The sequence below is a fragment of the Mustela nivalis genome (genome assembly GCF_964662115.1).
Source record: "Mustela nivalis genome assembly, contig: HAP1_SCAFFOLD_595, whole genome shotgun sequence".
Lineage (NCBI taxonomy): Eukaryota > Metazoa > Chordata > Mammalia > Carnivora > Mustelidae > Mustela > Mustela nivalis.
In genome coordinates this window covers 115,260-403,617 of record NW_028136067.1, presented here as the reverse complement: position 1 = coordinate 403,617, position 288,358 = coordinate 115,260, and the positions used below count along the sequence as shown (strand labels likewise).

At 44.0% G+C, this 288,358-nt stretch overlaps 5 protein-coding genes, 4 long non-coding RNA genes and 1 pseudogene across 11 annotated transcripts; 7 read left to right on the top strand and 3 right to left on the bottom strand.

Moving 5' to 3' along the window:
• The first annotated feature begins 12,247 nt into the window (after positions 1–12,247).
• LOC309857287 (spermatogenesis-associated protein 31E1-like) lies at positions 12,248–18,187 on the top strand. Its single transcript, XM_082750040.1, has 4 exons — positions 12,248–12,512; positions 13,255–13,312; positions 13,865–13,925; positions 14,179–18,187. The coding sequence occupies exons 1-4, from the start codon at positions 12,327–12,329 to the stop codon at positions 18,122–18,124; spliced, it is 4,251 nt and encodes a 1,416-aa protein (XP_082606166.1). The 5' UTR covers positions 12,248–12,326; the 3' UTR covers positions 18,125–18,187.
• Positions 18,188–28,543: 10,356 nt separating this feature from the next.
• On the top strand, positions 28,544–41,313 carry LOC309857274 (uncharacterized protein; the record flags this gene model as incomplete). The annotated part of the gene is made up of 11 exons (XM_082750035.1): positions 28,544–28,691; positions 30,615–30,749; positions 32,281–32,351; positions 32,816–32,840; positions 34,640–34,713; positions 35,415–35,628; positions 36,679–36,869; positions 37,350–37,374; positions 37,876–37,949; positions 38,322–38,346; positions 41,051–41,313. The coding sequence occupies exons 1-11, from the start codon at positions 28,664–28,666 to the stop codon at positions 41,311–41,313; spliced, it is 1,125 nt and encodes a 374-aa protein (XP_082606161.1). The 5' UTR covers positions 28,544–28,663.
• A 1,354-nt stretch (positions 41,314–42,667) lies between these two features.
• Positions 42,668–44,841, top strand: LOC309857277. Its single transcript, XR_014307600.1, has 3 exons — positions 42,668–42,936; positions 43,323–43,399; positions 44,607–44,841. It is a non-coding gene; the product is annotated as an uncharacterized lncRNA (long non-coding RNA).
• Positions 44,842–45,159: 318 nt separating this feature from the next.
• On the bottom strand, positions 45,160–63,963 carry LOC309857273 (uncharacterized protein; the record flags this gene model as incomplete). Its single annotated transcript, XM_082750034.1, has 5 exons — positions 63,917–63,963; positions 61,781–61,921; positions 49,696–49,760; positions 48,640–48,718; positions 45,160–45,283 (listed from the first exon to the last, which is right to left on the bottom strand). The coding sequence occupies exons 1-5, from the start codon at positions 63,937–63,939 to the stop codon at positions 45,160–45,162; spliced, it is 432 nt and encodes a 143-aa protein (XP_082606160.1). The 5' UTR covers positions 63,940–63,963.
• A 24,663-nt stretch (positions 63,964–88,626) lies between these two features.
• On the bottom strand, positions 88,627–155,600 carry LOC309857282 (zinc finger protein 37A-like). Of its 2 annotated transcripts, XM_082750037.1 has the most exons (13): positions 154,944–155,600; positions 151,961–152,002; positions 145,822–145,981; positions 144,863–145,003; positions 138,377–138,478; positions 138,235–138,276; positions 131,827–132,033; positions 130,851–130,991; positions 108,437–108,551; positions 108,189–108,315; positions 107,849–107,944; positions 90,106–90,151; positions 88,627–88,918 (listed from the first exon to the last, which is right to left on the bottom strand). In XM_082750037.1, exons 9-13 carry the CDS (start codon positions 108,500–108,502, stop codon positions 88,873–88,875), a joined length of 381 nt encoding a protein of 126 aa, XP_082606163.1. In that variant the 5' UTR covers positions 108,503–108,551; positions 130,851–130,991; positions 131,827–132,033; positions 138,235–138,276; positions 138,377–138,478; positions 144,863–145,003; positions 145,822–145,981; positions 151,961–152,002; positions 154,944–155,600; the 3' UTR covers positions 88,627–88,872. The 2 variants fall into 2 exon arrangements, with proteins under 2 accessions (XP_082606163.1, XP_082606164.1); XM_082750038.1 differs by lacking the exons at positions 130,851–130,991; positions 131,827–132,033; positions 138,235–138,276; ... (3 more) ...; positions 151,961–152,002; positions 154,944–155,600 and adding an exon at positions 111,930–112,143.
• On the top strand, positions 110,551–119,653 carry LOC309857281 (uncharacterized protein). The gene is made up of 6 exons (XM_082750036.1): positions 110,551–111,076; positions 112,989–113,123; positions 114,602–114,672; positions 115,137–115,161; positions 116,936–117,009; positions 117,715–119,653. Exons 1-6 carry the CDS (start codon positions 111,049–111,051, stop codon positions 118,066–118,068), a joined length of 687 nt encoding a protein of 228 aa, XP_082606162.1. The 5' UTR covers positions 110,551–111,048; the 3' UTR covers positions 118,069–119,653.
• Positions 124,961–127,174, top strand: LOC309857278. The gene is made up of 3 exons (XR_014307601.1): positions 124,961–125,229; positions 125,616–125,692; positions 126,900–127,174. It is a non-coding gene; the product is annotated as an uncharacterized lncRNA (long non-coding RNA).
• LOC309857283 lies at positions 152,109–152,877 on the top strand. The gene is made up of 2 exons (XR_014307603.1): positions 152,109–152,473; positions 152,684–152,877. It is a non-coding gene; the product is annotated as an uncharacterized lncRNA (long non-coding RNA).
• A 1,683-nt stretch (positions 155,601–157,283) lies between the features above and the next one.
• LOC309857279 (contactin-associated protein-like 3) lies at positions 157,284–203,738 on the top strand (annotated as a pseudogene). Its single transcript has 13 exons — positions 157,284–157,311; positions 158,435–158,497; positions 162,329–162,485; positions 168,738–168,865; positions 179,505–179,675; positions 180,584–180,802; positions 183,236–183,476; positions 184,021–184,251; positions 185,453–185,586; positions 186,392–186,483; positions 198,585–198,814; positions 199,041–199,106; positions 203,547–203,738. The product of its transcript is annotated as a contactin-associated protein-like 3 (transcript).
• A 41,430-nt stretch (positions 203,739–245,168) lies between these two features.
• Positions 245,169–251,660, bottom strand: LOC309857275. The gene is made up of 3 exons (XR_014307598.1): positions 251,273–251,660; positions 249,676–249,795; positions 245,169–245,541 (listed from the first exon to the last, which is right to left on the bottom strand). It is a non-coding gene; the product is annotated as an uncharacterized lncRNA (long non-coding RNA).
• Positions 251,661–288,358: the final 36,698 nt, after the last annotated feature.

The following is a 288,358-nucleotide window of genomic DNA, read 5'->3' as shown; positions in this document are numbered from 1 at the left end:
CTATTTGGGTACATTCTTCCCAAAATTACAAAGGTTTTCTGATTAAATAAACCCGCCTGTGGCTACAGCTGTTTCAGACTATCAAAAATGCAAATTTTTCCTTAACCAAATTGAACCTTCTTCTGACCAACCTTATTTCAACAGTACTTACGATTTGTAGTATAAAAATAGTTTCCAAGCTCTTTACATAACCTAAAACCTTAAAGTTATGCTAACCTGAGTTAATGGTTTTCTTTAGATACCTAGGTCACTTATAAAGAAGAGAAAATACTGAAACTTAATTACTAAACTTAATTAATTCTATATGCTTTTTGTCTCTAATTTTTACATGGTACAGACTGGGATAAGATTTCAGAATTGCATTCAGGCCAGGTTATTTCTCCTGGAGAGCACACTTCTATTCTATAGAAAGATCTGGACATATTTCTAAATAATTCCTATGCCCCAACTACCTCCTCCTCTCATCCACCCCCCTCCAAAGCCACAAAGGCACCTTTCTCCATCCTTACCATGAGAACCTACAGGGCTTCTGATGGAGAAGGCCCCAAAATGGTGGCCCCCAGGATTTTCCCAATGAGTCACAACCAGCCTCCAGCCATTTGTGAAAAGTATCATTTAAATCTCCCCACGTGTCTGTGGCTTCAATGTGCTTGCTATGGGCCTCAGGAGGCAGTCACAGGTTCAGTTCCTGTCTCTCTGGATATGCCTGCCTCTCTAAATTTCAGGGTGGCAGCTAGTCTTGAAGCCTTGGTTCTCTGAGGAGCCCAAGAAAATCTACTGATCTCCAGTTTGTCCTGATTTTTCTTCCTGTAAGGCTAAAAGTGATGACTTCTGGAAGTTGCTTCTCTTGCTGCCAACATGTTATACAACCATGTTATGTCTGTAATACTGAGCAGTGAACATCGGTACCACTGTTAACTACAGATTTTATTCTGATTTCACCAGTGTCTTCCATTAGTGTCCTTTGTCTCTCTCAAAATCCAAATAAGGATAACACATAGAATTTAGTTATGTGTCAGCTTAGTCTCCTCAATCTGTGATACTCCCATAGCCCTTTCTTTCTTTTTTTTTTTTTTCCAAGACTTTTTCACATTTGAAGTTCTCTCATTTTGGATTTTTCTGATATTTTCTATTAATTAGGCTGGAGTTATGTTTGGGGGGAAGTATAGCACAAAGGTGAGTCCCCTTTTTATGCATCATATCAGGATGTACATGACAGAAGCTTGACTAATAACTGGGGATGGAGCTTGATCACAGGGTTTAGATGGCACCTACCAGATTTCTCTGCTGAAAAGTTACACTTTTTCCCCTCAAATCTCTATCAGCTAGAAGCCAATCACTAAATTCAGTGCACACTCAAGGGGAAGGGAATTAAACTCTACCTCTTGGTAGCAGGAATATCTGTATCTATATCATGAATAATTTTTCTGTTATTTATTTTTTCATATGGACTCATGGACATTTATTTTATTCTTTGGAATTTGATCCAACATATGCTTGCTTGTGTCATTGCTCAATTTGTTAAAATTTCCTGGTTTCACCTTTGAGCTTATAACTTCTTCAGTCTGTGTCTGCCCTGAATAATGCTGTATTCTTACTTCTCCCAGTGAGTGCCTGTCACTCTCTAGTTTTCAGGTTGCTTCTTCTTCCTGTGACATCAGTTCTCTGCTGGGTTCACAAAAAGTAACTCATTTCCAACAATGCTCTTTCCAGCTCTCTATGTCTCTGAAATCATTTATTAGACTGATATCTGATAAATCATGATCCAAGAGCTCGCATGAAAATAATGGATGTATAATTACAATATGAGTTCTGAATCACTGGTTCTGTGTGCTCTGAAATTTTCTGATCCAGGCTGGTGCCATTAGAGAAGATAAAAATAGATTATTTCTTCGTGTCACTTCAGTTCCCTCCCTTCACATCACTCCCATCTGTCCCTCACCTACAGAACCCATTAGACACATAAGGCCCATGACTTGGCTTGTTCTATATCAATACTATCAATCATGCTCTTTGGCTTTACAGCAATAGACTCACTCCTGACTTTGCCCTCAGGAGAGAATACAGTAAATTATCAAAAAGAGAAGGTTTACATTACTCTCATAAAGTGTAGTTAACAAGCAGGGAGGACGTTCATACAACACCCCCATCAATCAGTACCTGTGCTGAGACATAACAGTAAATGTCAGTGGTAATAATAATAATAATAACAATTGAATAAATAAAGGCTTTTAAAATGGGTACACCTCTGAGAATTTTAGAAAAAAAATGCAACATGAATTTAGGACTCAGAGAGTTTAAAGGTCAGAACAGGTCAGGAAGAGTAAAACTAATACCATTTCATAGATTTGAGCAATTACTTTAGGAAAAATTCATTACATAATACATCTGTTAGATGCTGAGGAAGTAGTATAAAAAGGGACTATCTCATCTGATAAAACACTATCAAAATGTATTCTGGAAAGGGATTCAATATGGCAGCAAAGGAAGATCCTGAAGTGATCTCCCATAAACATAAACACATCAAATCTACAGCTACATATGGATCATTCCCCTGTGAAAAAGATCTGAAATCTGGATGACAATCAACGGATAAAAGAATGTCATTGAGACAGGTAAGAGAGGCAGAGATTTGGCCTTCACAAAAAACTCAGGCCCCAGAGCCCAGCACGAAATAGGGAGGGGTCTCACCAGTCTGGTGCTTCCTCTGGAAAAGTGAGGAGTTGGTGCCTCATATCAGGCATTCCAACCCTTGGGATCTGCACCAGAGAGATGAGTTCCCCAGAGATGCCTGGCTTAGAAAACCAAGGAAGATAAGGGATCCAAAGTACTATAGGAAACTGAGGTTCTCTTTCTAAAGAGATCATGTTTGGTCTCACTCATCCTGGGATCCTACTCAAAAGCACCACTTTTTTTTTTTTTTTCGATGTGGAAAAATTATTTTTTTATTTCTTTTCAATGTAACAGTATTCATTGTTTTTGCACCACACCCAGTGCTCCAGGCAATACGTGCCTTCCCTAATACCCATCACCTGGTTTCCCCAACCTCACACCCCCCACCCCTTCACAACCCTCAGGTAGTTTTTCAGAGTCCATAGTCTCTCATGGTTCACCTCCCCTTTTAAAGTGTCTAGACTCTATGGCAAGAAAATTCATTTGTTCATCTGAGGGTATCTGCCCGAGGGGCAGGGAAGAGTCAGGGGTCTCTCTGGAGACAAAGGCTCTGGCAGACACCATTTGTGTGTTCTCCACCTACCCTGTTAGGCAAGGTAGGCACATTGTGACACAGCACATTCCTGTTGCCTCACAAGAAGGGCTCGCAGTCCCAGCATGGTCCCACCGCCTTGCTGAGGCTAGAGAGAGTGGGTGGTAGCAGCAATTCTTCACTCCCGCAAGGGAAGACTAGTGTGAAAAATCATGGCATTTCCCTGCCCCCAATCTCGGGACTGGGATAGGGCAGCACAGCTAAAATTGATGAGTACATGCAGTCAAGGCATGTTCCTGTTCTCGTTCTGAAGCCAGAGGGCATGCCTTGTCCCCTGCACATACCAGCTTCCCTGCTAAAGCCAGTAGGCATATGAAAACCGCACAGGGGATGCCCCTTATTTGTTTGGCTCTGGTGGCCAAGGGGGCTGGCATTCCTGAGCTCCAGGGAACTATAACAAATGCAAAGACACTTCTTGGCAGACCAGTACCCCCAGGACACTGCATAGACAGCAGGCTGATACACAACCCCTGTCTTTCCGTGAATAAAGCCTTTTTACTTACCCTGGAGCTTCAACCTGAGGGACAAGCTTCATGTCTCCCAGACATCTAGAGGCTACAGAGGTGCTCCCAGGGAATGTAAGCAGAAAGAAACCATCCTTGCTCATCCCTTTTGCCTCAATACAGCTCTACCAAACATCCCAGAAAGGAGCTTATACACTTATCTAGAGCCCTGATTTTTGAAACTGTCACCAGGGACACCTCCATATCTCCCAATCTGGAGTCCAACTGGGATTGAAATTGCCACCTTACAAGACTATATATACTTGCACACTTTAAAAGCTTCTGCCTGAGTGTCTGACTTCCAATCAGCCTAAAACAAAGTGTTAGATTAGATTCCTTTCCTTGGAACACTGACAGGTCTTGGGGACAGATCAGAAATAAATCAGGCTATTCAGACAATCACAAAGGTTAGGAGACAACTAAGAACCAGGACAAGGGTAAGGGAGAAAGTTTGTCTCCCACACATGGCAACTTTTCATCACTGGAAGAAGTAGTTGTTTTGCCAAATATATAGAAACACAGGAAGTCAAGCAAAATGAGGAAATAAAAATACGTTCCAAATAAGAGAATAAGACAAAACTTCAGAAAAACGTTAATGACATTTAGATAAGTAACCTACATGTAATGAACTCAATCTGATAGTCATAAAGATGCCCGTGGAACTCGGGGGAAGAATGGAGGAGCACAGGGAGAACTTCACCAGTAACAGGAAGTGTGCGAAAGAACCAGAGGTGACAGGAATGACGAATACAATAATTAAACCGAAAACTACACTAAAGGTTTTCAGCCTGAGACTGGATGAAACAGAAGATAGAGTCTCTGAGGTGGAACACAAAGCTGCCCAAACAGAGCAACAAAAAGAAAAATGAATTCAAAACGTTAAAGATAACTTAAGAAACTTAATGTGACATCAAGCAGCATAACACTCAAAAAGGTCCTAAAGGGTGAGGAGAATCAGAAAGGTGCAGAAAACTTATTTGAAAAAATCATGGGTGAAAACTTTCCTAACCTGAGGAAGAAAACACCACACTGGGATATTCAAATCAGAAAAAGAAACAAATAAGAAACACCTCAAAGACCCCAACACCAAGCCACATTATAATTTGAATGTCAAAAATTAATGATAAAAAGCAGCAGCAGAACACCTGTTTATTATGTGCAGGGAAGTGTACCCAGTAGGCTACCAGCAGATTATTCAGCACACGTTTCACAGGCCAGAAGAGAGCAGTGTGATGTGTTCAGAGTACTGAGGGAGGCACCTCAGTGGCACAATTGTTTAAGAGTCCAACTTTTGGTTTCTGCTCAGGTCATGATCTCAGGGTTGTGGGATCGAGCCCCACCTTGGGCTCCCTGCTCGGTCTGCTTCAGTTTCTCTCTCTTTCATCCCTCTTCCAAACAAATTGTTAGTGTCCATGATCAAAGCAACGAGGCTGATGCAAAGTGAAAGTCAAGCATAGTTTTATTTCGTGCCAAGCATCGAAAACCAAACCGACTGGTAGGGGCCATGTCTTACAAAGAGGTGATGACGACGACCCTAATGAAGCCACTCCCTAGACAAGGCCATTCTCTGGACAAGGATGCTCCCCAGACAATGACCCTGATGAGGCCGATAACTACCCCAACGACTACCCCCAACGTCTACTACTACTCCCACCCGTCCAGCCTCACAAACCAACCTTTAAAGAGGCGGTTGAGCCCAGCCCACACACAGGTGGCCAATGAGATTGCAACACACAGGGAAAGCTGCACAGTCATGCTCGGTCAGCAATATGGGTGACCAGTTTAATTTCAACTGACCACAGTAAATATATGAACACCCCACTGATTGGATGTCTCCATCTGGTCTGGCCCACCCCTATATCCGGGGGTTGCAAGTAAGTTCCTCTGGCAAATGAGACCCTCAAACAGGCCCTCACATTCCCCCCCCTTTCCTTGGAAATTAGTCAAATCCTTGACTTTTTAGCCAGTTCTATGTTCTCCTGTTGTAAGGGCTTATATTGAGCTTGTAAGACTAACATTTTTTTTTAAGATTTTATTTATTTATTTGTCAGAGAGAGAGAGGAGCGAGAGTGAGCACAGGCAGACAGAGTGACAGGTAGAGGCAGAGGGAGAAGCAGGCTCCCTGCCAAGCAAGGAGCCCGATGTGGGACTCGATCCCAGGACGCTGGGATCATGACCTGGGCTGAAGGCAGCTGCTTAACCAACTGAGCCACCCAGGCGTCCTGTAAGACTAACATTTTATCGCTCTAATTTTCTTTTGTACAAATGACATTAGGGCATTTACAATGCAGGGGCCAAAAGCAACAGTAGTGCACAGTCGGCTGATGAGTTAGCCATTTACCGCTTTGTATGACCTTTTGCATTTTTCTTAATTCCATTCATCTAATTTCCTGCCTATACTTTACATAAACAGGTTACAATAGGAGCAACAATAAACTCACAAGTTTTTTAGTCTTAGCTTTAGTCCATGGTCAGCAGGGTCCGTGGGCTGCGGCTTCCATCTCTGGGGGGCGTCCTCGTCCTCATCTCATTTGACATGATCCGCGTGAATCCAGGCCCTAATGCCTTCTACTTTTACTGACATGGGGGTGGTCAGGATGACAGTAAATGGTCCCTTCCAGTGAGGCTCTAAGTTTCCCACTTGATAGCGACATATCCAAACCAAGTCCTTGGGTTGGTAAGGATGTGGTTCCACCTCTGTCTCTGACCCAGTGTGGGCAGTCCGGATCCCTGTGTGGGCTTTTTTAAAAATAGACTGTAATGCCTGCAGTGACTGGAGTACAGAATTATCAGTCATTTTTGCTAGGGCAACCTCTTGTAGCCAAGGACAGAGCGGGGGGGGGGGGGGCGGTCTCCTGAACATTGTTTCAAGTGGGGTCACCTTGTTTAAATAGGGTGTACATCTTGCCTTGAGGAGGGTGAAAGGAAGGAGATCAACCGATCCACCACCAGACTCCAGAATTAGTTTTGTCAAGGTCTCTTTAAGAGTCCGGTTCATTCTCTCTACTTGCCCGGAACTCTGGGGCCAATAGGCACAATGTAGTTTCCAATTAGTGCCAATGGCCTTGGCCGATCCCTGTGAGACTGAACTCACAAATGCAGGGCCATTGTCTGACCCGATTGCAAGAGGCAGCCCAAACCTAGGAATTATTTCTTCTAGTAGCTTTTTGGCTATCACTCTTGCCATCTCATGTTTGACAGAAAAAGCCTCTACCCAGCCTGAAAAGGTATCTACAAAAACTAACATATACTTGTGCCCATATTTTCCAGGTTTCATTTCTATAAAATCTATTTCCGGGCGCCTGGGTGGCTCAGTGGGTTAAGCCGCTGCCTTCGGCTCAGGTCATGATCTCAGGGTCCTGGGATCGAGTCCCACATCAGGCTCTCTGCTTGGCAGGGAGCCTGCTTCCTCCTCTCTCTCTCTGCCTGCCTCTCTGCCTACTTGTGATCTCTCTCTGTCAAATAAATAAATAAAATCTTAAAAAAATAATAAAATAAAATCTGTTTCCCAATAAATTCCTGGTTCCTTACCTCTTTCTCTTTTCCCTCTTCCCATTTTAGTTCTTCCCACATAAACTGTCTGGCATTGAGCACATCTATCAACTACATCCTGAACCATACACCCTAATTTAGAAACATGGAACTGCTTGTCTATAAGTTCCTTGAGTTTGCGTATCCCCAAGTGAGTACCCTGATGTATCTGGTCTACTAACTTCTTCTCTAGTCTTCGAAGAAGAATTATTTTTCCTGCTTTAGTCTTAGCCCGATTCCCTTCATAGTCCAATTAAACCCATTTTTGTAAATACTTTAAATCTTCTTCTAAATAGTTTGGTTTTTCTGGTAGGGCTGGAGCCGGGAGTGTAGCCAGTTCTTGTACTGTTCCTCAGGCTCCTTGCTTTGCAGTTTGATCTGCTAATTGGTTTCCTTTTGAAATCAGATCAGTCCCCTTTTGGTGACCTGGGTAATGCATAATGGCCACCTCTTTTGGGTCCCAAATAGCCTAGAGGAGAGCCAATACTTCTCCTCTGTTTTTAATTCCTTATCATGCTGCTGTTAATAGGCCCCTTTCTTTATAAATAGCCACATGTATATGGAGAGTAGCAAAAGCATACCTGCTGTCCATATAGATGTTGGCGGTTTTACCTTAGGCTATCTGCAGTGCTTTGGTGAATGCAATCAGCTCCACTTTTTGCACCGATGTTCCGTGTGGCAGGGCTGCTGTCCAGAGTTCCTGCTCAAAAGAAACCACCAAAGCCCCCACATACCTCTTTCTATTGACCATGTAGCTACTCCCATCTGTGAACAGAGTCATCTCGGCATCTGGGAGGGAAATGTCTCTGAGATCCGGCCTTATTCCTGTGACTTGGGTTAGGACCTCCCCACAGTCGTGTAGGTGATCAGCCAGCTCCTCTGGCAGCAGCGTGGCTGGATTTAGCACCACTGGGGACTGGAAGGTCACTCTTGGTTCATTAAGGAGGAGGGCCTGATACTCCGTCACTCAGGCGTTTCTCATCCATTGGTCTGGTGGAGCCCAGAGAAAGCCCTTGATAGCGTGTGTGGTGGTTATGATGAGATTTTGACCCAAAGTCAATTTACTTGCACCCTTGACCAAGAGGGCCGTGGCAGCAATTATGTGGAGGCAAGGGGGAACCCAGCTGCTACTGGATCTAGTTTCTTGCTAAGATAGGCTACTGGCCTTTGCCAAGGCCCCAGAGTCCGAGTCAAAACTCCTTTGGCCACCCCTGCTTTTTCATCCACATACAAGTGGAAGGGCTTGGTAACATCTGGGATGACCAATGCTGGGGCACTCAGTAAGGCTGTTTGTAATTCCTGAAATGTTCCTTCGGCCTCAGCTGTCCACTCTTATTATAGCGAGCCCCCCTTTTGCCAGTTTGTAGAGAGGTCAGGCAATCTCTGCTAACCACGGTATCCACAGCCTACAGTAACCCACCATCCCAAGAAACTCCCTCACTCTTCGGGACATGGTGTGGCAGGGGTATCGGGTGATCACCTGTTTCCTGGACTCAGACAGTGAACGCACACCCTCGTGGAGATCAAAGCCTAGATAAGTGGAATGGCTCTGACAGAGCTGTGCTTTCTTTGCTGACACCCGACATGCTTTTTCCTGGAGAGTCTGTAAGAGAGCTCTCGTCCCCCACAAACATGACTCATAGTCCTCAGCGGCTTCTAGCCAAGTTATCAACATACTGTAACCGAGTGACTCCCGGGTTGGAGGTTCTGTACTCACACAAATCCTAGTGTAGAGCCTTGGCAAAAATGGTGGGTGAATTCTTGAATCCTTGGGGAAGTCTTGTCAAGGTGAGCTGGCCTTGGAACCCTTCTTGTGGGTCGGACCACTCAAAAGCAAAAAGGGGCTGAGATTCCCTTGCTAAATATATCCAGAAAAATGGATCCTTGAGATCTAAGATGGTATACACAGTTCTTTCGGGGCCCAGGAGGGAGAGTAGGGTATAGGGGTTAGGCACCATCGGGTGGGTATCTACAACCCGTTAACTTCTCGCAAGTCCTAAACAGGTCGGTACTCCCCAGTCTCAGGCTTTTTGATGGGCAACAAAGGTGTGTTCCATAGAGATTTGCAAAAAAATAGAATCCCATCTCCTCTGATCCCTTCCTTTGCTCCCTGGGGCAGGGGGGACTGCCAAACGCGAACAGCCATAGCCATCGCCTTTAATTGCACCACCACTGGCTGTTGTCCCCTGGCCAAGCCAGGCGGGTTCCCTTCTGCCAAGACCTAGGGAAACTCGACCTGTAGGGTTTGGAGAAGGCTCCCCCCCCCCCCTTTGTCTCCTCTGGTTTTGAGACTGGCTCATAAAGGAGGTATTCATCTACTGCTGCCATAAGCACCTGTACAGTGGGTTGTCTCAAGGTTACAGTCATGTCTCCTTCCAAGAACTGAATGCCAGCTCATAACTTGTGGAGGAGATCTCTTCCCATCAAGTTATATGGGGCATTAGGAAGGGAAAAAAATCAATGTTTAACTACTCCTGAGGCCAAATTTAAAGTCCTTTCTGTTGTTCATTTATGCCTCTCTGTGCCTTTTGCTCCTTGTACCTAGACTTCCTCTCCAGATAGTTTCCCCATAGGTTTAAGTAATGATGAAAATTGGGCTCCTGTGTCCACCAAAAAATCAATTGATTTTCCCTCCACGTCAATTTTTACCTGAGGTTTGGAGAGGGGATTCGAACCATGGCCCCTTCAGTCTCTGGTGGCAAGCATTGCTGTCTTCTTTTGGGGGCACTCCTTGGCCCAATGTCCTTTTTCCTTACAGTAAGCACACTGATCTGAATCTAAGTCTTCCCGCCTGCCTTCTCTGGGCTTAGGCTTTTCCTTCCATTTACTATCCCCTACCTGTCTCCTCCCCTCCTCATGTAATGCCAAAACCTTAACCAGTTTTTTTTGTCTGCTTTTCATCCTCGTGTGCATCCCTGTTGTTAAACACCTTTTCTGCTATTCCCACTAACTCAGTCAGATTCTTCCCTTCAAATCCTTCAACTTTCTGAAGTTTCCTCCTTATATCTTGGGGCTGACTGACTGGCAAATGCAAGATTCACTGCCCTCTGATTTTCGGGTGCCCTAGGGTCAATCTGACTATACATTTTATAGGCTTCAATAAGCCTTTCTAGGAAAGCTCCTGGAGACTCATTCTTACCTTGAGCCACTGTACCAGTTTTAGATAAATTTATGGGTCTCCTTGCAGTTGCACGGAGGCCTGCCAGTAGAGCCTGGTGGTAGAAATGTAAGCTCTCCTTGCCTTCATTGGAGTTTGGATCCCAGTTGGGGGGTTCCCTCAGGCAGTAGTCCTCCATTCAGCAGGGATCGAGGTGAGGTCCCTGCCAAGTATCTCACTTTTCACCTTATGGGTTTCTCGCATGATGCGATCCCTCTCTTCTGCGTTAAAGAGAGCCATAAGGAGCTGTTGAATATCCACCCAGGTAGGTTGGTGGATAAGAAAGACAGTCTCCAAGAGACTAATTAAATCCTGAGGGAGGACATAAAAGGATTTGTGTTGGGCCTTCCAGTTATAGATGTTAGAAGAGGAGAAAGGGATATAGGTTAGGTGGGGGTGCCCTCTCCTGTATGGTAGAGCAAACTCACGGAGAGGCAGCATTGGCGCCAACAGCACTGGTGAGGTAAAGGGAGGCAGAGGGGGATAGAGGAAAGGGGAAAGATCAGGGCGGTCTCTCTGCTTGGTGGTCCCATAGGTGGACCCCAACCGCATATGAGGTGGACTGGTAAGGGCATCTCAGGACTGAGAGTCAAGTTTAGGGGACAGATGGGGACGGGGAATTCCACATCCTCCACATCCGATGGGGGTAGGACGGTCTTCTTCCCTGGTTCCCCTTTATCTGTCTGCTCTGGTTTTGGTCTTTGACCTGCCTTAGAGGGAGAGAGATGGTTTCATTAGCAGGGGAAGGTGGGACTTGAGCCATGACGGTGGCTCTTCTATCAGATATCACCAGGCCACAATGTAAGGTATTTGGTCTCGATGTAGATTGAACACCTCACTCAGGGTAGAATAGATCTGAGCCTAGGCAAACGTTCCTTCCGGCAGCCACCCTGTGGGCCACTCTAACTGGCAGAGTATTTTTAGTGTTCCGGGGAAACCTTGTCACCTGACTGGGTGGCTTTACCTTGAAAATCCTTGAAATGTTCAAGAACAAGACCTAGGGGTTTCACAGGTCCCTTACTCTCCACTTGTCCCATTTCTCCAAATACAACAAACAACACAACAGACAAGAAAAAAACAAGGCAAAGACAACCACAGGCCCAGCAATTCCCATCCAGAGCCCACTGATGGTGGGGACTTTCTTGGTCCCTGACAAACCAGACAATGGACAAAAAAAAAAAAAAAAAAAAAAAAAAAAAGCTAGAGTGAAGACAAAAATAATATGTTTAACTAAAACTACAATAATTAGTTAAAAGATTTATATTTTAAAAAGGTTGTGACATCAAAAACATTAAACATGTGGTTCCCCACAGTATAGAACTTCAACAGTTTACATCAATGGAAAAGTCATCCACACAGAAAGTCAATAAGAAAAACATCAGTCTTAAATGAACCATGTATACTGAGGTGAATGGATAAAGATATCACACAAATCAATACTATTCAGCCATAAAAAATAATGAAATGGTGATGGTTGTGGTAACATGGAGAACCTTGAGAATATTTTGTTAAATAAAATAAGAGAAAGACAAATACCATATAGTCTCACTTGTATGTAGAATTGGGAAAAAAAAAAAAAAGAAACAGATTCATAGATACGGAGAAGAGATTGGTGTCTGCTGAGGGGAGGGACTTGGAGGCCTGGGAGGGCGGAGGGATAGAGCCACAGGGTGGGGCTCCCTCCCCCTCCCTCAGGAGCCCTTTGTGACCAGACACTAGCTCTGTGATGTGGGCCTGGGCCTTGTATCTGCACCTCCACACCCAGGGCTCAGTTGTCTGAGGACAGCAGTGTGGTTGGACGCTAAGTCTCAGAGCTCAGTTGTCTGAGGGCAGCAGTGCGATCAGACATTAATGTCTGCTGAGGGAAGAGATGGAATATTATCTCTTCCCTCAGCAATTCTTTTTTAATGGTTGGCTGAGCTCCAGTCCCATTATCTGGGCAGTTAATGTCATCTTTGCCCTTGTTTGTGGGATAGGGCTCTTTGTATATTTAGTTTCTTATTTCCAGCCTGATCCATCCTCACCACCAGGGAAGAAATACAGGAAGAGCGGGAAGGTAAGGAACCCTCGGACCAGACCCAGCAGAGTATGATTCTATCTTCTTTTCTATTATTCCTTCCACTTTTCTGAGTCACTGGAGAGACTCCTGAAATGGGAAAGAATAGAATGGGTATTCTCAGGAGAGAGCAGACCACCATCCATCCAGGACAAGCCAGACTCAGCAGGGGTTAGAGGGACACGAGGATTTCTCCCTGAAGATCTCGGGCCAGAATCCAGGTGTGGTGGAGGGGTCCAGGGCAGTGTCCCAAACACAGTGACCGGTGGCCAAGGACCAGAGGCTAAAAGCTGCCTCTGTAGCGGAGGTCAGGCCCCTGAGCACTGTGTCACCAGCCACGGTCCAAGGACAGGTATTTCAGGTGAATGTTCCCCCTTCAGGGCTGATTGAGGGCAGTACTGAGCCCAGGAGGTCCCAAGCAGCAGCTAGAGTGGGGCTCTGGCCTTGGAAAGTGGGGTCCTATGTGAAAAAGTCCAGTTGCGCCACCAGGTCTGGTATTGTGTGTGTTTCTTGAGCAGAGGAACAGTGGCAAACTTCTCACATAGGATATCCTTCTGTACATTCTTCAAAGAAGGAAAACTGGAAATATTTGTATCCATTTTGAAAAGGAAATGAGTAAAACTAAAGAAAATCACAATCCGCCCACCCCCTTAGTTAAATATAGGAAGTCACACTACTCATGAGCAGTGAGCACCTGCTGCTGGGCTGGGGGTCCCAGCCTCCCAATGTTCTCTTATCTCAGTACCAAGCAGAGCCACGGAGGAGCATCAACAGAAGCCAGAGAAGCCAGACTCTGAAAGGTGAGTGTCCACCACTCACCCCTGCGTGCCCCAGTTACACTGTGCCCCCTGCTCTGAAACCCGGCCCCACCACCTCCCAAGACACCAGGGCCTGAGCCCATCCCTCAGGAAACAGAGCCCTGGGAGGCAGGTTGGGGGCTCCTGGGAGGGAGATCACAACCCACCCAGAGGCTTCCCAGATTCTGCACCAGAACAAAGCCCTGAGGGGCTGGAAACGGGTGTCGCCCAGCAGGGGCCCCAGGGCCTAGACTAGGGGCAGGACCTCCTTCTTCTACTGTTGACAAGCTGTTCAACTCAGCTCAGATTCCTCTGTAAAGCCATGCAGTCCTTCCTCCCCCAGCAAGGTCATGAGTGAGAAAACACTTTGGAAAAGACAAAGTAATCCCCAAAATGAACCCTGTAATCACCGTGTGGGCACGTGACCTTTGACAGTGCTGTTTGGGGCTTCCAAGTCCAATCCCCCAAAGGTTTCCCCTAAAGGGACATTATACCCAGTCTCCTGTAAGACACCTGGGCCCCCGCCTTCCCCTTGACCCAGTCTCCTGTTTCCAGCTTGCAGAAATTGCCTGCACGAGCTGGAAGAGTTCCGCAGTTTAGTCTCTCTTCTGCAAAGGTAATGAATCTGCCCCCCTTATCACCTGGGTAGGCCTCCCCGAGTCTGTGGTGTGACCCCCAGGGCTGCAGGGAACCGGCCTCTGGGGCTGCTTGCGGGTGCTGGGAGGAGCCATGGGACAGATTGTGACCAAAGCCCCAGGCTGAGGGACAGCAAGAGCATTGTGATGTGGGTGTGGGGCGTGGAGAGCCATGGGGTCCTCTCCCGGCCCCAGGCTGCTGCAGCGACAGCTCACACCTCTTGTCTCCCACAGCCACCTGACAAGGGTCTCTGACCAGGGGGGCTTTCACCAGTCCTTACATCAAGCAGCCCCTGGTCAGGTGTGCCAAGGGGCACCAGCTGGAGCCCATCAGCCATGCAGGGAGCCTGTGGAAGGCGCTCCTCCTGCCGTGGCCTCATCACCTGCTCGTGCTCCACTGACAGGGCCCCCTCGGCCTCTGGCCTCCACCCTGCCAGTGAGACCTCAAGAAGAGCAAACTAACTTTAAAAAAATCCTACCAGACACAGTGAGAAAGAACTTTCTTCCAAGTCATTCCAACTGGGCCTCTCTCATTCCAGCCATCTCAGGCCTTGGCCATGCCAGCTACCCCATTTTTTCCTTTTCCTGGTGGTGGGAAAGTACCAAGTCCTTGTTCTTGCCTGGCACATTACAGCACAAGTGCCAGCAAGAACACGTGTCCTGCCACCCACCAGATGCCTCGTTCTGGGCTGGCCTTGCTAACAGGCAGATAGAGATTCATAACCCTCCATTTGTCAATTCGGATGTCCAGAAGCTCCTTGAACTACTAATCAGCAAAAGGGTAGAACTGAAGAGTTGGAAGGAGAAAGAAAAGGTTGGGTCAGTTTTCAAAAAGTGGTGCCCAGATGACCACGTGAGCTTCTGGGGGACTCTGTGGAAGCTTCTGGGTACTGAGCAGACCACCACCACCCCACCATCCTTCTGGAACATGAAAAACAAAGCAGAGCCACTGGCCCAACCTCAGCCGTTCTCATCTCCCAAGGTCTTGGAAGACCACTTGCAATGGAAACGCAGCCAGCTCTTCTGGGGTCTCCCCTCTCTGCACAGTGAGTCCCTGGTGACCACTGCCTTGTTTTCTACTCACTCTTCTCCACTACAGTCTCCCTCTGTTTTATTCAATGGGACCTCTAATTGCTTGCCCGTTCTAAACCAGGATCAAGTATCTTCACAGTTTTCCCATGCCCCACCATTGTTCCACCGTGGGATCCAAACTCAACCCTCAACACTAACCTTGCCCCAGCCCCAAGTCCCCCTTGCACCCTCTGTCCCAATAAGACCACCTTCTCTCCCATCCCAGAGGAGGACCAGTAGGGTATCTTTTGCTACATCCCAGAAAAAGACACAATCCTTCACCCCAACTAAAATGCAACATCTGGAGTGGCCCTTGTTGCCAAAGCAACAAGGAAGGGGGAAGACTTTACCCACTATGGAGGAAAGATCTCCAAAATTCTTTAGCCAAGTCCCTCCCAAGCTTCTAGAGGACCACCAGGCCTCCCGGGCCCACAGATCAGGTTCTACCTATCAAGGGGACTTTGTCATCTTTAATATCCAGAAGCCACAGCTTCAGAGGAAGCTCAGCAGGGATAAACAGCAAAGCTGCTTGCCCCACAAGGTTCAGCTGTCTCTGGAACTGAGGTGGTCTCAGGATGAATCCCCGGGAATGAGTCAGGCACAGAGAGAGCAGGGGCTCTCAAGGCCCTTTGTGTTTAAAGGTAAAAGCAGCCAAGCTACATGGAGGACCAGGTCCAGATACTACAGGAAGTATAAAGCAAGATTCAAACTAGAGAAGAACTTTGGTAAGGGTCTATGGCAGTGTCTGAAGAGGACACCAACAGGTCTCTCCAGGATCTCAGCTAGATTCCCAGTGAAGGTTCTGGGAACCAACTCTGAGAAGGAGTTTGGAAGACCCTTAATAGGGGCCTTGGAGGGTGATCCAGGAAAATACTTAGCCAGGGGCCCAGACAAGAAACATATAGAAAAAACTTTAAAGGTTCATTTACACAGGAAATTAGGACAGATCAGTATAGGTCTGATCCCTGTGACTGTGCGTCGATCCTGGTTTGTGGCCAGCCATGCTTTACCCAAGTCCCAACCCCACATGGCTATCAGAAATCTAGCACCCTTAAAGGATCAGGAGCTCTGCGTAAACACCTCCCATGAGCTGTCCTTCCTTTGTCCTAACACTCAGCAGAAGCTGGAAACACACATCATAAGTTTTCGAGTGAGGCGTAAGTGGGACCTACCTCTCCAAACTGTTGAGCCCACAGATCTCAAACTACTTGAAGCTCAACATTTGCCTTTTCCCCAGTCCCCCTTTCCATGCTCAGCCACCTTTGTACCTGGGGCCCCCTCAAAAGCCAAATTTTACAAGTTCTTGGGGAAACCACCTCAGCCCCATCCAGAAGAGAAGGGTATAACTGAAAAGTCTGATCCCACTTCAGGGAGTCCCCTGCCTGTTCCCTCACCCATACGTGAGCAAATCCAGCAGGCCCTGGGAAGGACTTTACCTGGTGATGGCCATCAGTCCTCAAAGACGTCTTTATCAAGACAGGAGGGCAGTTCACCTTCTTGGGCCTCCATTCTCAGCCTCCCAAACAGAACCCTGCACAGCAAGACTGGTATGGGGGCCAAGAAAGACAACCTGGAACCAAGTCCAAGTTTAGCAATGGCCAGGGATGAGCTAAAAGAGAGTGGGGGTCAGGCCTCACCAGACATGGTAGCAACACTGAAGATGAAGCTCAGGTCCCAATCTCCAAGGTCTGAAGGGGCCACAGAGGCTATGGAGGCCAAGAAGGCTCCTGCTTGGAAAGTTGTCTTAAGACCCAGTGGGCTGGCCAACAAACCAGCCATTTATGTGGATCTGATATCAGGATATCCAGGTGCTAGGAAAAGCCCCTCACCATCTACAGTGTTGGTTGCTCAAGATCCAGAGGAGGTAAGCCTTGAAACAAAGGTTAGTAAGGTTGAGCTCCAAGAGAAGATAGAGTCGGAGAACCAGCCTAAAGGCTCTACCACTAGTGAGCTTCCTCAAGATTCTCCCAGTGACCTCCTCCTTCCAGACTTTGCCACTTGTGTGCTTGTTGAAGACAGTGGCACCAATGTGCTCCCACCAGACTCTCACACTAATGCTGTCCTTGCTGCAGACAGCTTCACCACTCAAGAGTCACCCTTCTGTTCCCAAATGGAACGTGCCAGTGGAGAGACACCATCTTCCCCGGTGTCACATAACCTTAGCTCAAGTGGATCAAGCAGTGAGGGGCAGCAAGAGCCCTGTGGACCAAAGGTTGAGGAACCAAGTGACAGCCAGAGCAACAAAGAGACCACTGATGAGGGAAAGGACGAGAAGAGACCCAAACCAGAAGAGAATGAAGACAGGTGTGCAGAACCATTGGCAATCAGGGCTTCCCAAGCTAGCAAGATAGGCCACCCTCCCCAGGTCAGAGGATCAGGAGAGAGCCTTGGGAGCAAATACCTCCGGCTCATGCCACCGGAAAAGGGACATGTTTTTCCGGAAAGCCACTTTAGACAAAGGATGAAAAACTTTATGCAGTGCCTTAATCCCAATAAAAAGAGCAAAGGACTGGAAGGCCCCCTTCAAAAAGGCAAGCCTGCATCGACTTCTGCCCCGAGCTGGGTACCAGTCAGAAGCAGATCAGTTATGGACAACAGGGCTGCCGAAACTCAGACGGTAGTGACAGCCGTGAGACAAATCCTGATGGAAAAATTGGGACTCCACCAAGGAATTCGGGCCTCAGAGATGTATCAGCACAAGGAATTGCAGGCCCCAGTACATAGGCATTCTTGCCCTCACAGGGCTTTCGCCTCTACAGACCAGAAGAGAATGATGGGAGGAATAGCCTCCAATCAGCAAGGTACCTCCAAGGGCCATAGCTGCCCTAGCAAAAGCCAGCTGACCAGAGACAGGAATGGTGAATGGAAAAGCCTCCCCAGGAACCTGGGGTCCCCAGGCAGACCCAGCCAGCACCAGCCGATGGTGGCAGGTGTCTCAGGTCGAGTTCACCATTATCCTACATGCAGTTTTCGAAAATATGCCTCAACCTATCAGGCAGAGAACGCTTCACACATCTTTTCTGGTCAGAAAGATTTCCCTCAAGAAAAAATCGAGTATATGCAAAGAAAGTCCATTTTTTCCCATATTAGCACATCCTCTGTGTGCTAATGACTTCCCCATGCCACAATTTTGTCTCCCAAAAATATATGTTTGGTGTTTTTTCTCTCAGGAGTGGTGCTGGACTTTGTGTGTGCCCTGCTTGGGTGGAGGGGATCAGAGTTTTCTCTCCCCAAAGGCCTTCTTTGGTTTCCAGAATGATGGGGCCTTGGAGGGCCAGGGACCTTGGGGTCCACCCTGTCCCCTTCCTCACACACATTCCATTTCCACGACAAGGTGAACAAGACCCAGAGTGGGACCTTGCTCTGCCCATCCTCTCCTGCTTTCCTTCCACCTGAAATTTGTGTGGTTGTAGGGAGGGTCTGCTGAGGCATAAATCCCACTCAGGCTCCAGGAAGACAGAGTCTTAGATCAGAGTGGGGCCTGCAGTTGGGAGACGCAAGGCTGGCCTTGAGGGCAGAGGTGAGAAATCATGCCCCCATCCACGTATCCTGTGGGGAGTAGAGGACGGCCATCCCAGGAGCCTTCTCACCCCCAGATAATCTCATCTTAGCTCCATGCAGCCCCTCTTACACTCGGAGCAGCAAGGGATGAGCTCTCTCCCAGCACTGAGGGTGTGTGGGATGCCACAGAGACCCCTAGGCACCAGCCTGCCCAGCCCCAGGGCACTGAAGGGGCCTTCTCACCAGCACCCCCTTCCCCTTCTGGGGGATGGGTGGGGTGTGGCTGTTGGCAGGGGGACCCTGTACTTAGGGTGGGAGGCCAGGAAGAAAGCCAAGTGTCAGGGTAAGCCCATGCCTGGTGTGACGACTTAGGACCCTTTGTGTCCCACTGCCACCTACAGGCCCAGAGGGGAGAAGTTGGAGGCCCCGGGACTGTCCCCACAGGATTTCCACCCTACTCCAGCTGCCAAGTCCAGGGGTGGGGTTGTGAAGAGGGTGGGGCGGGGGTTGTACAGAAGCCACCTGAGCTCCCACATGGAAAGCCAGGTTCCCAGAGACAGCCAGGCCTTCAGGCAGAGAATTTAAGTTCTGCACAATTTGATAAGCTTGTAGGACTGCGGGCCCCGGGAAGACTTGTGGTCTGTGACCTTTATGTACACGTGTGGCCCAAGGATGGCTCCCAGGGGACTGGTGGGGACTCGGAGGCCAAGGGACTGGCCTGGCTCCTGGTCATGGTTACCTCAGAGCCCAGAAGGGCAGGAGGACAAGATGGGGCTTGTCCCACCACCGGCTGGAAGGAGGTGTCCAGAATGAGCGTGCAGTCCAGGAGGCTCCCCCACCACCCGTGTGCCCCGGTCCCAGCCCAAAATCATCCTCTAGGGCCCCTCACACATAACTCACATGGTAGAGAGTCCCACAAGTCGGACGTGCACTCCACACTCCTGTTAGTAGAAGTGCCGTGGACAGGAGGCTGGTGGAACAGCCAGAAACAGGAAGGAGCAAATCCCCTTGCCCTTCTCCTGCCAGATGGTACAAGAAGGCCAGAAAGGGAAAGCCCCATGCCAAGAGACCTTGTGCAGAGACCTCTGACAGAGACCCACCAAGGCCTCCCACAGAGACTCATACAGAGACCCACACTGAGACCTCCCACAGAGACCCACACAAAGCCCGCATAGATCCTACACAGAGACCTCTTACAGGGGCCAACATCAAGAGCCCTCATGAACACCATGTCCAAGGATGATCTTCAAGGCCCTCCCACACAGACCTTATGCAGAAACTCTCACAGTGAACAACACCAAGAGACTTCACAGAGAACTGTGACAGAGATCCACACAGATTTCTCTCAGACACACCTCAGAAACTGATCTGAATACCCACACACAGCTCTGCAGAGCCCACACAGAGGCCTCCAAGTGCCCTGCAGACACCAAAGACATACCTTGAACAGAGGGCTCACCTCCATCCTTAGGAGCCCAAGTAGCCACCCAGTGTCAGGCCCCGCTTGGATCTGAAGCCACTTAACAAACTGGCAGTGAAGTTGTGCTGTAAAGGCATGTGTATTTTTTAATTACTTCTGAAAAAGACTTAGATTCCCCATGTAAACCTGAAAAATCCTTTCCTTCACAAATTTTCATTAGCCTGAGCTCCCATGCACAGTTTAAAGAATCAGAAACTGAAAACAAAACTTTGCCATCGTCTAATGAGGGAAGAACTCTTATTTGTCCAGTTTTAGCTATGGTTTAGTGAAATGGCCTCAGGGGTCATGTTCTTTATTTTGATAGGGACAAGTCCCTCCACCAAAAGTGACTTATTCACATTGGAAATGCTGTAGGGAGGCCTACAGCCATTGGAATGGGGGATGGAGTGAACGAGCAGAGAGGTCATCGACTCAAATGTACAGACAGCATGCTCTTTGGCCCAGAGCAGCTTGTGGTAGGTTTGGGAGGCTAGCTTTATTTTTAAATCAAAGAACTCACAGTGTCAAACACATGAAGCTGTTTTAGAAATGAAACAGTTTGGCAATATATCTTTTTAAAAATTTTTTTTTTATTTTTTAAAAACATATATTTTTATCCCCAGGGGTACGGGTCTGTGAATCACCAGGTTTAAACACTTCACAGCACTCACCAAAGCACATACCCTCCCCAATGTCCATAAACCCACACCATTTCCCAACCCCCCTCCCCCCAGCAACCCTCAGTTTGTTTTGTGAGATTAAGAGTCACTTATGGTTTGTCTCCCTCTCAATCCCATCTTGTTTCATTAATTATTCTTCTACCCACTTAAGCCCCCATGTTGCATCACCACTTCCTCATATCAGGGAGATCATATGATAGTTGTCTTTCTCTGCTTGACTTATTTCGCTAAGCATGATACGCTCTAGTTCCATCCATGTTGTTGCAAATGGAAAGATTTCATTTCTTTTGATGGCTGCATAGTATCCCATTGTGTATATAAACCACATCTTCTTGATCCATTCATCTGTTGATGGACATCTAGGTTCTTTCCATAGTTTGGCTATTGTGGACATTGCTGCTATAAACATTCGGGTGTACGTGCCCCTTTGGATCACTACGTTTGTATCTTTAGGGTACATACCCAGTAGTGCAATTGCTGGGTCATTGAGGAACCTCCATGCTGTTTTCCAGAGTGGCTGCACCAGCTTGCATTCCCACCAACAGTGTAGGAGGGTTCCCCTTACTCCGCATCCTGGCCAGCATCTGTCATTTCCTGACTTGTTGATTTTAGCCATTCTGACTGGTGTGAGGTGATATCTCATTGTGGTTTTGATTTACATTTCCCTGATGCCGAGTGATATGGAGCACTTTTTCATGGGTCTGTTGGCCATCTGGATGTCTTCTTTGCAGAAATGTCTGTTCATGTCCTCTGCCCATTTCTTGATTGGATTATTTCTTCTTTGGGTGTTGAGTTTGCTAAGTTCTTTATAGATTTTGGAAACTAGCCCTTTATCTGATATGTCGTTTGCAAATATCTTCTCCCATTCTGTCAGTTGTCTTTTGATTTTGTTAACTGTTTCCTTTGCTGTGCAAAAGCTTTTGATCTTGATGAAATCCCAATAGTTCATTTTTGCCCTTGCTTCCCTTGCCTTTGGTGATGTTCCTAGGAAGATGTTGCTGCGGCTGAGTTCGAAGAGGTTGCTGCCTGTGTTCTCCTCAAGGATTTTGATGGATTCTTTTCTCACATTGAGGTCCTTCATCCATTTTGAGTCTATTTTCGTGTGTGGTGTAAGGAAATGGTCCAATTTCATTTTTCTGCATGTGGCTGTCCAATTTTCCAAACACCATTTATTAAAGAGGCTGTCTTTTTTCCATTGGACATTCTTTCCTGCTTTGTCGAAGATTAGTTGACCATAGAGTTAAGGATCTATTTCTGGGCTCTCTAATCTGTTCCATTGATCTATGTGCCTGTTTTTGTGCCAGTACCATGCTGTCTTGATGTTGACAGCTTTGTAATAGAGCTTGAACTCCGGAATTGTGATGCCACCAACTTTGGGTTTCCTTTTCAATATCCCTTTGGCTATTTGAGGTCTTTTCTGGTTCCATATAAATTTTAGAATTATTTGTTCCATTTCTTTGAAAAAGATGGATGGTACTTTGATAGGAATTGCATTAAATGTGTAGATTGCTTTAGGTAGCATATACATTTTCACAATATTTATTCTTCCAATCCAGGAGCATGGAACATTTTTCCATTTCTTTGTGTCTTCCTCAATTTCTTTCATGAGTACTTTATAGTTTTCTGAGTATAGATTCTGTGCCTCTTTGGTTAGGTTTATTCCTAGGTATCTTATGGTTTGGGGTGCAATTGTAAATGGGATGGACTCCTTAATTTCTCTTTCTTCTGTCTTGCTGTTGGTGTAGAGAAATGCAACTGATTTCTTTGCATTGATTTTATATCCTGACACTTTACTGAATTCCTGTACAAGTTTTAGCAGTTTTGGAGTGGAGTCTTTTGGGTTTTCCACATATAGTATCATATCATCTGCGAAGAGTGATAATTTGACTTCTTCTTTGCCGATTTGGATGCCTTTAATTTCCTTTTGTTGTCTGATTGCTGAGTCTAGGACCTCTAGTACTATGTTGAATAGCAGAGGTGATAATGGACATCCCTGCCGTGTTCCTGACCTTAGCGGAAAAGCTTTCAGTTTTTCTCCATTGAGAATGATATTTGTGGTGGGTTTTTCATAAATGGCTTTGATGATATTGAGGTATGTGCCCTCTATCCCTACACTTTGAAGAGTTTTGATCAGGAAGGGATGCTGTACTTTGTCAAATGCTTTTTCAGCATCTATGGAGAGTATCATATGGTTCTTGTTCTTTCTTTTATTGATGTGTTGTATCACATTGACTGATTTGCAGATGTTGAACCAACACCGCAGCCCTGGAATAAATCCCACTTGGTCGTGGTGAATAATCCTTTTAATGTACTGTTGAATCCTATTGGCTAGTATTTTGTTGAGTATTTTCGCATCTGTGTTCATCAAGGATATTGGTCGATAGCTCTCTTTTTTGATAGGATCCTTGTCTGGTTTTGGGATCAAGGTGATGCTGGCCTCATAAAATGAGTTTGGAAGTTTTCCTTCCATTTCTATTTTTTGGAACAGTTTCAAGAGAATAGGAATTAGTTCTTCTTTAAATGTTTGGTAGAATTTCCCTGGAAGCCGTCTGGCCCTGGGCTTTTGTTTGTTTGGAGATTTTTAATGACTGTTTCAATCTCCTTACTGGTTATGGGTTTGTTCAGGCTTTCTATTTCTTCCTGGTTCAGTTGTGGTAGTTTATATGTTTCTAGGAATGCATCCATTTCTTCCAGATTGTGAAATTTGTTGGCGTAGAGTTGCTCATAGTATGTTCTTATAATAGTTTGTATTTCTTTGGTGTTAGTTGTGATCTCTCATCTTTCATTCAAGATTTTATTTATTTGGGTCCTTTCTCTTTTCTTTTTGATAAGTCTGGCCAGGGGGTTATCAATTTTATTAATTCTTTCAAAGAACCAGCTCCTAGTTTCGTTGATTTGTTCTACTGTTTTTTTCGTTTCTATTTCATTGATTTCTGCTCTGATCTTTATGATTTCTCTTCTCCTGCTGTGCTTAGGGTTTCTTTCTTGTTCTTTCTCCAGCTCTTTTAGGTATAGGATTAGGTTGTGTACCTGAGACCTTTCTTGTTTCTTGAAAAATGCTTGTACCGCTATATATTTTCATCTCAGGACTGCCTTTGTTGTGTCCCACAGATTTTGAACCGTTTTATTTTCATTATCATTTGTATCCATGATTTTTTTCAATTCTTCTTTAATTTCCCAGTTGACCCATTCATTCTTTAGAAGGATGCTGTTTCGTCTCCATGTATTTGGGTGCTTTCCAAATTTCTTTTTGTGGTTGAGTTCTAGCTTTAGAGCATTGTGGTCTGAAAATATGCAGGGAATGATCCCAATCTTTTGATACCGGTTGAGTCCTGATTTAGGACCGAGGATGTGATCTATTCTGGAGAATGTTCCGTGTGCACTAGAGAAGAATGTGTATTCTGTTGCTTTGGGATGAAATGTTCTGAATATATCTGTGATGTCCATCTGGTCCAGTGTGTCATTTAGGGCCTTTATTTCCTTGCTGATCTTTTGCTTGGATGATCTGTCCATTCCAGTGAGGGGAGTGTTAAAGTCCCCTACTTATATTGTATTGTTGTTGATGTGTTTCTTTGATTTTGTTATTAATTGGTTTGTATAGTTGGCTGCTCCCATGTTGGGGGCATAGATATTTAAAATTGTTAGATCTTCTTGTTGGACAGACCCTTTTAGTATGATATAGTGATATAGTGTCCTTCCTCATCTCTTATTATAGTCTTTGGCTTAAAATCTAATTGATATGATATAAGGATTGCCACTCCTGCTTTTTTCTGATGTCCATTAGCATGGTAAATCCTTTTCCACCCCCTCACTTTAAATCTGGAAGTGTCTTCGGGCTTAAAATGAGTTTCTTGGAGGCAACATATAGATGTTTTTTTTTTTTTTAATCCATTCTGATACCCTGTGTCTTTTGACAGGGGCATTTAGCCCATTAACATTCAGGGTAACTATTGAGAGATATGAATTTAGTGCCATTGTATTGCCTATAAGGTGACGGTTACTGTATATGGTCTCTGTTCCTTTCTGATCTACCACTTGTAGACTCTCTTTTTGCTTAGAGGACCCTTTCAATATTTCCTGTAGAGCTGGTTTGGTGTTTGCAAATTCTTTCAGTTTCTGTTTGTCATGGAAGCTTTTAATCTCTCCTTCTATTTTCAATGATAGCCTAGCTGGATATACTATTCTTGGCTGCATGTTTTTCTCGTTTAGTGCTCTGAAAATATCATGCCAGCTCTTTCTGGCCTGCCAGGTCTCTGTGGATAAGTCAGCTACTAATCTAATATTTTTACCATTGTATGTTACAGACTTCTTTTCCCGGGCTGCTTTCACGATTTTTCTTTGTCACTGAGACTTGTAAATTTTACTATTAGGTGACGGGGTGTGGGCCTATTCTTATTGATTTTGAGGGGCATTCTCTGAACCTCCTGAATTTTGATGCTCGTTCCCTTTGCCATATTGGGGAAATTCTCCCCAATAATTCTCTCCAGTATACCTTCTGCTCCCCTCTTTCTTTCTTCTTCTTCTGGAATCCCAATTATTCTAATGTTGTTTCGTCTTATGGTGTCACTTATCTCTCGAATTCTCCCCTCGTGGTCAAGTAGCTGTTTGTCCCTCTTTTGCTCAGCTTCTTTATTCTCTGTAATTTGGTCTTCTATATCACTAATTCTTTCTTCTGCTTCATTTATCCTAGCAGTGAGAGCCTCCATTTTTGATTGCACCTCATTAATAGCTTTTTTTTAAATTTCAACTTGGTTAGATTTTAGTTCTTTTATTTCTCCAGAATGGGCTTTTATATCTCCAGAGAGGGTTTCTCTAATATCTTCCATGCCTTTTTTGAGCCTGGCTAGAACCTTGAGAATTGTCATTCTGAACTCTAGATCTGACATATTACCAATGTCTGTATTGATTAGGTCCCTAGCCTTCAGTTAATGCCTCTTGTTCTTTTTTTTTGTGGTGAATTTTTCCCTCTTGTCATTTTGTCCAGATAAGAGTATATGAAGGAGCAAGTAAAATACTTAAAAGGGTGGCAACAACCCCAGGAAAATATGCTTTAACCAAATCAGAAGAGATCCTAAATGGTGAGGGGGGAGAAAGGGGATAAAAAGAGGTTCAAAAAGGAAGAAAAAAAAAGAATTAAAATAAAGAAAATGAATAAAAAAATATAAAAAAGAAAAAAATATATTAGATAAACTAGTTAAAACACGTTAAAAAAGAAAAGGGTAAAAGTTAAAAAGAAAACTTTACCAGAAGGCAAGAAAAAAAAATGAAAAAGAAAAAAATTAAATTAACTGAAAGACTAAAAAAAGTCACAGGGAGAAAGCCATGAGTTCCGTGCTTTGCTTTCTCCACCTCTGGAATTCTGCTGCTCTCCTTGGTATTGAAACCGCACTCCTTGTTAGGTGAACTTGGTCTTGGCTGGAATTCTTGTTGATCTTCTGGGGAAGGGGCCTGGTGTAGTGATTCTCAAGTGTCTTCGCCCCAGGCGGCATTGCACCACCCTTACCAGGTCCCGGGCTGAGTAATCCGCTCGGTTTTGCTTTCAGGAGCTTTTGTTCCCTGAGCGCTTTCCATAGAGTTCCAGAGGAAGGGAATACAAATGGCGCCCTCCTGGTTTCCGCCCCGGAGGAGCCGAGAGCCCGGGGCCCCTCTCCTCAGTGCGCCCTCAGAGAACAGCGCCCAATTACTCCCATCTGTCTGACCTCCGGCTTCACTCCGAGCTCACCGAGCCTGTGGCTGGTTCAAGGTAACCCTGAGCTGTGAGCTTACTGTTGGCTCTGTCTCTGTAGCCAGTTTTCCCGTTATAATACCTGCAAGCTCTGTGATACTCAGACACCCCGATCCTTTTGTGACCCTGCGGGACCTGAGGCCACGCTGACCCTGTGTGGGCTTTGGCCCGCGTTTAGCCTCTGGAGCGATGTCCCTCAGTGGAACAGACTTTTAAAAGTCTTGATTTTGTGGGCCAGTGCTCTGCCGCTTGCCGGGAGCTGGCCCCTCCCCCCAGGGTCTATCTTCCATTCGCTTTGGATTCACTTCTCCACCAGTCCTACCTTTCAAAAAGTGGTTGTTTTTCTGTTTCCAGAATTGCTGTTCTTCTTCTCTTCGATCTGCTGATGGATTTGCAGGTGTTTGCAATCTTTAGATAAGCTATCTAGCTGATCTCCTGCTAGCTGAAGTAGTCTCAGCCTGCTACTTCTCCCCTCAGTTCGGCAATATTTCTATTACCCTTGGTTTGTTTATATTTACTGTTAACAACATAAAATAATTATATCTTTTTCTTTTTGTTTCTTTTAAAATATGATAGTATCCTTAGATGATATCATGTATATGTTCAGAACATGAAAAAAATCACAAGCTAATGATCAGCTATGGTAGCTTAAACTTCTGGAGTATTCAGAAATCTAGGGAGATACCCAAGTATTTTCTTCCCATAACTGAACTGACTGTCTTATACAGTTCATAGCTTTTATACCACCCATTTATAAAATGACCACTGTGGAAAATACAGCAAGAAGAAAGAGAGACATATCATTCCCAGGTTATCAAAACAAACAGCTAATCAATGTTCATGACATACACTAAAAATTGGTTACTAGGAAAAACAAGACTATTTTCCAGAAATGTATAAGGTATTATTGAGAAAACAAAACACAAAGAATACCTAAGTAAATGAATACACTATATTCATGGCTTGGACAACTTAATATTACAAAAATATCTCATTTCTCCACAAATTGGCCTATAGATTCAAGACAATCAGAATTAAAATCTTAGCAGATATTTTTGTGGAAACTGATAACTTTACTCTCAGACTTACATAGAAACTTGAATGGCCAAGAATAACCAAAACTACCTTGGAAAACAGAATGGATAAACTCACACTAATTATATAGGCAGAATCTAAGATGACGACCTCCAATGGATCCAACAACGTGACATGAACTCCTCTTAAATGGAAGAGACTTAAGTCCCTGTGATTGTGATACATTCTACAACAAAACAGATTTTGGAAGTATAAATGAGATCCTTTAATCAGTTGACTTTGGTCTAAAAGGAAGATTTACTTGGGTGGGCCTGACCTAATCATGTGAGTCTTTTATTAATTTATCTTAAATATTTTATTTATTTATTTGAGAGAGAGAGAGAGAAAGAGAGCGCATGAGCACACGAGCAGGGTGAGGGGCAAGGAGCCCAACATGGGACTTGATCTCAGGACCCCAGGATTATGACCTGAGCCAAAGGCAGACACTTAACCAACTGAGCCACCCAGGCGTCCCACATGTGAGTCTTTTAAGGAACGTAAGATATCAGAGACCCTTCTTCTGACCTCAAAGAAGAAACAAGCTACTGTGACTCCTACGGCTGTACAGAAATAAAGTCTGCCACATATGTACAGATGGGAACCCAACCAAGCCTTAGATAAGAAGTCCCAAGCAACACCTTGATTGCAGCATTAATGCCTAAGAAACTTAGTTAACCTACTCCTAACTCATTATCGTCTATACATATGAGCCATATGAGCAGGGAGCCTGATGCTAGGATTGATCCCGGACTCCAAGAGCAGGACCTGAGCCGATGGCCAATACTTAACCCACTGAGCCACCCAAGAACTCCTGGAGAGACTTTGTGAAACAATCTCGTATAAATAGGAGTTTTCCAGAGTAGCAGATAGGATAATGAACATTTCAGTCTCCTAGGTGCCCTCAGGAGTATCCTTTTTTTAATGTCCAAAAATGCAGGTAGTTAACGTACAGCGCAGTATTGCATTCTGCAGCACAACTCAGGGACTCATCACTTCTCTCCACCACTCAGAGCTGACCATAACAAGTGCCTTAATTGCCCATCATCCATCGACCCCTCCCTGACCCCCTTCCCTCCATGACACCCTCAGAGTTCTGTCATGAGCCATCGCCACGGTGACCTGATGACACGCATCCAACGTTCCATTTCAACTGTCACTCTGTGAGCCGAGCCCCTGGCGGTTGGGTGAACAGGACTAACAGTCCCCACGATGGGGAACCTTAACTGCTGTTGTATAGGTAGGTGCCTATCGATTTTCTCAATTCTATTCTCTGGAGCTGGCTGTCTCCCTTTCACAGAGATCGGCTTCTTCTCTTTGGCTTTTCCTCTCCACCCTCTGATTCCCCCTCCCGGTTGGATGCCTGTGTTTGTTCGTTTGTCTGGGTGATTTCATTGGGATTTCGTGGGGAAGCTGCCTTCCTTAAAGCGCTTCGATGTTCAGAAAACCGTACTCTTTTTGAATGCCCATTTCGGACACAGTCCTACAGGGACAACACACAGGTCACACGCCACACTGCTGTCCCTGCATCAGGAGAATCTTGGTGCGACCCAGGCACCACATTTGAGGGGAACGAATTGCCGGTCTCCTCTTCCCGATGGACATGACAAAATCGGAGAGGAAAGGTCAGAGGTCGAAATGCAGCTGTTCTTAGAAGGAGAGACACTGGAGGATAGCGGGGTGGTCTCATGGGTTGATGTGCAGGGTTTCCCGGGCCGTCTGCTTGATGCCTGGGAGTGCACGGGAAAGGGCTGTGCCACCGGGTGGGTGAACAGAACACACGGCAGCTGCACAGTGGACTGTCTGCTGCTCTCAAAGGTACTGCTGGGCTGGGTTCTCCAGGCCCGGCCTAGGGAGGGAGACAGAAGACTGTCTGCTAAACCTACAGTCTCCAGAGGGGATCAAGAGACCTGAGAGTAGACAGGGGATGCTGGCAAAGAATGAGAGAGCAGGGAGGGACTCACGCCAGCCAGGGTAGCCTCACTTCCATCCAGCCTCCTCAGAGCAGTCCACACGGCAAGAGCGGGCCACTCAGCATCATCCGTCTCCTTCCTGAAACCAACCACTCCCAGCCCACATGGCCACCTACATGTCCGTTTGTACCCATCGACTGCTCCTCGGGACTGGCGAGCTCAAGGCAAGCGAGTTCTCAGCCAGGTCCTATGCGACTGTTGGGAGTTTGAATCAGCTTGGGAGCCAAGCAGAACCCCAGGAGCCTGGGCTTCAACTGGCCTTCAGGACGGCCTTGGGCGACTGGGCTGACCTTGCAGAGAGGTAAGGGAACGTGGCTCAAGCTACCCGTTCCTGGTCCTTCACTAGGGCCCCACTGGGCAGAAACCACCACTTAGTTGATGTCAGGGCCCCAAACACAGAGGTGAGTGAGGACTGAAGCTGGTCTCGTGGCCCTTGCTCTCCCCTACAGACACAGTGGCACAGAGGGATTTGAGACTGTGAGGGCAGCTCTTGGTTCAGGGCTTCAGAACCTTTTAGCAGGGTCCGTGGGTTGGTGACAGGGGTTCGGGGATCTCCGGCCACAGGGAAACGACGACTTTCCTGTCCCAGATCCATCCTTCATCAGGGTGGCAACTCTGGACGGACCCTTCGGCACCCTATATTTCAGGGCCCTCCACTGTCCTCCACTGTGGCTTCACCCACAGCCAGCTGTCTAGCTGAGTCCCTAGGTGGTCCCTTCCTCAACACCTGCCGAGCGGCTGGGAAGCATCCAGTCCTCCCCTAGGTCCCAGGCACTCCTTGGACTCAATCACTTGGGACACCGTGGTGGCACACTAACGTCTACGCCGGAGGGCAGGGAAACAGGGCACAGAGGGTTCTGGGGAACACTCTCGGGTAGGAGTGGCTGCTCAGTGGATGTGACCGAGGCTATCACGCGTGCTCACGGCGCTCTGTTGCGTGCTTTTCTGTCCTGTCTCTGCTCCATACAAGCCGTTGCCCACGGAACCTGTGGGTGTGGGAGGGGGCGGAATTCAGAGCACAGCACATGGTGACCCCTTCCTAAGTCCCACCTGGAGGGAGGAATGCCTGCTGGGCAGCTGGCGAGTAGGGGCAGGAGACGGATGGACTAGAAGGAAAGGACTTCCAATCCCCCTGAGGGCTCCTGACGACAAGGTGCCGACACTGTTCTCTATTTCTGTGTGTCTCCCAGAAATCTGTGGGGAGTGTCTCCTGGAGGATGTGGAGACGCCCCCACCCACGCCGCCCCCTCCACAATGCCACAGCAAGAAGAGAGTCCGGTTCTCCCTCCACAATGAGGTCTTCACCATTGAGGACCCCGAGGAAGGTACCTTGGGGATTGACTCATTACGTTGATTAGAGACGCATTCTGTCATTCAGTAGCACAGACATAACCGAAGCTTTTAAAACTGCTGAGACACATTGTCCTCTGATTTCACTTGTAGCCATTTCCCTCTATGCCGTCCGTCCATCCCCTTTTAAGTCCACAAGTCACGATGAGATCCTCATTCAAACTGGATCCAAGGGGCACAGGAAAAAAGTGTCTACTAGCTGAAGGGATGGATCTTAGGTCTTTCTGGAACACACAGGTCCCTATAGGTCTCCCCAGGAAACATGGTTCTTAGATGTGTAGGAAGGAAGAGACTATGTTTTTTGCCAGGAACGCTGAACAGAAAAATGGAACAGAATACGACAGGAGGTTTCACGATGTCCCCCCTTCACTTCTGCCCATTAGCCACATCTTACATGGGTGTGCTACGTATCTTCAAAGGAACAGAACGACCTCACCACATTTGGGGAACTCAAGTACCCAGTACATTCCACGTGGTTACCGTTCTACAAATGGGGCCAATGCATTCGGTGATGTCTTCTCATTCTGGAAACAGACAGAAATCTGTGCACTAATGTCTCACACAGTTGGGTTCCCAATAGCCCCAGAGAGGCACTGCCCCCAAATCCATCACGGGAGGAATAACACATTCAGAGGCATCCATACACATCATAGAGTGCAATTCAGGCGTAAGAAGAAACTAAGGTTTCCAATATTTTACGAAACAGATGGAACCTGGAAACTTAACACACATTTTGAAAGCAAGCACACAAGGAAAGACGTACATTACACGATCCCAGGCTTTGAGGACACTCCAGTAGGGACATTCGTAGACCCAGAAAGTGGAAGGGACAGTGGAGGGAGGAAACGGGGAGGGCCGGTCATGTCCTCACAGATACAGAGGTGCCATGAGATAGGATGGCAACGTTTTCCCTGTAGATGGCAGTGCGGTCTACAAAGCATCACGGATGTCAGCAGGGTCACTGAACGGACACGCACTAACAAATATAACCCGTCCCCAGTACTTAGATTCCATCACCGAAAAACCCACTACTCCAAGGCACGATAGAGGAGCGATAGGGTCACACAGCAGAGGTGCAGGGGAGACAGCTGAACAGGCCCCATGACCAGCTGAAGAAGTGGCAAGCTGGCTTGGCTTCACAGTGGGCAGGAGGGCTCAGGGGACTGCGCCCTGAAACCCAGGGTGCCTTGAGTGTTTCCTAGACAGACGCTGAGAGTTCCCACTGATGACATCCCCTCCGTTAGAAAGCCAAGGCCCCATTTCCCTTTTCCATCCTGCTCCCCTCCTCTGTGTTTCTGTGTACACCACTGCGTTTTGCGTACACCACTGTGTACTGCGTCCACCACTTTCTCCACCACTGTTGGCCCACTGGGAAGTCAGGCCTTGCTTGGTCACCCTTCACGTCCATTCCCTCTGGCCCCACATCCATATCCAGCAGACTTAACTCCCGAAGTCATTCCTGAGTAGCGCAACCAATGTCCTGACAGCTCCTCTCTGTTCTCCTAGACCCTGTGGAGGGCCAGTCCAAGGACCTTCCTAGGAGCTGGACAAAAGAAGGTCCCCCAACTCTCCCTGAGGTAAGCTCGCCTCTCTGATTTCTCAGAGACACAAATGGTGCTTCCTTGATTTCTTCCATCAGTGGAGTTTGATGAACATCTGGCACTTTACCTCCCAGGGGAAGGGGGCAGCAGTCTCCCCTCGTGGAGGAATGCTGGGACTGACCTCTTACACACATAGACCCAAAAAGGGTGAGGACACAGGACAGCCTCAGTTACAAACTCCATGGGATCAAACACCTTCTTCAGCAGAAAAGGTTTCTCCTTGAAAGAGAACGTTCTGTCTGTTGATCAGAATGGACTTCGGAGATTGAATGATGCTCCAGCATCATTCAAATGGTCCACTTGAACTCAGGTGGGAGGACATGGACTCAACCACCGGACCTCTTCCAATTAACTGCCTGAAGTCCTCCCCAAACCAAAGAGCTGGCCCAACAGGACAGGATGCTGGGATCCTCACTGTATTTCCTTTTCCCCAATCGCAGGTAGACGCTGGGAGCAAGGACAGCTGTACGTATTTAAGACCATCGGGCTCTGGGAGGAAATCTAGAGTACAAAGAAGCCTGCCCCCTGATTCTGGGTTCTAACAAGGAACGGGGGTTGGGGGATACTGACCGAGACTGTCCGGTGAGGCACGGTCACCACATCAAACAGGGCCTGGAAGAACTCGTACATAGGGAAGGGGTGATCTGTGTGCACGTGGGATGAAGGCCCTGTGTGCGTGGGTGTGTGCGTGGGGGTGTGGGTGTGTGTGTCCCCATGCATTATGCTTGTGAACACAATTGTGTGCCTTTACCAGGAGATCTTTCTCACACTTCCACCACAATTACAGTGTCCCTCTTCCAATACACACTCATCACCCTGGCACACTTTACATACTCCTTCCCCTACTCCCCACAGCTTTACCTGGAGGACATTTCCCTCTGATTTCCTGGGGCGGGCATCGTGCGGAGATAAAGGGTCCAAACCCTTGACCTCCTACTTGGAAAGCCATGATTGGAGCTCAGGTTCCAATCTGAAAGTTGCTCTGGCCTACCCACCTCTGTTAGTCCCTCAGCCAGGGCGTCATGATGTACCATGGGTGCTAGCTAGCAAAGGGCCATCAGCATCTGTGCACACAGCCAAATACCTAGATTCTATGATGGTCCCCGACAGGACCCAACATGACACAGTGGCTTCCATGGACACAGAAGCCAGGGCAAGCTTAGAAGCCCACCTTAAAGATTACAGGCTGGTCCCTGGAGTCAAGTGCACAGAGAAAAGCCACATCCTCATGCTCAAGCCCACATGGCTGGAAAGCGTGTGGACCCGTGGAGGACAGAACAGGGCAACATCGGTCATAGCCGGTCTCAGTGTGTACACACGACCGACCAATGGCAGAAAAGCATCACGGAGGGAACTGACTGTACTTGATAAGATTTCCCTAAGCCTCAGGAAGGTTCAAATTCTCTAAGCACACACTCAAACACCACTGGCCAATAGGAAATCAAGGTGAAGCTTGGGTGGAAGCTTTGGACCCACATCCCCGGAGCAAATCTCCTGCAAAGCAGGCCTACAGCCGATCAGCACACACTCCCAGACTCCTCTGTGTAAGCAACTTCCCACTGGTCAGAACACCTGGGAGGGTTCAGACAGCCACTGTCTTCAGGGGAAACACACACACACACACACACACACACACACACACACACACACACGGGACAGCTCAAGAACAGTGGAAGGAATCTATCACACTCATCGACGGTGCCGGCTGTTTATGGAAGCTACGATGTCCGTGCTCTCAAGTGTTGCACATGGCATTTTCTGAAGACAAAGGATGAGTGAAGCAAACTACTAGGCTCCTTTCCTGAGGGTTGAATGCAGCCTGGCAAGCAAGGCTGCTTTTTATGCTGTGCAAGATCTTACACAGACGTGATGCATATAGTCGCAGCAGGTGGGGATCTTGGGCCCAGAGCTGATGTCCAAAGCAGCAGCGTGGGACACCTTAGTGGCATGTCAGTCAGGAGAGGTTATGGGACTCGGTCTTCACACAGAAGCCAGGTTAGGCTTCCCATGTCCTGGAATGGCTATTTGGCTTTGATCGGGCTCACTTTAGCTAGAAAGACAAGAACCCTCTTCGCGTTTCCTCCCTGCTCCTCTCCCGTCCCTTCCCCTCTGCACCAAGGACAAGGCCCGGCAGCAGTGCGGCCCATACCTCCTAGGCGCCCCAGCACGTGCACACTCCCCTCCTGTCCTCATCCATCCAAACTCCCCGCCTACTTCCTGAGCAGCCTCACCAGTGTCCTCATGGTGCCTCTGTATCCTCCTAGCTCTCCACGATGACCTGATGGAAGAGCTACTACCCACTTTGAGGGCCGAGGAGGAAACTCTGACTCTCCCTCAGGTAAACTCATTGTTCCTCAAGATTTTGTTTATGTGAAAGACAGAAAGACAGAGAAGGGGAGAGAGAGACAGATAGACAGAGAGTGCACGAGAGCGCAAGCAGGGGGAGTAGCAGAGGGAGAGGAAGAAGCAGGCTCCCCTTTCGAGCAGGGTGCCCAATGTGGGCCTCCATCCCAGGACCCTAGGATCAGGTCCTGAGCTGAAGGCAGAAGCTTCAATGTCTGAGCCGCTCAGTCACCTCTCTAAAGTCATTTTGTGCTTCTGAGGGATAGCCAGTGTTTGATTTCTCTTTCCATGAAAGTGTCTCAGCATGGACATGCCAGAGGGGAGAGACCATGTCCTTGGTGCTGAGAGCCTGCCGTGAGTTTATACCATTAACGGACAGCAAATTGAGACGGGCACCACCACTGCTTAGGCAGTGGATGGTCGTGAGCATTTTCCACCAGGTCGTTCTGTCTATGGGAAATGGCTTTGGAATGAGTGGCTGACGAAAATGGATGGGGGAATTTTGACATAACATGCCGGAGCCAAGGACAAGGGGGTCATTATCGGGAGGTCATTTCCTCCTCCTCTGGAAAATAGACTCAATGACCACATCGCATATAGCTTGCTTACAACACACACCAAGGTCACAGAGATGTGTGCACACAGTGTGCACAGGGTGCGGGGATCCTCACTGGGTTTCCCTTTCTCCAACTGCAGGAGGCGGCGACTGGATACACCCCATATGCTTATACCCCCATCACTCCCCTTAGGGGGACAGATCTAACTCAACAAGGTAGGGTTTTCTCTCCTCCTTTGGTCTGGAGAGCTTCCCCCCTTCTGAGTTCCTCCCGGGAACAGAGGCTGGGGCGGACTGAACAAACGGAGTGTCCTGCAGAAACCCAGGACCCTGTGCTACAGTCCCTGCAAACTAGTAGGTCATTCGGGTGGTGTGCTTGGAACGCTGGAGGGTTGGGGCTCGCTTTCGCGTGGGTCGATGCGACGGGACTGGGCGTGTGGGTGTGTGGACTGCGTGCGTTTCACCAGAAGACATCTCCCACTGAATGGACTTGAGGGCACGGGTCAAAGTTTCAAAGCCAAACCTCCTTCATCCCCGCTGCACACACCCCGCTAGGACACCACATTCCTTGCTGACCACAGCTCCACCTGGAGGGTTGCTCAGGATTCCCTTTCCTCAGACAGGGATGGGGAGAAAAGGGGCCCACATCTGTCCTAGCTCGGGACGTTTCTCAGACAGGGTCAAAACACAAAGGAATCAGAAGCTACTTTAGTCGACCCAAACATCACCACCAGCCTTACAAAAATGCTCCCATCTTGAATGCACATAGAGGGAAGGCTCACTGGCAAATGGCAATGGCCAGGAAAGCTTCATCATTAGCTTGGGGCCCGATCCGACTTCCTGACAATCTGCTACATGGCCAGGTTAGAGAGTGCCCTTCTCTCGCCTGGCCTCCACTCTCTCGTGAACTTGCCGGATCCTGACTGGAGGAGCTGGGTCCCGGGAAACTGGGTCCCGCGGACTCCAAGGACACACCCACAGGAAAGGAAAGACTAGAAAGAATCAGCACTTTGCGGATGGGCACTCTGTTGGAATGGTCAGATGTCAGTACGTAGAAATCCTGGGTCTTTGGTTTTCCTGACCCTGCATGACTCAGGGACAAATAGAAACCTATAGGGTACTTGTGCTTGCATTGCATGCAACCCTGCCACACAGTGTTCTTCTGCAGAAATACAATCTCCTAGAAGAGGCGAGAGGTAGGTGGGAACAGCCAAGAAACGATCTTGACCATGACCATGACACAGGCGCTGGTTGGAGGAACTTGCCTGTCAGTACGAAATGTGTCTCTTAGTGTTTCCCTTTCTGCTTGAAGAGGTCACCCTGATTCCACTCCCTGTAGCTCAAGTTCAGAGTCAATATTTCTCCCTCCATTCCTGCTCCTTGCCCTGACCTCTCTCGATGCAGCAGCAGCTTGCTCAGTCCATACCAACACCATACACTCCCGGGCACGCCCACCCCAAGCGAAACTCCCTGAGCTCTTCCTGCCGAGCTGGACTGACCATTCTGTGGATCTCTCCCTAGCTTGGCTGGATGGACAGGCGGGTGAGCGTTCAACAGGAAAGAATGAGAAAGACGCCCCATTTTACACCAGAGTGGTACGTTGGCCTTTCTTTGGGGGAGACACAAAACTCTTCTGGCTTTTTAAATCAAGGTCACATAAAAAAATTCTCAGCATGCACCATTGACAGGGTAGGGAGAAGTTTGAGAGAGAATCTGTTACCAAATGCTACCTAACCCCGAAGGCATTGCAGGGGGGCTGGGACCACCACAGCAGGGGGGCTGGGACAACCACAGCAGGATCACCTACCATCTGGAGGGCAGGGAGCTTTGGTACGGGTAGCAGCTATTCCTCCTTACCACCTATTTTGTCCAGTGGGACCTGGAACGTGGGACCTCTAGGAAGACTGGGCGCATCTGCGGAGGACTCATTTTGCTCTCGTCACACTTTGGGGCTCACGGGCCTCTAGCACACTTCCGCATTGGGCTTCCTCCCATCCCCCAGGGAACAAAAGAGCCATGCAAATGGGACAAAGCCTGATTTGATGTTCATACTGTTTTCTTTTCTGAAATCACAGGTGTCCCTGCTGGAAGAGGATGGCGGTAAGTATTCTGTACTCTAGAGTCACTCACTTGTTTGCAACAACCTGGAAAAGGGCAAAGGTTGGGGCTTCCTCACAGGCTCCACCACGAGAACCACCCTGATTCCAGGTCCGGCGGGACTGAGAGGAAGGGTCGGAGTAACAGAAAGGGATTTTCTGGGGAAAGACCCGTGGCCTCATGGCCCTGTCCCCAGAAACTACTGCGCTGCTCTTAGGTGGTGCAGGTTTGGGGGCAGGCAGTAGGTGTGCCTTGGAGATGGACTATTTCACAGCCAACCTAGGCCCTGTAGCTCCAACAGGAGCCAGAGTTTCTATTCACATCCCTGCTCCTCTCCAGGACCTTTCATCCTCCATCCAGGAAGGGCCCACTGCACCTCAGTCCATACTGATGAGCTCCCCACTTCCACACACTTGTCCACACGTGCACGCCAAGCAAAGCTCCCCGAGCGATTCCCGAAGAGTCCCATCGGGGTCCCGACACTCTCTGTGTGTATCCACCTAGATCCCCTCGATAGTCTGTTCAATGACCTTGACGTGGACAGCACAGAAGGAGAGGTCCCATTTTTCACCAAGGTGGTAAGTTAGCCTTCCTTCAGGTGAGGTACAGCATCCCTTGATTCTCTGATACTCGCAATCAGATCCAAACACCTCAGCACGTACAATGTCCTTGGTGGGGAGATTATTGAGGGAGCGACTCTTAGCCAGGGACACCCCATTTCAAAGACCCTGAAGGAAACAGCAGGTTCGGTTACAGTCCACAGGGTCCTTAGCTTTTTCACGGGTGCTACTGACACCGCCATGCCACCAATGGACCCAGGGCATGCGACCTCTAGGTGGATTCCATATCACTGCCCATAACCCTGCCCATCACCAAGAGACCAAAAGAGCTGTGCACACAGGACGAGGCAGGACTTGATGTTCATCATGTTTTCTTTTCTGAAATCACAGGTGGCCCTGCTGGAAAGGGAGCATGGTAAGTATGCTGTCCTCAAGAGTCACTCATTGCTTTTGAGCAACCTGGACAATGGGCAAGGTAGGGCCTCCTTGCAGGCTCCATCTTGAGAGCGACCCAGAATCCAGATCCTGTTGCAACGAGACTAAGGGTCATGTTCCGGACCGAGACCCGAGGCCTCGTGACCCTGGCCCTGGAAGCTACCGTGCTGCTCTTAGGTGCTGTAGGATCGGGTGCTGAGCACAAGGTCTGTTTCCATGGGAATCCATGTGCTGTGATTCGCAGGGTTGGTGTGTGTGTGTGTCAGGTGGATGAATGCTGTGCTCTCGAACGTGTCTGGTCCCCTCAAAATGGCGATTAACGGTGTCCGCGTTCTCAGAGATGTTGCCCATCACTGTCACATCATGAACGTCCATTCATGGGAAAACTCTTCAACACCTACAATTGAAAGAGGTGTTCTTTCCTTGCAAATACACATCATTTCCCACAGAAAACAAATCCCGTCGCTAACTAGGAAGGGCTAGACTGTGCCCCAAAGACACAAGTGTGTCTTTTCCAATCCCTGTTACTGAGTCAGTGTCCATGGGCTCTCCTGCCAAGCTAGGTCTCGGGCAAGAATGGTCACAGCACCTCCCTCTTGACACTGCACTCACACACACATATCTCTGCATTAGAGGCCCCACGATGCGTCTTCCCAACCTCATCGGAAACACTGAGTGCGGGGACACACTTCCTCCCTTCTGCAGGTGGCTTCCGGGGCAGCCGCGTACAACAGCCCGTTCGGGGATGACCCGCACAAAGGGGTAGTGGCCAGGGAACAGATGGGGCCAATTCACTCCGTGTTTCTCCATGGAGATCTACCATTTCCCTGCAGATACTGTGTCTAAGAATGCAACTGGCCTTCTCCCAGGGAAATCCCACACCCACCACTGGTCCTTGCTGGGGATCTTGGAGGAGGGTCCAAAAGGTGTCCTATCCAAGGGGGAATGAGGTGGTCTTCAGGGACTGCGCATCACTGGGGGCACCTGGGCCCCCTCCATGCAGGAACAAAGGGTGCTCTGTGCATCGCAAGGTGGCCAAAGAGAACCTCAAACCTCAACAGGGGTGACAGGACAATCATCACCCATTTCGCTGGCCATCTGTCCATGCAAGAGGGCCTTGTTAGATTCGGAAGGTTTGGGCCAAGAGACAACTCAAGGGAGTTCAGTGCCTGGGAATGGAAACAGAGCCAAATCAGGGTTTCAGGGTTCTTTGGCAGACAACAAGACTTTCTCTCATGAGAAACATGTATTGGAACAGAATCTGATTTTCCAACATCTCTTTTTCTCACTCGCATGCGCGGAATCAACGGAAGTACCTTTCGCTGCTCTCCGAGGACACTCAACGGGCTTTTCCAGGGTAGTTGCACCAGTCTGCATTCCATGAATTGCATACAAAGTCTCTAATTTTCTGCCTCCTTCCAACATGGGTCCTGGGTTTGGATTCCTGGTTTGGGTCCTCGCCACCCTAACTGACAATGCCACAGCTCAGCATCCTTTGGATTCACATTGCCCTCACAATGCCTTACGTTGAGCATCTTTTCGTACGATGTCTGTCTGATTGGCCGAGTCATTAGTTCCCTTTGCAGCACAGACTACTCCAGTCTTTTTCTCGATTCTTTCATTTGGTGAAATCCCGGTCTTCTTTTGTTTGGTTGGTTTTCTTTGTTGTTCTTCCTTTTTGTCAGTGAACACACCTTTTCTGAAATAAGGATTGCCAAGGGTGTCTCCAATCTGTGGGCTGCCTTTTCAATCTGTTCACTGTTTCAGAAGAGGATGCTTTTCCTGGGCGGTCCTCTTGGGAAGCATCGTGATGCCAACATGAGCACATTTCCTGGGCATTTCTCTTCCGCTCCCAGGTGCCCCTGCCTATTTGTATGCCAGCACCCTCCTGTTGGCTCGGGGAAGTCATCCAAGGTATTGGAAGGTCAGCTTCTAGAGACCCACCACCGACTTCTTCATATTCAGAAACGTCGTGGTTCGCTGTGTTCCTTTATGGTTCCCTTATCTATTCTAGCAGCTCCTCTGTCCCGAGAGCATCACATTGTATGCTTTAGATCAGTGCTGCACGGAATCCGTTCCCCATTTATTCTAGGAACTGGGGCTTCACCTTAATCTCTTCGGGTCCAAAGACCTCCAGCAGCGCCTGGTGGGTGTGTGTGAGCCCGGGAACGTCTTCCCTTGATCAACGTCCCTGTCAGGCCAGCCACTGATGCCCGAGCAATACGCAGGAGAGCAGGCCTCCTCTCTCGCTCCTGGTTGGTGTCTAGTGCTGAGTGATCCAGGAGAGAGTCTGTCTACCATCCATCATACACAGTCATTTATTATCTCAGCGCAGTACACGGAAATCATCAAGGGAACGAAAATGTCCAGTTGCTCACTCCCACTAGCCACACGTCAAGAGTCCCATAACGACTGGAGTTTCTGATGGTTGCGCTGGGAGGGGACAGCGGTCATGGGCATGCAGAACTGACACTGAGGTGACTGCTGCAGCGTCCTGGTCTCATTAGAAGGCATGAAACTCCAATCCCTGTCTCCTCCAAGGGCTCCGGCTCCGCCAGCCCCGTGAACCTCTGAGAGCACTGCAGAAGGGTCAGGCAGATGCTGCACGGCCCAGAGACATCTCAACGCACCTGGGATGAAGGGGTGAGGCGGTTTCTCTCCTAACGGCATTGCTCCTCTTTCAGTTCTTGCAGATCTACTGATAGAGAGCATCGAGGACTACTCCTTCAGTGAGGACGAAGTCTCTTCAGGTAGGGAATGGCACCGAGGAGGGGAACACTGGGACAGGGCTCCCGGGAACATGGGGTTGCCCCTGCCGCTCTGGAGAAGGAAGAAGGTGGGTCAAAAACCACCAAGGAAAGCAATGCTCTGTCACAGGCATGATTTGCTCATGTCACGGTCTCAGGATGAAAAGAACAGACGAGGTGTCCACGGGCTTTTAGGGTAGGCTGGGTTTGTCATCACCACTCGACTCCTTGCGCGGCTCCTTGAAGGATCTTTCCCATCAAAGCTGCTCGTGCCTCCCTTGGCCACTGCCACACGTCAAAGCTTGGTGGAGCAAAGCTCTTTGCTCATGGCCTATCGGGAATGGTGCACAAGAGATTCTGCATCATTCTTGGCACGGGCCCAGACCTGGTCATGCTCAGGACTTGGCGGCCCGAACCGCACTCTCCTGGGCAAGAGACACTACGCGACACTCCGTTCTGGTCTGAGCCAGGAGGTGTAAGACAGGTCTAAATTCTCTCCCTCATAACCTCCACTACCAAACCATCCTGGTTCTCTCCAAGCTGCTGTACTTCAAGGGGACGCCCAGAGCTGCAGAAGGGAAAGTGTACTTCTCCTGGGTTCACTACACAGGCTCCCGTAAATCGGAGCTTCTGCCAGCCTTCACACCCCAGCAGAGTCTGACCTGGGGACGTGTTCCCAAGGGTGGGATGCCCCTATGCAGCTGCCCTGGAGAACCCCTGTCGTGGGCCACGGTCCCCTGGGCCTGTGTGATGGGGCTGATGGACCTGCTTCACACACTTGCTGCCCCGGGTCCACTCTACCTCTCACTAGCTGGCCTCGAAGCATAGCACAGAGCCTCTTGGGAGCAGGGCCAGGGAGTCATGGTTCCTCTCACAAACCCACCTCGCTGGCCCACAGCCCTGGCCATGCTCCCCACTCCCTAGGCATGCCCAAATGGCAAACATTCCTCAGGCCTGCCCAGGGCCCTACATACACCCCGACCCCGTCCATTCCTGGCAAGCCTCAGCAGGAGCACTGGCAGGAATCCTGTGTTTCAGTAACCACACCGCTGGACGTTTTCCAGCCCTGAACAGCTGAGGGTGCCTGCACAATTTCCCATGCTCCTGTCTCCTGTCTCTGTAACACTTAGGGAAACAGAGGGCGTTGCGTTCCCTGAAACACGTCCCTGGGAAGGTCATCCCAGTCCCTGGGCAGACATGGGCTGTGGGGACGTGGTGGGCCATCTCTCCCGGCACTTCCCCAGCAATCCCAGACCCATGACAGCTGCTCCCAGCACAGACGGATCGGGGGATTGATTCCAGGAAACCCAGGATATCTCCTCTCTTTCCTTGGTGGCCCCCTCCTGGACAACAATAGGACTGGTGGAGCTTGGCAGGGGGAAGGACATGGAGCATCTCTAGGGGAGGAGGTGGAGGAGGAGGAGGAGGACGAAGTAGAGCAGGGAAGGACAGGAAAAAGGACAGAGGAAAACAACGTCCCGCAGAGGCAGTCTTAGGGACAGTGACAGCATCCAGGGGGGAAAGGATCACACAGCCAGGATTCCGGGTCTTGGAGAGAATCGGAGGTGGGAAGAGCAGGTGGGCAACCAGAGACCCCCCTGTACCCTGCGGAGATCAAACGACCAAGGCCAGGGAGGACTCGGAGCTAGGGACGCACCCCACTGAGGGCAGAGCCCAGCATCCCCAGAGCAGCAGGCCGTGGGTCGTCACCTGCACTAACTCCCCTTTGTTCTCTCTCAGGGCCAACCCCAGCACCCTCGCTGCTCCCTAACCCGAAGGATTCCACAGAAGGCGATTCCGATGGAAGGAGCCACCCTGCGCCTGTAATTCACTTCCACCTCCATCTCTTGGGCTTCCTCTCTCCTCTGTCCCTAAGTGCCTCCGCCCAGCTCTTCCCCTTTCCCTGCTTTGATGACGCCAACTCCGGAGGCCCTCGTCTCTGACAGGCACTCGGGCTCTGCATGGGAACTGCTGCATGAAATCCCTGGGAAGCCCTCCTCACCCCTTTCCTACCATCACCCTGACCCCTCACCGCGGACTCTGGGAAGCAGCCCCGGACAGCAGAGCAGGGAGGAGGGCTGGGAATCGGCAGGGCACGGATCACCCGGCTGGAGAGGCCTCGGGAAGGGAGGCTGGGCCTGGGTGTCCCCACTTGGTTCTCTGATGCCGGGGAGTCTGTGCTCATGCCCACTTCTGCTCTTGCTCTTAGCTCTCAAGAAACTTTCCTTCAGTGGACTTGGCGCAAACGACAAGGGAAGCAGAAGAAGAGGAGGACTCGGGAACGGGGTGAGTCGGGCAGGAAAAGGGGCCGGTGAACATGGATACACCTTTTCTATCATTGCCCCGTCCCTGTTGTGGGTACCTCAGCAAACAGCACAAAACCCGGGGTGCTGCCCTAGCCTCTGACCACAAAGAGGAGAGGAGAGGAAGATCCCAGTCCCTGCAGGCACTAGGAAGTCCTGAGAACATCCCACGGGGAACCTCCACCTGATCCCTGCAACTCCCTGTGGTGGTTGGGCGCTGTCGTCCAGGAGCTGCTGATCTTGGAGGAAGGGCCCTCGCTGCCTGGAGGGACTGGACCCCAGGCAGCCTAGGCACAGTGACCTTCTGGCAAAGGGCTCCACACCCCCCATTGAGCCCCTCCCTCTGCATGACCCAAACCTTGTCCTCCCACCCTGCAAAAGCCAGCAGACGGCTTGCTCCCGGACGACACTAGTCGCGAAGAGACAGTGGTGAGGTGGCCTCATCTCCCACTTCAGGCACGTGAGAAATGAGCAAACAAGACAGGCCCCCGGGCTCACAGGAGCAGGACAGCTCACCCCTCCCAGCGCTGCATCCCTGTGGGCGGGGAGTCAGGCCCGGTCTCCAGCTGAGTCATGTCCGCCGGCGACTCCCATACAATCTAACCAACACCTCCAGTCCCCTGAGCCTCCAAGATGCCTCGTGGGAGGTAGTGGGTCCCCTCATGGCACACTTTGCTTTGTGAGTTTCATACTCTAGAGACTCACCTCGATCCCTCAGTCGGCAGGGGAGACCCACCAGGGAAAGGCCACCCTGCCTACTCCCACCTTGCCCAACACCTGCCCACAGCCCGTGGACTGTGTGAACTCACTTCCCATGGGGGTCGGGAGCATGTCGTCTCTGCCACGCCACCTGCAACACTCATGTGGGCAAAGGCTCCCCCCACAGAGAAGGGCACGTCCAGGGCTCTCAGAGAGGCTGGGGAAGGGACAGCCCAGCAGGAGGAGGACCCCGCCGTCATGGAGGAGGACGCTCAGGGAAGGGGCCTGAGGGACCCTGGCAGTGTAGCCTTCATTCAGCTCCAGGGGGCCCACAGGAAATTCCCCTTTCTTCAGGTCATGCATGGGTCTTGCAGGAAAACCTCTACCTCAACACCTCAGAAAACACGTCCCACAAAACCCCACAGGCCTCTGGTAAGGCCCAGGCCACACGCCACTCGCTATCTCACACCACTCTACCCTTGTCTCCACAGCTGCACCAAAGGACAGTGTGCCCACCACCCCAAGGCACCAGAGGCTCCTGGGGTGCTCCGACAAAGGAAGCGAGGCGGGCCCTGGGGCCTCACTTGCTGCTCCGATTTGGGCCCGGAGGAGGATTCGGCGTGAACGTACAGGGAAACACGCCTGCAGGAACGGCTCTCTTACGCCTGACCTCCGTAGGCCAAAGAGAAGACTTCTGGGCAGCCCACCAGAGGACGGCACTGGAGCCCCGAGGACAAGAGGAGAGGACCCTCTGAGTCGGCCGCCACACCCAGAGTTGGCTGCCCGGGCCCTGCCGATGACGGACACTTGGAACACGAGGCAACCACCTGGGCCCACAACAGTCCATTGTGTGGGGAGAGTGGGCCACCTGGGACTGGGCGGGACAGCAGCCTTCCCGTTGTCTCCCGTCTGCTGCAGGGGCTGCTCCTCCTCCCGCTGTCCCCTGCAGTCCCCGACAACCCTGCAGGGCATGACACATGCAGGACAAAGCGGCACTGCCAGGGCCCCTTGACCACCCTGGGATCGACTCGAGGGGCAGCAGCCCTACCCCTGCTGGATTCCCCGAGGGTACCGCACCCGAACCGCCCCCGTCACTTCGACGCACAGGACCGTGACCAATGCTGGGCTCAACACTGGCAGCAGCCCCACAAAACGGGCCCCGCTCAGCCTGTGTGTTTGGCAGCAGCAAGAGGTTTAGGGAGGAGAGGCTCTCCCCTGCACTCAGCGGCCTCTTCCTTTTACAACTCAGACAGCAGAGGCCTCCCCCAGCTGGGCCTCTGCCACCTGACCAGGAACGACCCACGCGGAGGGACAGCTCTACGCCCCTATTCAGCAGGAAGAAGCTACAGAAGATGAGACCGTCCTCCTTCAACAACCTTAACCACGCAAGGCTCCGCCCTGGTCAGGGGCACACGAGGAGGGAGGGGAAGGCTAGCTGAGCGCCAAGCAGGAGCTGGCACGCCACACCACCCCCCAACCTGTGATACGGGGGACATCCCTCAGGCGCTCTGACTGCCCTCAAGCTGAGGAAAGGAAAAAACAGATTCTCCACAGATGGAGATCAAAACCCGGCAAGACCGGAGTCTCCCTCGGTTTGTAAAAGTCCTCCTGATTCTGCAGGAAGAGGCCTGCTTAACGAGAGCCTAGCGACCTGCCAGAGGCCCGGATCTCCGTTTCCTGAAGCCCTGACATCTCCCTCCCCTCCACGACACTGAGGGAGGCTGAGGCCGAAGGAAATGTCCGTAGGACAGAGTTTCTTTTCAAACGTGCAGTCCCTGGGATGGACCTGTGAGAGGAGGAAGGTAACATTCCTCCCGGAAGCTCTGCACCATCTTTCAACTCATGCCTTCCTAGCAGGAAAAACCACCTTCCCTTCACAAGAGCAAAGCCAACTGTATCCTCAATGTCCTCTGCCCTCCTGCCACATTCTTGCAAAACCTCCCTTTTGCTTGACCTCCTCCAATGCCATCCCAGAAAGTCAGCCTCCTGTCACGACCCCAGCAAGCAGCCCTTTCTACCCAAGGGTCGTATCCCTGTTCTTTAATAAAAACTGCCTCCTGCCAGCAGAGCCGTCTCAAGACTTCTTTCTTGACCATCGGCCTTGAATGCTAACCTCTTTCCTACATCAGTCCTGTCTCCTGTAGGGCTCCTGTGGAAACAACCCTGCAACACGAACCCATTTCTGTCAACCCTTCCGACTCCATCCACCTCACCCACTGCACATTCTGTGTCCTCCGAGGACTGGACCCTTCTGTGATTCTTGCACTCAAACCCTCACATGGCCCCTCTTTCGGTCCTCGACGTGGTTGACGTTGCCCTTCTGAAACTCCCCAGCCTCCCATCCTCATTTTCTTTGTCTCGCAGGTTTATCTGGTCCATAGGTTCTCATCACCAACACGCTACAACCGGTTTCTGCTCCTGAGTAGAGGACTCCATTCCTTTCCTTTCTCATCAAGCTCAAATCTTAACTCTCAGATGTTTGTCTCACAACTTTCAAAATTCTTCTTTCCCCTAATGCCTCTCTACCAGTTTCTCTTCTTCCTTTTTCAAGCCGCCCTCCCTCCCTCCCTCCCTCCCTCCCTCCCTCCCTCCCTTCCTTCCCTACATGATCTTTTAATTCTTTGTATTCTTTCCTCCCTCCCCCTCTTTCATTTTCTCCTTCTGTTCTGTTAGTACCCACAAAGCACTTCAGTACTTTTTCACCAAGTGTTCCGGGACTCACTCTTTGTGTACAAGACCCAGGAGCTCATGGCAATTCGTTCCCTATTATAAAGGATGAAGGGAGACCCACACGGGGGCAGCTCAAAGGTCTGCTTCTCTGCAAGTCAACGGGAAGCTTCAGGGTCATGAACCCTGGCCTTCCACACTAGAGCTAGACACGGGCTACGCTAAGCATTCCCCACAATCCCCTGTCATCCAAGACCCTGAGCATACGGGCTGTCCCACCAGAGACCTGAAGAGTTTCATTTCTCAGCTGAAATGGGCCTCGAGCCAAGCTGCCGCCCGAGTGTCTGGAAAAGTCACTGGCTTCAGCACGACTCACGGGTATATAGTCTTTGAAACGGAAACATCAAAAATTTAATCAGCAGTTGACGTGGTATGAGGCTACCATGTAGAAAGATCTATCAATTCCGAAAAGGAACAAGGCACGCGACTACAAGTGGCTTGCAGGGGTAGACGCAGCGACCGTTCCTGAAGGGAGGGGCTAGAACGCGTTCCTTGAGTCAGGGAAAGGGAAAAACTTGAGTGAGCGATCCTGCCACAGCCCCTCGTGCTCTGGCCATTAGCACAAAGTTCACACTGCACAGGAACCCGGGCAATGCTGGAGCACAGCACGGAGAGGTCTCACGTGCCTCACCTCACTCCCGGTGTGCTGTGTCCTGGGAAGACAAGCCTTGTATTCGCTGACAATGTGGAAGAGCCTTCAGCCATGGGTCCCTGGTGCCAGGGACATCAGAGCTCGTTCACCCTCGATCGCAGCACACCCATCTCCCCAGTGTGGGAGAGCCTTTAGTCGGGGCTCTAACCTCGGGAGACACGAGAGAACTCACCCTTCCGGGGAACGGAGAAGTGATACACATGGGGGGAACAACTCCAGGGCAGTGCTCAGCTCTGTACACAGTAAGACCACTGGAGACGCACCTCAGTGATGGAAAGAAGGTGGGGGACCCTTGTTTCAGAGAGCTCTGCTCTTCTTCATGTCCAGGACCTCACACGGGGTAGAAGCCATGTGCTGGGATTGCTGCACAAGAGCTCACAGCAACATACATCTCTTTGAGGCCATGGGCACATTCCCACAGACAGAAACCAACTGAATTTCATCTTCAGGGAAAAGCATTTAGGCCAGCCACACCCTTAGCCAGTATCTGAGGATCCACATTGGCGGCAACCCCGACAAATGCGGTCAACGTGGAAGAGCCATTCAATACAGGTCTCACATTTGGAGACACCAGACAACTCAGAGCAGAGAAACCCGTGTCTGTCATCACTGGGGCCCCACCTGTACCCAGAGCGCCCACCTTGCTCACCGCCACAGAAATCACACAGTACAAACCCTTGTCTCCCGTCACTGAGGCAGAGCCTTCAGCCAGAAGTGGGCCCTTTCCCAACACCAGAGAACTCACACAGGGAGAGCCACTAGCCCGGTATCCTGGTGGGAGAAGCTTCAGGTGGGGCTCAGGCCTGAGGCGCCCGCTACCATCTCAGAGTGTGCTTCATCCCTCACATGGGAGCGAGGTGCAGGCACCCCTGGGACCCCCTGCATCATCGCTGTGGCTGAATGCGAGGACATCCCATATGGGAATCCCATTCCTCACGGAGCCAACACAGGAAGGACCTGGCAGGATTCGCACACAAGAAAATCCTCCCGGTCTGATGAGCAAAGGAATGGGCTCAGCTATCCCTTCTTCCCTAGCCAGCAATGACACCCTCACACCGAGGAATCAGAACCAAGACAACTTACCACTGCGATGCACGTGCACCAGCGAGATGACAGCGGTCACACTCCTGGACGTGCTGCACTACAATCTGCACTGAAGAGACAGAAGCCAGACGCTCTTGATGCTGCCCAGTAGGTCACGTCCCCTGAGCCTCAAAGCACCACCTGTAAAAACAAGGAGAGCATTCAGTCGAGGTCTCAAGACCCGCACGTGGGGAGAGACAGAGTCACCCATGATGGAAGCAGGCCCCTCCGTCCCAGCAGGGAGGGCAGGTTCAAGGAGGCCAAAGCCACAGGGCCCCGCCATCTGTCAAAGTCTTAGCATTGCTGCTGGAAGGCCTTCCCCTAAAGCATGCTTGGCCAATTGCCTGCCAAGAGTTCCATGAGGCTGAAAAGGATGTCTGGTCTTTCCTTGCTAAGACATGCCTCTCATGGGCCCTGGTACTCAACAAGGGAAAAAAAAAAACAAAAAACCAACAACGACTGACTACCTTCCCCTTCCACAACACCCTTCCACTTCAGGGTCGTGACTATGGCAGAGTTCACACTGTGCGCATTTTGCCCTGATAAACGCCAACCCTCCAATAAAGCACAGAGCAGAGTGTCAGGCTTGAGCACCCCAGCGACCTGGCTGGCTGCTGTGGCTCCCTGGGCCTCCCTCCCTCGCTCCCTCCCTGGCTCTAATCCTTTCCAATAAGCATCTGCCTGGGCCCTGGGACTCTGGCTGTCCCCAGGTGCCCCGGGCCCTGGGTACAGGCCATGAAAGGCAGTTGAGGGGCTACAGACTCCAGCCGGCCGGCCCTGTGCTCCCCTCAACCCAACCACCGTGGTAACCAACGTGGGCCCAGGTGCCAGATCCAACTGCAGCCCCCGCCTTCCTGCTCAAACACAAGGTCGCTTCCGAAGCAAGGCACATCGGCCCCAAATAACCTGCCCCTTTGCCCCCACCCCACCGGCCTGAATATCCCCTGGGGACAGAAACCCCAGAAGACAACACAACCTCCATTCCAGTCAGCACATTTCACTCATCCTCACGTCTTGCACAGGCTGTCTGATGGGTCCAGAAAAATCCGCCTACGGTATGGCCCACGTGCTGCTGTGATGTTAGGAACCCTTCACCTCCCCAGAGTTTGAAAGGTCACCTGACCCATTTTGGAGGGCTGTCCCAGCGACCACGCCCACTTCTCCTGCCAGCCTGGGACTCTGCCTGCAGAAAAAGAACAAGAAAGAACAAGAGTTGGTGATAATGTGAAGAAATAGGAACCTTGTGTTCTGATGGTGGGGATGAAAACTGGTGCAGCCATTATGGAAAACAATGTGGGGGTTCCTCAAAAATTTAAAAATAGAACTGTCATGGGACGCCTGGGTGGCTCAGTTGGTTAAGCAGCTGCCTTCGGCTCAGGTCATGATCCCAGCGTCCTGGGATCGAGTCCCACATTGGGCTCCTTGCCCTCCGCAGGAGCCTGCTTCTCCCTCTGACTCTGCCTTCCACTCTGTCTGCCTATGCTCGCTCTCGCTCACTCTCTCTCTGACAAATAAATAAATTAAAAAAAAAAAATAGAACTGTCATATGTTCCAGTAATTCCATTACTGGGTATTTACTCAAACAAAATGAAAACATTTGAAAAGATACGTTTATATTGCAGCACTATTTACAGTAGGCAAGATATGGAAGAGCCCGGCAATAGATGAGTGGATAAAATGACGTGGTGTATATATAGATATATATATAGAGAGAGATATAGAGATTATATAGATAGCTAATAGACTAGTACTTGGCCAGAGAAAAGAATGAAATCTTAACATTTGCAACAACACGGATAAATCTAGAGGGTATAATACTAAATGAAATAGGTCAAAGAAAGACAAATATCCTATGATTTCAACCATATGTGAAATTTAAGAAACAAAACAAAGCATAAAAGAGACCCCAAAAAAGAGACTCACAAATATAGAGAACAAACTGGTGATTACCAGAGGGAAGGTGCGTGGAAAGAGGGCATGAGACAATGAGGGTGTGTCATTTAAAAGGAAAAACAAAACTCTATCTGAAGTCAATATTATTGTCTATGTAGAAAATCTCAAGTATCTTATAAAAAAATTCTATTGGAAGTAATGAGGAAATACCAAAACATCATAGGATACAAGGTCAATGTAAAAAAGTCAACTATTTTCCTATATCTGAATAAAGAATTGAATTCCAAATTTTCAAATGAAAAAAATACTCTTTACAATACACCCCTAAAAAGGGTACTCAAGTATAAAATCTAACACAATACATATACACAGGAAGACAAAACTGATGGAAGAAATCAAAGATCTAAATAAATGGAGAGAGAGTTCGTATTCATCAGTAGCAAGACTCAATATGGCTAAGAGGTCAATTCTTTCCAACTTAATCGATAAATTCAATAAAATCCAAATAAAACCTCACAGTTATTTTGCAGATAATGACAAGAAGATTCTGAAGTTTACACAGAAAGGCAAATATCTAGAAGAGCCAACACACTGGACACCTGGGTGGCTCAGGTCATGATCCCAGAGTCCTGGGATCAAGTCCTGAGTCAAGCTCCTTGCTCAGAGGGGAGCCTGCTTCTCCCTCTGCCCTCTCTGCCTGTGACATCCCCTGTTTGTTCTCTCTCTCTGACAAATAAATAACATCTTTAAAAAAAGTTTAAAAAAAAAATTGAATAGCCAACACAATGTGGAAGAAAAATGAGAATTCACCTCACCTGGTCTTGAGACTTACTATAAAGCTACTAGCCACCAAGACAGTGTGTTAGTGCTGAGAGAGACACACAGATCAACAGAACAGATTACAAGGACCAGGAATAGATCTACCAAAATAAAGTCAAACATTTTTTGACAAAGGCACAAAAGGAATAAAAGGAGAAAAGATAGTCTTTCAACAAATGGTGCTCGAACAACCGAACACTCATGCAAAAGAAATGAAACTAGACACAGACCTTACACAAGTATTAACTAAAAATGAATCAGAGATATAAATATAAAAATACAGGAGAAAAATCTCTAGGACACTGGTTTGGGGGATGGGTTTTTAGATTCAACAGCAAAAGCATATTCCACAGGGAAAAGCATGTGTTGGATATTATTAAAAATAAAGTCTTCTGCTCTGTGAAAGACATTTTTAAGAAAATGAAGGGATAAGGCACAGACAGGGAGAAAATATTTGGAACACAGGTATCTAATAAAGGCTTTGTGTCCAACATCACAAAAGAGCTCTTAATGATTCAATAATAAGAAAAGAAATGACCAAATGACAAATATGCAAAAGATTTGAACAAACTTTTCACCAAAGATATAAGGATAGCAAATAAATACACAAACAGATAGATGCTCCACATCACCTCAGTGGGAATATGCAGACAACATGACACAGGTATTGGAATGGTTACATCAAAAATAATGACAGTGCCAATTTCAGGTCCAGAATCAGAACAACAAGATTCTCATTCATAGTTGGTAGGAACAAAAACTGATACAGCAACTTTGTAGAAATAGTTTGGCAATTTCTTGCGAAGCTAAACATACATACATACATACATACATACATACATAACAAACACAGCAATTTCACATCCTATGTTTTTGAAAACTTGTGTTTTAAAACCTACATGTGAATATTTCTAACACCTTAATCCAAATGGTCCCAAACTGGGAGAATCAAGCATCCATGGGTTAACCAATCTGAAATCATGTATGCAACTCTGAAATCATGTATGTGTATTCTGGAATTGAACTATCAAATAAATGAAATCCTGATGTTAGCTGGATTCTCACTGTTAGTGCAGGAGATTACAGACAAGCAAGGAGAGAAGGTTAGAATGTTGCATCTGGTAATGCTTACAAGAGGAGACAACAGTGTGAATACTTAGCTTACTATAGATAAAGATGGTGACATACTAAAATATTTTTAGACACGTGTATATACATGAGTGAGTATACACAAACACCCTGTTCAGTTAGCTGAGTGGGTCTTTGAACAATGACTTAACAGTCACAACAGACACATCTAGTCCCCCAATCTTGGTTTCTCATACTATGCTCCAATGAATAGAACCAGAACTACTTAGGGGGCAAAAATGGCTAATTCTAGGGCAGGAAAGACAGAAGATGCACCTGGAAAATCTACTGCCACAGAGTAAGGTAGAAATATTCAAACAATAACCGGGTATGTCAATAGACACAGGAAGCGACAGAAGGTGCTTTTTAAAAAATTAATTTACTTGTTTTTGAGAAAGTAGCAAAAGGAGAGAAAGCATAAGCAGCAGGGAGGAGCACAGGGAGAGAGAGAGAATTTCTATTTATTTATTTATTTACTTACTTACTTACTTATTTCACAGGCAGAGATCACAAGTAGGCAGAGAGGCAGGCAGAGAGAGAGGGGGAAGCAGGCTCCCTGCTGAGCTGAGAGGCCGATGTGGGGCTCGATCCCATGACCCCGGGACCACGACCTGAGCCGAAGGCAGAGGTTTTCACCCACTGAGCCACCCAGGCACCCTGAGAGAGAGAATTTCAAGCAGGCCCCACACTCAGCAAAGAGCCCAACCTGGGGATGGATCCCAGGACCCTGAGATCATGACCTGAGCTAAAATCAAGAGTCAGACACTCAACCAACTGAGCCACCCAGGTGCCACTAGAAGATGCTTTTACTAACCAACCTGGAACAACTTGAGCAACAAAAGGAACAAGGTATCATTGTACTATAACCAAAATATAAAATAACTAGCCACGAATTCGTGCTGATATAAATGGATTAGTAAATAGGAGAGAACAGAAAAATCTCCTATGCAGAATTCCTGATAATTTATGTACATAATCATGTAGCTACTCCAACAGGAAGGAGGTATAGTGTAAGTGGTATAGTGTAATTGCCCACTTCCTTCCAAGGAGTACAGTATGAGGACAGAGAAAACAAAGTAATAAGTCATGTCCAGAGCACTAACCCTTGATATGATAAGACCAAAGGACATTTTATCTCTGTGGTCTTCCTCCAAGAAACCCATAACCTCAGTCTAATCATGAAAACAACAGCAGACAATTCCCAGTTGAGGGACATTCTACAAAACACCTAACTGTACTCCTCAAAACTGCCCAGGTTATCAAAAACCAGGGAAGTCTGAGAAATTGTCACAGCCAAGGGGAGCCTAAAGAAATGACTAAGTGAAAGGTGGCATTCTGAAACAGAATACCTGCATGGGGGAGAAAACACCAGGGTCAACTATCAAAAGACAAATCACATCCTATAAAATAAGAGTTTGCAACCCATAAAATGGACAAGCACTGGTATCCCTAATCTATAAAGAGCTAGACACTGAAGAAGAAGAAAAACAAAAAAAGCCACAAACCTAAGAGCAAAATGGGCAAAAGATATGAACAGAGGGTTCACAGAAACGTAAATACACCTTTCAGATACATGAAAAAATACTTAATCTCACTCATAAATAAGAAGCTTGCAGAGATAAACTTCATAAAATACCACGTTTCTCTTTCCACTGCCAAAATTCCAGAAGTTGAAGCACATGTTCTATGGGTGAAGCTGTGGACAAACAAGCATGGATGTGGTGTTGATGGGAGTGACACAAAATGATACCAAAATCCTGAATGATCGAGTTATCAATTCTATGCACCCGTTGACCTGGCAGCACACTTCTAGGAATTTATCAGATAGAAAAAACCTATATGTACAAGGTCATTCACTAGAACATGGTTTGTAATAGCAAAAGGTTTGAAATAGTGCATAACTAATAATAAACAGTTAACTAACTATGGAACGTCCATGCTTGAATTACTGTGCAGTTATAACAAAGAAACAATCCATGTTTGTTTAGATACAGATGTCTTGGATGGGCTTTTAAGAAGTGACAAAAAATCAAAGAAAGAACAGAAAATCATGTATAGACTTGTTACTCAAAGTGTGGCTCCCTGAGCAGCAGAGTCAGCTTCACCTGGGAGCTTTTTAGAAATGCAAAACCCAGGGTCCCCACCAGATCTACTAAATCAGCATCTGCATTTTAACAGGATGCCAGTGGTATACAGCTGCATCTAAGTTCTGAAAGCCCTAAAGATGATGGATTCCCTTCTAAATAACAGTAGGGGGCATACAAGAGTATCCTTTACCTGAAAAAAGCAGCACTGCTAGGACAAACAATACAGACAGACATATCTACAGCAAGAGGACCATAACTCCAGTTTGTCTGGTACTGTCCCAATATAGACAGCTGTACCATCATAACTTTATGGAACCTCTTTCATTCTCAGTGGAAGTGTCTCAGTTGAGATGAAAAATGTCACCCTTCCTTGAGGGAACATCACTTAACCTTTAACCATGTTATTACTAATTCAGAAGTATTTCATTAAAAAGAGAGAGAGAGAAGACCAGTCAGGGAAAAACACAGACTGAAGAAAAGCAGTGAGCCAAGGATGGTTGGGCAACAAACCCAAGGAGAGGCAACGTCTGGGGCAAAAGGGAAAGACAACTTTGTGAGGAACAGTAAGGAGATGTATCAGAGTTAAGAAAGGAAAGCTAGCAGGCAAGTGTCAGAGACAACAGAGACTGAGGGTTATGCTGCAGGATGGTCAAGTAAGACTAAAGCCAGAAACTGGATTTGACTACAATTTGGTAGCCTTTTCCAGAGCTCAGGTGAATGTCAAAGAAGCAAGAATGCATTCATGAAGTTGAAATATGAATGAGAAATGCAGAAACCAAAGCCAGAACAGTCGGCTATTCAAGCTAGAGATGTGAACAAACTGACACAAACCCTTAGGGAGAGTCATCTGGAGGACATGTGGTCCCTCCATTCCACCAGATCTTCAAAGTCCTATTCATGGATCAAGCAGGACCATGAGAGGGCTGTCCACTCAGACCTCATTGTTCGGTCCCCTGAAAAGCATCCATACACTTCTAGTACAATGCTGTGTCTATCAGAAATGATTATAGGCAATTTCAGTGTTGTTATTAGAAAAATCAAAGGAAGTTTTACAACTTGCACAACTCTGTGAAATTAAGAGTCCTGCTTCTCATTCTACCAACTGTTCTTTGAATTTGCTTGATATACTTGATATACTTCCCTTCAAGTAATTCTTGCCTATTTCTATCTTTTCGGGTTTTTTTTAAGATTTTATTTATTCATTTGACAGACAGAAATCACAAGTAGGCAGAGAGGCAGGCACAGAGAGAGAGGGAAGCAGGCTCCCTTGCTGAGCAGAGAGCTCAATGTGGAGCTCGATCCCAGGACCCTGGGATCATGACCTGAGCCAAAGGCAGGGGCTTTCACCCACTGAGCCCCCCAGGAGCCCTCTATTTTTTTGTTTTAAAAATATGATTCCTTTCAAATTTTAGAATACTCATTTTGAAACAAAGTGGAAATAAACAAACAAAAAGATCACCTGAGATGTGTTCATTTTCTGCTCTTAGTGGAGGAGGGACAGCTGAGGAAGAAGGAAGGAAGAAGGAAGTTAGAAGAGACTTGGCCTGCCTTGCAGTTCCTGGATTTACCTGCCTACACAGCTCCACATACAAGATACTTACGTGTCCATGTGTGGCTCAGATAGATGTTGAGCTTAGACATGATACTTTTCACTGAGTGAATGTAAACATTTGTTTCTTATTGATTTATTACCAATTTAGGTTCTGTGACAGAGAAAAATTAAAAACATGAGAAGATGAGTTTAACATTTACCAGTAGCCTAAAGGAGGAAACACTATGGCTTTTTCAGAACTGATGTGGGAAAAATTAAAAATTAAAAATCTCAAGCCATGCTGTTCATCTGTTTTCCTGTGAACACTATTAATCCCCGGAAGTCAGAAAATCCAAGCAACCTCTGGAAAAAAGAGATGCGGTGTTTAAGGCAAGATAAAAAATAAATGTTTAATGTTTGTTTCTTACAACTTTCAAAAGGTCTTAATAAGAAACTATCTTTGCCTTTATTAACAGTTACAAAATGAGCCGTGGCCTGGGAATTCGCAGACCTGACTTAACCATGGTTCTGCCACCAACAAACTGCATGATCTTGGTCAGTCACCTTCTCAGACTCAAGTTTTTTTTTTTCATTTTTCAAATAAGGCCAAAGCAGATAACCTCGTGCCTGCACTACCATCCTGTACGTCTATAAGGCCAGGAGAGCAGGAACCTCTGCATCTTTCTAGACGCCATCAACAATGGCAAATGGGGAATGGAAAATGAGGGGAGGAGTGGGTATTCAGGGAGGGGTGATGACAGAATTTCCTTCGCTATGGCTGGTGAGCCTTTCATCCTGACCATGCCCTCACAAACTCTCCAAAGGGGTGACATTTCCTGTGTAGCCTGCATGCCCACCCTCTCAGCTCCAGCTCACCTCGCTCTTCTTAAATTTGTCCCAGACCTTCCACCATCACACAGCCTTCGATGCTTTCAGGATACTGTCATGCTTATATGTAACAAATAACAAATGAATACATAATAAATAATAACTGGGGACCTAGGCAATGTTAGAGTCAGGAAAGGGCCTTGGTGGCTAGCTAGTACAGCCTCTTCCCTCTTCCATTGCACAAATGAGTTAACTGAGCAATGAAGGCCCTAGAGAATTGTCAAAGCTCCAGCCGCACGTTATTACATACACAACAAATACAACAGCAGCTAACAAAATGTGAGTTTCAGAAAAATCTTGTCGACTATTCATTCAGGGCTCAGGAAATGCTTCTTGAGACCCTTTGACTTGGAGGGCTCAACCAGAGTCAAATGTGCCATGCTTTTAACGTGCTTCCAAAGGAATGTTAGGTCCCATTTCGGTACGTCCTAGGTGTCTAGCATTGCCATCCCTGAGGCCCAAGTTTTCCCCGAGGAAATTCTGTCATGGGGCCCCAGTTCCTCTGGCGTGGTGTCTGGGGGCTCCCGAGTCAGAGCTCAGATGAGGGACAGCCTCTCCTCGCTACACCTCTTGCTTCTGCCAAACACACAGGCTGAGCGGGGCCCATTTTGTGGGGCCGCTGCCAGTGTTGAGCCCAGCATTGGTCATGGTCCTGTGCGTGGAAGAGACAGGGGCGGTTCCGAGGCAACACCCTCGGGTAATCCAGCAGGGGTAGGGTTGCTGCCCCTCGAGTCGATCCCAGGGTGCTTTCCAAGGACATGAGCCCTGAGTTGGCTGTCTCTGGAAAGGAGTGTTCTTTTGAAGAGGAAAAGTCAGTTTCAAGAACCCACCTTTGTGCATGTTCCCGTCTAACTCTGGTGGCCTTTCCAAATATGTCACTTAACTAAGCTAGACAACTTGAGGTCACCCTCAGAAACATGGCCACATTAGCTCGTGGGTGGGCAGTCCCCTTGCTCCTTATTCTGCGGGCATAACACCGGGACCCCATGGGCTCAAGGTTCATTCAGCAACTGGACCATGCGATTGATTCCTCCACGATTGTGGAACTCAACGAGCACCTTGACCAGCTGGATGGGGCTGGGATGAGGAATTCTTTCCCTCAAAGCCAGAGAACACGCACCACTCCACAGAGTTCTCTGGGGACTTATGGGGACAATGAAGGACCTCGCTCTCCACCTGGAGTGGAGGGTGCACTTGGGGTGCCCTTATCTCCCGGACAAGTTTTCTCCCACTCACCGGCGATTCCTACTAACGAGGATCTCCCAGCGAGACCTCCAGTCAAAAGGGTTTCTTGCAATGGTTTCTTCCCTCCCAGTCCCAGTGATCCAAGAAGCCACCCCTATTCAGGTACACTGGAAAACAAAGGCTTTAGCTAAGCATCCAATTGCCCTCATGGGAAAATTCATACAGGGATAACCCCTGACTGTAAGGACCTGGCATCAGCTCCAGAGTGTCCCAGAGAACAAAGGCCACCAAACCATGACAGCAGGCCCATGATATTACCAAGTACCACCTTCCACTTCCAGATATGCCTGAACTAACACCCGAAACCAGCACAACTGGAAACCCAGTGATCCTTAGGCCTGGACCCGACTGCTCTACGCCCATGGCTCCTAACTCTGGAAAGGTTCTGAAGTCCACCACACTGCAGAGGCCCCTACGAAAACGTGGAGGACAGGTGCTTTAGCAACGGCAACAGTTTCAGGGAAAGGCGGTAAGAAGAACCAGGAGTGCTGTCATCAGTCGAACTCGGACTGCTGAGGCCAAAGCCTGTCAGCAAACATGTCTGCCCCCAAAGCAGAGATCCTAGTGCCCACCTGTTGGTTCTCATTGGCAACAAATCATACAAGAATTTATCCGGACTCTGACAGGCCTTCCTCATCCTTGTCGCCCATGAAGCAATTGACAGAAAAGGCTCTTCTTCCCAAGCCAGAACCCGCCAACCCGATATGGGCCTGAAATGCTTGCACGTTCCTCCCAACCCAAGGAGCCCTTGAAAGCCTGACTGCGGTTTAAGGAGACTGGGGATTCGATAAGGGCCCCTAGCTGGGACGCAATGGCCATGAAGCTCTAACCTGGGCCCATGGCTTCCCCAAGCTCCAGAGGCTGCCAGACATTTGGCCTGGGCCAAATGCATGGGCGCATCATGAAAACCATCACCGACCCAGCCCACCTTCCCCATTTTAAGCAATGGTGCACGGGTGCTCTGTTCCACTGACGTGGCCACCTGGCATCCATCGTTGCCCCTCTTTGGGAATGGAGGATGTCGTGGGGCATGGGGAAGTCCTTACTGAGTACACAGTCAAGGCCCACCGTGTCACCCCAAACAGGATTTCTCAGTGAAATACGGGAATGAACCCAACGCATAAAGCAGTTCTACAGAACACAAAGGCTTCAGAGGTGGTAACTGCTGCACAAGGTGGAGCCTGTGCCCATCGAAAGACACAATGCTATGCATACATTCCCCATGATCTCAAAGAGAACTCTGGGTTTCTACCAGACACCACTGCTCAAATCCCCACTTCCAAGGATTCCTCTCCTTAAGGACTGGCTCAACTCCTGGCCTGGGGAAGGGTTCTCACCCACTATCAGAGGACTCTTCATGGGGATTCTCCTTCTCTTTCTTCTTCTAACCCCGCTGTGTTGTTTCCCACCCCATGCCCGGTCTCTGCAGGTGGTGCCAGAAACCCTTCACTGCAGTAACTTCCAGATGACAAATGGTCCTTTCCGCTCAGGAAGATCCAGTCACAAGTTCTCCCCTGCACTCAGCGACCTCTTCCTTTTATGACTCTGACAGAAGAGGCCTCCCCCAGCTGGGCCTCCCCCACCTGACCAGCAATGACCCACAGGGAGGGACAGCTCTATGCCCCTATTCAGCAGGAAGAAGCTACAGAAGATGAGACTGTCTTCCTTCAACAACCTTAACCACACAAAGCTCTGCACTGGTCAGGGGCACACGAGGAGGGAGGAGAAGGCTAGCTGAGCACCAAACAGGCACTGGCACGCCACACTGCCCCCCAACCTGAGATACGGGGGACATCCCTCAGGCACTCTGACTGCTCTCAAGCTGAGGAAAGGAAAAAACAGATTCTCCACAGATGGAGATCAAAACCCGGCAAGACCGGAGTCTCCCTCGGTTTTGAAAAGTCCTCGTGATTCTGCAGGAAGAGGCCTGCTTAACGAGAGCCTAGCGACCTGCCAGAGGCCCGGATCTGCCATTTCCTGAAGCCCTGACATCTCCCTCCCCTCCATGACACTGAGGGAGCCTGAGGCCAAAGGAAATGTCCGTAGGACAGCTTCTTTTCAAACCTGCAGTCCCTTGGGAAGGACCTGTGAGAGAAGGAAAGTAACATTCCTCCAGGAAGCTCCGCGCCATCTTTCAATTCATGCCTTCCTAGTAGGAAAAACCACCTTCCCTTCACAAAAGCAAAGCCTCCCGTATCCTGGGTGTCCTCTGTCCTCCTGCCACGTTCTTGCAAAACCTCCCTTTTGCCTGACCTCCCCCAATGCTATCCCAGAGAGTCAGCCTCCCGTCACGACCCTAGCAAGCAACCCTTTCTACCCAAGGGTCATATCCCTGTGCTTTAATAAAATCACCTCCTGCCAGCAAAGCCATCTCAAGTGCACCCTCAATGTATGTTCAAGAAAACCTTAACCTATCGACGTATGTATATCGCGCAAGGATGAATGGCCACAAAATTCAACACATGGTTTGTGATCTACCTCTCATGTGTCCTTAATTCTACTAATATTGTCCTTACAAAATGCAAAGGATTTACAAATTAATTACATGGTTAGAAATATTTCTATTTACTTCACATATCGGAGAATGACAGAGCTAGAGAGAGTGCAAAACAGTCAGGGTCGCTCAGCAAGGAAGATGGAGAAGGGTGCTCAATACAGGGCTTGATATCCAGCATTCAGGTATCCTACCTCAGCCAAGGGCAGATGCTTACCCAACTGTGCCAACCGGGGGCTGGCAAATTAATTTCATCTTTTACAAAGAAGCTCTTCTGGAAGACCTGTTGGGATCAGGGCAGGAAAACCTCGACAGTTCAGCATCAGGCAGTGAGGGCTTCCTCCCTGACTATGAGAACATGGGAGCCCAGGGCTTTTCTCCACCACCAAGAACAGCTATGTATCTCTGGGCCTGAGAGGGTGTATGACCACAGCAGATGTGGAAATACTCCCCGATTCGGTAGATTTTAGAACAGAAGGGGGTTCTAACGGTCCCTTCCATAAACACAAAGACTGTCCAGGAATGCCTCCGTGGTTCTTTCAGTTAAGGGACCAACTTTTGGCTTTGGCTCCAGTAATGACGTCAGGGTTATGGGATTGAGCCCGTGTCAGGCTATGGAAGGCATGTGGAGCCTGTTGAAGTGTCTCTCTCATCCTCTGCAACTCCCACTCCGCCCACAAAAAGAAACATAGAGATAGAGAGAAAGAGAGAGAGAACACATGTGCGGAAGTCCACTCAGACATCCATTTGTAAAGAGGCCCGGGATTCTTTGCTCTAGATGTATGGCCCAATGAAGCAAGTGTGGGCAGATAGTTGATCGTCGAGAGAATGTCTATTCAAGGTCAGGTTGCAATAACTCAGGATTCTGCTACCAGAGGCAACCTGGAGCTCAGAAGTATTTTGTGGGGCAGGGACTTGCAGAACCTTCTCCACATGTGCAACTAAGTCATCTTCCACAAGCAGCCAACTCTAAACATTCTGGTTCAGGGTACCTCTCCAAGTTAATCGACAAGGGGTATTTTTCCCTCCAGAAGAAAGACAGAAGCTGGCAAAAAAGATACCCCAGTCAAGGCCTAAACCTCAACCCTGGCAGGAGGTTCAGAACCATGACAACTTACAACTGTGATATACATCCACCAGGGAGATGACAGAGGTCACATTCCTGTATATTTTGCACTTGAATCTGCACTGAAGAGACAGAGGCCAGACGTGTTGGATGCTGCCAACGAGGTCCAGTCACCTTAGTTTCGAAGCACCACCTGTAAAAACAGGGAGAGCTTTTAGTTGAGGTCTCAGAAACCGCACTTGGGAAGACACAATGTCACACAAAACTGAAAGCATGCCCCTCCCTTCCAGCAGAGAGCACAAACTCAAAGAGGCCAAAACCACAGAATCCCGAAATTTAAAGATTTAGCATTGCTGCTGGCAGACCTTCAAATGATACATGCACGGTCAGCTGGCTACTGGGAGTTCCACGATATCTTTGCCAGACCCAAGCAGGAGGATGTGGGCCAGGAAATGGCCCAGAGGTCAATCACCATGTGCAACTAGTGACAGGAGTCTAAATAAAGTTTCTGCTGCTCCCATAAACCAAACAGAAGATCTGCATAAACCCTATTTCAACTGCATTTTGCATGACCGTCCTAGGGTTGCTTACTTCTCCTTGAATCTTCATTCACCTTTGACATGCATTCTCATTCCTCTACCCTGTAACTTCAATGACACGGAACTCCCATTGGAGATATGCATATACTCTACCTCCTCAATGTCTTTTCTACTCTATGTGAGTGACTCTGTTAGTCTTGCTTTCTTTCTTTCCTCACAACTCTATTTGGCTGAAATGAGCCTCTGGTCTTCCTTTCTAAGACATGCCTCTCATGGACCCTGGAACTCAAAAAAAGAAATAAGAAACCAACAACTAATGACCACACAATATGAATGTAACCTATACCTTGGAGATCGAAGTTGCTTCACTCCTAACCAGAGACTATGCTACTGATCTTAAGGGCAAGCCCTTCAACAACCAGCTTCTAGAGGATTCTGGGATGATTTGGGGTATAGTTCTGATAGGATTTTCCCAATCTGAAAACACTGCCACCCTACAAAGAGGTCCCCAAACCTGATTATCAACTAAACAGATTCAGAGCTTCATGGGACCCATTGTGAGGCACATAAACGCCTGGCGGTGGTGGCAGCGGGTGCCAGTCCACATGGGTGATGGCTTTCAGTTTAACAGATTTGGGACGGTTTCTTAGATGCAAGGAGGCAGCCGCAAGCACACTTGGTTTCTTAACATCTATTCTAAGCCTGGCAGGCATAGTGATGGACTGTTCCATACAGATTTTGAAACCCTGCTGTGCTGGAACTTCTCATGAGGAATCTCTAGAGTGAACTTTCAGTAGTGTGTCCAGGCCAAAGCGAAGCGCAATACTCCCATCAGACTTGACTGCAATACCTGTCAACTTGGGTGGATTCCTCTTCTTGAGGTCCCCCAAATATCCTGAGGTTCCTATACCTGCCAACAGGTAACATTCCCTACTCATCTGGCAAGGCTCCTAAGCACTGTGTCATCAAGGTGTGAAGCCGCTATTGACAAGGGGCTCCACAAAGTCACCCTTAATTCCTGAAAATTGTCTGGTCATTATCTGAGTCTATACACATAACTGTCAAATTGGACATTTCACTCAATCCCTTGGTAAAATAACCAATGTTTCTAGCGGTGTCCTGTTACAGGAAAAAGGCGCTTGTGCTGAACTTGTGCTAATAATCCTAAGTACCTTGGAAGAAAGAATTCTCCCTGAGAATTTCTGAATGATGGAGGGTTCAGGAAGGGAGAGAAGTTAAATTTTCCCATTTGTTCACACAGAAATACTTCATCACATTTCTGTAGATCATGGGTATTTTCAGATAAAGTTTCTCTAAATCTGGAAGAAGAAATACTAAAGAACCAGCAACATTTCAAACAAGAGTCACAAAGGTAGGCTCATGTTCCTCAACTCACTCAGTTCCCCTTTACTAATTCTTGATTGGCTTGAATGCAGCTTTTCCATGAGTTCTGCAAACCTGTAACCAGTTGAGTTTGAGAATTTTCACGATCAGACACTAAGACCCCACAAGACACATCACCGTGTATAGTCACAGGCATTTAATGGAAAAGTAGGGATAAAAGGCCTGTGGACACACACTTAATGAGATATATTTTCACCTAACATAGAAGGCAAGACATCAAAATGGAAGCAGAGAGGCCACAAGACCTGCATCCTCGTTGCCAGGGCATGGCGTGTCCATGAGTTTCTGTATCTCCAAGACAAATACGCTCATGTCTTCTGAGCTAAGGTTTCTGCTTCTAGAATTTTCTCCCAAGGAGAAAATCAGAGAGGTTGTAAAGGATTTGCAACAGCGTTTACGGAGGTTTTCTGGATAATGGCGAAGCCCTGCAGCTCACCGCCTTGCCCAAGGCCCACAAACCTGTTCAGTGCCCCCTTTGCATCCACCATGGTCAGGCAGGTCTAGCCCCTTCTCCCCCTGTTGCACAGCACACCCTCTCCTGGTGTCCACCAGGTCGCTCAGCCTCTGTGTTCCATGTCCTCAATGGATCTCTTTGGAAGAAGGTAACCTGCATAGTGGTGGAAAGAGCAAATATACTCCTTCCCACCCTTTCTCCTTCCTTGCACCCAACCAAGGTTTCTGCAGAGACATGCAGATGGGGTTCTTCTTTTGTGGTGCCTCCAAGAATCCCCTTGCACAAAACCTGAGCCTTAGCACATAGCAGGCTATTTTGGTCTCTACCCCACCGCCCACCTCAGCCACGGGGCAGCATTCCACCTGCCAGCCACCTCAGAAAGAACTAGTTAGCTGCTCTCTGTCCAACGCCCAGGTGCTGACCTAGACATTTGAAACTCCTTTCAAATGAGGAGGAGGAGGAGGAGACACACCCATGGCACCCAGGTGCCTGAGTGCACGCCACATCACACCATCTACTTCAGGGTTGTGGTGATGGCAGACTTCCCACTGTGTGCTTTTTGCCCTGAGACATGCCAACCCTCCAATGCAACAGAGAGCACAGAGCCAGGCTTCAGCCCCCCAGTGACCTGGCTGGCTGCCGTGGCTGCATGAGCCTGCCTGCCTCCCTCCCTCCCTGGCTCCAGTCCTTTCCTATGAGCATCTTCCTGGGCCCTGGGACTCTGGCTCTGCTCCAGTGCCCCAAGCCCTGGGTGCAGGCTGTCAACAGGCAGTTGAGGAACCACAGACTCTGGCTGCAGGCCCTGTGCTCCCCTCAACCCAACCACCGTGGTAACCAACGTGGGCCCAGGTGCCAGATCAGACTGCAGCCCCCAGCCTTCCTACTCAAACACAGGGGGCTCTTCGGAAGCATGGCATGTCAGCCCCAAATACCTGCTCCCTAACCCCCTTCCCACCAGCTGAATAACCCCTAGAGACAGATGTACAGAGAAGCCAACATAATCTACACTCCAGGCACTGCATTTCACTCAGCCTCTCATGGTACGCAGGTGGGTCAGAGAAGGATTCAGCATAACAGCACAAATAACGCTTGAGTAGTGAGCAAATGTGTTTCTCCCAGGGCGGCAACATTTCCAGATAGGCCTGGTTGTCAGTCTACCTGTGATCCAGTAAGAGCCCTGCTCTGACACTGATGAGCAAGCCATAGACCAAGAGTACCTCTGCCGGTAAATGGGCCCAAATGTATCCTGGATCCTTTCATTTTGTTTTGATTTTGCTCCAAAGTCCAGGGAGATAGCTCTGGGACATGGATGGGGCTCTCCGTTCAAGAGCACAGGTGGTAAATGAGCCATATGTTCCCCTCAACACCACTCCTGGGACAGGCCAAGTCAAGCTACCACCCGTGTGCTACCTTGTGGCCTCAGCAGGGCCAAAGCACAGTCTGATCCCTGGATGTGGAGAGAACAGGGATGCAGTCTCTGAGCCACACATTCTGAAGCCAGAGCTCTAAGGGAACTATGCATGTGGGCTGGTGGTAGCACAGAAACTGGCAGGCACCACGCTGCCCTGAGAGCCACGCAGGAGCCTGGCAGCCTCAGATTGGGGGTCCAGTGCCTGCTCTGCACTCCAGATTGCCCCTGCTCTGTCCTGACTCAGACCTAAGCTGGAACCCTTGTGGTTCCTCCAAGTTCAGGTGGGATAAAAAGGGCCTATAGTAGTTGGGGTGCTCCTGGGAAGGGAACCCCGAGGCAGATCCCGGGATGAGGCTGGATGGCATATCAGGGGCTCACTGAGATGGGAACCCACAGCAGATTGCTGTGGGAACAGGGAGCCCAGTGTCTGTGGAAGGTGTCCACATCACTGCCTCAACAGCTGTGTCCCTGGCAAATGACTGAATCTGTCTGTGCCCCATGTCTTCTGTAGAACTGGACCTCACAGCACTTTGTCCCCCAGAATTTGGTTAAGGATAAACTAAGACAATGAAAAATAAGCACCTCACTAGGGCTTGGAACAGAAGCACCATCCAGGAAGACATATCTCCCTAGGATTGCTTGGTAGGAAACCTGTTTTGGAATCCCTGGCTCAGCTGTTCATGTGGTCTTGAACATCAGAGAAAAAGCACCTGGCTTCAGGGAGCCTCCCTCCAACATGGTGACTCAGAGCCACCCAGATCCAGTTACACAGCCTCATGCCTATCTGGTAAATATCGGGCTATGTAGACGCACTACCCTGCAAGCCCTGCCCCAGAAAGCCTTGGGCCCAGCTGTCTTCCTACATCACCAGGACAAAGGACCTGGGCCTCTGGCCTTACCTCGCTTCTCAGTGGTGATGATGGTGGCCTCTAGGGGCTCCCCAGCCCTGCCTCATCTTGATCATCAGCCTGAAGATGTATGCTGACTCTGGGTCCAGCTCGGTGGCCATGAATTGTCTCACCATAGCACCCATCTCCACTGTGGTGAACGTGCAGGAGTTGCTGTTGGCCAGGCAGTAGGCAATCTGATACCCTATGGGTGGGACAGGAGGGCCACGCATCAGTCTCATCACCCCGTTCGGACCCCAACTTTCTGCCACCACCACTCTGCCATGTTTCCACCAGTCCTTCATCCTCTGCCAGCATCTGAGAGGAATGACACAGCCGCAGTGGCAGATGGAGCCTCTGAGTGCTGGGCCCCCATGACTCTCCCTTCATCCATCCCACCACCAAGATATGGAAACAGTTTCATCTCTAGTGATTCAATTCTTAAATAAAACACCAGTACTCACCGTATCAGCCATTTAAAACCTCCCAAAAAACCATGTTTCAGAACCAGATGTCTTTTATGGTAAATTCTACCATTCAGGGAAGGATTCATACCAGTCCTTTGCCCGCTTTTCCAAAAAACAGAAGAGAAAGCTTCTAAAGCCACTTGCTGAGGCCAACATTACCCTGATACAAAAATAAACGAGGACACCCCAAGAAAAGAATCTTATAGTCCAATATCCCTGATAACTATAGATGTAAAAATGTCCAACAAAATACTAAAAACCCATGTTCACCAATATGCTGAGATGATCATATACTATGATCAAGTGGGATCTTGCAGGAATGCAACGATGGTTTACAGGAGCACATCGATCAAAGTGATATAGGACATTAACAAAATAAAGAATAAAAATGATGTGATCATCTTGAGAAGCAGGGAAGCATTTGACAAACTTTAATATCCATTTGCAATCAAAATTCTCAACAGAGCACGTAGACCAGGAACATACCTCAACACCAAAAAGGCCATATATGGGCCACCTGGGTGGCTCAGTGAGTTAAAGCCTCTGCCTTAAGCTCAGGTCATTATCCCAGGGTCCTGGGATCAAGCCCTGCATCGGGCTCTCTGCCCCTCTCTGCCTCTCTGCCTACTAGTGATCTCTCTCTCTCTCAAATAAATAAAATCTTTTTTTTAAAAGACCTTATGCAACAACCACACAGATTACGTCACATCCCATACTGAAAAGTTTTAGCTGTTTCTATTTCCTCTAAGATCGCCGAAGTTAGGAACACTGTCACTTTTTCCTTGCCACTTTTACTGAACACAATATTAAAAATCCAAGGCAGAACAATTATGCAAGAAGATAATCAGAAGGCATCAAAACTGGAAATAAAAAAGTAAAATGGTCACTATTTGCAGATGATACAGAATATAAGGAAAACCTCAAAGAAGCCAATGAAAGCTTGTTCAAACTATGACTAAATTCAGTAAAGGGACAGGATACAATATTACTACCCCAAAACCTACTGCATTTCTATACACTAATAATGAATCATCAGAAAATAAATTAGGAAGATCATACCACCTTAAGTTGCATCAAAAAGAATAAAATACCCAGGAATACACTTCACCAAGAGGTAAAATCTTGTATAATTGAAAACTACAAGACAGTAAGGAAAGAAACTGAAGGCAACACACATAAACCGAAAGATATCACATATTCATGGGTGAAAAGAATTAATAGTGGTAAAATGTCCATACTTCCCTAAACCATCTACTTTGTCATTACTATCAAAATTCCAAGGACATTTTTCACAGAAAGAGAACAGAAGGATCTAAAAATTTGTATGATGCCACAAAAGACTCTGAATACCAGAGCAATCTATAGAAAGAAGAACCACACTAAAGGCACTGCGCTTGCACTTTTCAGACTAATGACAAAGCTTGAGAATCAAAACAATCTAACATTGTCATAAAAACAGACACACACATCACCAGAAGACAGGAGAGAGCCCAGAAGTGAAACACACATCTATGGTCCGGGACCTTTATGACAAAGGAGCCAAGAATAAACAAGGGGGAAAAAACAGTCTCTGTCATCAATGGTGCTGGGAACACTGGAGAGCCACATGCAAAAGAACAAAACTGCACCATTTTCGTACACCAGACACAAAATTTAACTCAAAATGTGTCAAATACTTGGATATAAGTCCTGGAACTATAAAACTTGTAGCAGAAAACACAGGATTTGGAAAGGCCCTTGACACAGGTCTTGGTAGTGGTGCTTTTAAGCTGATACCAAAGTAAAAACAAACAAAGAAGCAAAGTGTGGGCCTACATCAAACTATAAAACGTCCAAACAACAAAGGAAACCATCAACAAAATAAAACGGTAACCTAAGGTAAAACATTTGTAAATTATATATCCAGTAAGGGGTTAATGTTTAAAATATAAAGAACTCATGCAACTCAACAGCAAAACAAAACAAAACACACAAAAACACCAAAAACTCCACAAGTAATCTAATGTAACAGCATCAGATCCAAATGGACATTTTCCTGAAGAAGAAATACAGATGGTCTACACGAACACGAAAAGATGCTTAATATCATTAATCATCAGGGAAATGCAAATCAAACCAGAATGAGGCACCACTTCACACCTGTCAGAAGGGCCATTACCAAAAACACAAGAAATAGCAAGTTTTGGTGAAGATGTGGAGTAGAGGAAAACTCTAGTGCACCATTACTAGGAGTATAAAAGGGTGCAGCCACTATGGAAAACAGTACAGAAGTTCCTCCAAAAAATGAGAAACAGAACAACCAAAGGAGCCAGCAATTCCATTTCTGAGTATTTATCTGAAGGAAATGAAAACACTAACTCACAAAGGTATATTCACCCCTGTGTACACTGCAGGAAAAGAACAACAGTGAAAATAAAGAAACAACCTAAATGCCATCAGTGGATGAATGAATAAGGAAACTGTGGTCCGTAAACAGTGGAATTCTACTCAGCCATAAAAAAGGATGAAATCTTTCGATTTACAACATGGTGGCCCTTGAAGGCATGATGCTAAGTAATACAGGCCAGACAGAAAGACAAATACTAGAAATCACATGTAGAACCTTAAACAAAACAAAAACAAAAATATAAGTTCACAGACAGAACAGATGGAGGGTGGCAGAAGTTTGGGGTTGGAGGTGGGAGAAATGGGTGAAGGGGTCAAAAGGAAAAAGAAAACAAGCCAAAATATAGCATCTTTTTTTTTCAGTTAAGTAATCTGTACCCCCAACATGGCTTAAACTCATAACCTGGAGATCAAGAGTCAGACACTCCACCGACCCAGGAAGCCAGGGTCCTGGAATTGTAGCATCTTCCGATACTCAATGTATGGAGAAAGGGGAAACTAATTTAATCTACGGTATTTTGAAGGCTACGTATTTTTTGGTAAATGTAAAAAGTAAAGAACACATTCTTCATGGTCACACACTCAGGACTATATCTAGTTCTAACATTTATCATGACACTGAGCAAGTAACTTACCTTTTTAATTTAATTATTTATTTGAGAGTCAGGGGGGACATAAACAGGGGGAGACATAAGCAGGGGGAGGGACAGAGGGAGAAGATGACTCCCCACTGAGCAGGGAGCCTGACCTGGGGTTCGATCCCAGGAACCTGGGATTATGTTCTGAGCCAAAGGCAGAAGCTTCAATGACTGAACCACCCCAATGCCCCTACTTAACCTCTTTTCTGCCTGTTTGCCCACCTCGGAGTATATTATGAATATTTGCTTTTAGAATCGCTTCTATTTAAATTTAAAAATAGTTTTTAGAATTGAGTGAAATGGAGATCACTTAGAATAGTACCTATGAGAGTAAGCCCTCAAAAAATGTTGTAAAAAATCTTATTCTGGGGGTACCTGGGTGGCACAGTCAGGCAGCTGACTCTTGATTTTGGCTCAAATCAAGAACCCAAGCTCCTGGGAGAGAGCCCTGCACCAGGCTCCACACTCAGCGGGGATGCTGCTGGAGGATACCCTCTCTCCCTCTGACCCTCCCTTCTCTAGCATATGCTTGTGCACTCTCTTTCTCTCTCTACAATAAATACATATGTCTTTAAAAATCTTATCCTGAACATTTGGTGGTTGCGCAATCATTTTCATAATTGGGCAGTATCTCCTAGTTTATAAAGCACTTTTATACACATTCTCGTATTGGAGTCAGGATATGGTCATTGGAGAAGAATTTATTGTGTTTATTTACAGAGGAAAAAAAAAGAAAACCAGACTTAGAGCAGGGGTGTGCTTTGTTCATGGCTGTAGAACTAACAGATGATCTTCTTATTTTCAGCCCAATGGAGTAGAACAAGAAAAAATCCAAACACTGTAACAAGAGCCAATGAAGGGCACTACAACTGATAATGGAATTAACGCAGTAAAATTATCCAACATTTATAAATATTTACCGCCCCGGCATGGAGCAACTAAATATGTAGAGCATATATGAACAAACCTAAGAGAAGCAATCAGCACCAATACCATAGGGAACTTTAATACCTCACACTTCTCTCAATGATCCCCCATCCAGATAGAAGATCACAATGGAAACATCAGCCTCAGACAACCCCTTACTTGGATGGACTTGACAGATACACACAGAACCCTCCATCCAAAAGCAGCAAAAGGAATATACTCCTCTCAAGTGCCCCTAGAACGTTCTCCACCTTAGGTCATATGTAAGGCCACAAGACAAGTCAATAAATTCCAGAAGCCTAGAATTTTCCCAAATGAGGACTGAAATCAAATCAACCATCTTTTCCAACCACAGTGGTATAGAACTAGAAATCAATTACAAGAAGAAAACTGGAAATTCATAAACACAGAGACTAAACAACATGCTACTGAACAACCAATTGGGTTCATGGACAAACCAAAATAGGAACACAGAAATACTTTGAGGTAAATGAAAAAATAATACAATGAAACAAAGTTCACAGAATGCAGTAAAACAGGTTCTAAAATGGGGCACCCGATTAGTCGATTAGTCTAGTCGATTAGTCAGTGGAGCTCTGTGACTCCTGATCTTGTGGTTTTGACTTTCAACCCCACACTGGGCATAGAGCTCACTTTATGTTTTTAAAGATGCCATTTATTTATTTGACACAGAGCTGGGGAGAGAGACAAACAGACAGACTGAGCAAAGTGGAAGGAGCAGCAGGCAGTAGAAGAGAGAGAAAGGGGCTCCCCGTGCTGACCAGGGACCTCATGCAGGGCTCAATTCCAGGACCCTAAATTCATGACTTGAGCCAAAGGCCAACACCTAACAGACCAAGCCACACAGGCAGCCCTTAGAGCCAACTTTAAAAAAAAAAAAAAGTTGTTCTAAGAAGGAAGTTTATAGTGATACAGGCCTAACTCAAGAAACAAGAAACATCTCAAATAAGCAACCTAACTTGATACCTCAAGGAAACAGAAAAGAACAAATAAAGTCCAAAGTTAGTAGAAGGAACACATCAGAACTTAAATAAATGAAATAAAAACTAAAAAAACAAAAGAAAGATATATATTAAAAAAAAAAACACCAACAAGAATAACAGATCAACAAAGAGCTGGTTCTTTGAAAAGAACAAAGCTGACAGAGTCTCAGCCAGATTCAAAGAAAAAGGACTCATCATCAGAAATGAGAGAGATGTTCCCTGAAACCATTGATATGCAAAGGCTCTTAAGAATGTACTATGAACAATTACACCCCAACAAGCTGGATAATCCAAAAGAAAAGGACACATTTCCAGAAACATACAACCTACTAAGATTGAATTCTAAAGAAACAGACATCTGACTGTTCAGCTGTCTACTAATGACCAGTAGAGAGATTAAATAAGAAATCAAAAACTTCCAACAAGCAAAAGTCCAGGACCCCATGGTTTCACCTGTGAATTCTACGAATCATCCACAGAAAAAAATGAATACCAATCCTTCTCCAACTCTGCCAGAAAAACAAGAGGAAGAAACGCTCCCCACCTCATTTTATGAGGCCAGCACGGCCCTTATCGAGACCTCCCAAGTATCTGTGATGAACATAAACATAAAAATCCTCACCCAAATATCTGCAAACCAAATTCTACAATACAGGAAGAGGTATGATCCAGTACGATGTATTTCAGGGATGCAATGGTGGTTCAACATCCACAAATCAAACTAATGTGCCGCATTCACAAAACAAAGGATCAACATCATAGGACCATGTCAACAGATGCAGAAAAAGCATTTGATAGCGCCGCTACCAAATCACTGCCACACCGACCTGTGCTTCTGCCGCCTGGCTGGTCCCCACACCCTGTACCACTGCCACCCCACTGTGCCATCCCCCACTGCCACCCTGCTGCACCCCACACACCCACCGCTGTCCCTTCCACCCCCCCCATTCCTGACATGCTACTGCCACCAGCGCTGCCACCCTCCACCCTGCTACTCCACAGCAGTGCCCTTTTTTCCACAACAGCTAACCCTCACCACAGCTGCTCTGCTGCCCTGCCGTTGCAACTGATGCCCAGCTGTGCCACCCCTAGTGCCCTTACCACTCCCTTGTGCACCCCCCAGGACTCTGCCACCCTGCTGCGCCACCCTCCAGTGCTTCTACTGCCCTGATGCCTGTGTTTCCAACAGCACCACCACTGCTACCGTGGTCACCCTGCTCCTGCCCATCTCCACTGCCCCACCCAGCCCCCAAGCCATGCTGTGCCATTGCCATGTGGCTGCTGCACCACTAGTCCCTCCCAACCACATCCAGGCCAATCCCTCCCCGCTTCGCCTCCCTGCTTTGCCTCCCCATCTGCTGCCATCTCAAGTCACTGCCTTCCTCTAATCACTGCTGCCTCACTGCCCTCCCACCGCCATTTCTTCACTGCATACTCTCCCCTTGCTGCCACTGTGCAGAGCCCCTGCCCTGCCCACACAGCTATTAACCTGATGCTCTTGCCCTGCTGGTCCCACCAAACACCCCCGAACTTCTCCCGCCTGTCGGCCCCCCACCCCTGCTCCAGTGCCTCCAGATTCCCTCCCCGTTGACCTGCTGCTGCCGCCCCACACATCCCAGCCTTCTCCCAATGCTGCTACTGCCTGGGTGCCCCTGCCTCGTGACCCTGCCCTCTGCAGCACACCCCTCATACTGTCCACCTTACCACCACTGCTGCAGCTAAGCTGCTGCCCTGTGCCCGATGCCACTGCTGACCTTCACTGTCCAGCCCCATTGACAGGCACTAAGGCCCTACCCTGCCATTCGTGCTCTACCTGTGCAGTTGCTGTGCCGCTGCCTCCCAGATGGTTCTGTCCCCCCTTCTCTGCATGCCACCACCAACCGCCTGCCACCCCACATGCACCTGTGCAGCTGTGCTGTCCCACCCCACCCACCAACATGCTCATTCCTGTCCTGATGCCCCACCACATTGCTGATACCACCTCATCTGCTCTCTCCACACCCCCACTACCAATCCCCTGCCCCTCGCCGTCACTGCCCCCTTACCACTACCCTGCTTCTGATCTGCTGCCACCCTGGGTCCCACTCTTACCCCATGTCCTGCTGCTCCCCTGTGTTCTGCAACTGCTGGTCTTCATAGCCCTGCCCTGTTGACTTGCATGACTGCCCCACCTACCACGCTGCCCCTCTGCTGTTCCTGCCCACCCCTCCCTGCAGCTACCACCTAGATGCTACCCCTGTCCCCCACTCGAGCCTTCCCAATTTCCTAGCCCTGTTGCCGCACTGCTGCCGCCCCATGAGTCCTACTCCACCTTCCCCGCACTGGTACCACCAGGCTGCCCCCACCACGCTGCACCACCGTCCACAGCGCCCCCACTTACAACCACCATTGCCTCTCCACTGCTACCCTGGGTCCACGCTGCTGCTGCTAACAGTGGTCCCGCCCTGTAGACATGCACCAAGCCCAGCAAAGCCAGGCCCTTTGCTTTGCTGCCTGACCCACCACACCATGATGTTGAGACCCCACTCATACCCGGCTAGTCCTGCCCACCCCCAAGGACACTACCGCCTAGCTACTCCCCTCCCCCCACTCTGATGCCTCCTGGCTGCCAAGCATGTGTCTGCCCAGCACATCCACCACCACCACCCCCCGTGTGGCTTACCAGCTTGCTGCCCCCAAAAATGTACCCATGCCACCCTGCGGTGCCCCCCCACAGGTCTCCTCACTGCCGGGCAGCCTCTGTCCTGTGCCCCGGCCTCTGCTGCGCTTCGCTTCCCCACCTCGTTGGCATGCACTATGAGCAGGCCCAGCAAGCCAGCCAAGCTGTCTCTGTGCTGCTGCCTCAGGGCTGGTCCCACCCTCCCTATACTGCCCTGCCACCTCTAATCTCCCCACCCCCTCCAGGTGCCACACTGCTGACCCCCTCAGATGGCACACAGCTCCCGACCCACGGGCGCTACCCCTCCCTGCCCCTCTACTGATTGGTTGCGCCCTCCCCTAACTCTGGTGACCCCAGCTCTCTCCCCCACTGATCCCGCCCCCATACGTGAGCGTTTTCACCTCTCTGACACCTCCTGGCACCCTTGCAGCCCTGTTACCCTGCTCACCACCCCAAACACTGGCCTCCCGATGATGCCAGGTTGGTCCCTCCCCTCCACCCACCACCACCGCCTAGCTGCTTCCCTCACCCCTGTCTCCGTGGTCTCCCCACTGCCAGCCACATTACTGTGTTACTAGCACCCTATCCACCACCTCCCCGTGCTTCCACCACATTGCAACCGCCCACATACACCCCTGTCCCCCTTACCTCAGAGGCTGCCGCTCCACTGCGGCCCTGTGCTCCAGACCTCTGCTGCGCTTCACCTCCCCGCCCCCTTGACACGCACGATGGGCCGACCCACCACCCCCTCTTAACTGTTGCTGCCCGGCTGCCTGGGGCTGCTCGCACCCTCACCGCCTCACCCCCTCTGCTCCCGCCTAGATGCCGACCATCCCCCACAGGTGACACGCAGCTCCCACCACTCCCTGTGCCACTACTGTATGTTCCCTTCCCCACCTCTGGTGAGCCCTGCTCCCTCCTCCGAGATCCCGGCCCCGAACCTCAGTATTGCCTCCCAGTTGCAAACCCCTCAGGCTCATGCAGCCCAGCCCACCATGCCCTGACTTTGTCCACCCGCTAACGCCCGGCTTGTCCCGCCCCCAAACCCCACTACTGCCCGACAGTTTCCCCCTCCACCCTGCTCCGTTGCCTCCCCGCTGCCAGGCATGTTACCGCTACTTCCACCCTGAATATCCACCTCCCTCCCAGCGCTTCCTCCATATTGCTACAGCCCACATGCACCCTGCCACCCTGCTGTGCGCCTCACCCTGCCCCCCTTACCTTAGCTGCCGCCGACTGGATGCGGCCCTGTGCCCCAGGCCTCTGCGGCGTTTCGTTGCCCTGCCTCCTTGGCGTGCACGATGGTCTGGCCCACCACACCCGCCCCCGCCGTTGCTGCACTGCTGCCTAGGGCTCCTCCCATCCCCTCACCCCTGTGCTGCCTAGATTCTACCCATCCCCCAGAGGTGCCACATGGCTGCCCCGCTCGGGTGCCACGCAGCTCCCACCCCTCCCTGTACGACTACTGCCTGCCCCCGTCCCCGCCTCTGGTGACCCCTGCTCCCTCCTCCGTGATCCCGTCCCCCTACCTCAGTGTTCTCTCCCGGATGCAAACCCCTCCGGCTCATGCAGCCCAGCCCACCATGCCCTGACGTTGTTGACCGCTAACGCCCGGCTTGTCCCGCCCCCAACCCCCTACTACTGCCTGACGGCTTACCCCTCCCCCCTGCTCCGTTGCCGCCCCACTGCCAGGCGTTACCGCTAGTTCCGCTCTGAATATCCGCCCCCCTCCCCGCGCCTCCTCCACATTGCTACAACAACATGCATCCTGCCACCCTGCTGTGTGCCTCATCCTGCCCTCCTTACCTCAGCTGCCGCCAATACGCTGCGGCCCTGTGCCTCAGGCCTCTGCGGCGTTTCACTGCCCTGCCCCCTTGGAACGCAGGATGGTCCCGCCCACAACGCCGCCCCCCCGTCGCCCCCCCCCCCCCCCGCGCCGTTGCTGTGCTAATGCCTGGTGCTCCTCCCATCCCCTCACCCCTCTGCTGCCTAGATTCTACCCATCCCCCAGAGGTGCCGCATGGCTTTCCCGCTCGGGTGCCACGCAGCTCCCACCCCCTCCCTGTACGACTACTGCCTGCCCCCTTCCCCGCCTCTGGTGACCCCTGCTCCCTCCTCCGTGATCCCGGCCCCCTACCTCAGTTTTCTCTCCCGGCTCCAAACCCCTCCGGCTCATGCAGCCCAGCCCACCATGCCCTGACGTTGTTGACCGCTAACGCCCGGCTTGTCCCGCCCCCAACCCCCCACTACTGCCTGACGGCTTCCCCCTCCCCGTCCTCCGTTGCCTCCCCGCTGCCAGGCATGTAACCGCTACTTCCACCCTGAATATCCACCCCCCTCCCAGCGCTTCCTCCAAATTGCTACAGCCCACATGCACCCTGCCACCCTGCTGTGCGCCTCACCCTGCCCCCCTTACCTTAGCTGCCACCGATTGGATGCGGCCCTGTGCCCCAGGCCTCTGCGGCGTTTCGTTGCCCTGCCTCCTTGGCGTGCACGATGGTCTGGCCCACCAAACCCGCCCCCGCCGTTGCTGCACTGCTGCCTAGGGCTCCCCCCATCCCCTCACCCCTGTGCTGCCTAGATTCTACCCATCCCCCAGAGGTGCCACGTGGCTGCCCCACTCGGGAGCCACGCCAGCTCCCACCCCTCCCTGTACGACTACTGCCTGCCCCCTTCCCCGCCTATGGTGACCCCTGCTCCCTCCTCCGTGATCCCGTCCCCCTACCTCAGTGTTCTCTCCCGGATGCAAACCCCTCAGGCTCATGCAGCCTAGCCCACCATGCCCTGACGTTGTTGACCGCTAACGCCCGGCTTGTCCCGCCCCCAACTCCCCACTACTGCCTGACGGCTTCCCCCTCCCCCCTGCTCCGTTGCCTCCCCGCTGCCAGGCGTTACCGCTAGTTCCGCTCTGGATATCCGCCCCCCTCCCCGCGCCTCCTCCACATTGCTACAACAACATGCATCCTGCCACCCTGCTGTGTGCCTCACCCTGCCCTCCTTACCTCAGCTGCCCCCGATATACTGTGGCCCTGTGCCTCAGGCCTCTGCGGCGTTTCGCTGCCCTGCCTCCTTGGCGCGCAGGATGGTCCCGCCCACCACGCCCGCCCCCCCACCCCCGCCGTTGCTGCGCTAATGCCTGGTGCTCCTCCCATCCCCTCACCCCTCTGCTGCCTAGATTCTACCCATCCCCCAGAGGTGCTGCATGGCTTCCCCACTCGGGTGCCACGCAGCTCCCACCCCTCCCTGTACGACTACTGCCTGCCCCCTACCATGCTTATGGTGACCCCTGCTCCCTCCTCCGTGATACCGGCCCCCTACCTCAGTTTTCTCTCCCGGCTGCAAACCCCTCCGGCTCATGCAGCCCAGACCACCACGCCCTGACGTTGAGGACCCGCTAATGCCCAGCTTGTCCCGCCCCTAACCCCCCACTACTGCCTGACGGCTTCCCCCTCCCCCTGCTCCTTTGCCTCCCCGCTGCCAGGCATGTTACCGCTAGTTCCGCTCTGGATATCCGCCCCCCTCCCCTCGCCTCCTCCACATTGCTACAACAACGTGCATCCTGACACCCTGCTGTGCGCCTCACCCTGCCCCCCTTACCTTAGCTGCCACAGATCAGGTGCGGCCCTGTGCCCCAGGCCCCTGTGCCCCAGGCTGCCCTGCCCCCTTAGCGCCCAGGATGGTCCCGCCCACCACGCCCACCCCCCACTGTTGCTACACTGCTGCCTGGGGCTCCTCCCATCCCCATGGAAGCAAACGAATGTTACAAATTAAGGCTACTTTGTATTGTTCTGAACAATCAACAGATAAACATTTTCTATCACACCCCTCTTCATAATAGTGAATTCTATAGAATTCTGTTATTAAAATGGCTAAAAGTATAAAATTATATTTTAAATGTCATGTAAGTGGACTTCAGAGTGAGATATGAAAAAGTCAAAGAAATAACAATCCTTGAAAGAAAGTGATGAAAATGGAAGAATTATTATTTTCTACCAGAGGATTTTCTCTTAAGTAGAGGAAGAATTTTGATATATAAGGCATATGGAATGATAAAGATCACAAAGTCGCTTAATCTCACAATTAAAGAAATGCAATAAAACTCAAATTACCCAACAAATTACAAAAAGTTTAAGTTTGATAATATTGTTTGCCAAGACTGAAGGGGGAAAGATGCTGTCATACATGTTGGTGAGAATAAATTCCACTGTGAAGAAGAGAAAAACTCCACTGCTCCACTGCTAAGGATCTACCTTCAGTAAATACCTGTTAAAGGACACCAAGGTATGTGTGTGAAAATGTTTATTAGAGTGCTGTTTTCAATAGTGACAAACAAGAAATAACCTAATATGGATTGGAGGGGACTGTTTATTATGGAATGATCATAAAATGGAATAAAAGCCAATAACAAAATCAGTTCCATTTCCATGTCAGTATGGAAAATTCCTAAGTATGGTAAATAGAAAAAAGAAAAAAGAAAAAAGAAAAAAAAAAAAAAAAAAAAAAGCAAGATGCAGAAGAGTAGGCACTATGTTCCCAACTATTTCTCTTAAAAAGTGGATGTAAGAAGAAAACAGTTTCTTAAAGAATACCTGAAAATTTTAATTGTAGGTATCTTTGGGAAGAGAGTCTGAGGATAGGACGTGTGAAGTAAGAGAAATTTATAGGAGGTATTAGTACTCTTTAGGCTGTTCAGCATCCACAACCATTCTAATTTGGAGAGAATTTCAAGAAGTGAGAAGCAAATATTCCCTTCCTTATCTTCCTCATCATGGGTGCATGGGTCCTCCTACTCTGGACACTGAATCCTAGGTGGTGATAGCAAGGGGCAAAGGAGTCAGATCACTGAAAGAAAGCTCCAGAAGTGCTGAAAGCTTATAGGCACAGTCACCAACATGCAGTCAAGGCAGCAGTACTGGGATAGCAAGTTTTCAAGCAGCCATGTCCTAAGCAGAGACTGCCTTATTGTAACCTCTTGACCATGCCTTGCTTCCCTCAAAGCATGGCATGGTCTTTTGCTTCTGCAAAATTTCTAAGCCTGATTCTCTACCTATGAGCTATCTAATAATTTTCAAATAATTCTTTTCTGCTTAATTAGAGCTACTTTCTGTCATGTGCAACCCAGAACTCTGACCCTGTTCTTTTATTTATTATCCTATAGCTGTTCTGTTTTTTTGGCTTTTGTTTGTTTTTTTTTTTGTTTTTTGGGTTTTTTTTTTTTTTGACTAAGGGTTGGTAAAATACTTTTTGTACTCCCTTTAATAATGTGAACTATACGATTTCTTATCTAGCACTTTGCGCAACAGTGAGACTGGCAGGAGGATAAACAATCTATTTAAGAGAAAATATCACAGCATTTTTAAAAAGGGGGGAGGGTAAGTTCTCTCAAAGAACTTGAATATTACTTAAGAAAACATTCACCATGGCTGCCCCTCCCACTTCCTCTTCTCTCCTCCCAAGGATTTCATGCCCACAATTGGCTCACTGCCTTATAAATTTGATACAATGGAAAAGTGGAAAAAAGCAAGAAAACAGCACTTTCCAAAGGGAAATGGGAAAATTTAACTACAGATAACTTGGAAAGTAGACTAAAAACTTAAGAGCAGAGAGGTAATACCCTCAAAATGTGGAATAGAGTACAATCTAAGACACACTATACCTTACTTCAAATAATTTCAATATATAATAATCTGAATTCATTAAAGACAGCTGTGAGAATACAGTCTTTAGTTTTTAGAAGTCTTTTCTTTCCTCAATTCCTATGAACTCCTATGAGCTGCCAAAGTGCATTTTAAAATTATTTTTGTCAAAGGAATACATAAACATGTATTCCAAAAGATATAAAAAAAAAAACTTGTAATAAGAAATTAGTTGAGGGAAGATGGCAAAGTAGGAGTCACCAGGAATCCATCTCCCCACCTAAACAAGAATTGTACTGGCATAATCTGACTAGTGTAACTATTTTGGAATCCTGGAGTCTATTCAAAAGCTTGCAGCTTCTAGGGAAAGGCTTAGACAGTAAATCACAGTTAATTTCAGTCAATTTCAACTCTCACTATGGTAGCAGCTACCCACCCCAGTGCCCACCCCCTCACCTCGCAACAGGAAGCCATGCACATATGCTTAGCACAGCCTACACCAGTTTATGGGCCCTTGTCCTCCAAATATCAGAGATCTGTGTTCTGATCATTGGCTGCTGCTTCTGATTACACACCTGCACACACAGAAGCAGGCCACCACTGCTGAAATCCCCACTGATGGAAAAGGCTTCCAGGGGACTTAAAGATCCAGAGCCCATTTTTTCCCTTCATTTCCCCCCTTTTCCTCATTTAGGAGCCAGGCATTAAAGACTTGACATCCATTCTTGTGTGAATATAAGTTTGCAACTCTTGTGGGTAACTACCCAAAGGGATACAATTGCTTGATTTTATGGAGTATGTTTAGTTTTTTAAGAAAGTACCAACTGTCTTCCAAGTGGCCATACCATTTTGCATGCTGTGGGTTTTTCATATATTGCCATATTGGATAGTACCAGAGTTTTTGTATGCTACATACTGGATGATTTCACCTATATGACAGTATAGAAAAGTCAGAAGTATGGAGACAGTAAAAAAAAATCAGCAGTTGCCAGCGGCTGGGCTGGGAGGAAAGGGACAAATAGGCAGACTGCAGACTACTGTTAGAGCAGTGAAACCACTAGGTATGTTACTATGATGGCGGATACATGTCATTAAAATTTTTCCAAGCTCATACAACACACAACACCAAGAGTGAAGCCTAATGGAAATTATGGATTTTGTATGATAATGATGTCAGTACAGGTTCATCAATACAACAAATAAACCACTCTGGTAGAGGGCAAGGATAATGAAGGAGACCATATATGTGTGAGGGCAGGGGGCATACAGGACAGTTCTGTACCTTCTAATTGAATGTAGCTGTGAATGTAAAATAGCTCCAAAAACTAAAGTCAATTTAAAAAGAAAAACTCCACACCCTATAGCTACCATGACATGCGATGGTAAAAGACAAAAATTGTCCTCTAAGGTCAACAACAAAACAGGAAGTCTGTTTTGCTATTTCTATCCAAAAAGGCAACCATATTAAAAAGGAAGAAATAAATTATCTGTTTGCAGATGACATGTTCTATATGTTTTTACATGTACCTTAAAGATTCCACATCAAAAAAAAAAAAAATAATCAGAATAAACAAACTAAGCAAAGCAGCAGCATAAAAATTAATGTGCAAAAATCAGCTGTACTTCTATACACTGACAATGAACAATTCAAAAAGGAAAATTCCATCCATGATAAATACCAAAAAAAGAGAATCTAGGAAAGAACTTAATTAAGGAAGTGATATACAGAGAAAACTATAAAACACTGTTGAAAAAAAAAAATTAAACACCTAAAAAAATGGAAAGACACACCAATCTGATACTGTTAATATTTCAATATCATCCAACAAAATCTACAGATTAATATCATTCAAAAATCCCCAAAACTTTTTTTTTTTTTTTACAGAACTAAAAAATTCCATTAAAATTCATATGGACTCTCAAAAACCCTCAATGGCCAAAAGACTCGAATCAGAGGAACAAAGATGTAAGACTCACAATTACTGATTTCAAAATCTACCATAAAGGTACAAAGAGTTGTACTGGCATGAAGACAGATATGTATGCCAACTGACTAGAATAGAGAACCCAGAAATAAACTCTTGTATATACGGTCAAAAATTCTGACAAGTGTGGAAAGACCATTCAATGGGGGAAAGGATGGTCTTTTCAACAAATGGTGTTGGGAAAAGTGGATATCCACATGTAAAGCATTAAGTTAGACCCTTATCTTAAAACATAGTCAAAAATTACTTAAAATGGATTAATGATCTAAGCAAAAAAGACCAAACACTATAAAACTCTTAAAAGGAAATACAGAAGAAAAGCTTCATAATACCAGTTTAGCAATGATTTCTTGGGTGCGTCACCAAAGGCAGACAACAAAAAATAGTTAAATTGTAATGTACTGCTTCAAGCTTTTAACTTTTTGTTCATCAAGAACACTATCAACAAAGCAAGAGAATGGGAGAAAATATTTGCAAATCACATATCTGATAAGGGAATATATGAAGAACTCCTAGAACTCAACAACAAAAACACAAACTGCTAAACATTTCTCCAAAAAGATAAACAAATGGGCAATAAGCCCATGAAAAGATGTTCAGCATCACTAATCATTATGTAAGTGCAAATTAAAACCACACTGAGGTTACCACCTTACCACCTTACAACTGCCAAATGTCTAGAGTCCAAAAGACAAGAAACAAGTATTGGTTAAGAATGTGGAAAAAAAGGAGCCCTTATGTACTGTTAGTGGGAATGTGAATTGGTGCAGCCACTATGGAAAACAGTACGGAGGTTCCTCAGGAAATTAAAAGTGGAACTGCCTTATGATCCAGTAATTCCACTAATAAGTATATATAACCAAAGAAAACAGAAACTTTGATTCAAAATGATACATATACCCCTATGTTTACTGCAGCATTATTTACAAGGTCCAAATTATGAAAGCAGCCCAAGTGTCCAATGACAGATGAATAAAGAGATGATTGATACACAAACAATGGACTATACCTCAGCCATTAAAAAGGAATGAAATTTTGCATTTGCAACATGGATGGATATAGAGTATTACCTTAAGCAAGGTAAGTTAGTCACAGAAAGACAAATACCATATGATTTCACTTATATATAGAATCTGAAAAAAAAAATTTAACACAAACAAAAAGCAGAAACAGACCCTTAAATACAAAAGGGAGCAGGTATGGCTATGGACAAAATGGAAAAATGGGTGACGGGGAGCAGGAGATTCAGGTTAGTTATGGAATGAATAAGTCATGGTGATGAAAGGGGATATAAGTCAGAGTATTCTATGGTGACAAATGGCAGTTATACTTGTTAGATTTTTCCAATCACTACATTAAAAACCTGAAACTAATATAACATATATGTTGACTATACTTCAATGAAAAGAAAAAAGATCATGCGGCAAAAAGATCATACACAAAATTAGAGTCCCCAAAACTGAAAATCATTGGTCATTTTTCTGGTTCCTCTGGAACTTGAGCTATATTGTCTAGACTCAAATTTAAAAGAGGAACAGAAGAGGAAAGAGATGGAAGGCCTCCTATTAGGTGATGAGAAATATAAGACTGAATCAACCAGATGCTTAAATAGGCCTTCCAAGAAGGGAGACCATAGACCTCAAATTTAGACTTTGTAAGTTGTTTCAAGATAATTACAGTCATTCTAAGTGTATACTCTAGAAGTACTGATGTGTCCAATGTGCACATTTTAAATACCTCTGTTTCTATGATCCAGAGATCATAGCATTTGTTCATTTTTTAAAACAGAGGGCCAGGGTACATGAGAATGGCCAAGTGGCTAACACGAATTTCCTAGAGCGCTGGTTCCCAGCAAACAAAGCAATCATCAGCTATCATACTCCAGAAGTAAAAAGAATGGGAAAAATCTTAGAGTCTAGCTAAAATAAGGGTGCTTTATGCCCCGTCCTTTTCCTCTTGCTTTTGGGGAAGGGGCTTTGCAGGAGAGGTCAGTACCAAGGCTCATAGAGAGAAGGAAGTTTCTCAGGTTTCTGCTTCTGTAGCTGACATGTGTGATTTCTTCAAGTTACAGATACCACTGGGGCACCTGGGTGGTTCAGTGGGTTAAAGCCTCTGCCTTCGACTCAGGTCATGATCCCAGGGTCCTGGGATCGAGCCTCATGTCAGGCTCTCTGCTCTGCAGGGGACCTGCTTCCTCCAATCTCTGCCTGCCTCTCTGCCTACTTGTGATCTCTGTCTGTCAAATAAATAAATAAAATCTTAAAAAAAAAGAATGAGGAAAAAAAAAAAAAGCTCAGAAAATACCAAGTGTTGACAAGGATGTAGTGAAACCGAACATTTATTCTTGCTGCTGAGAATGAAAAATGATGCGGCTGCTGGGAGAAACAATATGGTAGTTCCTCAAAAAATTAAACACAGAATCACTATTTGACCCAGCCACTCCATTTCTGGGTATACAACCAAACGAACTGAAAGCAGCAAGATGCAGATACTGGTACACCCATGTTCATATCAGCATTATTTACAACAGTCAAAAGGCAGAAGCAACTCAAGTGTCCATCCATGGATGAATAAACAGAATGTGCTATATACATACAAGGGAAGAAAACGTGGCCAATATAGGCCACAACATGAGTGCACCTTGAAGACATTATGCTAAACGAAGTCACATGCTATGCTAAGTCAGTCACAAAAAGGCAAAGATTGCATGACTCCACTTATATAAGGTGCCCAGAAAAGTTACATACACAGACACAGAAAGTAGAACAATGGTTGCCAAGAGCTCAGAGTAGAGAAAATGGGGGAGCTACTATTTAATGCGTACAACATATCAGTGTGGTAGGAGAAAAAAAAAGTTTTAGGCTGTACAATATGAATGTACCTAAGGCCACTAAAGTATACACTCAGAAATGGTTAAAATGGTAAAGTTTAGTGGCACCTGGGTGGCTCAGTTGGTTAAACATCTGACTCTTCAGCTCAAGTTCTGATCTCAGGGATGTTAGATGGACACTGCATTAGTCTCTGGGTTGGGCATGGAGCCTGCTTAAGACTCTTCCTCTCCCCTCTGCCCCCTCACTGACCCCTCAAAAAAAAAAAAAAAGAAAAGAAAAATAAAAATTGAAAATGAAATTTTAAAGCCCCTTTCTTTATTTTGATGGTTTATTCTCTTATTTTGTTAGGGCACATGGTCTAGGAATTTCCTAAGAAATGTTGCATGGTAGATATATTTTTTTTCTTATTCTTGAAGGCCTTTCTTTCCTCCTTTTGCACTTGACTAATTGTTTGGCTGGATACAGAACTCTAGGCTGAATGCAGAACTTGTAAAGCGCTAGTCCTCCATCTTCCATCTTTAAATTAGATTCTTAGATTATGAGAAGTTAGATGACATATATATATTCCTAATCCCTCCTAAATGATCCCAAAAGCTTTTGAGACATTCTCATTATTTCTGATATTCTTAAAGAAATTCTGTAATAACTGCCTGGTATTGGCCTGCTTTCATTCGTTGTGCTTGGCACTTTATAGCTTTTTTTCAACCTGGAAACTCAAATCCTAAATAAATTTTCTGGAATATGCCTATATAGGCATATTCTGGTGTACATATGTATGTGGTAAAACATTTCATCCTCTGATAGATATGGCTACTGAGACAATCAGCTCTGGAATCTCACAGACTAGACTCGACCCTCAGCTCACTACTTACCCACTATGGCACTTGGGGAAGTTAACTTCTTTTAAACCATATATGAAATGGGGACAGGATAATTGTAGAGATTTTTAATAAAATGACACATGTAAACAGCTTATACAACTGAAATAATAAAAAATAAGTGTTACCTATTATTAAAATCCTAAAAGCTAGATGGATGCAGATACTATAAACACTGTCAAATCTATCAAGGATCTGCTATATGTAAGGAAATAAAACTAACAAAAGAAGTGGGAGGCAGCCAATGGGTATAGGCTTTTCTTTTTTGGGGTATTAAAAACGTTTGGGGACTTGAGAAAGGTGGTGGTTACAAAATACTGGAAAGGTACTAAATGTTAGTGAATTGTTCACTTTAAAATGATTGATCTTATGTTATATAATTTTTGCCACAATAAAGAGAAAAAAGGAAGCAGGAAAAAGAAAGGCAGTGTAAAAGAGAAGTCAAAAGTTGTTGAAATGGAGAATGGAAACAATACTCTTTCCTCTAAATTAGTGTGACACTTTCCTCTATATGCTCTCTTTTTAATTCTTGGAACTGAACAGCCAATAATGATATTGTTGGGAAGACAAACAATTCCTTTTTTATCGGACATTAACACATAAATAAAAGGCTGATTGAGAGATCGACATATAATTAAGAGAAGATTATTTTAAATTTCTTTGGGAAGAATGTATAAAACAGGAAAGTTGGAGGATACACACACACACACACACACACACACACACACGAACAAAAAAGCTGATCGTATAGAAGACAATGGATAAAGTCTTTTTTTTTTTAATCACTATGTATCAGAACGCTCAGCTCTAAGCCTTCTCTTATGACAAATATGGGAATCTAACCGCATCTAAAATCTTTCCAATAAAAGGGGAAGTAAATTACTTCCTACTGATTTCAGACTAGGGGGAAATATTGTTACATGCATCTTTCTTCATTTTCAACACTTCCCAAATTGTGCTCCAAGAAACACTATTTTAGAAAGATGCTATTTTAACACAGTACAAAAGAAATGAGAGAAGGGAGAATGAGGGGAAGAAAAAGGAAAAGGAAAGCAGCATATTCGAATCTCATTCTTGGGAGATTTGCAAGGCATAGTAGTGTATTAAAGGTTCTGCAGTAAGAAAGCCAGTTCACGTCTATTAAACCTACATTTGGCTGATTTATTAAGTACAGAACAGTTCTTAAGCTATGTCGGTTAAACACATAATGCATCATTTTGTTAAAGGCTGCTTAGATTTATACCAGATAACATATAAATTAGGGTAATTTCAATATTAGCCCAGGGGGATCAGATTACCACACATATTCAAGAATAATCAATTATCTGAATAAAACATTGTTTCAAATTACCAGCTCGTCAGAGCAAGAGCTTAATGGCAATAAAGGAGGGGAAGAGAAGGTAGGAATAAGAGGAAAAGAAGAAAAAACAATCTGGGAAGAGTTAGCTCTTCATCTTCCTTTGTTGAAATGTCCTTGTCCTGACATGTCAATTCTGATTATTAAGCCTAACATTTGCAGTTAAGATAGTAAAAAATTCCAACTTGGTTCACTTCTCCCCCACTTTCTATTTTTTTACATTAATTCCTAACCCTAGGAGGTAACCTCAAAAGGAGAAGTTAAATATTTGTTACTTGAGTACCTTAAGTATAAAATTTCACATTGCCATAACAACCATATCCCAAAACAGTTTAATACTGCATAATTTAAGCATAAAGGCATTTGCAATTTCAGTTTCTTTTACTCAGAGCAAAGATGTACAACACCAACAAAACCTGAACCTGGAACAATATTTCTTGTTTGGGGGAAAATCATAGAAAAAAACATGGATTTAGAGAAGTAAAAATTCAAATAGATAGGGCAAAGGAAAATCCAAATGGAAATACATTTATGAGAAAACTTGTAAGAAGATAAAAAGACACCCTTTTCATTATCACTTTATCATCTTTGAACCAAAAAGAAATCACTACTGCTTATTACTACTATTTCCCATATTGTGGGAACCAATCAAGGAAATGAATCATTTAGGTATTAGAGACAGCCAATCCCTTAGAGAAGTTAATCCTCTTCTTGGAAATTATTTTATTCATAGGGGAAAAGCTACAGCTACCTTCCTGGTGACTGTTCCTCCTTTTTCTCATAAAAGAAGTGGAGTGGAGTGAGCAAATGAAGCCAACGAAAGCCTCAATAGTCATATATATCCCCAGTCACAAAACTGGAGGGGAGCAGAAGGGCAAGACAAGCCAGGCATGCACGCCCTAGCTATTCTACTCAGCAGATCATTCTTTGTCATTTACAGGCTACCACCCTTGCCAAAGGGTGACAAGATCATTTGGCTAAAGCAACTACTGGCTAAATAACAAACCATACACATAAATCTTTTTAAGGAATAACAGATTTGAAAAAGACAAAAGCTAGATAAAATAGATACATTAAAGTGGATAGAATAAACTTCAACTTTGGTTACTATTTCACAAATTAAATTTGTGAATCTTAATTCAGTGGCTTAAAGGCAGGGGTTGCAAAGTTGGAAGATGAAAGATCAAAGCACTGGTAGCACAGTATTTTCTTGGTGAGAGTATCAGTCTAAGGTCTGAAAATGAAATGTGCTGATCCAGAAACCGAACTTTATCAGTAACTTAAAGATGATCAATCAGCTTCAGTGACTTATTCACAGTCAGAAGAGAGCAAAGGGAGCAAGCACCCCAGGTAAACCCCACCACAAGGAGGCCCTTACAGTGACCCAAAAACCTGTCCTCTATCCATACTCTTTTTCCACATGAGTACTAATCTGATCTGGTTAAGTAGTACTTGGTTGAATACAGAATTATATAGTAGTAATATAAAACAGATCAACCTGCAAGGTATTTCATCTAGGTCCTAAGGGGGCTTAATAAACACTCCTGCACTTCAGGAGATGCACTGCTCATTTTCCAGATTCTCCATCTCTCTCGATGCAAAATTTACACCCGTCATTCTGTTTTCCATCACCCACTGTGTTTTCTGTAGATGTGTATTATCACTGACTAAGCCATATCAGGCTATTGCTCTCGTGGATCTGATATTATGCATCCTTCCAACTGTGTCCTGCCCAACCATGAGAAGACACATTTATTTCCCTATTTTCAAATTCTTAAACAGTACTTCTGACAGCCCCATGTACCTCTAACTGTAATAAAACTACAAAAAAGTAGTCTGGTTTTTCTGTACTTTTTGTAGATACTGATACTGATTTTAAAATTCTGAACAATTTAAACACAACAACAGTCCAACTGGACACAACTCAATACTGCAAAATGTAAATATATACATTGGTTCAAAGCAAATTGTTAAAAATTAACCACTTAACAAAACAACTTATGGCTAGCTCATAATAAGGGCACAGACAATTCATATACTCAATTATATAAGGATTCTACATTTGCATAATGCTTTACAAAGTGCTCTCCCATTCAAGATAACATTAATTCTAATCAAATATTTAAATTGAAAGTCTCCAAGAAAGAGATTTCTCTAAGAAGATAAACAAAATAATCCAAAATTTTAAACTTTAAAAGCCATTAAATTTTCTGATGATTACAGTTAATTTTTCATACATATATATTTTTGCTTTGAAATGAGAAAATATATTAAGACTACAACAGAAACAAATTCCTTCTCTCATAAAATAGATCACATATTCTTAGGTTATACATGTGTGAAAATTATTTAAATCAGTCTTGAGAAATACGGTTTCAAGCTGGATAATAATTACACTTAAAAAATCATGCAAGAGACAAAGTCAGGCCTTGGTTTGCCCAGCAATTCCTGTCCAGATCCTCTGTACCAAATTACTTCTTCAAATGCTTAGTATACTTATGCTCCATTATAAACTGTTCTATGTAAAAAATACATGGTATCAGTTATCTCTACCTTAGAATGAATAAATTTAAGTGACTGAATACACTCAAGGATTAAATCTAATCCCCCATTGTGAAATAAAAGACAAAAACCATAGTGTAACTGAATCCAGGACTTAAATTGGTAAGAAGCCTTAAAAGGAATCCAGGAAATCCTATTACATACACCTAACCATGTCAAAGGTTAGTTCTTATCAAATGAGCTGTATCCCATTGAGGTCCATTAAACAAACAAAAAGCAGTTATAGAGCACCAACATAATAAAAAGAGTTCACATCACAAAACACATCATTTTCGAAGACTTAGAAATCTTCTCTAAATGAAAATATAGCATGAATACATCAATATTTGCAACAGAAAATTAAAAGTTCTTACCTTACTACATCATCAATATTGTTCCTGTATACGCCTTCAAGTCTTTCTGCGGGAAACCACATAGCAATAATGTTGGGATAAATATCTGAGTACTTAAGTTAAGGAAACACCTGAAATATACAACAATGCAAACTACATGGTTAATTTTTAACAATTTGCTTTGAGCCAATGTATATATTTACATTTTGCATATAGCTGATTATAAAAATCACTATACCTATGCTAGTAAAAGGATGTCAAATGTATTTATCTATAAACCATCATGTGTAATTAAGAAACACAGGTACAGGGGCGCCTGGGTGGCTCAGTGGGTTGCTGGCTTCGGCTCGGGTCATGATCTCGGGGTCCTGGGATCGAGTCCCGCATCGGGCTCTCTGCTCAGCAGGGAGCCTGCTTCCCTCTCTCTCTCTCTCTCTCTGCCTGCCTCTCTGCCTCCTTGTGATCTCTGCCTGTCAAATAAATAAATAAAATCTTTAAAAAAAAAAAAAAAACACAGGTACATAAAATTAATTCCCAAAAAAATTCTCAAAATAATTATATGACAAAATAATTTTCAAATCTCTTTACCTAGTACATTAAAAGTAAGTACATAAAAATTAAGGAAAAAAGTAACTTCCACATTTACACTATTTAGGCCCACATACATGAAAACAAAAACCACAGACTATAAATCAGAACTGAAGTTACCTTGGGACAAAAACCAAGTATCAAAATAAAAACAAAAAAAGCTACACAACTTCTCATTTTTCATTGTTACAAAAGGAACGACAGCATAGAGAAAAGTAGATACAATTAAGAATTAGGAAGCCAGCGGCACCTGGGTGGTTCAGTGGGTTAAGCCGCTGCCTTTGGCTCAGGTCATGATCTCGGGGTCCTGGGATCCAGCAGGGAGCCTGCTTCCCTCTCTCTCTCTGCCTGCCTCTCCGACTACTTGTGATTTCTCTCTGTCAAATAAATAAATAAAATCTTAAAAAAAAAAAAAGAATTAGGAAGCCAGATTTAAGACCTGGCTAATGCCGCCATCCCGTTGTATAACCTGGACATGACTTCATCTTTCCAGGCTTCAATTTCCTACTCCACAAGATTAGGTTGAGACAACCACAATGATCTCTTCCAAGTCCTTGGTATTTGTGACTTAGTAATACTGAACTAAGGTAGAAAGTTTTCCTCATTCACCATCAAGGTAATCAACATTTAGCATGCCATTCTATTTACTTATGTTACACACTGTAGTCAGCATAAAAACAAACTTCTGTGCTCCAGAAGAATTTGCATCAAACTAAAAAAACAAAACAAAACAAAAAATACCAACCAATCTACATTTCTATCCATTTGTCAATAGTGGCAGACCTCATTTCTTCCCGAGTACCATTATTCCTCTCTCTAATCTCGTGATTTTTCTGAAATGGACCTTGCAAAACAGCCAAGCTGATCTGCCCCAAGCCTCCCTTCAACACCCTCCCTGAAGTTCTCCACCTACCTACTCCTGGACCCCATTTGATCTTCAAGTACAATCCAAAATTCACCAAATCCAGTGCCTTTTTGTAGATCTTTTTTCATCACTTTCCGCTGCTTTCACATTATTGAGTTAATTTTGGTATTATTTTCAATTGAAAATAATTATCAAGTTACTAAAAGCTTTTTAAAATTATTTTTTTTAAAGGTTTTATCCATAGTTATACCACACACTGATTGGACAGACCTAAAAATATTTTAAGGGGAAAAAAAAAAAAAACAGGGTTACCTGGGTGGCTCAGTCGGTTAAGCATCTGCCTTTGGTTCAGGTCATGATCCCAGCATCCTGGGGTAGAGCCCTACATCAGGCTCTCTGCTCAACCAGGACTCTGTCCCTCTCCCTCTGCCCTGCTCATGCTCTTTCACTATCTGTCTCCATCTCTCTCTCTCTCTCTCTCTCAAATAAATAAAATTTAAAAAATAAAATAAAAATAAAAACCTTTCATTAAAAGAAAAAAGACCACACACTAGCATATACAATATGCTACCTTTTGTACAAAAAATATTTTCTTTTTGGATAAAATGAGTAAGATTTACACACAATTTGCCTGAATCTGAACTTCTCAGCACGCATGTGCATTTGCACACACACAAATGATAACTGAGAAACCAATAAACATGTTTGCTTCATAGAGAAGGGGTGGCAAAGGGGAAAAACATACACTAAAACCAGCAACAAACAAATCGATTAAATATCAAATTGGTAACCAGGAGATAGAGTTTATTTCACAGGAGTTATTTGGCTACCTCAAGTTTACTGTACCTCTTGGTAGGAAGCACTGTAAGAACAAAAAGAACTAAAAAGAGGGGCTCCTGGGTGGCTCAGCTGGTTACACATCTATCTCAGGGTCCTGGAATCGAGCCCCACACAGGGCTCCTTGCTTAGCAGAGGAGTCTGCTTCTCTTCTCCCTGTGCTCATATTCTCTCTCATGCCCATTCTCTTTCAAATCAATAAAATCTTAAAAAAAAAAAAAAAGAACTACAAAGAAACTTTAAACTTCTTCTGCAAGTTTGTTTTTACTATTATCAGTATTGATATCCTCAAGCTTTCTTCTTTATATTGTACAAAAAAATGAAATTTTACTAATGATTTTAAGATTTATGATTATAGGTATAAAATCAAGAAATCAAGTAAAAACCTTAATTAGAAATATCAATATGGCAACAACATGGATGGAACTAGAGTGTATCATGCTTTGCGAAATAAGTAAAGCAGAGAAAGACAACTATCATATGATCTCCCTGATATGAGGAAGTGGTGATGCAACATGGAGGCTTAAGTGGTTAGAAGAAGAATAAATGAAACAAGATGGGATTGGGAGGGAGACAAACCATAAGTGACTCTTAATCTCACAAAACAAACTGAGGGTTGCTGGGGGGAGGGGGTTTGGGAGAAGGGGGTGGGATTATGGACATTGGGGAGGGTATGTGATTTGGTGAGTGCTGTGAAGTGTGTAAACCTGGTGATTCACAGACCTGTACCCCTGGGGATAAAAATATATGTTTATAAAAAATAAAAAATTTAAAAAAAAAGAAATATCAATATGAACTCATGTTTATAAAAATCTATGTTCTCTAGGTCTTTTCACTGAAATGGCCTAAAAGCATATCAATCTTAGCAGCAAACAATCCCTAGATGGACCCAGACTGCATCTCTAGTATTTAATATACTAAAAGGTACTAAACTTGGAACTACAATGGATGCCAGGTCTGTGGCAGGAAGGTACAAGATGAGTCTGGGATATTTTTCTGTGCCAGGAGACAAGGAAGGTACTCAAGAGATAATGATCTCTATCAGACAGATATAGGAGCTAAAATGAAGGACATCCCAGGACCTAAAGCTCTAACAAACTGAGTATCAAAGAAACAATTTAAATGGTAGTAAATTAAACACCCTAAATAAAATTAAAACCCTTGAGTCTATATACAGACTCTCAAAGGAAAAAAAGAACAAACTATTTTTCATTTATCACCTTTTGAAGTGGCTGTTAGAACAGTTCTTTCTCTACTCTGAAAGTAGAAAAAGGGGGAGATTAAGTATTTATGCTACTTTTCCTGTAGGTGCTGTATTTCACGACAACCAAAGAGCACCATTTCATACAGTAAAGATCTACTTTACAGAAAAACATTGTGTTAATAAACACAAAAGAATAGAACTTTCAAAGTCCTATTTTGCAAACCCTAATAAATTTATGGATTTAGGCAAGGATCAACAACTGGTTCTAAACCAACAGGTTAGTGGATGATGAAGAACTCAACTTTTTTTTCTTAAGAGAGCCAAAGCAACACCACCCAAAATACATTCTGATGTAAGGAGACCAATGTAACTGAACAGCGGGCAGAAAAGACTGCCATCACCCAATTTCAGTGGTCAATCTGGGCATCACCAAGGAAGTTAAGCAGAGATCCTGTAACTTTCTCTGTGATACAATATGAAGGACACAGCATCACCTATGATATCCAAGGTATCTTCAACCTGAGACTCAACCAAGTATTTAGATATAAATTTTAATTTACATTAAATACAAGAGATAGAAAAACAAGCTAAATGACATGAGAATAAACTGGACAAATTCAAAAGGTCTGAAACATATGGCCCAGTCTCTGCTCAAATGTCTTTTTAAAAGGCAAGGAGGGGAGGAATGGATATCCCTTATTTTTAAAAGACTTATGGGTTGGGGTGCCTGGGTGGCTCAGTCGTTAAGCCTCTGCCTTCCGCTCGGGTCATGGTCCCAGGGTCCTAGGATCGAGGCCAACATCAGGCTTCCTGCTCAGCAGGAAGCCTGCTTCTCCCTCTCCCACTCCACCTGCTGTGTTCCCTCTCTCACTGTGCCTTTCTCTGTCAAATAAATGAATAAAAATCTTCCAAAACATTTTTTTTAATAAAAAAAAAAGACTTAAGGATTCTAAGAGCCAAGTTCATAGGTACAATGCTATCTGGATATTGTTCTAGACGAACAAGCCATAAAGAACATTTTTGAGCCAACCAGAGAAATTTGAAAATGATCTGGGCATTATATGGGATAAAAAATGACTGAAATGGAAAAGCACACATTACTGACTAAAAAAAAGGTTTCAAAAGAGAATACACAGCATTATGCCATAATCGAATAAGAATGCATATATACCCAGATAGACATATGTACACAAAAAGATTATAAACTAAGGTACTAAAAGTAATCATCTCTAGGAGGTGGGAATATATATATTTTTCTCATTTTTGTTTTTTTATTTTCTGTTGTTGATACAATGCCTGCACTATTTCTGTAACAGATTTTAAAAAATTGTTTGCTTTATAATTACCTCCAGGTCTATTTACCAAGTATCATGACAAAATATTGTTTTGTCCCACGTGACTTAAATTCAGCTCTGTATTTAGTTTTTAAAAAATGATGAATTTCTATCAATATATATATGTATATACACATACATACACACAAATATGTAATGAAAAAAGATTTAAGTAGCATTTACTATGTGGCAATTTTGTCACTTTAAGAATATATAAATTCACCCCCAATCTCAAAGGGTTCTTCTACTATGGAGACTCCAAAACTACTAGGATTATCACATATTACAAATAATAGCTGTCATCTATTATTCTCACCTAAGAAAGTAGTTCCACCTAAAAACATAGCTCACTCAAAGAACTATGTTCAATTATCAAAATATTTTGGGTATTATGTCCGTTCATGAGAAAGAAAAAAAGAGAGAGAGAGACTGGAGGCTCAAATCAAGCCTACAGCAGTAGTAATTCCTGAAAGTGAATAATCTTTACTTTGTCTTGGGAGCACCAACATATAGAAAATAACACTCAGAAGACAAATGAGGCAGCAGGAGGGACCCAAAGCAGTGGCAGCTTCCACCAATCCAGAATTCCTACATAAAAAATTATAAATAGATATAAGTAAGAAATTTAAGTTGAATTTTTCTGAGCAATGCAACAGCAAAATATTTCTTATTCAAAGTAATAGTAATTACTGCTCCTAATGAACTTTCCAACTGAATGCTTAATTTCAGTAAAGACACTAGTATGATTTTCAGCCTTACAGAAAAGCACAATAATACAATGCCCCTTGAAATCCAGTCATTTTAACCAGGACTAAACTCCAATGTATCCTTCCACTATGAATACTAATAAAGGAATTAAAGTTGCAAAGGACTTGGTTACCTTATTTAAACAAAACCATTTGTTTCTATTTATACATAAATAGGAAGGTTATATACTCATTAAAGTAAACTCAGTTGGCCCCCTTTCATTCACTTAATTATTCAAACACACAGTGAACATTCCGTGCAAGGGGCAGTGAGAGCAGAGGCTAAGTAAGCAAAGACTACTGCACTGGAAAAGTCCCTACTCTGTCAGGAAAGACAGATAGACACACAGACATGCAGCGGTGCCACATGACTTACATTCTACTGAATATAAGACCGAAATATTTTAAGAGATAAAGAGAGAGGGGCTAATTCTAATTAAAGCTTCACATAATAGGTGTTATGTTAGAAAATCCTTAAGAAGTCAGTCAGACACCAGTAGACAGAAAAACAAACAAGCAATCAGAACACTTCAGGCAGGGAACAGAACAGGGATGCGGAAATACATACAACATTAGGAAGCAGCAAGCAGGCCAGTGTGGCTCACACACAGAGCTGTATGGAGAAGGCAGGACAGAAGACTGCATTTAGTTTGAAGGAAGCTGTGAGAGGGAGTTCAATTTAACCAGACATATAAGGAGTCAAAGGCCAGAATCGGCGTGGGGGTCTCTGACAGAGCAACAATCCAATGCTTCCTTTACATAGAATCTAAACATCCAGTCTTCTGAAGGTTTCATTTTTCACAGATCCTCACCTTTCTTATTCACAGTTTGAGATTTTACCCAAGACTTTAACCTCCATCATAAGTTAGAAAGATGCAGAGAACATGTGCCACACTACAGGAAATACATTCCCATTTAATCCTAGCAACCCTACAAGGTAATATTTCCATTTCATGAATGACAAAATTGAGGGTCAAAAAGACTGCATAATTTGCATTAAGTTCCACAGCCAGTAAGTACTGAGTTATGATTCAAACCAGTTAGGTACAAACCCAGCTTTTTATACCATGCTGCCTCATAAAAGATGAAAATTTCCTTATATTTCCAAATCAGTAACAAAAATGTAAAAGCTTCAAAGGAAGCAGGTTAAAATGAAAGTGAATTTACTAATCAAATGTTAAAGCTGAAAAACTTTTAAAAGACAATACAGAATCACTGGAATTTCCAAAACTGAGTAATGAATTATAAGACACATTATTTCTTATGACAAGAATTATACCAATGCATGTCCAATTTGACTTTTTTGCTTCCTAATGTTAAAATTTCTGACATACTTTTTTTTGACAGTTTACCAAATAAAAATAACTGAGAAAACTATATATATATTTCTAATACGGAATAGTGTTAACTTGCAATTACCGGATATACTTTCAAATAGCGAGAGTGTTTCATATGAAATTCTCATCTTATTACTTATAAATGCTGCGCATAAAGAATTATACTAACTAGATCACTGCAGGAAGCCAAATATTTTTGCCATCTAGTGATCTACTCGCAGGCAATGTGGCAACATGGTCAAGAACATATGCTCCGGGCACCTGGGTGGCTCAGTGGGTTAAGCCGCTGCCTTCGGCTCAGATCATGATCTCAGGATCCTGGGAAGAGTCCCGCAAGGGCACTCTGCTCTGCAGGGAGCCTGCTTCCTCCTCTCTCTCTCTCTCTCTGCCTGCCTCTATGCCTACTTGTGATCTCTGTCAAATAAATAAATAAAATCTTAAAAAAAAAAAAAAAGAACATATGCTCCAAGAGCCAAGATGCCTGGATTTGAACTCTAGCTTCACTTACTAAGTCATCTTTTGCAAGTTACCCATCTTCAGTTCCCTGTGTAAAATGGGACTGGTAGGAGGTAACATTTTCTTTTCTTCTCTGCTTAATTTTTATTAAAGCTTTTATTTAAATTCCAGTTAGTTAACATACAGTATAATATTAATTTCAGGTATAGAAATTAACCAGGTTTAGAAATTAACTGCATGTAGTTAACTCTATACTAACTAACTGGAATTTAAATAAAAGTTTGAATTAAAAATTAAACAGAAAAGAAAGTGTTACCTTCATTTAAAAAAAAGTACTTATCACATAGGGTTGTGATAAGGATTAAATGCATTAACCTATGGAAAACAACTAGAACATAGTGATAGCTGTCTATCAGTTAAACAAATGGGACAGACCTATACCATTAGGGCTTACTGTAACAATTTGGGTATTTTTTTTTTCCAATGACACTCTTTACTGAATAACCTAATCCTTCTAAAGAGCATTAAAGTCTAACAGAAACCTTAACTCTTTGAAATCTTGACTATAGCAATTTGCCTTTTAAGTATTTAACTTCAGAACAAATGTAAAATATTCCCAAATTTCCCAAAGGGAACAAAACAAAAGACTGCTTTCCCCTTGTTATCAGTGGCTACATGAAGTAAGCAGAGAGGTAGAAGGAATTTCTGTCGGCCCTCAGAGGGACAGCTACCATTGCTATGGCAGATCTGCAGACACAGACATACGACGTTCAGTACATGACCTTTCACCCCACCTCTATGCAAACATGCTCAGTTTGTTTTGTTTTAATTCAGGTATAATTTACATACAATAAAATACAAGATCTTAAGTGATTCATTGATGAGTTTTGATAATCATATATATCATGTTAGAGAGTCTTGATTCAAGTGCTGCAACAATCCCATCTCAAACATAGAATGCTGACTGCAAGAAAGAAAATAATAAATGGTAATTAAGTTCTAAAGCCTGTCCACAGAAGTCAATTTCACCAATAACAGAACTGACACACTATAAAATGATGCAGCTAGTATATGAGCTAACTCAATTTTTACTGGTTGTTCTTAACATCCAATCCTGACTTAAAACACTTAAAAGGATATTCTAAGTTACACCAAATTAACAAAATGCCTTTAGAAAAAAGCATGTGAGCTGAGATTTCATATTTACCTTATCTCAAAATTTTACTTGTACCCAAATTAATGTCATTTGCACTACAAATTTAACTAGAATTTTCAAATAGAGAATAACCAAAAATAGCTCCTTAAGCCTTATTTTATGTGTCCCTGAATATAGACAGTCTTATTTTAAGTACAATTATTAAAAATAAAGCACTTCTGAAGTTTCTTTGTAGTACTACTCAACATAATATATAGATATACTTATCCCCAAACAAGTTATAAACTAAAATACCAGTATACAGTACTAGTATTCAAACCAGTAACACCTTTTTTCTGCCACAATTATTTTAAGAAAAATTACTTCCACAGATCACATATAAGTTATTTTAAAAATTCTAGTTAACTGGAAGCAGTAACATACATGGAACGCAGATGGCAAATAGAAAGTGACATGTAGATTACAGAGGTAGTGATCAAAAAGCAGTAAGAGCAAACCTGAAGTTGCCTAGCTCACAGGAGGAACTGACGTTGAGCTGAATCGGCAGCAGGAATGAAGGAATAAAATCAGACTAACAAGAGGAGACAAGAAGAATCGAAAGCTAGTTAGTAAATACCAAGACTGCACCATTTAATTCTATTTTCCAGGAATTTCTGGAGCTTTTCCCCTGCTTTCTGTCAGGGCTATCAACCAACAGATGCTTAAGGATCAGGTGAGGGGAAAAAAAATTCAGCCACTGATTCATAAGCTACATCAGGTCTACATTTTTTTCCCAACAAATTTTAACAAGTTTAAAATTAACGAAGAGTTTCCAGGTATGTCACAGTTATATCCATATTAGCAACTTCACTAATCAAATTATGCTTTAAACAACTGCCACTCATAGACTTATATGGGAGTCTCATTTAATGCAAGATTTTTTATTTCTGACTAGGTATTCTTTTTCTCTATTAAATGTGTCAAATGTTTGTATCTGGTTTCTAAATTGAAGATTCATATTGGTAGGAAAGCAGAAAAAGGAGATGCTGATTTTTCCAGTTGATAAAGTGCTAATTGCATTATTTGAGAACAATTTGTCCTAACATATAAAGCGTATAAATATTCCTGTACAGAGCAAATTAATGCTGCCTAAAATCTGATTTTATAAAGTGAAAAGGGTGCGTAAGCACCAAAGCCTAAACTACAGAAATATTAAAAATATTTCTCAAAAAAATACAGAAAACTACAGAAATATAAAAAATATTGCTCCAAAAAAATTGGGGATTTTTAAGAATAAAGTATAGTGGTCAGAAACAGCACAGGACACAGGAACATTTGTTTAAAAATTCCCAAGGTGCCAGGCCTGCACTAAAATACTTCATGCATAATGTCGTTTGTTTGTTTATTTTTATTATGTTATGTTAGTCACCATACAGTAAACCATTCGTTTTTGATGTAGTGTTCCATGATTCATTGTGCATAGTGTCATTTACTAAATAGAAGACCAAAGTTCCATTCTCAGCTTTGCAACTTAAAAGCCTATGACTGCAGGTAAGTTACTAAGTCTCTGGGCCTCAAATATTTTTGTTTCTTTTTTCTGCAAAATGATGATCCTAACACCTGATGTAATTTCTTTATTGGTTGTTTCAAGGATCAAATGCGGTATCTGGAAATATCTTTAAAACTATAAACTGTAAAGGGCTATTAGAATTGTAATAAGAAGCTGTTATGATTTGAGGTTGCATGGACTAGAAATATCCTGTTATTTAATTTTAGTTTCAATGTCTCATTACAAGGCAACTCAATATGATGTTTTTATAAACAAATTATAAAAGAAAAGAATTCCAATATATTCACTTAAATCCACTTTAACATAAATTTTAGGTTCCTTTTAACACTTCTAAATTAGCTGCCCACAATGGCAAACCAGAAAGGAAAACTGACTGCCAAGTAATTTATGAGCTCTACTGGAGCTTTCTATTCCTCCAAACAATTAGGACCTCACAACTTCCTCTAAAATTGTTACATTATACCAACTTGCCTTGACTGAAGAGTTTATACACATTTTTGCTTTGAAAAGTTTAGATGTCACTATGTGGAGTTCTTTTTGTTGCTGTTGTAGTTTCGTTTGTTTTAAGCAGGCTCCATGCCCAGCACAGGGCTTGAACTCACAAACCGGAGTTTAAGGGTCCCATGCTCTACCAACTGAGCCAGGCTTAGATCTTACTTTCTGAAGGAAAATACCACATTCTTCAAAGGTAACATCAAGAATTGCTAGTAATTCTTCTACTTAGTAGCAATACCATAAATTGGTTCATTTGGCACAAAATCTGCAATCTGTAACAAAGAACTATGAAACTGTTTTACCTTTTATTCCAGAAACCCCACTCTAACAATGTGCACTAAGAAAACAATGTAAACTATGCAAGGATAGTCACAATATGCGGTTTTTAAAGGGAAAAAAATGGAAATAACCCTAACACAGCACAGTAAGCAATGCCTGATATTTAGCCCAATGAAATGCTACCTATATAGCTTTAAAAATGACAAATACCCACTGACAGATAAAAATTAAGCTGTGAATACCTAAGAATGTAATTATGAGCATAAACACATTAACACAGAGGGAATTATAATTTCCAGTGACAAATACCTGACACAGAATCAACTTCTTCTATTCTTTAAATTGAAGATTACAGTTTTAAACAAATACTTTTTAAAGGAACAATCAAGGCCCTCTGAACTTTATTTAAATGTAAGCAAACCAGAACCACAGAAAAATATCTAATCAAGTCACTGATAATGCTAGCAATGCTCTAAAACCCAAAGTACAATTTTTGTGTGTATTAGCTAAGGGATTATTCCTCTCAACAAATTTAATCAATTTTTCTTCAGAGCTGTTATGAAATAATGTATCTACAACTGTTCAAACCTACATCTGTGAATCTCTAAAATTTAAGTTGCCCAACTAACTGGTTTTAACGAGCGTAAGAAACAATTACCTCCTTCCTAGCTCTCTGGATGAATACGATAAGGCAGATTTCCTGTTTCAGAACTCTGCTGCTGTTAAAATACACACACGTAAACCCCGCCCCCTCCCTGCCATGGTTCTGCTCCCACTAACAAACATCCAAGATTGACTACCAATGACAAATCAAATAAAACATGGTTGTAACTTACAGAACAACTTTCAGAAAGATCATCAGTCCAATATGCATTAGATATACTTGTCAGCATTATATACCTGAACTATAAGCCAAATGCTAACCTAATTTTCTACAGCAAAATCATAATAAAGTATATGAAAAATTAAAAAACTTAAAATTATGACATCAATCCAGCATTATTGTAAAGTACATAAGAGTGTATCTTTTATGCTCTAATCTTTATATTCAGTGTTAGGTTTATGGTACTTCTGTAGTTCATTTCATTATAAAAGCCATACTTTTTATCATTTAATTTACCAGAGATAACTATCTAAAACACTAGGTTTGGGCTGCTCTTTAAGGTCACCAACTTCCACAGAAAGAAAGACATTCCAACAGGTAAGACAAAAAAGATGATAAGGGATGTATCAATAGTTTGAGAACAAAGGCCTAATAATATTTAGTGCAAATTTACTCAATACTAGTAAACTACATTAAAAAAAAACACAACAGATTCCAACTTTTCCAACTCTATTGATCTTTTAGATGCAGCCGTGCACAAATTTCCTAATGTTCGAAACTACTACACATACATAATACGAAGGAAAAAAGCTCAATACAAAACATATCGCCAGCAAGTGGGTTTTCATTTTCCTACTAATTAAGCTAAAACTGTAAAATTTCTAAATTTACTTCTATCAAATTTACCTTTCAATGAAACCACTGCTAATTTGAACCATTTTAATGGAAGAAAGCTCCAAACAAGTGTGTGCTAGGCTGCTTCATTTTATATTTGGCTTTAATATAACAGACCCAAATCTCTTTATTTTATATCTAAGCCAGGACATCATCTAGAAATGACTTGCTTTTTTTTTTTCCCCCCAAGTGGCAAAAATAGTTTTGCCTAACTGCTGTATTTTAATCCTGGAAGGGTTTATACTAATATAAACTAGAAATACAGGTCTACTTTAAAATATTAAGGCACAGATATTGGCATTTATTACTACATTAACAAGAATCATATTACTGATTTTATGAAAACTGCCTTGGTTCTAATACTGAAAAACATGATTTATATTCTCACTGAGGATATTTTTATCATTATATCAACTTTATAATCACTTGAATAAGTGGATCATCAAAAAAAACCTCTGAAATTACATATACTAAAATACTAGCCAAAATTCATATTTTCAAGTTTAGTAATATGCAGATTTAAATATACTAAAAAATATGAGAGCAAGTCTACATTGCTTGGTTTGAAAAGGCAGTACTTTTAGTTTTAGTCAGCTACCCATAAATGCTTGTTCCTAAAGCAAGTATCATTTTAGTATAAATCCAATTATCACAATTGGGGGAAGAAAAGCACAATTACTAATCAATTAGTTGTGGAACCTTCATATGCAAAGGAGAATATACAGAAATACTTCGAAAATTAGTAAGCTGAAACATGAAAGATAAAAAGGGAGATAACACTGTCAACCAAAAAACTGTTTAAAAACATAAAAAGGTCAACATACAGAAAAACAAAAATACCAACAGTTAGATGGGAGGGACAGAAATGAAAACAAGGAAAAGGAGCTCATAACAACTCACATCTTTTAAATACTATTAGGCAAACAAAACAGGTAAAGACTGAATATTTGGATAAAAATCTCACCTACATACATGCTTCCTCACTTCATATAAGAGACAGAATTTACACACATATTATCTGTTTATCCAAAAGGGCACCATTCTCTTCATGACCTACCACTCAGACCCGAACAAATTCTATAAAGTGATGCTTGTCAAACAATCTACTTTCAACAGACATGAGTTTTAAATTGGCAAGATGATTCTTACACAAAAAATAGAGGCCCTAAACACAAAGTTAGATCCTATCTACACTGAAATAGTATGCCTGATCATATTAATCATTTGGCATAACAAACTTCTCAGTAAAAATATCAATAAATAAAGTAGATTAAAACTAATCAGACCCTATTAAGCCCAATATGCAATTTTAAAGACATCTATCCAACCTGGCAACACCAGTTCTTGGGGTGGGGGAGGGAGGGTGTGAAAAGGAATTATGTTACAGAAACAACTTATATATTGTAGCTTGAAAAAGCAAAATTTTAAATGGGAAAAATCACTTCACAGCAGAAAGACAAGAACTGAGTTGTACAGGAAAGCAGAGGACCTGAAAAATATTTAAAGCAAATATTTAAGGAATACATATTAAATCAGTTCCCTGATGAAGTTCCATAATAATGAATTTCTATATATCAACTTTTAGGAAAATTACAGCTTAAAACTATCAAAATCTCATATAACTTAATATCTCAAGATAAAACATGGTGTTCCCACTTAAATATCCAAATAATCTTGTAAAACTAAAATGACTAAAAGCCAGACTTCCATTACATAAGCTTTAGTTCTCAACCAATATCTTCACATTTTATAAGAAAAATATAAACACTGCAATTTGGTATTGGTCTTTAAAGACTATAATTAATAGATGACTCCAAAAAACAGAAATGCCAAAACCACTCATATCACTAGATTATCTTAACTTTTTCCTGTATTTGAGTAACAGATGGCAAACCTTAGTTCTTGGACACTACACAGTAATCACAATCTGTGTGACCTTTTCAGTATTAAAAAGAATCCAAATAGCCTTAATAACCAGCACGTGAGTGTATTTTACAGTATTATCTATAATCCTGATCATAGTGAACAGAAACTAGATATGCAAAAATGCATCAGACATTTTGGTGTGCCGATTCTTATTTTCCATAAATTTCCTACAACTAGCCCATGAAAACTATCCAGATGTCAGACTGCTTCTTCAGTTTTCAAAAAACATAGATGCACACATTTACAAAGTATTTTTACCATTACTTCATTTCCATTAGTACCAAAAAGGTATATAGTATACCTAGATCAAAATTTCCTTATGCTTATTGAAAGAATTTTATCTCATTTAAAAAATGTTACTCTAACAAGTAATTTTGTTTAAAAAAAAGAAGAGTTTGTTTCTTCCTCAATACTTTTGTTCTAAGTGCATGAATTAATACATTTGCTCAAGACATCATTTAGCTAATAAGGTTAAAATTATCTCCCTGTTTTAATACATGACTCTTAAAAATAAACTCTGTAATAAATAAATAAATAAATAAAATGGAACACTAATGGGCAACTAAAAGGAATGAACCATTGATACAATAACTTAGATGAATATTCAAGGTGTTATGTCGAGGGAAGGAAACTAATCCCAAAGTGACATACATACAAATCTATGTAACATTTGAACTGACAGTGGCAGAGCGCACAGGAGTGAAGAGGCTGTGGTTATAAAAGGGCCAACAGTAGAGGTCCTTATGATAATGGAACTATAGATTGTTTTGACTATGGGGCAGATACGCAAAAGCTACACAAGTGACAAAGTTGTACTGTACTAAATGTATGCAAACAAATGAAGAGAAGAAAAACTGGAGAGATCTTTCTTAGGCCCCAAAACTTTATCAATGTCAATATCCTGGATATGATATATATATTTTTTCTGGATATGATATTTATACAACAGTTTTGCAAAATGTTACCATTAGTGAAAACTGGGTGAACTGTTGCCAGGACTTGCATATATCGTTTCTTAAAAGTGCACTGGAATCTGTAGTCATCTCATAAAAAGAAGTATTTCAATTTAAAAAATTAGCAAGATGGTAGTTCAACTAAGAACTTGCTCCAAATAAGAGCATTAAAATAGAAGCTAGCGATGATCATCCCAGGACCCTGGTATCATAACCTGAGCCGAAGGCAGACACTTAATGACTGAGCCACCCGGGCGGGCCCTGAACAGATTTTTGCCAGTATGTATTCATCCTTGAAGTTCTTCCAATTTGCTTTCTTTACTGTAATTATATTTTATGTTCTCCTTTCTCAGTTTGACACCTTGCCATGGGTTTGCTATTCCCTTATTAATATCCTTCTTAAATACCTGTATCACAGAGATGATTAATTCAATTAGTACACCCTTTGGAAACTCATGATTTAATATTTGGTCACATAATTTACCTACTTTATGACTACTTTGATCAGATGACAATTCTATCACCAACTAGCTTTCTTCCCAATACTTTTCACCCCTTTTTTCTCATAATCGTTTTGCATGCATTTGTGCTGGTTCCTTTTCCATTACTTGGGCTAAAAGGATGAGAGCTTTTCAAGGAAGACCACACTGCAAAAGGTTTACTTGAGAGATGGAACAGAGTCATCCCTTAGGCTAGAGGGGTAATGCATTATGAACAAGTGTTCAGCACATGTGTTGGTCTCAGTTTACAGATCAACAAGGATGTGCCTTCCTTCCTCGTTGGAACAGTCTCCACAACAGCTTACTCTCTTGGTCATCACAGAGCAAGCTCACTGGGGCTGGCATTGCTGCAGCTCCAAATTGAGGAAAACCAAGTGTTGGGCTCATTTCACAGAAACAAGCCCAGAGGCCGAACTGGGCCCATGGAGACTCCGACTTCCCCAGCATCTGCCTAGGCCAACTGTCTGATGCAATCCAGGAAAGAAAGGTAGTTAAAACTCGACAGAACAGTTTCATCTGAGAGAGAGGAACAAGACAAAAGACCACATCCTTTTCCCTTCCACCTTTCTGACCAGCTGCTCTGGCACACAGTGGTTCACACTGAGACTCGGAACATATCCTGCTAGTCTGAACAATCAGATGTGCTAATTACAAAGCTACAGTCAACGAGGTAACCACCCCCCTGAGCCTTCCCCTCCTCCTAACCAGCCTTACCGTCCCCCATGCTTCCCTCAATTTTGTAGAAGGTCTGCAAATCCCGATCAACCGTTGTCAAGTAAGTTTTTGCATCAAATTCTATGTCAGAGGAGTACCCGCTAAGATGGCATGTAAGATTATTTCTGCACATTTAGTGTCTATGAGGTGGTTTTCCCTCATGTACAGTCTCTCTTGCACCATCATGGAAACAGGGCTACTGAAAAGTGTGGTTTGTGCTTCTACACTTCAGTACGTCTCCTTTGCAGAACGAAACTGTCTCCAAGGGAGCTCAGCTATCTAGTTCATGGCACCGTTGTTCATGGAAGTTTTAGGTGTGGATGTGCTCTGTTCATGAGAAGCGCACTGCCAGACCCCGTGCGCATCAGAAATGCTTTTGTTTTCTACCCACCTGCTAACACACACACGTTCCTTGATCCATCATCAGCTCTGCTGCAGGTACACTTGCACTGATTTGGGATTTCAGATATCCACTAATGTCATAGAATGAAACTTGTCTTGCTCATTTCCCTTAGTGCTTCTGGATGATTTGCAGACAAAGGCAGAAAACGCTGACTTTATACATTTTTCTTCAAGAAGTTCATTTTGTCTATGAAAACCATCTTAACTCAGCTACAGGACACCACATTCTCTGTTTCCACCTTCTCTCCAGACTGTTCCTTCTCTTCTTCTCATTTTCATGACTTCTAAACATTAGTGTCCCAGGGGACAGCTTTCATTCAGACCTCTCAAATTTGTTCATTCTTACTTCTGAGAGGTGGTTACCTGATCCCTTAGCTTCAAATACTAATTTTATAAAAACTTTAAATACTACCATAAGTTGATAATTTCCAAGTAAGTATCTCCAACCTGGGGTCTTCCCTATATCACCTCTGCTCATACAACCAAATGCTTATTCCCATGTAAACCTGTGCATTTTATAATCATTTCATTCAAGTTGATATCATCCAAATGCCTTCCTGAATGCCTTCCTTTTCTCAAGTATTACATTTCATTATTTCAATTTATAACTTCCTTGCTATTTTGTTGACATACTATGTATATAGTATGTGTATGTGTGTACGTATTATGTAAATTATGACATATTATGTGTATAGTATGTGTATGTGTGTTTATTTCTTTTCTTTCCCTATCAAAATGTAAGCTCCATGAGGTCAGGAACAAATTCAGTTTGATCATGTGTTTCAGCACCTAAAACTTGAGTGAGGCACAGCAGGTACTCAGTATTTGTTAAATGTGAAAACGAACATATAAGCAAGTACCTGAGAATAAAAACAATTCATACCATGTCACCTAGTGTCCATCTGTTTAATACATACTAACTCACCTGGGTAGCTCTGACTTGGGGACTCTTCCTCTAGCATCCATGGCTGCTCTCCTTGCTCCAACTTCAGGATCACTTCTGGTTTAGGGATGCAACACGCTGTAATTGGGAAATGACATGGGAATTCGGCGAGGCTCATGGGCTTCAGGGCCCTTGAAGAAGACAGAAGATGAAGCTTCAGGGGCCAATTACAACACTTCATTCTTTACAGTGATTCAACAATCCTTCTGCTTAATACTTGGAATCTCAAACTTAAATATCATTAAACTCAACAAAGCTTCTACAGGTGTCAAACCAAGAATGGAAGTGCGTACTAGGAGTCTACACGAGAAACAATCCTTACCCACTGAGACAAGGTGGCTATAGTTCTCCAGCATCACCTCCCGGTACAGGGTCCTCTGAGCAGGGTCCAGATGCTGCCACTCCTCCTGGGTAAAGCCCACAGTCACATCCGCAAATGATAAGGATCCCTGAAACAGCACATTTGTGTTCAAATTTAAGTAATCACAATGGGAAGACATGGAAAAGCTGTCGAAGAACTGTTACGGAGTTCACTATTCACAATCAGAAGATGTGTTCTGGCGTGCCTACCTTTGTACTTGGTTGGAGGAGAAAGCATGGCAGACATTCCTCACCAGTGTGATAAATTACCGGCATCCCATCCCATGTGCCTACATGCCATAAAGAACTCTGCTACCTTGAGAATCTGAAAACCAATAAAACCATATCACTGTTCTCAAGGAGCATATAATCTGACAGACACAAGCATGAAGCATCCAACTACCATGTAGCATGAAATCCTACTACAGTAAAACAGGTGCAAAGTAGAGTGAGATTACAGAAGGGAGAAAAGTTCTATTCCTGCTATTAGGGCAGGTTTCACTGATAACATAGTAGCATTCATGAGCCTGGGCCAAGAGCATAACTATGCACACTTCTAAAATATGGAGTTAAGGGGCACCAGTTGGTTAAGTGTTTGCCTTTGGCTCCGGTCATGATTTCAGGGTCGTGGGATCGAGCCCCATGTCAGGCTCCCTGCTCAGTGGGGAGTCTGCTTCTTCCTCTCCCCCTGTGTGTATGTGTTCTCTCTCTCTGTCAAAGGAATAAAAATCTTTTTAAAATGTAGTTAAAGGAGTCAGTGAACACACAGGAAAGGACTGCTGGGACTATGTTCACATAAAGAGCTACAGTCGTCTTCAGGGAAAATGCTATTTAATAATTCTGAACATAACTCCTGTAGGACGGAGTGTCCAAAATGTTTGGTTACTGTTCCATGTAGAAAACCTTTTTCTTTCTTTCTTTTTTTTTTTTTTTTTTAGGAAACCCTTTTTTATAAACAGTAAACTTACAATGTCAATTTATATATTAAATTCCATTATTGTTATTTTTCCTAAGTCACTTTTATTTTTTCAGATGAATATATTTGGCATGTAACATTGTATAACTCTGATAGGCTTATATACTGTAACGATTGCCAATGTAGCTGTATTTATCGTATTACATAATTACAGCACATTAGTGTGTATATCCATTTCACTGTATACCAGATTTCTTCATTCTTCTTTTTATGGATTACAATAAATCTAGGGAGATACCCAAGTATTTTCTTGCCATAACTGAACTGACTGTCTTATAAAGTTCATAGCTTTTATACCACCCATTTATAAAATGACCACTGTGGAAAATATAGCAAGAAGAAAGAGAGACATATCATTCCCAGGTTATCAAAACAAACAGCTAATCAATGTTCATGTCATACACTAAAAATTGATTACTAGGAAAAACAAGACTATTTTCCAGAAATGTATAAGGTATTATTGAGAAAACAAAAAACAAAGAATACCTAAGTAAATGAATATACTATATTCATGGCTTGGACAACTTAATATTACAAAAATATCTCATTTCTCCACAAATTGGCCTATAGATTCAAGACAATCAGAATTAAAATCTTAGCAGATATTTTTGTGGAAACTGATAACTTTACTCTCAGACTTACATAGAAACTTGAATGGCCAAGAATAACCAAAACTACCTTGGAAAACAGAATGGATAAACTCACACTAATTATACAGGCAGAATCTAAGATGATGACCTTCAATGGATCCAACAACGTGACATAAACTCCTCTTAAATGGAAGAGACTTAAGTCCCTGTGATTGTGATACATTCTACAACAAAACAGATTTTGCAAGTATGAATGAAATCCTTTAATCAGTTGACTTTGGTCTAAAGGGAAGAGTTACTTGGGTGGGCCTGACCTAATCATGTGAGTCTTTTATTAATTTATCTTAAATATTTTATTTATTTGAGAGAGAGAGAGAGAGAGAGAGAGAGAAAAAGAGAGCGCATGAGCACACAAGCAGGGTGAGGGGCAAGGAGCCCAACATGGGACTTGATCTCAGGACCCCGGGATTCTGACCTGAGCCAAAGGCAGAAACTTAACCAACTGAGCCACCCAGGCGTCCCACATGTGAGTCTTTTAAGGAACGTAAGATATCAGAGACCCTTCTTCTGACCTCAAAGAAGAAACAAGCTACTGTGACTCCTACGGCTGTCCAGAAATAAATTCTGCCACATATGTACAAATGGGAACCCAACCAAGCCTTAGATAAGGAGTCCCAAGCAACACCTTGATTGCAGCATTAATGCCTAAGAAACTTAGTTAACCTACTCCTAACTCATTCTCATCTATACATATGAGCCATATGAGCAGGGAGCCTGATGCTAGGATTGATCCCGGACTCCAAGAGCAGGACCTGAGCCGATGGCCAATACTTAACCCACTGAGCCACCCAAGAACTCCTGGAGAGACTTTGTGAAACAATCTCGTATAAATAGGAGTTTTCCAGAGTAGCAGATAGGAAAATGAACATTTCAGTCTCCTAGGTGCCCTCAGGAGTATCCTTTTTTTAATGTCCAAAAATGCAGGTAGTTAATGTACAGCGCAGTATTGCATTCTGCAGTACAACTCAGGGACTCATCACTTCTCTCCACCACTCAGAGCTGACCACAACAAGTGCCTTAATTGCCCATCATCCATCGACCCCCCTCCCACCCCTTTCCCTCCATGACACCCTCAGAGTTCTGTCATGAGCCATCGCCACGGTGACCTGATGACACGCATCCAACGTTCCATTTCAACTGTCACTCTGTGAGCCGAGCCCCTGGCGGTTGGGTGAACAGGACTAACAGTCCCCACGATGGGGAACCTTAACTGCTGTTGTATAGGTAGGTGCCTATCGATTTTCTCAATTCTATTCTCTGGAGCTGGCTGCCTCCCTTTCACAGAGATAGGCTTCTTCTCTTTGGCTTTTCCCCTCTGATTCCCCCCCCCGGTTGGATGCCTGTGTTTGTTCGTTTGTCTGGGTGATTTCATTGGGATTTCGTGGGGAAGCTGCCTTCCTTAAAGCACTTCGATGTTCAGAAAACCGTACTCTTTTTGAATGCCCATTTCGGACACAGTCCTACAGGGACAACACACGGGTCACACGCCACACTGCTGTCCCTGCATCAGGAGAATCTTGGTGCGACCCAGGCACCACATTTGAGGGGAACGAATTGCCGGTCTCCTCTTCCCGATGGACATGACAAAATCGGAGAGGAAAGGTCAGAGGTCGAAATGCAGCTGTTCTTAGGAGAGACACTGGAGGATAGCGGGGTGGTCTCATGGGTTGATGTGCAGGGTTTCCCGGGCCGTCTGCTTGATGCCTGGGAGTGCATGAGAATGGGCTGTGCCACCGGGTGGGTGGACAGAACACACAGCAGCTGCACAGTGGACTGTCTGCTGCTCTCAAAGGTACTGCTGGGCTGGGTTCTCCAGGCCCGGCCTAGGGAGGGAGACAGGAGACTGTCTGCTAAACCTACAGTCTCCAGAGGGGATCAAGAGACCTGAGAGTAGATAGGGGATGCTGGCGAAGAATGAGAGAGTAGGGAGGGACTCACGCCAGCCAGGGTAGCCTCACTTCCATCCAGCCTCCTCAGAGCAGTCTGCACGGCAAGAGCGGGCCACTCAGCATCATCCGTCTCCTTCCTGAAACCAACCACTCCCAGCCCACATGGCCACCTACATGTCCATCTGTACCATCAACTGCTCCTCGGGACTGGCGAGCTCAAAGCAAGCAAGTTCTCGGCCAGGTCCTATGCGACTGTTGGGAGTTTGAATCAGCTTGGGAGCCAAGCAGAACCCCAGGAGCCTGGGCTTCAACTGGCCTTCAGGACGGCCTTGGGCGACTGGGCTGACCTTGCAGAGAGGTGAGGGAACGTGGCTCAAGCTACCCGTTCCTGGTCCTTCACTAGGGCCCCGCTGGGCAGAAACCACCACTTAGTTGATGTCAGGGCACCAAACACAGAAGTGAGTGAGCACTGAGGCTGGTCTCGTGGCCCTGGCTCTCCCCTACAGAAACCCTGGCACAGAGGGATTTGAGACTGTGAGGGCAGCTCTTGGTTCAGGGCTTCAGGACCTTTTAGCAGGGGCTGTGGGTTGGTATCAGGGGCTCAGGGATCTCCGGCCACAGGGAAACGATGACTTTCCTGTCCCAGATCCATCCTTCATTAGGGTGGCAACTCTGGACGGTCCCTTCGGCACCCTATATTTCAGGGCCCTCCACTATCCTCCACTGTGGCTTCACCCACAGCCAGCTGTCTAGCTGAGTCCCTAGGTGGTCCCTTCCCCAACACCTGCCGAATGGCTGGGAAGCATCCAGTCCTCCCCTAGGTCCCAGGCACTCCTTGGACTCAATCACTTGGGACACCGTGGTGGCACACTAACGTCTAGGCCCGAGGGCAGGGAAACAGGGCACAGAGGGTTCTGGGGAACACTCTCGGGTAGGTGTGGCTGCTCAGTGGATGTGACCGAGGCTATCACGCATGCTCATGGCACTCTGTAGCATGCTTTTCTGTCCTGTCTCTGCTCCATACAAGCCGTTGCCCACGGAACCTGTGGGTGTGGGAGGGGGCGGAATTCAGAGCACAGTACATGGTGACTCCTTCCTAAGTCCCACCTGGAGGGAGGAATGCCTGCTGGGCAGCTGGCGAGTAGGGGCAGGAGACGGATGAACTAGAAGGAAAGGACTTCCAATCCCCCTGTGGGCTCCTGATGACAAGGTGCCGACACTGTTCTCTATTTCTGTGTGTCTCCCAGAAATCTGTGGGGAGTGTCTCCTGGAGGATGTGGAGACGCCCCCACCCACGCCGCCCCCTCCACGACACCACCACAAGAAGAGAGTCCGGTTCTCCCTCCACAATGAGGTCTTCACCATTGAGGACCCCGAGGAAGGTACCTTGGGGATTGACTCATTACGGCGATTGGAGACGCATTCTGTCGTTCACTAGCACAGACATAACCGAAGCTTTTAAAACTGCTGAGACACATTGTCCTCTGATTTCACTGGTAGCCATTTCCCTCTATGCCGTCCATCCCTCCCCTTTTAAGTCCACAAGTCACGATGAGATCCTCATTCCAACTGGATCCAAGGGGCACAGGAAAAAAGTATCTACTAGCTGAAGGGATGGATCTTAGGTCTTTCTGGAACACACAGGTCCCTATAGGTCTCCCCAGGAAACATGGTTCTTAGATGTGTAGGAAGGAAGAGACTGTTTTTTGCCAGGAACGCAAAACAGAAAAATGGAACAGAATACGACAGGAGGTTTCACGATGTCCCCCCTTCACTTCTGCCCATTAGCCACATCTTACATGGGTGTGCTACGTATCTTCAAAGGAACAGAACAACCTCACCACATTTGGGGAACTCAAGTACCCAATACATTCCACGTGGTTACCGTTCTACAAATGGGGCCAATGCATTCGGTGACGTCTTCTCATTCTGGAAACACAGAAATCTGCGCACTAATGTCTCACACAGTTGGGTTCCCAATAGCCCCAGAGAGGCACTGCCCCCAAATCCATCACGGGAGGAAAGAACACATTCAGTGGCATCCATACACATCATAGAGTGCAATTCAGGCATAAGAAGAAACTAAGGTTTCCAATATTTTACGAAACAGATAGAACCTGGAAACTTAACACACATTTTGAAAGCAAGCACACAAGGAAAGAGGTACATTACACGATCCCAGGCTTTGAGGACACTCCAGTAGGGACATTCGTAGACCCAGAAAGTGGAAGGGATGGTGCAGGGAGGAAACGGGGTGGGACGGTCATGTCGTCACGGGTACAGAGGTGCCATGAGATAGGATGGCAACGTTTTCCCCGTAGATGGCAGTGCGGTCTACAAAGCATCACGGATGTCAGCAGTGTCACTGAACGGACACGTACGAACAAATACAACCCGTCCCCAGTACTTAGATTCCATCACCGAAAAACCCACTACTCCAAGGCACGATAGAGGAACGATAGGGTCACACAGCAGAGGTGCAGGGGAGACAGCTGAACAGGCCCCATGACCAGCTGAAGAAGTGGCAAGCTGGCTTGGCTTCACAGTGGGCAGGAGGGCTCAGGGGACTGCGCCCTGAAACCCAGGGTGCCTTGAGTGTTTCCCAGACAGACGCTGAGAGTTCCCACTGATGACATCCCCTCCATTAGAAAGCCAAGGCCCCATTTCCCTTTTCCATCCTGCTCCCCTCCTCTGTGTTTCTGTGTCCACCACTGTTGGCCCACTGGCAAGTCAGGCCTTGCTTGGTCACCCTTCACGTCCATTCCCTCTGGCCCCGCATCCACATCCAGCAGACTTAACTCCCCAATTCATTCCTGAGTAGCGCAGCCAATGTCCTGACAGCTCCTCTCTGTTCTCCTAGACCCTGTGGAGGACCAGTCCAAGGACCTTCCTAGGAGCTGGACAAAGGTAGGTCCCCCAACTCTCCCTGAGGTAAGCTCGCCTCTCTGATTTCTCAGAGACAGAAATGGTGCTTCCTTGATTTCTTCCATCAGTGGAGTTTGATGAACATCTGGCACTTTACCTCCCAGGGGAAGGGGGCAGCAGTCTCCCCTCGTGGAGGAATGCTGGGACTGACCTCTTACACACATAGACCCAAAAAGGGTGAGGACACAGGACAGCCTCAGTTACAAACTCCATGGGATCAAACACCTTCTTCAGCAGAAAAGGTTTCTCCTTGAAAGAGAACGTTCTGTCTGTTGATCAGAATGGACTTCGGAGATTGAATGATGCTCCAGCATCATTCAAATGGTCCACTTGAACTCAGGTGGGAGGACATGGACTCAACCACCGGACCTCTTCCAATTAACTGCCTGAAGTCCTCCCCAAACCAAAGAGCTGGCCCAACAGGACAGGATGCTGGGATCCTCACTGTATTTCCTTTTCCCCAATCGCAGGTAGACGCTGGGAGCAAGGACAGCTGTACGTATTTAAGACCATCGGGCTCTGGGAGGAAATCTAGAGTACAAAGAAGCCTGCCCCCTGATTCTGGGTTCCAACAAGGAACGGGGGTTGGGGGATACTGACCGAGACTGTCCGGTGAGGCAAGGTCACCACGTCAAATAGGGCCTGGAAGAACTCGTACATAGGGAAGGGGTGATCTGTGTGCACGTGGGATGAAGGCCCTGTGTGCGTGGGTGTGTGTGTGTGTGTGTCCCCATGCGTTATGCTTGTGAACATGATTGTGTGCCTTTACCAGGAGATCTTTCTCACACTTCCATCACAATCACAGAGTCCCTCTTCCAAAATACTCTCATCACCCTGGCACACTTTACATACTCCTTCCCCTACTCCCCACAGCTGTACCTGGAGGACATTTCCCTCTGATTTCCTGGGACGGGCATGGTGCGGAGATGAAGGGTCCAAACCCGTGACCTCCTACTTGGAAAGCCAAGATTGGAGCTCAGGTTCCAATCTGAAAGTTGCTCTGGCCTACCCACCTGTGTTAGTCCCTCAGCCAGGGCGTCATGATGTACCATGGGTGCTAGCTAGCAAAGGGCCATCAGCATCTGTGCACACAGCCAAATACCTAGATTCTATGATGGTCCCCGACAGGACCCAACATGACACAGTGGCTTCCATGGACACAGAAGCCAGGGCAAGCTTAGAAGCCCACCTTAAAGATTACAGGCTGGTCCCTGGAGTCAAGTGCACAGAGAAAAGCCACATCCTCATGCTCAAGCCCACATGGCTGGAAAGCGTGTGGACCCGTGGAGGACAGAACAGGGCAACATCGGTCATAGCCGGTCTCAGTGTGTACACACGACCGACCAATGGCAGAAAAGCATCACGGAGGGAACTGACTGTACTTGATAAGATTTCCCTAAGCCTCAGGAAGGTTCAAATTCTCTAAGCACACACTCAAACACCACTGGCCAATAGGAAATCAAGGTGAAGCTTGGGTGGAAGCTTTGGACCCACATCCCCGGAGCAAATCTCCTGCAAAGCAGGCCTACAGCCGATCAGCACACACTCCCAGACTCCTCTGTGTAAGCAACTTCCCACTGGTCAGAACACCTGGGAGGGTTCAGACAGCCACTGTCTTCAGGGGAAACACACACACACACACACACACACACACACACGGGACAGCTCAAGAACAGTGGAAGGAATCTATCACACTCATCGACGGTGCCGGCTGTTTATGGAAGCTACGATGTCCGTGCTCTCAAGTGTTGCACATGGCATTTTCTGAAGACAAAGGATGAGTGAAGCAAACTACTAGGCTCCTTTCCTGAGGGTTGAATGCAGCCTGGCAAGCAAGGCTGCTTTTTATGCTGTGCAAGATCTTACACAGACGTGATGCATATAGTCGCAGCAGGTGGGGATCTTGGGCCCAGAGCTGATGTCCAAAGCAGCAGCGTGGGACACCTTAGTGGCATGTCAGTCAGGAGAGGTTATGGGACTCGGTCTTCACACAGAAGCCAGGTTAGGCTTCCCATGTCCTGGACTGGCTATTTGGCTTTGATCGGGCTCACTTTAGCTAGAAAGACAAGAACCCTCTTCGCGTTTCCTCCCTGCTCCTCTCCCGTCCCTTCCCCTCTGCACCAGGACAAGGCCTGGCAGCAGTGCGGCCTGTTCCTCCTAGGAGCCCCCACACGTGCACACACCCCTCCTGTCCTCATCCATCCAAACTCCCCGCCTACTTCCTGAGCAGCCTCACCAGTGTCCTCATGGTGCCTCTGTATCCTCCTAGCTCTCCACGATGACCTGATGGAAGAGCTACTACCCACTTTGAGGGCCGAGGAGAAAACTCTGACTCTCCCTCAGGTAAACTCATTGTTCCTCAAGATTTTGTTTATGTGAAAGACAGAAAGACAGAGAAGGGGAGAGAGAGACAGATAGACAGACAGAGAGTGCACGAGAGCGCAAGCAGGGGGAGTAGCAGAGGGAGAGGAATAAGCGGGCTCCCCTTTCGAGCAGGGTGCCCAATGTGGGCCTCCATCCCAGGATCCTAGGATCAGGTCCTGAGCTGAAGGCAGAAGCTTCAATGTCTGAGCCGCTCAGTCACCTCGCTAAAGTCATTTTGTGCTTCTGAGGGACAGCCAGTGTTTGATTTCTCTTTCCATGAAAGTGTCTGAGCATGGACATGCCAGAGGGAAGAGACCATGTCCTTGGTGCTGAGAGCCTGCCGTGAGTTTATACCATTAACGGACAGCAGATTGAGACGGGCACCACCATTGCTTAGGCAATGGATGGTCGTGAGCATTTCCCACCAGGTCGTTCTGTCTATGGGAAATGGCTTTGGAATGAGTTGCTGACGAAAATGGATGGGGGAATTTTGACATAACATGCTGGAGCCAAGGACAAGGGGGTCATTTTCGGGAGGTCATTTCCTCCTCCTCTGGATCATAGACTCAATGACCGCATCCCATCTAGCTTGCTTACGACACACACCAAGGGCACAGAGATGTGTGCACACGGTGTGCACAGGGTGCGGGGATCCTCACTGGGTTTCCCTTTCTCCAACTGCAGGAGGCGGCGACTGGATACACCCCATATGCTTATACCCCCATCATTCCCCTTAGGGGGACAGATCTAACTCAACAAGGTAGGGTTTTCTCTCCTCCTTTGGTCTGGAGAGCTTCCCCCCTTCTGAGTTCCTCCCGGGAACAGAGGCTGGGGCGGACTGAACAAATGGAGTGTCCTGCAGAAACCCAGGACCCTGTGCTACAGTCCCTGCAAACCAGTAGGTCATTCGGGCGGTGTGCTTGGTGCGTCGGAGGGTTGGGGCTCGCTTTCGCGTGGGTCGATGCGACGGGACCGGGCATGTGGGTGTGTGGACTGCGTGCGTTTCACCAGAAGACATCTCCCACTGAATGGACTTGAGGGCACGGGTCAAAGTTTCAAAGCCAAACCTCCTTCATTCCTGCTGCACACACCCCGCTAGGACACCACATTCCTCGCTGACCACAGCTCCACCTGGAGGGTTGCTCAGGATTCCGTCTCCTCAGACAGGGACGGGGAGAAAGGAAGGGGCCCACATCTGTCCTAGCTCGGGACGTTTCTCAGACAGGGTCAAAACACAAAGGAATCAGAAGCTACTTTAGTCGACCCAAACATCACCACCAGCCTTACAAAAATGCTCCCATCTTGAATGCACATAGAGGGAAGGCTCACTGGGAAATGGCAATGGCCAGGAAAGCTTCATCATTAGCTCGGGGCCCGATCCGACTTCCTGACAATCTGCTACATGGCCAGGTTAGAGAGTGCCCCTCTCGCCTGGCCTCCGCTCTCTCGTGAACTTGCCGGATCCTGACTGGGGGAGCTGGGTCCTGGGAAACTGGGTCCCGCGGACTCCAAGGACACACCCACATGCCACAGGAAAGGAAAGACTGGGAAGAATCAGCACTTTGCGGATGGGGACTCTGTTGGAATGGTCAGATGTCAGTACATAGAAATCCTGGGTCTTTGGTTTTCCTGACCCTGCATGACTCAGGGACAAATAGAAAACCTCTAGGGTACTTGTGCTTGCATTGAATGCAACCCTGCCACACAGTGTTCTTCTGCAGAAATACAATCTCCTAGTAGAGGTGAGAGATAGGTGGGAGCGGCCAAGAAACGGTCTTGACCATGACCATGACACAGGCGCTGGTTGGAGGAACTTGCCTGTCAGTATGGAACATGTCTCTTAGTGTTTACCCTTTCTGCTTGAAGAGGTCACCCTGATTCCACTCCCTGTAGCTCAAGTTCAGAGTCAATATTTCTCCCTCCATTCCTGCTCCTTGCCCTGACCTCTCTCGATGCAGCAGCAGCTTGCTCAGTCCATACCCACGCCATACACTCCCGGGCACGCCCACCCAAAGCGAAACTCCCTGAGCTCTTCCTGCCAAGCCCCACCAGTGGACTGACCATTCTGTGGATCTCTCCCTAGCTTGGCTGGATGGACAGGCGGGTGAGCGTTCAACAGGAAAGAATGAGGAAGACGCCCCGTTTTACACCAGAGTGGTACGCTGGCCTTTCTTTGGGGGAGACACAAAACTCTTCTGGCTTTTTAAATCAAGGTCACATAAAAAAAATCTCAGCATGCACCATTGACAGGGTAGGGAGAAGTTTGAGAGAGAATCTGTTACCAAATGCTACCTAACCCCGAAGGCATTGCAGGGGGGCTGGGACAACCACAGCAGGATCTCCTACCATCTGGAGGGCAGGGAGCTTTGGTACGGGTAGCAGCTATTCCTCCTTACCACCTATTTTGTCCAGTGGGACCTGAAACGTGGGACCTCTAGGAAGACTGGGCGCATCTGCAGAGGACTCATTTTGCTCTTGTCACACTTTGTGGCTCACGGGCCTCTAGCACACTTCCGCATCGGGCTTCCTCCCATCCCCCAGGGAACAAAAGAGCCATGCAAACAGGACAAAGCCTGATTTGATGTTCATACTGTTTTCTTTTCTGAAATCACAGGTGTCCCTGCTGGAAGGGGATGGCGGTAAGTATTCTGTACTCTAGAGTCACTCACTTGTTTGCAACAAGCTGGAAAAGGGCAAAGGTCGGGGCTTCCTCACAGGCTCCACCACGAGAACCACCCTGATACCAGGTCCGGCGGGACTGAGAAGAAGGGTCGGAGTAACAGAAAGGGATTTTCTGGGGAAAGACCCGTGGCCTCATGGCCCTGTCCCCAGAAACTACTGCGCTGCTCTTAGGTGGTGCAGGTTTGGGGGCAGGCAGTAGGTGTGCCTTGGAGATGGACTATTTCACAGCCAACCTAGGCCCTGTAGCTCCAACAGGAGCCAGAGTTTCTATTCACATCCCTGCTCCTCTCCAGGACCTTTCATCCTCCATCCAGGAAGGGCCCACTGCACCTCAGTCCATACTGATGAGCTCCCCACTTCCACACACTTGTCCACACGTGCACGCCAAGCAAAGCTCCCCGAGCGATTCCCGAAGAGTCCCATCGGGGTCCCGACACTCTCTGTGTGTATCCGCCTAGATCCCCTCGATAGTCTGTTCGATGACCATGACGTGGACAGCACAGAAGGAGAGGTCCCATTTTTCACCAAGGTGGTAAGTTAGCCTTCCTTCAGGTGAGGTACAGCATCCCTTATGTCCCTGATACTCGCAATAAGATCCGAACACCTCAGCACGTACAATGTCCTTGGTGAGGAGATTCTTGAGGGAGCGACTCTTAGCCAGGGACACCCCATTTCAAAGACCCTGAAGGAAACAGCAGGTTCGGTTACAGTCCACAGGGTCCTTAGCTTTTTCACGGGTGCTACTGACACTGCCGTGCCACCAATGGACCGAGGGCATGCGACCTCTAGGTGGATTCCATATCACTGCCCATGACCCTGCCCATCACCAAGAGACCAAAAGAGCTGTGCACACAGGACGAGGCAGGACTTGATGTTCATCATGTTTTCTTTTCTGAAATCACAGGTGGCCCTGCTGGAAAAGGAGCATGGTAAGTATGCTGTCCTCTAGAGTCACTCATTGCTTTTGAGCAACCTGGACAATGGGCAAGGTGGGGCCTCCTTGCAGGCTCCATCTTGAGAGCTACCCAGAATCCAGATCCTGTTGCAACGAGACTAAGGGTCATGTTCCGGACCGAGACCCGAGGCCTCGTAACCCTGGCCCTGGAAGCTACCGTGCTGCTCTTAGGTGCTGTAGGATCGGGTGATGGGCACAAGGTCTGTTTCCATGGGAATCCATGTGCTGTGATTCGCAGGGTTGGTGTGTGTGTGTCAGGTGGATGAATGCTGTGCTCTCGAACGTGTCTGGTCCCCTCAAAATGGCAATTAATGGTGTCCGCGTTCTCAGGGATGTTTCCCATCACTGTCACGTCATGAACGTCCATTCATGGGAAAACTCTTCAACACCTACAATTGAAAGAGGTGTTCTTTCCTTGCAAATACACATCAATCCCCCCAGAAAACAAATCCCGTCGCTAACTAGGAAGGGCTAGACTGTGCCCCAAAGACACAAGTGTGTCTTTTCCAATCCCTGTTACTGAGTCAGTGTTCATGGGGCTCTCCCGCCAAGCTAGGTCTCGGGCAAGAATGGTCACAGCACCTCCCTCTTGACACTGCACTCACAAACACACATCTCTGCATCAGAGGCCCCACGATGCGTCTTCCCAACCTCATCGAAAACACTGAGTGCGGGGACACACTTCCTCCCTTCTGCAGGTGGCTTCCGGGGCAGCCGCGTACAATAGCCCATTCGGGGATGACCTGCACAAAGGGGTAGTGGCCAGGGAACAGATGGGGCCAATTCACTCCATGTTTCTCCATGGAGATCTACCATTTCCCTGCAGATACTATGTCTGAGAATGCAACTGGCCTTCTCCCAGGGAAATCCCACACCCACCACTGGTCCTTGCTGGGGATCTTGGAGGTGGGTCCAAAAGGTGTCCTATACAAGGGGAATGAGGTGGTCTTCAGGGACTGAGCATCACTGGGGGCACCTGGGCCCCCTCCATGCAGGAACAAAGGATGCTCTGTGCATCGCAAGGTGGCCAAAGAGAACCTCAAACCTCAACAGGGGTGACAGAACAATCATCACCCATTTCGCTGGCCATCTGTCCATGCAAGAGGGCCTTGTTAGATTCGGAAGGTTTGGGCTAAGAGACAACTCAAGGGAGTTCAGTGCCTGGGAATGGAAACAGAGCCAAATCAGGGTTTCAGGGTTCTTTGGCAGACAACAAGACTTTCTCTCATGAGAAACATGTATTGGAACAGAATCTGATTTTCCAACATCTCTTTTTCTCACTCGCATGCGCGGAATCCACGGGAGTACCTTTCGCTGCTCTCCGAGGACACTCAACGGGCTTTTCCAGGGTAGTTGCACCAGTCTGCATTCCATGAATTGCATACAAAGTCTCTAATTTTCTGCCTCCTTCCAACATGGGTCCTGGGTTTGGATTCCTGGTTTGGGTCCTCGCCACCCTAACTGACAATGCCACAGCTCAGCATCCTTTGGATTCACATTGCCCTCACAATGCCTTACGTTGAGCATCTTTTCGTACGATGTCTGTCTGATTGGCCGAGTCATTAGTTCCCTTTGCAGCACAGACTACTCCAGTCTTTTTCTCGATTCTTTCATTTGGTGAAATCCCGGTCTTCTTTTGTTTGGTTGGTTTTCTTTGTTGTTCTTCCTTTTTGTCAGTGAACACACCTTTTCTGAAATAAGGATTGCCAAGGGTGTCTCCAATCTGTGGGCTGCCTTTTCACTCTGTTCACTGTTTCAGAAGAGGATGCTTTTCCTGGGCGGTCCTCTTGGGAAGCATCGTGATGCCAACATGAGCACATTTCCTGGGCATTTCTCTTCCGCTCCCAGGTGCCCCTGCCTATTTGTATGCCAGCACCCTCCTGTTGGCTCGGGGAAGTCATCCAAGGTATTGGAAGGTCAGCTTCTAGAGACCCACCACCGACTTCTTCATATTCAGAAACGTCGTGGTTCGCTGTGTTCCTTTATGGTTCCCTTATCTATTCTAACAGCTCCTCTGTCCTGAGAGCATCACATTGTATGCTTTAGATCAGTGCTGCACGGAATCCGTTCCCCATTTATTCTAGGAACTGGGGCTTCACCTTAATCTCTTCGGGTCCAAAGACCTCCAGCAGCGCCTGGTGGGTGTGTGTGAGCCCGGGAACGTCTTCCCTTGATCAACGTCCCTGTCAGGCCAGCCACTGATGCCCGAGCAATACGCAGGAGAGCAGGCCTCCTCTCTCGCTCCTGGTTGGTGTCTAGTGCTGAGTGATCCAGGAGAGAGTCTGTCTAGTATCCATCATACACAGTCATTTATTATCTCAGCGCAGTACACGGAAATCATCAAGGGAACGAAAATGTCCAGTTGCTCACTCCCACTAGCCACACGTCAAGAGTCCCATAACGACTGGAGTTTCTGATGGTTGCGCTGGGAGGGGACAGCGGTCATGGGCATGCAGAACTGACACTGAGGTGACTGCTGCAGCGTCCTGGTCTCATTAGAAGGCATGAAACTCCAATCCCTGTCTCCTCCAAGGGCTCCGGCTCCGCCAGCCCCGTGAACCTCTGAGAGCACTGCAGAAGGGTCAGGCAGATGCTGCACGGCCCAGAGACATCTCAACGCACCTGGGATGAAGGGGTGAGGCGGTTTCTCTCCTAACGGCATTGCTCCTCTTTCAGTTCTTGCAGATCTACTGATAGAGAGCATCGAGGACTACTCCTTCAGTGAGGACGAAGTCTCTTCAGGTAGGGAATGGCACCGAGGAGGGGAACACTGGGACAGGGCTCCCGGGAACATGGGGTTGCCCCTGCCGCTCTGGAGAAGGAAGAAGGTGGGTCAAAAACCACCAAGGAAAGCAATGCTCTGTCACAGGCATGATTTGCTCATGTCACGGTCTCAGGATGAAAAGAACAGACGAGGTGTCCACGGGCTTTTAGGGTAGGCTGGGTTTGTCATCACCACTCGACTCCTTGCGCGGCTCCTTGAAGGATCTTTCCCATCAAAGCTGCTCGTGCCTCCCTTGGCCACTGCCACACGTCAAAGCTTGGTGGAGCAAAGCTCTTTGCTCATGGCCTATCGGGAATGGTGCACAAGAGATTCTGCATCATTCTTGGCACGGGCCCAGACCTGGTCATGCTCAGGACTTGGCGGCCCGAACCGCACTCTCCTGGGCAAGAGACACTACGCGACACTCCGTTCTGGTCTGAGCCAGGAGGTGTAAGACAGGTCTAAATTCTCTCCCTCATAACCTCCACTACCAAACCATCCTGGTTCTCTCCAAGCTGCTGTACTTCAAGGGGACGCCCAGAGCTGCAGAAGGGAAAGTGTACTTCTCCTGGGTTCACTACACAGGCTCCCGTAAATCGGAGCTTCTGCCAGCCTTCACACCCCAGCAGAGTCTGACCTGGGGACGTGTTCCCAAGGGTGGGATGCCCCTATGCAGCTGCCCTGGAGAACCCCTGTCGTGGGCCACGGTCCCCTGGGCCTGTGTGATGGGGCTGATGGACCTGCTTCACACACTTGCTGCCCCGGGTCCACTCTACCTCTCACTAGCTGGCCTCGAAGCATAGCACAGAGCCTCTTGGGAGCAGGGCCAGGGAGTCATGGTTCCTCTCACAAACCCACCTCGCTGGCCCACAGCCCTGGCCATGCTCCCCACTCCCTAGGCATGCCCAAATGGCAAACATTCCTCAGGCCTGCCCAGGGCCCTACATACACCCCGACCCCGTCCATTCCTGGCAAGCCTCAGCAGGAGCACTGGCAGGAATCCTGTGTTTCAGTAACCACACCGCTGGACGTTTTCCAGCCCTGAACAGCTGAGGGTGCCTGCACAATTTCCCATGCTCCTGTCTCCTGTCTCTGTAACACTTAGGGAAACAGAGGGCGTTGCGTTCCCTGAAACACGTCCCTGGGAAGGTCATCCCAGTCCCTGGGCAGACATGGGCTGTGGGGACGTGGTGGGCCATCTCTCCCGGCACTTCCCCAGCAATCCCAGACCCATGACAGCTGCTCCCAGCACAGACGGATCGGGGGATTGATTCCAGGGGACCCAGGATATCTCCTCTCTTTCCTTGGTGGCCCCCTCCTGGACAACAATAGGACTGGTGGAGCTTGGCAGGGGGAAGGACATGGAGCATCTCTAGGGGAGGAGGTGGAGGAGGAGGAGGAGGACGAAGTAGAGCAGGGAAGGACAGGAAAAAGGACAGAGGAAAACAACGTCCCGCAGAGGCAGTCTTAGGGACAGTGACAGCATCCAGGGGGGAAAGGATCACACAGCCAGGATTCCGGGTCTTGGAGAGAATCGGAGGTGGGAAGAGCAGGTGGGCAACCAGAGACCCCCCTGTACCCTGCGGAGATCAAACGACCAAGGCCAGGGAGGACTCGGAGCTAGGGACGCACCCCACTGAGGGCAGAGCCCAGCATCCCCAGAGCAGCAGGCCGTGGGTCGTCACCTGCACTAACTCCCCTTTGTTCTCTCTCAGGGCCAACCCCAGCACCCTCGCTGCTCCCTAACCCGAAGGATTCCACAGAAGGCGATTCCGATGGAAGGAGCCACCCTGCGCCTGTAATTCACTTCCACCTCCATCTCTTGGGCTTCCTCTCTCCTCTGTCCCTAAGTGCCTCCGCCCAGCTCTTCCCCTTTCCCTGCTTTGACGACGCCAACTCCGGAGGCCCTCGTCTCTGACAGGCACTCGGGCTCTGCATGGGAACTGCTGCATGAAATCCCTGGGAAGCCCTCCTCACCCCTTTCCTACCATCACCCTGACCCCTCACCGCGGACTCTGGGAAGCAGCCCCGGACAGCAGAGCAGGGAGGAGGGCTGGGAATCGGCAGGGCACGGATCACCCGGCTGGAGAGGCCTCGGGAAGGGAGGCTGGGCCTGGGTGTCCCCACTTGGTTCTCTGATGCCGGGGAGTCTGTGCTCATGCCCACTTCTGCTCTTGCTCTTAGCTCTCAAGAAACTTTCCTTCAGTGGACTTGGCGCAAACGACAAGGGAAGCAGAAGAAGAGGAGGACTCGGGAACGGGGTGAGTCGGGCAGGAAAAGGGGCCGGTGAACATGGATACACCTTTTCTATCATTGCCCCGTCCCTGTTGTGGGTACCTCAGCAAACAGCACAAAACCCGGGGTGCTGCCCTAGCCTCTGACCACAAAGAGGAGAGGAGAGGAAGATCCCAGTCCCTGCAGGCACTAGGAAGTCCTGAGAACATCCCACGGGGAACCTCCACCTGATCCCTGCAACTCCCTGTGGTGGTTGGGCGCTGTCGTCCAGGAGCTGCTGATCTTGGAGGAAGGGCCCTGGCTGCCTGGAGGGACTGGACCCCAGGCAGCCTAGGCACAGTGACCTTCTGGCAAAGGGCTCCACACCCCCCATTGAGCCCCTCCCTCTGCATGACCCAAACCTTGTCCTCCCACCCTGCAAAAGCCAGCAGACGGCTTGCTCCCGGACGACACTAGTCGCGAAGAGACAGTGGTGAGGTGGCCTCATCTCCCACTTCAGGCACGTGAGAAATGAGCAAACAAGACAGGCCCCCGGGCTCACGGGAGCAGGACAGCTCACCCCTCCCAGTGCTGCATCCCTGTGGGCGGGGAGTCAGGCCCGGTCTCCAGCTGAGTCATGTCCGCCGGCGACTCCCATACAATCTAACCAACACCTCCAGTCCCCTGAGCCTCCAAGATGCCTCGTGGGAGGTAGTGGGTCCCCTCATGGCACACTTTGCTTTGTGAGTTTCATACTCTAGAGACTCACCTCGATCCCTCAGTCGGCAGGGGAGACCCACCAGGGAAAGGCCACCCTGCCTACTCCCACCTTGCCCAACACCTGCCCACAGCCCGTGGACTGTGTGAACTCACTTCCCATGGGGGTCGGGAGCATGTCGTCTCTGCCACGCCACCTGCAACACTCATGTGGGCAAAGGCTCCCCCCACAGAGAAGGGCACGTCCAGGGCTCTCAGAGAGGCTGGGGAAGGGACAGCCCAGCAGGAGGAGGACCCCGCCGTCATGGAGGAGGACGCTCAGGGAAGGGGCCTGAGGGACCCTGGCAGTGTAGCCTTCATTCAGCTCCAGGGGGCCCACGGGAAATTCCCCTTTCTTCAGGTCATGCATGGGTCTTGCAGGAAAACCTCTACCTCAACACCTCAGAAGACACGTCCCGCAAAACCCCACAGGCCTCTGGTAAGGCCCAGGCCACACGCCACTCGCTATCTCACACCACTCTACCCTTGTCTCCACAGCTGCACCAAAGGACAGTGTGCCCACCACCCCAAGGCACCAGAGGCTCCTGGGGTGCTCCGACAAAGGAAGCGAGGCGGGCCCTGGGGCCTCACTTGCTGCTCCGATTTGGGCCCGGAGGAGGATTCGGCGTGAACGTACAGGGAAACACGCCTGCAGGAACGGCTCTCTTACGCCTGACCTCCGTAGGCCAAAGAGAAGACTTCTGGGCAGCCCACCAGAGGACGGCACTGGAGCCCCGAGGACGAGATGAGAGGACCCTCTGAGTCGGCCACCACACCCAGAGTTGGCTGCCCGGGCCCAGCCGATGACGGGACACTTGGAGCACGAGGCAACCACCTGGGCCCACAAAGGTCCGTTGTGTGGGGAGACTGGGCGGGACAGCAGCCTTCCCGTTGTCTCCCCTGTCTGCTGCAGGGGCTGCTCCTCCTCCCGCTGTCCCCTGCAGTCCCCGACAACCCTGCAGGGCATGACACATGCAGGACAAAGCGGCACTGCCAGGGCCCCTTGACCACCCTGGGATCGACTCGAGGGGCAGCAGCCCTACCCCTGCTGGATTCCCCGAGGGTGCCGCACCCGAACCGCCCCCGTCACTTCGACGCACAGGACCGTGACCAATGCTGGGCTCAACACTGGCAGCAGCCCCACAAAACGGGCCCCGCTCAGCCTGTGTGTTTGGCAGCAGCAAGAGGTTTAGGGAGGAGAGGCTCTCCCCTGCACTCAGCGGCCTCTTCCTTTTACAACTCAGACAGCAGAGGCCTCCCCCAGCTGGGCCTCTGCCACCTGACCAGGAACGACCCACGCGGAGGGACAGCTCTACGCCCCTATTCAGCAGGAAGAAGCTACAGAAGATGAGACCGTCCTCCTTCAACAACCTTAACCACGCAAGGCTCCGCCCTGGTCAGGGGCACACGAGGAGGGAGGGGAAGGCTAGCTGAGCGCCAAGCAGGAGCTGGCACGCCACACCGCCCCCCAACCTGTGATACGGGGGACATCCCTCAGGCGCTCTGACTGCCCTCAAGCTGAGGAAAGGAAAAAACAGATTCTCCACAGATGGAGATCAAAACCCGGCAAGACCGGAGTCTCCCTCGGTTTGTAAAAGTCCTCCTGATTCTGCAGGAAGAGGCCTGCTTAACGAGAGCCTAGCGACCTGCCAGAGGCCCGGATCTCCGTTTCCTGAAGCCCTGACATCTCCCTCCCCTCCACGACACTGAGGGAGGCTGAGGCCGAAGGAAATGTCCGTAGGACAGAGTTTCTTTTCAAACGTGCAGTCCCTGGGATGGACCTGTGAGAGGAGGAATGTAACATTCCTCCAGGAAGCTCTGCACCATCTTTCAACTCATGCCTTCCTAGCAGGAAAAACCACCTTCCCTTCACAAGAGCAAAGCCAACTGTATCCTCAATGTCCTCTGCCCTCCTGCCACATTCTTGCAAAACCTCCCTTTTGCTTGACCTCCTCCAATGCCATCCCAGAAAGTCAGCCTCCTGTCACGACCCCAGCAAGCAGCCCTTTCTACCCAAGGGTCGTATCCCTGTTCTTTAATAAAAACTGCCTCCTGCCAGCAGAGCCGTCTCAAGACTTCTTTCTTGACCATCGGCCTTGAATGCTAACCTCTTTCCTACATCAGTCCTGTCTCCTGTAGGGCTCCTGTGGAAACAACCCTGCAACACGAACCCATTTCTGTCAACCCTTCCGACTCCATCCACCTCACCCACTGCACATTCTGTGTCCTCCGAGGACTGGACCCTTCTGTGATTCTTGCACTCAAACCCTCACATGGCCCCTCTTTCGGTCCTCGACGTGGTTGACGTTGCCCTTCTGAAACTCCCCAGCCTCCCATCCTCATTTTCTTTGTCTCGCAGGTTTATCTGGTCCATAGGTTCTCATCACCAACACGCTACAACCGGTTTCTGCTCCTGAGTAGAGGACTCCATTCCTTTCCTTTCTCATCAAGCTCAAATCTTAACTCTCAGATGTTTGTCTCACAACTTTCAAAATTCTTCTTTCCCCTAATGCCTCTCTACCAGTTTCTCTTCTTCCTTTTTCAAGCCGCCCTCCCTCCCTCCCTCCCTCCCTCCCTCCCTTCCTTCCCTACATGATCTTTTAATTCTTTGTATTCTTTCCTCCCTCCCCCTCTTTCATTTTCTCCTTCTGTTCTGTTAGTACCCACAAAGCACTTCAGTACTTTTTCACCAAGTGTTCCGGGACTCACTCTTTGTGTACAAGACCCAGGAGCTCATGGCAATTCGTTCCCTATTATAAAGGATGAAGGGAGACCCACACGGGGGCAGCTCAAAGGTCTGCTTCTCTGCAAGTCAACGGGAAGCTTCAGGGTCATGAACCCTGGCCTTCCACACTAGAGCTAGACACGGGCTACGCTAAGCATTCTCCACAATCCCCTGTCATCCAAGACCCTGAGCATACGGGCTGTCCCACCAGAGACCTGAAGAGTTTCATTTCTCAGCTGAAATGGGCCTCGAGCCAAGCTGCCGCCCGAGTGTCTGGAAAAGTCACTGGCTTCAGCACGACTCACGGGTATATAGTCTTTGAAACGGAAACATCAAAAATTTAATCAGCAGTTGACGTGGTATGAGGCTACCATGTAGAAAGATCTATCAATTCCGAAAAGGAACAAGGCACGCGACTACAAGTGGCTTGCAGGGGTAGACGCAGCGACCGTTCCTGAAGGGAGGGGCTAGAACGCGTTCCTTGAGTCAGGGAAAGGGAAAAACTTGAGTGAGCGATCCTGCCACAGCCCCTCGTGCTCTGGCCATTAGCACAAAGTTCACACTGCACAGGAACCCGGGCAATGCTGGAGCACAGCACGGAGAGGTCTCACGTGCCTCACCTCACTCCCGGTGTGCTGTGTCCTGGGAAGACAAGCCTTGTATTCGCTAACAATGTGGAAGAGCCTTCAGCCATGGGTCCCTGGTGCCAGGGACATCAGAGCTCGTTCATCCTCGATCGCAGCACACCCATCTCCCCAGTGTGGGAGAGCCTTTAGTCGGGGCTCTAACCTCGGGAGACACGAGAGAACTCACCCTTCCGGGGAACGGAGAAGTGATACACATGGGGGGAACAACTCCAGGGCAGTGCTCAGCTCTGTACACAGTAAGACCACTGGAGACGCACCTCAGCGATGGAAAGAAGGTGGGGGACCCTTGTTTCAGAGAGCTCTGCTCTTCTTCATGTCCAGGACCTCACACGGGGTAGAAGCCATGTGCTGGGATTGCTGCACAAGAGCTCACAGCAACATACATCTCTTTGAGGCCATGGGCACATTCCCACAGACAGAAACCAACTGAATTTCATCTTCAGGGAAAAGCATTTAGGCCAGCCACACCCTTAGCCAGTATCTGAGGATCCACATTGGCGGCAACCCCGACAAATGCAGTCAACGTGGAAGAGCCATTCAATACAGGTCTCACATTTGGAGACACCAGACAACTCAGAGCAGAGAAACCCGTGTCTGTCATCACTGGGGCCCCACCTGTACCCAGAGCGCCCACCTTGCTCACCGCCACAGAAATCACACAGTACAAACCCTTGTCTCCCGTCACTGAGGCAGAGCCTTCAGCCAGAAGTGGGCCCTTTCCCAACACCAGAGAACTCACACAGGGAGAGCCACTAGCCCGGTATCCTGGTGGGAGAAGCTTCAGGTGGGGCTCAGGCCTGAGGCGCCCGCTACCATCTCAGAGTGTGCTTCATCCCTCACATGGGAGCGAGGTGCAGGCACCCCTGGGACCCCCTGCATCATCGCTGTGGCTGAATGCGAGGACATCCCATATGGGAATCCCATTCCTCACGGAGCCAACACAGGAAGGACCTGGCAGGATTCGCACACAAGAAAATCCTCCCGGTCTGATGAGCAAAGGAATGGGCTCAGCTATCCCTTCTTCCCTAGCCAGCAATGACACCCTCACACCGAGGAATCAGAACCAAGACAACTTACCACTGCGATGCACGTGCACCAGCGAGATGACAGCGGTCACACTCCTGGACGTGCTGCACTACAATCTGCACTGAAGAGACAGAAGCCAGACGCTCTTGATGCTGCCCAGTAGGTCACGTCCCCTGAGCCTCAAAGCACCACCTGTAAAAACAAGGAGAGCATTCAGTCGAGGTCTCAAGACCCGCACGTGGGGAGAGACAGAGTCACCCATGATGGAAGCAGGCCCCTCCGTCCCAGCAGGGAGGGCAGGTTCAAGGAGGCCAAAGCCACAGGGCCCCGCCATCTGTCAAAGTCTTAGCATTGCTGCTGGAAGGCCTTCCCCTAAAGCATGCTTGGCCAATTGCCTGCCAAGAGTTCCATGAGGCTGAAAAGGATGTCTGGTCTTTCCTTGCTAAGACATGCCTCTCATGGGCCCTGGTACTCAACAAGGGAAAAAAAAAAACAAAAAACCAACAACGACTGACTACCTTCCCCTTCCACAACACCCTTCCACTTCAGGGTCGTGACTATGGCAGAGTTCACACTGTGCGCATTTTGCCCTGATAAACGCCAACCCTCCAATAAAGCACAGAGCAGAGTGTCAGGCTTGAGCACCCCAGCGACCTGGCTGGCTGCTGTGGCTCCCTGGGCCTCCCTCCCTCGCTCCCTCCCTGGCTCTAATCCTTTCCAATAAGCATCTGCCTGGGCCCTGGGACTCTGGCTGTCCCCAGGTGCCCCGGGCCCTGGGTACAGGCCATGAAAGGCAGTTGAGGGGCTACAGACTCCAGCCGGCCGGCCCTGTGCTCCCCTCAACCCAACCACCGTGGTAACCAACGTGGGCCCAGGTGCCAGATCCAACTGCAGCCCCCGCCTTCCTGCTCAAACACAAGGTCGCTTCCGAAGCAAGGCACATCGGCCCCAAATAACCTGCCCCTTTGCCCCCACCCCACCGGCCTGAATATCCCCTGGGGACAGAAACCCCAGAAGACAACACAACCTCCATTCCAGTCAGCACATTTCACTCATCCTCACGTCTTGCACAGGCTGTCTGATGGGTCCAGAAAAATCCGCCTACGGTATGGCCCACGTGCTGCTGTGATGTTAGGAACCCTTCACCTCCCCAGAGTTTGAAAGGTCACCTGACCCATTTTGGAGGGCTGTCCCAGCGACCACGCCCACTTCTCCTGCCAGCCTGGGACTCTGCCTGCAGAAAAAGAACAAGAAAGAACAAGAGTTGGTGATAATGTGAAGAAATAGGAACCTTGTGTTCTGATGGTGGGGATGAAAACTGGTGCAGCCATTATGGAAAACAATGTGGGGGTTCCTCAAAAATTTAAAAATAGAACTGTCATGGGACGCCTGGGTGGCTCAGTTGGTTAAGCAGCTGCCTTCGGCTCAGGTCATGATCCCAGCGTCCTGGGATCGAGTCCCACATTGGGCTCCTTGCCCTCCGCAGGAGCCTGCTTCTCCCTCTGACTCTGCCTTCCACTCTGTCTGCCTATGCTCGCTCTCGCTCACTCTCTCTCTGACAAATAAATAAATTAAAAAAAAAAAATAGAACTGTCATATGTTCCAGTAATTCCATTACTGGGTATTTACTCAAACAAAATGAAAACATTTGAAAAGATACGTTTATATTGCAGCACTATTTACAGTAGGCAAGATATGGAAGAGCCCGGCAATAGATGAGTGGATAAAATGACGTGGTGTATATATAGATATATATATAGAGAGAGATATAGAGATTATATAGATAGCTAATAGACTAGTACTTGGCCAGAGAAAAGAATGAAATCTTAACATTTGCAACAACACGGATAAATCTAGAGGGTATAATACTAAATGAAATAGGTCAAAGAAAGACAAATATCCTATGATTTCAACCATATGTGAAATTTAAGAAACAAAACAAAGCATAAAAGAGACCCCAAAAAAGAGACTCACAAATATAGAGAACAAACTGGTGATTACCAGAGGGAAGGTGCGTGGAAAGAGGGCATGAGACAATGAGGGTGTGTCATTTAAAAGGAAAAACAAAACTCTATCTGAAGTCAATATTATTGTCTATGTAGAAAATCTCAAGTATCTTATAAAAAAATTCTATTGGAAGTAATGAGGAAATACCAAAACATCATAGGATACAAGGTCAATGTAAAAAAGTCAACTATTTTCCTATATCTGAATAAAGAATTGAATTCCAAATTTTCAAATGAAAAAAATACTCTTTACAATACACCCCTAAAAAGGGTACTCAAGTATAAAATCTAACACAATACATATACACAGGAAGACAAAACTGATGGAAGAAATCAAAGATCTAAATAAATGGAGAGAGAGTTCGTATTCATCAGTAGCAAGACTCAATATGGCTAAGAGGTCAATTCTTTCCAACTTAATCGATAAATTCAATAAAATCCAAATAAAACCTCACAGTTATTTTGCAGATAATGACAAGAAGATTCTGAAGTTTACACAGAAAGGCAAATATCTAGAAGAGCCAACACACTGGACACCTGGGTGGCTCAGGTCATGATCCCAGAGTCCTGGGATCAAGTCCTGAGTCAAGCTCCTTGCTCAGAGGGGAGCCTGCTTCTCCCTCTGCCCTCTCTGCCTGTGACATCCCCTGTTTGTTCTCTCTCTCTGACAAATAAATAACATCTTTAAAAAAAGTTTAAAAAAAAAATTGAATAGCCAACACAATGTGGAAGAAAAATGAGAATTCACCTCACCTGGTCTTGAGACTTACTATAAAGCTACTAGCCACCAAGACAGTGTGTTAGTGCTGAGAGAGACACACAGATCAACAGAACAGATTACAAGGACCAGGAATAGATCTACCAAAATAAAGTCAAACATTTTTTGACAAAGGCACAAAAGGAATAAAAGGAGAAAAGATAGTCTTTCAACAAATGGTGCTCGAACAACCGAACACTCATGCAAAAGAAATGAAACTAGACACAGACCTTACACAAGTATTAACTAAAAATGAATCAGAGATATAAATATAAAAATACAGGAGAAAAATCTCTAGGACACTGGTTTGGGGGATGGGTTTTTAGATTCAACAGCAAAAGCATATTCCACAGGGAAAAGCATGTGTTGGATATTATTAAAAATAAAGTCTTCTGCTCTGTGAAAGACATTTTTAAGAAAATGAAGGGATAAGGCACAGACAGGGAGAAAATATTTGGAACACAGGTATCTAATAAAGGCTTTGTGTCCAACATCACAAAAGAGCTCTTAATGATTCAATAATAAGAAAAGAAATGACCAAATGACAAATATGCAAAAGATTTGAACAAACTTTTCACCAAAGATATAAGGATAGCAAATAAATACACAAACAGATAGATGCTCCACATCACCTCAGTGGGAATATGCAGACAACATGACACAGGTATTGGAATGGTTACATCAAAAATAATGACAGTGCCAATTTCAGGTCCAGAATCAGAACAACAAGATTCTCATTCATAGTTGGTAGGAACAAAAACTGATACAGCAACTTTGTAGAAATAGTTTGGCAATTTCTTGCGAAGCTACATACATACATACATACATACATACATACATAACAAACACAGCAATTTCACATCCTATGTTTTTGAAAACTTGTGTTTTAAAACCTACATGTGAATATTTCTAACACCTTAATCCAAATGGTCCCAAACTGGGAGAATCAAGCATCCATGGGTTAACCAATCTGAAATCATGTATGCAACTCTGAAATCATGTATGTGTATTCTGGAATTGAACTATCAAATAAATGAAATCCTGATGTTAGCTGGATTCTCACTGTTAGTGCAGGAGATTACAGACAAGCAAGGAGAGAAGGTTAGAATGTTGCATCTGGTAATGCTTACAAGAGGAGACAACAGTGTGAATACTTAGCTTACTATAGATAAAGATGGTGACATACTAAAATATTTTTAGACACGTGTATATACATGAGTGAGTATACACAAACACCCTGTTCAGTTAGCTGAGTGGGTCTTTGAACAATGACTTAACAGTCACAACAGACACATCTAGTCCCCCAATCTTGGTTTCTCATACTATGCTCCAATGAATAGAACCAGAACTACTTAGGGGGCAAAAATGGCTAATTCTAGGGCAGGAAAGACAGAAGATGCACCTGGAAAATCTACTGCCACAGAGTAAGGTAGAAATATTCAAACAATAACCGGGTATGTCAATAGACACAGGAAGCGACAGAAGGTGCTTTTTAAAAAATTAATTTACTTGTTTTTGAGAAAGTAGCAAAAGGAGAGAAAGCATAAGCAGCAGGGAGGAGCACAGGGAGAGAGAGAGAATTTCTATTTATTTATTTATTTACTTACTTACTTACTTATTTCACAGGCAGAGATCACAAGTAGGCAGAGAGGCAGGCAGAGAGAGAGGGGGAAGCAGGCTCCCTGCTGAGCTGAGAGGCCGATGTGGGGCTCGATCCCATGACCCCGGGACCACGACCTGAGCCGAAGGCAGAGGTTTTCACCCACTGAGCCACCCAGGCACCCTGAGAGAGAGAATTTCAAGCAGGCCCCACACTCAGCAAAGAGCCCAACCTGGGGATGGATCCCAGGACCCTGAGATCATGACCTGAGCTAAAATCAAGAGTCAGACACTCAACCAACTGAGCCACCCAGGTGCCACTAGAAGATGCTTTTACTAACCAACCTGGAACAACTTGAGCAACAAAAGGAACAAGGTATCATTGTACTATAACCAAAATATAAAATAACTAGCCACGAATTCGTGCTGATATAAATGGATTAGTAAATAGGAGAGAACAGAAAAATCTCCTATGCAGAATTCCTGATAATTTATGTACATAATCATGTAGCTACTCCAACAGGAAGGAGGTATAGTGTAAGTGGTATAGTGTAATTGCCCACTTCCTTCCAAGGAGTACAGTATGAGGACAGAGAAAACAAAGTAATAAGTCATGTCCAGAGCACTAACCCTTGATATGATAAGACCAAAGGACATTTTATCTCTGTGGTCTTCCTCCAAGAAACCCATAACCTCAGTCTAATCATGAAAACAACAGCAGACAATTCCCAGTTGAGGGACATTCTACAAAACACCTAACTGTACTCCTCAAAACTGCCCAGGTTATCAAAAACCAGGGAAGTCTGAGAAATTGTCACAGCCAAGGGGAGCCTAAAGAAATGACTAAGTGAAAGGTGGCATTCTGAAACAGAATACCTGCATGGGGGAGAAAACACCAGGGTCAACTATCAAAAGACAAATCACATCCTATAAAATAAGAGTTTGCAACCCATAAAATGGACAAGCACTGGTATCCCTAATCTATAAAGAGCTAGACACTGAAGAAGAAGAAAAACAAAAAAAGCCACAAACCTAAGAGCAAAATGGGCAAAAGATATGAACAGAGGGTTCACAGAAACGTAAATACACCTTTCAGATACATGAAAAAATACTTAATCTCACTCATAAATAAGAAGCTTGCAGAGATAAACTTCATAAAATACCACGTTTCTCTTTCCACTGCCAAAATTCCAGAAGTTGAAGCACATGTTCTATGGGTGAAGCTGTGGACAAACAAGCATGGATGTGGTGTTGATGGGAGTGACACAAAATGATACCAAAATCCTGAATGATCGAGTTATCAATTCTATGCACCCGTTGACCTGGCAGCACACTTCTAGGAATTTATCAGATAGAAAAAACCTATATGTACAAGGTCATTCACTAGAACATGGTTTGTAATAGCAAAAGGTTTGAAATAGTGCATAACTAATAATAAACAGTTAACTAACTATGGAACGTCCATGCTTGAATTACTGTGCAGTTATAACAAAGAAACAATCCATGTTTGTTTAGATACAGATGTCTTGGATGGGCTTTTAAGAAGTGACAAAAAATCAAAGAAAGAACAGAAAATCATGTATAGACTTGTTACTCAAAGTGTGGCTCCCTGAGCAGCAGAGTCAGCTTCACCTGGGAGCTTTTTAGAAATGCAAAACCCAGGGTCCCCACCAGATCTACTAAATCAGCATCTGCATTTTAACAGGATGCCAGTGGTATACAGCTGCATCTAAGTTCTGAAAGCCCTAAAGATGATGGATTCCCTTCTAAATAACAGTAGGGGGCATACAAGAGTATCCTTTACCTGAAAAAAGCAGCACTGCTAGGACAAACAATACAGACAGACATATCTACAGCAAGAGGACCATAACTCCAGTTTGTCTGGTACTGTCCCAATATAGACAGCTGTACCATCATAACTTTATGGAACCTCTTTCATTCTCAGTGGAAGTGTCTCAGTTGAGATGAAAAATGTCACCCTTCCTTGAGGGAACATCACTTAACCTTTAACCATGTTATTACTAATTCAGAAGTATTTCATTAAAAAGAGAGAGAGAGAAGACCAGTCAGGGAAAAACACAGACTGAAGAAAAGCAGTGAGCCAAGGATGGTTGGGCAACAAACCCAAGGAGAGGCAACGTCTGGGGCAAAAGGGAAAGACAACTTTGTGAGGAACAGTAAGGAGATGTATCAGAGTTAAGAAAGGAAAGCTAGCAGGCAAGTGTCAGAGACAACAGAGACTGAGGGTTATGCTGCAGGATGGTCAAGTAAGACTAAAGCCAGAAACTGGATTTGACTACAATTTGGTAGCCTTTTCCAGAGCTCAGGTGAATGTCAAAGAAGCAAGAATGCATTCATGAAGTTGAAATATGAATGAGAAATGCAGAAACCAAAGCCAGAACAGTCGGCTATTCAAGCTAGAGATGTGAACAAACTGACACAAACCCTTAGGGAGAGTCATCTGGAGGACATGTGGTCCCTCCATTCCACCAGATCTTCAAAGTCCTATTCATGGATCAAGCAGGACCATGAGAGGGCTGTCCACTCAGACCTCATTGTTCGGTCCCCTGAAAAGCATCCATACACTTCTAGTACAATGCTGTGTCTATCAGAAATGATTATAGGCAATTTCAGTGTTGTTATTAGAAAAATCAAAGGAAGTTTTACAACTTGCACAACTCTGTGAAATTAAGAGTCCTGCTTCTCATTCTACCAACTGTTCTTTGAATTTGCTTGATATACTTGATATACTTCCCTTCAAGTAATTCTTGCCTATTTCTATCTTTTCGGGTTTTTTTTAAGATTTTATTTATTCATTTGACAGACAGAAATCACAAGTAGGCAGAGAGGCAGGCACAGAGAGAGAGGGAAGCAGGCTCCCTTGCTGAGCAGAGAGCTCAATGTGGAGCTCGATCCCAGGACCCTGGGATCATGACCTGAGCCAAAGGCAGGGGCTTTCACCCACTGAGCCCCCCAGGAGCCCTCTATTTTTTTGTTTTAAAAATATGATTCCTTTCAAATTTTAGAATACTCATTTTGAAACAAAGTGGAAATAAACAAACAAAAAGATCACCTGAGATGTGTTCATTTTCTGCTCTTAGTGGAGGAGGGACAGCTGAGGAAGAAGGAAGGAAGAAGGAAGTTAGAAGAGACTTGGCCTGCCTTGCAGTTCCTGGATTTACCTGCCTACACAGCTCCACATACAAGATACTTACGTGTCCATGTGTGGCTCAGATAGATGTTGAGCTTAGACATGATACTTTTCACTGAGTGAATGTAAACATTTGTTTCTTATTGATTTATTACCAATTTAGGTTCTGTGACAGAGAAAAATTAAAAACATGAGAAGATGAGTTTAACATTTACCAGTAGCCTAAAGGAGGAAACACTATGGCTTTTTCAGAACTGATGTGGGAAAAATTAAAAATTAAAAATCTCAAGCCATGCTGTTCATCTGTTTTCCTGTGAACACTATTAATCCCCGGAAGTCAGAAAATCCAAGCAACCTCTGGAAAAAAGAGATGCGGTGTTTAAGGCAAGATAAAAAATAAATGTTTAATGTTTGTTTCTTACAACTTTCAAAAGGTCTTAATAAGAAACTATCTTTGCCTTTATTAACAGTTACAAAATGAGCCGTGGCCTGGGAATTCGCAGACCTGACTTAACCATGGTTCTGCCACCAACAAACTGCATGATCTTGGTCAGTCACCTTCTCAGACTCAAGTTTTTTTTTTTCATTTTTCAAATAAGGCCAAAGCAGATAACCTCGTGCCTGCACTACCATCCTGTACGTCTATAAGGCCAGGAGAGCAGGAACCTCTGCATCTTTCTAGACGCCATCAACAATGGCAAATGGGGAATGGAAAATGAGGGGAGGAGTGGGTATTCAGGGAGGGGTGATGACAGAATTTCCTTCGCTATGGCTGGTGAGCCTTTCATCCTGACCATGCCCTCACAAACTCTCCAAAGGGGTGACATTTCCTGTGTAGCCTGCATGCCCACCCTCTCAGCTCCAGCTCACCTCGCTCTTCTTAAATTTGTCCCAGACCTTCCACCATCACACAGCCTTCGATGCTTTCAGGATACTGTCATGCTTATATGTAACAAATAACAAATGAATACATAATAAATAATAACTGGGGACCTAGGCAATGTTAGAGTCAGGAAAGGGCCTTGGTGGCTAGCTAGTACAGCCTCTTCCCTCTTCCATTGCACAAATGAGTTAACTGAGCAATGAAGGCCCTAGAGAATTGTCAAAGCTCCAGCCGCACGTTATTACATACACAACAAATACAACAGCAGCTAACAAAATGTGAGTTTCAGAAAAATCTTGTCGACTATTCATTCAGGGCTCAGGAAATGCTTCTTGAGACCCTTTGACTTGGAGGGCTCAACCAGAGTCAAATGTGCCATGCTTTTAACGTGCTTCCAAAGGAATGTTAGGTCCCATTTCGGTACGTCCTAGGTGTCTAGCATTGCCATCCCTGAGGCCCAAGTTTTCCCCGAGGAAATTCTGTCATGGGGCCCCAGTTCCTCTGGCGTGGTGTCTGGGGGCTCCCGAGTCAGAGCTCAGATGAGGGACAGCCTCTCCTCGCTACACCTCTTGCTTCTGCCAAACACACAGGCTGAGCGGGGCCCATTTTGTGGGGCCGCTGCCAGTGTTGAGCCCAGCATTGGTCATGGTCCTGTGCGTGGAAGAGACAGGGGCGGTTCCGAGGCAACACCCTCGGGTAATCCAGCAGGGGTAGGGTTGCTGCCCCTCGAGTCGATCCCAGGGTGCTTTCCAAGGACATGAGCCCTGAGTTGGCTGTCTCTGGAAAGGAGTGTTCTTTTGAAGAGGAAAAGTCAGTTTCAAGAACCCACCTTTGTGCATGTTCCCGTCTAACTCTGGTGGCCTTTCCAAATATGTCACTTAACTAAGCTAGACAACTTGAGGTCACCCTCAGAAACATGGCCACATTAGCTCGTGGGTGGGCAGTCCCCTTGCTCCTTATTCTGCGGGCATAACACCGGGACCCCATGGGCTCAAGGTGATACGGGGGACATCCCTCAGGCGCTCTGACTGCCCTCAAGCTGAGGAAAGGAAAAAACAGATTCTCCACAGATGGAGATCAAAACCCGGCAAGACCGGAGTCTCCCTCGGTTTGTAAAAGTCCTCCTGATTCTGCAGGAAGAGGCCTGCTTAACGAGAGCCTAGCGACCTGCCAGAGGCCCGGATCTCCGTTTCCTGAAGCCCTGACATCTCCCTCCCCTCCACGACACTGAGGGAGGCTGAGGCCGAAGGAAATGTCCGTAGGACAGAGTTTCTTTTCAAACGTGCAGTCCCTGGGATGGACCTGTGAGAGGAGGAAGGTAACATTCCTCCAGGAAGCTCTGCACCATCTTTCAACTCATGCCTTCCTAGCAGGAAAAACCACCTTCCCTTCACAAGAGCAAAGCCAACTGTATCCTCAATGTCCTCTGCCCTCCTGCCACATTCTTGCAAAACCTCCCTTTTGCTTGACCTCCTCCAATGCCATCCCAGAAAGTCAGCCTCCTGTCACGACCCCAGCAAGCAGCCCTTTCTACCCAAGGGTCGTATCCCTGTTCTTTAATAAAAACTGCCTCCTGCCAGCAGAGCCGTCTCAAGACTTCTTTCTTGACCATCGGCCTTGAATGCTAACCTCTTTCCTACATCAGTCCTGTCTCCTGTAGGGCTCCTGTGGAAACAACCCTGCAACACGAACCCATTTCTGTCAACCCTTCCGACTCCATCCACCTCACCCACTGCACATTCTGTGTCCTCCGAGGACTGGACCCTTCTGTGATTCTTGCACTCAAACCCTCACATGGCCCCTCTTTCGGTCCTCGACGTGGTTGACGTTGCCCTTCTGAAACTCCCCAGCCTCCCATCCTCATTTTCTTTGTCTCGCAGGTTTATCTGGTCCATAGGTTCTCATCACCAACACGCTACAACCGGTTTCTGCTCCTGAGTAGAGGACTCCATTCCTTTCCTTTCTCATCAAGCTCAAATCTTAACTCTCAGATGTTTGTCTCACAACTTTCAAAATTCTTCTTTCCCCTAATGCCTCTCTACCAGTTTCTCTTCTTCCTTTTTCAAGCCGCCCTCCCTCCCTCCCTCCCTCCCTCCCTCCCTTCCTTCCCTACATGATCTTTTAATTCTTTGTATTCTTTCCTCCCTCCCCCTCTTTCATTTTCTCCTTCTGTTCTGTTAGTACCCACAAAGCACTTCAGTACTTTTTCACCAAGTGTTCCGGGACTCACTCTTTGTGTACAAGACCCAGGAGCTCACGGCAATTCGTTCTCTATTATAAAGGATGAAGGGAGACCCACACGGGGGCATCTCAAAGGTAGGCTTCTCTGCAAGTCAATGGGAAGCTTCAGGGTCATGAACCCTGGCCTTCCACACTAGAGCTGGACACGGGCTACGCTAAGCATTCCCCACAATCCCCTGTCATCCAAGACCCTGAGCATACGGGCTGTCCCACCAGAGACCTGAAGAGTTTCATTTCTCGGCTGAAATGGGCCTCGAGTCAAGCCGCCGCCCGAGTGACTGGAAAAGTCAACTGGCTTCAGCACGACTCACGGGTATATAGTCTTTGAAACGGAAACTTCATTTAATCAGCAGTTGACGTGGGGGTGAGGCTACCATGTAGAAAGATCTATCTGAATTCCGGAAAGGAACAAGGCACCCGACTACAAGTGGCTTGCAGGGGTAGACGCAGCGACCATTCCTGAAGGGAAGGGCTGGAACGCGTTCATTGAGTCAGGAAGGGAGGAACGTGAGGGAGCGATCCTGCCACAGCCCCTCGTGCTCTGGCCATTAGCAGAGGGTTCACACTGCACAGGAACACGGGCAATGCTGGGGCACAGCACGGAGATGTCTCACGTGCCTCACCTCACTCCGGGTGTGCTGTGTCCTGGGAAGACAAGCCTTGTATTTGCTGATAATGTGGAAGAGCCTCAGCCATGTGTCCCTGGTGCCAGGGAAATCAGAGCTCGTTCATCCTGGATCGCAGCACACCCGTCTCCCCAGTGTGGGAGAGCCCTTAGTCGGGGCACTAACCTCGGGAGACACGAGAGAACTCACCCTTCTGAGGAACGGAGACATGACACACATAGGGGGAACCACCCCAGGGCAGTGCTCACCTCTGTACACAGTAAGACCACCGGAGACGCACCTCGGGGATGGAACGAAGGTGGGAGACCCTTCCTACAGAGAGCTCTGCTCTTCTTCATGTCCAGGACCTCACACGGGGTAGAAGCCATGTGCTGGGATGGCCGCACAAGAGCTCGCAGCAACAGGCATCCCTTCGAGGCCATGGGCACGTTCCCACAGACAGAAACCGGTTGAATGCCATCTTCAGGGGAAAGCATTTAGGCCAGCCACACCCTTAGCCAGTATCTGAGGATCCACACAGGCGGCAACCCCGACAAATGCAGTCAACGTGGAAGAGCCGTTCGATACAGGTCTCACATTTGGGGACACCAGACAACTCAGAGCAGCGAAATCTGTGTCTGTCATTACTGGGGCCCCACCTGTACCCAGAGCGCCCACCTTGCTCACCGCCACAGAAATCACACAGTACAAACCCCTTGTCTCCCGTCACTGAGGCAGAGCCTTCAGCCAGAAGTGGGCCCTTTCCCAACACCAGAGAACTCACACGGGGAGAGTCACTGGAGCGGTATCCTGGTGGGAGAAGCTTCAGGTGGGGCTCAGGCCTGAGGCTCCCGCCACCATCTCAGACTGTACTTCATCCCTCACACGGGAGCGAAGGTGCAGGCACCCCTGGGACCCCTGCATCATCACTGTGGCTGACTGCCGAGGACATCCAATATGGGAATCCCATTCCTCACGGAGCCAACCCAGGAAGGACCTGGGAGGATTCGCACACAGGAAAATCCTCCCAGTCTGATGAGCAAAGGAACGGGCTCAGCTATCCCTTCTTCCCTAGCCAGCAATGACACCCTCACACCGAGGAATCACTGATCCCAACGCAACGAGGGGAAATTCTTCCCCGGACACTCCCATCAGAGAATCACTGGGCAACTACCTCCCAAGGAATTCCTCGGGGTGACACTGAGATACAAACTCAGACACTGCAAACACAGACAGCTGGGCCCCGTTCTGAGGGATGCGGAATGTGCTATTCCAGTAACCAATAGCCAGAAATCAAGCACATCTGCTCCGATCCAGCAGTACTTGCATAAAGGCCAGTCTCACCGAACAGGCGGGTCTCACAACACTGCACACTGTGCCAAGTAAGAACGGGGGACGTTTCCTTTACGACCTCTCACAACTGACACAGGTACTGTCTCTTGCTAGCAAGTGGGGTCACAGGAAGTAACGCTGCCCGGGATCCATGAGAACATCAAGTCGAGGGTGAGCTCGGAATCTCAGAACACAAGGCGATCAATGGATGTTCACGAAAACATGAACCTAACCATGTAGGTAGATCGCAAGGATGAATGGTCACAAGATTCAACAAACACATGGTTTGTGATCTACCTCTCACACCCTTCATTCTACTAATATTGTCCTCACAAAGTGCAAAGGATTTACAAATTAATTACACGCTTAGAAATATTTCTATTTACTTCACTTATCGGAGAGTGACAGAGCTAGCAGGGCGCAAGAACAGTCGGGGTCGGGCAGCGAGGAAGACGGAGAAGGGTGCCCAATACAGGGCTTGATCCCCCAGGATCCAGGGATCCTGACCTCAGCCAAGGGCAGATGCTTACCCAACTGCACCACCTGGGGGCTTGCAAATTAATTTCATCTCATACAAAGGTGTTCTTTGGAAGACCTGTGTGGACCAGGGCACGAAAACCTCGACAGTTCAGCATCAGGCAGTGAGGGCTTCCTCCCCGTCTATGAGAACGTGGGAGCCAAGGGCTTTTCTCCACCACCAAGTCAGCTACGTATCTCTGGGCCCGAGAGGGTGTACGACCACTGCAGACATGGAAATACTCCCCGATTCGGAAGATTTTAGAACAGGAGGGGGTTCTTACACTCCCTTCCATAAAGACAAAGCCTGTCCAGGAATGCCTGCAAGGTTCCTTCAGTTTACGGACCAATGTTTGGCTTTGGTTCAGGTTATGATGTCAGGGTTATGGGACTGAGCCCGGAGTCAGGCTATGGAAGGCATGGGGAGCCTGCTGAAGGGTCCCTCTCATCCTCTGCAACTCCCACACCCCCACCAAAAAGAAACAGGAGAGAGAGAGAGAGAGAGGAGAGAACGTGTGCCGAAGTCCACTCAGACATCCATTTGTAAAGATGCCCGGGATTCGTGGCTCTAGATGAATGGCCCAATAAAGCAAGTGTGGGCAGAACGTCGATGGTCGAGAGAATGTTTATTTATTAAGTTTTATTTTATATAAAAGAATTTATTTTTTATTAAGTCAGTCGTGTGTCTTACTAAGTCAGGCTGCAATAACTCAGGACTCTGCTACCAGGGGCAACATGGAGTTCAGAGGTTTTGTGTGGGGCAGGGACTTGCAGAGCCTTCTCCATATGTACCCAGAAGTAAATTTCCCCCACAGCCAACTCTAGACATTCTGGTTAAGGGTACATCTCCAAGTTAATCAACAAGAAGAGGCTATCATTTCCTCCGGAAGAGAGATGAAGCCGGCAAGAAAGACACCCAAGTCAAGGCCTGAACCTCAACCCAGGGGGGAGATTCAGAACCAAGACAACTTACCACTGCGATGCACGTGCAACAGGGAGATGGCAGCAGTCACACTCCTGGACGTGCTGCACTTCCATCTGCACTGAAGAGACAGAGGCCAGACGCTTTGGATGCTGCCCAGGAGGCCACGTCCCCTGAGCCTCGAAGCACCACCTGTAAAAACAAGGAGAGCATTCAGTCGAGGTCTCAGGACCCACACATGGGGAGACACAGAGTCACCCATAACGGAAAGCAGGCCCCTCCCTCCCAGCAGGGAGTGCAGGCTCAAAAAGGCCAAAATCACAGGGCCCTGCCATCTGTCAAAGTCTTAGCATGGCTGCTGGAAGACCTTCCCCTAATACATGCTTAGAGATTTGGCTTCCAGAACTCAACACAGGAAAAGAAAAAAACCAACCAAAAAAAAAACCCCCAACAACAACAACTACCTTCCCCTTCCCCAACACCCTTCCACTATAGGGTCGTGGCTAAGGCAGACTTCACACTGTGCGCATTTTGCCCTGATAAACGTCAACCCTCCAATAAAGCACAGAGCGTAGAGCTAGGCTTGGGCACCCCAGCGACCTGGCTGGCTGCCGTGGCTGCCTGGGCCTGCCTGCCTCCCTCCCTCCCTGGCTCCAGTCCTTTCCTATGAGCATCTGCCTGGGCCCTGGTACTCTGGCTCTGCCCCAGGTACTCCGGTCTCTGGGTGCAGGCCGTCAGAAGGCAGTTGAAGGGTCGCAGACTCCAGCCGGCCGGCCCTGTGCTCCGCTCAACCCAACCACCGTGGTAACCAACATGGGCCCAGGTGCCAGATCGAACTGCAGCCCCCACCCTCCTGCTCAAACACAGGTTCCCCTCAGAAGCAAGGCACATCGGCCCCAAATAACCTGCCCTTTAGCCCCCACCCCACCGCCCTGAATATCCCCTCGGAACGGAAGCCCCAGAAGCCAACACAACCACCATTCCAGGCAGCGCATTCCACTCATCCTCACGTCTTGCACAGGTTGTCTGAAGGGTCCAGAAAAACCCGCCTACGTGCTGCTGTGATGTGAGGAACCCTTCACTTCCCCAGAGTTTGAAAGGTCACCTGACCCATTTTGGAGGGCTGTCCCAGCGACCACGCCCACTCCTCCTGCCACCCTGGGACTCTGCCTGCAGAAAAAGAACAAGAAAGAACAAGAGTTGGTGATAATGTGAAGAAAAAGGAACCTTGTGTACTGATGGTGGGGATGAAAACTGGTGCAGCCATTATGGAAAACAATGGGAGGTTCCTCAAAAAATTAAAAATAGAACTGTCATGTCATATGTTCATATGTCATATGTTCCAGTAATTCCATTACTGGGTATTTGCTCAAAGAAAAGGAAAACATTTGAAAAGATACGTTTACAGTGCAGCACTATTTACAGTAAGCAAGATATGGAAGAGCCCGTCAATAGATGAATGGATAAAAAAGACATGACGTATATATATAGATAGATAGATAGATAGACAGATCTCTAATAGAATAGTACTTGGCCAGAGAAAAGAATGAAATCTTAACATTTGCAACAACATGGATAAATCTAGAGGGTTTAAAACTAAATAAAATAAGTCAAAGAAAGACAAATATCCTATGATTTCAATCATATGTGAAATTTAAGAAACAAAACAAAGCATAAAAGAGACAAAAAAAAGAGACTCACGAATATACAGAACAAACTGGTGATTACTAGAGGGAAGGTGGGTGGAAAGAGGGCATGAGACAACGAGGGTGTATCACTGAAAAGGAAAAACAAAACTCGATCTGAAGTCATTTTTATTGTCTACGTAGAAAATCTCAAGTAACTTATAAAAAGAAAAAAAAACTATTGGAAGTAATGAGGAAATACCAAAACATCATAGGATACAAGGTCAATATAAAAAAGTCAACTATTTTCCTATATCTGAATAAAGAATTGAATTCCATATTTTCAAATGAAAAAAATACCATTTACAATACACCCCTAGAAAGGGGTACTCAAGTATAAAATCTAACACAATACATATATACAGGAAGACAAACCTGATGGAAGAAATCAAAGATCTAAATAAATGGAGAGAGAGTTCGTATTCATCGGTAGAAAGACTCAATATGGCTAAGAGGTCAATTCTTTCCAACTTAATCTATAAATTCAATGAAATCCAAATAAAACCTCCCAGTTATCTTGCAGATATTGACAAGAAGATTCTGAAGTTTACACAGAAACGCAAAAGATCTAGAAGAGCCAACACACTGGACACCTGGGTGGCTCAGGTGGTTGAGCATTTGCCTTCAGCTCAGGTCACGATCCCAGAGTCCTGGGATGAAATCCCGAGTCAGGCTCCTTGCTCAGAGGGGAGCCTGCTTCTCCCTCTGCTCTCTCTGCCTCTGACATCCCGTTTGTGCTCTCTCTCTGACATATAAATAACATCTTTAAAAAAAGTTTAAAAAAAACAGAACAGCCCACACAATGTGGAAGAAAAATGAGAATTCACCTTACCTGGTCTTGAGACTTACTATAAAGCTACTAGTAACCAAGACAGTGTGTTAGTGCTGAGAGAGACACACAGATCAACAGAACAGATTACAAGGACCAGGAATAGATCCACCAAAATAAAGTCAAACATTTTTTGACAAAGGCACAAAGGGAATAAAAGGAGAAGAGACAGTCTTTCAACAAATAGTGCTCAAACAACTGAATGAACACTCATGCAAAAGAAATGAAACTAGACACAGACCTTACACAAGTATTAACTAAAAATGAATCAGAGATCTAAATGTAAAATTGCAAGAATAAAGAATACAGGAGAAAAATCTCTCGGACACTGGATTTGATGATGAGTTTTTAGATAGAACAGAAAAAGCGTATTCCACGGGGGAAAACATGCGTTGGATATATTAAAAAGAAAGTCGTCTGCTCTGTGAAAGACATTTTTAAGAAAATGAAAGGATAAGGCACAGACAGGGAGAAAATATTTGGAACACAGATATCTAATAAAGGCTTTGTGTCCAACATGAGAAAACAGCTCTTAAAGCTTCAATAGTAAGAAAACAAATGACCAAATGAAAAATATGCAAAAGATTTGAACAAACACTCCACCAAAGATATAAGGATAGCAAATAAATACACGAACAGATAGATGCTCCACATCACCTCAGTGGGGATATGCAGACAACATGACACAGGTATTGGAATGGTTACATCAAAAATAATGACAGTACCAATTTCAGGTCCAGAATCAGAACAACAAGATTCTGATTCATAGTTGGTAGGAACAAAAACTGATACAGCCACTCTGTAAAAATAGTTTGGCAATTTCTTGCAAAGCTAAACATACATACATACATACATACATAACCAACACAGCAATTTCACACCCTATGTTTTTGAAAACTTATGTTTTAAAACCTACATGCGAATACTCTGAAATCACGTATGTAATTCTGAAATCATGTGTATGTATTCTAAAATTGAACTATCAAATAAATGAAATTCAGATATTAGCTAGATTCTCACTGTTAATGCAGGAGATTACAGACAAGCAAGGAGAGAAGGTTAGAATGTTCCATTTGGTAATGATTACAACAGGAGACAACAGTGGGAATACTTAGCTTACTATAGATACAGATGGTTACATACTAAACTATTTATAGACACATGTATATACACGAGAGAGTATATACATATTCCCTTCTTGAGTTAGCTGAGAGGGTCTTTGAGCAATGACTTCCCAGTCACAACAGACACACCTAGTCCCCCAATCTTGGTTTCTCATACTATGCTCCAATGAAAAGAACCAGAACTACTGAGGCGGGGGAAATGGCTAATCCTAGGGCAGGAAAGACAGAAGATGAACCTGGAAAACCTACTGCCACAGAGTAAGGAAGAAATATTCAAACAATAACAGGGTATGTCAATAGACAAGGGAACCAACAGAAGGTGCCTTTTAAAAAATTTATTGACTTGTTTTTGAGAAAGTAGGAAAAGGAGAGAAAGCATAAGCAGCAAGGAGGAGCACAGGGAGAGAGAGAGAATTTCTATTTATTTACTTACTTACTTACTCATTTATTTATTTGACAGAGAACACAAGTAGGCAGAGAGGCAGGCAGAGAGAGGGGGGGGGAAGCAGGTTCCTTGCTGAGCAGAGAGGCAGATGTGGGGCTCCATCCAAGGACCCCGGGATCACGACCTGAGCCTAAGCCTAAGCCAAAGGCAGAGGTTTTAACCCACTGAGCCACCCAGGCACCCCAAGAGAGAAAATTTCAAGCAGGTCCCACACTCAGCAAAGAGCCCAACGTGGGGCTGGATCCCAGGACCCTGAGATCATGACCTGAGCCAAAATCAAGAGTTGGACACTCAACCAACTCAGCCACCCAGGTGCCCCTAGAAGATGCTTTTACTAACCAACCTGAAACAACTTGAGCAACAAAAAGAACAAGGTATCATTGTACTATAACCAAAATATAAAATAACTAGCCATGAATTCATGCTGATAGTAAATAGAACAGAAAAATCTCCTATGCAGAATTCCTGATAATTTATGTACATAATCATGTAGCTACTCCAACAGGAAGGAGGTATAGTGTAAGTGGTATAGTGTAATTGCCCACTTCCTTCCAAGGAGTCCAGTATGAGGACAGAGAAAACAAAGTAATAAGTCATGTCCAGAGCACTAACCCTTGATATCATAAGACCAAATCACATTTTATCTCTGTGGTCTTCCTCCAAGAAACCCATAACCTCAGTCTAATCATGAAAACAACAGCAGACAATTCCCAATTGAGGGACATTCTTCAAAACACCTAACTGTACTCCTCAAAACTGCCCAGGTTATCAAAAACAAGGGAAGTCTGAGAAATTGTCACAGCCAAGGGGAGCCTAAAGAAACGACTAAGTGAAATGTGGCATTCTGAAACAGAATACCTGCATGGGGAGAAAACACCAGGGTCAACTATCGAAAGACAAATCACATCCCATAAAATAAGAGTTTGCAACCCATTAAATGGACAAGCACTAGTATCCCTAATCTATAAAGAGCTAGACACTGAAGAAGAAAAACAAAAAAAGCCACAAACCTAAGAGGAAAATGGGCAAAAGATATGAACAGAGGGTTCACAGAAACGTAAATACCTCTTTCAGATACATGGAAAAATACTTAACCTCACTCATAGTTAAGAAACTTGCAGATATAAACTTCATAAAATACCATGTTTATCTTTCCACTGCCAAAATTCCAGAAGTTGAACCACGTGTTTTATGGGAGAAGCTGTGGACAAACAAGCACTCAGGCGGTGTCGATGGGAGTGATACAAAATGATACCATAATCCTGAATGATCGAGTTATCAATTCTATGCACCCGTTGACCTGGTAGCGCACTTCTGGGAATTTATTGGATAGAAAAAACCTATATGTACAAGGTCATTCATTAGAACATGGTTTGTAATAGCAAAAGGTTTGAAATAATGCATAACTAACAATAACCAGTTAACGAACTATGGAACGTCCATGCTTGAATTACTGTGCAGTTATAACAAAGAAATAATCCATGTTCTGTTTAGATACAGATGTCTGGGACAGGCTTTTAAGAAGTGACAAAAAAGCAAAGGAAGAACAGAAAATCACGTATAGACTTGTTACTCAAAGTGTGGCTCCCTGAACAGCAGAGTCAGCTTCACCTGGGAGCTTTTTAGAAATGCAAAACCCAGGGCCCCCACCAGATCCACTAAATCAACACCTGCATTTTAACAGGATGCCAGTGGTGTACAGCTGCATCTAAGTTCAGAAACCCTAAAGATGATGGATTCCCTTCCAAATAAAAGTAGGGGGCATACAAGATTATCTTTTAACTGAAAAAAGCAGCACTGCTAGGACAAACAAGACAGACAGATATCTACAGCAGGAAGACCATAACTCCAGTTTGTCTGGGACTGTCCCAATATAGCCAGATGTCCCATCATAACTTTATGGAACCTCTTTCATTCTCAGTGGAAGTGTCTCAGTTGAGATGAAAAATGTCACCCTTCCTAGAGGGAACATCACTTAACCTTTAACCATGTTATTACTAATTCAAAAGTATTTTATTAAAAAGAGAGAGAGAGAGAGAAGACCAGTCAGAAAAAAAGCACAGACTGAAAAAAAGCAGTGAGCCAAGGATGGTTGAGCAACAAACCCAAGGAGAGGCAACGTCTGGGGCTAAAGGGAAAGACAACTTTGTGAGGAACAGTAAGGGGATGTATCAGAGTTAAGAAAGGAAAGCTAGCAGGCAGGTGTCAGAGACAATAGAGACTGAGGATTATGCTGCAGGATGGTCAAGTAAGACAAAGCCAAAAACTGGATTTGACTACAATTTGGTAGCCTTTTCCAGAGCTGACTCAGGTGAATGTCGAAGAAGCAAGAATGCATTCATGAAGTTGAAATATGAATGAGAAATGCAGAAACCAAAGCCAGAACAGTCGGCTATTCAAGCTAGAGATGTGAACAAGCTGACACAAACCCTTAGGGAGAGTCATCTGGAGGACGCGTGGTCCCTCCATTCCACCAGATCTTCAAAGTCCTATTCCTGCATCAAGCAGTACCATGAGAGAGCTGTCTACTCAGACCTCATTGCTTGGTCCCCTGAAAAGCATCCATACACTTCTAGCACAATGCTGTGTCTATCAGAAATGATTATAGGCAATTTCAGTGTTGTTATTAGAAAAATCAAAGGAAGTTTTACAACTTGCACAACTCTGTGAAATTAAGAGTCCTGCTTCTCATTCTACCAACTGTTCTTTGAATTTGCTTGATATACTTGATATACTTCCCTTCAAGTAATTCTTGCCTATTTCTATTTTTTGGGTTTTTTTTTTTTTTTAAGATTTCATTTATTCATTTGACAGTCAGAGATCACAAGTAGGCAGAGAGGCAGGCAGAGAGAGAGGAAGGGAAGCAGGCTCCCTGCTGAGCAGAGAGCCCAATGTGGGGCTCGATCCCAAGACCCTGGGATCATGACCTGAGCCAAAGGCACGGGCTTTAACTCACTGAGCCACCCAGGAGCCCCTCTATATTTTTTGGTTTAAAAATATGAATCCTTTCAAATTTTAGAAAACTCATTTTCAAACAAAGTGGAAATAAACAAACAAAAAGCTCACCTGGGATGTGTTCATTTTCTGCTCTTAGTGGAGGAGGGACAGCTGAGGAAGAAGGAAGGAAGAAGGAAGTTAGAAGAGACTTGGCCTGCCTTACAGTTCTTGAATTTACCTGCCCACACAGCTCCACATACAAGATACTTATGTCTCCATGTGTGGCTCCGATAGATGTTGAGCTTAGACATGATACTTTTCACTGAGTGAATGTAAACATTTGTTTCTTATTGATTTATTACCAATTTAGGTTCTGTGACACAGAAAAATTAAAAACATGAGAAGATGAGTTGAACATTTAACAGTAACCTAAAGGAGGAAACATTATGGCTTTTTCAGAACTGATGTGGGAAAAATTAAAAATTAAAAATCTCAAGCCACACTGTTCATCTGTTTTCCTGTGAACACTATTAATCCCCTGAGGTCAGAAAATCCAAGAAACCTCTGGAAAAAAGAGATCGGGGTATTTAAGGCAAGATAAAAAATAAATGTTTAATATTTGTTTCTTACAACTTTCAAAAGGTCTTTTTTTTTTTAAGATTTTATTTATCAGAGAGAGGGGAGGGGAGAGCAAGCACAAGCAGACAGAATGGTAGGCAGAGGCAGAGGGAGAAGCAGGCTCCCCGCTGAGCAAGGAGCCCGATGTGGGACTCAATCCCAGGACGCTGGGATCATGACCTGAGCTGAAGGCAGCTGCTTAACCAACCGAGCCACCCAGGCGTCCCTCAAAAGGTCTTTTAATGAGAAACTATCTTTGACGTAATTAACAGTGACAAAATGAGCCATGGCCTGGGAATTTGCAAACCTCACTTTTAACCATGGTTCTGCCACCAACAAACTGCATGATCTTGGTAAGTCACCTTCTCAGGCTCAAGTGTTTTTTTTTTTGTTTTTTTTTTTTTTTCATTTCTCAAATAAGGCCAAAACAGATAGCCTCGTGCCTGCACTACCATCCTATATGTCTATAAGGTCAGGAGAGCAGGAACCTCTGCATCTTTCTAGATGCCATCAACAATGGCAAATGGGGAATGGAAAATGAGGGGAGGAGCGGGTGTTCAGGGAGGGGTGATGACAGAATTTCCTTCGCTATGGCTGCTGCCCTGTCTGCCCTCACAGACTCTCCAAAGAAGTGACATTTCCTGTGTAGCCTGCATGCCCACCCTCTCAGCTCCAGCTCACCTCGCTCTTCTTAAATTTGTCCCAGACCTTCCACAGTCACACAGCCTGCGATGGCTTCAGGATACTGTCATGCTTTTACATAACAAATAACAAATGAATACATAATAAATAATAACTGGGGGCCTGGGGAATGTTAGAGCGGGGAAAGGACCTTGGTGGCTAGCTAGTACAGCCTCTCCCCTCTTCCACTGCACAAATGAGTTAACCGAGCAATGAAAGCCCTAGAGAATTGTCAAAGCTCCAGCCTCACGTTATTACATACACAACAAATACAAGAGCAGCTAACAAAATGTGAGTGCTCAGGGGACACCTGGGTGGCTCAGTTGGTTAAGCCGCTGCCTTTGGCTCAAGTCATGATCCCAGGGTCCTGGGATCGAGTCCCGCATTGGGCTCCTTGCGCGGTATGGAGCCTGCTTCTCTCTCTGCCTCTGCCTGCCACTCTGCCTGCTTATGTTTTCTCTCTCTCTGGCAAATAAATAAATAAATAAATAAAATCTTAAAAAAAAAATAATGTGAGTGCTCAGAATAATCACGTCGACTATTCGGCCAGAGCAACTCATTCACATCAGACACCCTGCCTGGTTCTCCTACAACCGCGCCCCTCCTAGGAAGCCCGGCGCACTTAAGACGCGCAAACACACACACGTCATAACGCCAAGAGTGCACGCATGTCGCATAAGCACACTCACCCCTACCCGCAGCCCCGCCCCCTCCCCGTGGGTCTGGCGCACACGCCACGCATGCAAACTCCCCACCCGCCGCCGCAGGACGGCGCGACCAGCTTAGCGCTGCAGCCGGACACCTGCGGGCCTTGGGAACCCCAGAGCCAAGGTTCCCACTCCGGACCCTGGTCCCTCATGCAGAGACGCCGCTGCTCGCCGGCCCTTCAACTCTGCAGGCAACGCAGAATCCAGGGGTCCGTCCGGTGCCCGCGGAGCTCCACCCACAACCGGGCACCCCCGCCCCCGCCGGACCCCCGGGCCGCACAGGGCCCCTTAGGCACTCGCCCCCATCCCCCGGGACTCACCCCTAACTCCCTCACCTCGTGAACCCGGCCAGAGAAGGTTTCGCAGGAGGGGCTGGAGGCCGGGGAAGAACAAGCCAGGTGGAGAAGGCAGGGATGCACATGCGCAGAGGGAGGAAACAGCGCAGCGGCGAGGAGCTGGAGGCCGGTAACGGTCCAGCGGGGAGGAGACGGCGGGGATGCACATGCGCAGAGGGAGGAAACAGCGCAGCGGCGAGGAGCTGGAGGCCGGTAACGGTCCAGCGGGGAGGAGAAGGCGGGGATGCACATGCGCAGAGGGAGGAAACAGCGCGGCAAAGGAGAGGGGCGGGAGGCCGGGAAATGTCTAGCCGGGAGAAGGCAGGGACTCACATCGGTAGAGGGAGGGAAGGGCGCAACAGCGGCGAGTAGCTGGAGAAGGATGAAGGACCAGCCGGGAGGAGAAGGTGGGGAAGCACCTCTGTTGAGGGAGGGAGCAGCACGGCACGGGGCAGCCAGGAGCTGGAGGCCGGGAACGGACGAGCGGGGAGGAGAAGGCGGGGACGCACTTGCGCAGAGAGAGGGAGCGGCGCGGTGGCGGGTAGAAGCTGGAGGCGGGTGAAGGACCAGCGGGGAGGAGAAGGCGGGGACGCACCTCTGTTGAGGGAGGGAGCGGCGTGGCGCCGGGCGGCGAGGAGCTGGAGGCCAGGAACGGACGACCGGGGAGGAGAAGGCGGGGGCGCACTTGCGCAGAGAGAGGGAGCGGCGCAGCGGCGGCGAGGAGCTGGAGGCGGGTGAAGGACTGGCCGGGAGGAGAAGGCGTGGATGCACATGCGCAGAGGGAGGAAGCGGCGCAGCGGCGGGGAGGAGCTGGAGGCGGGTGAAGGACCAACCGGGAGGAGAAGGCGGGGACGCACCACTGTTGAGGGAGGGAGCAGCGCGGCGCGGGCGCGGGGCGGCGAGGAGCTGGAGGCCCGGAACGGAGGAGCGGGGAGGAGAAGGCGGGGACGCACTTGCGCAGACGGAGGGAGCGGCGCTGAGGTGGCGGCGAGGAGCTAGAACTCTGCTCCTGGCAGCTAGTGCTGGGAAAGTGCGTCTACCCTGAAGAGGGCTATCTAACCCTAAGTCTTAAAAAGTTACTCATCGTACTGAGCTAGCAGGGGTTTAGTGAAGATTAGAGGCGTTTACCATGTATATCTGGCGCATAAATGATTCAGTACCTCTCTCAAGATTCTCTTCCCCGGTGTACCCCAGGCGCTTTTCTTGAGAAACCAGCTGGAGAGTTTCTGCCCAGTCGGCTGAGCTGAGAGATTGCTGTCTGAGGTACTCACTCCTGCTGCCTGGAGCCAGGCTTTTGTCCTGGTCCTTCGACCAAATTTTAGACGCAAGCCGAGAGAAGGGAAGCTGTGTTTGGATTTCATCTCTGTACCCGCTATCTGTGACCAGCATGGTTATTCTCGAATGAGAAAAGCAGCAAGCTAGCAATTCGGTATTAATACTAAAAACCGTTCATGTGTAAAAAAACTGTCCTATACCAAACTTGAAGAAAGCACACTCTCATCTCCTGCAACCTCCCATATACACTTCACGCAACTCCCCCCAATGTTAACATTTTACAGAGCCATGGTACCCTTATCAAAACTGAGAAAGCAACTCGGGCACAATTGTATTAACGAAATTACAGAGTTTGTTCAGATTCCGTCAGGTTTTCCACGAATGCCCTTTTACTGATCCAGGATTCTGTCCAGATACCACGATACATTTATTTAATCATTATGTCTGCTCCAACCTGTAAGTTTTTTTGGTCTTTCCTTGTCTTTCATGGCATTCACATGATTGAAGAATAGTGGTCAGGTATTGTGAAAAGTGCCTCTGAATTTACGCTTGTCCAATGTTTTCTCCTTATTGGACAGGTATATATTTTTAGGAAGAATACCCTTGGAAGGATGTGCTCTACCTATGTATCAGGTGACACGTGATATCAACGTGATTCGTCTTACTAACCTTTAGTACTTGGTTAAGGTGGTATCAGCGGGGTTTCTGCACTATATATTTAGGATTTTTCCATATCTTGTCTACACTTAAGAGTGGATTGGCTAAGTCCAGTGCACACCCAGGGACAGAGGAAATTCGCTCCTTTCCGAATTTATGGTCATATTTTAAAACCACCAGGAGTGTTAGTAAATTTGAGGAGAAACTCTGAGGCTACCCAGGTATCCTGTTTATATTTATAGTTTTGGCCACTAATTTTCGCTTTCATTGTTGGGTCTTGCCTGCAACCACTTTTACTGTGGTGTTCTAAAACGAGATTTTTCTGTTTTACTTATATGTTTATTGGGATTCTTCTGTAAAGGAAAGATTTTCATTTTCCTCATTTATTTATTCCATCATTTGTTTATGTCAGTACGGGCTCATGGATAATCTAATTCATTCCCCGTGGTCATTACTCAACCCTGCCTTTTTCACCCAACCCTTTGGTCTATGTTTTACAATTTTACCCTTTTCAGAATGTCAACGGCATTATATAATATGTATCTCCTGAGTTTGGCTTATTTCACTTAGCAAAATTCATTTAAGACTCATTTGTGTTAAAAAAAAAAAAAAAGATTCATTCATGTTTTTGGTCCTTTTCTCAGATCAGCTCCTTTCTCTCCACTCTTTTCATTTCACCCATGCTATTATTATGTACCCTATGTCACAACACTAGCAGATAAACGATCTGAACGTTTGAATCTTAACCATGTAGTAGCTCTGTGTATGGGATTTCTAGATGTCTTCAAAGCCTCTAATAGAGACTGTATAATTGTATCCAAGTTAGGTTTGTAACAGTTGTCAGCAGTCTTGATTTGAATTTATAGAAGGTCTGACCTGAGAGTCTATGGAATAACAAATACATTGGAACTCTGGGCCTGGGTGACAATTCCAGCTAAAATGAATTTGCCCCTCAGGTGTCTTTTTCATCTACGTTAGAAAAGCACATCTTGGAAAGTAAGAAGGAGGAGTCTCTAAGTATATGTTAGTTGGAGAGAATCCTACAACTATTTGTGGTTATTCTCTTTTCTTTTTCTTTCTCTCTCTCTCTCTCTCTTTTGTTTTTAAGTAGGCTCACTGCAGGGCTGAGCTCATGACCCTGAGATCAAGACCTGAGCTGAGATCGAGTCGTTTGCTTAACCAACCAAACCACCCAGGCACCTCTTGAGTGAGTTTTGAGCAGAGTGTAGTTCGGAGAGAGGAGCAGATCCTAGGTTTTCACAGGCGTGTTCACAACAAGTGAGAATTGAGAATATTGCCCCATTCAGAAGCTCCCAGGCTGCCTAATGGAGAGAAGCCTGGACCAGGGCAGCTGGGCTGGAAGGAGTGAAGGATGGTTAGATGACCTGGGAAATAGAACTGTGCTGGAGGCATTCCAGGGATTTGTGGGAAAGGGCCTTAAAACTAGATGTGAGTCAGTTTTGTCTCACCAATCCCAGTTCAACCCTTACTCTTTGTTTTGTGCTCCCTCTTCCCAGATTCTAAGCTCTGCTCACACAATGAATCTGGCATTGAAAGCTGTGCTGTTGAGTTCTTTACAAGACAGCAGTACAAGGAGAGTTACTTATTTTTCTTCTTGAAGGTTGAGAAGAAATTGGTGCTGAAAATGTAAGTGAATTTCCCTGTCTTTGTGTTGGGGCAGAACCCAGAGGAAACGTTGAGTTTTCCTACCCCAGTCCTGTACTGACCACATCACCACTGGTTTAAGAAAAGATAGCCATTTGAGAAACTGCAATGCTTTAGAAAAACAAAACGTACACTCACTTGAAAGTGCCTCCATCCTTTTTTTCTTAGCTTTGGTTGCCTTCTCTAACTTGAGTAAACAAGGAAATACAGATGTAACAACTTTTGTTGTACAACCTTTGCTGAAGGTTTCGTGTTCCTTCATTTAGCGTATTATAATTTGCTTAACCAATTTTTCTCATTTCTAAAATTTCTTTGAAACAGAACATAGGGGTACAGACATTGTTTAAAAATGTCCTAGATGATAGTTCCATTCACCCAGTGAAAAATTGCACACTCAAGCTCTGCATGGCCAAATCACAGTCAGACGTAGTTGTGTGGGTGGTTTACATAGGTCCTTCCCTGCCCCTTCTGCGAGGTGAAAAGGGTATTCTCCCACAGAGGGGCATTTCACCCAGGTGATGTTTGCAGCTTTTTAAGAAGGCAGGTCCGGGAACTGCAAGGCAGTCTGTACCTTTAATGACTTCATTCCTCTTTCTCCATCCCAGCTCTGCCTTCAGAGGGCAGTCTGTACCTTTAATGACTTCATTCCTCTTTCTCCATCCCAGCTCTGCCTTCAGAGATTTCTGCATTTTTCCAAGGGAGACCAGCAAAATATGAAGAAGTCCTGTGTGAGTTATTGAAGTCATTTTCTGCTTTGTTTTATAATGGAACTTATGAGGATTATGACTCGTGTTTAAAATAGTAAAGTAGAAATAGATAAAATGAACCTGAGGGAACCAGCCTGACACAGTGTTTCTCAGACTTTAGTGTGCATCAGATCAAAACTGGGAGGTGTTTTAAACCATAGAATGGGGCCGGAGAGTTTTGGTTTTGAACAAGGTTGCAGGTGATGTTGAGGTGTGTAGACCAGTAGCATTGGATTAGCAGATCAATAGGGCAAAGTGGCGCGCACACACACACACACACACACACACACATCATATAAAGTCACATGGTTATCAAACTTGCAAATATTTCAGACTTTTGACCATGACTCCCCCACACTCCCTCCCCATCCCCCCCCCCCAAAAAAACATACATAGAGCATCCCTATTCCTTTTGGAGCCTGAAGACTTTCTGGGATCAAGAGCTAAATAAAAAACTTCTGTTTCTCTTTATATAAATGATGAACAACCTTCTTGTGGCAAACCACAAAATAAATGACTATAATTATTCTTCAGTGGAAGCAAAAGACAGATTACCAAGCAGAACCCAGTTAATGAGGTTTTTTAGGAGAAGGTATTACTAAAGCCCATGTAGAGAGCTTTCCCCCGGTCTTGGTTTGTTTTTGTTTTCCCTTTACAAAACCTCGAATTTTTATAGAATAAGTTGACCGCACGTCCTTAAAATAACTCCAAAATTCTCAGACCCTGGAAACCACTAATCTACTTTCTGTCAGTATGGACTTGGATCTTCTGGATTTATTGTAGGAGTATAGTCATACAAAATGTATATTTTATGTGTGTCTTCCTTCACCTTGTGTAATGTTTTTAAACTTCATCATATTGGAGCACGTTACAGACTTCATTGTTTTTCTTTTCTGGCTTTATTAAGGTATATTTGACAGAACTATAAGGTATGTAGTGAACATTGTGATGATTTTGATATTCGTATACATTGTGAGAGGATTCCTCCCATCTAATCTAACACATCCCTCATCTCACATATTTCTTTCTTTCTTTGTTTTGGGTTTTTGTTTTTGTTTTTGTTTTTTTGGTGAGAGTATTTAAGCTCTGCTGTCAACAGATTTTAATTGTGATATCAGCTGTAGTCACCGTGTTATACATGAGATCCTCAGACCTTCGTTTTATAACTAAGTGTGCCTTTTTACCAAGACTTCATTTCTATCATTGAAGAATATTCCATTGTGTAGAAGGACCTGAGTTCTGTTCATCCACTCACTGGTTAACAGACGTCTGGCTTGTTTCTGCTTTACCGCTGTTGGGTAGTGCCCCTCTGAACATTCATGTGCAAATTTTGATAGAATACATGTCTTTGGTTCTTCTGGGTATTTACTGAGAAGTGAAAATGCTGGATCATGCATTAGTTGTAGTTTTAAATTACCGCCGAACCGCCTGTTTTTCATAATGTGCACAATTTTATATTTCCACCAGCAATGCATGAGGGTTAGTTTCCCCTCTTTATTGACAGCACTTGTTGTCATATTATAGCCAACATAGTGGGTAGGAAGTAGCATGTCATTGTGGTTTTGATTTGCTTTTCCCTAATGTCTAATGAGTACCTTTTCGAGTGCTTGTTGGATATTTGTGTATCTGCTTCGCAGACATGTCCATTCAAATCCTTGGCCTGTTTTTAATTGGATTTATTGAAGAGTATTTTGGGTAATAGATTTTTATCACATATGTGGTTTTCAAATATTTCTTCCTATTCTGTGAGTTGTCTCTTCATTCTCTTGAAAGTATATCCTTTGATTCACAAAAGGATCTCTTTTCCTTTGTTGTGTTTGCCTTTGAGGTCATATCTAAGAATCTGTTGTCATTCTAAGATCATGAAGATTCACTCGTGTATTTTTCCTAAGAGTGTTATTGTTTCTAGCTCTCACATTTAGGTCTTTGATCTATTTAGAGTTAATTTTTGTATATGATATGAGGAAGGGGTCCATTTTCATTCATTTGCATGTGGATATTCAGTTCCAATACCATTTGTTGAAGAGACTCTTTTTTTCTCCCATTGAATGATCTTGGTACCCTTGTTGAGCGTCAGTTGACCATAGGTGTATGGGTTTGTTTCTGGACTCCCACTTCAGTTCATTTGTGGAGATGATAATATTCATATGTGGATATTATCATGCTAGTTCCTTGTGTTTGATACTGTAGCTTTATAGCAAGTTTGAAGTCAGGAATGTAAGTTCTCCAGTTTGTTCTACTGAACAAATTCTTCTTGACAAACTTGTCAGGATTGTTTTGGCTGCCTTTTTTTTTTTTAAAGATTTATTTATTTATTTGAGAAAGAGCGAGAGAGAGCACACACAAGCAGGAGGGGCAGGGAAAAGAAAAATCTCAAGCAGATCTCTTGCTGACCCTGACATGGGGCTTGATCTGACGACCCCGAAATCGTAACCTGAGCTGAAATCGAGTGCTGGATGCTTAATTAACTGAGCTACGCAGGTGGCCCTTTGTTTAGAATTTAATATTGTGTTTAAGATCTATCCAAACTGGTTACTTCATTCCTTTTAATATTCTGTTATGACAGCATACATTTTAGTTGTCTGTTTCTTATGTCATTTCTGTTTATCATTATTATGAATAATTGTGCAGTGACCATCTTTTACATTTTCTCTCCCTGTAGAAGAACAAGCATTTCAAGTATTCTGTAGTGTACACGCATGATACATATTGTTGGGTCAGAGAGACTAAGCATTTCCAGTGTCACTTTATGCTGCCAAATTGGTCTAAGTGACCATACGACTCCCACCAGCTGTTAGGTGACAGGACAGCTTTCTTTGTCTCCTTGTTCACAGTTGATACCGTTATTTCAAAATTATGGCCAGTCTGATGAAAGATGAAAACCCTATTGTTTTGTTTTTTATTTCTCTGATTTTGGATAGGATTGGGCCTTTCACTTTTCTTCTGTGAAATGTTGATTTATATGTTTTGTATATTTTTACATACCTTTCCATTAATTTTGTTCTGTATTTCTTACTGATTGATAAATATCCTTTATGAGTGTTGTATAGTAATCTTTGTTCTATTCATTGTAAATATGTTCTCCAAAGTTTGTCTTATTTTTTCACTTTGTGGCATCATTGGTAATATGAAAGTTTTACATGTTGATGTGGTCAGATTTGTGAATCTTTTTTCGATGGTTTTCTTTTGTTTTTTGGTGTTTTGTTTTGTTTGTTTTAGTTCTCTTATCCTTCAGTGTATTCCCATTGTGGCACATAGTCACATTCCTGTATCTTAAGCTTAGCAGGTATTTCCTCTCTGAGGTATACCATCAAATTGAGACACAATTTGATTGATTTCTTTCATTTGCTCTTTGTTTTTAGGGTTTTGTTTTCATTTTGATTATTGTTTTTGTATAAGTATTAAAAATATTACATCTTTCAATGGCATTTTAGGCTCTCGAACAGCATTTGGATGCAGTGTACAAATTACTCTGGTTTTCATTCATTCCTTTTTTTAAAATGACAGTTCTTTCAGTGTTGTGTCCAAATAAATGATGTCATTGGAGTCCTCAAGAGAAATGTGTAGATATCATGCCTGAATGAGTTAGGGACCACTTGCTCGTTTTCTAATAAAAGTAAAACATACAGTGAGAATGTATGTCTAGATGTGGAAATATGTCTTAAATCTTTGGAAATCCTCTTAGAAAGGACCCTGTTGTGGAGTTAACCTCTGCTCATCTGTGTTTTAGACAGAGGGGAGTAAAGGACTGTGCTGGGGAGGCAGGCAGTGAGGGGCAAAGTAGGTGTCACCTTTCTCATACTTGTCTTTCAGATGGAACCCCAGTGAACTGGTGGGTTGGAAGAACCAATGAGACACACACTTACTGGGGAGGTTCTCTGCCTGGTGCTCAAAAATGTGCTTGTGGATTACAGGGGAACTGCCTTGATTCTCAATATCACTGCAACTGTGATGCTGCCCGGAATGAATGGTGATTTCCATATAATTTCCCTGTGCAAACTGTAATTCTGTGTTGCTTAAACTGTGTAAGTTAGGCAGACATTGGACAAGACAGTTGTATAAAGAGAACAGATTAAAGTATTCCCCAGCCAGTTCAAGGTGTAAGCTTTGATGTGTACAGTGTAATTAATCTGAGGACTGAGGCATTAAGGTAGCTATTTCTGCTTACCTGTGAGTAACTAATCATGTCCACTTAATTTTTTTCCTAATAAGACAAGATATGAATACCAGATTAATGTTTCCCATTCACTGAAAGTACCATTATCAGAGTTCCTAGGGTTAAGTTTAACCCGATAGATGACGACGGCCCCGTGGCCAGCCCCAGCATGCTTGCTAACCTCCCTCGCTGCCAGCTGCATTTTTAAATGGCCTCATAGGGAAAATCAAATGGGGTCTAGGGTGCATAAAAGGGGGTTATGAGACACAAACCTCTCCCTGTCACTGGAGGTCTCAGAAGGCTTCCAAACCCAGAGGGAAGGTGGAAAGGGAGCGATCTTCCAGCTAACCCCCCAGGTAGCAAGAAATAACTCCCTGAAAACACACATCCACAGACCTGCCCTCACACAGATCCGGAATCCTTGGATTAAGTTAGTGTGTCCACATGTCAGCAGTACCAATGGTTCATCGTAGAAGTACATGATATTCTTGCTAGAGGCCCGTCCTCCCCAAGGATTCCCACAGATAAAAATGCCACCAAACATGAGCTCACAATCAGGGCTACACAGCCCCAGGGGACAGAAGTGGGAGGCAGAAGAAACAATGGAGTAAACGGATGCCTAAAAATCCCAGATCACAGATAACTTAAGAACATCAGATAAAATAAATGTGTGAGCTGTTGGAAAAATAAGGCCTGGGATTGACTGATAAAGCAACCAGATACTATCGACAAAGGTGATCGCGATTTACAAAAGAACCGAATGAACGTTTAGAAATGAAAATATTCTCATTGAAATTTAAGACTTGTCAGATCAGATACTAGACACACGGGATCAGGACACTGGTGAAACGGAAAATGCATGTAGATAAGTGGCAGGGACTCTAGCCTAGAGAGACCGGCATGGGAGGAAGGAAACCTGGGACAGGGAGGGGAGAGCTGCGGTCAGAGTCAAGTTTTAACAGAGGAGACTGGCGATAATGAAGGGCTAAAATAGCTAAGAATTGGCCGGACTTGAGAAAATACTAGGATACCAGGCAGGGTAAATAAGAGTAAATCCACCTGTAGAAGCATCATGCTAAAATCAAGGAAGATGAAAGAGAATGTGAAAGGGAGTGGAGGTGACCAGAAGGTGTCAAAGCAAGGACTGTCGGAGCCAGGCAAAACCCCCTCTGTGGATCCAGCAAAGCCTGCGGGCCCTGGCACTCCCCTTGCTGTGCCTCAGTAAGTACAGTACTGTCTGATTCCAAGTGTGTCCCTAGCCAAAATACAGGGACACGCAGACAAACAGACACAGAAGAAATACACCACCAGCCAATTCCAAAAGACAGTTTAAAGAAGAGTTTTTGTTTTTTTAAAATTTTTAATTTCTTTTTTTAAGACTTTACTTATTTATTTGACAGAGCTCACAAGTAGGCAGAGAGGCAGGCAGAGAAAGAGGAGGAAGCAGGCTCCCTGATGAGCAGAGAGCCCGACATGGGGCTCGATCCCAGGACCCTGGGATCATGACCTGAGCTGAAGGCAGAGGCTTTAACCCACTGAGCCACCCAGGCTCACCCAAGAATGGTTTTTAGAATGAAAGTGGGTGATCTGGTAAGGAGAGTCTCAGACCCTAGAAGAAATACCGAGGAAAGAAATGTGTAAACTCAGAGGTTAACAGACACAGAAGAGGCAAATACAAGACACTAGTCATGTGTCAGGCATGTACCATACTGAAACAGAAGGGAGTGGTCCTGTCCAGGACTACAGCCAGGGTTAGAAATAAGAATATGATTGAATTTAAAAACTTGTTTTGTAGAAGTTTGTCAGCATTAAATGGCTCATAGTGCATGCATTAGGATTTCAAGTGTAAGCACTGAAGAATAGAAACAGTGTAATACTCAAATCCAAAGAGGGAAGGAAGGAAAAACAGGATTTTAAGAACAGTTAATTCAAAAGAAGGTAGGAAATAAAATTTAAAAAGGAAGAAGAAACAACAAGCAACAAAATGACATAAGAATATTACGGGGGTGCCTGGGTGGCTCAGTGAGTTAAACCTCTGTCTTTGGCTCAGGTCATGATCTCAGGGTCCTGGGTTCGAGCCCCGCACCAGGCTCTCGGCTCAGCGGGGAGCCTACTTAGTATGCCCCACCCTCTGCCTGCCTCTCTGCCTACTTGTGATCTCTTTCTTTCTGTCAAATAAATAAATGGAATCTTAAAAAAAAAGAATATTATGAGTAATTAGACACAATAAATGTGACAAAACAGCCATTTAAGTGCAGATAGGTCATTTTGAATTAAAAATAAGTATATCTTGTTTGTACACCTAGAAATGTTGAACGCAAAATCTTAAAACAACCTATGAAACAAATGTGCACAGAAGTAATTTAAGTTTAAAAGTCTTTTTTATGTTTTTAAAGATTTTTACTTATTTGACAGGGAGGAAGGGTGCCTGTGCCCATAAGTGGCGGAAGGGCAGAGGGAGAGGCAGACTCCCTGCTTAGTGGGGAGCCCAATGAATTGGGGCTCACCAAAGGACCATGAGATCATGCATGACCTGAGCCAAAGTCTGATGTTAAACCAATTGAGCCACCCAGGCACCTCAAAATTTTGAAGTCTTAATATAGAATGATTAGCATTACCATATAATGATGCTTTTTAATTTCACCAAAACCCCCTAGTAATCCTAAAGTTGTATGTTTCTAACATACATGACTCAAAATGTATATAGAAAATAATTGCCTGAATTGAAAGAAGGAATATACAAATCAACCATTGTAAGGAGAGGTTTAGACATCCATCTGTTGGCAACTGGTAAATCATGCAGATGACAATTATAAAGGATATGGAATATTTTTATATGGAATCAATGGATTGATTTCGTAGGCCCTGAAAATTACAGAGTATATAATTTTCTCAAGCACACATGGCACATTTTTGCAAACTGATTTTCCTAATGTTTCATAAAGCAAAACCCAAAAGATTTTACAGATGTTGTTATGGTATGGACAAGTTCTCTGATTACAGGACACTGAGGTTAGAAATGATTAACAGAGGGACAAAAATATAGGTGGCATTTCAAAGCCACAAATGATTAGAATCAAGGAAATGAAGACATTATTCATAGAAAATATAGTTGCCTACCAGGAAATCCCGAGGATAGACACAAATATTATTGAAATTAATGAGAATTCAGTAGGGCTTCCCACTGAATCTTAGAATAACTGAATTCCTACAAAGAGCTTATTACCGTAAGAAAATATCATGAAAACCACTTGCAAAATCAGCATGAAGACTGTAGATCCTGCAATAAAGATAACAGAAATATGCAGAACTTTTATGTTTTATTATGAGATTATAAGAAGGTATATCTAAATGGAAATATCACATGACGGCCATGAGTGGGAAAAACTTCATTTTCTTGATTCCATTTCATTCCAATGCCAGTTATTTGCTGAGTGTTTGGGACGGTGAGACGCTGGAAAGATGCACGTGGGAAAGCAGTGGTCCATGGCAGTCCTGAAGGTGGAAGCAAGGACGGGAGACTGGCCCCCCAGGACTTGGAGTGTCAGGGGACCGCAGGCTCCCGACGGAGGGCGTTTCCTACGGGATGAAGGAAGGGAACAGCACAGCCCGAGAGCGAGCCCGGGAGCTTTCAAAACAGGGAGCTCCGGGCGGCGATGGTTCCCTGGTCCCCAGGCTCGCTTTCTCCAGAACAATTAGGAAACGGGAAAGCTGACTCGGTGTTCCCTGAAGCCTTTCCCAGAACGCAGGAGTCGCTGTGGCTGTGCTGCACCTGCGAAAAGGTGTTCTGCGAAACAGCCCGCGCAAGCAGCGTCTAGAGCGCCGGGAACGGAAGACCAAGAGGAAGCGGCCTTGGAAGTCCCGTCACTGAGTGCTCGGAACCTACCGTGAGAGCTGCCGGGCCTAGAGAGCAACACTCTGGCCTTCGGGGAAAAGAGAGAAACATGGAGAGGCAAGGAAAATCCTGAGATGTAACGAAGTTCGGCGATTTCGAAGGAGTCTGGTGACCCTGGCAATGAATCTCGTCCTACGTGAAGCGTGGGCATTTGGGAATGACCTGTGCTGAGAAAGAATTCTCAGTTCTGAGCTGTTTAAAATTTCCTCAGGCTCAGGAAGTTACTTTGCAAACAACAGAATTAAAAAAGAATGTATTATGATTATCTGCCTTAACACACACAATTACCCATTATGATTTCCCTTAGGTTTTTTTGCAGGGCTCTCTGTGTTTTGTCATTGCTAAAAACAATTAAAGTGTAGCTTTTCACTGCATTATAAATGTAGCTTTTAAATGGCTCTTTAAAATTCAGGGTTACTCAATGAATAACTAATGCCCTTACATTTTCCCTCTAGATGTTCTACCAAAATAACAATGACAGGAATGAAAATGCTTATTTGTAACATTTCCTGATACTTAACACCAGGAATTAATTTTGTTGTGTTAGCCCCACATTTATAAGAAGTATTTATTCAGACTGACTCCCCCCCACCATCCATGCCACCTTCTGGCTTGTGACCTGTGCCATTCCCAATAAAACCAGGAGTTCCGTGTTTGGGACGACCTGCCTGTGTGCTTCCAAGCACAGAAATTGCAGGGCCTTACAGATAAAGCCCTGGGGTTTTGTTCCATCTGATTTTTGGAAACCATCTGATTCCAAAACAAATGTTTCTGAACTTTCAGGATATTTAGTTCAAATTTTTGATATCTTGCCAATATGCACTGGCAGTCACCTTGTCAATTTTTAAAGCAAAATAAAAATGCTAATAATTTCAAATCTTCCTACCTCGAAAGAATATTTTTGATGCCTCAACAGAATTGGAATGATTAATTATTAAGTGATGCAGGGTCTTTTTGAAGCAAAGCTATTAGCCTGAACCATTGGAACCATGCTGATTGTTTTGACTTGCAAAAACATCAGTTTCAGTTGCTTCCATTTGTATACATCAGAGCAAGTGAGGGCTTTATAATTGTTAGAAACTGAAACTTTCTAGGTTCTACACAGATGCAGGGCACCTGAAGGATACATTAGACACACTGTTATTTGTTCTAAATCCAAAGTACATACATAATTGAAGCAGGACGTAAAAACATGAGCAGCTCACAAGGTGCAGAAGAATCTTCTTTCTTTGCCCAGAGCGGTGGTTGGTGGCACAGCTTGCTTCCTACTCAGGACCTCAGGCTCTAGTCTGGTTTTTGTTACATTGGAACTATAGATATTCAGTCCTAAATATTCACTTATGTGATTGTATTATATTACAAGTATATTTCTGTCATTATATGTAATATCCACTAGATTCCTTGGTGACGCTGATGGTGGTTCTTATGCCCATGCCCCCAACACGCAGGACCTGGCAAGGGGTCACTTTGCACCAAATGTTAGCTGAATGAATGGATATAGACAGTCACGACTAGCTCTTCCCCTGCATTTCCCCAATTATTAATTTTAAGAGCATATTGTATCATACCTTCACTTTGGTTTAATCAACCTTCTCCTTCTTTCTTTTTCTTTCTTTCTTTCTTTCTTTCTTTCTTTCTTTCTTTCTTTCTTTCTATCTTTCTTTCTTTCTAATGGATGGCATCAATACATAAGGAAAGGCCTAGTAACCACGATAGTAATTTGGAAAATTGAGTTAAAAAAGAAAAATCTAGGAATTGAAAACCTAAATCTTTTCAGTTGGGTGGTTTGGTTTTTGTTTTGTTTTGTTTTGTTTTGTTTTGTTTTTAACAAAGCCAAGTAAGTTTTGCATTTAAATCTCACAAGGCGGGCAAATGGGAAAGGGCCTCGAGCTGCTTCATTGCAGGGAAATATAATCTCATGCTCGCACTGACGATTATGATTTCAGCCCTGCCCGTTTTTCTCTGTGGTCACGCAGAGGAACAAGGATATTGGATCCTCAAACCTTATTGAGTACATTACTATGTCAGAGTTCAGATGAGTCCTTTGATTTCCTTATTGTTACGTATTTACAAATTTAGCTTACCATGTCTTGCGCTGCAGTAAGAGAATATTTGCTCCTTCTCTGGATGTCATTCAGAATAACACTAAGGTGGTCGTTTTTGTTTTATAGGACCAGTGACACAGTAGTTCTTTCCCATAAGGAGCACCTGCCAGTCACTCAGGTTGCGATGAGAGACACAGGCCAACCACATTCAGAAGCGGCTTATGCGCTGGGGCCTCTGCTCTGCTCCAGGGACAGTAAGTAGTGGCAAGAGGAACTGCCTTGACCCCTGGAAATGCATGTCAGTGTTTTAGGAGACATGTAGCTGCCTGAGTCAGTAAGAACACTGTCTATGCTAATACTCTGCATCTCATTAGGAATGTGTTAACTTACAAAAGAAGTGTGTATTGTCGTTCTACTTGAGAAAAAAAGGAGGTATATTGTATTACCTTCGGAGTGTGTGTCCTCTGTAGTATTTGAGTCAGACTATTGCTGTGAATGTTGGTGGGATGATCTGAAACACTGATCACCGTCAGCAAAATCTAGTCATTTGATAATTAATTAATTGGAGTAAGTATTGGATGAGTGCTGAGATGCCTAAAACTGGTAAGATACTGAGAAACGGGGTGATGGAAGCCATCATTTGTCTGTTCGTTGTCACCCTCTGACAGTTTGCGAACCTCAGTGGTCCTAACTGTCCTCACCCCTCCCACTACATGTGGATTTCTTACCCACAACATTCTGGGTTTTCCCTCCTTCCTCCCCATGCCAGTGACATCCTATTGTGGTGCCCCCGGCCTGTGTGCTCAGCCCTCTGTCTCTGTTCTCCAGTGGTGAGCTGTTCCCAATAGGCTCATGGCTTTAAATCCCACATTGATGTCAATGATTCTGTCATCACTATACCCCAGGCTGTCTCCCTGCACTCCCACCTCTGCCACCCAGCTGCTTAGGCTCAACAGGCATTTCAAAACAATTTGTCCAAAAGAAGGAAAAAAAAAAGTTTTTCCACGAGAACCTTCCCCAACTCAGGACATGGCAACTCCATGCTTCCTTTCGCTTAGACGGAAAATGTAACAGCCACTTATAACTTCTTTCCTCTCTTAACACACATCGGACTCATCCACAAATACAAATCATATCACTTTGAATTTCAAAACTGGATCCAGCAACCCCCACCCACTGGCTTGACTGGCCTACTTGCAACTGCTTCTTCCCACTTAGCGGAGACGCCACAGAACGGCCAGAGGGAAAAGTCAGGGCACGTCAGTTCTCTGGCCCAGACTCTCCAGTGGCACTCGTATCAGAGAAGAGGCCAAAATTCAACATCTACCAAGGCTGCGGTGGCCATCCCTTCCCAGGGTCACATAGAAGGTGTTGCCATGTGGAGAAATCCTGGCATTTCTGAGATTTGCCATTCAGAAAATGGAAGTTTCCTACTTCAGATGACAAAAATATTGAGAGGTGGATAGTCACAGTGTAAAGAACATATGAACATGCCTTGATGGAAGATAGTATGAAGAATTGTTCTTCCCACTCATGACCTTAGACAGCAGACCACACTCTGTGTCCGGATAGGACGAACTAAGCACGCCAACCTCACTTCTCCCACGAGTCCCCCTATGAAACCTGGGCAGCACGCCTGAAACAGTTATCTCAGGGCTCTAGCAAGCCAGGAGAGGCAAGGAGGAGAAACCAGAAGGCATCATTTACTTTTCCCTCCAGTATCTGTCGGTCAACCCAGACGTGGGCACTGGGTCAGGGACAGAAGTTCCATGAGAAGCCTTTGAGCCCTGGCTAGAGGCTGGAACAGAAAGTTCCTAACTTTCAGGAAGGGCAGGAATCCCATTTCCCTCTTTTTCTATCTAGGCAGACCCATAACGATAACAGCAGAAGCTGCCCAGGGAACGCACAAGAGCCAGGACTTCAGAAGGGGACTTTTGCCCTGCATAGGGCAGCTGTGGCTCAGAGATGATGGAAAGACTCCTCTTATTTTTATTCTCTTCCTCCACTCACCCATCGCTTCGCAATGGACCAGGTACAGTTGCATAGGAGAGCATTACAGAGCAGTCTCAGTAGAGCCTGTTTTCCAGTTCTGTGACTGACAAGGGAGACCAGGGGACCAGAAAGTACCTAGAAGAGCAGAGGGAGGCAGCCATTCAGGAAAGCATACTACATGTTGTTTATGAAGTCCTGGGCTCATCTCAGAGAGACACATGCATGGATCTGGTCCTAACTATAGACCCAAGACCTAGGCTGGCCACTGGGTCATGCACAAGTGAGGCAGAGCTGAGTCATGCTGCAAAGGCTTTGAAAACTGGACTGCCATTAGAGACAGCCCACCCTCTCCAACACACATTGCCTGTCTTGCTAATTTTGGCCATTCTAACTGGTGTAAGGTGGTATCTCAATGTGGTTTTAATTTGAATCTCCCTAATGGCTAGTGATGATGAACATTTTTTCATGTGTCTGATAGCCATTTGTATGTCTTCATTGGAGAAGTGTCTGTTCATATCTTCTGCCCATTTTTTATATGACTATCAGTTTTGTGTGTGTTGAGTTTGAGAAGTTCTTTCTAGATCCTAGATATCGACCTTTTGCCTGTACTGTCATTTGCAAATATTTTCTCCCATTCCGTGGGTTACCTCTTTGTTTTCTTGACTGTTTTCTTTTCTGTAGAGAAGCTTTTGATCTTGATGAAGTCCCAAAAGTTCATTTTTGCTTTTGTTTCCTTTGCCTTTGGAGACATATCTTGAAAGAAGTTGCTGTGGCTGATATCAAAGAGGTTACTGCCTATATTCTCCTCTAGGGTTCTGATGGATTCCTGTCTCACATTGAGGTCTTTTATCCATTTCAGTTTATCTTTGCGTATGGTGTAAGAGCATGGTCTAGTTTCATTCTTTTACATATAGCTGTCCAATTTTCCCAGCACCATTCATTGAAGAGACTGTCTTTTTTCCACTGTATATTTTTTCCTGTTTTGTCGAAGATTATTTGCCCATAGAGTTGAAGGTCCATATATGGACACTCTAATCTGTTCCACTTGTCTATGTGTCTGTTTTTATTCCAGTACCATGCTGTCTTGGTGATCACAGCTTTGTAGTAAAGCTTGAAATCAAGTAACGTGATGCTGCCAGTTTAATTTTTGTTTTTCAACATTTCCTTAGCGATTCGGGGTCTCTTCTGATTCCATACAAATTTGGGGATTATTTGCTCCAGCTCTTTGAAAAATGCAGGTGGAATCTTGATCAGAATGGCATTAAAAGTATAGATTTCTCTAGGCAGTATAGACTTTTTAACAGTGTTTATTCTTCTGATCCAAGAGCATGGAATGGTCTTCCATTTTTTTGTGTCTTCTTCAGTTTTTTTCATGAGTGTTCTGTAGTTCCTCAAGTGCAGATCCTTTACCTCTTTGGTGAGTTTTATTCCCAGGTATCTTATGGTTCTTGGTGCTATAGTAAATGGAAACGATTCTCTAATTTCCCTTTCTGTATTTTCATTGTTAGTGTATAAGAAAGGCACTGATTTCTGTACATTGACTTTGTATCCTGCCATGTTGCTGAATTGCTGTATGAGGTCTAGTAGTTTGGGAGTGGAGTCTTTTGGGTTTTCCATATAAAGAATTATGTCATCTGCGAAGAGGGAGAGTTTGACTTCTTCATTGCCAATCTGAATACCTTTTATTTCTCTTTGTTGTCTGATTGCTGTTGCTAGGACTTCTAATACTATGTTGAACAAGAGTGGTGAGAATGGGCATCCTTGTCGTGTTCCTGATCTCAACAGGAAGGCTGCGAGCTTTTCCCCATTGAGGATGATGATGATATTTGCTGTGGGTCTTTCATAGATATATTTTATGAAGTTCAGGAATGTTCCCTCCATCCCTGTACTTTGAAGTGTTTTAATCAGGAACAGATGCTGGATTTTGTCAATTGTTTTTCTGCTTCAGTTGAGAGGACCATGTGGTTCTTCTCTCTTCTCTTATTGATTTGTTCTATCACATTGATTGATTTGCGAATGTTGAGCCATCTTTGTAACTCAGGGATGACTCCCACCTGGTCATGGTGGATAATCTTTTTAATATGCTGTTGGATCCTGTTTGCTAGGATCTTGTTAAGAATCTTAGCATCCATATTCATCAGGGATATTGGTCTGAAATTCTCCTTTTTGGTCAGTTCTTTGCCTGGTTTGGGGATCAGGGTAATGCTGGCTTCATAAAAAGAGTCTGGAAGTTTTCCTTCTGCTTCAATTTTTTGAAACAGCTTCAGGAGAATAGGTGTTATTTTTTTCTTTGAAAGTTTGGTAGAATTCCCCAGGGAATCCGTCAGGTCCTGGGCTCTTGTTTTTTGGGAGGTTTTTGATCACTGCTTTAATCTTGTTACTAGATATCAGTCTATTCAGGTTGTGGCCAAACTCTGGAAAGAACCAAGATGCCCTTCAATGGACAAATGGATAAGGAAGATGTGCTCCATCCATATACACTATGGAGTATTATGCCTCCATCAGAAAGGATGAATACCCTGGGGTTATGGACATTGGGGAGGGTATGTGCTATGGTGAGTGCTGTTAAGTGTGTAAACATGGCGATTCATGTACCCCTGAGGATAAAAATATATTATATGTTTATAAAAAATTAAAAAAATAAAAAAAATCATAAAAAAGAAAGAAAGAAAGGATGAATACCTAACTTTTGTAGCAATATGAAGGGGACTAGAAGAGATTATGCTGAGTGAAATAAGTCAAGCAGAAAGAGCCAATTATCATAGGGTTTCACTTATTTGTGGAACATAACAAATAACATGGAGGACATGGGGAGATGGAGAGGAGAAGGGAGTTGAGGGAAATTGGAAGGGGAGGTGAACCATGAGAGACTATGGACTCTGAAAAACAACCTGAGTGTTTTGAAGGGGAAGGGGGTGGGAGATGGGTGTACCAGGTGGTGGGTATTATAGAGGGCATGTATTGCATGGAGCACTGGGTGTGGTGCAAAAACAATGAATACTGTTATGCTGAAAAGAAATTTTTAAAAAATTTAAAAAAAACAGTAAAAAAAAAGAAAATGGCTGAGCCTCTAGAAAATAAATACACTTTAAAAAATACCCTCTCACTTGAAAAACTTAGATGTTAAAAAAATGAACTGAAAGTAGAAATACATGAGACCTTTTGAAGCCTAAAGGCGTATGGCAATTTTCTAAAAATAATTTTAATTTTAGTCATATGATACTTAAGAAAAATAATCCTCCAATTGAATACAAAACTACTTTGAGAACCTTGATCCTTTTATATTTGTCCTGAGAGCATAGACTATAGTGTATTAGAAGTTAAGAAAGCTTTTGAACATATAATGTAACTTTTACAGTGTGTTCTAAATTGATACAAATTCCATGAAAAGATAATATATTAATACAACACATTTATTATACACTTGTAATGTAAAGCCATGCCTACATTTATATAATATGATTCAGAACTCACGTGAAGCCATGCAAAAGCCTTTTGGAATGTTGTGACATTGTAAAAAGAACTGAGTCTCCTCTTGAAATGAGAAAACAGGTGTCCTGACTTCCATTGGTCTGACATTTAACAAGGAAACCACAAAATATATACCATGCTTGAGTGACCTTGAGCTCAACAGGCATTCTTAGTGGAGTCTAAGCAGGAACACAAGTGAAGATGAACAGGAATGATCCAAAATTCTTGAAGATATAGATTGGTATAGCTTTGTTGCTATACTACCTCCAAGCTGTTTTCTCAGACATCTTTGCAGATGAGTCTCCAGATCAGGCACACATGAAGTGACAGGGTGTGGAGTTTCTCAGGATTTACTCCAGTCAATACATTTCATGCTCTTATCTAAGGTGCTCAAATATGGTTGCATACTCTTATTATTTACAATAACTCTGAGATCTGTCCAGACATGGAAAATCATGAAAAATCCTCAACTTTTAAATATAGCATGTTTGTTACTTCTGCAATTTGTTGGTTTGCCAATTCTCTGCCATACCTAAGAATATATTTAGCATTTATTTTATTTTTATTTATATATATTTTATTTACCCTCTAGTCTAAAAGCTATTTGTTGTGAAAATAAACAACACTTTGTCTTACAAAAAGATAAATAAAATAAAATTTTTATATATGCCTATGCATATATATATGAAATCAACATGCTCCACAACATTTAAACAAAACCCAGAATTTATTAATATAATATTTAAAATATATAGGAAGTCATCCAAAATTACAAAGAACCAGAAAAATCTAAGCTGGCTTAGGAAAATATAATCAACAGTTACTAATGCAATTGTGACACAGTGGTTAGAACGAACTGATAAATAGTTTAAAAGAGCTATTACACAAGAACTCTAACAAGTGATCATAAACACTTTTGTAAGAAATAGAAAAAGAACATTCACCAAAGAAATAGGATATCCAAAGAGCTAAATGAAAACTTTAGAACTGAAAAATATGAAACTGAAATAAAAGATGTCCTGGGTGGGCCAAATAGTGGATCTGAGATGAGACAGTCAGTGGCCTTAATGATAGGAATGACTTATCTGATCAAAAGAAAGAAAAAAATCTAAAAATGAACAGGGCCTCAGGGAACTCTGAGTCAACAACAAAAGATCTAACATTCATGTAATTGAGCATCCAGAAGCAGACAGAATAGTGTGGTGCTGAAAAAAAAAAAAAAAAAAAGGAAAGAAAAAAGGCTGAAAATTGTCCAAGTTTGGCAAAAAACAGACTTGATAAGCTGGATGAACTTGAAACATAAGCTCAAATTCACCTCCAGACACATCAATATTAAACTGCTGAAAACAAAGGCAATGAAGAATGTTTGAAATCAACCAGAGAGAAGAGTGATGCATCATCTGTAGGTGAACTCCTACTCATAAGTCCATGACTTTCTCAGTAGAAATATGGAAGCCAGGAAGGAAGTGGCAAAACATTTCTCAAGGGCTAAAAGTAAAGAACTGTTGGTCTGGAATTCCATATTCATCAAAAATCTCCTTCAGGGATGAAGATAAAGAAATTCTCAGATGAAGGAAAGCTAAAAGCATTCCTTACCAGAAGATACTTTAAAAGACTTTCTAAAGGAAGACTCAGACAGAAGTGAAATGCTATTAGAAGGAAATTTGGGATCTCAGGGGTATAAAATCAGCTTGAGAAATGGTAAATATTGGGGTACATATAATAGACTATTCTCCTGTTGAGTTATTTTAAATATACCTTTGGTTGAAAGCAAAAAATACAACATTATTTCATAGAGCTCTTAATTTGTACAGATGGAATACATTTGGCAGCAATAAATGAAGAGCACTTGGTAAACTGACAGAATTGTTGGCGAGGTTTTGACATAGGAGTCCAAGTGGTTAAAATGCAGATTCTGAGCAGACTCTGAAAAGTTAAGTGTATATATTGTCACTCCTAAAATAACTAACCAAGGAACTGCTAGAGACAAAAATAGAATACTAAAAAATGTTTAACTCCAAAGGAGACAGAAAAGAACAACAAAGCCTAAGAAACAGGAAAAAAATAATAAAATGGTAAAACTAAATTGAACTTGTCAACATTTATATTTAATATAAATGGTCCAAACAAACCCGTTAAAGGACAGATGGGTATGACTCAACTATGTACTTTGTACAAGAAACTCACTCCAAATATAATGATATCATAAGTTTAAAAAGAGCGACAGGGAAAGATATACTACACAAACACTAACTGAAAGAATGCTGGACATTCTGTATTAAATTTTTGCTTGAAAGCATAGAAAATTAATAGATACAAAAAGCAATTAAGAAGACATGAGAATCTTTTTTTTTTTAAAGATTTTTATTTATTTATTTGAGAGACAGAGATCACAAGTAGGCAGAGAGGCAGGCAGAGAGAGAGGAGGAAGCAGGCTCAGAGAGCCTGATGCGGGGCTTGATCCCAGGACCCTGGGATCATGACCTGAGCTGAAGGCAGAGGCTTTAACCCACTGAGCCACCCAGGCGCCCCAAGAAGACATGAGAATCTTAAATGTGTACACTGATAACTGACCTTCAAAATACATAAAGCAACAACTGACAAGATGGAAAGGGGAAGTAGGCAAAATCACAATTATAATTAGAGAATCAAATACTCCTCTCTCATTAATCTTTGGAACTAAAACAGGGGAAACAAGCAAAGTGTACATAAAACCTAATGTCACTACAAAGCAACAGAATTTAATTGACATTTATGTAACACCCTACCAACAGTAAAATACACATTCTTTTAAACTGCACATGGATACATCATATTCTATGTCACAAAACAAACTTGAGCACATATCAAATAAATCACACAAAAATACATTCCCTGACATAAATGAATTAAACTAGAAACAAAGAACAAAGAGAGTGAGAAAGTCTCCAAACACTTAGAAATATTAAATATAATAGTATAAATATAGTATAGTATATAAATATAGTATAGTATAAATATATTTAATATTTAGTAGTCTCCAAACTACTAAATATTAAATATAATATTAAATATTAAACACCAAACTACTAAATATTAAATGAGTCAAGGACGTCTCAACATTATAAAACATATTGATCTGAATGAAAAGGAAAATACAATATATCAGTGGTGGGAGGCAGTTATGTCAGTGCTGGGAGAGATAGTAATAGCATTAAATGCTTGTATTGTGAAAGAAAAAGATCTCAACTGAATGATTTAAGCTTTTACCATAATAAATTAGAAAAAAAGAAAAAATAATTCAAAAAAGCAGAAGGAAGGAAATAATAAAGATAAGAGAAATTAATTAAAGGCAGAGATCTATAAAAACAAAATATTTGTAAAAGAACAATAAAATATATAAATCTCTAGCAAAATTGTTGAGAGAGAGAGAGAAGAGAAATATTACCAATATGAGTAGTGAAAGCTGGAGTATCACTATAGACCCTACAGACATCAATAGGATAATAATGGCATACCACAAACAACTATACACATATCAGTTCTCCAATGTAGATAAAACAGACTAATTCCTTGAGAACCACTAACTACTAAAACTCACTCAAGATAAATTGAACTAGTAGAGACCCAGAAGTATTGACAGAATTGAATTCAGTCAGAGATGACTTCACTGGTGAGTTCCACCAAAGAAGAAATAACACTGTGTTTGCACAATCTCTTTCAGCAAATAGCAGAGGAAATTCTTTCCAACAGTTTATGAGGGCCCTACATTGCCCCAATACCAAACTAGACAAAGAAAATCCAAAAAAAAAAAAAAAAAAAAAAGACAGGGATAACTATGAATAGCATCATCACAGATACATATGCAAAAATCCTCAACTACATTAGCAAAAAATCCAGGAACATTAAAAGAATAATACATCATCACCAACTGGGGTTTACCCCAGGACACAAGGCTGATTCAGTGCAGCTGACCCTGGAAAAACATGGGTCTGAACTGGGTAGGTCCACTTGTGTGCAGAGTTTTTTCAATAAATACAGTACCATCCTATAAATGTGTTTTCTCTTTCTTGTGATTTTCTTAATAATATTTTGTTTTCTCCAGTTCACTGTATTGTAAGAATACAGTATATAATAATATAACATGCAAAGTATGTATTAACCAAATGTTGATGCTTCTTGGTAAGGTGTCCAGTCAACCTGTCTAGTAGGCCATTAGTAGTTAAGTTTTTGGAGGGTCCAAAGTTACATGTGAATGTCCAACTGTGCAAAGGTCAGTGCCCCAACTCCCTTGTTGTTTAAGGGTTGACCATATTTGGAAATCAATCAATGTCATCTACCATATTAACAGTTGAAAGAAGAAAAATCACATCAAATGCTTTTTCTGCATCAACTGATATGAACACAATCATTTGAATTACTATGATTATATCATTAACTAACATGATACATTCATATCAGATACCACTCATGATAAAATTTTTAGGAAACTATGAATAACAGGAAACTTCTTGATCCTAATAAAGATTATCTACATACAGAACAGCTGGCAGCATGGTTACTGGTGAAAAACTGAACCCTTTCCCTGCAGCAGTGGGCACGAGATAAGGATATTCAATCTCATCACTTCTGTTCTGTGACTTCAGTCACACTGGATGTCCTAGCCAGTGCAGCAACCGAGGAAGGAAGGAGGGGCATCCAGATTGGAAAGCAAGAAAGAGAACTATTTGCAGATACACGTGTGATCAGCAGATATGTTTAGGGCAGCTCTGTTTGTGAATGACCAAAGCTGGAAACCACACTGACATTCTCCAGTGACAAAGAAATGGAGACCCGATCCACACAATGAAGGACGATAGAGCAGCAATAAGTCATGGCATACTGAATGAATCTTGAATTCCAATGAGCGAGAGAAGCCAGTCTCAGAAGATTACCTACAGTGTGATTCCATTTATATGACACTTGGAAAAGGCACAACTGTAGATCACAATGACCAGGGCTTAGGGGCAGGAGGAGGGTGTGACTGTAAGAGAACAGCCTGAGGGAGGAGGGGAGATGAAGCTGTCCTTTATCCTGATTTTGGTGGTGGTTATACAACTCTACACGTGTATTAAAGTTCATCTAACTGTATGTCCCCCCAAAGTCTATTTGACTTAATGGTAATCTATAAATAATATTGTCTTCTAAAAAACACAGGGTATTTCCAGTGATTATCTGTCCATTCAGTTTCAGGCTTGTCTGTCTTAATCCTTGAAATAGTCACTCTCTGGATATTCACATTGTGGCTGTATGTTTGGAAGAACCCCCAAATGAAGGCTTGCATAGATAATGAATGCATTTAATGATGGTAAAAATGGTAATAATGGTAAAAAAAATTACTAGAAATACAAAATATGGTTATTATTCTGTTTCCTTGCTATTGTCACTGTCTTTTTTTTTTTTGGGAAACAGATTCATTTTGGAATTCCGCTTCCTTCAACACCGAGACCTCACACTTTCACTTCCCTATGCTCCGTGGAGAGCTCAGTGCTGATGTTTCTTTCTTTTTTAAGACGACAGCACCTTCTGGGGTGTTTGTAGAGAACCTGGGGATCACAGACTTCATCAGGCTAGAGCTGCACAGTGAGTTGCCTTCTGGGCAAAGCCACCAGGCCTCAGTATATAGCAATAACCCTTCTGGGAACCTAATTCCCAAAGTACTGCTATGTTTTCTTTGTCACTTGTATTCCTTTAATGCAAACTAAAGTTCTAATACCTTTTTAAAAAAGATTTATTTATTTGAGAGAGAGAGAGCAGGGTTGGGGGGGGAGAGGGAGACAGAATCTTAAGCAGACTCCACACTGAGCATGGAGCCCAGTGCGGGGCTTGATCCCATGACCCTGAGATCATAACCTGAGCTCACACCAAGAGTCGAATGCTTAACCAACTGTACCACCCAGGAGCACCTAAAGCTCCATTATTTTAAATCCTTATTTTCAATAGAGGGTAAACAGTGATTCACAAAACACACACAGTCTGTCCAATTTTGTGTTGCCCTGTGTGTGTAGTAAGGATCTTTTAAACCAAACTGGTTCGATAACTACTCCCTAAATTGCAGAATCATTTCATGTAATTGACTCGCCACATTGTTCATGCATGTAGCAAGGCTCGGTTCCTTACTTCAAAATTTCACAGAGGGCTTTTTAAATAAAGTACATGAGGATTCCCCCCACCTTGAAATAAATTCGCTGATATATAAGAAGGCAGGCCACAGACCAGTTTCCCTCTGGTGGGGACAGATCTCTACTCCTTAAGGTTTAGCAAGATGAGGAGCATTGTCTGAGGGGGAATCAGGTAAAATGGCTTTGTTTTTCTTCCCTCGGGACACACATTTCTTTTGCCCTCCTAGCCAGCTCAGAATGACATTGGTCGGCAGCAGTGTCACCGTCTGCTTTCATAAGGAGCGTGTCCTGCCGCTGCCCTCTTGTCTCTTGAGGCTGAATTTCCTCCCTGGGGAATGAAGCACACTACTCTCTTCTCTGTATTTGCAGCTCCTACAGAAGTGACCTTTTCCTTCGATGTGGGGAATGGGCAATGTGAGGTCACAGTGCAGTCTCCCACTCCCTTTAATGACAACCGGTGGCACCACGTGAGGGCCGAGAGGAATGTAAAGGAGGCGACCCTTCAAGTGGACCAGCTCCCCAGCAAGACACAAGCTGCGCCCGTGGATGGCCATACCCGCCTGCAGCTCAACAGCCAGCTCTTTGTGGGTGAGTGTAGCTGCCCTCTGGCTGGGCTGTGCTGGTGGACACAGAGAAGACTCGAGTCATCCAGCCATGATGGCAGCAGGTGCACGTGACTCCTGCCAGCACCACAGACTGAGAGCTCTAGGAAGAGTCAGGCTCTTTCCACAGATGGTTGTTAATACAGTTTCCATAGTGTGTTTTTTGGGATCATGGTTTCCATAGATTTCCCAGGTCACAGATGAGATAATGGAGGTCCAGAGAGAGTGAGTGATGTAGTCTAGAAACTGAAATAGAAGAGAAACCCAGTCCCCAGTGGGTGGATTTCCAGGCTGGACCTCAACAGTATTGATGACCTGTGTTTGCTTTAGTGACTTCTTATCAATGCTATTTATAAAATGGTTAGCAAATTTCATCTAGAACTTCTGGCTTCACTTTTCAGTGCAGTCAGGGAATCCGCTGTGTGACTGTGTCTGAGTTCTCCTGTGCCCCCTCTAACACAGACCAAAGGAGGACTCATATGGCTGTGTCACCCTCCTCTGATTCCCAGTCCTTGCAGACACAAGGTTCAAAACTGGGCTGGCGCCATTCTCAATGCTGGTGCTTCAGGGATGAAAGCTCTGGGTAGTGGAAGTCTTCCTTTTCATTTACTTGCTTATTTTTTTAATTAATTTATTTATTAAGACTGCTATCTTGTTTTTTTAAAATTAATTTATTTATTTTCAGAAAAACAGTATTCATTATTTTTTTCACCACACCCAGTGCTCCATGCAATCTGTGCCCTCTATAATACCCACCACCTGGTACCCCAAACTCCCACCCCCCACCACTTCAAACCCCTCAGATTGTTTTTCAGAGTCCATAGTCTCTCATGGTTCACCTCCCCTTCCAATTTACCCCAACTCCCTTCTCCTCTCTAACACCCCTTGTCCTCCATGATATTTGTTATGCTCCACAAATAAGTGAAACCATATGATAATTGACTCTCTCTGCTTGACTCATTTCACTCAGCATAATCTCTTCCAGTCCCATCCATGTTGCTACAAAAGTTGGGTATTCATCCTTTTTGATGGAGGCATAATACTCCATAGTGTATATGGACCACATCTTCCTTATCCATGTTTTTTCTTTTTCTCAAAGGGAGAGATAAGTTTTGCTACATTACTTTTCAGATAACTCTATTCTAATTTGTAAAGCAAGCAAACAATTAAGGTAACTCTTCCTTGGTCATTTCTCATGTGTTTTCAAGTAAATAAGGAGCTGGTCCAATTAGGAACTAATCTAAATCACAGATTAGCCTGCAGTCTGCTTTGCCAGAGGACACCTACAGCTTCTGGGGGCTGTACAATGCAGGTAGTTGTGTGTGTGTGTGTGTGTGTGTGTGTGTGTGTGCACACAACCCATGATACAGAAAACTTCAAGGCTTCACGTCAAGTCATCAGACTGTTACTCAAATTAAACAATTCTGTTTTCTGATTTGTAATCCTGAGGACCAAGGAATGGAATTTCTAGGAACAAAGTTGACATGAACACCTACATGGAATTGACATCCTCATGAAAACAATGTTTCCAGAGCATGGGAAGCTGGTGGAAAATGCTGATTTACGCCCCAGGCCCACCGAGTCAGAATCCCTGGGAATGAACCCCAGGAGAAGCAAGCACTCCAGGTGACCCCCGCACCCCCAGATTTGAGATTAGGCTCATGTGAGGCATGATAGAGAGCTACTCAGTGTTCAGTGACTGTTACCCTCCTGACCTCAGAGCCAGCAGCCTGGAGCAAGGCAGGCCTGATTCTGGATTTTAATGTCACCCCTGCTTTCTCTTTCTTTGCCTGCTCCTCAATTCCCTTTTCATGTCATTGTTAATGGGAGCATTTCTAAAAAAGGATGGTATTACATATATAATTTGTTATTATATGTAATGTATGCATTATATTATATACAACAAGTGTATAACAAACACATAACAAAATATATATGACAAATGCATATATGAATTATAATGTATACTACATATTAACCCTATACAATTTATATACATTTGCATGTTACAAATTTGTAATATGTATTATATTGCAAAGATTTTCAACTATTTAACTTTATTGTGCCCATCACAGTTTATACACTTAAACTTTAAAAAGGAGAGATGGTATTTTCTTTTTTTTTTTAATGAAGGAACCAACTTTAAACTGTAAAAATCTTTCTAAATAGAACTTGAAGAAGTACTTTTTAGAATAAATATTTACCAAGTTCAATTTTAAAAATATTTCCATCCGTGATTTATTCAATACCATTTGATGATTCTTAGTATGAGATCACAGCCTAGGTTTTCAAAATCGCATGTGTTTGTAAAGCTTCGGGTGGGTCGCCTTTCTGAAGGGCTCGGTCTGGCCACAGTTGGATGTCAGTTGGAAATGCCACCGAGACCCCCAGGGCACGGCTGTAATTGTTTCCCTTGTAGGCGGGACAGCCACCAGACAGAGAGGCTTCCTGGGGTGCATTCGGTCACTGCGGTTGAACGGGCTGGCCCTGGACCTGGAAGAAAGGGCCACAATGACGCCAGGAGTGGACCCAGGCTGCCTGGGACACTGCAGCAGCTATGGACACCTGTGTCGCAATGGAGGGAGATGTAGGGAGAGACCCAGGGGCATTGCCTGTGAACTGTGCCTTCTCTGCGTATGACGGGCCATTCTGCGAGAGCGGTGAGTGTGCCCTGGGCAGGATGGGGAGAGGGAGGCACCTTATGTGGGTCTTTGCCTCCTGTTTCTGGCATTTGACCCTTTCTCTACAAAAGGATAAGGCGGATCTCTCTGATTGGGTAAAGGAGAGTTGTTTCTCTCCCAAATTTGTCCATTTATGATTCTGTTCTTGAGAAGCTCGTGATGACTTCTGTTGGATTCTGCATCATTCATGTGACACTGAGATGGACAATAACTCTAAGTATATGTTCACACTTGGCGTTTAATGCTGTGTAACTCTGAGATGAAGCATTTTGTGGGCCATAATAAAATATTGTTACTCAGTTCAACATCATGCGAATATACACGGGGATAAGTTATCTTTTTATCCATACTTGATTACCTTTTTAATCAGAAATATTTCTAAATTAAAAAAAAAAACAGCAAAGTGTGACATTCTTGTTTTCTGTCTTGAGAGACTAAGGGTTAGAGATAGTGTGTAAATACACATAGAGAAGAGCCTTGCCTTGACTTCGTGCTAACATAACAAAAATGAGTATCATTCCAGAGATTTCTGCGTATTTTGGAATTGGCTCGTTTGTTATCTACGACTTTCAGGAACATTCTAACTACACCACCAGCAAGAATTCGAGCTCCTTTGCAACTTTACTTCATGAGGGCTTGATGCTGGCTGGAGAAATGGCCACACTGAGCTTCCGGACCACAGGGACACCCAGCTTACTCCTCTATGTGAGCTCCTTCTACGAGGAGTACCTGTCCGTGATCCTCACCCCCAATGGTGAGTGTCGAGAATGAGGAGGCTGAATTAGAAAATAAGGACCACAATGAGGGGGACCCTTTAGGTGTTTAACTACAAAAAGGAAACACAATTGCATGGCTTGCCATGCTTGTAACACTAGTTCATGATAACCCTCAAGTGTTTATTACTAAAGTTCACATATCCATGATTATATTTAAGATACATTCCCTCCATGGAAGTTTGATCATTTTAGGTATTTGATGTGCTGCTAGGCTTCTTGCTATTCTGGGAAGTCTTTCCATCTGTATGTGAATAAATTAGTTCTGCAATTCACTCTGAAACAAGATAGCTCACTTTGTACATGGAAAATATTTCCTCCTCCTTCTTAGCAAAGTAAAGAAGTATATTAAGCTATCTAAAACCCACGATTCCTATGCATCACATGAATAGCATTGTTCTTTACTCTTCAGTGGCCGAGAAGCCATTCATGGCAATATCTACATACGAAGAAAAGTGGGATGAGAGGTACCCAACTCATGGCCACAAGTCTTTCCAAGATGTTGCATATGAAGCATTAGCTCAAGCTGTAACCTTGCTTCACAGGGCGGAAGGGCAGGGACCTACTTTCTGGAAGATCTTCTCCAGGCAGTACAGGGCTATGGGGCAGTGGGCATCTCTGTGAAGGACATCAGGAGATTTAGATGTTGTAGCAAATCACTGGTCTTTCTTCTGTTTCTTGATTATGGCAGAAACATAAGGGAAAAAATTCTAGTTGTGCAAAAAGATTCTTTATGCAAATGTCAGCAATACATTAAAATGCATTAAAATAAGTCATATTAAAAGAAGTGATGCTTATAGAAACTGAAAATGCAATATTGCTTGAGGTTTTGCCATTTAATACTATGAATACCACATGAATAATTAACTTCAAGCCTAGCTCCGAGTTCTCATATGCCTAACTTAGAATTTTTTCCTTTTGTTAAGGAAAATGGAAGAACTTGGGGAAAGACCATTTGGTCTTGACTTTTAAAATAGTGTAATCAGATTCTGAATTCAGCCCTGGAATAGCACATAAACGATCACTCTTCCAGGAATAGAGACCCTCAGTGTCCTTAAGCAAATGCTCAATAAATTCAAATTATAGGAAATAAATAAAAATAAAATGTGCTTTAGAACCTGCATTGATGGTTTTTATAAAATTCCACTTTAGTTAAAAATGTAATTTTTTGGTCTTGTTTAGGAAGTTTGCAGATCAGGTATAAGCTGGACAGGCACCAAGAACCTGATGTTTTTAACTTTGGTTTTAAAAACTTTGCTGATGGGCAGCTTCACCAGGTGACGATTCACAGAGAAGCAGCGGTGGTCTCTGTAGAGGTAAGAGATAGATTCACAGCAGCCACAGTAACCAAACCTGTGGCATTCAGTGTATGACCTCCAGCAAGGCTTTGAGAATAAATCCTAGTAACAGAGATACATGTTCATCAGTCTTCCCAGAAAGTCTTGGGGACAGAAAATGTAGTCAAAGTGTTTTCTTTAGCAGTGTCATTTGTTTGTTTAGCAAGAGGCTGACAGGGTTTTTGTTAATATCTGACCACTGAAAATGCCAAGCTGTCCTCGAAGGTCGGGGAATATTGCCAGTTTCTCCCAGCAATTACTGGAGATGTTCCAACAAGAATGAAAGCCTATTTCCATCTTAGTACAAAAGAGCAAAGATGGCAGAAATGTAAACACAAGGGGAAAAGCAAGATTTTGCTGAAAGTGGGAATACATTTTTTAAAAGCCTCCATGTTTCAATTATTCATTGTCACTGGGTTTTGAAGAATTACCTTTATATATTGAATCTGTGCCAGTAATACTTTTTGTGGCTTGTGTTACTAATTTCTGTTTGAAATAAGTAAAAGCTTTAAGGTTTGAAATAGCTTATTGCATTTCTTTGTGAAAATCGTACCAATTACGGATCCCTAAACCATGAAGACAAATAAAGGGGAAAGAATAGGCAATGGGGTGGTGTAAAATCTGAGGTATTAAAACAATTGCTATGAAACCATTTCACCTTTGTAACAGCACGAATGTATGGCTTGTTTTTACCATTTTCCTTGGTCTCCCTCAGACTCCCATTCTCCTATCCACCAAAATTACTTGCCATTTTGATGTTTGCTTCTCGTGGAATATTTAATAGGTTAACCAGAATGCAAGGAGACAAGTTGTCCTGTCGTCAGGGACAGAATTCAATGCTGTCAAACCCCTTATGTTGGGGACAATTTTAGGTAAGTGTCAGAAAGAACATCGGACTCCCATACCCAACCCCCTGACATGGATCAGAAGTGTCAGGTTGCAAACAGGGGAAGGGTTCATAAGGCTGAAAGAAGCTCCTTGTCGTATTCATGGTTTCCCAGCAAGTGACAATCAAGGTAGAAGCAGCCCTTTTGTCCAAGTGTGCCTGTAATCACCAGGGAGGGCTGTCTGCTAGGTGAGCCACAGTGACCCCTGAGAAGTGTCTCCACATGTGCCCTCTCACTTGGTAATCAAGCAGAATGAAACTTGGTATTTTTCTAACAATTGAGGAAAGGCAAAATCAAAACAGCTGTCACGTTTACAATTGTATATTAATCAGGGGTCAAATGCAGAAATCACCCAACAGTAAATATGGATTTATATTAAGAAGAAAGGACTTACATTTTCTTTGGGCAAGTGAGTATGTGTTGGTGGTAGGCTGGGCTCTGCTCTGAGATGTGTTCAGTGCTCCCAGCTACACCTGGAAGGTCAGGATCTGAAGATCCTCCACACCCGCTTTAGGGCTGGTAAAAGAATACCGACTACTTAAGCATCAAATTATTTATGCCTTTGTTTTCCCCCTTGTCACCAAGAATTAGATTGAAATAAAAATTTGAAAGGTATTTTTTTCCTTTTAATTGTTTATATTGTAAACTGTACGTGCTATCAATATCTAAAGTTATTTGGGAGAAATCCTCTTGTAGTCTTGGGTCGAATTTCTGCTCTGGTACATGACACTCATCTGGCTGTGTTGGTCCAAGATAATTCATGGACTTTTTACTACCTTTTCAGCCATTTGTACCTTGATTCTTTGATCATTTCTTCCATCCCTGGCACGTAAAACATCCTACATATGGTGGAATCTATAGACAGCCCATGAGCCCATGTTCAAAATAGGGTGAGAAGCACAGTAACTGTTAAAATGGTGACATTTTTCTAAAAGACGATGAGCAATAAAATTATAAGTTCTTATTTTTCAGAGGAAATGGGGCAGATCGCAGTGTGTCTTTGTAAATGGTAAATGCAGATGCACATCATTTAGATGGTAGAGGGGATGGGAAGCTCTGTGTTGGTCCTGGGAGTTACAGTTGCAGGTTAAGCCAGTGAAGCAGGGTCCCGGGGTTCTTTGCTGTGAAAACAGTCTTGGCATCATGTAATGGATACCAACTTTGGGCCAAAGTGGTGCTCCTGCTTTCTAACTGTGCCTTAGTGTGGATAAAGAGTCAGGCCCCATGATGTGTTGGCAGAAAGGCTTTGCTGTGGCTTGCCGTTCCTGCCCCCTCTGCACGTGCAGAGTGGGCCTCCAGCAGCTGGCACAGAAATGCAGATGAGCACAGTTGTTCCCCTCAAGTGCTGGGAGAAGTCTGTAGCTCAAACAGCCCATGGGAAAGAGAGGGGAATAGCTTAGTCTCTAATGCATGAATTCAGGTGTGTTTTCTAGGTGTTTCTGGACATCCATGTTTTGTGATATTAGTAGATTTTTTATTCTATTTTTTAAAGTTTTTATTTAAATTTTAGATGGCTGACATACAGTGTAATATTAATTTCAGGTGTAGAATTTAGAGATTCATCATCTAGATACAACACCCAGTAAGGTTTTCTTTTTTTCATTCTATTTAGAACAGTGGCATTAAAAAGGGGGGAGGGAGGGTGTTTGCCTGAGTGGCTCAGTCATTAAGCATCTGCCTTTCGGCTCAGGTCATGATCCCAGGGTCCTGGGTCGAGCCCCATATCAGGCTCCCTGCTCAGTGGGAAGCCTGTTTCTCCTTCTCCTACTCCTCCTGCTTTTGTTCTGTCTCCCACTATCTCTCTCTCTGTCAAATAAATTTAAAAACCAAAACCAAACAAAACAAAACAAAACAAAAACAGTGACATAGTATAGAAAAACCACAAGAACTGGGAAAACAATAGAAAGAGATAAGGTTCTCCTCTGGCTTTGACCCATGAGAATAACAGTATACAATTAGCAGGAAGAGGTTATGAAGTTCCTAAAAAGTCAGAGCTTAGTTGAGTTTCACAGAACAGTGGGATGGAACCCCAGCTTCAGCTGTCAGCTGAATAGTATAATTTTTTATACAATCCAAGTGGAAAGGAATTTTTAATATCCAAGTGGAAAAGAATTTGCTCACTTTTTACGTGCTACTGAGCTCCACTCTCTGGCCTGACAGTTACCATTCATGGCTTGAACAGAGTGAGGAGTAGATCATCTTAGGGGTGTGCAAGCCTCAGAGCTCAGCTTACTTACGTGCAGGTGAGGTCTGTGAGTGCAGGGATGGCCCCATCTGCCCCCAGTAGAGTCATCCCTCCTTTGTTGCTAGAGCAGGTTTCTGTGGGCACTCTTCCCAGCCAGGAGGACAGATAGGGTCAAGGAACAAAAGGAACATAACACACACAACTAACTGCCTGCCCTCAGTGACTCTGGCTCTGAGAGGAGAGATGAGGCAGTTTCAGAAGTGACTGTGGCATAAGGTAGGAAGTTGCCAGCAGGAAGTGTGAAATTGACAAACATTTTAAAGACAATTTAGCTTTGAATGTATTAACTGTAAAAAGATATATCATGGGTTATGGAAACTGATTTAATAACTAAACTACCTTATATAAAGGGAGTCATTTAATAAAAAAGGAGAATAATACATTTTATCATATACATTTTTATTTTCCTGCAAGTTCATCTGTAGAGAGCAGTAGCATGGAATCAAAGATGTTAATGTTTCTATTCAAGAATGGTCTAGTCAAAAAGCTGTAGAAATTGAAGTTGAAATTCATCAATGAAGTTTATTGTCTGAAGCAACTGAGTCTAATAAAATTATAAATATTCATTTCATCTGTACCTAGAGGTACACATCTTGATCAAAGGCTAATAACACTTATCGTGTTTTGGGTAACTTTATTTAGGATAGCTTCTCCTTAGCAGTAACTACGAGAAGATGACTATTTCATGTTCAGATTTGGGAAATAGAAGCTGAGCTTCTTTTCATAAAGTTGCATAAAATAGACCAAGAGACTGGCTAATGAAGAGCTATTCATTTTCCAAAGACAGTGAAAGACCCGCGGATCCCCTTACCCAAGAATCCAACACTGCCACAGGATGCAATCAGCAAGAGGTTCTTTATTGTTACGCAGGCGCCTGCGGGTGGTCAGCGCGCGCCTGCGGGTGGTCAGCAGCTCCTGCTAGCTGAGCACACCCGGCTAGGGTGGTGCCGGGTTTTTATGGACAGGTACAAACAAGTTTTGGGTGGGGCGCAACTGATTGGTGGACAGTTTGAACTTTTGAAAAAGGCATACTTGGTGTTAGTGGATTGGCCCTGGAAGACCCCCCTCGCGTGAAGAGAAAGGCGGGAAGGGGAAACAAAGAGGGGAAGTTTGACCTTATTACTCAGCAGAAAGACATCCTATCTATGTGACCATGCAGCCCCCTTGCCTACGAGACCATGCCCTGGCTATTAGGAGAGGGTATCTTGTTCAAACAGGAGTCAAGTGTCATGCCCTAAAAGCCAAGCGAGTTACAGAAAGGCAAAAGAGCAGTTACATTGAATTCAACCCTGGGGGAAGGGTCTTTTCATTGCAAGGGGAGGAGGGGTACTTTTACACAACAAAAGAGCAGTTAATTACTTAACGACGAGGGGGGGTCTTTCAACAGTTGTCCCAAGCTATGGCAAGCTGTCCTCCACTTATTTTGATGAGCTCCCATTCTTCAGTGGTCTTATTAACAATGACACTCAGGTCAAGTGCTCCCGGTTACTATAAAAGATTTTCAGTAAAATCCGAGTTTAAGTGCAGATCATTAGGTTTCTAATTTTCTGTCCAGTCTTGACTTGGATGGGACCTGTAACCCTGAAGTATGAGAGCTTTAAAATACAACAACCCAGTAAGATGTCCTGGCATTTTCATTAGGTTTTATCTCTCTAAAGGCTTTTGTGTAAATGGTATTCTGTGAATTTTGTCTTTTGTGCATTAAAGAACAACAATAGCAAATATCCCCAAAATACCAAAACAAAAATCTGTTTTTGAAGGGTGCAGAGTAAAGATGTGCCTTTCTCTTCCCTCCTGGGAAAGAGTGCAATACGTTGAATGTAGTTCAAGTCAGTACAGTCATGCAGTTAAACCTTAGTGGGGAAAAGAAACCCACTGAAGGATCTTGTGTTGAAATGGAACTCCATATATTAGAATTGGGTTATAAATAATATGTGGGGGTTACTGATGCCCTCATGGACAGACTACAGTTCAGATACTAAAAGCTCCATTGACTTCTGTGACGTATGTTTTGTCTTTGCTGTGCTCTGCCTAAGAATTTATCTCATTTGGGAGGAAAGTCATAGGGTGGAAGACACAAAAGTTTATATAATTTCAGAATATGAATACAAATGAAAAGTTCCTCAACAAAATATTAGCAAATCTAATCCAGTAAAATCTAATCCAGTAACACAAACAAATTGTCATATGCGACCAGATAAGATTTATCCTAGGAATTTAAGGTTGGGTCAGCAGATAAAAACAATCAATGTAATACAGCATATTAATAGAATAAAGGACAAAAACCACATGGTTGTCTGAATAGGCACATAAAAAGCATTTGAAAAAAATCCACTGTGCTTTCATTAAAAAAAAAAAAATAAAACAAACAAACAAAAAAAAAAAACAAAGTAGGAATAGAAAGAAACCTCCTCGCATGTAAAAAGACAGCTAAAAAAACCCCATGCCTGGCATCACACTTAATGGAAAATAATGGAAATCTTTCCCTAAGATCAGGAATAAGATAAGGATGTCTACTCTCACCACCTTCCTTCAGGATTGTAGTAAAGGTTTGAGTGAGGGCTACAAGGCAAGAAACAAAGAGTAAAAAGTATCCAGAATGAAAAGGAAGAAGTAAAACTATGTCTATTTGTACAGAACGGGATCTTATAAGGAATCCATGAAAAAAGCTAATAGAGATAGTTCACAGTAGGAGCAAGGATATAAGATCAACATACAGAAATTTATTGTATTTTTATACTAGCAATGAATAATACAAAAACAAAATGAAGACCAAAATGTAAATTCCACTTAAAGTAGCATCAGATAGAATAAAATACCTTGGAATAACTTGAACAGAAGAGGTGTGAGACACATACCCTGGAAACTATGAAGAACTGCTGGAAAGAATTAAGGAAGATTCACACAAATGGAAAGACATCCATGTCCGTAGACTGGAAGTGTTAACATTGCTAAGGTGGTGGTGCTCTCCAAATTGATCTACAGGTTCAATACAATTCCGATCCAAGTCCAAGTGACAAGTCGATCCTAAATGCATATGGAAATGCAAGGCACTCCAATTAACTAAAACCATCTTGAAAAGAAGAGTGAAGCTGGAGTTTTTGCCCTGGATTCTTTTTTAATTTATTTTTTATTTTCAGCATAAAATAAAATTTTATGTATTTTATAAATAAATACTGAAAATAAAATTTTCAGTATTCATTACTTTTGCACCACACCTAGTGCTCCATGCAATCCATGCCCTCTATAATACCCACCACCTGGTAGCCTGACCTCCCAACCCCCGCCCCTTCAAATCCCTCAGATTGTTTTTCAGAGTCCATAGTCTCTCATGGTTCACCTCCCCTTCCAATTTCCCCCAACTCCCTTCTTCTCTCTAACTCCCCATGTCCTCCATGCTATTTGTTATGCTCCACAAATAAGTGAAACCGTATGATAATTGACTCTCTCTGCTTGACTAATTTCACTCAACATAATCTCTTCCAGTCCCATCCATGTTGCTCAAAAGTTGGGTATTCATCCTTTCTGATGGAAGCATAATACTCCACAGTATATATGGACCACATCCTCCTTATCCATTTGTCCATTGAAGTGCATCTTGGTTTTTTCCACAGTTTGGCAACCTTGGTCATTATTGCTATGAACATTGGGGCACCGATGACCCTTCTTTTTACTATGTCTGTATCTTTGGGGTAAATACCCAGTAGTGCAATTGCAGGGTCATAGGGTAGCTCTATTTTTAATTTCTTAAGGAATCCCCAGACTGTTTTCCAAAGTGGCTGCACCAACTTGCATTCCCACCAACAGTGTAAGAAGGTTCTCCTTTCTCCACATCCTCTCCAACACACATTATTTATGGTTTTGTTAATTTGGGCCATTCTAACTGGTGTAAGGTGGTATCTCAATGTTGTTTTGATTTTGATCTCCCTGATGGCTAGTGATAATGAACATTATTTCATGTGTCTGTTAGCCATTTGTATGTCTTCATTGGAGAAGTGTCTGTTCATGTCTTCTGCCCATTTTTTGGCATGAATATCTGTTTTGTGTGTGTTGAGTTTGTGGAGTTCTTTATAGATCTTGGATATCAGCCTTTTGTCTGTACTGTCATTTATGAATATCTTCTCCCATTCCATGGGTTGTCTCTTTGTTTTTTTGATGGTTTCTTTTGCTGTGCAGAAGCTTTTGATCTTGATAAGTCCCAAAAGTTCATTTTCACTTTTGTTTCCTTTGCCTTTGGAGACATATCTTAAAAGAAGTTGCTGTGGCTGATATCGAAGAGGTTACTGCTGATCTCTTCTAGGACTTTGATAGATTCCTGCCTCATGTTGAGGTCTTTTATCCATTTAGAGTTTGTATTTGCATATGACGTAAGAGAATGGTTGAGTTTCATTCTTCCACACATAGCTGTCCAATTTTCCCAGCACCATCTATTGAAGAGACTGTCTTTTTTCCATTGTATATTTTTTCCTGCTTTGTCAAAAACTATTTGACCATAGAGTTGAGGGTCCATATCTGGGCTCTCTCCTCTGTTCCACTGGTCTATGTGTCTGTTTTTGTGCCAGTACCATGCTGACCTGGGGATCACAGCTTTGTAGAACAGCTTGAAATCAGGCAACATGATGCCCCCAGTTGTTTTTCTTTTTCACCATTTCCTTAGCAATTCAGAGTCTCTTCTGATTCCATACAAATTTTAGGATTGTTTGCTCCAACTTTATAAGAAATTTTTTACAGAGTATATACAGAGCTCTCACAACCAAACAAAATGACAAATGACCCAATTTAAAAATGGTCAAAAGATCTGGTCAAAGGCTGAAATCAAAGACATTTCTTTGAAGATTTACCAAAAACTGATATGAAATGATGCTCAAGATCATTAGCCAGCAAAGGAATGAAAATCTAAACCACAAGGTATCACTAAAAAACCATAACAAGTGGAGGAGGTGGAGAAATTTGAGTGTTTGTGCATTGGTGATGGGAATGTAAAATGTGTAGCCACTGTGGAAAAACAGTTTGGCAGTTTATCTGGGAGTTAAACACAGAGTTACCATATGACCTCTCCTAGGTATATACCCAAGAGAATTGAAAACATATGTCCAGACACAAAAGGTGTGCATAAATCCCTGTAGCTGTGTTCTCCACTAATAACCCAGAATGGGAATAGCCCCAGCCACTGACCACTAAGTGATACAGTGTTATGTTTCATGCCAGTGTTTCACTGTGTGCCACAAACAAAAGTGAAATGTTGGCCATAAAATGTAATGAAGTAGCAACACAGGCTACAAATGGGTGAAAACATGATGTTAAATAAATGAGGAGAAATACCAAAAGTGACTTACTGTGTGATTTATTTTGGATGAAATGTCCAGAATAGGTAAATTATAGAAACAGGAAGTTTATGTTTTCCCAGGGCTGGAGAAGGGTAGGAATGGGATGTGGAGTCTAATGTGCACTAGTTTTCTTTAGGAGAGATAGAAAGATTCTGCGAGTGAATACTGGTAATGGTTTTACAACTGTGTAAATATACAAAATCCCCTTGAATTGTATACTTTAAAAAGATCAGTCTTATAGTATGTGAATTGTATCTCAATATAAAAAAAAAAAAGTATTACAGATTCATTTCTTTTGCCAATGCCTCTTCTGCACACACAGCTGGGAGAAGTGATGGTGAGTGATGGTGAGTGATGAGTTGTAACCGGGTGTCTATTCTGAAGTGTGAATGAGTGTGTTCCAGGACAGGGTGTGATGGGAGGTGGGGGGAGAGAAGTGGAAGGGCTCAGGGTTCAGGACTGCTGAAACAGGCAGAGACACATCGGGTGGGGCTGCACAACTGTGAAGACGACTAAGGAACTAAGAGCAGCGATTGTGTGGAGTTCTGATGTAATCATCTTGTTGGGTGAAAGAGTGGTGGGGATTGCCTACTTGTCATTACACAAAGAGTCTGTATTATATACTAAGGACTAGTGCTCCAGGAAGTGCCTACTAGCATTGCTCACTCTGAGCACATAGGGCACCAGATTACCCCCTGATTTTTTCTCTGGTATTAGCTGCAAGCACTGGGAGAGCCTGGTGCTCCGTGGGCCTGTGTTTCAGGGAGGAAGGAATAATTCACTCACTTCTTTCTCACTCTGAAAATCAGGGCCTCCTATCTCTGAATTGTTGGAAAGATGGACTGGAAAAGTCTGTCTTCTACTCGTTTTCTAATTATGTCATTTATCTTGAATTAAAAAACAAACAAACAAAAAAAACGGTTTGACTTCCAGAGGGAAGGTCAGCATTGCTTAGCATGGTTATACCTATCCTCAGTGCTCCTCGTGGAGCAGGAGATGGGCTGAATGGTTGGGCCATATTCCTTCTGCCATGGTAAGAGAGAGAGAGACTTCTTCCTACATTCTGTTTGGGGCCAGATCATGAACCTGCAGGTACGCTGCCGGGTATGGGACAGAAAAGATGCAGCCTCTAGCTTGCCAGGACCCCCATACCGTCTAAGATCTCATCCACGGAGTTCTCATTAGCAGAACAATAAATCAATAGCTAAAAAGATGATGTTGCCCCTAAGAAGACAGGGAGGAGGACTGAAGACAACAACTACAATTCCCACATCAAAATAGAGCCATTAAAGAAGACAGAACAGGGCGCCTGGGTGGCTCAGTGGGTTAAGCCGCTGCCTTTGGCTCAGGTCATAATCTCAGGGTCCTGGGATCGAGTCCCACATTGGGCTCTCTGCTCAGCGGGGAGCCTGCTTCCATCTCTCTATCTCTCTCTCTGCCTGTCTCTCTGCCTACTTGTGGTCTCTGTCTGTCAAATAAACAAATAAAATCTTAAAAAAAAAAAAGAAGAAGAACACAACTGCGATGAGACTTGGCACTCAAAGACACTTGAAAAACTCACACACCAACTCTGGGGGTTAAAGTAAATACGGGTTTTCACAATTTCACAGGGTTATCTGAAGGAGAGAATCATCACTGGTTATCATTAGACAGTGGTCTGGAATATTACAAACTGCAAAGAAAAAAAGATTAAGAGAGAGAAATTAGAAGGGAAAATAAGAGAAAACCTAATGGGGATAATTAGAGATCCAGAAACAGAACTGGAAGCAAAGACAGTAATTATGCATGAAAAAAATTCTCTGAGCTAAAGGAAAACTTGAGTTGCAGATTGAAAGTATGCATCAATTCTGACGAGAAAAGGCATACAACTGGGAAAATTTCCAAATTGCAAAACCCACAGAGAAAAGTCCTCCAAACTTTCCGGGCAGAAGTTACTACAATGAAAAAATAATGATTGTGGCATCAGCATCTAACTTCTCATTTGTTACAGCGGGATAAAAAAATGATGTGGATCATTGTTAGTATGGCTGAGGAATGAGCCACAATGCAAGCATCTAATATATAATGTATTTGACAAGGTTAAAAAAAGATATTTTGAATAACAAGGAAGGATGGAGATTAAATATGAACCGTGCCTCCCATCTAAGGAAAATACTAGAGAATTATTCCAGTCAAAAAACGAATCACAAGCATGACTTTAGGATGGAAAATACGAAGGCAGCAGTGAGCAGTAAACTTGCATGCATCTTGGTACCCCATACGCATACAAAGTCATGGCTACAGCTATGGGGTTAATAACAGGATATGGGCGCACATGAGCCCACCCACACATGCCCATACCCACAATCCACAAGTATGTATAAATGTCAAGTACAAGTTCTTGTACTGGCACTCCTTTCTTGAATAATAGCACTGCCTATAGACATTTTTAAATTTACCTTTAAAATGAATTTCACAAAGTTAGTCCAATTAGTTAGTAAGATACATGTCTGCCCAGGATTCTGTGACCCTAGCCTGGTAGCGCTCGTGTCAGACTTTGACCAGGAAAGCGAGTGTTGTCCCGTTCCTCTTTTGGCTCAGTGGCTGGGACTTTTAATTGGCCTGTGGTGTTCTGTTTTTGTTTTTAGTATTTTAGCATTGTGGTAGTCCTATGTTACTATCATAGCATTTTCCTATTTTAGTTCTTCTTGATATTCTTTTAAGTATATTCAAGCAAGGATGCCTTTCTTTATGGAATGAATATATATTGTCTGAATGCAAAAAAAAAAAAAAAGTGACCTGTAAAGAACTCTATTTTTTATTTATTTTTTATTTGAGGGAGAGAGTGTGTGCATAAGGGCTAGAGGTGGCCGTAGGTCAGTTGGAGAGGGAAGGGCAGACTCCCCGCAGAGCAGGGAGCATGAAGGGGCTCAATCCCAGGACCCCTAGGTCATGACCTGAGCCAAAGGCCAACCCTTAACCAGTAGAGCCACCCGGGTGCCCCAGAAGAGCTCTTTAACCTAAAATAATCCTTCAACTGAGTTGTCTCCAGCTCGCTTACTTCACTGTAAGAATCTACCTGGAATTCATCATACATAAGCCTCCTTGATGCCTCATATAATCAGACTGGCCAAGAAAGCTGTGTGTTTCAGAGAGTTGTTTATTAGGATTGTAACAATGTAAACATGCCCCTCATTTTAGTTGCTTTTAGAGGTCTTTTACATAGCACTTAGAGCACCCTTCAAAAACTCAAAGGAAGTAAACATTACCCCCTAAGAGTTTATCCACAACATCAAGAGGGAGGGATCACAGCTGAGATTCTCAGGGTGAACTTAAAGACCTGCTATCACCTAACCAAAAAGACTTGTAGAGTCACGCATCTATTCTATGGAAGGTATAGCATTCATTCTAAAAATAGTGTAACGATCCCCATTTACCCCTCCCTTTATGCCAGCAATTACGAACATGTCCAAAAGCTACTGGCAGGATAGAGAGAGAATATCCTGTTGAAAAGGGGGCTCCTGTGACCAGCCTGGATCCAGGCCGCCCCACGTGAGAGACATTCAGATATTTCTGAAATCTAATGTGAACTGGCTTCCAGCAGGAATAAATACACTGGCGGTATTACATTGCGAGCATTAAATTCTCAGTTCTGCAAATGAACCCACACGGTGGCCGGCCTGTGGAAGGCACCGGGTGAATTCTTGGTTGCTGTGTATGGTTGGTTGGAGAAGATGGACACACTGGTGTACTAGTGGACACACTGAAGAAGGGAGGGAATCAATGCAGATGCCGCGGGTCCCCACACTGAGGCGGCTTCCCTGCGCATCCATGAAACGTCTGAAGCCTGCACGTAACTGCGCCGGGTCATATTTGGGGCTCACTGAGCAAGTGCAGTGTAGGGGCTAATCGTCCTCGAGGTGAAGGGATTGGTGCTCTGCTTTCATGGGTGCGTCGCGGCCCTTCTCCCGCTAACTAACCTCGGTCAGATCCGAGCCAGGTCAGGGACTAGGACAGGGAGCCAGCCCAGACTTGGGGGAAGGGGGCAGAGCCCACCGCTGTGACTGGGGAAAGGCAGCGGGAGGTGGGGCTCCCCGGTGGCAGCTGCAGCTGGGGTGGGAACTCTGTGGGACTGAGAACAGGGGCCAGAGTCAAGTGTAAATGGGGAGGTTAGAGCCGCCCTAGGGATTATTCCCAGAGCACTGTTGTCCCCACGCGGGTGACATTTCACTGCGACCGCCTGGATAACCGGCCACAGATTGTTACAAAATACTGTCGTGATCTTTGAAACGGGCAACAGCAGAGGGTGGAATCCTTTGTTGGGCGGGACTGCACCCGGGGTCGCTATGGCCTGCCCGCGGGCAGAGCTGGCACCTGCCGGTCACTAACAGGGGCCGCAGGGACGGCCCTGCCTGTCATGCCCTACGGGAGGAAGGGCAGAGGATTGGAGGGCGGGTCGGTTGGTGGCGGCCCTGCAGACGCGGGCCAGGCCTGCGCCCCCCGCACCCTAAGGCGTGCCCCGCTTGTCTGCCCGCAGAGCCCCCCCGGCGCGGACCCGGACATGCTGCGGGCCGGCGCGCGCGGCTTCACTGGCTGCCTGTCTGCCCTGCGCTTCGGCCCCGCCACTCCGCTCAAGGCTGTGCTGCGCCCCGGCGGCCCCGTCGCGGTCACCCTGCGCGGACACGTGGCCGCTGCCTCCCAGTGCGCAGAGTCCAAGGGGACCAGAGCCCCAGCGGGGGAGGCCAAACGCCCAATCGCAAGTGGCACAGGTGCGTGCCCCTCCGCCCGCAGTGGCGCTTGCTGCCCACGGTCTTCCACCCCGTCTGCGTCCGGGGGCTGCCCAGGCCCTCGGTGGGGTCGCGCGGCCCTGCTCTGGTCTGGGTTTCTTGCTCCTTCCCGCCCGCGCAGCGCGCTCTGCTCTCCTGTCAGATGTTTGTGAATGTCACCAAAGTCCTCTTCCCTCTGCCTCTGTCATTCTCCCTTTCTCTGCTGTAGGTGGCTCTGGACCGACAGACGGGGTGAGCCCTTAGCGCTGACAGAAGTGACCCTGCTGTCATTGGAGTTAACAGGGCTGTGAACGACCTGGTCTTTGGCATTACTGTCACCGCGGGCATAAACCCGTGTCCAGGAGTCCGAGCTGAGGGGCGAGGTCAATGGCGGGACACCCCTTTGCAGGCATTCTTCACGGGCTTGCCCCGATGTCAGCCTCTGCCCGGGCTCAGGGGTGCTGAGTGGAGAGAACCCATGGTAGGACCGAGACACTCTTTAAAGGATAGTTGCCGAACTACAGAGTAATAAGGTTTTTCATTTGAAAATACCCATTCATATCACTCAGGAGATCATGTACATATATGACATATTCACCTTTACTTCTTTGATCCAAAATAGCCAAGACCTCTCAGTCCATTCGCCCAAAACTTTTAAAAATAATATTAAAAGTAAAGCATTAGGTGAGTTTAGAACCACCTAAACTGTGCAAGTTGTCATTTTCATAAACATAAAGATAGAACAACCTAAAGATTTTTCTAAACATAAATATGCAGAACTGTTTTCTGGTGTCAATCTTATCTTAGATTTACATATATTTACTTGTATTTGTAAAGTAACTATTCCATCTTAAATATCTCCCTCTGTATTCTCTGAAACAGAATTTATTTAGGCCTGCTTTAAAAAATGAATATTCAAGTCTCCTCCTTATGATTCAGAGAATGCTTATATTAGACTACAGGAATGTGTCATTTGTAAACTCTATGGGCTGAGAGGGAGTGAGCTGCTCTCCATTTCATGGCTATTCCAGATAAGGGAGGTCAGCCCCAAGCTGGCGGATGCAGGTGGGTGTCCACTTTTCAGGCAGACCAGACTGCATCTGCCCCTTGGTTTCTGTTCATCAACATGTCAGTTTTCTCCAGACTATTAGGAAGGTACTCAGATATTTTTACGCGCTGACCAAATCTGTGTAAGAATGTGAACTTGCCCATTCCTATCGTAATCGCTTCTGTTTTTCTAATGAATGAGGTATATGATCTCCTGATTTCACAACTCCAGGAACAAAGAAACATATATGTTATTCATAATGTATACCTAAAAGGATTACTTTTGTGTTAAAATATAAATCAAGTCTTAATCCTGTTCTCATTTATTTTGAGTGAGAAGACTTCAGTATAAAGCAAAAAGCCGATTTAAAATAAATCAACTTAAATGTGATTCATGTTTTCGAAATAGGAATCAAAGTCTAAACATGCAAAATGTCATGGTTGGTGCCATGTTTAGAGAGAGCACCGATGATAGGTTGGTGCTAGAATAGAAGGCGTGGTCTCTGGAGCTGTATTGCCTTTGGTTAAATATCATTGGCAAGTTGTACAAAGTAAGTAAGTTGCACCAATATTTTCCCCTTGAAAAATCCTGCTTGGCTCCTTGCCACTTCCAGTCCATGAACGGGAGGAGAATGAGGCACAAACAAGTCAGCTGCAAGAGAAAGGGAGCAGGGGACAACAGTAGAAAAGACTGTTGTCCCCAACAACTCCTCGATCCCGCTTTCATTAGATAGAAACAGTAACCAACAGAAGAGCCAAAGAAGGCCAAACATTAGTCATAGCCCTGTAGATAACAAAGAAGGAAGGCAAAATATGTCTGGACAAGCAGTATATAGTTGAACAAGCACATTCAGAGGACTTATCTAAGTAGCCACAGGTGCTTTCTGGGGGAAAGGGGAGATAACGGAAAAATGAAGCAGGTGGCGTTCCACCCTGAGCGGGCCGGGCATTCCCAGCTGCTCAGCTTCAATGCCGTATATCGTCCTCTACCCTACAGCCTGTTACCAGTATGTGTTTTTCTTAAGGCTATGTCTAAATGTGCTTGGTAACTAGTAAAATTTCCCATGGGTTATATTTTAAGTAATACATTGTTCTAAGGTTCAGCTGAAGCTCCTGACAGACGGGAGGGAGAATCAGAGCACATGGGGTGTTAGGGAGGTAACTCACGTAGCTCTGCCTTTGATCTGTGTGGTGGCTGTGTGCCGCGTGGTTTGTCCACTGCCAAGTATACTGAGCTGCAGTGTAGAATCCTGGGTGGAATCCTCAGCCCTGTGTCCAAATGACCCCAGACCGCACCACATGTAAAGTACTTAGTCCGGTTAAAGAACCACCCCAGCAGGTGGATTTCTTCACGTGCTGTGCTCCATCACCTCTCCTCTTGCAAACAAAGGGAACAATATAGGAAGGGGAAGTAACCTAAATCATGTTCACACCTGGAACACCGGAGATCATGGAGTTTTTCTTGCCATGAGATCCATCATGTCAATGAACAGGCAGAGAAGGACACAGATGTGTAGATGGATGGAGAGACAGACAGACCTAAGTGATTGTCACAAACGCATTCACAGTTGGATTGCTGAAAGGAGGGTTATAGAAGGCATCAGATGCATTAGTCACATCATCCCCGACTCTTCAGAGAGCAAATGAAGACAGAGGTTGCTCTAGAACCCTACCAAGTCTCAGAGAATGAGCAAGCTAGTACTCAGTTACATACACAATAACATCCTGGGTATTTGAGGATAACAGTGACAGTGATTGGATAACCAAGTGGCCTGGTCACTGTTATTGAGTTCCTGTCCCTGACACTAAAATTGGATACAATGTAGCTCTTCAAAGAGAAGTCCTGTAACAAAATTTAAGAGTAATTAAAGTGACAACTCTTTGTTCTCAGGTGAGGTACAAGGTGTAGTGAACATGTTGACTGTTGTACTTGTTAGTATTTAAGAACCTTTCCAGAGGCTCTGAGCATCTGATCAGGAATCCCTGTGACCAGAGGCACCCACTGAGCTGCGAGTCTGTTGGGCTCCATTATGCTCTTTATCTCTGTCCCAGAGCATAGTGAAGAATCTTCATTTAACAACACGAATTTGGATTCAGTTAACTAAACAGGAATGCATTTTCTAACATTTGCTAACTGCAATATCAATGCCTGTGTCAGCCATCTTAAAAGTGTTTGACTGATGGATGCTGTTTTGGTACCTCCCTGCTTCGGTATGGATTAACATTCATTCTTTAATGAATATGGCAGCTTGAGCAAACCCCTCTAGGCCTCATCTGACCGTCCCAACCCTGACAGCCCTTGAAAAAAATCAGAGGAAATTTTAAAACAATACTTGGTGCTCAAGCCTCCCACTGAAGATTCTGAGCTATCATCTGCTGTGCAGCCAAAGTTGAGATGCACTGACACAGCTAACACTTCAGTACTTAAAGCATTACCAGCAAAAGATGCCAAATAATCTACTTTCCCTGTTGCTGAACATTGTCTCTCTTTCTACAAATTTTTAATATAGTGGTATATCGGTTATCTACTGCTGCCTGACAGATCACCACCCACTTAGAGCTTAACCCAACTCCTTTTTAGTATGTCCCAGTTTCTGTGGGTCAGGAGTCTGGGTGTTGATGGCATCCAGAGTCTTGTAGCTGTAGGACCGAGAGCGTCTCGATTTTCACTGGCTGCCCTTAGCACCTAGAGTTTACCTGTAGTTCCGTGCCATGTAGGGATTCCCATATGGACTCCCACCATGACTGCCTGCCCCCTTACCACCAGCAGGAAGAGGGATGGTTCCATAAGACAGGTGCTACCATCTCACATACCATAATCACATAACCTAGGTACAGCGCATCACCTCTGTTGTTGTTTTTTTTTAAAATTTTTTATTTTTTATAAACATATATTTTTATCCCCAGGTGTACAGGTCTGTGAATCACCAGGTTTACACACTTCACAGCACTCACCAAAGTACATACCCTCCCCAATGTCCATAATCCCACTCCCTTCTCCCAAACCCCCTCCCCCCAGCAACCCTCAGTTTGTTTTGTGAGATTAAGAGTCACTTATGGTTTGTCTCCCTCCCAATTCCTGTGGCTTGTTTTTAACCAATGAAAACAACAGAGGTTGTCGCAAATATACTATGCCATTTGTGACAACCTCTGTTGTTTTCATTGGTTAAAAACAAGCCACAGGCCCTACACACAGCAAAAGAAGGGGATCATGCTCAAGGCATGGCCCCCAGCAGCAGAGATCACGAAACATTTTTAGCCTCATAGAAGGAACTGGTGTACTCACCACAGAACTGTAAATCAGCAGAATATCAGCAGCAGATCTTTTAAATGTACTTGTACATAAGTACTTAATTACTGTATGACAAGTCTATACACTCCATCCTTTTAAAATAATGAAAACGTGCCCGCTTGTTAGCATGAAGTGAGGGCATGACCTAGAGGCCATGCTGTGGTTCTGAATTTTAACAGGTAGACACCAAGTGAAAGCTAGGCCAATAGATCTTTAACCTAAAGGCAAAGAACTGCTGTATCCAAAGGACGTGTGGACTTAGAATTCAGTGTTCCAGTAGGCCAGTGCCCACTTTCCTGATGATGCACGTGTGATGTACGTGAGCTTGCTATCAGCTATGTGAGTTCTGCACGTTACAAGTCTGTGTTCTGACTGTGCCTCCCCCTTCTCTCACGAGGTGTGATAGCGGTGGTGGTATTTGTCTTGCTCTGTCTCACCGCCATGGCCACACGCATTTATCAGCAGAGATGGTTGTACCAAAAAAATGAGTCAACTGTTCCCCCGGCTGGAGACAGCACTGAGACAGCTCTGAAGAGTGAGGTCAATGTGAAAAGCTCAGTCAGTGAGAGCCAGAGAGAGTACTTCTGAAGGGCAGCTGCACCTCACTTCAGGCTCTGGTGATGGGACTTTCTCGCTAAGCAAGGGGACTCCCAGAAGATGAAGCCCCCCACGTCCCCATCCCCCGGACAGGTGGCCATCCTGCAGCACTGTCAGCTTGCTCAAATGCAGTCCTGGGAGACTCTGCTCTGTGATGCTTCATGACCTGTGTATGTAGAAGGACTCAGCAGTGCCCATTAACCCCTGTGCGGTGGTGTCTGACTCTCTGGCCCGATTGTTGAAAATTCACACATGGTTTGCATAATGACTTTGCATTTGAAGTGAGAACAAGGATGTGAGCTGTGGTCCTACTCTCTTAAAAATGAGACCTGGAGGGGCGCCTGTGTGGCTCAGGGGGTTAAGCCTCTGCCTTTGGCTCAGGTCATGATCTCAGGATCCTGGGATCGAGCCCCACATTGGGCTCTCTGCTCAGGGAGCCTGCTTCCCTCCCTCTCTGCCTGCCTCTCTGCCTACTTGTGATCTGTCTGTCAAATAAATAAATAAAATCTTTAAAAAAAAAATGAGACCTGGAAGTTTATAAAAGTCAAAGTTGGACCCTAGTGTTGTGTGTTGCATGCAAATCTGTATTTTGCCTCCTCTATCAATCACCTGCAGATGCTTCTAAAGTCGGGAAGTGCTTCTCCAATGTTCTGGGAGTGCGTTTCTATCTCCATTTGAACCAAAGCCCACGGGCCAAAAATGCACTAATAACCTAGAAAAAAACATTTTTTTTTGGCTGATTGTTTTTATGATCTGTCTCTTTAAAGTCACTTTGCATACATTTTTAGTGATGAAATGAATATTGAATGCCAGCTATGAAATTGTAGTATTTTATTCATTTACGGAGCAGAAAAATTCATAGGTAGCAAAGCATGTAAAGCATCCTAGTCTGCGCTACTTTGCTTTTTTTCTTTGTAATTCATCATTTTAATCTTTGTAAATTATGATAAAGATTAGCTGATGATCTCCCCAACATGTATATTTTCTAACTGAAATAGTGCCCAAGTATAAACTGGCCTGAACACTGCAAATGTATCCTTCCTCCCTTTCATCAGAATGAACTTAATCCTTTTTTTAAAAGATTTTATTTATTTATTTTACAGAGAGAGAGAGAGAGATCACAAGTAGGCAGAGAGGCAGGCAGAGAGAGAGGGGGAAGCAGGCTTCTCGCTGAGCAAAGAGCCCAATATGGGGCTCGATCCCAGGACCCTGAGATCATGACCTGAGCTGAAGGCAGAGGCTTAACCCACTGAACCACGCAGGCACCCTTGAACTTAATCCTAAATTTGTTTCTTTCAAATGTGGGGTGCTATGGTCACAATTCTTTGCAGTCTTGTGGTTCTCTTGTTCTGAAGGTAGTCACAACAACTGGATATCTTGCAACTGTCTTTTCATTCACTTGGGAAAAGTCCCGTTTTGAACAAAATCTCTCCATTTCTTTTTTCTAAATTCCGAGTGATCTAGGCCAACCATTCTCTGAAATACCATCTCAGTCTAGTCACTGTTTGGAATGTCAGGGGAAGGGTGCTGATGCCAGGGAAAATGCAGGTTGTAGGATATGGACCCAATCTGTCATGCTGGTCAAGAATCTAGGATCTCGGAGTCAGAGTCATCCACCAGAGTGCCCAGAATCAACCAGTTCATTTCATATTCAAGGATATTTGCATACTCGGGCGTAAAGAATTTGTATTAACCACAGGAATTTTTCCAGTAACGACTTTTGTGGTAGCGGTCAGAGGATAATTGTATGGAGCTGACCATTTGCACTCACTAGCCATTTCTAAGTGAAATGTCTTGATAAGCCACTTGCCACATGCCTGTCAGGAATCATGTTGCTTCCTTTGACCACAGCAGGACCACCCAGAACTCCATACACTGAGCCTTGCAATGACCTTTGAGTGTATGCCTATTTTTCTGTGATTTTTTTTAAACAATAGAAAAAGATGCCCTCTGTACTAAGCCTTTTCTCCAAACAAAACAAAACAAAACATAGTTTTCAATGAGGTTTAATAAGTCACCATAATATATTATCTCATAGTTTCTGTGGATCAGGAGCTAGGCACGGGTTTACTGTGTTTTCTGCAAGTCTGCTTTGAGGCATCAGCCAGGACTGTGTCCTCATCCAGAGACTCGGCTGGGGAAGTCCTTGGTCTTACGGTTATGGGCAGCATTCCATTCCTTACTGCTGGGAGATTCCTGGAAGCCTGTTTTTGCTCGAGACCAGCAAGACAGAGAGAGGGGAAGAGAGAGACAGAGACTCTAGAGCAAGTCTGCTAACAAGATGGAATTTTAAATACTGTAACATGATGATGGGAGTGAAGGCTCATCCCCACTGCCAAATTCAGTTGGTGAGAAGCAAGTCCTAGGTCCTGCCCACACTGAAGAGGAGGGCATCACAGAAGGACTCGAACCAGCAGGCTGAGATCATGGGAGTCAGGTGAAAGTTAATCTACCACAGTACTATATTGAAGTTTCTTTAAGTGAAGAATGAAGGATTTTCAGGATCTGAATAGAGTAATATATGAAGAACCTACTTCGGTAAATGATATATACTCCCCCTGCCCCAAAAGTGGAGAAGGATTCAGCACAAAAATGATAGTTTCTAGTTAATGCACAGCTGACTGTTAACACTCTGAAATCACGACAACTTTAACAAATGATCACAATAAGTTCCGGAAATGTTCATCACTTTGGTAGCTGGCATTTTGCAGATTTATAGATAGTGAAATTAATCGTATTCTCTCTTTTTAAAAGAGAAAACAAAATATTTGTACCAAACTGCAGTGATGTATCACCCAGTTTACTGATTTGTAAATTTTACCTGCTTTTTGTTAATGAAATAATCTTTTTGAATTAAATTAAGAAAATATTTTAAGAGAAATTGAATGAAATTTGAATTATGAAATTATATTCATTTTCCCCTAAAATATTAAAAATTGTGCAAATGCATATATTCTGTTGTGGTGTGTGTATTATTTTATCTCTGCTGTATGTAGAGAGTACTATGCTCTGTTAATATGATTTGCTAAGGTGTTTAATTGTCAAACACAAGGTAAAACATAAAGTGCCTCGTATTTACTGATTACTACGACTTAAAATACCTATGAATATAGGTATTTATACCTTTGCCAGAGAACAATAATTTAGCATTCAGTAAGTTGTTTGTTGAATGTTTACTATGTACTCAAAACAGGTTACACAAGATTTACTCCCAGAGCTGGGTTTCTAGAGCACTATAAATATACAAATCCCAGTTTGCAAATAACACCTTTCAATGAAATAAATGTTCAAAGATAATAATTCCCCAAGTTTTATTTCCAGATGGTAAAGGAAAATAGCACATAATTAACACATTATTGGGACTAGAACTTCAGAACCCCTGCTTATTCCATGAAGAAGTAATGCCCCCTTTACTACTGCCCCAGGATTATGTAGCTGTAGAGAAAAACATATTGGGGCATTCTGTGCATCTAGAATAATCACCATTTCTGGAATTTCTGTTTGCTTGTTTTCTTTCCTTACAGAATATCTGGTAAATCATTGTTTTCCATGGATTTCTTTAAGAATAAAATATAAAGTTCAGGATTCTTACTCTGAAGGAGGACAAACGTGATGGAGGTACTTTCCTGTATAGGCATAAACTGACAGTGATGATGTGACTGGGATGTTGAAATAGTCTTCCTACACAGGGTCCGTGGACCATGTTCCTGCACAGGGGGCGTGGACCGTCTTCCAACACGGAGGGCCGTGGACCCATAATGAATGAACACGTTTATTGCATTGCCTAATCTGTTCACAGTGCATGTAACTAACATGTTAAGAAGTCCCTGGGTGCTCTCCGTGGTCCTGGCGGTCTCCTATGCCAGCCTGGCTTATCAGGTGTGGCAGCATGGGAGGAAGAATTAGGAAGATAGTGATAAACATGAAGTGGTCTGCCTTCCAAATGAGGAAATGGACTTGGTGTGTATGTGTGTCCACAGCTCCCCTGGAGACCATGGGCTCATTTTCAAGCTCTAGGGCACTGGAAGATTCTCTACACGTTGAAAATACTACAGCTGAACAAAAACGTTATTAGTGTTAGATCTTCGGGCTACTTAAACCCACATATGAGTATTACGACGTTTTGTGGGGGACGAACGTATTCATAAGCACTGACCTAACCCTTGGGAGGGCTTAGCGCAGCCCCTAACCTACAGTGATTCTGTTAGTTTACTGCTTCTGTTGAGTCAGCTGAGGCTTTGGAGATCTCATACATATAAAGTATACTGAAGTGGGAATGAAAGTGGTTATTTGGGTATCTTTTTTAGATATAAACAGTTGACTGATAGTTCAGACCCCATGGGAAAGATTCATTAACTGAAAGTAACTCATTAATAACCATCTTACATCCAAGTTAATGATGTGGGAGCCACTTTATCCACGCTTACAGGGGAGTAAGAGGAACTGCAGATGCAGTCGTCCAGGTCATGGGACACTCCCAGTCACAGGAGCAGGAACCAGCGGGGCCAGGTCCCAATTTCCAGCCTCATCTGGGGCTGCACACAGGGATCAGACTTAGGGAGAAGGACCCCGACCTAGGGTTTCTCAGCTGCAGGATTACTACCCTTGTTATATGCAAATTCAGGAATTCAACCCAGAATCCTATACTCAAGAGAAGATTTGTGAAAAGGGAGTGTGAAGGGAAGACACTTTGGATAACTAAAAGTGAGTACGTCTTTACATCGAGATCTTCATTAATGACATTTTAAAGCAACATGGCTACAAAAGTTGGGTATTCATTCTTTCTGATGGAGGCATAATACTCCATAGTGTATATGGACCACATCTTCCTTAACCATTCATCTGTTGAAGGGCACCTTGGTTCTATTCCATAGTTTGGCGACCGTAGCCATTGTTGCTATAAACATTGGGGCACAGATGGCCCTTGTTTTCATGACATCTGTATCCTAGGGGTAAATACCCAGGAGTGCAATGGCAGGGTCATAGGGAAGTTCTATTTTTAATTTCTTGAGGAATCTCCACAATGTTCTCCAAAGAGGCTGCACCAGCTTTCATTCCCACCAACAGTGTAAGAGGGTTCCCCTTTCTCCACATCCTCTCCAACACATGTTGTTTCCTGTTTTGTTAATTTTGGCCATTCTAACTGGTGTAAGGTGATATCTCAATGTGGTTTTAATTTGAATCTCCCTGAGGGCTAATGATGATGAACATTTTTTCATGTGTCTGATAGCCATTTGTATGTCTTGATGGGAGAAGTGTCTGTTCATATCTTCTTCCCATTTTTTGATATTTTTGCCTGTTTCGTGTGTGTTGAGTTTGAGGAGTTCATTATAGATCCTGGATATCAACCTTTTGTTGCAACATGGACGGGACTGGGAGAGATTATGCTGAGTGAAATAAGTCAAGCAGAGAGAGTCAATTATCATATGGTTTCACTTATTTGTGGAGCATAACAAATATCATGGAGGACAAGGGGTGTTAGAAAGGAGAAGGGAGTTGGGGTAAATTGGAAGGGGAGGTGAATCATGAGAGATTATGGACTCTGAAAAACAATCTGAGGGGTTTGAAGTGGCAGGGAGGTGGAAGGTTGGGGTACCAGGTGGTGGGTATTATAGAGGGCATGGATTGCATGGAGCACTGGGTGTGGTGAAAAAATAATAAATACTGTTTTTCTGAAAATAAATAAATTGAAAAAAAAAAGCAACATGGCTCAGTAGAAATTTCTACGAGGATAGAAAATTAGCCACCAGCCACATGTGGTTATCAATAAGCATGTAAAATGTGGCTACTCTGACTGTGGAACCCCATGTAAATGTTAATGTTAATCACCTTAAATTTGGTGCGCCTGGGTGGCTAAGTGGGTTAAAGCTTCCAGGTCATGATTTTAGGGTCCTGGGACCACATTGGGCTCTCTGCTCCACGAGGAGCCTGCTTCCTCCTCTCTCTCTACCTGCCTCTCTGCCTACTTGTGATCTCTGTCAAATAAATAAATAAAATCTTTTTAAAAATCACCTTAAATTTAAATAACCACATGTGACTAATGGCTACTATGTGGGTCAACACGGATCAAAGGATGTGTCCTGAGCACAAAAACAGCAATTGTAGGAACAGCAGGGTCTGAGATGCAGGAAGGAAGGAAGAGCACAGAGTATAATATGTGGATAAACTGCAGGAAAATTGTTCAAAATAATAATACTGATACCTTCGTAGGATTTTTAAAAAGAATTAACATGTGGATAAGCTGGTGAATCTAGAAACTATAATACTAATGACGTTGTAATTGCATATGGCTCCACTTCATTTGTTCTAGGTTCTTAAGCTGGTAGCAAGAGTCCATATAGGGGCGTAACTGAAAAAGAGAGATTCCGCTCTAAGAAGACCAGTAGTGAACCATAAGGGCACACATGGCAGGGGAGATTATCTCGGGTGTTCTGGGCTGAGCTCAGACAGCTAGTGAGCGACACCTCTGATGACCCAGCAATCCTTCCCTTTACAGGGTCCAAAGTACTCAGGGGACAGAGAGGTGTTCAAAGGCTATCCTCTGTGTCTGTTTCTTCCTCACAACCTCAGCAGTGTGTGGTGTGGAGTGTATTGGACTGGGTGGCCCTTTCCTCTCTGGGGGAAGCATCCCAGCCAGGACCCCAGACATCAGTAGTCAAAACTCGTCTCACAAAGTCCAAGTTCTGGTGGACTCAAGTTCTACCCTTACTCAAGGACTAAGTACTTCCAATGTAATCCCACATATTTAGGGGGGGGAAACAAACAAACAAACAAAAGGCACATTCTTGATAATAAAGCCAGACAAAGGTAAAAAAAAAAAAAGACGAGGTTCAAAGGTTGCTGGTTCAAGGCTATACACCAAGAACATCTGTGGAATCTTGTCAAATGCCTTTTCTGCCCCAACCAGGGTGGCCATGTGGTTTTGACCTTCTCTGTGTGTGTGTGGTGATCTGATTGATTTTCATGTGTTGAATCACACTTCTATTCCAGGAATAAATGCCACTTGGTTGTGGTGTATAATCCCTTTAATATGCCATTGAATTCAGTTTCCTTGTATTTGCTGGGGGCTTTTGTACCAATATTGATCAGAGATACTGGGCTGTAATTTTCTTTTCTTGCAGTTTATTTGTCTTGCTTTGGTCTAAAGGTGATACTGACCTCAGAGGATGAGCTTCAAAGTGGTCTCTCCTTTTCAATTTTTTGGAAGGCTTTCAAGAGAATTGGTGTTAATTATTCTTTAATTGGTAGAATTCTTTAGTGAAGCCATCTGGTCCTGAGCTTTTCCTTGCGGGAAGGTTTTTGATCACAGATTCAATCTCCTTAATACTTATTGGTCTGTCCAGATTTTCCAGTTCATGATTCAGCCCTGGTACGTTGTGAGTTTTCAGGAATGTTTCCATTTCTTTTCATTACCCAATTTCTGGGCATACCATTTTTCACAGCATGTTCTTATAACCCTCTTTACTCCTGTGGCACTGGTTATAATGTCTTTTATGATTTTATTTATTTGAATGTTCTCTGTTTTTTTTTCTTACTTAACCTAGCTAAGAATTTGTCAAATTTTTGATCTTTTCAAAAACAACCCTCAGTTTTATTGAAGAACGCTGTCGTTTGGTACAGTTCAGATGCACCTTGAGGACATGATATTAAGTGGGATAAGCCAGTCACAAAAAATAAAAATACTGTGTGATTCCATTGGTATGAGGAACCTAGAGTAACCACATTTATAGAAACAGATACTAGGGAAATATTATAATTGTTTGAGTCTTAATATATGTAGAAGAAATATTTGGCAATTATATTACAAAAAGAGAAAAGGAGAATGTTTCTGCATTCCCTCTGGACAGATAACATGGTGCCACCAGTAGGCTGTTAGGAGTTATTACAGACCATGTACCACCTACCGCAGCCCAGGGGAGCTGTGCAAAAGGATAAACTTAAAAACACTATGAGTAGCTTATAGCAGCAATGGCCATGGTTACCAAACTGTGGAAAGAACCAAGATGCCCTTCAACAGACGAATGGATAAGGATGATGTGGTTCACATACACTATGGAGTATGATGCCTCCATCAGAAAGGATGAATACCCAACATTTGTAGCAACATGGACGGGACTGGAAGAGATTATGCTGAGTGAAATAAGCCAAGCAGAGTCAATTATCATACGGTTTCACTTATTTCGAGCATAACAAAGAACAAGGAGGGCATAGGGAGATGGAGAGGAGAAGGGAGATGAGGGAAATTGGAAGGGGAGGTGAACCATGAGAGACTATGGGCTATGAAAAAAAATCTGAGGGTTTTGAAGTGGTGGGGGGGGTGGGAGGTTGGGGGAGCCAGGTGATGGGTATTATGGAGGGCATGTATGGCATGAAGCACTGTGTGTGGTGTATAAACAATGAATTCTGTTACACTGAAAAGAAATTAATAATAAAAAAAAAAGCCTAAAAGAAAACTGAGAAAATCAAAATGGAGTCTAGAAATTATTCAAGTAAACCATGGGATAGCAGGAAAAAGAAAGCAAAAGCAAAGACAAACACACAAAAAAAAATCAAAAAGCAGATTTTAGCCCTCACATGTCAAGATGATGTTAGTATAAATGGTTATACATGCTCAATTAAAAGACAAAGATTGACAGGTGGGCTAGAAATCATGATCAACTGTATGCCACCTACAATAAACTCCCCTTAAATATAATAATGCAGGCACGTTAAAAAGAAAAGGCTATACCATGCAGACACTAACCAAAGGAAAAGAGTAGCTGTATTAGTATCAGATAGAGCAGACTTAACAAGAAGAAATGCCTGGAGACAGGGACGTTAAATAATGATAAAAGGGTCAATCTACCCAGAAGCAGAATACACATGTTTTTTCCCCAACAGCTCACAGGACATATACCAGGATAATCCATATATTGTGATATGAAGTAAATCTCAACAATTCAAAAATAATCGGCATTATTCAGGGTTCTCTCTGGCTGTGGTCAAATCTGACCTCCATGACAAAAATCACAGGCCATTCTCTGAACACTTGGAAACTATATAGTACCCTTCTGAATAATACGTGGGTCCAAGAGGAAATCAGGAAGGAACAAGACAGAAAATATGATTGACTGAGAAGAAAAACATACCACATTGAAATCCGAGAGACCAATGAGAGCAAAGCCGATAGCCAGCATCCTAAGACTAAAGGCCTATGTTAGAAAAAGGAGAGTCTCAGTCAGAAATCTACAGCTCACATCTCAGGAGCCAAGGAAAGGAAGAGCAGAGCAAGCAGGAAAAAGGAAATAATAAAGAGCGAGAATTCATGTGATTGCAAACAGGAAAATTACAAGGAAACTCAATGAAACAAGGAGTTGGTTCTTGGAAAAGATCAACAAAATTGACAAACATCTGGGAAAATGAACAATAGAAAAGAGAAAGTACCAAGTACCAATATCAGGTATTGGACGGGGGTAATCACTACAGACATTGCAGACATTAAAACGTGTAATAAAAAAATAATGTGGAAGACCCTACACAATTAAATTTGACAGATAAAATGAATGAATTTCTCAAAAAAAAAAGCACAAACACAATTCACCCAATATACCAAAGGATAACTTGAAGAGCTTGAAACTACTAAATAAATCCAATTTGTAATGTAAAACTCCCAAAAAAGAAATATTTGTATCCAGATGGTTTCATGAGAGAATTGCACCAAATACTGAGAAATGAAGTGAATACAGTCCCTGCAGGTAAACAGAAGAGGACGTGACACCACCTAAGTCATGTTATGAAAGCAGGGTTACTCTGATTTTGAAACCAGAAAAAGACAGAACAAAAAACTGTGGACAGATATCCTCATGAACATGCATACAAAAAGCCTTAAAAGACATACAGTTCTCTGTACTCTACTCTACAACAGCATGTGGACATAATAAAGAGATTCATACGATAGAAAAATGAAACAAAAATATTTCATTAGTCTAAAGCACTAGGGTCATAAAAAATAGCTAATTTTTGTTTTTGTTTTTGTTTTTTACATTCAAGACACAGTCACAGATTATTATGTGTATGCTTATACTGGGTCAATGTGAGAGGAAATATATCAAAATAAATCTTTTCCTGCTGTTAAGTAACCTATTTTGTGTAATTGGATAACTGAGTAACCTAAATTCAGAAAAAAACAAGGCAAACAGGCTGTTAGTGTAGACTTGCTGATTATGGAGGATTATGGAGACTCGCTACTTTGATTAAGTGGGGCACTATGGTCAGCCCTCCAGAAAGAAGTGTCCTAATCTTAGTGTAACAGAACCATGAATAGCAATTAACCAAAAACAAGAACAATGTATATATTTCCATTTGTAAAATGAGAATATTTTCAAGCTCACAGAGTGGCTGTGGGATTATGTGAGGCAATGGGCACAACAAAGAATAATGCCTACCCCCCCATGCTGTCCACATACTAATGCCCAGAACCTAGGGATGGTTCCTTCCACGGCAAAGGGGTTTGCAGGTGTAGTTAAGTTAGGGATTTTGAACTGGAGACATTATCCTGGATGACCGAGGTGGGAGCCAGGTGGGTCAGAGTCATGGAAAGATCTAGGATGAGGGAATCCAAGGTTGGAATGAAGCTCTTTCAAGACAGAAGAAGGGACCACAAACCCAACTATGCAGGCAGCCTCTAGAAGCTGGAAATGTCCAGAAAACAGATTATCCCCCAGAGCTACCAGAGGAAAAAACAGTCCTACCAACACCTCCTCAATGGGAAGGTAACTCATTGTTGTTATTTTAAATACCTACTTTGCGGTAGTTTGTTACAAATGCAATAGGAAGGCAACACAATATGAAGACAGAACATTTTGGACCAAGATGGGGTAACAAGGAACAGATTTACCCTCTCAGGGGAAACCAGAAAGAAACAAAACATAGGAAACAATGGTATTCAAAATGTTGGCTGTTAGGTGCCAAAGAGTGTTGATCCCAGAGCCACAGGAAACAGAAAGGGAGAGCCCTCCAGGTACCTGGGCTTGCTGGCTGCTTTGGGAGAAGTTGCATATGCGATGTGGGGAGGGGGAGGTGGGGCAGAGTCAGGGAGTCCAGTGTGGCTGGGTGCCCGAAGCAGGCTTCTCTGGAGGAGACATTTGCATGGGGGTGTCCCTGTGAGTGTCTGAGCACAGCGGCTGTGCACCACGAATCCTCTGTGTCACCCATAGGAGCCAACACATCCACTGTCCCCTCCATGGGCAGGTACCAAAGGAGGTGCACCAAGATGGATGCCATTGCTGACAATAATCACAAAAGGCTCCACGGCATTTTCTATCACAGAGCCCATGAAAGTGATTTCTTGAGAACAAAGGGACATGCAGTTTCCTCTCTCAGTAAGAAGGATTTGTTGACCTTCACTTTTGGGGGAAAAAATCCAACTTTCTTTTAACTCTCAGGAAAAACACCATTCAGTGAAACTGTGAAGTTAATAAAGAAATACACCTTTAAATGTCCAGGCCTCAGCAACCAGGTCCTTTATCTTTGGGAAGGTGAGAAAGGAAGGTGAGAAATCGTGGTTAGCTGCTTTGTTCTCACTTTGAAAGAACACCAGGTTCATAAATATTAAGCTCAAGTGGCAGGTGGCAGGTGCCCCGAACTTCTGGAGGCGTATGTCATTGCCAGAGCAATGCACTGCTCTGGGTGCAGATTATTCCAGATGATTTATACATATTCGGAAACTCCCTCCAGAAGAGTCTGAACCAGGGATGACAAATGTCTCTACACCTTCTTGGAGCAAAGCAATATGTGTCATATAGTTGACTTCTCCCATTGTTTTCTCTGGCATGAGCATCCTTTCACTGGATATAATATTCTCGAAAAATAAACTATGGGACTCTGCAAAAAAATGCAGGTGATTAAAATTCCCCTGCACAGTTACATAGTTATGCACTCATAAAGGGGTCACTGAATATTCTGGAAAATATTAGATAGAAATAGGGATATAGGATATTAGATAGAAATAGGGATATAACAAATATTCAGGGAATATATATATGTGTTATATCTGATATCTGATAGATTCATGGAAAACAATTGCAGGGTCTTTTCTACTTCTTAAATTCTTCAGAGTACAAACTGGACCTAGCACGATTTTATACTTTTCTGTTATCAGTGTAAACTCAAAATATTAAAAATATAGCACCACAAATATGTAGGATGGGCACGTGCAGAAGACTTTGTCTACTCATTAGTGAGGAACAGATGGTGTCATACAGCAGCCTTGATGGTGTTTGAGGGAATGGATATTTTTAACCATCTTTCAAAAGTATGTCATAATACGACTTCTAGATGTAAAGCAAGCTAATGTCCTATAGGACAATAAAGTAATAAAGCAGACTATCCCTTTTAACTTAGAAATCACTTGCATTTCTAGAGGACTCAGTTCTGTAAATTAACATATAACTTCACAGAATCTGGGCTCTATGCATATACTAAGTAGCAAAGTCAACCACATTCTTAGAAAAATAAATGATCCTTGTACATTAACAATGCTGATGAAATAATGCTCTAATGTAACAGGGAAAGGACATGTCCTCTCCTTCAGCTTACTTCATGTTCAGATCAATTTTCTTCACATTGTGCTTCCTACCATCCCTGGGCAATGTCACCATTCAGTAAACTTGTATCACAGTGAACTTCATTATGTCATAAACAAACTTAAAAAAAAGTGGCAAAAATCCATAACTAGTGGACACAGAACGTCTTTACAACATTCCAGTGCTATTGGACTCATTTAAACGTATATGGAAAGGACTCTTCCTGTCCACCGGTCTTAGATGATCGGTCTGGCTGAGTTCGCTTGTAACATGACTGTCCTCCATCCTTAATTTTTTATTCAGCTTATGTTTACAAAGGACCAGTATAACTAGCTGTCCTTTCTTGAGTGTCCCCAGAAGCAAGAGCCACAAACCAATGGAAGAGGTTGGCCAACCCCAACAAGGAAAAGATTTTCCACCAAGCGCAAACACACAGCTCAGCAGAGAGTCTCTAACCTGAGTCATGGAGTTGCTTTGCAGATCCAGCTGTGGTTGGTCCCAGAGGCCCCCAGGAGCATTAGGTGCTAGTGTGTGTGAAAAACCCGGGATCTCATTTACACAGGATGGGATATTTCAAACAGCGTGATCTCTACACACAGATAACCAGAAAACCTAGTGCAGAGTCCAGTTCAGAGACACCAAAAAAAATTTACTAATTATTAAGTTTTACATTATTTAATTAAAAATATTCTATTTATTTATTTATTTTTAATATTTTATTTATTTATTTGACAGAGAGAGATTGAGATCATAAGTAGGCAGAGAGGCAGGCAGAGAAAGAGGAGGGAAGCAGGCTCCCTGCTGAGCAGAGAGCCCCATGCAGGGCTCGACCCCAGGACCCTGAGATCATGACCAGAGCCAAAGGCATAGGGTTAACCCACTGAGCCACCCAGCTGCCCCATTTTATTTATTTATTTGACAGAAAGACACAAGACATTGAGAGAGGAGCACACACAGAGGGAGCAGGAGAGGGGGAAGCAGGCTTCCCGCTGAGCAGGGAGCCCGGTGCAGGACCCTGATCATGACCCAAAGCAAAGGCAGACACTTAACAACTGAGCCACCCAGGTGCCTCTAAATAATTTATTTTTTTTTTAATCATGCGTAAACGACTCAAGTTTTTTTAAAAAAGATAGCATTAAGCATTGAAGTTTCCTTCATCTGAGAACCAGAAGAATGGTGTTACTTAAATAGTGTGGGTTTCTTTCTTTCTTTCTTTCTTTTCCTTTTTTTTTTTTTTTTGGAAAACTTCATTCAAGTCCTAACTTATCCATAACAAATCACGTTATTTCTCTCAGCCTCAATTTCTTGATTTTTGAGTAAGTTTATACTGAATATGTTTCTTTGGGGAAAAGCACAGTTAACTTTAAATTGCTATACAGAAATTTGTAGCTATATTTAATTTCTTCCTTTAAGTCCAAACTACGTGAAGATCTCTGCACCAAGAGTACATAATCACAACTTAAAAAAAAAAAATCTATCAATCTTAAGAAAATCTATTTGATTTATGTCATAAACAGGAAAATGATGGTTCTTTCAAAGAGCGTATCTCTTGGAAAGCATAATCAGGAGTCAGCTCCGAAACGGCTTCTGATTACAAACCAGAGTTAGCACCTTTACCTTCCTTCTCTTTTTTTCCTTCAAGTTTTTATTTAGATTCTGGCTGGTCATCTTATCATGTAATATTAGTTCCAGGAGCAGAATTTAATTGACTCATCACTTCCATACCACAGCCAGGGCTCATCAGGGCACTTTGTCTCATCTGTTTCTGAAATTTCTAACATTTGCTGCAGGATAAAGGGCGCTGGGGAGAATTCTGAAGCACAAATTTGGGGGTCAAGAGACCATTTTCCTACAGGACGGGAGGTCCGTGCCAAGCCCCACAGACAGGTGCTGGGACTCGGTAAAGGATGTGCAGCCCCCATGGGGGCAGACGGTGTGGCAGCTTAACTGGCTTTCGGGGCTGACATGGTCATCAAATCACTAATCAGTTTTTGGATTTTTTTTCATTCTTATGAAATGCGTTCCACAGGTCATCTGATCTGGGTTGTTCCCTTGAACTCTAAGGCATTGTCCTCACCGAGAAAACATACCCGTGCCTCCTCTGTTGTGCTCCAAGCAAGGATGGAGCTAAGTTCTCACTGTGCCTTTCCTGGTTGGTGTTGTTCTCCTGATTAGTTTGGAGGGAGGGACAGAAAGAGAGGGGGAGAGGATCTCAAGTGGATTGCTTGCTCAGCGTGGAGCCCCATGCGGGGCTGATCTCGGGATCCTGAGATCCTGACCTGAGCCGAGATCCAGAGTCACATGTCCGAAGCCATGACGCCGCTCAGGAGCTCCCCTTCCCTGCTTTTAAAGAGAATCCTTCTGCTTGATTTTGCATGTTTTTCTCTTCCTTTTCTAGTTTCTGGAAATAATTGATGAGAAATATTGATTACGATTATTGATTTAAGGCCAAAGGTTAATACTATACATTATACATACATATACTATATATACTATATATATATACACACATACTATACGTACTATTCCTCCAAGCACTGCTTTGGTGATGCCTCACAGGTTTCAATTAGCTGTATTTTCCTCTTCATGTAATTAACAATATGTTTTGATTTCTTTTGAGATTTGGTTATTCCCATGGATTATTTAGAAGTGTCTTGTTCTATTCTGAAGAGATGTTTCTATCATCTTTCTGTTACTGGTTTCTAGTCCAGTTCCTTTATGGTCTGAGAATATACTTAATGTGACTGCAGTTATGTTCAATGTGTTATGGCTTGTTTTGTGACCCAGAATATATGGTCTGTATCGGTGAACATCCAGGCACACTGTAAAAGATTGTGTGTCCTGCTGTTCTGTGGAGCATCCAATAAAATGTCAGGTAAGTCCAGCTGATTGATGGTGCAGGCTAACCTTTACGTCCTAGCAGACCTCTTTCTACCAGCTCTCTCCAGCTACAGGGGCGTCTGGGGGCCTCAGGTGGTAATTAAGCATGTGCCTTTGGCTCAGGTCACCATCCTGGGGTCCTGGGATCTAGCCCACATCAGTCTCCTTGGTGAGCAAAGCAGACTGTTCCTTCCCATATCTAGACTTTTTTCTGTCCTTTTCTATGTACTATTTCATCTTGGCAGTGATTGGTCAGGATTTTTTTGTTCCATGGAAATCTATTATTTTATATTGTATACAAGACAGCAGAGATAGTACATTTTCTCAAGTGAGTGTTGGCTTTAATTCTGGAAAGCAGGAAGACCATCCCCAGATCACTATGACCTTATGTAGACCTTGGGTTTGCTTTTTAATGGTACACTAACTTCAGATTTGCCTTTACTCCAAGTGTGTGAAGACCAGCCCTAGACTGGAGCCCTTCTGGGGTTTCAACTGAATGCCAGATGTCTTCCCCAAAGCCTCAGAACTCAGGATCGACCCTAACCTTGGCACTGCTGTAGCCTTTTCTGACAAATAATGCCAGCTCCAGCTTCCCTACAGCGAGTACCTAGCAGTCCCAGCATTTTTCTCCTGGCCTGTGCCACCCAGTGTTGGCCCTAGACTTGAGCAGAATCTCTGCACAGAGGTCAAAAGTTTCCTCTGCTTGCCCAGGCCCCCTGCACTGCACTCCCAAACCCAGCCTCCCTGGCCACCTCTTGTCCTGAGGACATTTTCATTCTGGCAATGAGATCGCTGTTCCTACTGGAGCTCCACATCCCCATGCCAGCCAAGAAAATGTCTTTGGGAACAAACCTGGATGGATGTAGGACTCATGTTACAGGCCTCTTCCTTCTAAGAATTATGATCTTGTATTTTTTTATTGCACATAGTGGGTTTGCATATTTTTCTGTATTCTATCTATCCAATACTTAATTTTTAGAGTCTTTTAAATCATTTCACAAATGGCCCATGGATTGAGACATTGTGAGAATCAGAGCCTTTTCATTACATTTTGGGAATGAAGTAGAAATCTTTTGAGGAGGGACTGATAAAAGATGAAATATCCCTCCACAATTCACGCTGGTTACATGGCACAATGGACCATGGTGACGGCTTGGCCGCTCAGTGCTGGGGCCTGGCACTGGGTTTTGTCATTTCTGTGTCGTGTCCTGTCCCTAAAGAACACATATTTTTAAGGAAACTTAATTGTTTTTCTTACAGTCATTCAGAAGATATCCTGACTTCCATACTATCACCCTACAACATGAACAACAGGAAAGGGTTAAAACCCTGCCCCCTGCCCCCTGCCCCAGCTTGTCAACAGGGCAAGCAGATTGGAGAAGACTTACTCCCACTTGTGTTTGGAGCATTTGACCTGCTCTTCTGTTGTTTTCAATGGACAAAAGGACAGTTTCATAAGAAAGAGAAATCCCAAGATCTCCGGTCATTTTCTTCCAATCTGTCCCTGACTCCAATAAGTCATCTCTGAACATATGAATTTTAGGCCTGGCGATTGAAATGTTGACTCGTGGAGTCAAGATTGAACCAGAAAATATATCTCAGAAGAGCTGGAAATAACTCCGTGACTATAAGTGTGATTAGTTATCTGCACATTCAGAACATTACCAAAGATTGTGTGAGGTTTTTGTGGACAAGACATTTCAGGTCCATCAGGATCTTTCAGTGAAATAGCCTAATGCAGGGTAAATTAAAAATGAATCATCTTCGAGCATAAAATCGTATTTATTCTCTACCAACTATACCAAAATAGGGATGACATAAAAGAACATTTATTTAGGAAAATGCCCATGACATCATCTTCAAAGAAAAACAAAAATATAACACGGGACAATATTTCATTTGTTAAAATAATTTTGTGAAAATTGAGTTCTGTATTTTCCAACACAGGATTTTCATTAATTGTCACTTTTTTGGTCAAATTTAATTTTATCCCATACTTCCCAAATTATATAAAATGACATGTGTTTACTTTTGTTTTGATCCAAAGTGAGAACATTTACTTTTTCTTTTAAAGGCATTTTAAAAATAGAAGGTGGTTTAAACACTGTGCTAAGTGAAAGAAGCCAGTCACAAAAGGCAGGATACATATCCCATTTATATGAATGTCCAGAACAGAAAAATCTGTAGAGAAAGACAGTAAATGAGTGGATTCCAAGGTCTGGGGGTGATGTTCTTGGTGATTGAAGAGTGCTACGTATATGAACTATATGTCTCTTAAGAAAAAAAGTTCAAGTAAAATTTTTTAGAAAATGTATTTTAGTCATTATTTATTGATACCCATTTCTAATCTGTTTCTTTAAAAAAAAGGTTTATTATGATATAATCTAAAAATGGGGCACCTGTGTGGCTCAGGTAGCCGAGCATCTGACTCTTGACGTCGGCTTGGGTTGTGAGATCAAGCCCTGAGTGAGGCTCCAGGCTCTGTAGGGACTGTACTGGGGATTCCTGCAGAAAAGGCAACCAGACGCAGGAAGTGGATTGAATCAGTAGGTCATCTGGGGGAATATTGTTACCTTAATACTATATTGATCCTTTGAGAAATACGGAATTTCCTTACATTTATTTAGGCATTTGATTTCTCTCCGTCGTGTTTTGTGGTTTCAGTATACAAGTCCTGTGTTTCTCTTTATTCACGAAGTATTTTACTGTTTTTGATGCTATTGTAAATGGAATTATTTTCTTAATCTCATTTTAGGAGCATTCATTGCTAATGTGTGGAAATGCAATTGATTTTGTTTTGTTGATCTTGTTTCCTGAAACCTTGGTGAATTCACTCATTAGTTCTAACAGATTCATGTTGGACTTCTGGGATTTTTATGCATAAAAGTTCATGTCTTCTGCAAAGAAAGACAGTTTTTTGTTTGTTCTCCCTTTCTAGTCATCAAGCTTTGTACCTTTTTTTCACTTGCCTAATTGCCCAGGATAGAATCACTAACACAGTATTGAATAATGTGAGATCTCCTACTTTGCCCTGTTCCTCATCTCAGGAGAAAAGCACTTAGGCTTTCACCACCAACTATGGCATTTTCTTTGGAGTGTGTGTGTGTGTGTGTGTGTGTGTGTGTGTGTGTGTTTGTGTGTAGCTGTCCTCTATTAAGCTGAGGAAATTTTCTTCTTTTTCCAGTTGGTAGAGGGTTTTATAATGAAAGAGTGTCGGATCCTGTCAAATCCCATTTTTGTGTGTGTCTGTGGAGATACTCCTGTGGTATAGGACCTTCATTCTGGCAATGGGGTCTGCAGCAGTGACTGACTTCCCGATACTCAACCACTGCGGTGTTATTGGGGTAACTCCCACCGCGTTGGTCATCTGCAGCCCAGAGCTGTGGTAAGGGGGTGTTCAGACTTTCTTGGGCCCTGAATCCAGTAGGAATAGTTACCCTCCCCTGCCCCTGCCTGCAGAGTGAGTGAGATGGGAACCACCACTAGACTGCTGAGCCTGCTGGTAGGTCCTTCTGGAAGTTTCTTCTGCCAGGCAGAAGGGTGGGTTGCATGCCACCACCTCTGCCAGCCTGAGCGTCAATAGACAGCAATAAACAAATGCTCCTTAATTTATTGCCTTCTGACAAAATCCAGAGACTCTGAATGCTTGTCTTTGCTAATTTTCATCAGTCTCGCAAGTGTCTCTCTGGAGAAGCAGCCTGCCCGAGCTCCTTACACTGTCACCTCAGATGCCCTGATCATCACTTATTCTGCCCAGGACTAAATCTTGAGCTCATAGATATTTTATTATCTCCTCACACCTCCTCCCAGCAATGAATATTTGGTTTCTTGTGGTCCGGAAAAAGACCATAGATTTCTGTAGTAACTAGATTCTAAGACACTGCTAAATGGGAGGCACAGAAAAGACTTAAAGTTAAAAAGATAATGAGATGATGTTGCATTAAAATGAGGACATTGATTGAAAGATTATCCCTACATTAAATTATAAGATACCTGTTATATCATCAAGAAAACATAGTATTTTTTTAAACAGGTCAGTGAGTAGTAATTTCCAATGTCAAATTTCTTTGAGTGCCTGCAAAGCAGAAGATAGATTGATAAAAGCTTCCTCACAACCAGCATGCCTGCCTTTGTGCATGGGTTTGTGAGCTCTGAGAGGGCAGCAGAGCATCCTTACTCCAAAGCATGTGTAATGAGAGGGACCATGCGGGGTGGCTGGGTGAGGTCGCATCAGCTCACACAAATGAACAGACCAGGCTGCAGAAAGGTCATTCTGAAAACCCACTTGATGACCCCATTTGTCCTCCTCTTTATGAATATGCAACTGTAATTCCTTCTGTTCTAAGTCATTTAAGAAAAACATAAAAATTCAGGACATTTCTTTAAAAATAGAACAAGCATAAAAGGAAAGCAATGCTCAGAGAACTGGGTTGTTCCGAACGCAGATGAGACTCTTCAAGCTAGTTACAACGGCTTCTGGGAGAAGCACAGAAGACCGTGTATGCATGTGTGTGTGTATGTGTGTGTGTGTGTGTGCATGTGTATGTACACGCAGTATACTGCACTTTGAGACCACGCCCACACCTAACTGTGGCAGACCCTGACGTCATGTAGGATCTGCAGCCCGTTTGCAGGGACTACCCTCTCAACACACACACACACACACACACACACAACGTTCTCCATCATGGGTCAGTGTCCCGTCCGGCACAATAAGCTGGTCAGGCTGCATCAGGGTGGAAACAGAAAGGGTCTATGACAAGGCAAAGGGCTCTGTTTTGGAGACTCTGGTTTGTTCCTGTGCTGTGAACAAGGCTGACTATACCACAGTGCCCCTCCACTCTCTCAGCCTGACTGTTTCTCACTGTGTCCCCTCATTCTCCCCGTTCATCTGATTACTGTTCATCTGATTACTGACGGCTTCCCTCCCTGGTTTTTGACCCCTCTGCCAAGTCAGGACCAACCAGAGAATGCCAAGTACGCATCCTAGCCAAACACCTGGGATATACCCTTCAGGTCGGCCTGCCCACAGCTTCCCCATGCCAGCAACCTCCAATGAGAGCATGACTGACAGCTTCCCTTTTTGTCTGTGAATCTTTGCCTGCCTCTGGGTCTCTGCCAAGACATGAGTTAGGGGGCGCCTGGGTGGCTCAGTGGGTTAAGCCGCTGCCTTCGGCTCAGGTCATGATCTCAGGGTCCTGGGATCGAGTCCCGCATCGGGCTCTCTGCTCAGCAGGGAGCCTGCTTCCTCCTCTCTCTCTCTCTGCCTGCCTCTCTGCCTACTTGTGATCTCTCTCTGTCAAATAAATAAATAAAATCTTAAAAAAAAAAAAAAAAGACATGAGTTAGGACAGCAGATGCCCTTGCAGTAGCTTGTTCTAAATAAGTAGACTTCCTTGTTACCATTTGGTTGCAGTGCTCCCCCCCCCACTCTGAAGCAGCTTGTAGATGACAAAAAAAAAAAGTAAAGTATGATCTTTGTCGTCCACTAACCCTGACTCCATTCAAACATCTTTGTGTCAGCGTACACAATGCTGATGAAATAACAGTGCTTGTCCACATCTCCCTGGTGTGTTTAATAAATTAGCCAGCTATATCTAAAACCATGCTGTGAGTCTGGTGAGTACAATATCTGGAGCCCCTGACCATTGCTGCATATGGGTTCCATGGGAGGAAGCTAGAAGGTTCTCGATGAAGAGGGTGGTCTGCAGCCCTCTGATCTGCTGTGAGCGGAGCATAGGCCATCTGAAGCTGATTGGCTCCAGAGCTATGAGTTCAAAAGATTGCTCAGGTAATCTCAGAACCCCTTCACACACTTGCAAGAATTGGTGGCCAAGAGAGAGAACCCAGCTTGAGTATGAATCATTGGCATTGCCCTCAATCCATGACCACATTCCTAAACACTGTGAATGTGGAATCAGAGTTGTTCCATAAGGTAGTATCATAGCCACTCATTAGGAAAGCATGATATCGAGCATTATGTTTCCCTGTACGTGCCCCACTTTCTGCCTCCACCCACTACACACACACACACACACACACACACCCCAAATCCACATGTCCTGTGCTAAGGTAAGGTCAGTGAGGCATTTGTCTCAGATGCAAACTTTCAGGGGAGGAGGAAGTTCAGAAACTGAGCGATCAAATTAAGAATATTTGATACATTGGGGATGCCTGGGTGGCTCAGTTGGTTAAGCGGCTGCCTTCAGCTCAGGTCATGATCCCAGCATCCTGGGATCGAGTCCCACATCGGGCTCCTTGCTCGGCAGGGAGCCTGCTTCTCCCTCTGCCTCTGCCTGCCATTCTGTCTGCCTGTGCTCGCTCGCTCTCCCTCTCTCTCTCTGACAAATAAATAAATAAAATATTTAAATAAAGGAATATTTGATACATGGTGGGGGGTATTATGGAGGGCACAGATTGCATGGAGCACTGGGTGTGGTGAAAAAATAATGAATACTGTTTTTCTGAAAATAAATAAATTAATTTATTTAAAAAAAGAATTTATAAGCTAAAGGAAATGCTGGATAGATCATTTCTCGGTTTCTTATTAAGAATTTTATTGGGGGGGGTGGGAGGTTGGGGTACCAGGTGGTGGGTATTATAGAGGGCATGGATTGCATGGAGCACGGGGTGTGGTAAAAAATAATGAATACTGTTGTGCTGAAAATAAATAAATTTAATTAAATAAAAAAGTATATCAAGAAAAAAAAGAATATTTGATACAATCTCCTTAAAACCAAAATTAATGAAAACATCCACAATAAACAAAGGTCACAATTTCAAAGAAAGTCAGGATCCCATCCACCATGTAAACAACCACCCTGCCTCACCTGCTTCCTGCTGGAAAGTTTTATATACAAAAATAGATGGTTCATAGTTTACCAACATTATTCTTCAGAAATGTGTTTCCTTTGCAAATATCGGGAAATGTTACATCCGTGAAAATTGAGAAACACATGGTTTGCTCTGCAAATTAGTACCTAGACACACTCACAAAATAAGATCCTGGATTTGTCAATTCTAGTGTGATAGTATTTGCCAATATAAGAATCTCATACATGATAAGAAAACTACGAACATGACCAGTGAACTAGACACCAAGCAGAATTTGAGAATCTTTGAAGATTTGATCTATAATGTTTGAAATAGCACTTCAGGAGTCCACAAGTCAACCCGTTGATCTGGGAGGAAGAAACCCGTCAGGTGAATAAACCTTCACGCACCGCAAGGTCTTCTTAACATTCATTTATTGCACGAGTGCATCTGTCCATTACATTCCCATCCCTTCCTCCGATAAAGTGCTGAGGACTGTATTTCAGGTTGTCATATCTGAGGCTAACTTCTGTTCACTATTAGGCGGGACAGTCACTTTCCCACACAGACTCTCTCTCAGGAAGGGGAAATTGCCACGACTTACGCATTTGACTGCGCCGTGCCTATGCCTACTGCGATTCTATTTCCCTCCAGCGGTGTTGCTTCTCTTCCAGTTACAGAAGGAGCCCCTTCCTCCTCAACAGGAGAACAGGGTTTTGTGTGGGTGTGGACTTGTGTGAGCCCAATTCCCAGCCTCCTAAATAAAATCAAATTTTTTATCTCTATATTTCTTTTTCCTTCATTTCCCCCCTAGTTTTTGTGGTTTCCTCTCCAATTCATATCTTTCAAAACATGCTACCATGACCAAAAGAAAAAAATAAATCGTTCTCTAACATTGTTAGAAAACAGAATATATCAGTTACTGTCAAGGTCTTTGAGATTTGCATTGTTGAGAAACAATTCTTCACACAGAAAGAAGTAGATGACCATGTTTATGATCGTGACCTTTACAGAGGAGTGTCCTCAAAAGCTTGTAAACCCTTCAGGGAACAGTCTAGGAAATTCTACTTAACTCACTTCTCCTCCAGTATGTTTGCTAACTTTTGCTTTTCTGAGTTTGACAAAAACTTGCAAAAAAAAAAATCTTTCAAAAATCCATAGTGATGAGCTGTCTCCACGATACGAGCTTCCTCTTGTGAATCAGGACGTTTGAATTTGGTAATAAGGAACTACAAAACCTAAAAAGTGGCAAATTGCATTAATGTCAAATAAAAGAGTCATGATAAGAATCTGGACCTAAAAAGACTCAAATAGCCGTGTGATCTGAATGCCTCGATATCTACCTCTCTGTCTCCACCTTCTTCTGCCTGTCCTACTTCTTAGCCAGGTGACTCTTTCCCTGACTTCTTTGTCACTTTTCTCCACTGCTCAAAACTCTCAAAGATACCCCATTGTGCTCAATGATTAAAATTAAGTGTCTTTGCCTAACAGATACAGCCATGCGTTCTCTGGTCCTAATCTCTTTCCTGATTTGTGGAGTGAAGCAACCAACATGTTGCTGAAAATATAGGAAACCAAGGTGGGCGAAGCCGTATGTCAAAGTATGAGCACAGTAGGAATTTGCAATATAACAGAACTTGTGCATTAATAAACTACTTCATATGTTTTCCATCTATGGGGTTTTCAGAAAAGGAGCTCCATTCTCATCATTCTTTTTCACTTCACCACACCTGTAAGTGTTCTGCACTCTGCCAGGCAGTGACTGTCAACCTAGGATTACAGAAAGATATTTTACATGGGGAACTAGTGCTAGATCTAGAAAGAATAAAAATCTTTCCTATGCTATATGACTCGGGAAATATTTTCTCCCACTCTGTGGGTTTTCTTTTAATCCTTTTAACATTATTTGTTGCAATTAGTAATTTAAAATTTTATGGATGTTAATTTATCACCATTTTCTTTTGTAGGCTGTTTTTTGTTATAGCTGAAAACTCATACAAAAGGTAAGGTGAGCAGATTTCCTCTTATATTTTCTTCTAAAGGTTTTGTACATTGTACATTGAGGCATATAATCCATTTATAGCTAATTTTTTATACAATGTGAGGTGTATATCGATGTTTATTTCATTGCATATGCACATCTTCTTATTCCAACAACATGTGTTTAAAGGAGTATCTTTCTCCTTTGAGTATCTTTGAAACTTCCTCAAAATGAGTTGACCACATATTGTAGGTTTGTTGTCAGACATTCTATTCTGTCCCTTGATCTACATGTGGATCTTTTTGCCATTAACATGATATTTTAATTGTCATAGCTTTAAAGTCAGTTTGGAAATCTAATAGTGTAAGTCCTCCACCTTCTTTTTTTTTAAGATTTTGTTTATTTGACAGAGAGAGACATCACAAGTTGGCAGAGAGAGACAGAGAGAGGGGGGAAGCAGGCTCCCCCCTGAGCAGAGAGCCTGATGTGGGGCTCGATCCCAGGACCCTGGGATCATGATCCAAGCCCGAGGCAGAGGCTTTAATCAGCTGAGCCACCCATCTGCCCCTCTTTTTCTTTCTTTTTTTTTTTTTCATCAATTTTTTGGCTATACTATTCCCTGTTCTTTCTCATTATTTTAGAATCAGCTTTTGAATATATACAGTCCTCCAGGATTTTGTATAGAATTTTAGTGAAGTGGTATATTACAGTAGAGAAGATTAGTATCTTAACAGCATTTAGTCTTCTAAACCATGGCCCCAGAATATCTTGACAGATTTCAGGTCTTATTTGCTTTCTGATTTCTATACTTATTTTGTTAATTTCAAATGCGATGTGTTTCATTTTTAGTGTTCTATTTCAAATGGAATTCCTTTTAATTTAAAATTCCAATTGTAGGGGCACCTGGGTGGCTCAGTGGGTTAAAGCCTCTGCCTTCGGCTCAGGTCATGATCCCAGGGTCCTGGGATCGAGCCCCACATTGGGCTCTCTGCTCAGCGGGGAGCCTGCTTCCTCCCCCCCCCCTCTCTGCCTGCCTCTCTGCCTACTTGTGATCTCTCTCTCTCTGTCGAATAAATAAAAACTCATAAAAAAATTTTTTTAAAAAATAAATAAAATAAAATTCCAATTGTAAAGCATAAGTACATAGAGATATGTCTGGATTTTTAAAAATATTGATCTTGTATCCTGCTACCTTGCTAAAATTACTTTTAGTATTAAGAAATTTTTGGTAGATTATTTAGATTTTATATGCAGAAAATTATGTTTTATTTAATTCTTTGCAATTTTTATGCCTTTTATTTCTTTATTTTTCTTTATTGTATTGGCTAATAATTCTGGTATTATGTTTCATACAAGCAGTGAGAAAGAACAACATTGTTTATTCTTTATCATTGGGAGAAAGAACTGAATCATTCACCATTGCAGAGGATTTTTTTGTTAACATTTTATTTATTTATTTATTTGTCGGGGGGGGCACAAGCAGGGGGAGCAGCAGGCAGAGGTAGAGGGAGAAGTAGACTCCCCACTGAGCAAGGAGCCCAGTGTGGGATGTGATCCCAGGACCCCAGGATCATGAGCCTGAGCTGAAGACAGATGTTTAACCTACTGAACCACCCAGGCATTCTGCATCACAGAGGATTTTCACATTCTAAGTTTTTGTCAATGTCTTTTTATTAGCTTTATTAAGTTTTGTCTATACTTAATTTACTGATTTTGTATCATGAAGGGATATGAAATTTTGTCCAATAATTTTTTTGCATCCACTGATATGATTGTATGTTTTCTTGCTTAAGTCCATTAATATAATGAAGTGCATTTAATATATTTTTTTAAATGTTGAATGAGCCTTGCATTTTAGGAAAAAATTCTACTTGGTCCTGGGAAAGGAGTGAGAATTAAATTCAATAATTTATTGACATTTCAGACTAAATCTCAACATGTGAAGTTGACCAGAAACCATGGAATATGAGGAAATATTACATGATGAGAAAAGAAAATTCAACTAACATATGTGAAGATGGTGTGGGGAGATAAAAAGTATTTCATGGTCCATCCCACTAACTGAGTCAGGACCGCTGCATAAAACAGTACACTCATACAGAAACACAGGCAAACACTCACATGTGCACACTTGCACATCATAGAAACATGTGAAAATGGACTACTACGTAGCAGTTAAAAAGAAAAAAGTACATCCTTGTGTTGACATGGTTACAACACGATGATACATTATTCAGAAGAAGAAGTAAGTTGTAGAGTGAGGTAAATTGTACCCTACCACCTATGCACGTTTTAAATATGGGGAAAATGATACTACTCTGTGTGTGTGTGTGTGTGTGTGTGTGTGTGTGTGTGTGTGTGTGTGTATTGGGTTAGAAAATTCTTCAGGGTCCCAGAATGGTCACCGATGGATTTTTGGTATTCAAGGAATATTTTTAAATGAAAGGGAACTTTTACTATCTGAGGCCTTCCATGTAAACACCTCAGTAAGCCACAGTGAGCCACTGTCCCCTTCTCAAAGGGCCTGTGACCACTTCTTAACAGTATCCACAGATGACAAAAATGTCTTTGGCATAAATGCTTTTCTAACTCACAGGCCTGAAATGCCCTGCAAGTAAGCGTAGGATAGCAATTACTCCCCTAAAATTGTTCTGGATGCAGTCCTTTCATCCTAAAATTGTTTAATTTGTTTGGTTTTTATCCAGAATTAAGTTAAGCCTTCTTATGTTTGATATCTGGCACTTGTACCGGCTTCCTACAAAGCAGGAAGGGATTCATAACTGACCCCGTGTCTTTAAAAAACCTAGTAAGAGCAGCGATGCAAGGGGTGGACCCTGTTCACTGTGGCGGGACACACGCACCCTGGCCTGCTGGGGGACTCGAGGTGACACTCTCGCAGAGAGGAAGGACAGCATCCGTCCATGACAGGAGGATGGATGCTCGTTCACTGGAGCAGGAAAAACACAGCCCGCATTTTTATTTATCTGTTATTAAGTGTCTCAGATGAACTACAGGTAACCAGAGTTCCTTTTATTCTTGGATGGTCAACTTTTGACCATTTCAAAAGCTATCAGAGTTTCTTGAATGACCAAAACTGGCTCAAAAGTGAGAAAATCTCATTAGCGAACGCAATTCCAACTGTAGTTGTAGGCACAATTGAACAGAGATGACTCGACTGCCAATTCTTCAGAAACGTGCTTCAGAACATCACAGGGGAAAATCCACGCGACCGGACACGTGTAGCTCAGAAACATGGAGCACAACGGACAGAGGCAAAGGCCATCCCGCACCACCGTCCAGCCGCCCGATGTGCCATTTTCAGAGTAAGCGGATTTACCAAAGATGTTCCAATTACAGAACTTGAACAAACCCAGGATTGGCCAACTTCCAATGTTTTCAAACTGGCCTTTGCCATAAACAAAGAAACAGACAAATAATTCCTCTTTCCTCCAACAATAAGTGAACAACAAAAGAGATCACATTTATTTTTCTCCAGAATGAACAGATGAAACACTGGCTTCTCTTTGCTTCTGCTTCAGACTGTATAACAAATCTCATTTCTCCCTACCTGCCAATGAGGCTGCAACATTGTCTTTAAAGTATTTTTGTTTCCTTTTTCACATTTTATGACCCAAGGCAGGCTCCATACAACAGGCACATCCACAGCTGAGAAATAAAGGAAAATGTTTCAAATCCTAAATGCTCACCCCAGTCTCTCCTTGAGCTTGTCTCCTACCTTCAAAGGAAGAGTCCATCGTGGTGGCTTTTATGCAAAGGGTTAGGAGAAGGGAGAGATGTAGATAAAAGTGTGCTCCGAGCAAGACTAGATCAGTCCATTGCATTGCTGTGAAAAGCACCCCAAGGTCATTTTGCAGATTAGCAGTCCGAGCTTGGGAAGGGCCCCATCCCAAACTTAGTGAGCATGGGACAGAGCGGCTGCTGGGCAGTGCTGAGAGCAGAATTATTCCTGTGAGAATCGGAGGTGGCTGAGTTGGGCTAGCAACAGGAATGCTGTGAAATAGCCCAAATGGCCCCACAAAGATTTGATTTCAGGGCTGTATTTCTAGACATAACTCAGCCATTGTGCAATGCAGTTATATTCGTGTTACAGTCTGACGCAGAGTCTATTTTCCTTAAATACCATCAATGATGCTAGATATGGGGCACAACTCCTGGTGCTCCGCCAAACCTCAACACCATCCTACTAACAATTCGCTGGAGTAAAATCATAGTCCAGTTACATGACATGAAACTTTTTTTCTGCACAAAGATGATTTTCAAGGAGCAGCTAGAGTTTGATGAAACAAAATGACATGATTAGGTGGAGATCCTGAAACCATCTGGACGTGACTGTTAAAACCACATCTAAAATGTCATCTCCCTTGCTTTTGCTCGCCACACACTTAGCTCAATGGAATGTGGTATGAACAGTCCTGTTGGTTTTTCACACGGCCACAGCTTGACTAGGTCACTCTTGCATCTGCTTTGTCCCACGTTCTCCAAGCCTGTCCTCTTTACAGTTGCAGGTTCAGAGTCTCAAAACCTCCTAAGGATTGCTGTTGAAATGTTTTGGCAACTGGGTCCTGACGGAGAGAGCCATCTGTAAATTAAATTGCTCTAAAGAAAGATAGCTACATGTCTGTGGACCTCTCTTTAAGTCTTAAGTCTATTTTCTTGATGCAAAGCAACATCAGACTTAGATCTTCATTCTCTATTGTGTTCAGAATAAGTAGCTGCAAAACTCTAACAAGTTTTATGAAAAATTTTCATAAGAAAATTAGACAAATAAGACACACTTTGACTATTGCATAAATTTTGTTTAGTAGTGGTCCACTTGAAGTTTATTTTCCCATTCAGATTGCCCTGGTTTCCTATAAGTACCATAAAAATTACCACAAATGTTGTGGCTTATATCAACATAATCTTCTTATCGTCCAGTTCCTTAAAGCAGAAATCCAGCATGGGTCTCTCTGGGCTATAATCAAGGTGTCAGCAGGGCTGGTTTTTTTTTTTTTTTTTTGAGATTCAAGGGTATGATGCTTTTCTTTATCTTTATCAGCATGTGGAAGCCCCCTTTTATATTCAAAGCCGGCTGCAGAAAGACAAGTCCTCAAATTCCACTCCCCCCCACCTTTCTGCCTCCTTCATGCACATGAAAGACCTTTGTGATTATACTGGGCCCACCCAGAAAGCCCAGGATCATCTCTCTATCTTAAGGCCAGCAGATTAGCAGCCTTCATTCCACCAGTTGCCTTAGTTCCCTGTCACAGATTTTGGGAATTATGAAGTGAGTATCTTCAGGGATCATTACTTGATTTACCACACACTGACCTTCAACTTTCCTTGTAAGACCCAAAACTTGCAGCACATTATTTCCTGTCTAGCCCTCATACCACTGTGAACAATTGCTTTCCAAGCCTTCATTAGCTTATTACATACTTTGTGTATTTCTGAATAACTGTGACTTATCATTGAGTAAGTTAAAGGTCCTAATTCTTTTGTGACTGTTATGGAACACATAGTTACAAACTGTAATTCATCCCATAATTTAATTATCTTGAGTAAGATTGTGACTTACATTCAGAAAAAAATTAATTAAGCAACACTAAGGCATTTAATAGTCATTAACATTTTCATGAATATTATAACTGAAGTTAACTAGAGTTTAAAATCCTGGTTGAGGGGTGCCTGGGTGGCTCAGTGGGTTAAGGCCTCTGCCTTCAGCTCAGGCCATGATCCCAGGGTCCTGGGATTGAGCAGGGAGCCTGCTTCCTCCTCTCTCTCTCTGCCTGCCTCTCTGCCTACTTGTGATCTCTGCCTGTCAAATAAATAAATAAAATCTTTAAAATCCTGGTTGATAGAACTGTTTCCCACCATTTTATGACTTTAAAATAGTTCCCCTTGTGTTTTGGCACTGTTCCGTGAGATAAGACAGAAAACTTGCAAATATGTAAAAAATTAGACCCAAAAAACTAAGAGAAAGATCTGTGAGACAGGAACGCTGGTCAAGGGGTCAAGTGAGACACAAAAATTGTAGCATGAATGGGGAATTCATTCCCAGTATAATTTCCTGCACTTTCAGGGCATCTGGGTGGTTCAGAGAATTAAGCATCGACTCTAGGTTTCAGCTCAGGTCATGACCCCACAGCTGTGGGAGTGAGCCCCTCATTGGACTCTGTGCTTGGTGCAGAGTCTGCCTCAGATGCTGTCTCCCTCTCTCTCTCTCTCAAAGAAATAAGTAAAATCTTAAAAAAAAATTTCCTGCAGTTTCACTGGCTAAAAGAGCTAGTTAGCTCTGAGTTAGAGAACATACAAATATGCATAAAAGACTTTAGCAGTACATATGTTTATCAGAAATTTTTAAGAATGAAATGTATCTTTCAAAAGAGAATACTTTGCTTAAAAAAAAAAAAAAGGAATTGTATGTACTATATGTTCCCTATCCTGAAAGTATATCCATTGAAAATATAATGTTGCAAAATCTGATTGAGTAAAATACATTTTTTATCATAGCATTGGTAAATTAGGCATCGTGTTTGTCTTATTCTAAAGCACTAAGTTTGTTATTATGTGATAGACTCCTGCTGCTTTTCTTACCAACCTAGAAAATCCATCACGCACAGCCCATTTTTTAAGCAAGTCTAAATCCTTTCTTTGACATCACCAGCCGTGTTACTGCAATTGCAGTTCCCCTAAGCAAAACCACCAGGTCAGAAACACAGAACACGGAGCAGAAATAAACAGCCTTGTAACAAATGTTATACCCGCACGCTGAAGATGTTTCCCCAAAGTTAAGCACAGGCGAAGTCTATGTAGGCAGTCTGTAAAATTCAAAAACACAGGGGTGCCTGGGTGGCTCAGTGGGTTAAAGTCTCTGCCTTCGGATCAGGTCATGATCCCAGAGTCCTGGGATCGAGTTCCACATAGGGCTCTCTGCTCAGCAGAGACCCTACTTCCTCCTCTGTCTCCCTCTGCCTGCCTCTCTGCCTGCTTGGTCTCTCTCTGTCAAATAAATAAATAAAATCTTTAAAAAAATTTTTTAAACACAGATGCTTTTTACGGACAATTCTTGAATGAAAGTTAAAGGAGGCAGTTTGGTACCAGGTTTCAAACCCTCCTGCATGCCTTGTGAGGTTTGACATTGTGCTTGTGATCTTTGCCAGCACAAAGCTGACTTGTATTCATAACTCACACTTGTGTCCTTTGACGTCTCTATTCTCTTGTATGTTAATTTTCATCCGTCTAAATTTTATATAACCTCTCTCAAAAGACAAATGATAGGTCATGAATTTATCTTCAGGGTAAATCAAGTCAGAACCCAAGGGTTTTTGTTCTTACTGTTGTCATCTCAGCCAAGCTGATAGAGGAGTAATTCCTGCGGGTCTCCCGTCAGCAAACCAGGAGTGTGTGGAGCATGTTTTTCCTCCTAAGTGTGAAGAAAACATCTTTAACATTAGTAGAACCTGTCATCCTCCCTAACCCCCCCGCCCCTGCTGGCCCCAGGGGCATTCCTTCTCCCAAGAGGAATGAATCCAAAGACCAGGGAAAGACAGCAAGAATTTGGGGGGAGGGGGTGAACATGAAAATTCTGATGCATGAGAAACAGGTGAGCATCTTTGGAAACACTTGTGATGGAAAGACTGAAGTTATGGCAACCACAGTGAGGCCGACTTCTTACATTCACAGCAAAGAGTTGGTGTGAATATGTTCAGGGGTCAGTGGGTTTTTCTTCTTATTGTTGTTCTTTGGCTTCAGAGACATAAGGCAGGATGCAAAGGTATAAAAAGGAAACAATACTCCTCTTCTTCGGGCCACTTATTCTATTTCTCCCCAAGAAGGTGGATGAAAATACACATGGCATGTCCGCACGTCTGGCTGAGAAAGAAGATGTGGAGTACTCATGCTCAGCCGCTGAAAACACGACCACATAATCTACAACACCCGGAAATTTACCTGAAAACCATTCACATTTTTAACAACTTTTTAAAAGTGGGAAAGTAATAAATATTCACCATTTAGATTTATGCAGAAAAATATGCCAAAATTAGTCAACTAAAATAATCTCAGAATGGTAGGGTTTTTTCTCTCTTTTTCTGTTTTCTATATAACATATGTTTATTAACTTTATTGGCACATAATTCACATGAAATAAACTCAGCAGATTTTAATTATAAACAGATTGATGTTTTTGACAAATATATATGTATATATATTAAGAAGAGATTATCTTTATTTAAATAAAATAGAAAAGACAAATATGTTTTCTTCATATTGTCGTATTTTTGCTTTCAAATGACCCGATGCCTTTAAAATCAATTAGCCGTATATATGTGAGTCTGTCTGGACATCCCTTCTCTTCTATTTCTTTACCCTTATGTCACTGTTCCACTGTCCTGACTATTACAGTTCTATAATAATAGATCCTAAGGGCTTACTAGGATGCCCCAGCACACTGGATGGTCTGGAAGAAGTGGATCAATATGACTCACATGCACCCACCGAGGCTTACTCACAAAGAGAGGGAAAAGTTGGACACGCTGATTATTTAAAAAAAAGAAGAAGAAGAAGATTGAATGAACTCATTTCACAAGGCAAGGCCTGCCTTCCCCCGATATCAGAACCACAGAAGGATGCCACAAGAAAATAAAATCACAGGTCACTACCTCTGATGAATGTAGTATGCACAAATCTTTAACATAACATCAGGACACTGAATTCAACAGTGCATTAAAAGGCCAGTTGATCTCAGGACAGAAGGGCAACAAGATGCATCCTTCCTGAGCACACGGAGCAAAGCAGGAGGGAAAAGTAGGGGAAATGGAGGAAGGAAAGAAATATCATTATGGATTTAAAAAAAAACTTATTTGAACTCTATTAGTATAAATTTACCATTTGACAAATATTATCTTCTGTGCTGCTGTGGAACTCACATTATAGGAGGAAGAAAGAAAAACATAAATAATGATACCCTTAACTAATAGGAATTTCTGGTTTTGCAGTAATAAAATATTTGGGGTGAAAGAAAAGGCAAAAATAAACTTGCTATTTTAGGCTTCTACAGGTTATTTTCAAATAGGAAAAACTGTTGTAAAATTTAGAAACCAATTATAAATTTAAAGCATAAAAACAGAAAAGAAAAAAAAATCTGTGCTGAAGAATATGTACCAGTGAGTGGAATCTGTAATAACCACAGAATAGAGCACAGTCTGGTTTTCATTAAGTTTAAATTAGTCTCACATGAAAATGAATTGGTTCTGAATCTACAAGATTAAAATGGTAACATAAATATCTAACAGAAATGCTGCTTTAAAATCTTCTCAATCAAACCCAAAGACCTAGATGAAATAAAAAACACATATCACAGATTATCAATTAATTTAAATTGCAGAGTTATTTATGTTCATTTGATTTTGGGGACATATTTAATAGGCAATTTAAAATATTGAAGGCTATCAGTCAGGTGTATGTAATGAAAATTAATATTATCATCAAGAGAATTATTTGAAAGATGTGTTTTTTCCTGTCTTGGAAAGGTCAGTTCTGCTAAATCAATAGGAAAGTTTACATATTATTGTTAATTTAATACATTTAATAATTTATGTTAATAAAAAGTTATCATTAATTGTAATAAAATCAACAGTTTAATGTGTTCAACTTTACTCAGACATGGTTCTGGAAAAATCAAGTTTTGAACAAAGGATGTGATCCCTAATTAATGAACTGGTAGGTGAAGTAAACATGTATTCGTAGGAGGGTTGTGGACACTCTCTAAAGCTAGACCAGAGTGGTGTTTGTCCAGGACTGTTAACAAAATGGAGAAGAAGGAAGAGGTACAAGCCTTATTCAGAAGATGCATTCTGTCATGAATGGTCCCGAGCAATTCAACACCACCGTGATGAACCATCCCATGGAAATAGCTCAGTTCTTTCTTGGACAAAACCAATACCTCATTGCAAACATGTCCAGTCGTTCACTTGGAAGCATAACCAGGGTATTCCTGAGACTGGGCTGCCAAGAACTGTCCTATGGCATACAGGTTTTCCCAAATAATCTATCAACTGTAATTCCCATTTGGTACTTCAAAATAGTTATTGTTGGCTGTTTCTGATGACTGAATTCTGAGACTCATTGAGTGGATCAAAACGCTTTGAGTTTAGGAGTAAGCATAACCCATAGTGAACACTGGAAAAGACAGCAGGGAGGTGACAAAGGCCGGGTGTTCTTCCGGCCCAGTCCTTCCTGGTGAGACTGCTGAACACAGACAGAGCACACTGATCTGTGGACCTCTCCGAACACTGTCCCCCTCCCCCCACTTTTCCGCCCCATGTCCTGCTTGCATTTCCTCTCACATGGCCATTAGACTCCTGAAATGATGTTTGAACTCATTAACCACCAGGGAAATGCAAATAACGCTAGGGAGAGATTGTTACCCAACCACAGAAAGGGTTAAACTCCGCAAACAAATAATAACAAACAGGGGTACCTAGGTGGCTCAGTGGGTTAAAGCCTCTGCCTGACCTCAGGGTCCTGGGATCAAGTCCCATATCAGGCTCTCTGCTCAGCGGGGAGCCTGCTTCCTCCTCTCTCTCTGCCTGCCTCTCTGCCTGCTTGTGATTTCTGTCAAATAAATAAATAAAATCTTTAGAAAAAAATAATAATAACAAACAAAGAACAAAGATAGGAAAACAATGCCCATTATTGGTAAGGCTGTGGAGTCATCATGAGAGTCACACTGCTGGAGGACATGTAACTTGTGACAGTGACTTTGAAAACCAATTGATGTTATGTCTAAACTTGCAAATAACTGTACCCCATGAGCCAAAAAGTTCTCTCCTGTGTATAGAGCCAACAAAAGTGGATCCAGATGTATATAAGGAGCATGTCCAAAAATACTCAGAATAGAGTTATTCATAATAACCAAACCCAAGAACAGTGCAAATGTACATCAGCAGAAGAGTGGATACATTGTTACATGTTCATATAATATTATGTAGCACTAAATTTGAAGGAATTAGTTTGCTGCAACAACAGGGAAGAATCTCTAGAACCTGGCAAAAGAGCCAGGTTCCCAAGTATATTCTGTATGATTTTATTTGTAAAGAGTACCAAAGGTGACAAAATTCCTCCTCTGTGCTGGGATTCAGAATATTGGTTATCTTGGTGAGAACAGGAGCATGGTTTTTGATAGGGAGCTTGAGGAGAGCTTCTGAGATGCAGGTCACGGTCCCTCTCCTGATCTGAGACTTGAGTCCCCAGAAACTTCCACTCCATGAGGAGACATTAGGCTATTTTACAGCTTCTCTCTGTGTGCTTCAAAAGGCATTTTTTCATAAAACAATTTTATTTTTTTTTAAGAAATGCAGCAAAGAAGTATATATGTTGTAGTGATTGGTATATATGTATCTATAGGACCAATTAGAAAGAATGATTTAATGTTAGCTGAACCCATATGTCTCCTCTAAGATGAAATTTTCACTGACAATATCATAAATCTTTAACAAGTGCTATTTTCCAAGCCCTTAGAAGGGAGCACTAATGATGAAGAACTTCATTAGCCTGCTCAGAAATGTTCTCAAAAGCAGTACAAGACACAGTTTAGGAGGTACTTGCCAACAGGATGAGTGCAATTGTTTTCTGGAATACCCAAGTGGAAAGAAGCACGATTTGTACTATTAAGGAAAAAATAGGAAACTGTGACTCATATTCCCTGCACACCCAGAGGAAAAACTTGAAGGACAATACTGACCTTTGGAAATGAATAGAACTTGTTTCAAGCTACTTTTCTAACAAGACAAAAAAATATTTCTTTTAAAATCAAGACATACCCTTAAATTTCACCTAAGCAAATCCTCCAAAGCCCCAGCTAACTTAATTTATAAAAAATCACTGCTAAGTTGTACACGTGCACACACGCACACACACACACACACCCCAAACATGTCAATCAGCTGTATGTAGAAAGCTACTTATTGAATTTCAGTAAATAAACTAATCTCTCAGTTACGTCCCCTTTTTTCATTTAGAGAACATAATTTTTAAGTTTAAGCCAAAATGTTGTTTTTCCTACATATTCACTCAATGGAGATAAAACTATAGACACTTGATCTCATCCTGTTCTGGGCTCTGTTAATAGAGCACTCTATGATTGCTAATTTTGTGTGTCTAATTTTAGACGGAGCCACGGACGCCCAGATGCTCGGTTGAACATTGTTCTCCGTATGCCTGTGAGGGTGCTTCTGGGTGAGATGAACATTTGCACCTGTAAAGTGAATAAAGCAGAAGGCCCACTCCTATCCCAGCCTCTGCGTGAATGGGCTCACCTGATCCCTTGAAGGCCTGAGTAGAGCCAAAGACTGAGTACGGAAGATTTCCCTCTCTTTGCCTCCCTGGCTCTGAGCAGGACATTGCTCTTCCCTTCACTCTGCTGGGCTCCAGACTCCTGACCGCAGATGGTTAGCTCTCAGCCTCCATAACAATGTAAGCCAATTCTGTATAATATCCTCTGGGCTCTTTTTCTCTAGAGACACCCCCCTACACACACACACACACACACACAGAGTTTTCTCACATTATCGTGTTTCTTTCTGACTATAGCTCCAAGTCCTCCTAATTCCACTCTTACTGAGATCTACCTGCTCTCTGCTCTAGAGCTGAAGCTGGAAATCCAGGCTACCTTTTCATTACACATTCAAATATTGTGGGATCTTGGGCCCAGCCAGTGATATCTGGGGCCCAAACTGCCATCCAGTCATGCTCCAGGGCTGTGGCGTGAGCAAAGGGCAGGAAGTGAGCTAGGTGTGATGTCCCAGGGAGGGGAGCATTCTGGGAGACCCTTTAATTTCTTCTACTCACAACTCTCTAATTCTATTTTTGCTGTCATGGTGTCCAAGTCTGGCCCCAAAACACCAGAAGAGCTTTAAAACATACAATATCACTAAAATAGTTCTCCTGGAGCTCCAATAAGAAGACAGATTAGGATACAAAGCACCTCAACCGACTTTATGCCAAACATCTAATTAAACAGAGAAATTGCCACACCAGTTTCTCACCCACCTCTTGTTAACACAATGGGGACACTTCTCCAGCCTTATTTCTTTTTCCTTTTAGCCAATCAGCTGTCACAGGAACACCCCCAAAATCCCTGCAGGATCCCAGCTCGGTGCTGATGGCTGAAGCAAGACCACCGCTGTGGTCTGATGCATTCCCTCTCTCTTGTTATCACCTCCGAAGTGTGTATCTCTTCAAATCTGAGGAAAAGAAGACACTGGTCTGAGAACAGGGATTCTGGAGAAGAAAACAGGAGTCTTCTCACAGATGCTGTAAGTGCAGCTGTTTTCAAGGTCAGTCTTAGGATCAACCTGTGAATTACTGTAACTCATAAACCACGAGAGCATTTCATGAGCAAAAGAGCTTAGGTTAGACTTTTCTCTCCATAGCAAGAGGGGGTATGACATAAGACCACAGATGTTGCCACTGATAGCCTTCTGGGCTATAAACAGCAAGATGGACAGAATTTCCTTGGATCCAAACAAAAAGCTTACAGAACAACTCCCAGTGAGCTCTTTTGTTCTGTTGAGCGCTAAAAACAGCGGGTGAGGTTATCTTCCCTGCCAGAAAATGATGGGCTAACCACAGATGGTCTTCCTATCAAGGTCATCACCAAGATCACTAACAAAGCATTCTTAATTACTCATTTTCCACCCCAGGGAAAATCATTCTCTTGTGACTTTGAGACGGATTACACTTAATTCCCTTGACATCTGAGAGGGCTCAAATATTACCATTTCTCCCAACAGGGTGTAGTTTCAGCAGCACCCTTTCCCTTCCCCGCCTCTGCCACGGAGAGAGAACATGAAAAATGCTGGTAATGACCCAAAGTCCGATTCACTTTCAGATCTTCTCCAATGTATTTTTTTTTAAGTTTTCAGACTATTATCCTATAGGCATGATGTCAGTGTCATAAACTGTGATTCTCTGTTCCTTTATGTATCCCCAAGGCCTCTCAAATCAAAGCAGAATATCTAATCCCAAGCTTCAGGGCACTTAAGTGATTATAGGAGAATTGGAGAGAGGAAGAAGAGATTCAGAGCATCCCCAAAGAGCACGTTTCACAGAGAGAACCAGTGGCTGTAGCCTCCCTCAGTGCTTGAGTGCTCCTGCAGATATTTTCTAGGGAACGTGGAAGTATTATTTCAAGGGGCTGATGCTTTGGTAAGAAGGAAGTTCTAAAGTTCATGTTCCTCAGGATGCTTCTGGGTAGGAAATGCTATGATGTTGTATGGCAAATAGATGGTTAAAACTCAGGGTGTGATGTGCTACTATCATGCTCTGATTCTCCCTCCCATTAGAAGATAGGTCTTCTGTTCCATTCATCTAAGCTTCAAGCCCAACTGTCAGTGAACTCCCAGTACCAGCTGTCCTCATAAGGGTCAGGGCACAGCTGCCCTCGGTGCTCCTTCAGCCGCATCTCCCCATGTTCCAGAACAATGGCAAACTCCTGTTTTTCTTCAGTAAAACAATGTTTCCGAATGATTCCTTATGGGAAGCCTATCCAAACTGAATAGACTTCTATTACTGCATCATGTCTTATGACTCTTGTGAGTAACAGACTTGGTTATCAATTCTGTATTTACTACATATATCCACATAATCCCCTTCCTTCCTCCCCTTCTCTTATTTTTTCACTTTATTCTTTAAATTTTTGTTTGTATACAATATTATATGAGTTTCAGGTGTACAATGTACTGACTGGATATTTACATACTCTAGGAAGTGGCCCCATAGCTGTCCTAGTTACTACCTGTCACCTGTCATACAAACTTGTCACTGTATTATTGACTCTAAATCCTATGTCAAACTTTTCATCCCTGTGATGGATTGTGTCTCCAAATCCCCTTCACCTCTGCTCTGTCTTTTCAGAACAATGTTTTACGCTGATATCCTATGTATTGTAAAACTCCCCAGACATCTTATAGAGAACTCTGTATATTATGCAAATGATAAATATTGCTTATCAACATTATAATACCTCAGCGTTGCAGCATCACATTTCTATAATTTGATAAATATTTAAGTTTTTTAAACATGCCCCTTTTTATGTCAATCAAAATAAATATCCATATTATCCGCCAAACGATTTCCAAAACAAGCTGGAGTTTTATGTGGAGGAAGGCACAATTCCAGAAACATTCCCATCAGTCACTGGAAGAATTCAGTGGGAAAGTAATTCAGATTCATCTCATTCTGCAGCTGCTGCTAGCTACATTTCTACATGAATATATTTTGTGATCCTTGCTCTTTCCTGAAAGAACAGCATGAACGGCCCTTAACACTTTCCTTCATGTGAGGACCAGGAGCGAACTATGAGCCGGTCAGTCAAAGAAGATTTGGGGCTGTGGCCTTAGGACTCATTTCAAAGGCATAAGATGAGATTGTAGGTACACGATTCACCACATTCCTGCATTGGGCTCCATTCTCCACTGTGTGGCTCAGTGGTCTTGAGGGGTCTTGAGCGGACACTAGCCTTCCCTGGAGCAGCTCATGCACTAGGTAGCAGCTCACAGAGTCACAGGTGTCAGCTCCCAATTTCCTGATCGGACATACCCATCACCCATCACCCTGGGTGATGAGCAGTCTCCCCTGCCTCCTGGCTCCATCCCCAGGTAAGTCCTTGGTAAAATGTCCGCCCTTGCAGAGCTTACCAAAACCCTGATCTTTTTCACTGGAGTTGACTAATGTGGCCTTAGCTCTGGAATTCCAAAAGCACTTGCCCTCAGACGCCGATTGTGGTACATGCCCATGGCTGCTGGGCTCTCTGCCTGCACCCTGTCTGACCTCCCTTGGTGGCCCTTCCAAGGAGCCACAGGTCTCCTCCAGGGCCTGTGACCCATCAGGTCTCAACTACTCTCTCCCTTGTGGTTTTGCTGAACTGTGGCTTTCCATCCAACACCCCACTCAGACCTCTACTTAATAAATGTTAACTTAACAAACTCACAACGCTGAAAAATATGACTTGAATGGCTTTGACAAAACTTGGGCTAAATAATTTCCTAAAACATAAATTGTCTTTATTAATGTTGTGTTTTAAACAAAGAGTCAAGATAGGCAATGAAGACTTTCACAAGGGGGAAAAAAAGTGCTGCTTTGCCATTGAGTGATCCTGAACTGTGGGCACAAGGAGCTCTTGAGAGAGTCTGACATAAATAGAGTGTGTCCATGGGTGTGCGCTCTGGAGAAGGTGATTTGGAAGGACGACCCAAATCCACATGCCTTACGATACAGGCACTTCATTGCCAGGATTGCCCTGCAAAACGATGTTGACAAAAATGCACGAGAGTGCCCAGTGTAGTGGATTTTAAGAGTATAACTCTAGAAAAGAATGCTAGGCAGAAAATGGCAGGTTTGAACAAAATATTGCTTATCGCTCTGCACCATACAGCTTTGTACAACTGGCATACATTGTTTTAACCTAAAAAATGATGACAATGTTATGAGTTGTTCTGTTCTCCTACATTATACTTTAATGTGATCTGTGTACATTACTAAAATGTAAATATAAATTATTGGGTGGCCGTATGGTAAGAAAAACATAGACATAGTATGGAGAAACACTGAAACCATTCTCCTCCCTAACTTCTGCCCTAAATTCCACAGACTTGGGAATCATGGCCAACCTAGAGCAATGTTTGTTAAAACTTGTTTAGTTTACTGTAAAGTGTTGTTTACAAAAAAAACACAAGTGGTTGTTCTATTTTACTGAGAATTCACTCGTTATCATATAGTTTTTGCAACAGAGTCAAACATTCTGCCTTTGAGCTTGGGGTTAATCCCAGGTGTTCTGTTTTCCAAGGCTTAAACACAATGAAGACACAGGTGAATTCTTGCAGTGACTTGAGAGTTTAAATCCTGGTCCAACGGACTTTCAGGGAATCATGACAACTTTTTATGGGGAGACAAAGTTTTCTTAGTTCCTAAAACATTAGAAATTTCTGGTAAGGAACAATAAAAAATAACCGTTTTGGTTTTGGGGTTTTGTTTTTCCCATCACCAGGAAATGGCGCAGGGAGCGGCGGTGGCATCTCCAATACCACAGGACCACAGGACCCTCCCAAGGGGGAGGGACGGCCCCGCCAGCTCCAGGGACTGGGCACACAGGAGTTTTACCAGAAAAGGATCCCCCCAAGCTGGATGGTGGGTGCACATGCGCGTGATGCTGGTGCCAGAAGCTTCCTCTGACCATATTCAAAATTCACCTTTTCAGCCCAAGCAGCCCTGGCGATGGCAGGCCTTCTCCTCTGTCTCATCACAGAAAACCCTTCTCCTTCCAGAAGTGGCTGCAGCCTTCACAGCAGCTCAGAGATGGGCTGGTCCCATGGGGACTTTGAAACAGTCTTGACAACGAGGAATAATCCATTCACACCCCACAGTGCTTTTTCTTCCTTTAAACAAAACAAGGATCGTGTCATAACTGCACTCATGAAAATGAAGGTTTTCAAGAAAATTTCCACAGAAGAGATTTGTCAACATGCCGTGAGTGGTGCCATTGCAACTTGCTCTGCTGATACAGAAATGGTTTTATATTTTGCCTCTTTAAAAACATACCGATTGAATTGGTATATAATAAGTGACATAAATTATGGGTTTTAATTTCCAGATAGGGCTAGAAATAGGTCAAATGTGAGTAAAATAAATAACAAAGAGACATTACATTTCAGGTTAAAATTATTGATACAAAACAGACCCCAGTTCTTCGTGAACTGCTCTTGTGTTCTCTCTGATCCTTGTGTACTTGCCTTCCCACTCGGAAAACAGTAGGGGCATGGCCTTCCTGTTCTCAGAACGTACATCTGCCAAGGAGAAGTCCCATAAGTGAAGAACACGGATACAGGGACACACAATGAAAGTGGGGCTTGCTAGTCACAAACGTCTTACATGTTTTGTAATCCCACCAGTGAGAAGACAGGTTGCACCTGTGGACATAGGCTTGCCAACACTCCAGATATGGTCGAAACGTCCTGAACATTTAAGTTCAGTCACTGGGCACACAAGTATTGCAATTTTTTAAAAAATCAAGCTAATATTGATAAAATGAAAACCACAACACCACGAAGATACAAAAGCTCTTCATAGATGGGAAAACCTTGGAAGACATTGCACAATGCCTTTTGTGACCAATATGCATGGGATTCCCCATAGAGGTGCCCTAGGAAAGTAACAGATGTAAGTTATTTTGAGATAAGCAGTTTTCAGGGTCAATAATAGTATCTGCAAAGGCAGACCTCTATTTTGATAACCAAAACCAGGATGCAAAAGGGAAGCCTCTCGTAAGGTGAGGTGAGGCCGGCCCACAGCAGGATGGCCTGGAGGGGAGTTGCTCTTCAGGGCACAGCCTTTTGGAAACTGAAGCCTGTTTCTTAAAAACTGGCCAGTGCTTAGGGCAGTCAGTCCTTATGGAGAGTCCCAGGACAGCACCTGCTGGAGTCCATCCTACTGGAACCCAGTAGGAGCTCGCACTTGCTGGGCTTTGCTGGGCTAAAGACTGCCCCACTGTCAAGGACACCGTTCCCTTCTCCGGTCTTACCAGGGATGCTGCTAGCTGCTGTGTGCTGCACCTGGGTGGAGCTGCTGTACTGGAGCCTATTAGGGGTCATTTCACTGGTAATCCCTGCTCCAAGTCAGGCTGGGGGATCCAGGCAGCCAGCCTTGTCCACTGATTTAGTCTCAGCAAATAAACATATTGTTAGGCTTCAAAATAAACCTGATATGTTTAGGAATTTGCATCAAAGTATTTTCCTCAAAATGGACCAAAGACCTAAATGTGGGATGCCTGGGTGGCTCAGTAGGTTAAGAGTGTGCTTTCAGCTCAGGTCATGATCCTGGGGTCCTGGGATCAGAGTGCTACATTGGGCTCTCTGCTCAGTGGGGAGGCTGGTTCTCTTTCTTCCTCTACCTGCTGCTCCCCCTGCTTGTGTTCTCTATCTGTCAAATAAATAAATAAACAAATAAATAAAATCTTTTTAAAAAAAGACCTCAGTGTAAGACTTGAAACCATAAACCTCCCAGAAAAAAAAAAAAAAAAACATAGACGATAATCTCTTTAGCATCAACTTTAGTTAACAGTTTTCTAGACACGTGTCTTCAGGCAAAGGGAATGAAAGCAGACATAAACGACTGGGATTACATCAAAATAAAGGACTTCTGTACAGTGAAGGAAGCCATCAACAAAGAGAAAAGGCAACCAACTAAATGGGAAAAGGTACCCATAAATGACATATTTAATAAGGGGATAATACCCAAAATATATAAAGAATGTACACAACACCAAAGAAACAGATAATCTGATTAAAATGGGCAAAGGAGCTGAACAGACATTTTTTTTTTTTTTAAGAAGACATGTGGATGCTCAAGAGACACATGAAAGATGTTCAACATCACTTCCCATTTGGGAAATACAAATCAAAACCCCAATGAGACCATCACCTCATCACCACCATCATCTCACACCCGTCAGAATGACTAAACTCAAAAACACAAGAAACGACAAGTGTTGTCAATGATGTGGAGAAATGGGAACTGTTGGTGGGAATGCAAGTTGGCGCAGCTACTCAGGAAAACAGTGTGGAGGTTCCTTAAAAAGTTAAATAGAAATACTATAGGATCCAATAATTCTCTTAATGGGTATTTATCCAAAGACAATGAAAACACTAATCCAAAAAGATATGCATACCCTCATGTTCATTGCAGCATTATTTACAATAGCCAAGATATGGAAGCAGCCCCAGTGCCCAACAATAGATGAATGGGTAAGGAGGGTATAATATATTAAATATGTATATAATGGAATACTACTCAGCCATAAAAAAGGGTGAGATCTTGCCATTTGTAACAACATGGGTGGACATAGAGGGTATTATGCTAAGGGAGGTAAGTCAGACAAACAAGGACAAATGCCATATGAGTTCACTTACAGATGGAATTAAAAAATAAATAAATAAACAGATAAAAACTAGAAGTGGACCCATAAATGCAGAGAACAAACTGATGGTTGCCAGAGGGGAGAGGGGTGGGGGAATGGGCAATATGGACGAGGGGGAGTGGGAGTTACAGGCTTCCACTTATGGGATGACTAAGTCACAGGGATGAAAGGAACAGCATAGGGAATATAGTCAATGGCATTATACCAGGGTTGTATGGTGACAGACAGTAGCTATATTTGTAAACACAACATAAGGCATACACTTATAGAATAACCATGACATATGCCTGAAACTAATGGTACCCTGGGTGTCAACTCTTCTTCAGTGAAAAATACATAAAGGGGGCACCTGTGGCCCAGTAGGTTAAGCCCTTGCCTCCCACTCAGGTCATGATCCCAGAGTCCTGGGATTGAGCCCCACATTGGGCTCTCTGCTCAGCAGGGAGCCTGCTTTCCTCTGTCTCTGCCTCCCGCTCTGCCTACTTGTGATCTCTTTCTGTCAAATAAATAAAATCTTAAAAAAAAAAACCATAAAGAACAATGTTAAAAAATATTTCCCTGCTATAATAACTCTTTACATTTATTGATGTTCTTTGTTTTTCTTTCCTTTATAACTAAATCCAGGGGCGACTGGCTTAGGTTCACTTTCAGAACAAAGCCCAGGATTTGTTGTGTGTAACATAACTAGTTTACTCTCTTAATTAGTTGAAGTGTGTGAAACTTCTCTTTATCACCAGTGTAAACATGTTCAATGTGCACATCCCACATATATTTCATACAACAATAATGAACTATGACGTCTCACACTCTAGGACAATCTGTGAGATGATTTGAACTGATAATTCAGTGATGTTGACACTGAGAAACTCCTTGCCTGGAAATCCACACAAGACACTGGCAACAGCTGATTTATGGTGGTCAGAAACTCACCATGACCCAGGCGGTGTGGAATACAGGTAAATAATACTTGGAAATGCAATTCAATGAAGGCTATTAGTTGTCCTGCAAGGTCCAAGCTCTAATAAGGCGATGGAACTCCATTCTTAGGACCTTGATTAATGAACGTCTATGATCAAACAGCTCGTGGCAAGATGTATTGCCCACGACCTGCTGGCCAAGGGCAGCAGAACCAGTTGGTTTCAGTTCATTGTGGAAAACCCTGCCTCCAATTTACATTGGAGCAAAGAGTGTTTCATAAAAGAAAGATATTCTTTATTCATGATCCCTAACAACCTTCCATTGCAATAAAAATTACACTCTTTCTATATTAGCAGTGCTTTTAAAATTAGGAACCATCTTCTTTCTTTTTTTTTCCCCCCTAATTTGCTGCCTACATCCGATTTTCTAGCAACCAAAGGTTTTGGAAGATGGGGAGTGTAATGCCTGCAGAGATCTGCCCCACACTTCCCAGCCCCACACTGCCCAGGCATGGTTTCCTACCCTTAGCACTACTGTCAGCTTGGACTGACAAGTTCTTTAGGTTGGGGGCTGTCCCGTGAAGGGGAGGGTATTAGCAGCATCCTTGGTCTTTGCCCATTAGAAGCCAGTAGCTTTCTCACCCCCATTGTGAGAACCAAAAATGTTTGTAGCCTTTCCCAATGCCCCTGGTCTGGGGCTGGTCCTCCTCCAACTGAGGAAAACTCTGAGGGCCCCCTTCTGCCCCCAGCCCCAGAGCTCCCTGGATGACAGGGGAGATCTTTGCTGTGAAGAGCTCACCATTCAGGGTCTCGCTCCTGCCAGTCAGATCTGCCTCCTTCAGTCCGGTACAGGTGTCGATGGCGAGAGCTCACGCTGACTGCTGATACCCATCTCAGTGTCCGCTTCCCACCGAACGAGCTGTGTAACAGATACAGGATTTCCTCAGTTCACAGAGACACATTTTTACCACACTTTATCATCAGTGAAATCAGAAATCAGATTGTCCTCAAATCGATGGCAAGCTATATGTTAATTGGCAGCGTGTTTTCTTTATTATGGTAAATAAAATAAGCCTTAAAATGAATCCTGTTTTAGTTGATTAAATATAATAGATAAAATTACAATTTGGCCTGAGAAAACAATGCACTAGCCTCAGATTATTCAATGCTTTAATCAAAATGCTGGCTGGGGAGCGAGGGTAAAATTAGATATCTGTGCTAGCTAACTTTTTACTAGTAATATTTTGGTATAGCAATGATCTATTATTTTATATAGTATATTTAAAATTATTAATCATGAGAGATGATTATGCATGTGGCCATTCACCCAGACACTATGCATGTGTCCAGGTGTATATATCTAATATATGTTTGAATAGATTATAAAGTGATAGATACAAACAAAGCCGCCATATTTTTTTAACTCTATTTTCTCATTAAGTTAGTTCTTAAAAATATACATGTGAGAGCCAATGTCCTCTGTTCCACATTCTATTTTTAGCCTCTAAGTCATGACCTCTCTGCACCCCTAACCTACTTCATGGTTTCTCTTGTCCCGAGTCAGACCGTACAGAACTGCAGTTCAAGCCGCATGTCCTGAATACTACCTCTCTCCTCCTTTAGAAACCTTGGCTTCCTTGAAAGCAGTTCAATGTAATTGCCGTCTGCTGGTACGTAATTTTCTGTGATCTGGCATTGGGCTACAGATTCTTTTTTCCTCTTCCAAATCAGTAAATATAATGTGGCTTTTTTCAGCTTTCAAAATTGTGTCTAATTAAAATGGATCTGAATTATTTATGCATTAATGCTCCATTTACTTTTTCAAGATGTTTAAAATATTTTGAGCTATAGTGAAATTTTCAACATTAAATTCTTCAAAGACTTTCAGTGGAGCCATATCTGTAGATTTAGAAAAGTAGCCATCATTCTCAGGAAAGACAAATTTTTAAAAAGAGTGTTACATAAAACATGGGCTACTTGATAGAGCATCAGTATTAAATAGTCATGGAAATAGATTTCCAATGTGAGGCTGACACCACAGTTGATTGAGAACAAGCTATAAAGTCAAATACTCAAAGTCAAACCATAATTTCAATAATTATATCTTGATAATCACGTGATGGCCTCACCGTGCCCTTGTGCATAAAGTAACAGCCCTTTTATAATGTCATTCGTGGCTTAACTTGGACATTGTAAGGCAAGTGATGGGGCAGCCTTAAATTCTCAGGCAGCCCAGGTCTGTCTGGGTCAGGTCCAAAGCTTCACCTTCCAAAACCCACGACACCTAGAGACCTGAGATCTGTGAGATTTTCGCTCACAAGGCAAACGGTGGACTCTGGACCTAGTATCTCAGTTTCTAGCTCAAATAATGACCCAATCAAATGCAATTTAATTACCTTTAGGTCACCATCAATCTGTACACATCTCATGATCTGATCAGTTGATTATAAAAAGACAGAATGTTTCATCACCTCTTTTTTTGGTAAGCAATTAAGACACCGTAATTCTTGCCAGGAGCGTATTGAGGGCAGCTCTGATGCCCCACCGACCTTCATAAAATGCCATCCCATCTGCTCTCAGGTCACATCTCACTGCTAGCAACAGCAGCACCAGCTACTTTCGAAACTGTTGTGACTGGTGCTGCCGGTGGCCCGAGTTAGCTCTGTGATAACGCTAGTTTAATTAAACTGGAGAATGAAATTAGCCCAACTTCCTAAAAAGTTGTTCCAGATACGATGACAAAGGGAAATCGAAAGTGAGCAAGAAAATGGCATTTAAAGAGCAAGCAGACTTTCCTAAAATAAAATAGGTTGACTTAATGAGACCATCTTGAAAAAGTGAGTAAAGCAGTCTTGGCTTTTATTACATTTCAATACATGTCTGTTTCCCTGAAAAACCAAAACAAAAGCAAAAACTAATCACTATGCTTTTTTTTTTTAATTGTCAAATTCTGTGTTTTCACGAGTTCCACTTACTTTGTAAAGGAAAAAAAAAGTCTAAGATTTTTTTTCTGGTGGTTAAGAATTCAAGTTGAACAAGTGCATACATTTTTCTTTTCTTGCCTTTTTACAAAAGAGCAAAGGGCATCAGAAACACACGGGGGGCCGTGAAGTCCTTCACGGAAGGGTTTCTGTTACAAAATGCACATGCGCTCACCGAGAAGAAAACAGCAGTGTTTCTTGATGTAACTGACACAGAGGATACGTGTTTATATTAGGGGTCAGAGATAAATTATCTGATATTTGTTAGTTTAGTTGTTTTGCTTGTGGGATCTTTCTTAACCAGGTACTATAATAACAAGAGGCTTGAAGGAGGGCTAACCTGCACATAATATGGCAATGCAGAATCTGGCTCCCACTGTGAATCCACTTCAAGCAGCCACTCTGTCAACCTCTGTAGCTGTAAACCTGGGATGTGTAGGCAGGACCGAGCAGACTGATACAAAAATTATTGTTATATTGGTCTCAGCGTTTCTCTTTTCCTTCACTTTCCCAATTACTGTTATTGTTCTTCTACGCGACTTATGCCAAGAAACCGTGCACCTGTATTTAGAGCCTTCCACATTACAGTGGGCCTTAGATCATGATTTATAAGCTTTGTCAGAAATAGGATCTTGAATTTCAAGGGCACTCTCCTTGCAAACTACTTCAGGCTTTTGAAGCCTTCTGAAGAGATTCTTAATCCAAATACACTTAGATTATGATGATACAATAAAAGATGAATATTTTGGAAGTGTTAAGAGTGCTGAGGTTTTATTTTTGTTTTGTTTTGTCTTGTTTTTTAATTCGCTATAAGCAAACAAACAGGATAGCACTTTCTTTGAACACATTAGAAGAAAAGACTTGATTGTCCCAAGTCATAATGCAACAGAAAGGTTTTCTGGAAAAGCAAGAAATGTCTGATTAAAATTTGTGAGTGTGGGGTTTTTCACAGCAAGTGCACAAGAACAGAGGCCTCCCTTGCATCTGGAGACCAGGCTGTCTCTCCAGGGCTCCTTCTGCTGAGGTGCTTTCACGTAAAGGCCACCGCCTACCCAGCGGGGGTTCTCTTCCCCAGTGGGAAGTGATGTCGGCTGCCATCTACGAAAGGGAAAAGTGAGGTGATGTTATGTCTTTCTCCTGACCAACACTTTTCTATGGCTGTTGTCGAGGCTGAATCCACATAAGTTTTGGCACCAGATGTATTCACGTGTTTGCATTAGATCAATCCGTCCCTTTAATAAATGCCAGTGGGAAAACCAGACAGGCACCAGCCAAACAAGGAGAAGACGGATTAGATGGATGGTGAGGTGAGGCACGTGCTGGTTACCCTGGCAGTGAAGATACTCCCACCGCGCACTTGCGTCCCTCATCACCACACTGTACCCTCAGTACACTACGGTTTTACTTGTCACTGGTTCTCAGTAAAGCCGGAAGACGAAATCGAATCCCCAGCACTGCCAGATGCAGGCTGGCTGAGGAAAATGAAGTAAATATCCCTCGTACTTGGGCCGTATGAAGTAAATGCCAAAGTGACTCAGACATTTGGAGAAGCCCTTTTGCTCTCTATTTAAAGGGAATACATTCAACCACCATGTTTTAAATGGATTTAACATTTTATGAGAAAGGATGATTTTTAAATATCACTTAAAAGATTTGTTTCGGACTCAAAGTCATAAGGAAATGCTCTACTTTAGAATGATTGGTAGAGAAACTGGTGTCTCAGAGATTCCGCTTAGAAAGATTCCGGAAGTCAGGGTCATGGGGAACGTGCAATGAATCAGTCACTCATTGAATTGCCTCTGAGTGTTAGATGCTGATTCCAGAATTGAGGTACTGTTATTCCCGTTTTATAAACGAGGTTGGGGGAGTGTGTTCTCAAGGTCACAGTTAACTTTCCTCCTTCCTTGGCAGAACAATGTATGCCTAGTGACTGAAATTACAGAAAGGAGCACAGGCACGCTGTCCTGCAGGGCCTTCAGCTAGATGGATAGACGTGCCAAAGTAAATGGAAAAATCCATCTCGAATTTATATATAATCAGAAAGGATTACTAAAGCTGGTGCTGCTGATGGAGATAAGTGTAGGGAGAACTTTGCCCCACTCTCACTCAATATTTCAGATGGCACAGTCAGCCCTTCTCTCCTGAACACCCTTCTAAGCCACAGAGACAATCATCATGTTTGCCTTCGGTACTGTCTACCAGGATTATGCCTGCCTTCGTGGATCCTGCTGAGGAGATGAGGAAACTGAAGAGAGTAAAATCAGTCTGATCTGAAGTGTGTATTCCAGAACACGTGAGTGCTTTTTTGGGATTTCGAGGGATTCCCAGAACTGTAGGGCAGCAACACAACAGGAAGCCTCTCCTGCCTCATCTACAAACGGATTCTAAATCCCTCTCTGATTCCACCATTTGGGACTACTTTGTTTGGCTTAATGAAAATTGTAAAGCAGATAAAGGAAAAATACCAGTCCACAGTGGCCAGGCACCTCCCACCTAAGGTGGGAGGGCTCATCCCTGGAATCAGGCCAAGTCAGACCCAGCTGTGGGTGTGGAGCCCCGTGAGGCAGGCAGCCTTCTTGGTCCACTAAACAGACGGCCGAGCCTAGCAGATGCCCCGTCGCCTTCACAAGGCAATCTAGCCGTACCCACCTAGTCGAGTCCCCTCAGCGGGGACTGTGCAGTACGTGTACTCCTGTGTCACCAGACCATTATGGCTCCCTAAAAACTATATTTTATTTCCAAGAAATATCCATTTTTCTTTCTTTTCTGTCTCTATTCTTATTTATAAAAATATTTTTCTCTCATCTTGTTTTAGTCACTAACCACATCAGTCTTATTTACTCCCTAGATATTTTCAGAAATCCATATTTTGGTGCCAAGTAGTCTATTTTTGTTCTATTTTCAGCTCTTCTGTGTTTTTATATCCTCCTCTTGTCTGCTTTTATTCCACTTATTTATTTTATTTTCTGATTTCTTCAGTGGAATTTCTGCTTTGGCATTTTAATAAGTTTTGTTATGGAGGTATATGATGAATTTTTTATAAATTCTCTATGGACACACAGAGGATGCATGTCCTCTGTTGAAGGTACTACCTAGTGTATCTTCATGAAATGGGACTTTTTGATTAAATGATTTGTGTCCTCAACATGAATGTTTATTTTCCTCCAATTTAATTAGTGAATTTCTGAAAAGTGTGTGTTATATTTATATGTCACATAAGTGTTGTATGTTATTATTACCATTATTGCTATGATTATGTTCTACAGGCTGGGGTCAGGGTACCAGCATTTTGAAACTCTTTTTAGGTCATTCTAATTTTGTATTTAATCATTTTCTTTGGAAATAATTATCGACTCATACACTGCTTGGGGAAACTACAGAGTTCTCCTCTGTGTATCTACCCAGGTGCCCCCAGTGGAAACATCTTAAATCACTATTTCTTAATTCCTTATTTTAGCTATCTTTTTAAAAAATGTAGCTGCATAGAAAGTTACAAGGACAGTACAGAGAAGCCTCATGTATCCTTGACCCACTTTGCCCTAATAGTTATGTTTCACAGAGTTGGGTGATTCTAATTTGCAGCAGGTTGAGAGCTCTCAAGCTACTGCACAGAAAAGCATTTATTCAAAGGGTCATATCGATAAGTATGAATGTCAGATCCATGAGGGGCAAATATACATGTGAAAACAAAAACAGAAGATCTTCCATTATAAACTGAATAGGCTGTCACTGATTCAGAACTTCTACTAGCAAAATATTCATGAGGATTAGAACTTGTGCTGTAAAAGTTGTTTCTCATGCTACTTGAATAGGATGTGGAGCCCAACAGACTCAAGCTTGTGTGGGTGCAAATGGTCACTAGGGAATTCGGGACATGGGCTCCGGGGAGCCAGTAAGTGCTGTATTCTTTGGTCTGGCTGATTCTGTCTTCAAGAACACAGACTCCACTTTAGGTAAGAGAAGGTAACATTTTCCCAAATGTCTATTTTGGCTTATCTATCCTGTTTTTGAATGCATCATTTTGTGTAGATCTTTTCATTGTTACTTTGGGTATTACCTTTTACTCATACACCTTATTACATTGGTGTCTGCATTTTGCCATGAGAAGTGGAGGAAAATTATTCTTTCTACTTTATAATTGGTCTTAAATATTTTATCTACATGCACTGAAAACCACATTAGACAAGGCAGCAATTTCTGGCTTCAGTTGTCAAACATAGCTTGGAAAACTCAAGACAAGATGGTTATTTATATTGTACTTAATTGCATTTTTATTCTTTTGGTTTTTTTCTCTTCTTTCCTGATTCTACAACTTTAATTCTATTGCCATCTTATTTCTAATTTTATAACTTCTTTTAGTCGCTCTTAACTAGATTTCTGTCTCAGGACCTCAGACAGTCCCAGTGTGTCTCTGGGCTGACCATGGAAGGTCCTGGAACTAGGCAGAGGGATCTGTACTTGACCCAAAAGACACCCCAAGGCAATAGAGCTTCTGAATCAGGACAGGGTCATGGAAGCTATTTCATGGTGATTACCTTCATCTATAAGGATTGACAACTTGGATGATTATTAAATCTGTGAGATCAACTGAAATAATTCATAATAAGGGGCGCCTGGGTGGCTCAATCAGTTAAGGGTCTGCCTTCAGCTCAGGTCATGATCACAGGGTCCTGGGATGGAGCCCAGCATTGGGTCTCATCAGGGAATCTGCTGCCCCTCTTCCTCTGCTTGCTGCTTCTCCCCCCCTGCATGAAGCCTCTCCTCTCTCTATCAAATACATATGCAAAATCTTTTTTAAAAAAAGAAAAAAGAAAGAAAGATTTCATAGTTATTCCAATAAATATTTAAGGTCCAAGCCAAAGGGGAACTAAGCAGGGTTGGAGAATAAACAACATATTGAGGTCATCCAAAGGGAGGAAACAAAATGTTTCTCTTGTTGATTTTGAAAAGAGTTAGAAGGTGCTCCTGGCTCCCACTCTCTTCTCTGGGAGAAACTGTGTCAGACCCACCCACACTAACTACCTTCTCTTTCCTGGTTGTGAGCAGTGCCTGAGAAGAATCACACATGCTGTCATTTTCTGAAAATAAGAGAATAATGTTATTAACAAAATCTCCTTTGATTAAAAGGTAAATGTCACTTGTATGCAGTGTGGGATGTACACTGAGCATTTATGAGTGATCAGGAAAGAAACCTTTATTGCTTTGCTCTCCAGTCAAGTCTGGAAAGAGACAGAGAGGGTGGTCCTAGGTTTGAACTAAACTTTGTGTAAATGACCTTGGCCTTTTCTCCCTGGGAATGCATCTCTTGACCTTGAATCAAAGGTTGCCTGACAGAAGGAATCAATCACCAGGGCTCTGAGTGGGGAGGCGTGGGACCCTTAGCTCACGTATCCACAAGGTGGACCCTCTGGCAGGGCAGAGACCACCACCACACACAGCTCTGAGAGATCCGCACAGACCATTCCAGGCCAGCCACATTTGCAAAGGGAACTGAGTCTGCATGCCTCTGGAAAAAGGCTCTGTAACCACAAGACATCTGCCCCGCCCTGACATGGTCCAAATAGCATCTTGTGAACAGAAATGCAGAAGGACAAGAGACACCAGCAGGCTGTGTAGGTCCGCACAAATATACAAGGCAGAAGTGTCTTTCATTGGTTTGTGTTTATCTAGTCTGTTTGAGGTGTGCAATGAACATCATATTCTTGAACTATTTGAACCATTTGGACAGTGATTTCTTCCAGCTGAGATTTGCTTTACCACATATTGGCAGTGATGTTCTGTTTTATAGTTGGGCTGCAGTGTGTTGAGATGGAACACAGTCTGTGAGGAAAGATACAGAGGAACGTGTTACTAATTACTAGGAAGTGAAGTCTAGCTCATCTGCTACCAGTCCTCCACCACTCTGCAGCCCCGCAGACAGCAGGCACATGTTCCTAGAGCAGTTGGCACACAGCTGGCAGAGCGGGGTTGGCAAAAAGGACCTGGTCCTCCAAATAGGGAGGATCAGAGTCTCATCACCAACTGTTGCTTCTTTTTTTTAAATTTATTTTTTATTTTCAGCATAACAGTATTCATTATTTTTGCACCACACCCAGTGCTCCATGCAATCTGTGCCCTCTCTAATACCCACCACCTGGTACCCCAACCTCCCACCCCCACCCCTTCAAAACCCTCAGATTGTTTTTCAGAGTCCATAGTCTCATGGTTCACCTCCCCTTCCAATTTCCCCCAACTCCCTTCTCCTCTCTAACTCTCCATGTCCTCCATGCTTTTTGTTATGCTCCACAAATAAGTGAAACCATATGATAATTGACTCTCTCTGCTTGACTTCTTTCACTCAGCATAATCTCTTCGAGTCCCATCCATGTTGCTACAAAAGTTGGGTATTCTTTCTTTCTAATAGAGTCATAATATTCCATAGTGTATATGGACCACATCTTCCTTTTCCATTCATCTATTGAAGGGCATCTTGGTTCTTTCCACAATTTGGCAACCTTGGCCATTGCTGCTATAAATATTGGGGTACAGATGGCCCTTCTTTTCACTACATTTGTATCTTTGGGGTAAATACCCAGGAGTGCAATTGCAGGGTCATAGGGAAGTTCTATTTTTAATTTCTTGAGGAATCTCCACACTGTTCTCCAAAGAGGCTGCACCAACTTGCATTCCCACCAGCAGTATAAGAGCTGATCACAGGGTGAGACCAAGAGGCAGATGGCCAGTGTTGTCACAGCCCTCCCTTCCCCCCGCATCACTATAAGCTCTTCCCCTGTGGTGGGACTGACTTCCACAGGACTTAAAGAGATGGTGCCTTTCCCACCCCTTCTTTGTCCTCCTCTTTTTCCCCCTTTCAAAGACACAGACATTGATGATTAAGAAATTCAAAAACAACTGCATATTCAGGGAAAATTCAGAAAGTTACTGGACGTGCCCAAGGGAAGGTGTCGGCTGAGAAAAGACTTGAGGAGGCCTTGAGTTTACACCGCAGGCTGGTCTTCAGCAGAGAGACATAGGACAGTGCTCTCAAAACAGACCACGGCACAAAGCCAGCAGGGCCTGTGAATGGTGGGGAAGATGGATTCTAGAAAGCTTCTCTAGGTTTTTAGAGTCATCACCCTATTTTATTCAAATTGTTCAGTTTTCAACAACAAAACATCATAAGGCATGCAAAAAAGATTGAAAAGTATAACCCATTCAAAGGGAAAACATACAGTGACAGTAACTGTCCCTGCAAAAGACTGATGGTCTTGAAGTAACTGTCTTCATGGTGCTCAGAGAACTGAAAGACATAAAGTCAGGAAAATGGTGGGGAAATGAAGCAGCAATGGAACAAAAAGTTAGAAACCCTAACAAGGAGCTAAAAAGGAATTTGGGGACTGAAAAGTACAATTTCAAAGGTACTGAAATGAGAAATTTACTGGAGCAGGAAGACGAAAGACTCAGTGAACTGAGAGGACCATGGAAGTCGCCTACTCTGAGGAACAGAAAGGAAGGAAGGTTAGAGAAGAACGAATAGAGCCCATGGGACCTATGAGACAATATTAAGAGGACCAACGTACGTCCAGTGGAAATCCCAGAAGGAGAAGGAAAAGGAAAAAGAGAAGGAAGGACAGATGGACAGGAAGGGAGGTAGGGAGGGAAGGAGGGACAGGACAAAGAGTCACAGAGACAGAAATTTTTTATTTCTCTTACAGTCTACCACAGTTATAAAAGACACATGCTGAGAAGATGTGCCCATAGACTCATGATGTAATACAACAGGAATGAACTCTTTTTAACTACAATGAGGGAATTCTGTGGTAGGTTCTATACTAGTGGTCAGGCCTTGAAGAACCCAAGAATCCGCATGTCTTGCCTACCTAGTGGAGCCGTTCGGTGGAACCCCTGTGGACGTCTGGACATCTGCTAACAGGGTTTCTGAGGTATTTCTGTCTCAGCAGTTACCTGTATTTGTTTGGGAAAAGCTTGAAAAACTGGCAATCTGATAACTGAGGAAAGGGTATCTTGGCTTTTTTAGCGTTCTCATTAGTGAACCCAGAACCATGGGGGCAGGGGTGTGGGTGTAATCCCATTACTCAGGAGCACAGAAAGACTCCAGAATCAGAGCACCAGGGGCACCTGAGGGGCTCGGTGAGTTAAGCATCTGCCTTTGGCTCAGGCCATAACCCCAGGTTCCTGGGATGGAATCTTAGCTCCGGCCCCCTCCCCAGTGGGGAGCCTGCTTCTCCTTCTGCCTGCCACTCCCCTGCTTGTTTTCCCTCTCTGATAAATACATAAATGAATAAATAAACTTAAAAGAAAAAAGAATCAGAGGCTAGAAAGTAGACCGAGAGTTGGTCAGATTCTCCATATGCACTGTCAGGTCAGCTAAACCCTCAAATAATACATTTGGTAAATGTCCAGTTTATGTAGGCACATATTTACATATTTACCACATATTGGCAACTGGAGATTTACACGTGGCATCATTTTCTGAAAATAAGAGAATAATGTTATTAACAAAATCTCCTTTGATGAAAAAAGTATGTGTCACTTGTTTGCAGTGTGGGATGTACACTGAGCATTTATGAGTGATCAGAAGATCAAGCTAGAGATTTAACTGCTATGGAGATTGGACAGATAATCCACTGGACCTTAAACAAGTAAACCCGTATACTGCAAACCCCTCTCATTCCTTCACATCCTGGGGATTTTTTTCATGGCTTAGCTGCCAAATGTTCCTAAGGCAAACCTGACAGCTTTGGGACTTTCACACACTCCCAACTTAACAAAATAAAACAAACAGAAACAAGTAACAACATCAAAAGCAGCACCCCCCATCAATGCTTTCATTTGCTTTGTTAAGATAGGGGTATGTGAAAGCTTTGAAATAATTCTGACTCGTACTATCAATGAATATTATAATAAAATCAAAGTAATTAGTACAACTTAAAATTCAGGAAGAGCAAATTTGTCTTGCTGGGGCATCTCACTGACCACGCTCACAGGAAGAGTCCCTAAGTTTTCCATAAGTACTTTGAATTTCCACCGACGTTCCTTCCACCTTCAGGCATTTTATGCTTTAAAGTTTTGTGGGAAATTTCTAACAATGGACCTGTCATTGGGAGTCTCCCCCAAGTAAAGAGAAGGGTAAGCCTGAGTGACACCGTATCTATCAAACTCCTTTTCTATCAAAATCACTGCTTTCTATCCTATTACTTGAAAGAGTGAAGCAAAGATGGAGCCACATTGCATTTCCCTAAAAACACAGCAGGATAGTCTCGTTGTGCAAGGATACAGACAAGCTGGTTGGAGCATTAATATGACCCTCCCACTTCATTATTTCTAGGTAAAAAGACAGGTCCTCAAGAACTTTAAGGTACCCGCCCAATGATAAAGATTTTTTTTTTTGATGTTCACTGATGTTTAAATCAAGGAGATCATGTGGGGAGATTAATTACAATGATGGCTTTAGTGTGGGAAAGGCTGCTAGGGTACAGTTGAGTTAGCCCACCTCAGAACTGGTTTATTCTGACTCACTGGAACCTGTTTTATTAGCCCATAAGGAGCGTAATTATTAACTGACCTTTGTCTACCCTTGAAAGTTCGGTCCAAAAAATACACAGTTTAGTAAATTAAGCTAATTTAAGTTTATGATTGGGTTAACAGGATGCAAGTAGTAAAATTTACTCATACCATTCTAAAAATTCCTCCAGGGTTTTTTGTGGATATGTGTGAAATTACACTCCTTCCTCAATTTTGCAACATTCCCTTGTATTTTAAAAAAAGGTATTTCTTGAGTCAACAGTAAGTCTTTCAGAAAACCCTTCCCTAATATGAGAGGGGGGGGATATGTTTTAATAGAAAAGAAAACAGACCTTGATTTTTCATATAAGTTTAAAAAAAAAAAGAATTAGTGACACATCTGCTGTGCTGGTTCTCATGTGACCAAGAGGAAAAACAAAAGTAAAGACCATGTCAAGAAAACTGTTGCCACTATAGGGTCTGTCATTTATGATTTGTAAATGTATCTCCAGCAAAGTGAGGGCAATATCCCCTTTCTCTCAGCAAGTATAAATAATGTGCATTTTTGTCAAAAGACTCTCCTTTAAGAAATGTAGAAAATTGATTCTGATGGGAAAAGGAAATATAACTCAGGAGGGAATGGAGGAGAAAATACACAGGGATGATTTATTCTGTCAGACTTTATGTCTTGATATCTAGAGCATTGAGGAGATGCATCCCAGTCGTGAACAAAGACAGGTCGGCAAAAACACGGACGTCTACTCTTGGATGCGTGGAGTTGGGACACTGAGAACTTAGCCCCCATCAGACTGTCTTCCGCTGAAACAGACAGGCACAGGGACTAGAGCCTGTGTCCTACCTCGACTAACCCTCTTGCCTACAGATGAGTAAACTGAGTCCCAGGAAAAGGAACTGACTTGAATTTGCAGGATGAGCTGACTCTCACGTAGATGGGTGAAGATGCCCAAAGACATTAACAATCTCACTGTATGATTGAGACCTATCAGCTAAGTTATGCAAGGTGTTCAATTCCACTCCCATATTCCAAATGAAAAATGCCAGAGGGAATGTGGCAAGAAGGCACACACAAGGACTGGGGTAAATGTCACTTGAGCATTTCCCTGGGCCTTTATTTTATGACAATATTTTCAACATCTTAGCAATGCTGAGTCTCTGCCCAAGGGCTCCAAGGCACCGGGCTCTGCTTGTCTTTCTTTCTTTCTTTCTTTCTTTCTTTCTTTCTTTCTTTCTTTCTTTTTGTATTTATTTATTTGACAGAGAGAGAGAGAGACCACAAGTAGGCAGAGAGGCAGCAGAGAGAGAGGGGAAGCAGGCTCCCCATTGAGCAGAAAGCCTGATGCAGGGCTCAATCCCAGGACCCTGGGATCTTGACCTGAGCCAAAGGCAGAGGCTTTAACCCACTGAGCCACCCAGGTGCCCCCTGCCTGTGTTTCTACACGGGTAAATTATCTTCATGGTGTCTCACCTGTTCAATGTCTGCTGAACTACATAGTCTCAACACACGAATGCCTACTCTCCTCCCCTCCCTGGTGAAGATGGTTGCCCAGCCCTCCACATTCCCTACCCCACTTCCTTTATTTGGCTTCAAAACCTCTGACTTCCAACATTCCAACATTTGATTGGGTTAACAGGATGCAAGTACTAAAATTTACTCATAATATTCTAAAAATTCCTCCAGGGTTTTTTGTGTATATGTGTGAAATTATACCCCCTTTTTAATTTTGCAACATTTCCTTATATTTGAAGGAATTTGCACTTCCTCATGTAGAAATCTAATACTTTGGTAGATTTTACTTATTTGTGGTTTTACTTATTGGTGACCTTGGTGGGATTACACACAAAACAACTTCATGAGAAAAGGATTTTCTTTTCCATGTCTTTATTGATTGCTCTGTGCCCAGAGCCTAGACATGTGCCTGCCAGACGGTAAATGTTACATATATTTTTGTTGAATGATGTGGAATGCCATGGGAGGTTCTGCTGTGACTTGTATGTGGACATTTCTTCTTGTCTGTGCAGGGAAGTTTCCCGCAGCACCCTTGGCCACTCACATGTAAGGCCGCCGTCTACATGTATAGGAGAACATCATGACGACAATACCGCTCCTTTCCCCATCTCAATCCACAACTCCTCATGTGCTCTGGGATGAGGAACACTCAGTCCTCTGATATCAGGCATTTCCCCTATTTTATTAAAGCTCAGAACACGAGCATCTACTCTTCTTTCTCTTTGCATTTCTGCTAAAACAACCCCCACTTTGAAGGAGTAGATGCCAAGGGGTAGCCTGAACAGTAGAGAATTTGGGAGGCACCCAGAGACCAGGGGATGAGGAATGCTTTGGTTAACCTACCACAGTATTAGATTTCTACATGAGAAGTGCCAACAAAAGTGTCTTTGAAGCAGCCGTACATTCCCAGGGTTCTCTGTCAAATAAGCAGGACCCGAAGGCTATGGAAAATTCTAGATAGAATGCTCACATGTCCTGCTTAACCAAATACTTAAAACAAAATCAGGGCCATTCTTGCAAATAATCAGCTTTCGTCTATTTTCTTTTTGAAGGAGCTGTTTTTCTAGACCTGACCCTGCTATTATCATACAAAAAAACAAATCAGAAGTTAATACAGAGAATTTGTATTCAAAAGGATCATTGCATGAAGATGAAAGAAGCTATTGCAATGATGGGAGGGGACCATCCAAACAGGCAGAACCTCTGGCCAGAAGATCTGAAAACATCTTCTTCAGGGGAACGGGGGGGTAGGACCAAAAAAAAAGAGAGAGAGAGAGAGAGAGAGGAGTTTTCTTGCATGGGGAGGAGAGAACAGGCCAGAAAGGGGAGTGGGGAGCTGGGGAGAAGGGTGGAGTCATCAGGTATCCGATGCTGAGGCCAGCATGCACTCTGGAGAGGTTGTTCAGAGGCTGGGGGAAGGACAAGGACATCACCAAGTTCCATTAGTCAGTGCTTTGTTCTGACTGATCAGTGGGGATGAGAGGTTTAGCCAATTAGTTATGAAACAGAGAATGGGAATGTGGAGGGTCTGTGTCTGGCCTGTCACAGGGAAATGAGGGAGCACCTGCGACTGAGTCCTATCTACGCCTTCAGTGGAAGGAGGTGTAGATAGGACTGCGTTTTATCACTGGTTTACAAATAGGAGTTTTCAGGACACCCATTCCGGAGCACCAAAGGGCAAGGGTTTTTTTAATGCCTGTGGTTTTCCTAGATCTCGGCGCTCTGTAAAGTCCCATGTGTCAGCATCAACGCCTGATCACAAATCTTCTGTGAGAGAGCTGAAGGCTCCAGACCCTTCCTCAAGGAAGAATCTGTGCTCGTTTCCTATTTTCTGTTGACTGCGGATTTTTTTAATGACATGACATCCTGTACCTTACAGTGTAGTCTAGACTCAGATGAATCCCTCAAACATAAGATGAGCCCAAGCTGAAACTCTGAAAAACTACAGAATGCCCTAAATACAGGGACAGTTAGGAACCCAAGTCAGAAGAAGAAAAACGTCCCACAGAGATGCTAGGGTGGTTTCCAAAGTCATTGCTCAGTCCATTGTCTCCCACCCAGCTGGGGAGTGAGTGGAAGGGGAGCCCCCATGAAGCTGTGATTAGCACCAGAATCATGAAGACCGATAAACAGCTGTTTCTTTAAGCCTATTTCTAATTTTCAACATTCAATAGAAGGTTGAAGATTTTCTATAGAAAACCTATGGTCTCCATCCTCAGTCTTCTAAGCTTCAATCTGAAAGGAAGTCTATGTCCTCCCACTGTAGAGCTTTTCTTGGTATTAATGACAAAATGCTTGCTAAGATCCCAGCCAGGAGTACTCACTGAGAGGGGCCATGACCTGAGGTCTTGGGCATGGCCTGTCACGTCTCCCAGATCCCCTCTGATAGACCCTCGTGACTCCCTCAGACGCTCAGCTGTAGACTGCAGAAGGAGACTGTGGATGATCTCCCCAACAATTTCTAACGTATTCATTCACTTCAATCCTGAATTTCTCCATGGAAGTTTCTTCTGGGGCGGAGGGCAGATGGGGGGATCTTGTTCCTATTTGGGTCCCCAAAGTAGAGCTGGCAGGATGCCTGCCTATGACAGCCAGTGTCTGCTGTCAAGGATTTCTCCTCAGCTTGTCCTCAGAAGCTAGCAAAATGAAACATTTTTTCAGTTAATACGTTATCTGACCACTACCACTGCTAAAGAGAACTGCTATTTTCTGAAGATTTTTATTTATTTATTTGTGACCGAGAGAGAGAAAGAGAGAGAGAGAGAGAGTGAGAGAGCGCACAAGCATGGAGAATGGAAGGCAGAGGGAAAAGCAGGCCCCCAGCTGAGCAGGGAGCCCGATGTGGGGCTCAATCCCAGGACCCTGAGATCATGACCTGAGCCAAAGGCAAACGCTTAACTGACTGAGTCACTCAGGTGTCCTGAAAACTGCTATTTCTAAACCAGTGATAAAACATAGAAACAGTTCCATTAAAGAAGTTTTAGGAGATAATCATTATTCTAAGACTTGCATAGTTATGGATCTGATCTGATCTGATCAAGGAAGTACAGTGAACGTTTTTGTTTCAGATTAGTAAGAGGAGGATTGTATTAGATGCGTGGCAACGCTAACATATACATAGTAAATAAACCTAATTTTGGATTATTACCCTTGAACTATGTTTTGTAGGTAATGTGTAATACTTCTGCTTAAGAATTATACAAGTATCTGCTTTTTGGATGTTGAGTTTAAGAAGTTCTTTATAGATCTTGCATACCAGCCCTTTTCTGTAGTGTCATTTGCGAATATCTTCTCCCATTCCATGGGTTGCCTCTTTGTTTCATTGACTGTTTCTTTGCTGTGCAGAAGCTTTTTATCTTGATGAAGTCCTAAAAGTTCATTTTCGCTTTTGTTTCCCTCACCTTTGGAGATGTGTCTTGAAAGAAGTTGCTGTGGCCGATGTCGAAGAGGTTACTGACCATGTTCTCCTTTACCATTCTGATGGATTCCTGTCTCATGTTGAGGTCTTTCATCCATTTTGAGTTTATCTTTATGTGTGGTGTAAGAGAATGGTTGAGTTTCATTGTTCTGTATATAGCTGCCCAATTTTCCCAATACAATTTATTGAAGAGACTGTCTTTTTTCCATTGGATATTTTTTCCCACTATGTCCAAGATTATTTGACCATAGAGTTGAGGGTCCATATGTGGGCTCCCTACTCTGTTCCATTGATCTATGTGTCTGTATTTGTGCCAGTACCATGCTGTCTTGGTGATAACAGCTTTGTAATATAGCTTGAAATCAGTCAGCGTGATACCCCCAGCTTTGTTATTCTTTTTCTACATTTCCTTGGTGATTTGAGTGTCTTTTCTGGTTCCATACAAATTTAGGATTGTTTGTTCCCCAATGTTCATAGCAGCAATGTCCCAATAGCCAGACTATAGAAAGGGCTGAGATTCCCTTCAACAGACAAATGGATAAAGCAGATGTGGTCCCTACAGACAATGGACTATTGCTCAGCCATTAGAAAGGATGAATACCCATCTTTTACAACTACATGGATGGGACTGGAGGAGATAATGCTGAGTGAAGTAAGTCAAGCAGAGAGAGTCAATTATCATATGGTTTCATTTATTTGTGGAATAGCATGGGTATAGCATATCCATATGGAATAGCATATAAGGAATAGCATGGAAAACATTAGAAGGAAGGCAAAATTGAAGCAGGGGAAATCAGAGGGGGAAACAAACCATGAGAGACTATGGACTCTGGAAAACTGAGGGTTTGTGTGGGGTGGGAGAATGGGTTAGCCCAGTGATGGAAATTAGGGAGGGCACATATTGCATGGAGCCCTGAGTGTTCTACACAAACAATCAATCATGGAATACGACATCAGAAACTAATGATGTATGGTGACTAACATAACATATTGAAAAAGATTTTTTTAGTAAATAAAACCCTACAAAAAAGAAGAATTATACAATTATCACAAAACACATCTAACAAGGGTGCCAGTAGGTAACTCTTCTGGATGACTTACTAGGATGTTGTGCATAAAAAGGAGATACACAAACGTGAATGCTTGTCATAGTTCATGGAATGTTGCAATACCCAGGAAAGGACCCCAGGGGGCCACTACCACCTGCTTGGCTAAGGAAGTCCAGGGGGTTCCTGCTGTGCTGTGAGCTTCTCAATTGCTCCCAGAGAGCTGCTGAAGAACCCAGCTCACCATAAATGGAGTGGAATAGAATGAATGCTTTAATATTTTCATTAACTAGGACCTCGAAAGAATCTCAGTTGAATTACTAATCTGTGATATATACATCAAAGGTATTTTTTTGTTAATATGTATGAAATTAGATTTGATCTGAATAAAAGGGGGGAAAGAGCATTTGTGTGTGTTTTGTTTTGTTTTGCTATTAAGGAAAATTTATTTTATAACCAGAGTGGTATGATATTGCCCATTCAAAATGAAAATTTGGCACATGTTTACATCATGTGGAAAAAGGAAACAATGTTCAGTGTTTAAAGACAAATGAAAGCATACTGTAACCACTTTTTTTAAAATTTTTTATTTTTTATAAACATATATTTTTATCCCCAGGGTTACAGGTCTGTGAATCAACAGGTTTACATACTTCACAGCATTCACCAAAGCACATACCCTCCCCAATGTCCATAATCCCACCCCCTTCTCCCAAACCCCCTCCCCCCAGCAACCCTCAGTTTGTTTTGTGAGATTAAGAGTCACTTATGGTTTGTCTCCCTCCCAGTTCCATCTTGTTTCATTGATTCTTCTTCTACCCACTTAAGCCCCCATGTTGCATCACCACTTCCTCATATCAGGGAGATCATATGATAGTTGTCTTTCTCCGCTTGACTTATTTCGCTAAGCATGATACGCTCTAGTTCCATCCATGTCATCGCAAATGGCAAGATTTCATTTCTTTTGATGGCTGCATAGTATTCCATTGTGTATATATACCACATCTTCTTGATCCATTCATCTGTTGATGGACATCTAGGTTCTTTCCATAGTTTGGCTATTGTGGACATTGCTGCTATAAACATTCGGGTGCACGTGCCCCTCTGGATCACTACGTTTGTATCTTTAGGGTAAATACCAAGTAGTGCAATTGCTGGGTCATAGGGCAGTTCTATTTTCAACATTTTGAGGAACCTTCATATACTGTAACCACTTTTGCTAGTGTCTGTCATTTGCAAAATCCTTGTATTGTCTCCAGGTAACTATTCATTCTTTCTTCCAAATGAGGGCATAAGGATTCTAAAAGGTAGAGTAAATCTCAAGAGTTCTCACCTGCAATAGAATTGTAAGATGCTTTTCCAAGTTATGGTGTCTGCAATTCACGACTACACCTTGTAATTAAGTAAGAAATTCTGATTTTAGCATTGTATCTTGGTAAGAGAATATCTGAAGTACATTAATTCAATCTCCCTAAATGGTCTGTTACCATCTGAATACTTATGCTATAATTGATTTTTAAATTATGCAATAATTATCTCCTAGCTTGCTTAAAACCATGTTACAAATAATTATTTTAAGTCAATGAACATTATTTTGCAAACCAGCAGCTCTTCCTCATTAAAAAATTTAAAGTTGCTTTAAAAGCTATTTTCCATAAATGTTCTACAAATGAGAATTCAATTCAATGTAATTGCAATTCAAAAAAAGGGGGACACATATTTATAGATAAGAGCCCAAATGACCAGACCTATGGGGTTCACGCTCACCTAGCGTCCACACCAACAGGGCTAACGTAAAGTGGCTGGAGGGTGGGCCAAGAGAAGGGATGAGCTCATTCAGAATCAAAGGTCACATCTCAGGAGGGAGAAGGGAGAGATGTATGTATAATATTAGCTAAAGCTGATTTTGACCCTGACTTAAGTTATTTTACTTTGTAAAACACTCATTATTTTTTTTCGAATATTTAAAACAGATCCAGGGATGAGTACAGAAATAGTGGGTTTTTTTCCTCCTTTCACTGAATGGATAATTTAAAGGAATATTTCTTCACACAAAGAAATTGTGAAAGGGAAGAGCTAAGTGGTAAATACAGCCGATGTCAAGAGAGTTGTTTCATGGTAAATTGCCCACATCAAGCACGTTGCTTTCATGCTATGTAGGATCCTGTGGACAGCATGGATTGGTTCCTTAAAGATTTTCAAGGTCACTCATGTATATGATTGTACACAACATATCATGCTCATAAAAATCATTGAAATGTCTTCATATTGATCCCAGGGGATGGGGCCTGGCATTGCCATGAGAAGGGGGCTTGCCTTTCACAAATTGTTGGCATTTCTGCGTGGGGCAGCAGACACACACGTCATTTGCATAAATGTCCAAAACCAGGGCCTGTGTCTCTGGACCTGTCAGCCTCGCTTTCTCCTGATTGGTTCCTGCTGCTTCACAAAATTTCTCATCTCTTTACTTTCCCTGTTTTGGATCAAACTGTGAATCATAGTTGAAAGAGTCTTTCAATCTTTTAAATTTCTTCAGAGTTGTCATTTCAATAACAGCTCACGGTTGGGCTGTACTAGCAGCTAATGATCAGCAAGAATGACTCAGCAGTGAGGACGTCTGACACGAAGGCATGGCAGTCTGGGCACGGGAGGAAGAGCGGTGGCTCCTGCACCTGCTCTGAGCCCGGACAAGTCATCTGCCTCTGGCTTCCAAGGCTGCCAGGCCCCTGGAAGAGTCGTAGCAAAGACAACCTGTTCTGTGCAGTCTCCAGAGGAGCGGTGTGCCTGTCCCTCTCCCTCTGTGCCTCCCCCCATTCATGCTCTCTCTCTGTCTCTCAAATAAATAAAAATTTTTTTAAAAGTTTGCTGAGTGGATAGATCTTATGTCAAGTCTTCCTGGGACAAACAGGAATGAGGTGGGAGAAAACTTTTGGTGGGTCGATACACTCATGGCAAAGACTGTGGTGATGGTTTAGGTTTATTTTCAGACTTTTCTGCTTTTGGAAGATGTGAAATTCCAAATTCCCCTTTTGGAAGATGTAACTCAAGGATTTTGTGAGAATTCACTGAAAGAGTGACACCCTGAGCCTCCTACCTCCTCCTCTTCCTTCCTGGAGTGATTCCGTACAGTGTGTGTCAGAACTCCAAGTAGTAGCTGGCGTAAAGGGTAAAGGAGAAACAATGTTTCACTTCAAGAGTAAGAAAATAAAGGTTAGGAAAGGATTTCAGACGTTAAATGGATCCAAGTGCAACAGAACCACTTTTTCAAGTCTATCTGCCATGCATGCAAAGGGCCCACAGATATTTTTCATTAGCTGAATCTTTTGGTCAAAAAATAAATAAACAACTTACTACTTAGGTCTATCCTTAAACTGGTAAATATCTCTTAAAATCTATTTAAGGTTTGGTACTTGAGTGACATATACATTTCTGGGGTTTTCTTGTCCTCTTTTTTTTTTTCCCCTCCTTAACTTTATTAAGAGCTACAGGAACAAGGTAGGCAACAAGGATTCCTCACATTAAAAAAATACAGCTGGATGCTGTCACCTCATGGCAAAAACATGGCAAATGAATCATATTTGGGGAGTGAACTGACAAGAAATGAAGTCCAAATGAAGGTAACGTACAAGCGTAAAATCACCGCGGCATTGGCCCAGAGCTGGCAGCTCTCCTCACTCCTGCTCCCCTAGTCCAAGGTCACCTGAGTGTGGGTGGCCCTGCCCTGCGACCTGCCTTTCCAGCGAGCAGACTGCTTGCAGCAAGTCTATCCAGACCTTCCCCATCTCCAAGGATGACTGATTTCCAGGCTTGGGGTGACAATTAGAAGTGAACACAACGAGGTTCTATGCCCAGATGTGAAGGTCGAGGGCTATTCGGTGAATCTTCACTTCACACATCCCTCATCTGTCCCTTGATATCTTTTAATACACATCAGCAGAATATGCTCATGTGAGAAAATTGTTTATGTGAAAGAAATAAATGTCTTTCTTGGAGGAAGTTTTGTTTTTAAAACATATGTATCTCTGAATAGGTTTGAAAGTTTTAACTCATTTCCCCGAATGTGATAATTTTCCAATAAATCTGAAAAAGAGTGTTTACACAAAGGTGTAACACCTCGGGGGTCTGTGTGGAAAACAAAACACTCATCCCATGTGGTTTTAAATGTATTTTAGTGGTTGCAGGTCCATGTACTCTGTCTAAGCAAACTGTGCCTTCGTCCCTCTGAGACCGAGAAGTGAGTGGAATTGGTTTGGGGAAGGAGCATCTCACCCCCGTGGCATGTAGGACGTGCAGATGAAATGGCCCCATCCTTTCCACTAGAATGATGTTTCCCTTTAAAAACGGTGGTAGGATCTACGATTCAGTTCGCTCAGCTCTGCTCCGAGTGTTTCTAGAGCAGACATGAGTGTATCACAACACACAAAGACTCACACGGTCTTGTTCTAGTGACTCTGGAGATGGGGCTCACAGGGAGAGAAGGAAGCACCCCCCCCCATAAATACAGGATCGATGGCAGACCCCGGCAGCTGGCATGTGACCTCACCATGCAGGTATATTTTCTGCTTTTTTGTTTGTTTTTATTAGTGCATGATTATTACTCAGCTTTTTGAAGACTCATTCTGCCTCCTTTACAAAAGTGGTATGTATGATATTGTTCATTTGTTCCTGAATGGAAAAGAAAAGGAAAAAAAAAAAACAAGTATGGGCCAGTGTCTCACTAATTAGAAAAAATCTGTTGCTACGTAAAAATGTACAAAGCACTAAGTGAGTGCCTTGGCATGCTGGGGAGAACTTGTAAATATCACCATATGCTTCCCCCCAACCCCTTGTTTTACTGTTTTTAAACGTGCAGTGTGATTGCCTTTTCCTTCTGCGTTGGATGAGCTCATCTCAACACTGGTTTCTGCCAGTGTTTCCCCACTGTGCCGTATGCTCCTCCTTCACCGTAATCTATCAGTTCTGTGGTGGCTTCAGTTCTGCCGTCCAGTCTTTACTGAGAAATCTGCAACTGTCTGTCTTCATCTTCCTGATTTTACCAGCTCTCCTTTATGCCTGTTACTCATTAAATCTACATTTCCTCTAAATTTACTATGGCCTAAAACATTGGTAAGGAATTCTCTTCTTCACTTGCATATACTTCTAGAATGTTCTCGCCATGGCCACTTATCCCTTCTCCCTGCACGGTGTTTGCCCGGAGCCCTGTTTTTCCACCCACCACTGGCTCAGGAACTTCCTTTGTTCTGGGGTGTTATGAGTTCTCCTTGCTCCCCCCTCAACCTTTCCTGAGGTGAGCCTGTGACCTGTGGCCTGAGCAGTGGGGCAGGGGGACAGCTGTGCACAGCCTTGTCTCATGCCCGCCACTGGCTCCATCTGCCTGTTCTGCACCTGTCCACTTCCTTGCGCCTTAGCACAGGGCTCCCCACGGGGGCCAGGCCAGCAGTGAGCACTGCCTTCTCCTGGAAGCCTTGTTCTTCCCCAGGCTGGGAAAGGATTTTCCGGGTCAGGGAGCCAACTTCACCCAGGGCCCTGAGTTCCTTTTCCAAGGACTCTGGATATGTTGAGAAGACCTCTTATGACACTGCCTTATATTTGGCTGGACCATTCTTATTGCCCAGAGAAACATGGGACCCGTCTCTGTGTGTCTTCTTTCCTTTTTTTCCCCTTTCAGCATAGTTGCCAAAATATCCTAATTCAGTGGCCTTTTTCTGTCACTGGCTGCCCCCACATGAGCTTCTGCTCTCTAGGAAATGTATAAATAAATGTCTCCCTACTGCTCCAGGCTTTCTCCTTTTACCAGTCCCTATTTTGGTGGATACCAGTGAGATTTTTCTGGATTGGTGTTTTCCCTCGCACCCCGTCTTCCCCAGAATTTGGGGACACGGATCTCAGGGGGTGCAAGGACCCCAATATCAGCTGCGTGGGAAGTACAGACTTCAGACCCCACACGGCCTTGGTGGAGTCATGGACGCTGGACAGCTGCCCTTCTCCCCCAGCACTGCTAACGTGGCTTCCAGCAGAGCCAGCCGTGGCATCTTCCCCACCTACGTCTGACCTTGAGAGTGTGGGGAGAGCAGGAAAATAAGGCACTGAAGGGTGCATCTGGGAAGCCAGGATGGGGGCAGCACACTGACGGCAGGTTGCAGACAGGTGGCAAAGCTACAGAGTCAGGCTGAGAGCTGCAATGTGCACAGCCCCTTGTCTGTCCCCCACCGTCGGGAGCAGCCTTGGCTGAGTCCTCACTTCTGCACGTGGGGGCTGGGATGGTAGGGCCTGTCCTTCTGCATTTGTGAGAATTGCATGAGATTAGTGGGCGGCCGGGCAGGACCCAGTGGGCAAGTCTTCCAGAGATGCCTGTCGCTCCGTTCCTTGCTTTCCCATGTCTCCTTTTCGTCAGGCTGGATGCAGTGCACTTCCAGAAAGCAAGACTGGAATGTGTGTGGCAAGTATGTTCTCAACCCTCATTAGCAGAGACCTTTTCCCCTAAGATTTCCTGTAAAGCAGTGGGATCAAAGCTGACGGTGGCTCTGAACCTTGTCCTGGAGAGAGGCCGTGGCGGGCTAGGACCCCCACGGCTGTGTGCGCTCCCCGGAGCAAGGACTCCTTTCATCTGAACACAGATAACCCAGAGCCAGCCTCGCGCCACAGCTATGCTTCCACCAGCAACTCTGTAATCTCTAAAACATCCATCGTGTTGCAGCATTTGCCCCAAATAAAGCTATTAGTTCATGGTTTGAAGATTTGCACTCAGGGGTCTCACCCTGAAACCCACCCCCAGCCTTGGCACTTCTAAAGATAAATGATCTCATTTGGTCTGTCTTCAGGGAGAGAATTACAACACCCCACAATCGGGGTTGATTCCCAGGAAGTATGACTGTTTAAAGATAAAGGGTTTCACAATAGGATATAAGTACTACACAATATAAAGCATCATTGCCAATAACTTATGTAAAGGAAGACATGGGTTTTGTCTAGGAAGGAGTTTTCTGGTCTATGTCTGGATGGGTTCTTCAAAGAACTAAATCTTCTGCATTTATTTATTGGGAGGTGATGTGTTCACAATTATTAATAATCAACATGTTGTGTTCACAATTATTAATAATCAACAGGACACGAAAAAAAGAAAGAAAAAAAGATCTCCTAAATAAATGTGAGCCTGGGAAGCATCGGGAAAGTGCTAACCCACAGAACTCCATGTGTGACTGAGAAGAGCTCTATCCCAACCTCCAACACAGCAGCACCAGCTGGGTGTGGCCAGGGGGTGCCTGGAATGTGTCTCATGTGACTGAACTTGAATTTGTCCATTGGCTATGGTATTGGATGCTTTGCTGAGTAAAAACTATTCTTTTTCTTTTTGTTTTCCTTTTTATTTTTTTTTTCATGTATACAGTTGATTATAAAATAAGCTGTATGTATTGTCACCACCATTTTGTGACTTGGAATACCTAGTCACATACAATTTAGATCCTATGATCTGTCCTTAACCAAAATGGGAAACGGAAGAGTGAGTAAAGACAGCTACAAACAACAAAATTTGGAGACAGAGAAGAACCAATTTTCCCAGTTAGGAAAAAAAAAAGAAAAGAAAAGAAAAGAAAAGAAAAAAGACCAGTTGTACTGTTGATTTTTTTTTCACAACTGAAGTTTTCCAGTTTGATTTAATGAATACAATCTTAAAGGAATGTCTCTTTGATCTATAATTAAGAAACCATTAGGTCATATGTTTTACAAAATTTGAATTATTTAAATCCAAATGTAATATCAGCTGTTTTTCAACTACCAGACACCTGCTAAATATTGGAAAACCAAGGCTGTTTCTTTTCTTTCATGCTTCCTCACCTTCACTGCAAGCATGGCTTTTCTGGAGGCTCATTTTGGCTTCAATGTACTTTCTTCTAAGCTGTGAATTCAGTAGAACTCTCACAAGGCTCTTAAGTGGATGCGCAATTTACTATTCTTTTCCGAATATTCTACTTGCAGTGGACATGGTTTTCAGCAAAACCACTCTTCCGTCGGTCAGTCCATAGTGAGGCTCAGAACCTGGGGTTGTCTATGTCTTGAATCACCGTATAAGACAAAGCACTGTTTTTTTAAAAATCTGTACCCATACCCATAGGCTGCCAAGATTGGAGGCACTGCCTCGAGCTCGTTGGTGAACAGAGCGTGCTCTGGTGCTCTGAGAGGCACGAGCAGGGAGCCGGTTCCTCGTGAGATTTACAGGTTCTTGGCAATTCTCCCACAGAGCTGCTTCACCTGCCTCCTTGTAGCCACCCAGTTCACGAGCCCCCAGGTGTCAACCCACATCAGTGTGGCCTGTGAGACTCTGCCTGGTCCCACTGCTCCCATAACCTTCTCTCTCAGTCACTTACACTCCTTGGGGTGACCTTTATTTCCCTGCCTTAATGGCACCATGCTTGTTCCTGCCTCTGGGTGTTTAGACTTACCCTTCCTTCTGGCTTATAAAGCTCTCCCCAGAGAGCTTTCCCAGGCTGCCTCCTTTCACTGTTGGGGTTTCTATCAAATGGCAGCTGCTCTGTGTGGCCTTCCCGGATCCCTTAGCTAACCCTCTGTCCCCATCCCCACAGTCACGCCGCACCGTTACTCCTCACTGCTATGCTCTGTCTCGTGTGACCCTACACTGCATCTGTCTTCATGTTTACTGACCACCCCCACCCCCAGCATTGTCTGCTCTCCACTGAATACCAAACCTAGTAGGACAGCTGCTCTGTCGTGGGCACGCAGGAAATACTTAATTAAATAAAGATGTGTTAAACTTTAACTGATGATTAAGGCTTATTAAACATAACTGATATTTTCCAAATTAATTTCTCAAAGACGTTCTACTTCTCATGTGAAACAAACCTCTGACTGGAATTCTGGGTGGTGTGTATGTGTGTAGGGCATGGGGGGATCACGGCACAGAGTTCCCGCTCAGAGGAAAGAAAGAGGTCATGGTCTCCTCCGGCCTGCCCACTGGGGATGACCGAGTGCCACATCTAAGTACTTAGGCTCTGGGGGTTCGAACATGTTTTCAGGCTCATAGAATTTCGTATTGAAAAATGCAGGTGCCTTTTCATGGTGATTTTTCTCAAGCACTATGTTCAGCTCTGGAAAGTAGATTTGAAGAAGATAAGACATGGTGTGTGTTCTTGGGGAGCCTATATTATAGCCTCATTGGCTCCTGATTGGGAACAACACATACAGACAGGGTTTTTAAAAAAACACAGGGAAGAGGAAAAAGGGAAAAAGGAAGAGAGAAATTGCACAAGACTAATTTTGCCCACTTTACTATTTTTTCTCAAATTGGTCGTATAGAACATAAAATATGTGTAAAGACTGTGGCAAAGTAAATGGCTCATATAGTGAGCATTTCTAAGAGAGTGTTAGGGCTCACTCTATCAATTTTATTGTATAACTGTTGGCTTCTGGTACCTTTCAGAGACAAATCTGGAGCAAGCAATGTGATCAGAAGGGCATTTTGATCTATAAGATCTTATCATCCTACAGATCTATAAGATCTACATTGACACTCCTGAGGTTTCACCCATTTCAAACTGTTCATGCTGAGCCTGTGAGGCGTCAGATTGATTCAAGGGGGTGTATAATCTCTCTTCTTAGTGTTTCTGCATAAGACTGTTTTTCTAAAAAATTATACAGCTGTGTAAGCAGGAACTCTAAATGAAAACACTGAAAATAGCTTTTGCTGTTTTCAACATTAAATACTCTAAGCAGAGCTGAAGTACTGAAAGATAATTCCTCTGTTGTTCCCTTGCCACCTAAAGAGCTTTTTCTCTTGGAAATTTTGAGTTCTGAATTTATCTGAAAAGTCTTAATTATGTTTAAGAAAATGTTTCTTATTCACAACCTGAAGTGATCTTCAATCAGTCAAAGCCCTGTTTGGATGCTCCTGGAAAGTTATAGGCCACTGACAAGCTTTCTTCTGTGATTCCTGGATTCTGGGTTAGATCTATTCCAGGAGTCCTGGGAGCCTGCTCCTGGGGAATCTTAATGACCCTTGCACAATCACAGACAAAGCCAGAGGCAAAAAGAACCCTCAGACTCTTACCTCCTGTAGCATTCACTATCTGGTGCTTCCTCCCACGGCCTACCCTGGGCTCTTCCTACAAAGCCTAGAATGGCTGGGCCAAGAGAACTCTCAGATGGTGAGTTTTTAGGACCTTCTGCCAAATTTTCATTTACTGTTATGCTTAGGAAACAGCGCTGGATTCTGTGGGGCAGGGATATTAATAGTTTTTAAGTCGAAACTTCTATATCAGAATTACTGCCCTGTCACTTGCAAATCAAGAGTGAATTAACTTCATCTTTTTGAACTTCTATCTCATTGACAATAGAGATAGTGAAGATTGCTCCAAGTCCTTTACCTAAGAAAACACCTGTGAGTATTCTGTAATACAACACTCTCAAAAACAAGAAATGATTTCTTCTTCAAATCAATTCAGAATGAGGCAAGGTAGAAAGAAAAATGAAAAAGAAGGAAGGAAAAAATCTTGCATTATTATTTTTAGCAGTTGAACAGAGGACCCAGGAGTTTGAAAGGTGAAAGGTGCTGGATGTGTTATGAACAAACCTCCTGTAGGTCCATGGACACCCTCAGCAAAATGGCACCTGCATAAACGGTCTGTCACCATTCCCTAACACCAAAAGCAGAACACAGTCTTCTCTCCCTGTGACTTTCCATGCACTTGGGCTCTGGAGATTCGAACACGTTTTCAGGCTCATAAAAGATGATGTATTTCAAACTTATGTTGAGCACCATCAAAATGAAAGTGTGTATCTCTCACTCTGAGTAAGGAAAACAAGAATGAGAATGAGGTGATATTGGCAGACAATGGATTTCTTTTTCGTGCCAAATGTAAGGAGTTTAGGAAAGCACAATATTTTCTTAATCTCTCTCTCTCTCTGGGTTTCTCTGGATTGTGGAAAGTCATCAGAGAATCTGTTTCCTGATTATTTGTTCCTTATAGTTCACAATTTCTCTCAATGTTCATCTTTAATTTTATCCCCTATATAAGCCCAAACAGGGTCTTTGATTCACAGGTGTGTTATTTTCCATCAGCTATAGCTTATTGCCACTCAAATTATATTGTGTAAAATGTAATAAAATGAAGACCTTGAAAAAAATGCAAATAAGCAAAAGAAAAATATATATTTACAATATACAAAATATGCATGTGTGTGTATCCACACACTATGCAACTATATGTGTGTGTACATATGTGTATATATTTATAGTTGTAACACATAACTTACTTGGAAGATACAGTGCAGGGACAGCGACATTTCTATGGTCCCAGATGCACAGAATTATGGGAGAAAAGATTCATTTCTGGCTTTCGTTGTTGTCGGGTTTCCCTCCTCTTCCAACCACCAGCCGTGAAGTCAGGTTTTAAAATTGAATTCATTTAATGATTTTAGGCCCTAATCCCTTACCCAGAGGGGAAAAATGCTGTCCATGATATCTTGTATATCCACCCAGTAATATCCATTTCAGGGATGTATTGTTATTATTATTTATTGTTATTATCTTGCTTTTAAAAAAACCTGTCTCACAAATGCATTCTATGTGATCCATGTTATTCCATAGAATGAAGGTAGCATGCTTTATCTCTGTGCTCACCAGCGGCAGAGAACCGGACCGAGACTGTGAGGACGTGACACTGTCCTCACAGGCGTATTCTGTGTTGCTCACGTGTCCCTGTGGGATTCGTTCCCAGGAGTGGAGTTTCTATTCTGTGTAGACGGTGCACTGAGGGGATTTAAGGTGATCCTCCTTCTGGACTGTCATCTTCAGAGCTATGCAGCAGGTGTTTGGGACATTTTTATTTAATGTTATGCAAATCGCCTTCCAGGGGCTCCTGCCTAAATCCCCTGGACCATGGCAAGGCAGTTTATGTGGGTCAGGCAGCCAGACCCCCTGGGTTCCAGTTCTATGACCTCACAACTAGCCGTGTCATGTGAGGACAGTGAACTGAGATGCCTCCTGCCTCAGTTTCCCTACTTGTGAATGTGAGGATGTGTTGAATTATCACATGTAAAGCACGTGAGGCAGTTAGAGTCCTGGACGTCCTGAGCACCCAGCATGGGTTAACTCTTCTGGTGGCTTTAATGATCATCTTTAAATGTATTCTGTTTTTAAACTGCATCTTATGCTGAATGATACACAGGGATATCATAGATCTGATGTGCTAGCTACATGTCATACTAAGACATGGGAAATAGAATATTATAAAATAAAAAAAAAAGCGTTCAAACTCCGCCACAATTTGGAAAGTTCTAGCCTGAGCAAGATCATTCCTCGGAATGCCTTGAGCTCCTTAAATCAGAGAGGGTCCATGGTGCCACATGGGTGTTACGAGACTCATCTCTCCAAGTGGGAGTGAAGTTGGGCATTTCTCGTATGTTCACGAGTCATTTTATTTTCTTTTTGTAAACTGACCATTATCTTTTTTGCCTGATTTTATATGAAGTTTTGGTCTTTATCCATTGGTTTGTAAAAAGGTTTTATAAATGGAAGAGATTAGTTCTTTGTCAGGTGTACTAACAATTTTGTTCCTATTCATGTCTGAAGTATTTCTGAGGGCTCCCCCCACCCCCATTCCGTTCCTTTCAGTTGAGCTAAGTTATCAGTCTTTTCTTCCCTGGCACCTGGGTTTGGGCCTTGCTGACACCCTTGATCTTACCCACAAGGCTGAGAAGCGCTTGGGTCCTGCTTAGAAAGCCACAGCTGGCCACCTGTGCTTTGTATCCACAAACATTCTCCCCTGGTTTTGTCCTGTCCTTTCTCTGGGTCTCTTTTAGTGTAAATCTTCATTCCATTCCACAACTACTTCAATGTACAGTGTAAAGGATGGACCTTGTGTGACGTATGGACCTCTAGATGGCTATTTGGGCCAGCATCACTTACTGAGTAACTCCGTTTTCCTCACTGAATTGAATTGCCACATTCACTGGCCGCATGTGCTACATTCCAGGATAAGTCTGTGTGTTTACTGCCGGGCCCTCCGATCGCTCGTCATGAACACCTGTCCTGACACGCTAATCTCTACACCTGTAGAGCTAACACTTGTTACTCTTTTCACTAAGTACTCTTTTCACTAAGTGTACTCTTTTCACTCAATGACTCTTGAATGTAACATTTCAAATTGAAACATGGCATTATCAAAAAAATAAATAAAAGGAATGATCTTATTTTACTTAGCATTTTACTTAGGAAGGACTAATGTCTTTATAATATCAAGTCCTGGTACCCAACCCAGGGATTGTTTCTGTCTCCTGTCATGTCCTTCGGTGCTGTTCTGAATATTTATTCATAGAAATCTTGAAACATTTCTTGTTAATTTTTTATTTCAGATTCCATTAAAATTGGAGACAATTTTTCCTTATTTTACATATGTGGGGAGAACCATTGGCTTTTGAAATTAATTTCAGAGGGAGAAACTTTACTGAATTTTCTTACTACTTACTGTTTTTTGGAATCTTGTCTTATTTTCAAGAAACAGACACTGATAATTTTGATTTATTTCTAATGTTTATGCTTCTTGCTTTATACCTCTTCTTGCTGAATGTGCTAAGAAAGGTAAGAATAGAAACCTGGGAGGGAGGAGTGAAATATTAAATACAGGTTTAAAAAGGAAGCTATTGCCACCAAAATAAATGTCCTCTCTGGGATCAAGTTATGAGAGAAGTCAGAAATAGAAGTCTGGGACCTTAAAGAGACATGAAGGAATGAAGAAAAAGCTTACAAAACATTATATTGCTGTTATTATATGACAGAAGTTTTAAATCATTTTATCATCCCTGAATGATGAACCAAATCCAGTCTCTCTCTCTTTTTTTAATTTAAAATCAATTAATTGGGATGCCTGAGTGGCTCAATTGTTAAGCGTCTGCCTTTGGCTCAGGTCATTATCCAGGGTCCTGGGATCCAGCCCTGCACCCAGGCTCCCTGCTCAGTGGGAAGCCTGCTTCTCCCTCTCCCACTCCCCATGCTTTGGTTCCCTCTCTCCCTCTGCTTCAGTTCCCTCTCTCAAATAAATAAATAAAATCTTTAAAAAATTTTTAATATAAAAAAATCAAGTAGTTAACACATAGTGTATTCTTATGTATTTATGTATTATGTATGTATTATGTATATTATGTATTATCCTGTAGTTTCAGGATAGAATTTGGTGACTCATCTGTTGTGTACAACACCCAGTGCTCATCACATCCGTGCCCCCCCTTAATGCCCGTCACCCCGTGACCCCATCTCCCCGCCCACCTCCCTTCAGCAGCCCTCAGTTTGTTTCCTGGAGTTAAGAGTCTCTTATGGTTTGTCCCCCTCTCTATTTTTATCTTACCTTATTTTTTCTTTTCCCCTAAGCTCATCTGTTTTGTTTCTTAAATTCCACATATTAAGGAGATCATATGATAATAGTTCTTCTCTCGTTGACTTATTTCACTCAGTATAACGCCTTCCAGTTCCATCCACGTCGTTGCAAATCACATCAGGTCTTTCGATGTGCATATATATTCATTCGAGGATATCAAACACAGCTTCACATTTACTTCTATTTTTTTCTCTGTAAACTCCTAACTAATTTGCTTTTTCAAGACTCATAGATTTGGAGAAAATAAGGCAAGATCAACCACTTTTATTACATTAACTTTGGGGCATAATATATATATTTGTTATGGAATCGTATATATACACGATTATGAACAATGAAGGAAACATAATAATAATTACCATAATTAGTGATATTAATAATGTAATTAAAATAGGAACAGCCACAACACCACTGAAAACTTCCTGTGTGCCAAACACTGAGTGCAGTGATGTAAATGGATTTTCTTGTTTAATCCCCACAAAAACTAAGTTTGCAAAAGCTTAATTGCCCAAATCCATCGTTTATGACTTATTTTCAAAGCCAGTTCTGTACAACTCTAAAATCCCAGCCCAGGCACTAACTTAGCCCCAAAACTATTCATTTATTTTTTGGTAATACTTAAGAAATCACAAATTTTGGTCCCAAATCAATTTTTTTAAAAAGTCCATCAATAAATGCAAGCTGCTGAAAGATTAACTTAAACACTTGGTAGAGATTTTAAAATAACATAATCTAATCCGGGCATATGTGCTGAGAGCTCACAGGGGCGTTTTCTGGAGATGCGCACGTAGCATCTCTATCCGAGAAAGAAAACCATCCTCAGGGAGCCTGCGCTCCAGAACTCCGGCATCGCCGACCTTTCATGTAGGACGTTCACGAAGAAACGTCTTAAATGAAAGCTAACATCGGACTCGGAGAGTCTTTGCCCAAAGGCAGACACACACACGTGGCCAGCTTCTGCGGTCAGCTTCTTCCTAAGGCCATGTCCTCCTCGAGAAGCCTGGCTGCGGGCGGAGCCTCGTGAGGGATACGGGAGATCGGGATCGTCCGGGGCAGGGGAACGAGATCGTCCGGGGCAGGGGAACGGCATCATCCAGGGCAGAACAGGATTGTCTGGGGCAGGAGAACTCTGCCTCTGCAGGGCCTCGGAAGCACCAGGTAGGGGCGTCTCAAGAAACAAACCGAGCGGCCCCTATTCCCAGAGGACAACTGTGCACAGCTAAGAAGATGGTTTTCCACTGGAAAAAAAGGGGGTATTTTTTTCAGCTGGTGACAGGGAATGAGGTGGGGGACAGGCTGTCAGGGGACTGCTAGAGTCCCCAAAGGCTGAGTCCCTGGGACTCAAAGGGAGACTTCCTTAGGAAGCCACTTGCGAGTCCCCAGGGTTCCTGAGGCTGCTCAGAATGGGAACAGTCTGTCGCTCCCTTTCATTTAACCAGTATCCTTTTTTTTTTTTTAAATTGAAGTATGGTTGACATAAAATGTTATATTAGTGTCAAGTGTATGACATAATGATTTGACATTTACACATGTTATAAAATACACGCCAGGTAAGTGTCCCCACCATCTGTGGCCACACAGTGTTATCACGTTACTGACTGTGTTCCCTGTGCGGCACTTTTCATTGCCGTGACCGGTTCATTTTATAACTGGAAGTGGCTCAACCCCCTTTACCCATTTAGCTCATCATCCAACCCCCTTCCCTCTGGCAACCACCGATTTGTTCCTTGTATTTAAGAGTCCATTCTTTTTATTTTGTTTAGATTCCGCATGTAAGTAAAATCATTATCGTATTTGTCTTTCTCAGTCTGACTTTTTTCAGCTACCATGACACCTTGTACGTCCAGCCAGTGTGTCTAACAAACAGAGGCCCCAGAATTTTCACAGTATAGTCTTTTGCTTTCTTGGTTAAGTTTATTCCTAGGTATTTTATTATTTTTAACCAATTATAAGTGGGATTCTTTTCTTGCTTTCTTTCTGCTACTTCGTTATTGCTGTATATAAATACAATAGATTTATGTATATTAATTTTGTATCCTAAAACTTACCTGAATTCATTTGTCAGTTCTAATTTTTATGTTAGTGGAGTTGATAGGGTTTTCTATTTATAGTATCATGCCAGTTTCTTTGCTGGCTGTCAGTTTTCCTTTTTTTTTTTTTTTTTTTTGCCATTTGCAAACAGGGAGAAGTTTCCTTGTTATGAATTTGGACATCTTTTTTTTTTTTTTAACTTTTTATTTTTTATAAACATATATTTTTATCCCCAGGGGTACAGGTCTGTGAATCACCAGGTTTACACACTTCACAGCACTCACCAAAGCACATACCCTCCCCAATGTCCATAATCCCACCCCCTTCTCCCAAAGCCCCTCCCCCCAGCAACCCTCAGTTTGTTTTGTGAGATTAAGAGTCACTTATGGTTTGTCACCCTCCCAATCCCATCTTGTTTCATTTATTCTTCTCCTACCCACTTAAGCCTCCATGTTGCATCACCACTTCTTCATATCAGGGAGATCATATGATAGTTGTCTTTCTCTGCTTGACTTATTTCGCTAAGCATGATACGCTCTAGTTCCATCCATGTTGTCGCAAATGGCAAGACTTCATTTCTTTTGATGGCTGCATAGTATTCCATTGTGTATATATGCCACATCTTCTTGATCCATTCATCTGTGGATGGACATCTAGGTTCTTTCCATAGTTTGGCTATTGTGGACATTGCTGCTATAAACATTCGGGTGCATGTGCCCCTTTGGATCACTACATTTGTATCTTTAGGGTAAATACCCAATAGTGCAATTGCTGGGTCATAGGGCAGTTCTATTTTCAACATTCTGAAGAACCTCCATGCTGTTTTCCAGAGTGGCTGCACCAGCTTGCATTCCCACCAACAGTGTAGGAGGGTTCCCCTTTCTCCACATCCTCGCCAGCATCTGTCATTTCCTGACTTGTTGATTTTAGCCATTCTGACTGGTGTGAGGTGATATCTCATTGTGGTTTTGATTTGTATTTCCCTGATGCCGAGTGATATGGAGCACTTTTTCATGTGTCTGTTGGCCATCTGGATGTCTTCTTTGCAGAAATGTCTGTTCATGTCCTCTGCCCATTTCTTGATTGGATTATTTGTTCTTTGGGTGTTGAGTTTGCTAAGTTCTTTATAGATTCTGGACACTAGTCCTTTATCTGATATGTCGTTTGCAAATATCTTCTCCCATTCTGTCAGTTGTCTTTTGATTTTGTTAACTGTTTCCTTTGCTGTGCAAAAGCTTTTGATCTTGATGAAATCCCAATAGTTCATTTTTTCCCTTGCTTCCCTTGCCTTTTGCGTTGTTCCTAGGAAGATGTTGCTGCGGCAGAGGTCGAAGAGGTTGCTGCCTGTGTTCTCCTCAAGGATTTTGATGGATTCCTTTCGCACATTGAGGTCCTTCATCCATTTTGAGTCTATTTTTGTGTGTGGTGTAAGGAAATGATCCAATTTCATTTTTCTACGTGTGGCTGTCCAATTTTCCCAGCACCATTTATTGAAGAGGATGTCTTTTTTCCATTGGACATTCTTTCCTGCTTTGTCGAAGATGAGTTGACCATAGATTTGAGGGTCTATTTCTGGGCTCTCTATTCTGTTCCATTGATCTATGTGTCTGTTTTTGTGCCAGTACCATGCTGTCTTGATGATGACAGCTTTGTAATAGAGCTTGAAGTCCGGAATTGTGATGCCACCAACGTTGGCTTTCTTTTTCAATATCCCTTTGGCTATTCGAGGTCTTTTCTGGTTCCATATAAATTTTAGCATTATTTGTTCCATTTCTTTGAAAAAGATGGATGGTACTTTGATAGGAATTGCATTAAATGTGTAGATTGCTTTAGGTAGCATAGACATTTTCACAATATTTATTCTTCCAATCCAGGAGCATGGAACATTTTTCCATTTCTTTGTGTCTTCCTCAATTTCTTTCATGAGTACTTTATAGTTTTCTGAGTATAGATTCTGTGTCTCTTTGGTTAGGTTTATTCCTAGGTATCTTATGGTTTTGGATGCAATTGTAAATGGGATTGACTCCTTAATATCTCTTTCTTCTGTCTTGCTGTTGGTATAGAGAAATGCAACTGATTTCTGTGCATTGATTTTATATCCTGACACTTTACTGAATTCCTGTATAAGTTCTAGCAGTTTTGGAGTGGAGTCTTTTGGGTTTTCCACATATAGTATCATATCATCTGCGAAGAGTGATAATTTGACTTCTTCTTTGCCGATTTGGATGCCTTTAATTTCCTTTTGTTGTCTGATTGCTGAGGCTAGGACCTCTAGTACTATGTTGAATAGCAGTGGTGATAATGGACATCCCTGCCGTGTTCCTGACCTTAGTGGAAAAGCTTTCAGTTTTTCTCCATTGAGAATGATATTTGCGGTGGGTTTTTCATAGATGGCTTTGATGATATTGAGGTATGTGCCCTCTATCCCTACACTTTGAAGAGTTTTGATCAGGAAGGGATGCTGTACTTTGTCAAATGCTTTTTCAGCATCTACTGAAAGTATCATATGGTTCTTGTTCTTTCTTTTATTGATGTGTTGTATCACATTGACTGATTTGCGGATGTTGAACCAACCTTGCAGCCCTGGAATAAATCCCACTTGGTCGTGGTGAATAATCTTTTTAATGTACTGTTGAATCCTATTGGCTAGTATTTTGTTGAGTATTTTCGCATCTGTGTTCATCAAGGATATCGGTCTATAGCTCTCTTTTTTGGTGGGATCCTTGTCTGGTTTTGGGATCAAGGTGATGCTGGCCTCATAAAATGAGTTTGGAAGTTTTCCTTCCATTTCTATTTTTTGGAACAGTTTCAGGAGAATAGGAATTAGTTCTTCTTTAAATGTTTGGTAGAATTCCCCCGGGAAGCCATCTGGCCCTGGGCTTTTGTTTGTTTGGAGATTTTTAATGACTGTTTCAATCTCCTTACTGGTTATGGGTCTGTTCAGGCTTTCTATTTCTTCCTGGTTCAGTTGTGGTAGTTTATATGTTTCTAGGAATGCATCCATTTCTTCCAGATTGTCAAATTTATTGCCGTAGAGTTGCTCATAGTATGTTCTTATAATAGTTTGTATTTCTTTGGTGTTAGTTGTGATCTCTCCTCTTTCATTCATGATTTTATTTATTTGGGTCCTTTCTCTTTTCTTTTTGATAAGTCGGGCCAGGGGTTTATCAATTTTATTAATTCTTTCAATGAACCAGCTCCTACTTTCGTTGATTTTTTCTATTGTTTTTTTGGTTTCTATTTCATTGATTTCTGCTCTGATCTTTATGATTTCTCTTCTCCTGCTGGGCTTAGGGTTTCTTTCTTGTTCTTTCTCCAGCTCCTTTAGGTGTAGGGTTAGGTTGTGTACCTGAGACCTTTCTTGTTTCTTGAGAAAGGCTTGTACCGCTATATATTTTCCTCTCAGGACTGCCTTTATTGTGTCCCACAGATTTTGAACTGTTGTATTTTCATTATTATTTGTTTCCATGATTTTTTTCAATTCTTCTTTAATTTCCCGGTTGACCCATTCATTCTTTAGAAGGATACTGTTTAGTCTCCATGTATTTGGGTTCTTTCCAAACTTCCTTTTGTGGTTGAGTTCTAGCTTTAGAGCATTGTGGTCTGAAAATATGCAGGGAATGATCCCAATCTTTTGATACCGGTTGAGTCCTGATTTAGGACCGAGGATGTGATCTATTCTGGAGAATGTTCCATGTGCACTAGAAAAGAATGTGTATTCTGTTGCTTTGGGATGAAATGTTCTGAATATATCTGTGATGTCCATCTGGTCCAGTGTGTCGTTTAAGGCCTTTATTTCCTTGCTGATCTTTTGCTTGGATGACCTGTCCATTTCAGTGAGGGGAGTGTTAAAGTCCCCTACTATTATTGTATTGTTGTTGATGTGTTTCTTTGATTTTGTTATTAATTGGTTTATATAGTTGGCTGCTCCCACGTTGGGGGCATAGATATTTAAAATTGTTAAATCTTCTTGTTGGACAGACCCTTTGAGTATGATATAGTGTCCTTCCTCATCTCTTATTATAGTCTTTGGCTTAAAATCTAATTGATCTGATATAAGGATTGCCACTCCTGCTTTCTTCTGATGTCCATTAGCATGGTAAATTCTTTTCCACCCCCTCACTTTAAATCTGGAGGTGTCTTTGGGCTTAAAATGAGTTTCTTGGAGGCAACATATACATGGGTTTTGTTTTTTTATCCATTCTGATACCCTGTGTCTTTTGACAGGGGCATTTAGCCCATTCACATTCAGGGTAACTATTGAGAGATATGAATTTAGTGCCATTGTATTGCCTGTAAGGTGACTGTTATTGTATATGGTCTCTGTTCCTTTCTGATCTACCACTTGTAGGCTCTCTCTTTGCTTAGAGGACCCCTTTCAATATTTCCTGTAGAGCTGGTTTGGTATTTGCAAATTCTTTCAGTTGTTGTTTGTCCTGGAAGCTTTTAATCTCTCCTTCTATTTTCAATGATAGCCTAGCTGGATATAGTATTCTGGGCTGCATGTTTTTCTCGTTTAGTGCTCTAAAAATATCATGCCAGCTCTTTCTGGCCTGCCAGGTCTCTGTGGATAAGTCAGCTGCCAAT

Coding starts and splice junctions, on each gene's coding strand:
- LOC309857287 (XM_082750040.1), top strand. CDS start 12,327: ATGGAATATTATCTCTTCCCTCAGCAATTCTTTTTTAATGGTTGGCTG. Junction 13,313..13,864: donor GAGAAGCCAGACTCTGAAAG/GTGAGTGTCCAC, acceptor TCCTGTTTCCAG/CTTGCAGAAATTGCCTGCAC. Junction 13,926..14,178: donor TTAGTCTCTCTTCTGCAAAG/GTAATGAATCTG, acceptor TGTCTCCCACAG/CCACCTGACAAGGGTCTCTG.
- LOC309857282 (XM_082750037.1), bottom strand. CDS start 108,502: ATGCCGGTAATTTATCACACTGGTGAGGAATGTCTGCCATGCTTTCTC. Junction 90,152..107,848: donor CCCAAGTCAGAGCTACCCAG/GTGAGTTAGTAT, acceptor GGTTTCCCGCAG/AAAGACTTGAAGGCGTATAC. Junction 88,919..90,105: donor AATATTGATGATGTAGTAAG/GTAAGAACTTTT, acceptor ATGGTTGGGCAG/GACACAGTTGGAAGGATGCA.
- LOC309857281 (XM_082750036.1), top strand. CDS start 111,049: ATGGGGAACCTTAACTGCTGTTGTATAG. Junction 111,077..112,988: donor CCTTAACTGCTGTTGTATAG/GTAGGTGCCTAT, acceptor TGTGTCTCCCAG/AAATCTGTGGGGAGTGTCTC. Junction 115,162..116,935: donor CGCTGGGAGCAAGGACAGCT/GTACGTATTTAA, acceptor GTATCCTCCTAG/CTCTCCACGATGACCTGATG.